General features: G+C 45.5%; 1 protein-coding gene and 1 pseudogene across 1 annotated transcript; one reads left to right on the top strand and one right to left on the bottom strand.

Moving 5' to 3' along the window:
• The first annotated feature begins 13,423 nt into the window (after positions 1-13,423).
• Positions 13,424-205,369, top strand: Plch1 (phospholipase C eta 1). The gene is made up of 24 exons (XM_058574872.1): positions 13,424-13,627; positions 46,879-46,996; positions 127,003-127,149; positions 130,062-130,327; positions 136,498-136,626; positions 137,920-138,090; positions 152,022-152,115; positions 153,685-153,888; positions 160,169-160,289; positions 163,411-163,582; positions 169,075-169,182; positions 180,626-180,787; positions 183,800-183,871; positions 187,356-187,435; positions 189,294-189,391; positions 192,006-192,185; positions 192,266-192,373; positions 192,914-193,038; positions 195,951-196,035; positions 197,665-197,811; positions 198,026-198,105; positions 199,013-199,072; positions 199,502-199,856; positions 202,280-205,369. The coding sequence occupies exons 2-24, from the start codon at positions 46,918-46,920 to the stop codon at positions 204,370-204,372; spliced, it is 5,136 nt and encodes a 1,711-aa protein (XP_058430855.1). The 5' UTR covers positions 13,424-13,627; positions 46,879-46,917; the 3' UTR covers positions 204,373-205,369.
• Positions 41,524-42,040, bottom strand: LOC124084459 (calmodulin-like; annotated as a pseudogene).
• Positions 205,370-240,694: the final 35,325 nt, after the last annotated feature.

Genomic DNA, 240,694 nt, shown 5'->3' with positions numbered 1-240,694 from the left:
CCTCTGTGATTTTCTGTCTGAGACAACAGGCCCATGGCCACTGTTTTTTCTCTTGGCCTTCTTTTTATAGATCTCAGTACCCACATCACTTTCTTCCTTTTGTTTTTTTCTTTTGTGAGATGGGGTCTTGCTATGTTGCCTGGGCTGGTATGGAACTCCAGGGCTGGAGTGACCCTCCTGCCTCAGCCTCCTGAGTAGCTGGTACCATAGGCACATGCCACTTGCCTTACTTAAATGTAGTTTTATCAAATTAATTTAGTGCTTTCTTATTTCTAAAGGATTGGATTTTTTTTTTGGACCTTCATGATCTATTTTATTTTTGATTTATGTTTCCTTTGGGAAGGGTATTTTCCAATTACCTACCTTCCCTTCACTTCCCTCCCTCCCTCCCTCCCTCCCTCCCTTCCTTCCTTCCTTCCTTCCTTCCTTCCTTCCTTCCTTCCTTCCTTCCTTCTCAGGGACTGACCTGGTGCTTAATCACTTCACATTCCCAACCCTTTTTCATATTTTATTTAGAGACAGAGTCTCACTAAGTTGCCCAGGGTCTCTCTAAGTTGGCTTTGAACTTGCGATCCTCCTGCCTCAGCCCTACACTCTGTGGATTGCAGGCGTGCACCACTGTGCCTGGCTTGATCATAGTTAAGAGAAGGGGAAACTTGGGAGAAGAGTGAGGACCGAGCTCACAGATCCTCAGCACTCCCTCTGTTGGGCTGCTCACAGCACATTCCAAGACGCCACAGTGGGGCCCGCTATTATGTGTCATTATAATGCAAATCAACTAAAAATCAATTTAAAAAACTGAAGTAAATAGAAACAAATTCCAGTAATACCCAGAGGGGGAAGCCGAGAAGCCAACTCTGCTTATTGAAGTTCCTGTTGGCTCCGTGCCTGAGGTAGGCATCCCCAGTTGGCTCCTCTTGGTTCTAGCTCCGGGGTCCTCCTGGGGCTTCCTGCCAGCAGCGGGAGAGTCTCACCTCTTTCTTTCTCTTCACAGCTGCTTAACTCCCACAGCAGTCTAGTCTGCAGCCCCTAAATGCTGGCTCCCTACATTCTGCAAGGGAGGGACCCTGGAGCGTGCTGTGGAAGGTGGTTGGATGGATCATTGCATCTATAAAAGGGGAAGGGTCACGGGACCAGTTCTACCTAAGTCTTGCTGGTTTCCACAGTATTAGTTGAACTAGAGGTGAAAGACCTAAGCAACCTCATTCTACTTGGGACCTCATTTTGCTCTGAAACTTAACCTCTGACCTACTACAGTACTAAAGTCAGGAAAATAACACAGAAAAGCTCTATGGAAACAGTTCTCGGAAAAGCCACAGATGGTGATTGCCTAAGATAGGCCAAGATATTGAAATATCTGAAATTCCAGATGGCCCCCACCTAGATGTGGCGACCAATATCTAAACTAGAAGCCCTGCAGCTTGGCACATACTCCCCTTGCGACATCTTCACGATTTAAACCAATCAATTTTAAGTACGTCAACCCCTTGAACTAACCAATAATCCTTTCCAGATTCTTTCCCACCACTTGATACAGTAATAATGTTTTAGAGTTATTATTTGATTTTCCTGCGGTGTGTGATGATTTGCTAAGAGATGCTATGATGTATGTGGGGGTCCCTGCCTTCTCCAAACAATGTATAAAACTGCTGCAAACCCTGGGCTCTGGGCCTCTCAGCGTCACCAGTTGCAGAGGACCGAGCTAGCTCGTGATAAACACCTCTTTGCTGCTTACATCAATCTTGGTCTCTGGTGGTCTTTTGAGGGTCCCGAACTCTAGCATAACAGAGGAAACTCATGTTGTTAAGCTAAGTGATAGAATGAGGGCTCCTCTCTTGCTTCTCTCTGTCTCTCCATATATATATAGTTAGTCGCAATACTTTTGATTTTATTTATTTGCTTCACTCTTTTTATCAGGCCTTTTTTTCCTGGTCTCAGGAAAACAAAGTGCTGGCAGGTTTGGTGGCTTAGCAAGTTTCAGAAAAGGGACAATCACTATTTGTTACGTTGGTGAGATATTAAGTCCTCTGAGTCTGTAAAAAGAGGAGTGTTTTGGTTTGGATGTGAGTTGTCCCCAGTGCTCCTGCTAATGCAGGAATGTTGGGAGGTGACATGGTTGGATTGTGAGAGCTGGAACATCACAGTTTGAACATCCATCACAGTTTGAACAGTCCGTGTGGGTGGTAACCGAAGACAGGTGAGGTGTGGCTGTTGAATGGGTCACTGGGGGCTCCCTGGAAAGGTCACCCTTCTCTGTGTCACTTTCCTTTGCCCTCACCCTCCTTAGCTTCCCTGAGGGGAGCAGCTTCCCTCTGCCACATCCTTCCGCCATGATGTTGTGCCTCACCTAGGGCCCAGAACAATGGAGTTGGCCATTTATGAACAGTCTGTGCAACTGTGATTCAATGGTAAACTTTTCTTAGTTAGGAAAGCTGACCAAAACAGCGAGCACAGCCCAATGTCCAGCCTTCCTCCTCCACCATTCGGATGGGGGAGGGCAGGGGTGGCCGCTGCTCCGCAGACTGTAACCTCCCCTCTTCTCACTCCCAGATCTCTTCTTACATCAGGTGCTTGTGAAACCTAAATCAGCTTGGATTTTTCCCACCACTGGGTGGGGGAGTGGGAAGTCTGCTGCCTGAAGTAGCTTTCTTACCCCTTAGCTGGAAGGAACATCTGGGCCTGGATCCCAGCATGCTGCATCCCTGTTACTCCCACTCTCTTTGGTGACTCCCTGAGTCTGGTACCCCACTGCTATACACCTGCAAAAACTGCTTTGGGAGAATTCACTGCATTTGAGGGGAGCAGATAATGTGCCAAGAGTTTTCTTCTAACATTTCCCAGCACCGTGTGATCCCACAGCAAATGGGACTGCACCTCTGCCTTATGAGTCCCTGGGGGCAACTAACACTTGTGCTGTCCCAGGGCCTGTTGACAAGTCCACTGGCTTATTATAAATAGAGTACAAGAAAAGGCAGCATTTCAGAAATTCAGAGCACCAGCAGAATCCTCATCATTTAACCTCCAATAAAGGGGTGGTGGGTGCACTGGGTGAGTTTCTCCTGCTGCTGGCTTGCTGGGGCAGGTAGATCCCAGCTCCCAGCCTTGGAGCTTCTCTCCTGCCGCCACCAAGGCAGCTGTTTCAGTGAGGGCAAATCACAGGGGGAAAGTGAGGCAAATTGGTGAAACTGCTGAAGAAAATGAAAGACTCAAGAACATAAATATAATCAAGAACAGAAATTTGAAAGTGGAATAATGAAAAAGACTTTTTTTTTTCTTTTTTGAACAATAGTGATTGAACCCAGCGCCTCACACATGCTAGGTAAGAAATCTAGCATTCAGCCACATCCCCAACCCTTTTTAAAATTTATATTTTGAGACAGGGCCTTGCCAAATTGCCCAGATGGTCCTTGAACTTGTGATCCTCCTTCCTCAACCTTTTGAGTAGCTGGGATTATAGGCACGCACCACCAAGCCTGGCTATAAAGAATCTAAAATTAATAGGTGTGGTGGTACACACCTGTAACCCCAGCTACTCTGGAGGTTGAGCAGGAGGATTGCAAGTTCCAGGTTAGCTGCAGCAACTTAGCCAGACCTATCTCTGAATAAAATAAAAAAGGACTGCGGATGAGGCTCAGTGGTAGTGCACTTGCCTAGCATGCACAAGGTGCTGGATTCAACCCCTCGCACTGCAATAATAAATAAATAAATAAATAAATAAATAAATTTTAAAAATCAGATTTACATTTGATTCTCCTCCATATCCATGGGTACTACATCTGTAGATTCAACTAACTGCAGATCAGAAATATTTGGAAGCCAGGCACAGTGGCACACATCTGTAATCCCACTACCTGGGGAGGCCAAGGCAGGAGGATCACAAGTTCAAAGCCAGCTTCAGCAAAAGCGAGGTGCTATGCAATTCACTGAGACCCTGTCTCTAAATATAATACAAAACAGGGCTGGAATTGTGGCTCAGTGGTCAATTCCCCCCTGAGTTCAATCCCTAGTACTGAAAAAAAAAAAAAAGGAAAAAAATTGATGTCTGTACTGAACATGTACAGATTTTTTCCTTGTCATTATTCTCTAAATAATACAGTATAACAACTCTTTACATAGTGTTATGTGTTAAGTATATAGAGTCTATGCACAGGTTACATGCAAATGCCATCTCATTTTATGTGACAGACTAGAGCTTTCACATATTTTGGTACCCTTGAGGGTCCTGGAACCAGTACCCTGAGCATATAGAGGGTTGACTTTCCTATTTCAATGACAACTTGAGCTTGTTCATCTAACTCCCATCCCTCCCATTAAAATGACATCAAAAGGCTGGGGTTGTGGCTCAGTGGTAGAGCACTTGCCTAGCACATGTGAGGCACTGGGTTTGACTCTCAGCTCCACATAAAATAAAAAAATAAATAAAGTAAATAAAGGTATTGTGTTCATCTATAACTAAAAATATATTTTTAAATGACATCAAAATACTAAATAAATATTAAAATAAATAGGAACAGTATCAGTGATGGAACATGGAAGGTGCCATTATTTAGCTAGCTAAAGTTTTGCCAATAGGATGAAGTAGAATTGTATGGAGATATTATGATTCTAGAGTTAAGGGTGTTGGGTTACCCAATAAAGTTCCAAAGTCCATCCTCTAGTTTGGGGTCCCTGAGTGATATAAATTCATTTTGGTCAGGTCTAGAGGTCATTCCTCATCATCTGGAAGCCTAAGCTAAATGCCAGTGTTGCCAGTATGTACTTGGGAAGGAAAATAGGCTGTCAGTAGGTCCTAGCAATGCATTACACTGCTGGGCAGGAATTATGTTTCTTGGTCAGTCAATTTGGGTGCCTATATTAGTCAGCTTGCCATTACTATAACAAAATGCCTGAGATAATGAATTTTTAAAAAGGAAAGATTTATTTTGGCCACAGTTTCAAAAGTGTCAGTCTATGGTCACTTGGCCTTATTACTTTTGGCCTTTAGCAGCACAATATATCATGGCATGAGCCCATGGCAGAGGAAGCTGTTTGCCTCATGAAGGCAGGGAAGCACAGAGACACAGGAAGAGGCTAGAGTCAAGGGCATGTCCCAGTAACCTAACTTCCTCCCACTCAGGAAGGGTTCCACAGCCTGGTGACCAACCCTTCAGCGCTTGGGCTTTTCCAAACCATGGCAGTGCTCCGTTCTGTTCTCTGCAAGATTGCCCTTTTGCTTCAAGGTCTCTGTGAACACAGGAATGGGGCAGATCCACCCTCTAAGCTCTGGACAACCATAGAAGGCCCTTCTGTTGATGTGATTGGGAAGTGTGAGGATGGTCAAGGGTTGGGCCTTTCTTCTTGCAGAGATTTAATCTCATCCAGCTTTGAGATCTGCCAAGTTAGTGGGCAGGATGTGTGCCTTTGGGCTACTGCTGTCCTCCTTTAGTTCTGTTCTGAGAACTATGACTTTCTTTTTTCATTTCTAAAGGACACATGGGAACATCATTTTCAACTGTAGGCTATAATCTATCAGGGAGAGGTGAAGTCAGTTTAATGGGTTCCACCAATAATTTAAACAGAAAAGAATGAAGGAACAGAACAGAATAAAATACATCTGAGTGCATTGCACATAGCCAAGGCACATATTATTTTGTTAAAATTGTTTTTCATTATAAGAATATTTGTGTGTACTGGCTTGCAATCAAAAAACAATTTTTTTTTTGAGATATTTCAAGATAGGGTCTTGCTATGTTGCCCAAGGCTGGCCTTGATTGCCCAGGCTCAAGTGCCTGGCCTGCCACGTTGGGAGCTGGGACGACAAGCACCCACCACTGTGCCTGACTCGAAAGTATCACATTATAGGCTACTGAAAGTTGCTTTACAAGATCTCATTTTATAGTACACGCTTCTGAAGAAGCCTTAAAATGGGTTTCTATCACTCCAGTGAGGTTGAATAATCAAGACAGAAATACAGTTTTTTTAAATTGAGATACTAACATCATTTCTGTTTTCTGCTTTGTTTTGGTTATCAAAACACAGCTTGTAAATATTTTAAAACTTTGTACCTGTTGAAGAACCCGAGTTGTTAGCGCCCTCTTCTGTTCTATAAGTACACTCACACCAGTTTTGGCACTTGGCACATACAGTCTCTCCTTTGAGTTACAGTGAATAACTGTAATTCAAACCATACTTATTAAATTTTGGAGCATTTTTGCTCCCTCCACAGCAGTTAGCCAAGTTTCTTGCTTATACTGTGAACCAAATAAATACTTGTTAAATCAATGAGTGAACTCTTTAGAGTGGTCTTCTCACTTTGGCCAGAACCTATCTTTCTCATCTAATTTCCCCCCATAAATTCTATAATGCTATACTATTAAGATTAGTTTTCCCTAAACGACCTGAAAGAACATTTTATAAACTTGTCAAGTTTAAAAATGACATTTACTTTGAATAAATCAAGCCCTCTAAATTCATATTTCATTATAATGTGCAAGCAAATAAAACAAAAACTAGCCTACACCTTTTTTAGATGCAATTTTTCCTTTTCCTATATGAAAAACTACCAATAGTTTTCTGGTTAAACCAACAGGTGTTATAAGGGAAACATACTTACTTAGAATTCCAAATAGTGGGGAAATAAAATAATTTCCTTTGTGCTGTAAATTGCATTTATTTTTAAATTTTCAAAGCTTTAGAATTTGCATTCCAACTGTTCCACTGGTTTCTTCTTTTCTCTCTACAGTACAATCTGCTCATCTTTCTAATTTTCTATTCAATATCTTGGAAAATGGGGGGCTAGGGATATAGCTCAGTTGGCAGAGTGCTTGCCCTGCATGCACAAGGCCCTGGGTTCAACCCCTAGCAACACACACACACACACACACACAAAGAATAATTATATCTAGAAAAATGGTAGCTTTATCAGATGACTGGTCCACAACTGAATAGATTATGACAGTATATGTATTTTTTAACTATAATCTGGATTCTGCAGAAGTGCTTGTGGTAGTACTGGAGGAGTGGCCTGGTCAGAGTATTCCCTGGAGGGAACTTGTGGTCTTCACCCTTCCATCTTATATCCTCGCTGTGTAAAGCAGATCAATTAAACACCTTGTCCTCTGTAGGGAGGGAGCTCTGAGCATGTGATGGCTGCAGATACTGACTTTGTGGGAGGTCTTTCTGGAAACAAAAAGTTCAGAGCTGAACAGAAAAGCTCTTAGGGAAGGAAAAGGGGCTCTGTTCTTCTGTGACACTATTGTTTCTTCTAAAATACTTCATTCCCTCTATGGGGGTGGGAGGCAATGTTGGAGAAAATTAGATGGGAAAAGTTCACTTTACTTAGCATATTTTCAGCCTTTTAAAAACTACTCACTATGTACTAGGAACTTCCTAAGAAGTGTAACTAGGGTTAAGAGATGAGGAGTTGAACTGATGAACTTAATTTAGGCACAGCTCCACTATTTTATCTTCATTCAGCATTCACAGGATGGAATATTTTGCCAAGATACAAAAATGGAAAGCACAAGCTCATAACCCACTTGAATCAAAGTGTGAAATATGATATATCAAGAACTATGTAATGTTTTGAACAACTAACAATAAAAAAAAAAAAAAAAATGGAAAGCACGGAGTTCAGAATGCTGCTATCTAACCCAGACTCATTTCTAAAGGTGACAAGTTAACCGGCATTTTCTCCTTGTTTGTAAGGTGAAATGTTGTTTAGCTTGTAACATTTTCTACATTTCCATATGAAAAGGGAAAATAATTATATAGGTTCTTTATAGAAAAAATATGAATAGCCCATTTCAAAATGGATCAATTAAAGATGTTGTAGCCTGCTGGTAAGGAAAGAAGAGAGCCCAGCCTTAAAAAAATCCTTTTCCTTTGTCTGCCAAGTGTGGTTCAGCATAAAGACTTTGTTAGTATTTAAAAGCTTTAACTGGGTTGCCAACAAAACAGTGAAAATAATTGACATTTTTGAAAGCTCCTTTTGTACCAGGTCTTTTCCGCCCAGGGCCTCAGGTACAGGGGCCTTATTTAAATAAGTTGCTTTGGAGACACGGTTTCTTCAATAACCAAGATCAAAGTACTGCAAAGAAGTGTTAATCTATAAATGTATGTATCTCAGCGAATTCCCCACATTCTTGGGTAAAGTTGTCAACGTACTAATGACAGTTGAGACTAGTGACACGAAGGCCTTCATTATCCTATTCTACTTCTCTGGATGTATGAAAACTCCTTTGATAAACAGTGGAAAACACAAAACAACTCTTCCAGAGAAGGCCTTTCCTGCTTGTGCTCCCAGGCCACCTCCAGCTCAGCAGGACAGGTGGCCACCTGTGGAGAGACATGCCTCTCCTGCTGGGGAGGGAGGGATAGGGGCCCTTACACTTAGCCACTGCCCACCCCATCCCCTCCCTGGTACTTGGTGGACTCAGGAAATGTCTCTCCTGACTTTATTTTAAAAAATCTCTGGTATTAATGAAATGTACAAAGGTGTTCTGTCTCAGGAAGGAGCCCGGGAGGTGCACTTCTGTTCTTTTCATTTGGAAGAGTCCCCTCCTATCCTTGCTGAGTACTGTGGCTTCCTTACTGGGAACCAAGGGGTTCTGGTGGGACTGCCACTCTAAGGACCCACTTCTGTGGCCACAGTGTATAACCCAGGTCTGGCCACACATGCACTCTCCTTAGGGTAATAATTGATCTTGATCAGAGCCAGGTCAATTAAAATCCTTTCCTACAATCTTATTTACTGATGGTAAAAGCAAAAAGATTCCCCCCCCTGCCCCCTCCACTTCTGGCCCCAGGGCTGGGGTGCAAGTTGACATGACTGGAGCCTGGAGCTGTCCCTGTTCGTGCTCCCCCAGCCCCTGTCTGCCTACAGAGGAGGAGGATCCTAATGTATTAGCAGAGATAGGATAAAAACACTGAGAAAAGCAGAGAGAAAGTAGAAGTGAAAATGAAAGTGAGATAGGCCTAGTGGCACACACTCAAAATCCCAGCAACTCAGCTGAGGCTGGAGGATCACAAGTTCAAGGCCAGCCTGGGCAACTTAGAGAGTCCCTGATTTGAAATAAGAAAAACAAAAAGAGCGGGGGTGTAGTTTATTAATAGAGCACTATGTGGTTTAGTCCCTAGCACTGGGGGAGGCAGGTGGAAGGGTGTGAGTGACAAAGAGTTTGTGCTTGCCCAAGCTTTGGTCAGGTTTCTGAACCTTCTCCCAGGTCCATCCCTGCACTTTCTTGCAAAACCCAAGTTTTAGCAAAGACCCTTGCTGATTCTGTTCCATAAGAGTTGCCACCTGATCATGCTCCATATCTGATCGTGACCCTCATCCTCCACTGGGATCCGCTGATGTCTGATTGCCCTGGCCTTTTCTCCAGCAAGAATCCAGTTAGGTTGGTTTAGCCAGACTCCCTCCTACTTTTGATGGTTCTTCGTGATTTTTTTATCCACTGACCCCCACCTGCTCCTGGGTTGTGAATTTCCCCTGGCTACTCTAGTGGAATTGAGCCCAGTCTTTTTTCCCTACAGTAAGACCCTGGTATTGTGGGCCTGGCACTTACTGCCATGGTCTTGAAAGCAGTCTTCCTTACCAAGCTCAATAGATATCAGTTACTCATTTGTTCCTTAACAGGAGGTGAATGAATAACAGCTCTGAATGCTCTTCACACCTTGGCTGAAGTCCTTAACCACCACCCTCAGCTTTTTTATTTTGATACCTGGGATTGAACCCAGGGCACTCTACCATTTAGCTACATTCTAAGTCCTTTTTATTTTTTATTTTTATTTTGAGACAAGAATCTCATTGAAGGTTGGGGATGTAGCTCAGTTGGTAGAGTGCTAGCCTTACACACACAAGGCCCTGGGTTCAATCCCCAGTACCACCAAAAAAAAAAAAAAAAAAAAAAAAGAGTCTCACTGAATTGCCCAGTCTGGCCTTGAACTTGAGATCCTCCTGCCTCAGTCTGCTGCTGAGTCACTATGATTATATACCTGGGCCACTAGGCCTGGCTTCCCTTCCCCTATCTTAAGGTAATAGTCAATCTGTTGATTCTTTAGTTCATTTTATTTGGGATTTTGTTATTTGCATTTGAAAGTGTTGACCGACTTGGGATTCTAAGAGAGGTCTGCTCTCTGCTGCAGAAGTGCTTTCTATATTGAAGCTAAGACTGACCATCTAAAAGGAGCCTGGTGTGGCAAGCACTCAAAGAGATACATGTTGGGAGAGGGGTGGCTTGTCCTTGGCAAGCTTTTTGGTCATGGTTTCCCCTACTTCCTGCTGCATTGGTTAAAATAGGGATGTTTTGTATCTTCTTTCCTTTATTGCTTGTGGATGTAACTCAAGATTATTGCTGGTGAAATCAGAGTATCTTAAACATGGTTATTTTTGCAACAAAAAGCGCAATTTTGCACAGATAGAACAATCTCCTCTCAACACCAAGACTCCTAAAGCGGTTTCCTTGGTCCCCTCCCCCAGGAGATGCAGCGCGGTAGGCTCACCAAAAGGCACATCCATCATCGTTCTGTGTATCAGGCACGTCCTACAGGATCTTCTGTGATCCTGATGTCCGTGTACATTCTGTATCAAGGCAAAGGTGATAGGTAGAAATCTGGCAGCTATTTAGAAGGGAGGCCAGGCAGCCATGTGTCAGTATAATTAATGAGAGTTATCTCTAGGAAAGTGGGGGTTGGGAAAGATGTCTTTCACCAGTCCCTGGTATTTAAGAAAAATTGGTGCCTTCTTAGCCCTTTTAGTGCTGGAGGGACATTAAATCTAGGGACTGCTCTAAAGGACTTTGTACAACTACTGTGCAGATGGAAGGCCCTGTGCATGCATGGGGGGAGGGGGCGCCGGGCGGGCGGCTTTAACCCCAGGCTTTTTGGTAGAGATCATTTTGGCAGAGCTGAGCGAGCTGTGGGTCCCTACCATATGAAGTGGTAAGTCCTTACTAAAAGGTTACAGCTTGCATGAATGAATACCCAGAGAAGGTACTCTGCACCATGTAGGACATTTGTTTGTTCAAAAGAAGTTTTCTCCCAGATCCTGTTCTCTCCAATTTCCTGTGGCCAGAGGAGGGGGGTATCATTTGTTTTGTTTTTCTGTGTACTCTGGTAACCAGGGAAGGTCTGTGTAACCTAGAGAGGCTGTTTACTATCCTCAGTCTAACCCCGTTATTATTTCCTCCTATTGCCACAAATGGGAAAAATAGTTCTGTCTTGTTTCCAAAAACTTAGCAACATGACAACATTTTCTTGTTTTTGATCAGTGATTTTTCTTTGATTAATGATTTTTTTAAAAAAGAAAACTTGGAGGGAAAACTATATCAAAAGATTACAAATGGCTGGAATTATACCTCAGTAGTATACTACTTGCCTAGAGTGTGCAAGGCTCGGGTTTCAATCCCAGCACTACACACACACACACACACACACACAGGACATTTTGGCACACTTATAATTCACACCAACTTCAGAAATTCTTTCTTTGGAAAAGGGTGGGGGTTGGAGGGGCCAGAGGATAGGGCTTTAGCTGTATCTATAATGGTTAAAAAAAAAGTGGGGGGAGCATGAGGATTATAAGGTGTCACTCTTGGTTTTGGTAGGGTTGAAATACTGCATAATTTAAAATGTAAAAGTTCACAACATTATGGAAACTATAACTATCCAAATGAAGAATACATAGCCACCAAGACTCTTACAATGAACTTTGTGTTTGACTTTATTTTAACATATGTGTGTTTTCAGTTCCACAAAGACAAACACAGGAGGCTGGGGTAGATAGCTGTGGTGGATGAGGGGTTATCTTGCTATCTGTCTTTTTTTTTTTTTTTTTGGCTTTCCTAATCACCATGGAGATTACCAGTAAAACAGGTCCTTAAAAAGCGGTTGTCTACACAACAAAAAGCAATTTGGAGGCAGAGAATCATTTACTTAATTTCTTTTTTTGGTGCTGGGGGTTGAGCCCCCGGCCTCAGAGCATACTAAGCAGTTATAGCCCCAGTCCTACTTAATTTTTTATAAATTGGGGGTTGTGCGTGGGCATGATAAAAAAGAAAAAAAGAAAGAAATTTAGGAGGTTTCTTTCTATGGATGGTATGTATATTTTTTTTCTCCCCTAAATTGATATTTTCCTCACTCAAGCAGGAAGAAATTCAAGTGGCTCCTGCCGGCGGCGGCATTTTTCTTTTTTCCTGAGAGTTCAGGATTGCTTTCAGGATAAAGTTTTTTCTGGCCCATGGTGCTTTGCTGTGACATTGTAATTGCCTCTGTTGAACTGAATAATACAAATGGGTTGTTTCTATGGCGTCCGCTAAGTGGGATGAAAAGGTGAAACCCTATCCACCCCTACCCCAACTGTCTGTCAAAGTGGACTGGCAGTCAAGCCCGGCCCTCCAATCTTAGGCACTAGTTTGTAACTTTCTGAGCAAATTCATGTGTGAAAAAAGAAAATGACTTTGGTTTGCGTTGTCACTAAGCCCAGAAAATCCCTGCCAACCCCTTGCTGCCAGCTTTCCTTGGACCTTCTTATTGGAGAATTTTAAATTGAAAGGTGAGCGAGAAGCAACGTCCTCAGTCCCTCCCAGCCAGGCTTTGAACTAACAATAGGGCAGGTTGAATGAAGGCTGATAAATGCAAATCCTGGAATCTCGAAGCCGGATCACAGCGCTGCTACCCAGGCCAGCGACTCAGCGTTCCAGCATTTGCCCCGGTTCGTTCAGCAGATTTCATCTTTTCGTGAACACCGAGCGCCTGCTCAGCAAGCTTCCCCGGCCCCCATCCCCCACCGGTGTGCTCTTGTGCCCCACGGCTGGCTGCTCGAGTGTGCCAGTTACTAAATCAATCTGATTATTTGGCCAAGGAGTGGCACGGAAGAAAAGACCAGGGGGTAAATAACAAAGTGTATACCACCTACATCCCTTTCCTCAATTTTAGCTACACTTTACTCAAAATAGATCTCCTTGATTTAACAGCATAAGCATTCTATTTTCTTAGAATGGTTAAAAAAAACGGGAGGGGCGGTGACCGGCGCGCGCGCGCGTGTGATTCGGACACTTTGCTGGGAGCTGCTTAAGTCCCGCTCCAGCTCCTCTCACCTCCAACTTTGTTTCCGCACTCCTATGCCCTCCCACCACCCAGGCTCTCCCGACTACAGCCCCATGTAGAGCATCAAGGGGGATTCCCTGGATTTGGGAATTGTTTAAATTTGCCAGGTGCGGGGAGAAGGTGCTTCAATCCCAGTGCTCCTTGCCCTTGTCTACTCGGAGCCCGCAGGGGGAGTAGGCGGAGGGGCCAGATCCAGCCCCCGCTGGTCCGCCCAGCCCTTGGGGCCAGCAAGGCGCGGGCGCTCCAGTCCACTCCCCCGAGCTCCAGTTCTGATTTCCTCGGGAGCTGCGGGGCGGGGAGGGAGGGGGCTCCAGTGCAGCGTGAGGATTTGAATGAGAAAGCAGGTTGTGGCCGCGGCGCTTGCTCTTCCCCCATCCTCCCGGGGTCCGGCCGGCCGACGCGGAGAAGCGCCCTTCTGGGGGTCTTTCCTGGCCTGCTGTAGGGTCTGGAGTTGGAGGCGGACGCGCCGGTAACTCATCGCCCCGGGACGTGCCTCGAACTCCGGGAGTCCTTCATCTGCAGAGTACGCACAGCTGAGGAGGTCCGTACTTTTTGGGAAGGTGTGTGTGTAGGGTGGGAGCAGAAGGAGCGGTACAGCGAAGGGGGCTAATGAGCCTCTGGCGCGCCGGGGAGCAGGTGGCGGAGCTGCTCTCTGCAGCCGCCGCGAGACGCGCTCTACCCGCTGCCCGAGTGCTGGGTAAGGGGAAAGAGACACCGCTGCCGGTGGAGTCCCGCCATCCAGAGAATGTGGGTGTGCGACTGCGTTAGGACGAAACTCTGGGTCCCCAGCGGTGGCAGGGAGGGTCGAGCGTCGCTGCGGGAGCCCTAGGAGCGCGGACGCGGCGGGGGGCAGATCGGGCTTCCAGCGAGGGAGCGCGGTGTCCGCCACATGCTTCGTGGCTTGGGCTCCTCGGAGCGTCTTCCCAGCTCGGAACCCCGCCGAGGACGCGATGCGCGGGCGCAGGCCCGGCTTGAGGGTTGCGGGCTCCTGGGGCACGCGGGGGCTGCGGTGCCCGGGTCAGCGGTGCTCTGGGCAGCCGGCGCGCTCTGCGCCTGCGCGGTTCCCATGGCAACGGCGCGGCTGGGACGCCGCCGCTAGTGGCCCGGCGCCTGCTCCTCGCAGGGACTTTTGTTTGCAGCTTGGCGTGTACTTAGATCTCCTTTACCTGAGGAGGTTAGCACTGAATCAACAGCAGCCGAATGAAACGCAGAACGGAAAGGAGCCCTTCCCCTCCCTTGTCATTTTGATCATAGACAGAAAATAATGGTGAAAATTGCTCACGGGCCAGTAGCTGAGCACCTCCCCCCTTTTCTCCCACAGTGGGGGAGACGAATAAAATGCTTGCTTCCTGGTGAAGGCTGTCTGAAAACTCAGCTGTCTGGCCTGGAGTGTCGGGACAGCTCGCGCCCGCTTTCCGCGGAGCTAAGCTCCTGCACCTGCAGCCCGGTGTTCTTGGTTTACCATGGAGCCTGGAGGGTGGCCCCACCAGGGTGCGCCAGAGCAGGCGCCGGTCAGTAGACGAGCCTTTCCCAGGAGAGGCATTGCTCTTCCACCTGCTCCTATGGTTTGGTCTTTCAGGGGTTAAAATTCACTTAGCCATCTCAAGAGGTCATTTTCATTTTCTCTCCTTCTCATTATTTTTTCTTCTTTCTGGCATTGGAGATTTAACTCAGGGGCGCTTCCCCTTGAACCACAGCTCCAGGTATTTTTTATTTTTATTTTTTAAATTTTGAGACAGGGTCTTATCAAGTTGCCCAGCCTGGCTTGGATCTTGTGATTCTCCTGCCTGGGCCTCCCGAATAGTTGGAGTTGCAGGCGCGGGCCAGCTCGTAGGGCTCATTTTCATTTTCTTTAAATTGGGTCTTGACAGCCCCATCCTGCCTTTTAAATCCCATTTGTTTACACACAGGCGAGCATTTGGCAAGAGTATCTGGTGGGTGCTGTAGCTGCTGCTGCTTGCTTATTTTTCTTAGACTGCATCAATATTTGGCAGAGTGATTGAGACCTAGTTGCAGTTAAATAAGCACTGGCTAGAACCAATGTAACTACTAATTGAAGTTTAAAATGGAGATTTTTTTTTTTTAAACAGGGATTGAACCCAGGGGTATTTAACCACTGAGCCACATCCCCAGCCTTTATTTTTTATTTTGAGACAGTGTCTCGCTAAATTGATGAGGCTGGCTTTGAACCTGAGATCCTCCTGCCTCAGCCTCCTTAGCCCCTGGGATCACAGGCATGGGCTACCACACCAAGCTAAAATGGAGATAGTTTTCCTGAAATGAAATGAGGAAAAAATACCTTGGATGAAGTAACGTGGGTGTCATTTATTCCATTCCACCGCCCCCCCCCCCCCCCCCCCCCCCATTGGACCCAGGACCCTTTACCACTGAGCTATACCTCAGCCGTTTTTGAGACACGGTCTGGCTAAGTTGCCCAGGCTGGCATCCAGTTTGTGATCCGCCTGCCTCATGATGTGGTACCCGATTTTTAAACAATTTGCTTTCCAGAATAGCAAGTGTTTATTAGTGGTATAAGTTTTAAGATAATATCCTTCTATCATCAGCAAATATAATCCGCATATTGCTTTTCACATGACAGCAAATAACATGCTGTTGAAGTTCTCTCCCATTGGTTTTGTTATTAATGCTAGACATGGTGCTCAAATATTTGAGCACAATATTTAAAAAAATATTTAAATATTTTTAAAAAAAGCTCAGTTGAGTTTTTCCTTTTTTTTTTTTCCTATTAAGAAATAAAACTTAGGGCTGGGGCTGTGGCTCAGCAGTAGTGCACTTGCCTGGCGTGTGTAAGGCACTGGGTTCGATTCTTAGCATCACGTATAAATAAATAAAATAAAGGTTTATCAACAACTAAAAAAATATTTTTTAAAAATGGAAAAACTTAATTTTCAGGTTCAGGTATTTGTGACCCTCTGGTGGCTTGTTGCTGTCTCTAGTGCCTTGATTCTCAGTGCCTTGTGTTTCTGCTTGTACCAGGAGGCAGTGGGATAAGAAGATTGGGAGTGCTTGGAGGCAGGCTGGGGGAGGCCCCAAGGAGACAAAAGGAGGGGAAGGCGGTGGGCGGAGCCAGGATTGGTCTCTGAATGAAATGTGTTAAAAGTCACAGCTCCTGTTTGATAACGTTTTCTCAGGTCGTCAGCTTCAATTTATTAAAAAAAAATCTTTTTCATAATGGATAGAATTATAAAAAATTTAACATGATAATTCGATCCTTGTTCGGTTGCCATATGTAAACTACCAGGACAATCGTTTCTTTTTCTTTTTCAGCGCTGGGGCCTCACATGTTAAGCAAGTGCTCCACCACTCAGCTACTCGCAGTCCTGTACAAATTCTTAATGCAGCGTTTTGTATTTAATTTATTAATTTAGTTAACAAATATTTATCCAGAACTTATATACAAAGCAAGATAAATAAATCCAGATCCCTCCTCTCAGAATTAAGAGCTGTGAGTTTTGAAATAATTCTAATGTAACTTCAGGTTTTCAGGGTGCGGACTGTACCTTTGATGCTCCTAAGAGAATAGCTGATTTGGGGCTGATCAGACTTCTACATTCAGAAACACATGTGAAAACTTTGCAAAAAAAAATAAGTTTTTGAGCAATTAAAGAAAACTTTGTATATGGCAGGAAACATTGGATGCACCTGTCTGCTTACATTTTTGTAGTACAGATTGCCCTAAAACTCACAGTGCCGGCAAGTGCAGTGCTTGGGAGACCCACAGAAGCCTTCTCAGGTTTCTTAGATGAAGATAAGGTGAGAGTCCAGCGGTCCTTTGCTCGGCTCCCTGTTTCCTGACATCATGAACCAGCCTCTTCTAGGAACAGTGTTGATCTGTACACCTGGATGATCATCACTGATATTTCCCTGAGAAAAGGAGGGGGCATGAAGTTATAGAAGGATAAAAGGGGCAGAGTAGAGCGTTAAACATTTTAAACCTAAGCTGGAATAATTTCTAGGCACTTTCAGTGAGTTTAGACTCTTGAAATCCAGTACGGCCGCGGCAAACCTGTGGCAAAATCTGACCTGGGTCTGGTCATTTCTAGGACACAGAAGGCTAATGGGAGCCTGGTCTTCTTCCCTCACCTGCTCATAGTCTAATACTCAATACTCATTAGCTCCGAGCGGCTTGGTGAGCAGTGTCCTGCTTGGCGCAGGCTCTTTGTCTAGAGCCGGCTGTGAATGGCGGAGCAGTGGTGCAGAACTCAGGCCTTTGGACAATGGCTCTCGCCTGGGAAGCATGTTCTCTCTTCCCACTGGCAGGAGCTTATTCCAGCCTGGCTTTGGTCACAAGGAAAATCGTTTAGACACAGTTGAGTGCACACTTGCTCGCATCTCTTTGACACCGTGACCATTTCTGTTGAAGGAGAAATCCAGCACTGCTGTGATAGGCTGCGGTAAATTAGAAGTGCGTTTTTAGAAACCCCTGAAGAAGTTTACACAGCTTTGTGTGATTATCCTCGAGCTTTCTGTCTTCTGTGCTTCAAAGTGGAAGAGGACAGGATGGATGCAGAAGGGAGAACCAAGAGAACTTTTATAGCAAAGTTAAAAGCATTCTTACCAGCTCTGCATAGGTACTTAGTGTGATGCACTTAGTACCCATGCTGTGTGCTCACTGAAGTACAGAGCAGGAAAAGATGACTCTACCACATGTATTATATAAGTCAGGAAATCAGGGCCCAAGGTTACTATTTTTTTTTTTTTAATTTATTTTTTGCTACGTGGGGGAGGGGGATAGAACCAGGGCCTTGCACATGCTAGCCAAGGACTCTGCCACTGAGCTACCTTCCCTGCCCTAAATGATTTTCTTAAAGCCACATAGCTAATAGATGGGATGAAAATGCAAAGTTACTGATTTCTAATCTTGCTGTTTTCAGAGAACTCAGGAAGAGCAGACATCAAATCTTTGCTCCAGACTTGGTATTTGTAATCCTAGGCAATTGCTCTAGTGGTAAAGCGTCAGCAATTTCATGTGATCTTCCTTAATACCGAGTGGAACTGGTCAACATGCACCTTCTGATAATATATTTGGTTGTAAACATGTATCATGAGAACTTGTGTGGTGCAAGAGTCCTTTTTCAGTGTATATATATATTTAAGTTGGTCTGAAGAATTTTGGCCCGATTAAGAGTTAATACAAGGCTGGGGTTATGGCTCAGTGGTAGAGTGCTTACCTAGCATGCAGGAGGCACTGGGGTTTGATTCCCCAGCAACACATAAAAAAACTAAATAAACAAAAATAAAGGTATTGTGTCCATCTAAAACTAAAAATATATATAAAAAAAGAGTTAATACAGGGGGATAGCTTTTCTGATAGTTCTTTTGTCCAGTAAATATATTAAAGTGTTCTGAAAGACAAGGATGAAATGAACACATGTTCCTAATATGTGCATGGCACTCACTTTGTACTCATAATGATCAGGAGGAGTTGCAATTATCCCGTTCTTGATGCGGACAAGAGAGGTTAGTTTCTTGCCCAAGGTCTGAGTGTGGAACTGATGTGGAATTTGAATCCAGGTCTGTCTCCTCCATGGTCTATTATATCAAGTCATCACTCACTAAGGCAGGACTAAATTACCACATATGTGTATGTATACATATGTATATGTATGTACATATAAAATACAGATGGTTGGTTTTATTTTCTAATTCCCACTTCATGTAAAGTACAGACAGGCCAAAGTGTTTCTGATCAGTTCTTTGGTGGTGGAGAAGCTCTATTCCCTGCGTTGGAGTTCAGGAGGTTATAAAGTCAGGCCTGATTCCAGGAGAACATTCAGGACTTTGTTTATAAACTGTGTTGGCTATTTGTTTAGAAGTGAGCCGTGTTTAGGTTCTGTTCCTTAGAGGTCTCTCCACATCAAAGTGGCCCACTTATCACTTCTGGATTGCTGTCAACTTGTGGTGGGTCTAAGAGGACCCTTCATGATTTTAATGTGTGTTTTCTGGCATCTCCAGATACTGGTTTTATCTTATATAAACTGTGCTTGCTTATGTCTCTTGATGTCATGCGGAGAGACTTACGGCTGCAATGATGTTTTCTTCTAATGCTTTTCAAACTGGGGACCAGAAGTACCTTGGGCAGTTGTTGAAAATGGCTAAGTTATGCCAGCAGTTTGGGTGCCCCTTAGACAGCTCTGCTGGGTTCCTGGGAGATGTGGTTGGATTGTCCTGAACTGGTTTATGTCTGCAGTAGTTTTGAGTTGGTTTACTTATGGAGGAACTGAGGCTCAGGAATGTTTATGCCCACACAGCCGACTGGTGGCCAGGGTGGCAGATGCCTGGTTCCTAGTAGCACAGCACTCCTGAAAACACACCTCCCTCTTGGCCTTTTCTCCTCCCTGCATCTCAGACTGCAGGGACAAAGATGAGGATTTCAAATTGGGTGTGGACTCCACCTTAGAATTCAGCCTCTGCTCCGGACACTGGCCAGGTCTGTGGGGGCTCTCCTGCAGGCAGCCTCTTTTCTCTGTGACTGGTTCTTCTGAGTTTAGCAAGGAACTTATGAATTTGCCCAGCCATCCTGGTGCCCATGCCCACCTGTTACGTTGTCCCCGGAGGCTGTCCAGTTTAGTGTGAGTTACTGATTAACCAGTGGAAGGCGCGAGTCTCTCTTTCATCTTCTTCACTTCCTTGTTGCTAGTCCACAAGAATCAAATACCCGAATGCAGCTCCCCACTTCCCTCCCTCTTCAATTTAGTAGAAGAGGCCTCTGGACCTTACACCGGATCTTGGAGAGCTGAGAAAACCAGTGCAGATTTATTCCTGGTGGGAACTTGGAAGATCCATACAGGGTTCAGGGCTCAGAATCCTGGACCAGAACCGAGTTGATTTGCTGGTAATTGCATTTGGTTTTCTAGATATGCTATTTTCTTTTTGCCAAACTGCTTTTCCTTAACTTTCAGTGATACAGGAGGTATTGGAAAGTGCTTGCCCAACATGGGTGATGCCCCGGGTTCCATCTCTGGCACTGCAAGAAAAAAAGTGATTTCTCTATAGAAAAGGGCAATGTGTTCATGTAAGGAGTTAGGATTATCCTTTGGCTTTCCCCCCAGCCCCCTCAATTTAAAGACTGATGGTTCCATACAAGTGACTTGTGTAAAAAGGTTAAAAAGCAAAAACAAAAAAGAAAAGAGAAAAAAGAAAAGAGGATTGAGAGCAAACCCTTTTCTGATACGCATATAGAATCTCTCCTTCCAGAGATATCTATGTGCAAAATTGTAGGTATTTGTCATGCACAATTCTGTTTATTGGGCAAATCATTAAAATCCAGACTTGGAAGAGGGTGAACACAAACTGTGTACCAACTTCTTTTTCAGTTGTCAAAAGAAAGAAATGTGAAATCTAGGAAACTAAGGATGTTGTTTGCTGGGGGACAGGACAGCTACTATTCACTGCATACCCTTTTTGTGACTTCTGAAACTTTCAACTTAATAAGCCAAATTAAAGTTAAAAACAGAAAAGGAAGTCTTGGGTTTCAGTAACAAGGGAATAAATCAGTAACTGCCTCCCCGCTCCCAAGAGTGAGACCTGAAGGACTGGAAGCAGTTCCCTTTCTTGTTCTTTGCGGAAGGCTCCGCCAATTCACCTGGGCTATTGCCCGGCTGGAGAGCGCTGAGTTCCTCCGCGTTTCCAGAACCCCTGGGGAGGGCTTTGCCGGTTTTCATATTCTTCTTCCGTCTCCTCGCGCATCGCTATTGGCTGCAGCCGGGACCCACGGACCAATGGGAGCCGGCCCCGCTCAGCCTGGGCGACTCTGCCAGCTGGTGCTGGCGGAGGGGCGGCAAGGGCCAGAAAGTGTCCTTTTTCTTTTCTTGCCCGCTGTCCTTTCCCCTACAGAGAAATCATTCCCGTGTGATTATTCCCGGGTTTTCCTGAGCAGCGCCCCAATGGGAATGTCAGAGAAATCTTTTCTTCCCCAAAGTTGGGAACAACGCCTCTTCCCTCGTGTTTAATGGGCTGTGAGTTGGAAGTATTTTTTTCTGTTTATTGGGCAAATCATTAAAATCCAGACTTGGAAGAGGGTGAACACAAACTGTGTACCAACTTCTTTTTCAGTTGTCAAAAGAGAGAAATGTGAAATCTATTATTTAGTGTCCAAGTTCCAGTCAAAGGCAGACACTCGTCAGGACCAGTTCCCAGCGTGTTCCCTGGAAATCTGTCACTTCGCATTTGGCCATTTGGCGAGTCGACCGGAAAGCATTTATTTATCACTGAATTCTTCTTATTGCTATGTTAATTTCTACGTTTGGGGAAGGAATAATTGAGTCGAGCACACACATTCTCAGGACTGTACATTTTAGGATTTTAGAGCATTTAGTGAAGTTTCCCCCATACCTCTTTCCTCCCCTGCCCCCCGGGTCTGTTTGTTCTTTCATAGACCAACAGCATTGTTAGTTTATTGTGTATTTTTCCCAGACATAAGAGGTTTATATATCTATATATATTCAAATACACATGTGTGCCTTCTGCCTTTTTCATCCTTTAAAACAATCAAATGTTAGCATAACTCACATGTTTTTTTCTTTTTTTGTGATGCTGGTGATCAAACCAGGGACTTGTGCATTGCTAGGCAAGTTTGGTATCACTGAGGTATATCCCTCGCCCAGCACAATCTTTGCTTTTTGCATTTTTCTTACAACAGTATATTTTTTCTTCCATATTGGCACACAGAACTTTCTTATTTATTTAAAAAGTTTTTTATTATATTTGTGGTACTGAGGCCTTGCACATGCTAGGCAAGCTCTCTACCACTAACTACTCCCCCAGCCGTTCTCTTTTTACTTTATTTTGAGTTGGGGTCTCAGTAAGTTGCTTAGGGCCCTGCTACGTTGCTGAGGTTGGTCTTGAACTTGGGATCCTCCTGCCTCAGCCTCCTGTGTCACTGGGATTACAGGCATGTGCTGCCATGTCTGGTTTATATGTAAATAGATCAAAATTGTAGGTATTTGTCATGTACAATAGGCTGTTCTAAGATGTGTGTATCCTGTGGCTAAGTTGAGCTGATCAGCGGCAGTATTACCTCACCTCTTCCATGGAGAGAGCACCTTCTGTCTTCTGAGTTGGTGCAGTGTACTGTTGATGACTGCCCTCTGGTCATGTGGTGCTGTAAGTTTCTAGAACATAGTCCTCCTAATTTAAATCTGTATCCTTCAGCTGTCACCTCCAGCCCCTGCCCCAGCCCCTGCTGACCACCCTTCTCCAGTCTGCGAGGTGGGTGAGATGTGAGGTCCTGTGGCCTTCACCTTTCTTTGCCAGGCATTTTCCTTAACGCAGTGCCCTCCCAGTGCATTTGTGCTGTTGGAAACCACAGGACTCCCTTCTCCTGTGGGGTGAACAGAATTCCATTTCTAGGTTTATCACATTTCTTTCAGTCTAGCTGAAGGTTTGTCTTTTTATCTCTTCTGAAAATCGACTCTTAATTCCATTGATCTCTTCTTTTTCTGGTCACTATTTCATTTATTTCTACCCTGAATTTTGTTATTTCTCTCTAACTCTGGGCTTATTTTGTCCTTGTTTTCTAATGTCTTGAGGTGTAACATTAGGTTGTATATTTGAAGTTGTCTTTATTGATGTGGACACTTATTGCCATAAATTACTCTTGCCTGCAATCCCAGCATCTCTAGAGGCTGAAACAGGAAGATTGGGAGTTCAAAGTTAGCCTCAGCAAAAAAGCGAGGCGCTAAGGGACTCAGTGAGACCCTGTCTCTAGATAGATTATAAAAGGGCTGGAGATGTGGCTCAGTGGTCTGGTTCCCCTGGGTTCAATTGCCCGTACTAAATAATAATAATAATAATAACAACAACAACAACACTCTTAGGGTAATTTACTGCATTTCTTGCATCCTGTAAGTTTTAGTATGTTGTATGTTCAATTTTTGTTTATCTCAAAATATTTTTAAATTTCCTGTTTACTATCTGACCCATTGGTTGTTCAGAAGCAGTGTATGTTAATTGTTTAATTTCTATGTATTTGTGAGTTTTCTGAAATTCTTCCATTATTCTTCCCCTTTCCTTTTCTCTCCCTGCTCCTCCTTCCCTCCTGTCTTCCCTTCTTTCTTCCCTCCTTCCTTTGTCTCTCTCTTTTTCTCTTTTTCTTTTTTGTTCTGGGAACTGAACCCAGAGCCATACATGCTAAGCAAATGGTGTACCACTAAGCTCTCCCCTCAGCCCCTTCCTGTTGTTGATTTCTAGTTTTATACACTGTGGTCAGAAAAGATACTTGATATGATTTCAGCCCTCTTAAATTTGTTTTGTGGCTTAACCCTTGGTCTGTCCTGGAGAAAGTTCACATGTCCTTGAGAAGGATGTGTGTCTGCTGCTGTGGGTAGTGTCCATCTTTAAAGTCCCTTTGATCTGAAGGGTTCTTCTGGTCTGCTGTTCCTTATCAGTTTTCTCTCTGGATGATCTGTTCATTGTTGAAGGTGGGCTTGAGTCTCTCCCTCCTTCAGATCTATTGTTAGTTGCTCTATCTATTATGTGCACCTATGTTGGTGGATGTATATTTACAATTATTGTGTTCTCTTGATGAATTGGATGCTTGGCCATTGTATACTGACTGTTAGAGTCTGTAAACAAGTCTGCATGGCGCCTGGCAAAATGCCAGAGGGAGTGGTTTGTGAAGTAACACCAGCGAGCCATTAAGTGTGGAGATTCCTTATTGGTTGACTGATGTATCTAGTTTATGCTAATTAGATAAGCTGTGCGGAATGTATAAATACTGCTCCTGTCCTGCAGTAAACGGCTTCCACTCCTGCTGTATCAACATACACAACTTGCTCGTCCCCCCCCCCCCCCCGTTATTCTGCTGCAGCCGGACTGCGGCAACTGACCTCCCTTGTCTCTTCTTACAGATTTGCCTTAAAGTCTATTTTATCTGATAGAAGCATAGCTACGGCCTTATTCTCTTGGTTTCTCTTTGCATGCCATGTCTTCCTGCACCCCTATTCCTTCACCATTTGTCTGTCTATTAGAGTGAAGTGTTTCTTTTTTCTTTTGGGTACTGGGGATTGAACTCAGGGACACTCACCACTGGACCAATCCCCAGCCCTAGTTTGTATTTTATTTAAAGACAGAGTCTCACTGAGTTGCTTAGCGCCTCGCTTTTTGCTGAAGCTGGCTTTGATCCTCCTAGCTCAGCCTCCCAAGCTGCTGAGATTACAGGTGTGCACCACCACACCTCGGAAGATTTTCATATAGGCAGCATCTAGTTGGGTCTGGTTTTAAAAGTTCCATTCAGCCTTTCTGTCTTTTGATTGGAGAATTCAATCCATTCACATTCAAGGTAATTACTCTTAGGTAAGGACTTACTACTTCATTTTCTTAATTGTTTTCTGATTGTTTTGTAGATCATTTGTTCTTCTTTTGGTGTATCTCTTGTGATTAGGTGATTTTCCTACTGGTATGTATTGATATATTTTTTTAAAATTTTTTGTGTATTTTCTACAGATGTTATGGTTTGGATGTGAGGTATCCCCCAAAAGCTCACTTGTGAGACAATGTGAGAGGTTTCGGAAGGGAAATGATTGGGCTGTAAAAGCCTTAATCCAATTAGTGTATCAATCACCTGATGGGATTAATTGAGTAGTAATTGAAGGCAGATAGGGTGTGGCTGGAGGAGGTGGGGCATTGGGAGTAGGACTCTGGGGTATATTTTTGTCTGTCAAGTGGAGTCTCTGCTTCCTGATAATCATGTGAGCTGCTTCCTTCTGTCATACTCCACCTGATGTCCTGCCTCACCTTAAACTCCTAGGCATGGATCCAACTGTCCCTGGACTGAGACCTCTGAAACTGTGAGCCCTTAAATAAACTTTTCCTCCTCTACAATTGTTCTGCTGGGTCTTTTTAGTCTCAGGAGTGAAAAAGCTGACTAAAACAATAGTTTTTTGCTTTTTTACCATGAGGCTTACATAAAGCACAGTTGTAGTTGCCACTCTGAGGTGATCATTTTGATCCCATTAAAAAAAAAAAACTCGACTTTTAAAAAAATATTTATTCTTAAGTCTTAGGTGGACACAATATCTTTATTTTACATTTATGTGGTGCTGAGGATGAGCACTCTACCACTGAACCACAATCCCAGCCCAAAAAACTCAACATTTTTACCTCCTCCAATCATAGTGTTTTTTCTTCCTCCCTCTTATTTCTCTCCCGCCCCCTTCTTCACTTCCTCCTGCTCCTCTTCTTCTTGATCTTCCTCCTCCTCTTCCTCACTGTGGATTGAACCCAGGGGTACTCTACTCCAGAGCTACTCCCAGTCTTTTTCACAGACTCCAGAGTCAGGAGCTACAGCATGCACCACCATGACCAGCTCATTTTGTTTTGAATGTCACAGTTTATATTTTTACATTGGATATTGTTTAAATTTTTTTTTTGTCTTTTTATCTTCCTACTGAAGATGTAAATGATTTGTACACCACCATTATAGCATTGAAATATTCTGCATTTAACTGGGTACTTAATTTTACTGCTGAGTTTCATACTTCCATATTTTTGTGTTACTTATTACTATCCTATTCTTTCACTTTGAAGAGTTGCCTTTAGCTTTTCTAGTAAGACAGCTCTAATGGTGATGAGCTGCCTTAGCTTTTGTTTATCTGGGAAAGCCTTTATCTCCTGAAGGACAGCTTTGTTGGGTAAAGTGTTCTTGGCAGTTTTTCTCCTGTTTGCACTTGAAAATATCATTCCACTCTCTCCTGACCTCTAAGGTTTCCACTGAGAAGTCTACTGTGAGAGGTATTGGACTCTTTGATTGTGATAAGCTGCTTTTCTCCTCCTGCTTGGTTCTGTCTTCGGTTTTGGTATTTGGTTGTACTATGTCTTGGTGTCATGTTTGAATTGAATCTGATTAGAGACCCTTGATCTTTCCATACCTGGATATTTATATCTTTCCCCAAATTTGAAAAGTTCTGTGCTATTATTTCTTTAAGTACATTTCATGGCTCTTTATCTTTCCCTTTTCCTTCTTTAACTTCTATAATTCAAATATTTGCTCTTTTGATGCTGCCCCATGAATCATAAACTTGCTTCATTTGTTTTCATTATTTTTTTCTTCTCTGATTCTATATTTCAAGTAACCTGTCTCTGAGTTCACAAGCTCACAGATTTAATTTTTCTTTTTCTTTTTTTGTGGTACTGGAGATTGGACCTAGGGGTGCTCTACCACTGAGCTATATCCCTAGGACAGTTAAAAAAAACAAAACAAAACAATTAAAAATAATATGGGCTATGGTCTCACCAAGTTGCCCAGGCTGGCCCTGAACTCAGCAATTCTTCTGCCTTAGCCTCCCTCTTACTGGGGTTACAGGTGTGTGCCACCATGCCCAGCTACAGATTCTTTCTTTCTCTGTTACCAGTTTTCCTATTGATGTTCTCTATTGCATTTTTTCATTTATTTAATTGTATTTTTAGTTTCCCAAATTTGTTTGATTAAAAAAAGTAATCTCAGTCACTGTTAAATTTCTCTTTTGGTTGTTACTGTTTTTTCTGATTTCATTGAACTTTCTTAAGAGTTCTTGGGCTGGGGATGTGGCTCAAGCGGTAGTGCGCTCATCTGGCATGCGTGCGGCCCGGGTTCGATCCTCAGCACCACATACAAACAAAGATGTTGTGTCCGCCAAATACTAAAAAATAAATATTAAAATTCTCTCTCTCTCTCTCTCTCTCTCTCTCTCTCTCTCCCTGTCTTAAAAAAAAAAAAAGAGTTCACTGTGTTTCCTTAAAACAATTATAATGTATTCTTTGCTGGGCAGTTCATCCATCTTCATTTCTTTATTGTTGATTACTGGTGCTTTATTTTGTTCTTTAGTGGTATCTTATTTCCCTGATATGGTCAGGCAATGGTGCCTGCCTATTTGAAGAAGTAGGAACTTACACCTGTTTTTGCAGTCTGGCTTTGTCTGAGAAACCCTTTCACCAACCAGCCATTCAGAGATTCTGCACAGGTTGCCTGGTGTGGTCTGTGGGAGGGCTTGTTGCTGGAGTCCTCATGCATGGTAGTATGATGCAGGCTGGTCAGCAGGCATCTGGATCCTTGGGGTTTGGCCTGGATCTTGGGTTCAGGAGGGTGGTCCTAGAGCCTGAGTTCATGGGGGTTTTATTGGCATTGGAACAGTCCCAAGCCTTGTAATACTGGGGCCAATCCAGAGCCTATAGCAGCTGGGGTCAGTCTAGTGGACCAGTGTGACAGACCTGTGTGGAGGCTGAGTCTACTTGGCAGGTCTGGAGCCTGGGGCTGGCACCAGGGTGGGTCTGGAGGGTCAATCCCGGGCACTGGGCTGGAGTCTGAGGTCTTGGGAGCCTTCTCAGCCCTGTTGAGTTGCTGGTATAGGCCCAGTGTTGGGTCTGATGCAAAATCCAGCACTCATTTCCCTCACCTTCCCCACAGGGAGGTTCTGTCTCCATGCTGTGCTGCTTGGGTCTGGGGAGTGATGATTGGGTGACCTAAAATTCTCTTCCTATCCTATTTAATGTGTCCTCTCCAGACTTTGTGGATGTGATGTGTCAGGATTCACAACATTTCTTTTGACTTTAAAGCAACTAAACTTCTTTATTGCCATTATTTTCTTATATCTGTGCTATTTTCAGGTGCTATAATCTCTCACCTGATTTCCTTAGAGCTTCCATGTATTACTAGTTGTTCAAATTGATGTATCTGTGGGTAGAAGAAGCTAGAAAGTCCTATTCCATTACAGGGTATTTATTTGTTATTTAATGGCTGCATATTTCCACTTCACGGATGTACTACAACTTTACCATATGAACTGATAATTAGGTTGTCTCTAATCTTTTGCAAACAGTGGTACAATGAATAATCCTATATGTACACAAGTTTGTGTATGTTCCATATATAGCCATAGGATATACTTTTAAAGGTAAGATTGCTGAGTCAAAGCTATATATATTTGTAATTTTTCTTTTGGTGGGTGGTACTGGGGATTGAACTCAGGGGCACTCGACCACTGAGCCACATCCCCAGCCTTATTTTGTATTTTATTTAGAGACAGGGTCTCACTGAGTTGCTGAGTGCCTCACTTTTGCTGAGGTTGGCTTTGAACTCAGTTCCTTCTGTCTCAGCCTCCAGAGCCACTGGGATTACAGGCGTGTGCCACCATGCCTGGCTTTGTAATTTTGATAAGTATTATTAAATTGATCTTCCTAAAATTTGTACAATTTTTACTCCTATCAGAAATGTATCACAATGTTGCCAGGCATGGTACAATAAAAAGAAATGTATCACAGTGTTAGTTTCTCTACACCAACCCCATACTGTGAAGCTTTATGGATTTTTTTTTGATATTTGCTAATCTGATACGTAAAAATTAGTATCTTCATAAAAATGACATTTGCTTTTGTCTTATTTACTCATGGGTGACTTTATAAATTTTATTTTATTTGCAGTGCTGGGGCTCAAACCCAGGCCTTGAGTGTGTTAAGCAAGAGCTCAGCCATTGGGCTCCACCCCCAGCCCACAAATTTCACTTTGGCTGGATCCTCAGAGGAGGCGGGGTCACCTTCTGCGCACACCCCTACCCCCCAGTATGGATTAAAAAATAAACTTTGAAGAAGAAGCAAATGAGTAGCGTTTTGAGGATTGCGTGGTGGAATCGGGTCAGCATATTTCCTTTTCTTTTTTTTTTTTCTTTGTGTGTGTGTGTGTGTGTGTGTGTGTGAGTGAGAGAGAGAGAGAGAATTTTTTAATATTTATTTTTTAGTTTTCGGTGGACACAGCATCTTTATTTGTATGTGGTGCTGAGGATTGAACCCAGGCCGCAAGCATGCCAGGCGAGTATGCTAACGCTTGAGCCACATCCCCAGTCCACATTTCCTTTTCTTAAGTAGTGTGCATTTAGTTGTTTTTCACAGCTTTCTTCCCAGTCCCAACCTGTCTCCTTTCTCCTTAGCTCTTTGGCACCTGAAGCATCTCCAGTTCTGGCAGAATGGCACCAACAGGCTGGTGGTCTTGCTGCCCGGTTTCTTACTCTATCCCTGGAATCAAAGCTAACTTGAATTTCTTATTGTCCCTGGTCATGGCTGCATAGAGTTCCGGTCTCTTAGCATTTCTGAGAAGAAGAAGAAAAACTTGTCATTCAGATTTTGTGGATGTGATGCTTTTAGCTTGGACACTTAGGAGACCCCTGCTTTTCCTTGAAGGGGGAGGATTATCATGGAATGACAAGGACAGTGAGCCAGGACCCATCCACTGGATGGTTGTGTTGCCCCTCCAAGGGAATAAACCATCCAAGGATGTGGCAGGTGGATTCATAGGGGCCAGTGACAAATCACCAGGAATTAGCTCCTGCACTTGGTGCTAGAGATTGAACCTAGGCCCTTGCTTACATTAAACATGTACTCTACCATGAGCTACACCTCCAGCCCTTAGTTGCTGTACCTTTAAATTAAGTATGTGTGTGTGGGTGTGTGCATAAAGTATATGTGTATACACATCTATATGTTTATACTCGTTTAAGATCCCCCAGTCCACTTTATACATCTCATTTGAGGAATCTGTGCTAGTGTTTGATTTTATTTCCCTATTTTTCTCCTATAATTCTATTTCATTTTTCATCAAATGGCAGCTTCAAATGTTCTTATTAGTTAGACTTAAAAAGAATCAAGAGCTTGTAAGCCTGTGGGGGATTAGCTCCTGGGTTGAGCTGTGGATCTGTTTAGCTAGGACTACCTCCGCTAGCTCCTGATTTTCTCCAGAGCTTTTTAAGAATTAACAATTCTACACATAAGAGACCAAGCTGAATTTCTACAGTTTAAACTATGTTTTTAGATTTAGATTTCTTTTTGGTGCTCTTTTGAACTTGAGAATTCTTATGACCAAATCAGGTTTGCTCTTCCATCTCTTTATCAGATTCTTTGAAGACTTCTATATTTCTTTCTCATAATTTTTGATTGCTTTTTGCAATGTTGGGAATTGAACCCAGGGCTTCATGGGCAAGCACACTACCATGGAATCCCATTCCCAGCCCATCTTTCTCATAATTCAGATATTCTTATATCTGCATATGGCATAAGCTGTCTATTGATCTGTCAGGGTTCACAACATCTCTGCTGACTATAGAGCAACTATTCTTTATTGCCATTATTTTAGGCCAAAATCTTTATAAAATTATTGTTCTTCTTATTACTATTATTCTTCTAAAGAGAGGTCTATCTCAGGATTTATATTCTGAATAATTTATGAGTGGGCATTCTTAGTGAAATGGCATCTTTGCCAATTTCCTCGTATGTTTTTATCAAATTACTTTGTATTTACGCAGCATGTGAATGATGTGCCTTAGTAATTGGTATGGTTGGAGTCTCTGCCAAGACTCATATTGAAATTTGATTGCCTTTGCAGAGTTGGGTGGTGGGGCTTTTAGAAGGCAATTAGGACATTAAAAGAGATTAAAGGGCTAGAGCTGGGGTTGGGTTGCTCAGCCTGGGTTGGGGAAGAGAAAAGAAAAATAAAAAATATCAATATCTTTCTTGTGGGCCTGAGCTCTTGCTGTAATGAGTTCAGACCAGTCATGGTAAGAGCAGATGATTTAGCAAGTGTACCCTTCCTGTCTTGTTCCTACCATGAGAGGAAACAGGTGAGGCCTTACCCATGCTATGTGACTTTCCACCTCCAGCTTTCAGAACTGTGACCCAAAATAAACCTCTCTTCTTTGCAAATTACCCAGGCTCAGGTATTCTGTTATAGCAACAGAAAATAGACTAAGATAGTAATTTTTATTCCATTCCTTCTTTTAGGCTTTTCTTTTCTTTCCTTCTTCCTTCCCTTTCCTCCTCTCCTCTCTTTCTTTCCTTTCTTGTACTGGAGATGGAACCTAGGGACTCACACATGCACCTCCAGTTCTTTCTTGTTAAAGTTTTATTTTGAGACAGTGTTTTGCTAATTTGCCCAGGCTGGCCTCTAACTCCCTATTCTCCTGCCTCAGTCTTCTGAGTAGCTGAGTAGGTGGGATCACAGGCATGTGCTCTCTGACTGCCTTGGCTCATTTTTTTTTTTTTTTTAACTCCTGCAATAGGCCTTGTTGATATTCTGCTCCTTGCTGGGCAAGTTTTATGTAAACGTTCTTCTATTTCTGTGCCCTGTCCTCAGAGCATCTCAGAGCAGGTGGGACCGTGTCCAGGCACCTCTCCATCTTTTTGGTGACTGTGGTGCCTGCAGCAGGGCTCAGTGCCTTGGGTGGGTCATTTGATTCATAAGCTGTCTGAGGGCAGTGACAACCGTTCACACCTAGGGCTCCAGAACTCTCTGTGCTGTGTGGTACAGGTGGAGGGACTTCTCCCACACACCCTGCTGTGTAGTTGGGAAGGAGGAAGGTGTTGGACAGGAGGTTGAATCACCAGTCAAGGCACATTTCTTGTTGGAGCTGAGCTCATTGCTGGGTGGAGGGTGGGGAGCAGGAATGATGAGAATCTAGCTCATCCTCTGTGATGAGCTCCCTTCACTTACTGGTGGGTGGAGAAAGGGGAGCCGGAGGCATTAAGGTTAAGGTGAACTGGCATCCAGGACATCCGTCCTCCCTTCTGAAACTGTATGTCAAGTACCCTTCTGTATGAAAAAATTCGGGGCAAAGCTCTTCTGAGGTTCGTTTCTAATATTTAAAAATGTTTGGAAATCATTGGTTTGGGGATGATAGTATTTCTGTGTTACACTTACACAGAAATAGATGAAATAAGAATTGTACAAAAAGTCCTTTATTTCTTTATTTTTGTGTGATTAAGAAGACTCTTAAGTTGATCTTCACTGAGAGTTAAAAATCTCCTCACCAAGGGGCCTTTCATTCCGGTGGGTGGTGTTTTATTCCCCAGTGTATTTCTTAATATCCAGGCTGTACCATGTGCCCACTTTTAAGATGAGGGGCACATAAACCTGAAAATGTGCCCTGACTGAGCACAAGGTGGTGGCAAGGACCATTGCCTGGGAGTCTGGGTCTCACTACTTCTGCCAGCCATGCCTATCAGGGCTCTCTTAGTGTCTTTCTCTCCCTCCTGTTATTCATTATTTGCTAGGAAGCAAATTTACACAAATCTTAAAGAGTGAAATATTTACAGTTATATTTTTTGGTTTCAAATCCTAGATCTGCCACTTGGTGGCCGAGGACCTTAGATAATTTTTAACCTCTCTGTGCTTTAATTTCTCAATCTGTAAAATGGGAGTAGTGATGAAGCCCAGTCCTTGGGATAGTTCTAAGGATCGGATAGTTCTAAGGATCAGGTAGATTCATAAGCTGTCTGAGGGCAGTGACTTCCTGGCCCAGGAATTCCAAAGTGGCAAGCAATGTGCAATGTGGGGATAGATTGCGTCTCAGTTTGGCCCAGGGCCAGACTGCATGGCTCTGTGGTTTTGAAGATGAACTTGAAATGATAAAAATATGATAGTCCAAAGGATTCAACAACAGATAAATCCAAGCTGAACAGGGAATTAGCTAATTGAATCTGACAAGAATTTTAATTAGTTTCAGAATAAAAAGAGGGAGAAAATGAGAAAAGGCAACATTTAAGAGGTAACAACTGAGAATTTTGAAGGACCAATAAGAACCATCATTTTGCATATTTATGAAGTCATAAGAATCCCAGTCAGGATGAAAAAAAGGTAGACAGATGTGATTAAATTGCAGAACACAAAAGATGAAGAGAGGATATTATGCAAAGTCAGAGAGAAGAGGAAGCTTATCTTCAAAGACACGAGGAACATTCTGACAGTTTAACAATAAAAGTCAGAAGACTTTCTTGCACCATAAGCAAGAAATTCGCTGTCAGCTTACGATCCTATTTCCATTAAAAATACCTTTAAAAAATAAGGAGGAGGGCGAGGTTGTGGCTGAGCAATAGAGCTCTCTCCTAGCATGTTCCAGGCCCTGGTTTCCATCCTCAGCACCACATAAAAATAAATAAATACATAAAATAAAGATATCGTGTCCAACTACAACTAAATATTGAAAAGAAAATAAGGGTGAAGTGAAGACCTTTCAGACATAACAAAAACCTGGTGTTTGTGCTGGAGACCTTACTAAAAGGATGCACTTCAAGCAGAAGGAGACGATTCCCAAATGGAAGGTCTCAGAAGCAATGGAGAGTGAAGGGGGTGGGTTGTAAGTGAAAGCACTTGTTAGCTGTATAAAATAGTAATGTTCACGCCTTTAGTGAGAAGAGTGGCAGCAGGAAGCTGAGGAGCAAGAGGAGTAAATGGGTTCTAGGGTTGGAGGATGGTGGGAGGTGGGGTTAGAGATACTGGTTGTTTTGACTTTGATAAGTGAAGTGTCCATGTTGGAATTTCTGAGACAAGCACCTAAAATTAGTGGATAGATCACTTTCTAGCTAAAGGGTTAAGAATAAAATGATGAACATTTGGTGAGATTGATTTTAAAAAAGATGTGGCACAAATAATTTTTAGGAATGGAAAAGCAGATGTAGATATTACAAAGATATCAACACTGAGAGTATTCTTGTTAAGATGGGGACCTTACTCTATGCAACATTGTATTTCATGGTTATAATACTGTATCTATTCCCACTCCCACCTCCCACAGAAGGAGAATTTTCTTTTCTTTGTTTTTTTTTTAATATTTTAATTTTATTTTTTTTAGTTTTAGGTGGATACAATATCTTTATTTTATTTTTTAATTTTTATGTGGTGCTGAGAATCGAACCTAGGGCCTCACACATGCCAGGTGAGCGTGCTACCACTTGAGCCACATCCCCAGCCCCTTTTCTTTGTTTTAATGTGTTTCCCATCTTTATTTACTCATCCTTTGCAAAAACATTTGTTGCTATATACACAGCAATCAGTGCTGCCCAACAGTGGTGTACTGATTTTTCTGTCATAAAAAGGGTTGTAGTGAACGTGTATTCATTTGGATGTGCCTCTTTATTTTTTTTGGATGTATTTCCAGAGGATGAATTACTGGACCAGAAGCTAGGGCTCCTCAAGCTCAGGGTACTTAGTGCAGTTTAAAGCAGTCCTTTCAAATGTAGCCTCCTGGCCTCTTGGAGGGCAGATCCAATCTCCTTGCTCAACTAGCTCAGAGCATTTTTGGCTCCTGATTGCTTTAAGGAAAAGAAAACACACAAGGAACAACTTGGGGTTTACTGGTGTCTCCTGAGAGCCTTAAGAAAGGAACAAAGTGCCTTTTATTTATTTGCCTTTGTGTACATAGCTGGGAGGGGTCCTGGCTGTGGAATTAGGCTGAGTGCAGAGCACTTAACCAATTTGGTGGTTATCAGGACACCTGGGGAGGAGGGGCGGGACTTACCCTGGGGGAGGCCTCTGGGGGGCTCAGTGGCCAGGAGGCCCTCGGAACTGCTTTAGAACCAGAGCAGGAGCCCTGCCCCTCCGACCAGCCCTGTCCTGGCCCCTCCAACCCAGACCTGCTCTGTGTAACTTTCTTAATGTGTTTGTTTTGGTGGAGAAATGAAGGAGAAGCAACTTTCTTTGAAATTTCATTTTCATTGAATTTAGTTTGAACCTTCACTTTTGGGGGATACCAAACAGAACACCCGTTGTGTCAGAGGCTGTGGGGTCAGGATGGAGTCTGAAGACCATTCCCAGCTCTTCCATTGCTAAGTGCTTATTGCTTTATGAACGTCGATGTCAGAGCCAGTTCAAGTTGCCTCTTCTCTGTGTAAGGCTTAAGGACAGGGACCCAGTGCTTCTCCCAAAGTTAAATGCATTGAGACTGAGAGTTGGTCTTGGTTTTTCATGGTTATTTAAATCTATGATTAAAGCTGGATGCCTGGGGATCTTAGGGAGTGACCTAATAGTACGGGATTGTTGAGGCTGGGGGGCTCTGGGAGCGCATTTCAGTCACCACCATGTTTCTTTGGTACATAGGTGAGGCGCAGGATTGGGCTCCGCTCTGGCCTTTGATGTCCAGCCAGGTGCTTTCCTGTCGCCCTGATTGCCTAGGACCGCTCCTTTTCTGACAGCAGAGCTAGCATCGGTAGGCCTTACGTTTTGTCCTGGCTGTAGCCTGGTTTCCTTTTGTTAGCAATCTGGAGAACATGTGAGCCTCTCAGACGGTTTCTTTCTTTCTTTCTTTTTTAAAACATTTTTTAGTTGTAAATGGTCACACTTTTTTTTTTTTTTGAACAGGTGATTGAACTTGGGGCACTCAGCCACTGAGCCACATCCCCAGCCTTATTTTGTATTTTATTTAGAGACAGGGTCTCACTGAGCTGCTCTGCTCCTCCCCTTTGCTGAGGCTGGCTTTGAACTTGCGATCCTTCTGTCTCAGCTTCCTGAGCCTCTGGGATTACAGGCTTGTGCCACTGGGTCTGGCTGGACACACTCTCTTTATTTATTTTTTATTTGTTGCTGAGGATCCAGCCCCGTGCCTCACACTCACAAGGCAAGTGCTCTACCACTGAACTGCAGCCCCAGCCCCCTCAAATGGTTTCTACAGTGATGTCTGGCTGATAAACTTGGCCTTGCTCTTTCTGAACTTGGTCTGAGTAGCCCCAATTCACTCAAAGTTCATTTCAAAGCTGCCTCTCCCTATCTGATACCAAAGAACAGACACTTCGCTGCAGTCCCTACTCCCAGGGCTCCTGGCTGAAGGGGCTAGGTATGTGTTTTGTCATTAATGCTTCATGGAGTTGTTTCCTTCTCTCCTTTTCTTGGTCCGTAGTGGAGTTGGGTTGAATAGCAGAGTTGGCGACTTGTCTGTCATAGTAATACAAGTCCAGGCCCTTTCCACAGAGAAGCAGAAGGTTAAGGAGGAAGTGGCACTGGACCTGGAGTCTAGTCCTGGACCAGGGACAGTGCATTTGGCGTCAGTAGATGTGGGTTTGCAATTTACTGGTTCCTGTTATTCTCTTTGAGCTCAGGCTCAATAATGTGTTACCCACAGGCCTATTGTATAAATTTATGTTAATTTATTTATATATTTTTATGGTACTGAGTATTGAACCTAGGGCCTTGTGCATGCCAGGCAAGTGCTCTACTACTGAGCAGCAATCCACCTGTTGAATAATTAAAAAAAAAAAAAAGATGCAAAAGGAAATAGTGACTAAGCCATCAGTGATACATAAGATAGATACATAAGAAGATACATAAGAAGAATGTAGAGGACTGAAAGTAGGGATGTCATGGCAGAGGGGATCCAGAGGAGAATGCCACCTGTGTGACAGGAGGAGGTGGAGACCTCAGGCAAGGTGTGGGAGAAAAATTCCTCTACTTTAAGAGTCTCCCATTTCCTTTTTCTTCAGCACACTATCAGAACTCAGTTTGTCTGGAGACGTCCATGCAACTGGCACAGGGCTGTAGCCTTTCACAGAGCTCCTTTTAAGCAGCACAGATTGCCCACGTTGAAGCACAGCAAGAGGAATTCCAAGGCTGTAGACCTGCTGCTGGGTTTTGCCGTCAGTGCCCTTTCAGGGGCGGGAATCCTTTTCCATAGAACAGAGATCTCCAATGCAGCACACTTCTAGGGGGTCTAGGAAATGCAGTCATATTTTTGAACTCAGAGATTCAGTTAAGAAGGTGCCCCAGGTCGTCAGCGAGTTAGAGTTGAAACCAGGACGGAAGTCCACTCCACACACTTCTCTTTACACTTTGCTCTACTGACATATTTCAAGGGTCAGGGTTCTTTGGTAGCAGATGCAGGAAAACTGAACTTCATGTGGCTTAAACAAAGCCAAACAAAGCACAGAAGGGAGCCTACTGGCTCAGGTGGCAGAAGAGCACAGCGACAGGTGTGCGTCAGGTGTTATTGGCTTCTCTCCATTCCTGGGTGGATCCCGTCTTATACAGCTAATTCGCTTGTGCTGACAAGACTGTGGCCAAGAGCTTTAGGCTTTGAGGTGTACTTCTCCAAAACTTCCAAGTCCAACAGAAAGAAAATTCTTTTCCCCAAAAGTTCACACGGAAATCTGCCTGGTTCAGTGGTGTGGAGTGGCTGGGAGGTTCTGCACTGGCTTGAGATGCAGTTCTCCAGTTTACCACCTGAGCCACCAGAGCCAGGGGATGGAGCTGGTGGGAGAGTCCACAGGTGTCCACCACTGCGGAACTTCAGTTAAATTAAGTAGATGTGGGTGTGAAAGATTTTTTTTTCTGTGTAGTGATTTAAAAGAACTTATTTATGATCATTATTGCTAAAAAGAGTGTTTTTAAAAAATTAAAAATAAATTATATATATATATATTTTATATCAGGGATTGAAACCCAAGGTCTTTTTTTTTTTTTTTTTTTTGGTGGTGCTGGGAATTGAACCCAGGGCCTTATGCATGTTAGACAAACACTCTACCAACTGAGCTATATCCTCAGACCTCAAGGTCTCTTAACCACAGAGTCACATCTTTGGCTCTTTTTTTTTTTTTAATTTTTAAATTTTGAGACAGGTCCTGCTAAATTGCTGAGGCTGGCCTGGAACTTGGGATCCTTCTACTTCAGCCTCCCTAATTGCTGGGATTAAAGGCACATGCCACTGGACCTGGTGCATATCCTCTTGGAGTGACATCCTGGAATTTCTAGTATTTCCCTTGTAGTTAGTATTCACAGGCCTCAGTTTCCTGTCTTGTAGTTTTACATTGGTAATTTTGATCATGTAATTACAAATAAAAATGACAAAAATAAAGAAAAATAGAAGGAAGCTACTGGTCATTTATGAGATGAGCCTTCTTAGATACTTTTTGGTCCATGTGGTGCACGAATCCTCTCTACATTCTTATATAGTTCTTTTTAGTTATTATCATGGCATTAGAATTTTTGGGATGTGGTATCTTTGAGTTGATTACATTTCTTTTTAAAATCACCTTTATATTCTGTTGGAAGTATGTTCATTGAATGGCTAGACTGTCAGAACACATCAGCAATTATTAAGCAAAAAGAGTCGACTCAAATAGGAGATCTCGACTGTGTTGGAAAAAAAGAAAAAGTAAAAGAACTTGGTAGGTCCGGGGTAGGTGTCCCCAGCACGGTGGCATGGGAGCCTCACTTCAGGTGTCCTAGCCACATGGGGGCTGAGGAACACTTGAACCCAGAGTTCTGGGCCAGCTTGGGCAACATCTCTTAAAAAAAAAAAAGTCCTGTTTTAACCTTGCTGTGGAGGCAGATTTTAATTTTAAAACTTGTTTTAATAACTACCAGCTGTTTCTGCACCCCACCTCCTTAGTCATTATAAGTTATTAATTTTCTAAATCATTGTAAGGATTAGGAATCTAAAAGTTCTATAAAGAACATAAATCTAAGGGCGGGTTGCAGGACCTGTTCGGGCTTCCGTGATGGCTGCTGCGTCGAGTTCCTCTCGCTTGCGGCGTTGTGTGGTATCGCCGGCTGGGAGGCACAGCGCCTCACTGATCTTCCTGCATGGCTCAGGTGATTCTGGACAAGGACTCAGGATGTGGATCAAGCAGGTTTTAAATCAAGATTTAGCATTCCAACATGTAAAAATTATTTATCCAACAGCTCCTTCCAGTTGATCTACCTCTCTTGAACCAAATAGCTTCTGGGATCAGAAGTCCTGTAGGAACCAAGGAGAATTTGGGCTGTGTAGGAGTCCAAATCAAGAGCTGGTGCAGATTTTTATCCTCTTATGCCACGTGAAAGCTTGAATGGAGAGCGGTGCAGAAGAAGCCGTGGGAGTTCAGCCTGCAAAAAGATGCCTTCCCCTCAAGTTTTTGTCAAAATTTTCAGTTTTCCTTGTAATTCCAGCAACTTGGGAGGTTAAGGCAGGAGGATTGTGAGTTCAAAACCAGCCTCACCAAAAGGCATTAAGCGACTCAGTGAGACCTTGTCTCTAAGTAAAATACAAAAAAGGCTCAGTGGTTGAGTGTCCCGAGTTCAGTCTCTCCCCCCCACCAAAATATATTAATTCTCAGACAGGAATGCAGCATTAATTAGAATTCCAAAAGGATTTTTGAAGAGAATTATTTGAAAATATTTTAGAGTTTGCTAAACAGTTTGATTAATTTCTTGGATAAACAAAGAATAATGAGTGCCTGACAATAGACAGGACAAATGATCAGGCCAGCAAAATGGTAGGAGGAGAGGGGCTCATCTCATGACCACTGTAGTGGGACCAGTATGATTCCTAACTGATTAATAGATTAGTGCAACAGAACACAGCCTTTATCGGAGTTCTTTATGAGTCACAGAACACACAAAAATTATTTGAGTAACCATTTTCTTGATTTTTCCCACAGGTAGTATAGAATTAGGACAATTATAGATATATTGGAGAGAAGTCATTGTATATATCATCTATGCCTTAGGCACTAGGACTTAATTTTGTCATAGGATCCATGTTGAAAGAGACTAGATAACCTAGAATAAGGCTTGGCAATGGTAGAATTTCACCTTGTGTGAGAAGGGTGAGTGGCTATCCAACTGGCTTTCTTCCTTCCTTCCTCAACCACAGGTGCCTATTCATCTAGGAGAAATTGAATATGAACCTTTAGGTCATTCCATGTAAAAAATAAAATTCTCAGAATTTAAGACTTAAAAAATACAAACAAAAATCTTAGAAGAATATCTGGAATTCGCTATGTAAAGATATGTGGGCTGGAAAAAACGTATCAGGAAAACCACACATTTAATTTTTAAAGAAGACATTATATCAAATGCCAAAAATCTCTTATCAGATAAATAGGATACCTTAAATGCATATCAATATTCCAAAAACAGTTTGGATTTAAAGGGAGAGCACTAAAGGAAAGGGATCAGGGGGAGGGAATAGAGGAGAGAAAGGGAAAAACCTGGGGCATGATATTAACCAAATTATATTGTTATATTGTACACATGTATAAATGTGTAACAACAAATCCCACTGTGATGTATATATCCAACTATAATGCATCAATAAAAATATGGGAAAAATAGATTTGAAAATTAATACTTAAAGTAGATGACAGATATTTATTAATAATAGGCAGAGTACTCTTCTGAATTAATAACAAAAGTATTAAAAGTCAAGTAGAAGAAATAGTAAATAATATGAGTCATGGTTTGCATTTTTTTGGAGTTTTGGAATAGGTAGAACTAATCAATATTGATGGAAACACTCAAGGGTAGCCTAGCAAGTATATGGGAATTGCCTGCAAAGGGGTATGGTGGTATTTTCTGAGATATGAGAATGTTCTGTATCATTGGAGAGATGATGGTTGCATTGTCAAACGTGTTTGGACTATATTATTAAAATGTGTATGTGTATATGTATATATGTATATTAACACATAAAATCAACATATTAAAGTTGATTTTAAAATTTAAAAAAAAAAAAAAAAAAAGAACATAAATCTATATGTTCTATTTATAAATGTTTATAGAGTCTTATGTGTAACATATATATTACGTAGGCCTCTTAGGATCTGGAGTATTTTGTAAGCTCCAAAAGAAAGTTAAAAAAAAAAAAAAAAAACCATTTAAAAGCATCTTTGCTTTTGCCTGAATACTGACAATCAACTTCATATTGGAAGTTGCATCTGAAGTCCCTGTCATCCTGTTTGTTTATGGAAACATTCAGAAGAGCCTTGCTTTGGGCTGGTGATGGTGGATTTCCCACCAGTTTATCTACTAGCTAGCAGCATAGGGACAGGCACATCCTTTCTGGGCCTCAGATTCCCTCTGGCTACACCTTGAGAGGTTTGGCTTAGTTGAGTTTTTTTGTAAATTGATATTTTTTTTTTTATTGGAAAACAAATATACAACTTGGAATGGATTTGAGGCAAATTATTCCATAAGCAGATTTTCTTTAAGTGGCTAGACAAAATTCAAAAAGCACGTAACACTAGAAGAAAATGTTTCCTGTACAAGACCAGCAGTACAAAAAAATAGTGTACAAGTACCTGGATAATCCACCCATTTTGCAATAGTGCAACTCTTAAGTGTATGTTGTTGACTGTCCCCAGTCCACGCAGAGTTACAACTCCACACTTCAACAACAACATGCTGACAATTTCTAAAGAAAACTACTTTAAAAAAAGGCATAACCCTTGGGGCTGGGGATGTGGCTCAAGTGGTAGCGTGCTCACCTGGCATTTGCCAGGCACTGGGTTCGATCCTCAGCACCACATAAAAATAAAATAAAGATGTTGTGTCCACTAAAAACTAAAAATAAATATTAAAAAATTCTCTCTCTTTTTCTCTCTCTTTCTTTAAAAAAAAAAAAAAAGGCATAACCCAGAGGGAAACCAGATGTTCCCTCATTTGACCAACTCCATCTAAAGTTTGGGTGTGCAGAAGGGCTTAGATATACCCAGAGTAAGCCACATGTAGCATGTTACTTGGTCAGTTTTCTAAAATAAGGTATCAAGACAATGATCGCAAGATAAGGGAAGAAAACTTGGAGGAATGAAGTCCTAATTACTATACAGGCATATTTTTTTGACAGTAGGGGGAAATCTTTTACAGATAAGTTACAAAGAAAATGCAAACAAATAATTTTGCACAAGAAAGTTAACGCCTTCTGTACAATGTCTTCACATTGCTGTGATCATCTGTACAAACTCTTCATAGTGTACTTGACCATCACCATCAACACCTGCTTCCCTGATCAGCTCATCATCTGTTAACTTCCCTCCATGGTTGGTCATCACAGGTGAAGCTCTGCTGACTGGTATAGCCATTGCCCTCCTTATCAAACACATGGAATTCTTCTCTAATTTCTTCTTCACTGTCTATGTCTTTCATTTTTCTTGCCATCCCATTGTCCAAAATTCAGAGAAGTCAGTTGTGCCATTACCATCAGCATGACTTCATTAATCATGTCCTGTGACTCTGCTCGTGTGGGATTCTGCCAAGAGACCTCATTACAGTTCCCAGTTCCTCTATTGTTATAGTTCCATCACCAGCCTTGTCAAATAGTGAGAAAGCTTCTTTGAGTTTTGCAATCTGCTCTTCCGTCAGTTGGTCAGCCACTTTGCAAGCGCTAACAGTTTCCAAGATGCGACCACACAACCACTCACTCCACTTGGTATCTGAGTTGAGGTTTGACATTCCTTTGGGCAGCTTCCCCTTAGTGAGTACTGGGCCCTGATTCTTGAAAATCTGGCTGAAGATCAGGTGGGTTTATTGTGTAGCTCTCTCTTCCCCTGGTGACCCTAGTCATAGCCTCCACCTTCATTATCTCTGAAGTTTGAAGTCATTGCCCTGGTTCAGGAGGCCAGAGCAAGTGCACCCTTCACTAGTCTCCACCTGGCAAATCCAGGAAGTGGGGCACCTGGTGATGTCTACTGAGGACCTGCAGTGTGTGCATGGCTGGCTGTAGTGCTTCAACCCTGGACAGCGAACACTGGCGCAGAGGAAGACCTACAGCTGGCTACAGTCAGGAGGCACACAGCCTGGAGGCCACAGGTTCTGCTACTCATAGTTTTATACTGTTATACAGCCACAGTTAAACACTGTGAGCCCTGTTCCTAAAATCTGCCCAGCAGAGTGTCTTTGAGAAGTGCAGGTGATGTTCAGTGGTGGTTCTCAGCTTTGGGCACTTTGGAATCACTAGTACAGCTTTTATTTTTTTATTTTTATTTTTTATTTTATTTTATTTTTTTGGGTGCTGGGGATTGAACTCAGGGGTACTCAACCACTGAGCCACATCCCCAGCCCCATTTTGTATTTTATTTAGAGACAGTGTCTCATGAGTTGCTTAGTGCCTTGCAATTGTTGAGGCTGGCTTTGAACTCACGATCCTCCTGCCTCAGCCTCCTGAGCCACTGGGATTACAGGTGTGTGCCACCGCGCCCATACCAGTGCAGCTTTTAAACCCACTGATGCCTGTGTCCCACTCCTGGAGATTTAAAAAAAGAGTTTTTTTCCTGGTGCTGGGGATGGAACCCAGGCCTCGTGCAGTGCTAGGCAGGCGCTCCTCCACTGAGGTACGCCCCCAGCCCAACCACCAGAGCTTCTGATGTGACTGGCCTTCCCAGGCGATTCTCATGTATGGTCGAGGCTGAGACTCACTGGTCATAGTTCCCGATACATAGTAGGTACTCAATAATTGGGAGACAGAATGTAGTTCAGTACATGAGGTAATTTTAGATAAGCTGGAGGGAGAGATTCCTGGGGGCATTTCATGAAGCAGTGTCATTTCATCGACCTCTTAAAAAGGCTGTGTTTGCCGGGCATGGTGGTGTGCACCTGTGATCCCAGCCTTGGGAGGCCACAGTGGGAGGTGGCATGAGCTCAGGAGTTGGAGACCAGCCTGGGCAACAAAGGGAGACCCTGCAGAAAAGGAAAGAGAAGAGGAGACCTCAAACAAAAAGGGCAGTGATTACAGGGTGAACGAAAAGACCTCAAGCTGGAGGGCCTGGGCCCTGGCCGTGAGCCAGTTCTCTGCTGTCTCAGTATTAGCCACCTTGGTGCTCGAAGGGTTGCTGGTGCCAACCCTGACTGGCTGTGTGCAGGGACGTTACCTCGTTCATTACTAACACGGTGGTGTAAGGTGCTCCAGCTCTTGGCGCCGTAAACAGCAGTGATTACCAACTTTCAGTGCTTCCATAGGGGCACAGAAGGGATGGCTTCTTTCTGTCCCGAACACCAGAGCCTTCATCTTGGGTCAAGATTGTCCACAAGGCCACCCATTCTGTGTCATCTTGACCCCTGGGCTGCTGCAGTAAAGGCCACTGACTGTGCTGCTCATGAACAGTAGACACTCCTTACAGTTCTAGAGGGCAGGGCCTCCTGTGGGCCACAGGTGCTGACTTCTCGCAGGTCCTCATGTGGTACGAGATGTCTGCCAGCTCTCTGGGGCTCCCTTTATCAAGACAACAGCCCCAATCATCCCAAACGTCCCTCCTTCTGGTACCGTCACATGAAGATTGGTTGATTGATTTTTTGCGGGGGGGGGGGGGTACTGGGGATTGAATTTAGCGGCACTCTACCACTGAACCACATCCCCAGCCCCATTTTGTATTCTATTTAGAGACAGGGTTTCACTGAGTTGCTTGATGCCTCGCTTTTGCTGAGGCTGGCTTTGAACTCATGGTCCTCCTGCCTCAGCCTCCTGAGCCGCTAGGATTACAGGCGTGTGACACTGTGCCTGACTCACATGAAGATTTCAGTGTGAGTTTTTTTGGGGATACACGTGAAGATCTGAGCGTGTCTCTCGGGTTGATGCTGGCTGTGGGAGAGCCCAGATGCGCCTGTGAGCTGGAACCTTAAGACTGGGCTTCCTTACCTCCTGTGGCTATGCGCCCAGGGCCCGCATTCTGGGAATCTGGCAGATGTGTGCCTTCTGCCTCCTCTTGGAGGGTTCACACATCACAGGGCTGCTCTTGGAGGGTTTGATTGTGAGTGAGTTACTGAGTCCAGTCCTTAGTCAAGGGATGTGTATTTAGGTTCTACCTTTTAAAGGTAGAACCTAAATTTTAAAATCTTGTGTATAAGGATTTGTAGGACGTATTTTAGAACTACCACATCGTGTAACAGCTTACTTCCTTCTGGCCCATCATGACTAGAACACAGGTTTGAAATGTGAAGACAGGATTTCAAGCCCCATTTCTGCCATTTTCTAGCTCATCTTAAGATGAATAAGGGTCACGTAGAGTTGTGTGTATGCATGGGTTTTGCTAGCTGTAAACAATTGTGTGCTGTGGTTTCATCTTATGATTCTCTTACAGTGTTCCTTGAATGACAATGAGCAGACACGGCAAAATAAAAATGACAAATCAAACCACCAGATCAAGTTAATACAGAAAAATGGCACGAACAACATTGGGTTCTCTTTAATTCCACATAAATCGAACAATTTCTAATGTAAATCGCAAATACACCTTTTGTAGTTTCCTATAAGAAGTGTATTTGTGATTTATATAAGCTGTGAGTGACTATTGTTATTACTGAAAATTATTGCCAATTCTTGAAAAAAGGTGTTCTTACTCAAAATATAGAAGACTTCAAAATTACAGATCTATTTATCCTATCTGTATCAATATATAGATAAATATGTGTATGAATGCATAGGAAAAGAACTATAATGATACACATCAAACAAAAGTAGTCATTCTAGGAGAGAGACATGGAACAGGGAAGAGGGGACTTCTGATTTTTTAAAACTGGTAAATTTTAGTATTGTGTGATTTTGGGGCAGGGGGGTGTACTGGGAATTGAATTTAGGGATGCTTAACTACTGAGCTACAACTCCAACTCTTTTTTAAATTTTTAAAATTTTGAGATAGGATATTCCTAAGTTGCCTATAGCCTTGCTAAGCTGCTGAGACTGGCCTTGAACTTGTGAACCTCCTGCCTCAGTCTCCCAAGTCTCTGGGATTGAAGGTGTCACCACCATGCCTGGCATTGATGTTGTTTTTATATTAATGATAATATACAACTTCTCCCTTCCTACCTCCCTTTCTTTCTTGTGCTGGGAATTGAACCACGGGCCTTGCACATTGCCTGTGCTCTACCATGGAGCTCCACCGCCCAGCCCTAACTGCATTATTTTTATAGCTAGAACTACTTTTTAAAGAAGAGGTCTTTGTAGCATGCGAATTGGCTAAGGAGAGAGCAGAAGTGGGGTTATTTCTGTCATCAGCCATTTACTTTTTTGTGTGGTTCTGGCGATTGAACCCAGGGGCACTCCACCACTGTGCTACATTCCCAGCCTGCTCTTATTTTGAGACCGGGTCTTGCTAAGTTGCTGAGGATCTCACTAAGTTGCTGAGGCTGGCCTTGAACTTGCCATCCTCCTGCCTCGGCCTCCTGAGTTGCCGAGATTATGGGCAAGTGCCAGGGCATCAGCTCTCCTACTGGTTTTGAGGGTTCCCTGCGGTGGTGAGTCTCCCTCAGCCTGAGGGAGTAGGATGAGTAGCCAGACTTAGCCAGGAGGGGAGACTGAGGAAAGGTGGGTCAGGCTAGCTGTCGCTGGATCCCTCAGGGGAAGGTTAGGAGGATCCTGGGAGCTAAGGAGCAGCTGTGAGCCTTCACTGGGCGTTAACAAATGAAGGGTGCTAAACTAAGTGGTGGCTTCGCCCTGGAGCGCTTCACAGAACTCCACCCTGCTCTCACCTGTGGTTTTCCCATCTCTCTAGTCCTGCATGGCCTTGCCTGGTTTCATCCTGTGAGCAGGAAGGAGGTTGGAATTCTGCAAAGTTCCTTCACCAAATCCTGTGAACAACCGGGGCCTTGTTCGGGGTTCTGCGGCCTCTTTCCGAGGAGTTTATTCACCCGCCGGACCCTGTGTTCAAGTTCTTGCTGTAGTGAGTCTGGTGTTTCTCTGTGTCTGTGGAGGTGGGCCTCTCAGGCAGAAGCAGCCTGCTGGGCCACTGTGCCTGAGGCCTGTGCTCAGCTGTGGTTACACCAGCTCATCCAGGTGCTGGCCATCTTGGGAAATGCTGCAATAAGCCCAGAAGAGGCCACGGGTTTTGTCAGGTGTCTGGCCTGTCCGTGGCCAGATGGCCGAGATGGTTCTAATGCTTCCATACAGTGATCACTGGAGGGGGCACAGGATTCAGGGGTGGGGCTGAGAACCTCCCCACCTCAACTGAAATTTCCTCCCAAATCACCCGCATTGGCCAATTTGGGTCCAGGCTGGATAGGGTGGGACTCGGATCCCGCAAAACTATCCTGGAACTTGCTCCTGAGGAGTTATCTTCCCGGGAGGCAGCAGTGGCTCTGAGCCCTGAAAGGTGCTGTTGGAAGAGTTGCCATTTCGCTTCCCGGTGACATGCTCGGCCCTGGGAAGACTGTGGGAAACGTCCTGGCCCAGGAACTGTGACTCCCAGCGTGAGGATCCAATCCTCACTTCTGGGCCTCCTGAGCAGGCCAGCATGTGCGCTCCCCGTGAGAGCGTGTGGCCGGGTCCCCTTCATCGTGTCCTGTTCTGTTTCCCTCGACAGGACAGCTGGTTTTGATGCTGTGCCAGCCGTCTCCTGACAATGAGCTACTGGAACTCGGAGCAGCGGAGCTGTGTGCGCTACCGCAGACACTTTCTGGTGGACAACAGCGTGTTTCATGGTGAGCTGTCCGCGGCGCTCATGTCTGCGGGTCTTCGCCTGGTTTCTGACAGCGCTTTTATTCCAGCATTCTAGATGCAAATATGGGACCATTGTTGGATTGAACCAGCGCCCGAGTTAACTTGTTTATGGTTAATTACCCAGAAAGTCCCGCGGTGCCCAGCATCCCTGCGTGTTGCTGTGGCCCGTCTCAGCCTCAGGGTTCCCACCCTGTCCCTGACGGCTGATTCTCCAGGCCCTCCCTGCCTACCACACTGCCAACTCTTTCTGATGTTTGGGGCCATTTTTGCTAGGCCCATGGTGTGGGTTCAGGTGACCGTTTGTGATCATCAGCCAGTGCTTATTATCAACATGGTGTGTGTCTTCCAAATTCACACGTTAAGCAGTGCTGGTGGCCACCTGTTTGAGACCAATTACAAAAAATCCACTTTTTTTATTGATGTGCTGTGGGCTTTATCTGTAGGCCCTTTATCTAATCCCAGTTGCTCGGGAGCCTGAGGCAGGAGGATCTCAAGTTCAAGGCCAGCCTGGGCAATTAAGAGAGACCTAGTCTCAAATTATATATATATATAAAAAAAAACACAAAAAGGTCTGGGGCTACATCTCAGTGATAGAGTGCCCCTGGATTACATCCCCAATAGCAGAGGGAGAGAAAGCCTTATCTATCTGTGTATTGGGCCACCTATTAAAGCCAGCTCACCTATTTGTGTGTCTGGCCACCTGTTAAAGCAGGGCAGAGCAGTTTACATTGTGCTCTGCTGTCCCCAGGGAGTGATCGGTATCAGTCATTTGCAGGGCACTTAGAGGACTCACCTTTCCCCTGCTGAGGTCTGTTTATGTGGTGGTGTACAGTCAGCATAAACTCTGTCAATCCCACTATCAGGATGCCCTCAGTGACATTTATTTAAGAGTCAGAGATTTATGTGGTGCCAGAGTTTTTGGAGCAATCACCGGAAGCCTGTGGCCTGCAGAGGGGGTGAGGGATTGCAGGGGTGCAGGGTGCTGTTTGACAATCCTGTGATCCAAGCCGCCTTCAACCCTCTAGGGTTGGTTTTCCCCCCTCAATTTGGTGACAGATTTAATGTGTAGTATTGCTTTAAATTGAGCTTAAGATAACAAAGGTGACTTATTCACGTATCTTTATTTGGTGCTTTAGCGTTTATGGTGCTTTTCAACATTCTTCTCATCACTTTGATACAGGACCTTCCAGGCTGAGGTGGCTTCAAGTCACAGGGAGAGGAAGGGGAGCAGAGGGGCAGTGGCTGTTCAGTTGGCATCAATAGTTAACCTCGAGGCTGAAACCAACACTGCTGCCTCTCTGTTTCCAGGCGGGTGCTCTTGGCATTGTCAAGGTAAAGCGCCCTTGGCATCGCTGCGATCTTGTGCCTGGCAGTGGGCTCTGCTTCAACTTGCTCTGTGGCTTCCTTTCTCCCACTCATGGCTATCCTGGGGTATTCCCTGTTCAAGTGGCTTTATTCATTTATTCATTCATTCATTTATTTTAAGAGGCAATTCTTGGTGTTGCCCAAACTGACTCTGAATCCCCAGGTTAGGAATCCTCCTGCCGCATCCTCCTGGGTAGCTGGGGGTACAGGCATGCTCCACCACACCACATTTAACTTCATTTGTATTTAAAAAAAAAAAGAATAAGTCTGACAATTGAAGAAATACAGAAGTTAGGAGAACTAGCTTTATTTGCATAATTTTAATTTTATTCTAGTTTCAAAAAGGTGCAGATTTCAATGTCTTAAAATCATTATTGTTTTTGTTATTTAAATTTCAATGGCTATAACTTGAGAACACTTTAATGTGTTCTGACAGTTACGTTCCAGTTAATGTCTTACCATATTGCAGATACTCTACATGAGAACCTTGGGCTTATTGATAATTAAACCTTCTAACCAACGTCTTTGCAAGTCACTCTTCATCCCATTTTATCATTTTGTGGATGGAGGAAATGAAGCTTGGGGAGAGCCTGAAGTGGTGATCTGAAATTCAAACTCTGGTTTGCCTAACTCCCCAAAGTTCGTTCATCCCCAATCCTTTTTATTTTGAGACAGGGTTTTGTTAAGTTGATGAGGCTGGTCTTGAGTCTGTGAGCCTCCTTTCTCAGCCTCCGATTTGCTGGGATTACAGGCCCATGCCACTGCGCCTATTCCCACTGTTATTTTCTTTCAGGCTGCCTTTTTACTTCAGTAAAGAAATTAATGCTGGACAGTGGCAGCCACTTGTAATTCCAGAGACTTTGGAGGCCAAGGCTGGAGGATTGCAGGTTTTAGGCCAGCCTGGGCAACTTGGTGAGGCCCTGCATCATGATAAAAAATATAAAGGGCTGGGGATGTAACTAAGTGGTAGAACATGTCTGGGTTTAATCGCCAGTACCAAAAAACAACCCCCACAAAAACAACAAAAAAGCTCAACAACAAAAACCAATCAAGACCAAAATTCACACCGAGAGGTTTACTCTATCTTGAGCTGTGTCTTCTGGGTCTGAATTATACAAGCAAATTATATAATCAGTTCTCTCCTCTGTGAAATAAGCATGTTGGTTGCAGTGAGTTTTGGGGGTCTTTCTAGTTGTAATTTCCAAGATTCCCTTGAAATGTTTCTGAGCACCTCTCACTAAACACCAGGGGGCAGCATAGTCCTTCCAATAAGAATTAGTAGTGTTTTACATTCTAGAATTACTTCTGAAAGGACTTAGAGATACCAGTAAATTTTCTCAAGATCAAAAGGATCAAAGCCAATTAGAATTATGATTCTATCCATTTATCACACAGTAGCTTTAAATTTTTCTGACAATGTCCAGTATCGCTCAGGACTTCTGTGCCCCAGCAGATGTGGTCATCAGAACAGATATTGCCTTCTGCTCTTCCCTACCTCTGCAGGCCTTTGTGCCTGTGAAGGTGGGAGCTTCCTGAGCGTGGGGACACTTGTCAGCAGTCTTGGTAACTTTATGTTAAGGGAGCTATAGTGATAATATCCTTGCTGAGTATTTTAGAACATTTCTGAGATAAGAGACATGTCACTTCTCTTGGAGGGGCTTCTGGAGCAGGAGGTGAACATCCTGACCCTAACCTGGCTTCTAGTTTATGTTGGGCCTCTCCTTATAGAACCTAAATAAAAGGAAACACTACCCCATCTATTATAAACAGAAAATATATATACCCTAGGGTCATGCCCCCAATGCCCACCACCTCCAGCCACACCCCACCTGCCTCCAGTTACCACTCAGTCAAGCCTTTTCCCCTATGAGATCAAGGGCTTTGGGCACGTGCAGACCTGGATACGCAGGCTGTGCTATCCAGGTTCCTTTTCTTACACTTAAGTTATTTCCCAGGAGAAAAGAGCAACATTGAAGTCAGCGCTTTGGGGTAAAATGATCAATAAGAGTAAGGATGAGAATGTCATGTTCTTATATGGTCTCCCAGTTCAGAAAGCATATTCCTACCCTCATTTTCAGAGTAAAGAAGTGGTATATTCTCATTGGAGAGAATTTAGAATTTCCCTCAAACCCCCTCAAGAGACAGTTACACCCACTGGGAATAGTTTGCATCTTTACTGGGTTTCTAAGGCAGGGCAGGACCTCTGGAAAGGCTGGGAGATGCCTGCTGGCCAGCGGAGATGAACTGGTTGAATTGACTTAGTGCTGAATTCAGTGAGAGAAGAACCTGTTAGGAATTAGGAATCTCCTCACTTCCCACTGTCTGCCTGAGGCCCAGATTTTTAGGGACCCTGTTGAATCTGAAGGGATTTGCACCTGTCAAAGAAACTAATTGCTGTTTTTTTTCTGTTTCTACTTCATTTTTATTTTGCTGATGTGTTTGTAATAGAGAAGAAACCTGGGCACAAAATAATTGGTGCAGTATAAACTTTGCCTTAGTGGTGTACACTGTTCATGAATTATTCTGGTTGAAAGTTGCTTATTCCCTCAGCTCTTCTCTTCATGGTAATGAATTGTAATATTTTCTTTTTCCCAAGCTGGGATGTGGTCTTGATTCTTATACTGATAATCTGTGTACTTGCAATTAATATGCACAAAATGTTGTGCATATCAGCTTTTGTAAACATTTGAGCACCGTAATAGCATGTCCTCGGAAGTGACTTAATGTTTGTTTTCATGCACCACTGGTTATAATTGTGATATTGGAAAATTTCTTCTAAGTTTATTATAGTACCATCCCAACTTGTTGTTGACATTTACCTCTTTTGCTTGTTATGCTGTTATGTGAATGCTTCTGAATGACTGCCACCAGTCTCTACTAGAAAACATCTTGGACTGGATCATGAGTGTCTCCTACTTCTTGGGGATGAAATCAAGAGTAATTCTGTGATGAAATATTTTCGCAGTTTATCTTTTCAAAAAGTTGCCTTGCATGTACTTTGCCTCACGACCAACTTCTAATGAAACCGAGTGATTTAATTAATTAAAGGGATACTTTTTATTGAGCCAAGAAGGATTGTGCCAGATTCCAAAGTTTCCCTTTAGCATCAGTGTTTGAAATCTCTGCAGTCACATCAGGATGGGAATGTGGGAATGTGGGAATGTGGGAATGTGAAGAGGGGGTAGGGTTTGTTTATTTGCATTGCAAACTTTGTAGTTAGTGTGGCACTGGCAAACAAACTCCATTTCTCTTTATAAAGATGTAGTGTGTGTGTGTGTGTGTGTGTGTGTTTAGGACTGGTCATAGTTTACCCTGCTGATGGATAGACTGGTAGCCAGGGCAGACACACAAGCTTTCAGGACAAACGTGAGTATATTCAAGGGAAGAGTGGAGAAGTCCCCTCAGTGGAAGAAGAGAGAAGTTAGACCAGATCCTGGACTGTAAACACAAAGGGAGCATGAAATTATGGACAAGTGAGTTTGAGTCCCAATTAATTTAGGCCAGTTCATTACCATTTATAACTCCAGCAACCTGCTGGCTTCAGGGCTTGGGCCATTACTAGGTTTTATGCTAGAGTAGTGTTTCTTGACCAGGTCAGAGCCTAGCTTGCCAACTAGTAACTTTATAAACATCCTCCTCTAGGTTTAGAAATCCCCATGCATATGGAATTCCTATTTATGCAAGATGGTTGGGATTTTGTGAGCATCCTTCAGGTCTCAGATGTTATCTGCAGACTCAGGTGTTATCTGCAGGGAGGAAATTACAAGGGAGAGTTCAGAGAAATGGTTAGAAAAGAAAGAAAATAGTCTTGTTATGGTTTGCATGTGAGATGTCTTCTAAAAGCTCACGTGTGAGACAATGCAAGAGGGTTCAGAGAAGAAAGGATTGGGTTGTGAGAATCTTAACACAATCAGTGAATTAATCCCTGATGGGCTTAATTGAGTGGTAACTGGAGACAGGTGGGGTTTGGCTGGAGGAGGTGGGCATTGGGGGCGTGGCTATGGGGTATATATTTTGTATCTGGCAAGTGGAGATCTTTCTCTCTCTGCTTTCTGATCACCATGTGAGCTGCTTCCCTGTGCCAGATCTGGAGCCCTGGGGAATGGAGGTGGCTGCTCGTGGACTGAGACCTCTGAAACCGTGAGCTCCTAAAGAAACTTCTCCTCCTCTACAGTTGTTCTTGTAGAGTCTTCTAGTCATAGCTGCAAAAAAGCTGATGAAAGCAAGTCCCAGGAAAGAAAAGGCACTTGAGTATGTTAAAGTTTCTGAGTTTTGATGGAACTGATTCTGGAGGTGGCCTTGCCCAGTAGGTTCCTTTCTCATCTCTGCCCTTGAGTGGCCCCAGGCCCAGCAATGGTCACCAAGGCAGAAAGCATGGAGGGCAGGTGTCCTTTCCCAGTTTCGGGAGGTGTGGCCTGACCCACCTGGCACCTTCGGGCTGCCCTCCTGCTGAGTGGCTGTTGGGTGTGTTCTTCTTCTTGCTAAGTGCTAAAATTTTAAGAAATGCTTTGTTCTCTACTTACTCTGCTCACTCTACATTTTTTTTTGTTTGTTTGTTTAGTTTTTTTTTTTTTTTAATGTGGTGCTGGGGATGGAACCCACTGCCTCATGCATGCATGCCAGGCAAGTGCTCTGCCACTGAACCACAAACCCAGCCCTCACCTATCTGGGGGTCGATGGCCAGCATCTCATTGGGGGTTTTTCTTTTTGCCCAGGAGAGTGTAAGCTACCCTAAAACTTAAAATCTCAAGTAATTAGTGAATAACAAAACAAATACTCAGAAATATATTTACGAAAGGCAGGGATAAGGTTTCAAGGGCGGAGTCTGGCTTTCTGTTGTCTTGCAATCAGCAGGTTGATTGACATCTTGGCAGGTCACACCCATCTCAGATGCTGTGTGGGCCACAGCAGAGCCAGATAGGGATTCATATTGTCCCTGGGCAATTCATATTAACCAGAGGAAGTGTCCACTTGTTACTCCCAGACACCAGATGTCTCTATCCACGAGGCTTCCATGCATAGTGACCCACATGCAACCCATAGATGGCTCCTGACACCCTACATTTTCACAGAGGATATTTGGAGAACTTGCTGGGAATTAAGTGTCCAGATTTATTGATACACACTGCTTCCCCTGTCGGAGGCAGGTCGCAGATGTTCACTCAGCCCGACAGGAGCGGTACCACAAAAACACAATGTGTCACAGCAACCGCATAGCACCAGAGCCAGAACCGAATACTCTTGTCCAGCTTGGGACAACATGAAATGACCTTTCACATGAGCTGGCTGAAGCTTCTGTCATCTTTTGGGACCACATGCTCTTCCTTGATATTTTGGATATTTTGGAGATATAGAACATTCTCAATGAAAACCTCAAGGGATGCTGTTTATATTTCAAAATTTAAAGCTTATTCCTTTGTCCCCTGTCATTCTCTGTGATTGACATTCCATTTATTGAGCATTTTAAACTTGGCATAGTATATATGTAAAATTCTTTCCTTTTCCTCCAGTGAAGGCTCCTCAAAGTACTCTGTCTCATGGCGTGGTCTTGGGGAGACTGACTTTCTGGCTACTTTTGGTTATTGAGGTCCCATCCGTTTTGAAAACCGTAATCTGAAACTCAGTACCCCCACCCAGGGCAGCAGCTGGCTGGTGGTGTTGGGGGAGGGGCTGCTACTCATTCCCCCAAGAGGAATTCAAGGCCCAGCTTCCTCAAGGGATGGAGAGGCAGGGGCACAGTTCTCCCACGTTACCTGGGCACCTGCTGGCATGTCATTGGTGGTGAAGTGGTCAGAACCTTCATCATTTGTGGATATAGTTGCATACTGAGGACTCTTGAGAAAGGACCTGCTGTGTCCCTTCAGCCTGGCCCCTTCTCTCTTCACAGGTCCATCTGTCTAGCGCATGGTGGAGGCACTGAGGCAGTTGTCCCACCCCTGCCTTCCTCTCAGCTCCTGTTTCTCCTGCAGAGCTCTGGACTGCCCAGGGCTGTAGGGATGGATACCCTTTCTTCTCCCTAGACCCCTGACTGTAGTCTCCTCTCTCACTGTCATTGGGGGTAGCCCCTAAGCCTCCATCTTATGAAGTCTCTGTAGTTCTTCCCCGCTTGTCTCTGGGGTGAGCTATATGTCTCCATTCTCCTCAGAGTGCCAGCCAGCACTTGGGTCCCCGGGTGCCGGGATGTTGCCCACACAGTGGCGTTCAGTCTGTGATTTTGAGTGGATGGAATCTCCCTTATCTCTCCAACAGGTGTCCTTGGACTCTCTAGAGCCAGCCCAGGCAGCCGTCAGCTAGCATTTTAGGTCAGGGTGGCTTCATGTCCCTAAGGATATTCTTCACTGGGTCTTCTTTTGCAAGGTGATGTAGCTGGATTGATCAGAACTGAGCAGTGATCTCATCCATGGAAATCCTATTTCGATGCCCTGACTTCTTTTCTAAATCAGGAATCTGATGCAGGGAGAGGACTTGGCCTGGGAACTGCATGTCTTCTGATCTCTCTGTCATGCTTTCCACATCAAGGTCCTTCATATTCTGTCATGAATAGGGGATGAAGTCTCGGCAGAGTGCTTGCCAAATGGCAAGTTGGCAGTCTGGTCGTGCGGGCCGCCCAGGAGGCAGGGAGCTCTAAGGTTGTTCTTCAGACGAGCCCACTGCCTCTGGAGAGGCCTGGCCGGGCTTGCCCACTACTCTCCAATTCTCTCTTCAGCCCTTGATGGTGGGAGGTCCGTCAAACAGAAAGGTCCTTGAGTGTTTGATTTCTCTTTGCTTGGGAATATCGATTATCTAATGACTCCATTAGAAAGAGGGAATAATGTGTTTAATAGAGTCAACATTTCCTTCAGATTTGCAGACTTCTCACGTTTTAAGTGGTTTCTTAATGAGAATGATTTCTCCTTAGACCTGTGTTGCAAATTTAAGCCTTTGTTCCTGAAGCTGCATTTCCATAATTTTAATTAACTCTTCTCCACGCTCTCATTTTCCCAATTGTCTTTCCTACCCTGTGCCTAAGAGATTGACAGGAGAACCAGTATCTTCCCACCAGAAGATTCAAGGGTTTTCCAGGGCAGTGTAATTATTTCATTAAGTTACACAAAAGCTCTGGAGTTTTTTCCTTGGACCAAGGTGGTAATTGTTGGTGACTGCATTTGTAATCATGAGCACCTCCTATCCCCCACCACCTAAACAAAGATGAGAAGCTGCAGTTCATCCCAACAGCTGTGTAATAAAAGTCATCCCAGTAGACCTGCAACATGTTTACTGTTAGGGCTCCTTCCTTCTAGCAAGTGAGTTTGGTGTATTACAAAATGTAAACAGTTGCTTTCAAAGGAACAGTCAGAGGCCCCTGGCCCAGCGGCTTTGCCTGCACTGGGAACAGCAGTGTGCTCTTGGCTTAGACCTGCCCTCCAGCTGCACATGCTGATCATGTCCAGCGCCCTCCTGCTGCCTGCTGTCCTCTGGGACCCTGGGCTCAGTACTGGTAGGGCAGAGCTCCTGCCTCCCTGGGTTCCTGCAGATCTCTCAGCCTTGCCCTGCCCTGCCCCTCCTCCTGGCTCTGGCTCCACTCACCTCTGCAGTCCCTCCTTGCAGTACCAGGGTCAAGGTCCTCTGCAGAGGAGCCTTTCCTGACTCCCAGACCAGGCCAGGCTCTGGGCTGCCTCCTCTCAACACCTGGGGCTGCTTGTTGCACATTGCTATCCCAACAGGACAAGTAGTTGTGTGACAGCTAGTTCCATTTCTGTCCCACAAGTTCCAGGAGAGCAGAGGGTGTTGTGATGGTCTCCAGGACACAGGACATAGGCATTGCTTATAGTAGGTGTTCAGCTGAACGGCTGGCTGAGAACCATCTAGCATTTCCATTTCTTGCCCTCTGTTGACTCTGGGTTTTAAGCTCCTGCTGTGGAGTCTTCTGTTCTCAGGCTGCACCCCCTCTTCCTTCTCTTGAAGAGCCCAGGAAAAAGACCCATCAGCCATTTCCTCCCAAGGTGGAGGAGGAAATAAGGGGCACCTCTGAGAACCCAAGTGTGCCTTAGAGAGACTTTCATAAATACAGAACACCTCAGGTAGAGTAAGGACAGACTGATTTCTATATAAGAATTTCTTCGGCTTTTAAAATTATTTAATGATAGATCCTAGACTTTTCCTGTTGCTTAGATGGTTATGTATTTTATTCAGCTCTGAAGCTGGAGGTTTCCCTCATCAAAATAGCACTGTTAGTAAAAGCTGCTTAATTGTGGTGTTTTGCATGCTATTAAAATTCTTTGCTGCCTGTTTCCGAACATTTCTAGCTGTAGAAGTGAGTGCTGTCTGACTGGTGATTCTTACTGCAGACAGCTAGACGAGACCTGCACCAGAGCACAGGCAGCAGCAGCTATCTCAGAGAGGAGCAAGAGAGGCTAGGGGGACACGATGAGAGTGATAAAGCCGCAGAGGGCTTCTTCAAAAGTTAAGGAGATGGCCAGGCATGGTATGCATATCTGTAATCCCAGTGACTCGGGAGGCTGAAGCTGAAGGATGGCAGGTTTGAGGCCAGCCTCAGCAATTTAGTGAGGTCCTAAGCAATTAGGAAGACCCTGTCTCAAAATAAAAACAAAAAGGACTGGGGAGGTAGCCCAGTGGCTAAGCACCCTTGGGTTCAATCTCTGGTACAAAAAAAAAGAGAGAGAGAGAGGCACTTTTATTTCAGCTTTGTAACCAAACCGTAGCCAGTGTGTAATCCTTTCACCTCAGGACCTCGAGTAACAGGAGAGTCCATCCTGACACCACCTTTCAGGTTGCAAAATGGCTGAGAAATTGGCCCCTACCCCGGCAGGGTAAGAGTAGAATCTGTGAAAACTTTTTTTTTTTTTTTTTGTACTGGGGATTGAACTCAGGGACACTCAACCACTGAGCCACACCCCCAGATCTATTTTGTATTTAGAGACAGGGTCTCACTGAGTTGCTTCGTGCCTCACTATTGCTGAGGCTGGCTTTGAACTTGCAGCCCTCCTGTTTCTACCTCCCCAGCTGCTGGGATTACAGGCATGCACCACCGCACCCAGCTCAGCATCTGTGAAAACTTTTCTTCCAATTTTGTTTTGCCTGTATTCGTCTCTTGGTATGTGACTGGTGATTTTTCTTAACTAGATGGAGAGGATAATGGCATATGCCCAATTAAAAGGAAGAAGAGCGAGCACATTTATTATTTAGCATCCTACTTGACTCCCGGCCAACTCAAAATGGAACATCAGTGTGTATCTGAGAATGACTGTTCTTTGAAACAGTGCCAGGGGCAGGATTTCATGGTCTGTGTTTTCAAGCTAAGCAGAAATTTGTCTCCAGATGTGGAGCTTGGCGATTAATTAATGCCTTAGGCCAGTGGACCCCAGCCAGGGCTGCCCGTTGAAATCAGCTAGTGGGGGAAAGTTACCTGCATCCCAGCCCAGAGGGTCTGCTCTTGTTGGTCTGGGCATAGTTGGGGATGGGGAAGTTTTTAGAAGTCCCCAGGTGATTCCAGTGGGCAGCCAGTTCAGTGCTTGCTGGCTAAAATCCCCAGATGTGAGGTGACCAGCACAGCTCAATCATCTCAACAGAGCTTTGAATTTATACACTGGACAGTGGTCATTTTCCATGACGATGGCTTGTTTTATACTGACTCTTGAAGGATGTGTGAAGGGGGTGGAGATCTGCTACGTGACTCTCAGTCTTTGAGCATCAAATGACCTCATGGCATTATCCATGGCCTCCAGGTGATGAACTGAAACACTTTGGGAAGTTTCTTACCACCTACGACAAAACACCTGTTTGTAGTATTTTGATCAAACTGCAGTGGTGACTACACAGTTCACAATGGGCTCATTTAAAGAACTGAGGCAGAAACGAAGATAAATTGTAGGAATTGGGAGAACAGTGCCACCATTTAGAAGTTATCAGACATAATCTTGAGGGTATTTATAAACTGTCTGCCACGCGACCAGCGCGCAAACTTCATAAAAGAAGGTTTGATGCATAAAAAATTGCTAGTGAGTTTTAAATTAAAGAGACAGACTCTCATTTACCTTTATTCCCAGCTCTAAGACGGCTTCTCCTAGCTCCTGCCTCTAGCCACCTAATGTGGTGGCGAGGTTTACAGAAGAGGCTAGCGAGAGAGAGAGAGAGAGCGCACGCCAGGGAGTGAGCTTTTATTGGGGAACAAAAAATTCAAGGGAAAATCCCATCCAATGAAGGTTAAGGGGGGCAGCATCCCAAGGTCAGGGACAATGATTGGGTCTTCGGGTCAGTGGCCAGGCATGCCTCTACATGACAAGCCCTCATACCTGGGACAGGGTGGGGAAGGCTCTGACACCGCTGTGTCTAAGCGCTGCCTCTCACCCAGCCAGGGAGGTAACTCAAATCACGTGCGAGGATGGCCTCCCACAAAACTGTATTTATCCACTTTGAAAAAGTGAGCAGTATCAGAGCCTTGGAGAGCCTCGCACATTTTCTGTTAGCCTGTGCAGACATTTGGTCTGTCCCCAGGCAGCTGATCCTCAGGTCCCTGTTATTCCTGTCCTCGGAGCCTCAGAGCTGTGAAGGAGAGATCAACCCTTCTCAGATCACTCTCCTTTGCATGGTCTCTTCTTCTTGGCATATAGGATCTTTTGTGACACCCAGAGAGGAACGGGGCCTATGCTAAGACAATATGTTCAGATCTTGTTGGGAGGAGTCAGACATTTTTGAATGTTCTTAGGCATCTTTGGGAAATGTTAGAGTTGATGCTGAATCAAGTTTGTCATTGTGACTAGCTGCTTTGGCAGCATTATCCCTTTTGAATCTCCAACAAGACCATCTTATTATTTTTGGGTACCAGGGATTGAACTCAGGGGCACTCTACCACTGAGCCACATCCCCAGCCCTATTTTGTATTTTATTTAGAGACAGGGTCTCACTGAGTTGCTTAGTGCCTTGCTTTTGCTGAGGCTGGCTTTGAACTCGCAATCCTCCTGCCTCAGTCTCCTGAGCTGCTGGGATTACAGGCATGTGCCACCATACCTGGCCAACAAGACTATTTTAGAGAGCAAACTGTTTACAAGTTTCATATCAATTGCATTGTTAAATTGTGGTGTTCAACCCCAGGTTTTCTAGACTCCAAAATCCAGCGTTTTCCCACCATTGTGACATGGTGATATATCACATAAATTTCCTTTAAAGCTACTAAGGGAACAAGAACTAAAGAACTGAGACAGAAATGAAGATGAAATGTAGGAATTGGGAGAACAGTGCCACCATTTGGAGGTTATCAGACATAACCTTGAGGGTATTTATAAACTGTATTTATCCACTTTGAAAAAGTGTTGTGTTTTAGGAGAGCTTCAGGACTCTATGGATGCTGCCAGAGTTCTGCAGAGAGGACATCAAGGGTGGGCTGGGAGCTGGCTCTATAGAGGTCCTGGGGCTTGGTAGAAATGCAGACTCTTAGCTCCACCAGGGACCTCTTCAGTTGGAATCTGCATTTTTTTTTTTTTTTTGGTACCAGGAATTGAATTCAGGGGCACACAATCACTGAGTCACAACCTCAGCCCTATTTTCTATTTTGTATTTTATTTAGAGACAGGGTCTTACTGAGTTAATTAGCACCTTGCTTTTGCTGAGGCTGGCTTTGAACTTGTGATTCTCCAGAGCTGCTGGGATTATAGGTGTGCATCATCATGCATTTTAATAAGACCAGGGTGGTTAAGTATGAGTGAGATCATTTGGGCATGGGTGTGAGTCTTTCTAAGTGAGGATTAGTTAGTCCCTATTCTTCTGGAAACAGGAGAAAAGGATGGGATCAGAGGGCAGAGTTTGAGAGATTCAGTCAATGGTTGGCTGACTCCATAGCTCTGGACCCGAGGTGGGACAGGACATCATGGTGGAAGGGTGTGGCAGAGGAAAGCAGCTCAGGACAAGGCAACCAGGAAGCAGAGGGAACTCTGCTCACCAAGCTTCCTGGGACCTACCTCCTCCAGCCACATCCTACCTGCCTGCAGTTAGCACCTCGTTAATCAGTGGGTATCAGTGGGTTAATACTCCGTGTTTGAAACACAGGAAGATGCAGTAAGGGAAAGCAGCAGCATTCTGGCTGCAGTGACATGGGGCATATCAGAACCACCAATGCCATGAGAAGCCATCCTATGAAGGGATATGAGCAGAGCCCGCGGCTGGGCTTGAGGGCATTTGTGACACCTCTGGAAACATGTGCATGTACATTTGTGTACCCTCTTCCTATGAACAAAGCCCTCAGCTTCCATTATGTTTCAAATAGTGTTATTCCTTGCCCCTTTCTAACCCTCTCATGGAACCCTTCTCCTTTTGTAGATGAGAAGGTAAGGGACAGCTGGCAGAGTTAATTCCAAAAGCCATCATGCAAGCCAACTGGCCTTCCTGATCTGAGCTAAGCACTCTGAAATGCTAAGAGGATTTTCTATGGGATAACTCCTGCAAATCTCTATGCGTCTGATTATCAGAAACGGTGAGCTCTTTCTAGTGCTGGAATATTACATGACAGTGTCTCGGGTCTTGCGCTTTGGCCAGGTGAGTGAGAAGTATCCTTTATGGAGCTGCCATAGGCCTGACCGTCCTTGGGGACAGGTGGGACCTGTCACCAAGAGCAGCAGGTCCCTGAGGCTGGACTCTCCTTGTGTGGCAGCATCTCCACACAAAGACTTCTTTTTAGCATCTTCGTAGTTAATAAATGATTATTAACTCTGAGAGAGCCAGGTGCTGCCCTTTACAGAGTACTGTAATCCACGTGGCATTTAGATCTAGCCACCAGTTCACTCTCTGGAAATTTATCATCTGGTGAAGCATGGAGTCCATGAACCCGGAGGACATTCACAACATTTTTTTCACTTCTCAAGTTGCTGCTCTGTACCACTGCAGAATCATGGCCTCTGAGGACACTCTTCCAAACAGTCCTCTCCTATGGTCCTCCCAGAACCTAAGTGTCCAGATCCTCCTGGGCTGTCAGGCAGGGCTGGAAGATGGTTGCTCTTCAGGGACAGATACCTTCCCTCCACTTCTCCACTTGTCCCTGTGTTTGAGGCTGTGTTTCCAGGTGCATGTTAATATCTAACAACTGTAGGCACATTCTTTCTGATACTAGTAATATATGATTTTTTTTTCAGCTAGAGAACAAATTTGGCAGAAGTCATAGTACTAAGTTATTTCTAAATTAAATTAATTTATATAAGGTGGTAAAATGTTATTAGTTTCCTATTTTATTACCTTTATTATTCATGAAGAAGCAATTCTTTCCTCTTTTCTCCAAGGTCTTTAACAAAATCAGCCGTTGTAACCATTTTGTGCTAATTGATGATGAATGAGGACTAATGAAGCAGAAAATTAAAATGCTTTTGATGTTTTAATTTTAATCACTAGTCTACACTTCACAGTTATTTCTCTCATTGATAAATATATGGCTTTAGAAAGGATTTCAAGCTTTCAAAAATGTCTTTGCTATCTACTGAGCCTCATTAGATTCTTGAAATCCATGCTACTGGAATGATTTTATCAATGAAGAAGAAATTTGAAGCTAAAATCAATATGGTTATTGGCAGAAGAAGGTTTATTGTATGTTTCCAGGTATCTCTCTGCCCTATGTGTGCAGGTATATATTTTTTTAAAGATAAGAAACTTAGGATATCTCAAATATACTCTCACCTTTAAGACAGTATGCACTTGCTGTATTTTAGAGAGTGCTTATACTATAACCAAACTTATTTTTCTAGTAAAAAGGCCTATGGCTTTTCTATAGAATTTTCTGGACTGGTAAAGACCTCAAGAAAATATTCTGAGCTCCCTTCAAGCATGAAAGCTCTAGAGAACGGGAGACATGACTTAGTATTTGGTGACTGGATTAGTGGCCACCTTTTTATTTGACACTTTTTATCAGCGAAGGCCCTGAGGCCTGGGAAGGCTAGCAGGAGGGTCTAAGGTGGGTCTGCCCCTGGTGACTGGTATGGGCTGAAAACCCAGTCCCTGGGCAGAGCAGGTGCTGGTCCCTACCATGCTGCACCATGTGCCTGTGTTCATGAAGTCACAAGATTTCTTCGCTTTCTTCCAAACAGAGAGGCCTGTTGATTCCCAGACTGCTGGTCTAACTGTCAGTCATTCGCCCTGAGTCCTCATTCCCCAGGAGTGTGAGCAGGGGTGTTGTGCCATTTTCTCTTGCATTGACTATTTACTGACCTAGGTTCCTGCTGGGAGGCAGCAGTTAGCGCAGCTCAAGTGGCCCTGAGTATGGAGAGCTCACAATCCTGGCTGTCTGGCTCTCTCTGCCTTCCTTCCTCCCCTCCAGCTCACGCAGGACCTTTGCTTAAGGATAATTTTGCTCTATTTGCTTTACTTATTTTATTTTTTGTGGTGCTGGGGATTGAGCCCAGGGCCTCATGCATTCGAGGCAAGCACTCTACCCTCTGAGCTACATCCCCAGACCCCATTTTCTTTATGTATGTACTCACACTCTTCTACACTCACATGTGCCCACACACACATACGCACACATTATGCTTTCTGAATAATTTCAGAATAATCTACATACGTCATGGCCATTTGCCCTAAATACTTCACTGTGCATTTCTTAATGCAGGCATATTTTCTTATATAATTTTGCTGTAATCATCAACTTACGTCAGTTTAACATCATTAAAGCCCCTTAGTTATTATTTTTTTCTTAAATCCTTTATTTTTGGAAGGTTATCAGTTGGTCCTTGTTTCTATAGGGAAAAGGAAGGAAAGAAGAAGGAAAGTAACAGACATGGGTCACTGTGAAGGCTTCTAAACCCCCCATTCCTCAGGGTAGAGAGGGCATAGGTGGCTGGCTGGTCTGATGCTCCTCTGCTGTCACCCTCTTTGTGTTTAGCAGGATTGGGATGGGATGGGAAGGGCTGTGTTTTCATTTTTACCCAACCAAATTACAGAGCTGGTCCTGCCTAGGATTCTTGCATACTGGGCCAGGAACTTTGGCATCTGTCGTTGCAGGTGTTGCTGTAGAGGAGGAAAATGAGGCTCGGAGAGATTTAGAGTCACTCGGCTTGTGTTGGGGAGAACCCAGGGTTTAACTCCATTCCTCCTCATCTCACCTCTGCTGGTGCCTCCTCACCTCCAGCAGCTCCATGTGCTTCACCTCCTGCCCACCAGGTCCAGTTATTTCTGGACTGGGAACTGATGTGCCATTTATTTCTCTCCCAAGGAAATCTGCCTTCTCCGGGCACCGCAGGCTCTCTCTGTCATAAAGGCCTGGCTGAAACATTAACTAGCAGTCCATTTGGAAGACCTTCGTAAGTTGATCCGTCTTGAGAGACTGTCTATCAGCAGCTTTCACAGGTCTGTGTTCCCCTGGTTTATAGAGAAAGGCTGCCTGTGGACTCATTCCCTCATTTCCCCTTCCACATATCATAATCCCAGCAACTGTTTTTCTTCAGACACCCAGGTTTTGGAGTCCCCCTGTAATCCTTGGGTCCTGGGGTCCTGGTTGGTGCCCCAGGTCTTCCTGAGTACCGGGAGCTACCTGGGGTCTGAACTCTGAGTTAGTGGGGGTGAGTGCACCTCCTGCAGCTCTCTGTTCTTCTGACCCATTCTAGGCTCCAGCACATGCCAGGAAGCAGGAAGTCACCATCTCCTGTCAGATGTTGGCTCTGGCCTCCTTGTAGCTGGCCCCAGGCTGCAGAACAGCTAAAGCTGGCAGGGACTCAGGAGGGAGGGGGACATTGGGGAGGAGTCGGCTGGAGCCAGCCCCTTCATTTCATCAGGCAGGGTCAGTGGAGTCCATGTTTCCTTTCTGCAGAGCCATCGAGGTCAGGAGTCCAGCCTCTGGTGATGAACTGTGAGCTGTGACACACTGAAAGTCACCCCCAGAGGGTCACTGTGGCCTCTTGGCTTCTTCTAGAGAGGCTGACACAATCCTCCCTGTTTCTTTGGACATCCTTCCCCTCAAGGTTGTGTTTTGTTATTGAAATATCCTCCCCAGGCATTGTATGATTGGATTTCAAGGACCGTGTGTCTCTCTTCCCATCCTCCAGGGTCATGGTCATCCAGCTCCCTCAGAGGCCTGGGACTGCCCTCGGGAGGCCTGTGCTCAGTGGTGTGGCGGCGGAAGCTGGGGTTGGGGTGGCCTGGTCCTGAGACACCTGGGCGTTGGCAGCTGGGAGGGACTGTCCAGAGATGGCTGTGTCTTTGGCCTGAGCTCTCTGGGTACTGAGCATGTGCTCAGGGGACCTGTGCCATCCTGGACTCCTCCTACTCAGAAGAGCTTTGCAGAGGGGAAGGTGTTTAATAATCCAGCATCTTCTGCCCACCCGTGTGGTTAGCTTTGTGTATGTTCCTCGGGGGCCAGTCTTGTGGGCAGTGTTCCAGATAGGCAGGTTTGCCTTGCAGTGGCCATGCGGCCTCCAATTTATATTGTGGTCCCTCTTTGGCAGACTGTAAGCTGCGATGAGCTGGGCAGATCATGTCATTTACTCTTTGTTAGACTCCTGGCAAAGTGTCCTGTCCCAAGCCATCAGATCTGCCGTGGGTGGGTGCTGTATAGGCCCTGTTCACCCTCAGCTGGTGTCCTAGGGGCAGGAGGCCCAGGCTTGCCTGGACTTCTACCCTCCGTGTCCAGACACCCCCTCTCCCGGGAAGAGCAAGAAGGGCTTCCCCATCCAAGGGAAAACCACATCCCAGCGCGTGGGGAAAATTTGAATATGTGAGTACTTAAGTTCTGAGAATCTAATTAAAACTTCAGCCCTCAGGGCAGATATTTGTTTTAATATACGTCACTGTCAAAAACCATTAGGGAGTCCCCTGTGTCTACCTTTCTCTGGTTAATTCCTCCCTGTTAATGTTATAATTAACACTGATGAGAACGGATGGAGGATATCCAGATAGTGGAGGCTGAGTTACAACGTCGGGTGCTTTTTTATCATGTATGGATGGGAACTCACAGGCGCCACATCATGTCATTTTCGCACTCCCGACTCTCCACCCAAGGCCGTTCAGGTTCTCTCTGTGGCCATCAGCTGCAACCTCCTGGTTTCTTACAGGGCCTGTGAGTCAAATCTTGCCCGTGAGGTCTCCCTGGTTTTTACAGTTTGCTCGAGCTGAGATCAAACACAGAGCCTACCAAGGATCTTACTTTCAATTATATTGACAGCTTCATCATTGGCGGTGATGTGCCTGTAAATTTTTATGCTAACCTGTAAAATTTAAAGTGACATGATCAATAAGCAGTCAGGTCTTTTAAAAAAATAATGAAAAAAATTTTACCTTAAAGCCAAGAGTCTTGAAGGGGGAGATCAATAAATCATCCATGAGACATCATTACAGAGGGGCAGTGAGGCTTACGAGGGCCTCGTCTCTGTCCTGCATAACACAGCAAAATAAATATGGGTAACACTGTGTTTTGAGAGTCAGATACTTAAACAGGTGTAGCAATTACTGTGCACTGGTGCATGTAGGGGAAGTCCAAACTGGTTTGTTTCACAAAGGTGCGTGGCCCACAGGACGTGTCCTGTGTTGTTGGGATGGGTGGTCCCCTCTCTTCGGTGATGAGCGGGCACATGATGAGCCTGGGGTCTGGACAACCCCCCTTGGCACTTGTTCATTAGGTGACCCTGGAACACCCCCCGCCTCCCCCGTGGGCCTGCAGCTGCCCCCAGATAGAACTTCGTGGTCCGCTGGGTTTGCAGCTCCAGTGTTTGGTCACACTTTGTCGTCTGGCTTCTGGTTGTTGCTGGCACTAGTACATTAGCACGTTTGCCTGGGTTGGGGAAAGAATGCTGTGGTGAAGTTAGAATCCCAGTTTCAGGTCATCCTCCTCCAGTACCTGGTTTTCACTGTGGGGCAAGCCCCGAAGGAGACCCCAGGCTCAGCTTCCTCCTCCGGGAGAGTAGGGTGGCTGAAGGATGTGCTCCTGTAAGGGCTCTGAGGAGCCCCAGAGGGAACCCTGCTGGACAGGTGGCCCATGTGCCACCTGCCCCCTCTGTGAGGCACCTGAACCTCTTTAAGGTGCACTCTCAGTAGCATTCCATCTTGCTACCTCGGGGCTTAGTACCAAACTTCTACAATTCCCTGGTATGGTCCTGTCGGGGATTCTGAGCTTCTCGTGAGAGCGATTTCCTTCACAGGCCAGAGGCCTGTAGTGTGCCGGTGGTGTTTGGATTGAATGATTTGGGAGCCTGCTCTCCTTCATCCAGTTAACTTCACATTTACAGTGATTGTGGTGTTAATCTACTGAGTTAAGTCCGTTGCAAACATAAACAGAGCAGATTTCTGTTTATCCTGTGGATTATCAGTAGATAGGCTAATGTTTCTGACTCTTCCATTAGTTCCTTTTCTATCTCTGATTTGCACAGGTCAGGTAATGGGAGGGGACTGCCCCTGCTGCATAGCCAGGTATTGCTGAGGAAGGCTAGTTAGTACAGATGGTCAGGGGAGTTACAGAAGGACCCACGCTCGGTGTCCCCAGAAGAATCTGGAACACTAGTCTGGGAATAAGCAGCGGGTCACAGACAGGACACTGCTTCAGGGCTTGGTACCCTCAGTTTTACAGGTGGAAGTGTGCTCGCTTATCCTGGGAACTGTTCTCTGGAGCATCCACTCTGAGTTTCCCTGCATCCAACTCTTTGGATTTGTGTGCGCGTTGGAGGATTCTCATTGAGGTTTCCTATGTTCGTGTAGCTACATTAGCTACATTAGTTACATGATTTATGTTGAGAATTTGGGGTTTCCTATGTAGTTGAGTACACAGTGAACTTCTGAAAAGGAATTAAGCTCTGGTAGCTCTGTTTTTTTTGAAGGGGGCTTCTATGAGATTTCAGATGTTAAAAGAGATTGAAGTTTGTAAGTGCAATGCTCAATATCTTCATTTTACTTGTGCTAGCCAGCTTTCCAGCACTGTGACAAAATGTCCAAGGCAAGCAACTTATAAGGAGGAAAAGTTTATTTTGGTTCACAGTGTTGGAGGTTTCAGCCCTTAGTTTGCCTGTTGCCTTTGGGCCTCTGGCGGGGGGGGGGGTGCAGAACATCATGGTGGATGTGTGTGGCACAGGAAGCTGCTCAGCTCATGAGGTTCAGGAGGCAAAGAGAGAGGGGCTGGGGTCCTAATCTCTCTCTTGAGGATATGACCCCCAGTGCTTAGATTCCTCCCTCTATGCCCCATTTCCTGAAAGTTCCATGTCTCCTAATAGAGTGCTACATGCTGGTGTACACGCCTTCAATGCCGGGCCTTGAGGGACATTTCAGATCCAAGATATAGCAATACCTTATCTAGTGAAGATGCTGGGACCAGACTCTGGGGAATCCAAGCCCAGCTCTGGTACTTCCTTCCTGAGCCACCTCAGGGAAGTCACTTAACCTCTCTCTGCCTCAGTTTCAACATCTGAAACTATAGAGGGATTGTACCTAATTCACTAATAAGGGCACCACAGGCATTGACTAAGGCACAGGCAGCGTTGGGAACAGTGTCTGGGATGTAGTGGTCCACAAGTGTCCGTGATCCTCAGAGTTCTCCTCTGTGGCAACACCGGTGGGAGGGCTGTCACCTCCTAGCTGAGTATGACTAAACTGGCTGTACTTTTAGAATATGATGTTACTTTTTCCGCTGAGTAAAAAGAAGTAAGTGCTTGTTCTAAAAATGAAAATACAGTCAAATATCAAGAACAAAATGACCATCGACTACCTTTCCCATGTATTTTCCTAAGTCATTCTGTGTGTCTGTCCACAGGTTTCCATGACTGAAGTCATGCTGCATGTTTAGTCTGTGGCTTCCTTCTTTCACTAGTGTGTCCCATGTCCTCCAGGTAACCTCAGTGTCACAGACACTGCTCCCAAGGGTGTGTGCGTCTTGTTTGGTCATTCCCTACCGATAGGCATTTGGATTATTGGCATCTGGATTTGTTATTATTGTGACAAATACCAAGGAAGCATCTGTGTACATAGAATTGTGTATTTTTGATGGTTTCTTTAGGATAGTGTTTTAGTGATGATCATTCACTAAAACTAATCATTTTTCTAAGTCTTGCAGCATCTTGCCTGATGACTTTTCATGTGACAATTCTTGTTCCAAGTCTGTACTCCACCCTTGTGTGAACGTTCCTGTGCTGTCCATGGCTACCTGGGCACCTCATTTTGAGTGCGGTGCTGTGGTACAGGCTCAGGAGAGGACAGTGGCCGGCAAGGTCCAGGCAGAGTTGCTGCCTGCTTTTGCTTTACTTTGTGTCTTAGGGTAAAAACAATGACTGTGTTTAAAAATTGACTGGAGACTTGGGGTCGTGGCTTTATGGACTGTTTTCCTTATGAGGATCCTTGCTAGAGACGCTCACAGCTTCTGGCTGTGTGCAGGTATATTCTGTGACAGAGAGTCGGAGGAATTCTGAAATTAGGGCTGCAGCCTGGCCGATGATCCTGTCACCCAAAGACAGAGCTGGCGGGAAGAGCCTAGACCCAGCTTGGTTTGAATCCCGGTTCCATCAGAACTGCGTGGTCTTGAACATCTTGTCCAACTTGAACCTGTTTCCTTACCTTTAAAATATGAATGCTAATGTACAGTCTTACAGAATTTTTATGAAGATCAGAGAAGACTGTTTTCACAGAGGTGTTTGATACGTGGTGGCTTTTCTGATCATCTTGGGGTAACATAGCTGCCACGTTCATAAGTGGGTTTTCTAATTGCACTGGGGAGTCCCAAGGGCTGAGGCACTCCATGTTTTCACTGTGTTGGTCTCTGTTCGGGTTTAAACCTGGCAAGGGTGGGTCTGGAAGAAGGAAGCCTAGAACCTTTCACTCTAGACTTGACTAAATGAAGTTATGTCAGACCAATAGTTGGGGCGGCTGTCACTTGTTCCCTTGCTTCTATATTCTGAATATTTAGTGGTCCGGGCACAGGGGCAAAGCCCATGGCCTCTACCTGCTCATTTATCCTGTGAGTCGGGCACTACAATCCCAGGCTTTGATGTTTAGAGGGGTCATCAGATCCAATAAATACAAATATGAGACATATCACATGGGAGATACTTATGCAAAAGTTATTTGTTGTTTATGTGAAAGTCAGATTTAACCGTGTTACCTTATCCAGCACCCCTGCCCATCTTGTCCTCAAGATGATGCAGTGAGGTTACAAAAGTCTAGGTCTTCTTCCTGGCGCTGGTTGCCCTCAAGCCCCTGATGTCTCTTGCTCCTCTGTATGTTTGCTTGAGCACCTGGAGTAGAACTCGGGGGAGGGAGGCCAGGGAAATGCTGTCAGGTGGAGTCAAGTTCTTCACTCCTTGTGAACATGGAGGCTGAACCCAGACACTCTTCCCTGTGGCCTGACTGGGGAAGGCCATTCCATAGTAAACCTAAGGGGGGCTAATGAGGGTCTGTAGGGTCCCTGCTGCCCGCCAGGTGCGGCGCTGGAGCTAATCCGGAAAAAGCCAACATTTTCAAACATGGGTTCCAGCTGAGAAGCCTCAGTTCTCAGGCTGTTTGGGTTAGAAGATCATCACTGTAGAACCATCGGATATTTAACAAGGAGTAGCTATTTCTAGCTCTCAAAAATTCGTGAGTGGCCCTTGGTGGTCAATGCATACTCATGGCCATGCCATTGTTTTAAAAGCTTGCCTTCTGCTGGGCGTGGTGGCACACACCTGTAATCCCAGCTGCTCAGAAGGCCGATACAGGAGGATTGTGAGTTCAAAGCCAGCCTCAGCAACTCGGTGAGACCTGTGTCTAAATAAAATACAAAATAGGGCTGGGGATGTGGCTCAGTGGTCGAGTGCCCCTGAGTTCAATCCCCAGTACCCTCCCACCCCCCAAAAGAACTTGCTCTCCTGCCCCCTGAACCCTTCTGCCCTGGAAGGCTCCCCTGGCTGTGTGGGTTGGCCCTCAGTGTCAGCAGCTGTGAGCTGTGGAGCTGCCGCATATCAGATGCAGGCCCACCTTTCCAGGCACACTTCATGTGAGTGGGGAGAGAGGGCTGAAGACCCTGTGAGAAGAAAACTACTTCCTGTGGCCAAGGGATGACCCTTCCCCACCCTCCTTGCAGTGGTATAACAAGATTGGAATAGGGGGTCTTGAGAAGGAAAGCCTTCCAATCCTCCCTTGGGAGCACTGTGGTCTCCATCTCTTACTCAGAGGGAGTGGGCTGTCAGCTAAAGATGCCGTTTGCTTTTCTGGACATCTTTGATTATGGGCAGCCAAAGGAAATAGAAATTTATTACCCACTATTAATTTTATGTTAGGGAAACACTGTGGTCTTTTTGTATAAAATTACCTGGGAGTATTAAACATTTCAGTTAAATTTTGGGTGCTATTTGGTTCAGACTATTGGTTAGCAGAGATTAAACAATGAAGTCCACTGATTTTCTGGATGGGTATTAAGAATGTCAAGACTGATAACAAGCTGGGGACATGGCACGTGCTTGTGATCTCAGCTGCTTGGGAAGTTGAAGAAGGAGGACCACAAGTTCGAGGCTGGCTTGGGCAACTTAGTGAGATTCTATCTCAAAAAGGGCTGGGGATATAGCTCACTAGTAGGGAATTTGCCTAGCACAGCATGTGTGAGGACTTGAGTTTGACCTCCAATACTGCCAAGCCAAGAAACCAAACCAAACCAAAGGCTAATTATAATATTAGAGATGATAGTGATATATAATGTAATTCTAAGAGCTTCATGTGTACTAAACTCTTGCAATAACACTTGAAGTGGGAATTATTATTTGTCCCTGTGCAAATAAGGAAACCAAGGAGCAGAGAGTTTAAGGGACTTGCCCTGTCACTTGCCCAGTCACTCAGCTAGTTGGTTGTGGAGAGTGTATTTGAACTCGAGCAGATGGACTTCTCGACTCTTAACCGCATCTTTTTTTAAAAATTGTGTGTGTGTGTGTGATGTATGCATATCGTATTCAATTTTGTAAGAATGGTGTTATAATTATGTGCAGCCAGATACCTTGGAAATTCAAATTTCTCAGGAACCTTTAAGGGTAAATAGTGGGGCTTGGAGACTGGTGGAGGCACTATGCAATTGGGGAACAGGTGAGTGGGAATTGGGGTTGAACTTGGCTCCTGGGAGTAGAGGGGTATGGTTAGCAATCTGGGCTGAGGGTCTGCAGGAATGGGTAAAGACTGGCCCTGGCCTGTGCAGAGTGGAGGTGCTGGGAGTCCCAGGGGCCACAGGTGGGTGAGGTCAGTTGATGGTGGGGAGAAGACAATGGTACTAGGGGTCCCCGAGGGAGTTAATGATCAGGATGGAGAGACCTAGTTACAGTGTTTAAACTCAAGATGCCAGTAAATAGCTTTGATATGTGCCTACCTGTCTATCTACCTACCTCTTCAAAGAAGTTGTTTGAACTTGCAAAAAAAGCTTTTATATACTTTAGGGAAAACAGAGTGGTAATGTATTAGGGCATTTACTGACAGCGGGCTTTTCCAGCCCCAGTCATGTTATTCACCTTCCCATGGAGGTGTGATGTCTTTGACCCGGGAAGCCTTTGCTGCAGAAAGGTTTTGAAACTATAACCTCATTCCTCCTAAGTTGGAAATATTCCTGCCTTTTCTGTGGTCCCTGCTGTGTTTGCGTGTGGAATGGGGAAGCAAAGCCAGAGCTCGGGCTCACCCTGAGCGGCACGGAGGCAGCCTGCAGGCGGACGCGGCTGGTTCTGCACGGGCTGTGTGTGCAGGTGATGGACGGGCGCTCTGCCGAGAGCGTGCGTGCCTGTGCGCCTCCGTGTGCCGCCGAGGGTCTCGGGTGTGGGCATCTTCCTCTGCTGCATTCAGCCTGCGTCACTCCTACGGTAATCCGTGTCTCGGTCACCTCGGAGGTGGGGGTTCTTTGATGGTTTAAGACGGACACTTCCCGGACATTAAATGTGCATGGTGCCCGAGGGCTTCGCGCTGCACTGAGCCTGCACATCTCATTCCCAGAGTAGCCACCGCGCCTGCGTTCCCACGGTAGCAGCAGCGGCAGCCTGAGCAGATGCTGCCAGTGTGCTCATCTGGCTGTGCTTTTCACTTTGGGACAAAGTTCTATAGTCACATCTCATGGATTTCCTCCCTCCACGCTGGAAAGCCCGGACTGTGAAGATCTCATCATGCCGTAAAGGGCAGCAGGAGCCAAGTTCTTGGGGCTGCTAAGGATCTCTTTGCCTTTTCCCCTCTTTTTGGAGATGTGTATCAGAAAAGGGCTCTGCCTGTAAAGAGAGATTTTACCGCTCTGGCTAATGATGTGTAGCAGTATTGAATTTAATGGCAGACCTTGAAGTGTATAAAAACTTAAGTCCAGAAAAAGGTAAGACCCATGCTACCGATTTCAAGGTAAGTGATAGTTCTGGTAAAAGATGGCGAACACTTCTTATTTCATGTTTAATTAAATATTATTTGAATTCTTGACAATGTATTTGAGATATCACATTTTCATCTGAAATGAAAAGGTAACAAGATGGTTTTGATGAGGCAGAAGTGTTTTATCCTTTGTGAATGTGTGTTTTCATCATGGTAGAATTTGCATGCTGACGGATTGAAATTATTATAGTAAAGTGGTCAGTGAGAAGATCATTTGTATTCTTGGGTTGTAAGTCAAGGACACAGACGTCCCTCAAAATTTCATTTGTCTGACACCCATAAGCTCTGGGTTGTAATTTAAACACTGTCAAGTCTTATTCAATTTGAATAATGATAGATAAAGTTGGATTTTGACTTTTCTACAGTAAATCTGGAGAGAATGATTCCTGATTTGTATCAATTAAAGATGGTCACAGACAGTGAAATAATTAGCTTTATGAGATGGAATGGCACAGGCATTCAGCACAGATAAAATGGAGGCAGCAGCCGTGTGTCATGTCCCAGGGTCTGTTGGCTCCAGGAGCTTGAGAGGAAACATCCGAAAGTAGGAGCTCAGAAATTTTAAATATGTGGAGATTGTTCTTGCATCATAGGAAATGTTCCTGCCTGGTCAGACAGAATAAATGACATGTCAAAAAATGTCTGCTAAACTTATCTTCAAATTGAGATTCGTCTGTCATTTCTGCTTACTGTATGTGTCGGCTCACATGTAACTTTATCACATCCCTGTTCCAGCTGAGAGCTGTCTGGAGGCTGCTGCTGGTTCGTGGTACTCTTGTCAGTGTGTCGTTCTCGGGGCAAACACGGATGCTTGCTTTTGATTCAAAAAATATAGATTGCACCATGGTTGAGATTTCCTGAGTAAATCTGAGTTCTTTAAGCCTGGAGGGAGCTTTCCCACAGGTGTAGGGTAGATTCTGGTTTACTCGGTGGGCAGTTGGTCAGGATTCCTGTCGAGGGTTTTGTTTTTAAATGTGTGCAGGAACTCTTGTTTACAGAATGTGGGGCTAACTGAATGGCATAGCCTGCTGTGGGGTGGTCCTGATTTAGCCTTCATGCAAGTAATGCCGACAGGGACTTTTTAATCACTGTCCCCACCTCATGTGATCTTTACCACTAAAGTTAAAGCTCTAATTATTTTCTTTTTTTTAAATTATTTTATTTATTTTCATGTGGTGCTGAGGATAGAACTCAGTGCCTCACACGTGCTAGGCGAGCCATCTACCACTGAGCCACAACCCCAGCCCAAAGCTCTAATTCTTAAACGTTATGGAAATTGGCTTCTTCTTAATTTCTCATCCATTAATGTTATGGAATTTATTTTCTGTCATAAGCTTTCAAAGTCAACTAATATAAGGTGTCTTATTTCAAGGTAGATGTTTCCACATCCAGGTGGTCTTACTAGAGGTTCCCCCGCCCCCAATTGAGCATACATTTCATATTTTTACAGAATAGATGTTCTTTGAATAGTTTTAATAATTTATTTTGCTGAGTGAAAAACTCCCTTTTCTGACCATCTTCATTTTAAAATGATCTCAGTCTTGTAGCAAGACTGTTTTTCAAGAAACATTTTTTATGAGTCCCAGATCAGTTTTAAGAGGACTATTTAAATGATGCAGAATGTGTATAATGAATAGATTCTGACTCTTCATGAAGTCTCAGTTGCATTATTAAACAGTAGCATAAATGGAAATGGCTTCAGTTGACTGAATTAAAAGTTGAGAAATGTTCATTCAGAGGCAGGAAGACCAAAGAGAAGAAGCCTAAGTTTTGATGACGTAAGCCTCTAGTGTGAACTATGTATTTGCTTCTACATTTTGTCTCATGTATATCTTAGGAAGTAACTATTGTTGTTATTATTTGCCTTAGAATTTAGTGTCCTGTGCTCAATCTTTGAGCTAGGATTGGAGAATCATCTCAATGATTCTTAGAACAATACTGAGAGAGTCTAAGGACTTGAATTGTAACATAAAATCTACAGTCAGAGGAAGCTCGAGTCAGGTAGGATGAGTGCTTTTATATCCTTTTTATGTCCAAGAACTTTAACTTCTGTTTAGAACAAGAGACAGTACTTCCTTGCTTGTCTTTCAGGGCTGTGGAAAGAACTCTTGGTATACCCTGAAAGCATTTGGATGATGAAAAAGGTTTATAGACATGTAAGATGATATAGTCACAGAAATTAGAATAATGTACATTTCATTTACTTTCATTGAAAGGAAAGTGTATTTGTCCTGGGGTGCCAATAAAAAGCACTTTGACCTAGCACTTGAGTACCATCTGCCGCTCTTTCTCCCCATGGCTTAGCGTAGCCCACATGCCTGCATGCTGTGTCTGAACGCCTTGTGGAAGGGCAATGTCAATGTAGGAGCAAGCCCCAGAGCTCAGCAGGAGGAAAATAGCAGTCTATTTCCTTTATGAGGAGAGGCAGCGGGCATGGAGAGGCTGCACAGCTTCGGGAAGACAGTAGACCCACGGGAGAATCGAGCCCTCCGGTCCCCAGGTCCTGGTGGCTAGACTCTCTCTCTTCAGTTGCATTGATCTTTGCTCTTTAGGAGAACATCTGATACAGTGATTTCACTGATGTATCATTTAAATTCTTAGCTCTTGTGGTATTCTTAACCAATAGTTAATTGGTGCAGTCAACAGAGATGTAGTGTTTCTTTATGTATAAGGTACTAGTTGGGGATATGAAGACGAATGGAAGTGTTTGCTTCCCTGTTAATAAGCCTGTGTGTGCCCAGACTCCTGGTCTGGGCACACACAGGCTTATCTTAGGCTCATGTGTAACAGAGGCTCATCTGAGGGCCTCAAGTGTGGAGGAGTTGGCATGGGATTTTTGGAGGTGATGTTTGTATTGAACCTTGAAGGACAGGAGGATTAGATCAGGTGGATAAGCCAGGATTGGAGTTGAAGAAGTAGGCTAAGGCCAGGTGTTATAATATAAGACTTGGTAATCCAGAAGAAGGGATTTGGACATTATTAAAAATGTGGTGGTGGGGTATGTGGGGGGGGGGGGCAAAAGATTTTGAGCTGGGGAGAGATTAATCAGATTCAGTTTTAGGGAGATCTCCCTGATAGCAGTTTAGAGCTGGATGGTGGGAGGATGGGGCTGGAGCAAGGGAGACCAGAAGGTGGCCCCAGCAGCAGGTGAGGCACGGGTGATGTCCACCCTGGCCTGTTAGCCCTGTGGCCTTTCATGAGCACACTCTGGGCTCTTAAGTCCACACTGGCATCCTTTGACATGATCAGAGCAGCCCCAGCATTGCAGTGCCTCTTGGTCTGCCTTGTGTCTGGATAAGTTTGCATTGTGAATATTTTGAATTATGATTTTTTAAATTAGGAAAACAGTCATGAATTCGAAATACAACAGTATAGAACAACTTGCAGCAAAAACTATGGCTCTTCCTGTTAGCCTTCTTCACCTCTGTCCTAAATAGGTTACTTTCAGCTCGCTCACCCTCCCTTCTGTAGGGTCCATGTGGCTTTCCTGTGTCTCATTGGCTGCTGGTTGCTGACCTGCCAATTCTTGATATCACCTTAGATTTTCTCCTATGGCCACTGAGGGATTGATTTGCCCACGGGACTCCCACTCTGATGGGTGCCTTTGTCACTAACGGTTCATGTGTTTTCTGGTGCTGGGCACTGAGCACCTGACCACTGAGCCCCCACCAGGTCCTCACTTGCATGTTTGTCCCTTGCTGTGCCTGCTGGAACTCCTCACTAGAAATCAGCTCTCCCTTTACCAGTCCTTTTTCTCTTTACCCCAAACTTCTCTCAGTATAATAATTTCCCCATTTTTTTCTGTATTCATAATTATTTCCATGTTTTGTCATAGGTTGTTTTAATTAATTAATTAATTAATTGATTGATTGATTGTTTTTGGTACCCAGGATCGAACGTTGGGGGTGGGAGGCTTAACCACTGAGCCATATCCCCAGCCCTATTATGTGTTTTATTTAGAGACAGGGTCTCACTGAGTTGCTTAGCGCCTCGCTGTTGCTGAGGCTGGCTTTGAACTTGTGATTTTCCTGCCTTTGCCTCCTGAGCTTATTTACAGGCATGTACCACCATGCCTGGCTGATTTTAAAAGTTTAGTTTATTAAGAGACCAAGTTTACATTGCTGTGAGTACATAACTTCACATTCTTGTGAATATATAAATGTTCACCCGAGCAAAGTGACCTGCCAAGTTATTTTAACGCAGGACTCTGCCTCAGATGAAAGGAAAGATGTTAGAGGTTTCTTTAGCAGACGATGGAGTTGAATTCACAGCTGGCAGTCTTTGTCATGCCTCTGTGAGGCGGGTACAGGCATTCATCTCCAATTGATTGCAAGGTGCTCTGCTGTCCCTCTGAGGATGTCTCAGTCAACTTCTCCCTCTGCGTTTGAGGGTCTGGCGTTCCCTTGTTGAGTTCTTCCTGAGCTGAACGGAGACCAAAGGCAGCTGCTTGGTGGACTTCATAGGGTAAGAGCGGTGAGTGGGCCTCTCTCTGCAGGGTTTCAATGTCCCTCTGAGGAGCTGGGCTGGCACCAGGGAGCAAGGGAGGAGATGGTGCACTCTAGAGAAGACGGGGGATATAGAGTAGTGTTTTGGGGAAAAGCCCAGAGGTGCTGGGAAGAGTAGGTCCAGCAGTCAGAGATAAAGGATCCTGTGATCTACTTGAGAAATTGGTTCAGGCGTATGAAGGCCGTGAACCCTGGTCCTTGAGGCTTTGACAGATGATCCGTTACTTCTCCAATGACATGTCAGCAAAACAGAAGCTACCCTGAGTGAGCTAGAGTTACCCCAGCTGTCTGAGGAGAAGAGAGTGATTGCCCCCGACGCTCTATTATAGAGACGAGTCCCGGGGATGTGTGGGGTGGAGGCTTTTGTCTGTTGGGAGACCTGTTGCTTCTAGCTTTTCCTTTTCTATGGACTGTCCATTTCCCCAGGGAGGGTGTTCAAAGACAAAACTCAGGATCTGCAAGCAGGGCCCAGGCACCTCCTCTCTGTCCCTGCCCAAATGTAGATATGAAGTTGGCAGAGAAAAGAAGGGACAAAGAGCTGTGCTCCTGTCACAGTTTCCATCTGCACATTCTCCCTCGTGTCTAAGTTCTTCCATTATTATTATTATTATTATTATTTTTAAATCAAGCAACAGTGATTTGTTTTAAATCCTAAATTAAATCCCTCTTGTGTCCCTGACTCCTCAGGCAATGCCAAGTCGATATTTTGGCCTGTGGACTTTCATCCTGCCAGGGCTGTGTGTGCACACGTGTGTGTGTGTGTTGCACACAATCGGTGGACAGAGGAGTCATGCCATTATTTCGGGTCTCCTAGCGAATTGGGTTTTTACATATAAATGAAGAAAAGTGGAATAGTGAGTTGCGTGGGCCGCTGTGTACCCCACCTCCCTGTTTCTGCTCTTGAATGCAAGATGGACCCCAGCAGCTGCCTCCCATGCAGAGAGCACCCCCTGAACTTGAGATTTTGAGGTTCATTTCAATGACTTTATACCTTCCTTATTTTCTCATTTTAATATTTTTATTTACTCATTTCTTTCCTCAGGTTCTCATTGGTGGTTTGAAAAAATAAAGAGGCCAGAAAATCAACTAAGAAAATGAGAGAAGGCAAACACGGGGAGCATATAAGTAGGAGGAAACACATTTCAGTGGGTGCTGGAAAGTTTTTTATTTATCACTTAATTTTCAAACTCGATGAAGACTCTCCTGGTCAGTCCTTGGGTCCCGTCTTGGTGTGTACGTGTGCCCAGCTTGCTTTAGTCTCTCACCTTTGAACCTCAGGTTTAGGCCTTGCCCTGGTGGGTGGAGAGTGGGAGCACAGGGGACGCAGGTGGCCGTGTTCGGGGGGCTGGGCCTTTCTGCTCTTCTTCTATTTCTTTCCTCTTGCTCTGGGCATCACTCTCCTATTGGTTGGGTTGCTCCTCCAGGAACTCTTCCTTTTTTGGATTTCTTTCCCCAGTTCCCCTCAATCTGTGTAATTTTTAAGCAAGAGTTATGTATCTGTTTCCCTTTCACCTGTGTCTTTGTTTTGTCAAGTGAGAGAAGAGGGACACCGGACAGAGCCAGGGAGAGTGCTGGGAGTTTAACTCTGGACTTCCCCAGTGCTTTGGTGCAGTGCAGTGGGTGAGACTTTAGGATCTGGAATAAAATAACAGCAAAGATGAGCCAAAGTTCTGAGAGCAGCTGAGCTTTTATCCAGTTGTGTGGTCAGTGTCTCTGATGTGCAGTTTCCTTATGTAAAAAATACAGGTTTTGTGTGTTTGGAAGACCTGTGAGCACAGATGAGATGGTGTGTGTAGCAGGCCTTGCCCAGTGGCCCCGGGGCCTTTGTGATAGCTGCTGATTGTGGTGTGTCTTCCACATACTCCCTGCCTGTGTCTCATGTTTTTTCTCTCAGGGTGGACAACCAGCATCAATTTTCTACTTGTTCTTTTCTTTTCAGCCTTGTGTACTTATTCATTTGCCTAGATACTATGTAACCAAAACCCCAAAGAAGTCAAGCATGTGATAAAGGTATGGAAAAAAACTCCAAGGAAGCAATGACTTCAGGCCTTGGCTGAATTCATTAGCACCCAGGTTATTATTTAGAATATATAAATGCAGAAACAGATTATCCACTGTATTCTGATAATCCCAGCTCACCCATAATACCCATGCTCCTTGAGGAGAATTAATATCCAGTCATTTGTGCTGACTTCTTTGTTATGCTAAGTCTTTCCAATTTAAAAGTGGCTCTGTGTCTAGCTACTCAGCATGGCTGTATAAGCAAACTGGAACCTTGCCGAAGATGACAAATGTCTTCAGATTCTTCCCTAGAACAGAGAGGATGTTTTTGGAAAATACAAGGAAAGAAGAGTAAGAAATGGTTTATCTGTGCTTCCAAAAATTGAATGATCGGGACACAAGTTATTTTGCCTTCTGAGTTGGCGAAGAATTAGGGAAAAATAAGACGCTACTGCGTGTCAGAAAAGTTGTGGGAAAGTGGGTGCTTTTCTACACTGCTGCTGCTGGTGGGCATCTGAATGAATATAGCATCATCTTTCTGGAGAGCAGCATCTTTCTGGCTCAGCACTTCAACTTCCAGAAATTAGTCCCACAAAAGTACTTGTGCATTTGTACAAAAATGTATAACAAAGTTTATTGGATTTTTTTTTTCTTTTTGCAATAGCAAGAAAAGGGGAATACCTAAATATGCCTTAGTGGGCAGCTGACTTTAGAAAAATGTATGCACCTCTATACCACGCTGTGCAGCTCACATGAAGTTCTGTGTGGATTGACATGAGAAGATGCCTATGGTTCCTTTTAGTGGAAAATATATTTCCATTTTCCATAGTTCTTAAGAGAAATCTAAAATGGGCTTCAAAGTTTATGCTTCAAATATTAGTACTGGTTACTTTTAACTATGGGATTATTTTTGACTTATTTTCTTCATACCTGTTTGTATAATTGGCATGCCTTACATTTATAATTAGAAAAAAATCAAAGCTATTTGCAAATCAGAACATAAAAAGAAATATCTTTGTGTGGCTCACAGCTCGGCTCTGACCTGAGACCCCAGAGGTGGCCCAGCCTCCTTTCTCCTAGGTCGGGCGTGTGTGTGGCAGACTGCTCTCACCTCTCTGGAGTCCTCTTTCCTACCCTCTTCCCTGCTGTCTGTGTGCCTCTCTCCGCTGCCTGCCACTTCACTAGCTTGGCTAAGAACAGTTTCTTCTTTCTTAAAGACCTCCTTTCTTTGCCAGGTACATCTTCTGGGGATGAAGTGGAAAAGAAAGTAGAGAATCTCGTGCAGCGGATTTGGGGGAGGAAATCTGAATGAGCAAGGTCCAGGAGCCTCTCCCTGATCGCAGAGGAACCTGGGAAGTGTGGTCCCACTGGGAACCCTGGAGGGAGAAGAAGTGGGTATTCATGGTCGTCTCTACTCTCAAGGGGGTACTCGTTCCATGCCTAGACTTGGGGATGGTGACTCAGGGAAGCCACTTATTTAAGGCGCAGTTTTCCCATTTGAAATCAAGATGATAAGACCTCCCTACTATCAGGGCTGGTGTGAAGATGGAATTTTCTACTTGTTCTTTTCTTTTCAGCTTTGTATACTTATTCATTTGCCTAGATACTATGTAACCAAAACCCATAGCTCCACAAGTTGTGAAGTGTCACCCAAGTGCTTTGACGGGCTTCACATCTCAGTGTTTTACACTTGATTTTTACCCGTACCTGTCATGTGGCTAGACCAGGCTTTGGTGAATGATGTCCTGTGGGCCCGATCTGGCAGCTGACCATGTGATAAACAAGTTTTGTTGGAATACAGCCAAGGTTAGTAGTGGCATATTTTTGGAGGCTGCCTTTGCTCTATGTACAAAGTCAAGTGATTATCGCAGAGACATTGTGGCACGACTGAAAACCTTTGCTACCCAGCTCAACTGAAAACCTTCAATACCCAGCTCAACTGAAGACCTTCACTACCCAGCTCTTTTTGGAAAACATTTGCTATCCTTTGCACTGGAGTGAGTGTCTGAGGTTCTGTTCACTTGGCATTTAGCATGGGGTCTGAGACCTAGCAGGAGTTCAGGGAATCTTTAGCCAGGACTGAAATCTCCTTTTAGAGCCCTGGGTTCAGATATTATACTGCTGAAGGTTACTTCAATAGGAACGATGCCTCTCACCAGGGTGGATTGTACCATAGGTTCCTTCCCACTCTGATTTGCCAAATAGCCAAGATAATCAGGTCCCCGGCTGCGTCCCCTCTGGGGTGCTGCCTTTGCCAGATTCTTTTCTGAATGCATGCTCACGCCTCTTCTGATCTTCATAATTGGAACAGTCACTAGACTATGTGGTGCCTTGCTGTTAAGCCCATTGTGGCTGGTAAATATGTAGTGAGTGATCATTTCAGGGATGAAAAGGCAGAGTGAAGGACAGCTGGCCCAAGAGAGCTTTGGGAGTTCAAGCGCACTGGGTGGATAATGTTTGTGTCCTTGATAATGTTGAAGACACAACAGCCTGAACTTACAGTGGTACTTTAAGTATCCCTTTTCCTCCAATGATTGGCTGATATAAATTCTTGGTTTGCCAATCAGCACAAGTCCCGCATTCTGTGTGCAGAGATGGCACGCTACGTGGTGGAGAAGAGGCTCACTGAGCTGCATGCACCGACTGCTGGGAGCTGTTTGGCATCTTGCACAGTGAGGGTTAAATAGGTCATGTGTCTGCTTGAGGCACATGCGATTTAGTGGGAGAAGACAAAAGGAGTGGGAAGGTCCCTCCTTACCTTTAGAGAGAGGAGGGTTTTGCTGGAAGATAGAATTTCTATAGATATTGATATGTGGAGCAGCTGTCTGCTCAACAGGAATAATCTGGAGCTTGAATACATGGGCCAGTGTATGGAAGGTTGGGGAGGAGCAGAAGAGGAGAGAGGAGAGGGGAGTGCTTGGGTTCCAGCTGCAGTGGACCTGGGATTTGGGTCAAGATTTACTTCTTTGTGTACTTTCTTACTTACCCAAATCTGACCAAAGGCGCAGTCTTTGCTGGTTAATTGCAGTTACAGGAGAGGTGTTTTCACTGCTGTGTTTACTTCATACATGGTGGTAGCTTACTTTCTCTTTTGTCTTTTTGTTTTGAGCAGTCGGGTTTTCAAAGGATGCAGGAAACACCAGCCATATACCCAGAAAACCTAACTAGAATTTAACCACTGAGAACACCAGAATGAGTCACTCCTAAGAAATTGGCCATCCATAGAGCAGTCCCCAAAAGAAAGGAAAAAAAACCAAAAAAATTTGTATAAGAGGGATCATTCCACTTGATACCCTTAGATCTACAACAGTGTTCTACCTGGGGTTGGTGCTCAATGATGGCTTACTTTTAAAACTTGGGGAATTTTGGAATTGGAAACAAAGATTTAATACCTTTTCTAGTTAAATGCAATTAAAGGAAGTCCAACATCAGTTTAGAACAATTCAGAGTTCTCTTTGGGGCTAAAGGTGTTCAGTTGCAATTCATTCTCCATGATCTTTGGTCTCTTATTTTAGTCTCAGGATTAAGATTAATCTCTCTCTCTCTCTGACTTGAGCCCAGTTAATTGAACTTGAAGGCCTTTGTTTCCTTAGCTGAAAATTAAGGAGGTTGTACTATGTGCACCTGCAGAAAGCTCGGGTAGGGACCCCTGTTTTGTGGTCTTTGCAGAGCTCACCCTCTGCCCTCCATTGTGGGTGAGGCTGGCACTCTTCACGTGCCAGCTCTCCATCTGGCATCGCGTTAAAGCTGCAGGCAGGCGGACAGGGATTTGGGCTCCATGACTATGGAGCAAAGCACATGAGACTTTTGTGATTCGGTAAATTTCATATGAAATTCAGTGATCTGCAGAGACCCCCCTAGGGGAGTCAGTCTTCCTAAGGCTGATAGGAAAAGAATGTCAAGTTCTTTTCCAACAAGCAATTTTTTTTTTTTAAAGGATGCTTGTTGATTTTCTTTTGATAATGTAAAATCCAAATTCACCAAAGACAGGGCAGAATTGCAGAGGGCGATATGGAAGTGGGTAAGGGATTATTTTCAGCTCTTGGTGGTTGAAATAATCTAGCTCACTCACAGGCGCAGTTGGAGCTAGGCAACTTCAGGGTTAGAGTATTAGGATAAGTGTCTCCTTCTCAGGGCAGAATAGTGCTGTTTTCTTTGTATGTTCCCTCACTCTGTAGTGTAGTGCTGTGCGCAGGGCTTCCAAGGTCTACTCACTCCAAAAAGTCCTGACTGCAGGACTCCCTGTTGCTGGCCGGAAGCAGCCTGGGTTGGTCTGCTGTCGCTGTCTCAATGTCAGATGCCTTCAGTTTCTGCAGCATTCTGAATTCCAGAATCCTCTCTGAGAGTCAACTTGGAGGGACACTTGGTTAGTAAAAGGGCTGCTGACTTTCGAAAAGAATGCAGTTCCCCCCCAAGATGGAGCGTGAGGGTGGCCACGAGCCTGCTGGATTAGGGAAAGTTTGACTCTCAGATTGTTGGGCACTGATGGCCACCACCCAGAGTAGGCAGTCGCCCTCGTGATCCGGGAGTGGGTGCCTTGTCAAAAGATCTGTCCCTTCCAGAGAGTGCCTGGCACTCGCGTTCACAAGTCTAGGCAGCAAGCTCACGTCAGACACGTTTTCCACCTTGAGCAGGAGAAGTCACAGGTGGGCACTCGACATCACAGTGTCATATGAAGCGGAAGTTCCATTTTGCTAATGACTGGCTGGCGTTGGTAGAGGATCAGGAGTGAGTGGACATATCAGCTCTTGTGTATGGCCAGGTGCTGGGAGGGAACGTTCCAAAGCTTTGAGATGGGGAAAGCTCCTGGGCTGGGACACTGTCCCCATCCATCCTGACCTCCTGGTATTCACTGTGCCCAGTGCCCAGCATGCCTGCTACTTCTGGAGGGTCTGAAAGAGCTGTGAGGCTTGGTTCCCAGTGACTGATGGGTGGGCCACTTCACATGTCTCCCCATGGTGGCCGTGTGGTGGCCAGGGACACTGTTTGGGCTTCATCCTGGGATGTGTGCTGCCTCTCCATCTTGAGCTCATGTCAGTAGTTAAGTTGATTGTATTTATAGTCTGCTGGGTCATTATGTTTTCTAAGTAAAATTAACTTCTTAATTACTTCTGAAGGAGAAGCTGTAAGATTAAAGTGTGATTGTTTTTGGCAGGTAGCCAGGGAGAAAGAGCGCAATTAACTGTGGAACTACTTCTTTCTAAATATGAAAGTTGTCCTTAGAAATAGGATTATTTGACCATTGGGTCAAGACAGCTGGAAATAGTAGCATCAAAAGCAAAACTTCTTTAAAAGTGATTTTGAATTATTTTAAGGAATATCCTTTATTATGTGATTCACTTTGTGCTTTCCTGGCAAAGTTTAAGGAGTAAATGGGGGATAATTGGGAACATCTTAGCACTTTCTTGATTAGTATGTTTCAGATTTTATAATTCAATAAGTATTTTAGAAACAATTTGTCATGATTATTATTGTGAAGTTAAGCTCTGAGCTTTAGCTGTTGTCTCCACTCATCTTTTGGGATGGTTCCTCTCTGACCCTGGGAGTTTTCTCATGTATCAAGACTTAGCTGCAGTGCTTAGCACTGACCAGAGGAGGGGGAGCCCCCTCAGTCTCTCCAGAGCCAGATGGGTGGCCTCTCTCCAATGGCCTGTCCCATAGACTTGGGTCATCTTGGTCTCCCAGCCTTGTCTTTCCAGCTCAGAAAGGCCACTGTCTTCTTTCTGGACCCTCTTCTGCTTTGCACTCTGGACACTCTCTCTGGACAGCAGCTGTGGCCACCACAGTTGCTTCATTAGATTCCCATCTGTAGGCTCACAGTTCTCGGGGGCCCCATAGCCAAAGTCTTGGGATTGTGTCATGTATTTGGGTCATTTTTTTTTTTTTTGTCTTGGGTAGGTTGCTTTATTTTTGTTGAACGAAGTCCCTTTTCCAAGCTGCTATTGCGTGTTTATTTTTCTTTGTATGTAAGGACCAACTTCTTTAGCTGCAGAAACATCTTTTCAAAGGCTTTTTTTTTTTTTCTTTTTCTGTGTGAGGTTTTTCTCTCTCTCCTATAATATCTTCTTACTGGTTACTGTATAATTATAGGAAGGCTATTTATTTTTGCATGTGAATTTTATAACTTTCTACCTATCTTCATAAATTCTTTTTATTTTAGTGTTTACAGGAATGCAGTTACATGATCTATACAGTTGTAATTTTATTTCCTTTCCATTTCTCATGCATTTTTTTTTCTTATCTGACTACATTGACTAATACCGCCTCTAATAAAATGTTAGATAGAGATAGTGGCATTCTGTCCTTAGTCCCAGCCATAGTTGAATGCCTGCAGTGTCTTCCTATTAAGATGCTGGCTGTATGTCTGAGGGACCCACAGCCATACAGACACACATACCACTACCACACCCGCCCCATCAGTTTCTCTTTTTTTGCACTTCTGGGATCAAACCAAAGGCCTTGTGCATGCTAGGCAAGCACTCTAACACTGAGCTACAACCCAAGGCCAATTTCTACTTTATTGAATTTTTTTTAAATCATAAATGATATTCTCTTGAAGGTTCTGAAGACCTTTTTAATATCTGGTGATAATCATGATTTTTCTCCTTAAGTTTAGTAAAATGGGGAACTACATTAATGTATTCTCCAAAGAAGAAACATCTTCGTGTTTCTAAAATGATTCACTTGTTAATGTAGTACTATTTTATATGTGATTGCTGTATGTGAGAGGGTGTGTGTGTGTATGTAACATCAATATTTAAACGTGAGGTTTGTATTTTTTCTGTGCAATCTTTTGTGTAATCAAGTTTAGATATTATATCTGCTTCATGAAAAGAATGTACTTTTTCTACATAAGTAGTATAGGATGAACTTTTCTTTGAATTTCTTTTATAGACTTTTATAGAATTTTTTTCTTAAAATGATGTTGATCTAGAGTGTCTTGGTGGGGGTAGTGAGGTATAATTTTCTGTTTTTTCTATAAAAATTGAACTATTGAAGATCATCTATATTGGAGTCAGATAGGAAAAAATAGTTGTTTTTTTTTTTTTTAAAGAAAATCATCCCTTTTGTCTAGATTTACATTTTTTTTGAGTTGTTGAAATATTGTCTGTGGTATTTAAACATATCTTCTGTTTGATGGTATTCTTTTTTATAGTTCATCAATTTGTTTTTTCATTTTTTCCAGCAGGTTCACTAATATATTTTGTCTATTTTGCTAATTATTTTACCCCAGATAATCTACATTTTAAAATTTAGTAATTTTATTCCTTTTTTAAATTTTGATTCTTTTCAGAAAGTTTTCTTGGTTTATTAGTTTTTTTGGATGGGACCCTTTCTTTCAGGCAGAGATTTTAAAAGTATTTTCTTTTGGCCCATTTATTTATTCATTCATACGAGGGATTGAACCTAAGGTTGCTTGACCACTGAGCCACATCCCCACTCCTTTTTTATTTTTTATTTTTTTTGTTTTGAGAGAGGTTCTTGCTGAGTTTCTTAGGGTCTAAGTTGCTTTGAACTTGTGATTCTCCTGCCTCGGTCTCCTGAGCTGTTGGGATTACAGGTGTATACCACCATACTCAGCTCTCTTTATTTTTGTGGTGCTGGGGATGAGACCCAGGGCCTCGTGCATGCTGGTCAAGTGAGCTATCACTGAGCTGCACATACCCCAGCCCTTTGGGAGAGATCATTTTTCATCACCTCCAATGCAGTTGATCCTGGGGCTGGCTAGGCTGGGTTTTGCGTTCATTACTTACATGTCAACTGAAATCTGTGGTACTTTCTGTCTTCTAGTTTGGCTCTGGGTGTGGGTTGGATAGTTTTATTTACTATCCTTTAGTGGAGGCACGTGGAGATTTGCATTCAGACTTTCCGATTATCTGAAGATTCTCAAAGTGCGAGAATGATCCAATAAGACAAAGAAGTGCAACAGAAACTAAAGGTGAATATTTTAGCTAGAAGGATCCAAGAAGATATTTTTAAGAGGAGACCTTTGAGTAGAGGCCTGAATGAGGTGAGGGTGTCACGTACTGTCTGCAGGAAGCGTGTTCAGGAAGAGGAGACAGCAGGCACAAAGGTAAGGTAACGGGTCAAGAGTAACATGTGCAGGGTGGCGAGGAGGCCAGGCAGGGCAAGCAGCCACAGAAGATGAGCCAGAGAAGCAGCCAGTGGTCCCACCATGGGCTCTAGGTTTCGTACTGAGGGTAAGTAGAAGCCATTGTAGGACTTTAGTAGGGCAGTGATGGGGTTTTACTTCGAGAGACTCGCAGACTGCTCCACGGAGGACAGGCTTATAATGAGTTGGAAGGACGCAGGGAGATCCATCACGGTATTATTGCATGAAATGATGGTGACAGGGACTGTGGCGACAGCTGGGAGGTGATGGGAATGTGATCTGACTTAGAATGTTTTGAAGGTTGACCTGAGTGGCTCTTGTGGTTGGTTGGATGTGGAGTGTGAAAGAGAACCATTTAGAAGGAACCTGGTGGTGGTGATGTCGTTTCTGAGACGGAGAGGCCAGGGGAGGAGCAGTGTGTGTGTCAGGGACAGAAACCATCCTTAGGAAATGTTAAGATCGACAGACGTATGAGATACGGAGGTGCTGAGTTTTCAATCCTAGGACTTAGGGGAGAGGGTGTGGCTTGGTAAGTAGGTATGTTAGAATCATCTGCATAGGGTCACTAAGGAGGAAGGAGGAGGAAGGTCACAGAACTGTCCTGGGATCCTCTGGTTCAGAGTTTTGGGAAATGAGCATCACCCAGCCAAGTGAGCCGAGGAGGGCTGCCCACCAGGGGATGTGACAGCCCAGCAGCCAGGGGTGCTGTGCCAAGGAGAAGGGTGGGGCCGGATGCCCCCTCATGTTGAGGGCCGGACTCCACAGCTGCTTGATGGGCAGGGTTTCAGGGGAGACGTGGAGTCAAAGCCCGGTTTGAATGGACTGAGAAGAGAGTAGAAGAGAAGTGGAGAGAGATGACAGGTTTGGAGGAATATTTTCTGAAAAATACTCACATAGAGATGTGGGTGGCCCCCAGACAGGGAAGTGGGTAGAGGGGTGGAAGACTTTGAAGAGCTGGGGTCCTACTGTTTTGCCATGTTGGAGTGACATGTTCATTCAGCTGGTATCGCACATGGCAGCCCTGCCCTCCAGGGCTCAAGAGATCCTCCTGCCTCAGCCTCCTGAGGAACAGGGACAACAGGTGTGTGCCACCTCTCTCTAGGGGTGGGATTTTCAAAGGGACTTTTGATAGTGTGCTTGAAGGCTGTCATGAATGATCCAGTAGAGAGAAAACAAATTGATGTAGGAGATCAAGGAAGCTGAGAATGTGGGCATAGATGAGGACAGTCAGTGGGTGAGGAATGTCCCTGTCCTGGTGTCATTGGAAGCAAAATGACCCTCTGAGAGTGAGAAGGGATTTGAAGAGGAGGTTTGGGTCCAGGTCATTGTGGATGTTGTGGGAGGAACTGCCAAGGACATCACAGGCCACTTGAGGACACAGCTGTAAGGTGAACCTTCTCCTGCGTTAAGTACATGCAAAGATGTAGCCCTGGGGCTCACCCTGATGAGGAGGGTGGGGGAGGGCTGAGAGCACCTCAGGGCTTTGGAACCAACCCTGGGGACCCACGAGGAGGCAGATGGAAAGTTTTTAAAAATGCCAGTGAGGCTGAGGCAAGAGGGTTGCAAGTTCTAGACCAGCCTCAGCAACTCAGCAAGGCCCTAAGCATCTCAGCAAGACCCTGTCGCAAAAAGGGCAGAGGGCTGGGGGTGTGGTTCAGTGGTACAGTGTCCCCCCACCCTCAAATGCCAGTGATTTGGATCTCTCAGTGGGGTCAAATAATTGGGATACCAGAGGAAGGGAGAAAAACCAACTCTCAGCCACGGATAGGTAGATTCCAGCGGAAATCTTAAAGTGGAAATTTAGAGAATTATACAGTTGGTGGCAATTATATAATTGCACTGGGGCCGTTGAAGGGGGAGGCCAAGGTGGGTGGAGGTCAAGGTTATTGCAGGTGATGTTGTCCAGGAACAGAACTGTGAGAGCACGGTGCACCACCCACTTTTGAGTCATCGTCACACAGCTGAAGGAGTCAGGTGTATTGTGGCAATTCTGGGCTAATGAGCAGAGTGCTCAAGAGATGCTCAGAGGGGGCAGGCACCATAATGGGGGCTCATGCTGGGTGTGGGCACTGGGGGAGAGCGGTGGTCTTCGAGTGGCACTGAGGAGGCCAGGGGTAGGATATCAAGCATTTAGAGCACTTCCTGTGTGTAAGAAGTGTTCTGTGAGTGACAGATGGTAGCCACTAAACCCCAGTGAATTAATGATCCTGAAATGTGCTGTGTTCAAACTGGCACATAAAATGCGAATATGTTCAACAGGGCCCCAGACACGCAGCAGAACAGAGCGCTCTCCTGTGCTGACCTGGAGCGGGATTCTGGGCTCTGGGGATCAGGACCTTAGTGATCTGGTGTCTGGCTGTTGCTGCCTTCTTGGTGCCTTACGTGCCTTAGGTGATCGGCAGAGCTGTTGGAGGGACCTGGCAGCACGGCTGATCAAAGGTAACTGCCCCCCCCAACTCCTGGAAGGTCTGGAAATGGAGAGGTAGGGCGGGTGTGAGGTCATATCAGTGCCACAGCCCATTCTGTGCTGCCCTCCTGCACCTTGGGAGCGACTTGGTCATTATGTTCACCAAGAAAGTCAGATTAACAAGCTCATCTTGCGTGGTTGGCCGTGTGGGTCTATGGCTAGGAGGTGGAACTTGCATATTTTTAGAGTCCCCTAGAGGGAGGAGAGCCCAGGGAGTTAGGACTTGAAAAATGGAAGCCAGTGGGTGTTCTGGTTTTCTTTTAGTTTATCCCAGATAATTTATCACCCCTGGGGACGACTTCAGAGACAATAATGGGAATGTCTAATCTGCTTCTGAATAACATTTGAAGAGGAACACAGGGGTCCTCATGTTAATGTCCACAAGAGACCGTGTGGCGACTTCATATTGAAGCAGAAGGAGATCAAAGCGCTGTGAGAATGGAGCGGTTCCCCAGCCCCCAGAGCCCCTGTTCATAACAGTACCTGTTCCAGGTTTCATAATAAAATATTCTTACTGGCTTTAAAAAATTACAGTATTAATCTATGCACATCATTGGAAAGTGTAATAGTATAGAAGTATGTGAAATAAACTTCCATGTCAGTCTGTGTTACTTGAGGCCCCGCAGGATGTAGGGCTACTGGAGACTGGCTGGAGCGGCCACCCAGGGCTTCCTGCCTCCCCTTCCTCAAGCAGCCTCAAGTGGTCTCTAAGTCAGTGTTGAGCAGAGGGTCGAAGCCTGCTGGCTGGACACAGTCCCAGGTGTCAGCCCGTCGTCTCTCAGGTCCGTCCTGCTCTCGTCTCCCCTGGTGTGCCCAGGGTCTCCCTGTCCTCTCAGCACACTCTTGACCTCCTGGCCTGTCCCCAGGCTGACCTTCAGAAAGGCCAGGCTCATCAGGCTCCTCAGGTCAGCGGCCTGCCTGGGCGGTTCAGTGGGATGAGACCCAGTATCCTTTGCATGGCCTCAGGGGCCCCGTGTGCTGGCTGGGCATGGCCACAGTGCTCTTGCCATGGTGCATCCTTAATGGTGGGCTGTTCCTGCCCTGCGTCCCCCCCTGGTTTCTGGCTAGCTGCACAACTCAGACTTAAGGCCACCTCCAGAGAGAAGCCTCCCTGGAGAACTAAGGCTGTGTCAGGTCCCACTGCACCTGTTTGTGGCACTCATGACAAATGTCCTGAAATGCTTTGTGCCCCATTTGTCATTTCCCATAGCGCACCCCTGAATGGAGATGGGCATCTGTCTCTCATGCTTGCTGTCGTATCCTTAGCACCTGGAGATGCGTCTCACATGTGGTAGGTGCTTGTTGTTGAACTGCTGAAAGACAGGACCTAGGAGTGTGTGAACATCTGTGGCCCTTGGAGGTCTCAATGTGGCCCCTTGTCCCTGCTGGAAGCTGGATGTTCGCAAGGGGAGTGAGGCCTTCCACTGGGGAGGCCCTGAGACTAGAGGCTGGTAAAATTCCGAGCCTGTAAATGGTCCCACCTGTCACAACACTGCCAGCCCCCCTGCCCGCCCTGCCTGGATACTGGGGATGGAATCGGGGCCCTGCACTTACGGGCAGCTACTCTTCCACTGAGCCACAACCCCAGCCCTGCTGCCAGCGTATTTGGTGACAGTTCTGCTTGATTTTGTGTCTTTGTCTTCAACCTCACTTGAGGACTGTGAGGTTGAGGCTGGTCACCAAGGTGCCCCTGAAGCACTGCCCCAGTACTTCCTGCAGCTGGGAAGCTTAAATCCCCGAGCTGTGGCCTTAGGGTCAGAGTCTGGCTGTTCCTAGGGTTTGGGCCTTTTAAGACGACTGCACCCTGATGAAATGATGTATTTTCTCCCACTTAATCCAGGAGTTGCATTTCCCAGTCTTCTGGGCTTCCAATTTGTATACATGGGCAAATTCCTTTTTTATTGCCTTTGGGTAAGTGTGGCAGATTAAAGGCACACGTGTGCTCCTTCCCAGGACTCTGTGAAAACTCCCCTCTGCACAGAGAAGGGGAAGGGAGCAGGGGCCCCTGCATAAGACCCAGCTTGCTCTCAGCCCAGAATCCTCGGTGCCAGGGTGGATGTGCTGGGTGCCCAATGCTGCTTGCCCAGTGTGTGAAATGCCTGTTGCTCGTGCTCCTCATCCTTCCCGCTTATCTCATAGGTTTTAAAGAAATTTAAATTTGACTTATTTTAAAAAGACTTTTGAGAGAGTCTTGGGAGCTGAAGAGGAAGGTGGCAGGATGGAGTTGTTTGCAGCCACCAGTTAAAACCCTCTCCCTGCCAGGCCACCTGGACGTCACCTCACACCACAGGCCTCTGCCCTGTTGTTTCCCTACAGCTCTGTGGATGTCTTTTCTTCCTTTTGGGTCTCCGCAATTGGCTACTTTGTTAATAATCTGCAAAGAATATGCAATTTTCTGTTACTTGTGTCTTTGGATCTATCTACAATGTCCTGAATTTGGAAGAAAGAGGTTTGGGAAATGTGCCCTGGCTGGATGGTCCTGTCCCTGGGAATGTTCTGAGGGGGGTGACGTTGCATTTGGCAGTCGAGGGTCTTCTGTCCTGTGACAGCCGAAGTTCTGCAGGAGCCCTTTAAGTTGTGTGCAGCTCCGATGTGTAGTTTTCTGGTGGGAGAGCGTGTCCATGTTGCCTGGTGACCTTGTGTCTGGAATGCATGAACTTCCTCTAGCTGGGCTTTTGCATCCTCAGCCTGTTGAACAAGTGAAGTAAATGCACAGGCCCCGTGTGGTGTGGGGTTCGCACACAGTTGGCCCCTTCCCTGGGAGGAGGGTGGACGGCTGTGTCAGCCTTTGTTCTGGTGGTGTGGCCTATGTTAGAATCCAGTCACTGAGGCTCGCCCGCCCCCCAGGGCCGGGGAAGTGGACGTCCTCTGTCAGTGAAGGGAGCACCCTAGAACTGTGGACATACCACTGGTGTGGATGGTTTCATCCCCACATCCATCGCTTCCCTGAGCTACTTACCAGAAGCCCAGCAAAACACAGTGCCCCAGGCACACGGTGTCCCTGGGTCACCTCCTAGAGCTGTCAGGGTGCAGAGGGTGTGAGCAGGACAGTGGGTCGGGCACGAGCACGTGAAACTGGGCTGTGGACGGGACTGTGTGGGAAGGGGCTGCCGAGCCGGGGTCAGCCCTCCATGGGGTCCTGGTTTCCCAGGGAGCTAGCTTGCCCTCTCTGGTTTTGGAGGAGTGTCAGGAGGGTCTGTTTCTTGGACGCAGGGGCAGAGGGGTCTGATGGGAGCTGAAGGTGCTGTTTCACAGAGTTTTTAAAGACAGAAGCCTTCAAAAGGTTTGAGCGTGAGAACGAGGGGTGGCATTGCTGCCAGGAAGGGCTTTTGTACCTCTTGGTGTGGGCGTCCCCGTGGGACTACTGGGGTGTCCCCGCGGGGCTGCTGGGGTGTCCTCAGGACGCGGACTCACTGACCAGGGAGGAGCAACTCCAGAACCCAACGAGAGTTGCAAGGCCTGTGCTGGCCTAGTATTGGGAGCCACTCTTGTCACTCTGGGTCTGGTGGACCATCTGATGGGGGAGGCTGTTCAGAGATGGTATTTGGAGTGCAGGCTGGCGTGACCTGGGAAGTGGGTGGGGTCTCTGGGGCCTGACTACTATGGGGGTTGCGGTGCGATTAAGTTCAGGCATATTCAACATGAATCCAATAATGATGCCTTAAACAAGGTACAGATTCACTTCCTAATGTAAAAATCCTCCGGGAGGCGCTGAGGATGGGTGTGGAAACTCTGGACCCTTTCAGTTCTTAGGATTTTTCTGTCTTCTGACTTTGGTGATCGTTAAACAGTATGGTGTGAGGAAAGGGACTAGCTTTCATCTTCAAGGAAGACTTCTGATTCCAATATGGTTGCTGCAGTTCCAGCCATCAAATCTGCATTTAGATAATAGGAAGGGTCAAGCACATAGTGCCTTTTGAAATAACTTACAAATAAACTCACTTGTGTACTTGTGTTTACTTCACATTGGCTAGAATTGGGTCACATAACTATGTGCAAAGGGATGCTGGGAAATGTTTTAAAGCCAGACATATGGTCTCTGAGTGCTTGTAAGGAATAGGGTGGAATAGAACTTGGGTAAGCAAGGAACAGTGGCTGTCACAGGAAAACAGCATCTTGTGTTCTTTTACTTCTTGTGAGGAGTGTGGATTACTAAACCCATCTTTGTTTTCAGTAGCACCCAGAGCTGGAAAATGTGAGTTTCTGATCACTTGTCTCTTATTTTTAAGAAAACATACAATAAAATAACAATGAAATGAATATTTCTTTCTACAAGATGACTTCTAGGATCCCATTGTTTGGGAACTGTTTTACCAGCAGAATTTATTTTCCTCTAATGCCCATAGAGATTGAAATGCTGTGGATGAAGTTCCCATTTACAGCCAAGTGCCTGGCGCTGTCTGGAAGTTTGGCGAGTGCGTATGTGTGGATCCATTTGGTGTTTGCTGTCTGGTTAGCTAATTACCATGACAGTTTTGCTTTCTAAGGCCTTATCTCCTTGAAGCAGAGAATAAGAATCTTTGGTCTTCTACATTTATTTCTAATTCCTTACTTAGCTAAAAAACCCAGACACAAATTGATGCCTAGGAGACAAGAGTGAAAAGGCAGAATTCTCCAAAATTAGCATGGAAGACAGAATTTATTTAGAGGAACCTGTTAGCTTAATCCCTGGGATAAAAAGAGCTTTAGATCAGTGATCCTCAAACCATATTCTCATAAAATGGGACTCGGTGAACTAAGGTCAGGTCAGGTAGTTACAGCTTGGCTAACCCCCTCTGTGCCCATGTAGAAAAATGGCTGCCGGTGGACGTACATGCTCATGCATTTTCTTAAATTTCTGGTAAAGGAAGCTAACAATGTTAATAGGGGAAAAACCCGACAGCTGATCCTGGCTGGATGATCAGGTTGTTGGTATATTGGCCTGTTGTCTGCTGTGAGATTGCCCTCGGTGTACTTAAGGGTGCCGTGTACATGAGGTCTAGGTTGTGTGTCACACAGAACGGAGTGGCCTGTCCTCCTCCTGACTCTCATGCACTGGTAGTTCATCCTGGCTTGGGGGTGGGGGTTCCTGAGACCCTTCATTGGGAAAGCCGGCATCTCCAGATCTCAGGACTCTATTGCAGGTCATTTGGCACAGGAGGCTTGAGGATGTGTGTTGGTCCATTTGTCTCTTTAAAGCTGGCTCTCTGCAGAGAACAGTGTGTCAGGGTCCTCCACAGTACAGAACCGGTGGAGATGTCCAGCCAGTTCTTCATAGCGAAACTTTCTGTGTGAAAGGAGATTGATTACAAGGAGCAGGCTCACATGGAGGCCAAGGAGACCCAGAATCTGTCCTTACAACCCGGGACCGGAAGGCCAGGGCTGTAGGCTCCAGTCCCAGGCTGAGGTCCAGGGAAGAGAAGAGGGGCCAGGTGGTTTAGCCTTCTGCGCCCTTCCTGCTCTGTTTGGGCCCTCAGAGGATGGGGTGATGGCATCCACATCAGGGAGGGACACCTGCTTCCCTAGTCGGCACCTTGCTGAGCTCCACAGGCAGGGTGTGGCCAGATGCTGTGTCATCCCCCACTTCGCCCATGGACACCTACCACTAACCACCCGGGTGCAGGCCCTCAGTCCTCTCCGCACAGGCCGTGGAGGGGCAGCATGGCAGAGTCCACAGCAGACCTGGTGCTTTCTTATGTTTGGCCTCTCACTGAACCCAAGAGCGCTGTGATTTTAACCTGGGGTGGCACTTGGCTTTGGGAAGCGAGCCTGTGTGCTGGGATCGTCCCCAACTCTGGTTGTGCACTGCTCGGGAACTGGCCTGGCTCACCTGGGGACTGGGGCCTTCTGCTGTGAGGAGGGGTGGTGAGGAGCAGATCTCTTGGGGCTTGCTGCCCAGTGGCTTTGTGCAGGCTAGGCCCTGTGGGCAGGTGCTGTGGGTGCACCTCTAGAGCCAGCCACTTCAGTCCTCTGCTCATTACCATGGTGACAACTTCGCTGCTGTAACTGGGAAAAGCTACTCTGGACCCATTTCTTGGTTATGCCAACCTTCAGCAGCTGGTGAGTCTGAATTTGTAAATTCGTATTTTTATTTAGATTTCATACAGATTAAACAATATTAATTTCTGGCCTTGTGTTTAATAACTTCTCTGCCAGAAAAGCAGTTAGGATCTTTTTTTTTTTTTTTTTTAGTATGGATTTTCAATTGGCAGGACCCAAGTGCCTTCACTTGAGTTTTGCTGGGTAGCTTAACCATCATGAGGGGCTAGTTGTGTTTGTCATAAATACAGACAGTGTAACAATTGTAACTATTTAAGTCTAAGGAAAAAAAATCAACATAAGCAGGTTATAAGAAATACTTGAATTGTGAAAATTTTTAATGAACAGAGGTTGAAGGTCCGTTTCAAACACATGTTCCAGCCACAGCCTTCAACACTGCCTCGCGTTCTACTCCTCAGTTCACCCAATATTCAGATATATTTAGAAGTGTAGAGATCCCACATCATAAAGGATTTAGAAAGATTTTGTGAAATTAGCAAAGCACCTGCCACCAAGTGTTACCTTGTGGCTCGTTGGTGGAAATGTGCTCTGAGAGGCTGTAAGGGCGCAGTGCTGGGCCCCGGCCATGGAGCCATGGAGGCAGGGCCGTCTCCCCGGGTGATGCTGGTACTGCTGGTGATGGCACCTCCCTGGTGCCTTCATCTGAGTCCTAGTGATTTAATCATACAGTCATGGAGACTTGGGACTAACAATGTAATAACTCATGCCAGGCGACAAAGAGTGAATTCTCATGTAACGTTAGAGAGGTTACGTAAAGCATGCCCTTCTTAAGAGCAGTGGCCATCTGGCAAAATCCGCCGGTTGGCGGGTTGTGCATTAGCAGCAGACACTTCCCCAGGACCCCAGGCTGCTCAGTTACCACAGAAGCTCCTGATTCCATCTCGCCCCCTCTGCTGCAGACCCTTTCTGGCTCAGAGGAAGTCCAGACTGTTGTTATGATTTCCCCTCTCCCCCTCTCCCCCTCTCTCTTCCTCCCTGTCTCCCCCCCCTCCCCCCTCCCTCCCTCTCTCCCTCTCTCCCTCTCTCTCCCTCCCTCTCCCTCTCTCTCCCTCCCTCTCCCTCTCTCTCCCTCCCTCTCCCTCTCTCTCCCTCTCTCCCTCTCTCCCCCTCTCCCCCTCTCCCCCTCTCTCCCTCTCTCTTCCTCCCCGTCTCCCCCCCCCGTCTCCCCCTCTCTCTCCCTCCCTGTCTCCCCCTCTCTCTCCCTCTCTCCCATTTCAAAATTTATTCCATCCTGCTATTTTATTACTCAGACATCCTGGATACTGAGTCATCTTGAGGGACTCCAAAGTGACCAGACTTTACAGCACAAACTGTCCTCTCTGCCCGACCACAATGTTCATGGCTCTCCCTGTCATTTTCCCTGTGGTATTTCTCTGCTTGGCATGCTTGAAAGTGGCCACCCTACAGCTCCCTGGTGTGGACGGCTTTCCTGTAGGTGGCCAGCAGAGAGACTGGTTTCTTGGGCTGCACTGCAGGTTCTGAAAGAGCAAAGTTGGTGGGCCAGAGTACAATGGCTGCCCAGGAGCCCCTCAAGCCTTGCAGAGGCCACATGGATGGGAGGGGCTGTGAAGGCAGCTGCCATTTTGCAGGGTAGGAGCATCTAAAGTGTCCCAGGTAAAAGCACAGTGCCTTTGTCCACTTTCTATTGCTATAACAATACCTGAGGCTGGGTATAAAGAAAAGAGGTTTGTTTATTAGCTCATTATTTTGGAGGCCAAAAGTATAAGATTGGGTGGCCCCATCCATTTGGCCTCTGGTGAGGCCTCGTGGTAGGTTGGCTTCATAATGGCCAACAGTGTGGAAGAGATGTCATCTGAGGCAGGAAGCTGGGGAGAGGACAGGGCCCGTCTTTCTCTCTTATGAACAACTCACTGTATGGGAACTAACCAGAGTCTTGCAAATCCCTTTTGTGGACAGTGCCCCCAAAGGCACAGTCACCTGTCACATAAAGATTCCACCATCTCTCTGCCTTCTCCGTGCTGGGCTGGACAGTCTCCTTGTACCTCTCGCCCTGTCCTTGTCACCCCTGCGTCCCCTGCCCAAGCACTGGGATCTCAGGTGTCTTCCAGTAGACTAGGGCCCTGTCTTCCGTACTGAGGACTGGGAGTCCTGTCCACATGGTTTACTTGTGGGACGCTAAATGCACAAGAGCTTACCTTCCCACCAGGTGGGCTATCCTGTGCATTTCATTCATTCATCCATCTGTTGAATATTCATCGATCATTTAGACCTTAAAATAATATAAAATTGAGATGAATGGGATGTAAGTATATGTAGCTTCAACTCTAATTTACTTTTGGGGACTTAGTATTTACATATTTAAGATGCACTTACCTGCTTGCCCAGGATCATGACCCTCTCTCTATTCCTGAGTCTTTTCGCTCAGATCTGCTCCAGTATCGAGGCGGATCACACCCTTTCATCCCTTGCCTGTGCAGATGCTTCTGGTTTATTTAGAAGCTCTGCTCATTCTAGTTAGTAGTTACTAACTAGGAAAATAGACATGTCAGAGAAACAGCACTCCCCCAACAGCATCGTTGCGTGACACGGGGACTTGGCACTAATTAAATAACAGGACGCGGGTTTCTCGAAGCCTGGAATCTTGGAGACTCCAAGGTCATGGTCACGGCAGCTTGCCCAAATAATTTGTAGAGTTGGAGGTTGCTCAGAGTTCAAGACTTCACAAATAAACATTCAGATGCAAAAGAAAAATTAGAAACCCTGTCACCCAAGTGCAACATGAAGCCACAGCTGGCTGCTTCAGGAAGAAGCACGGGCGCCATTAGCAAAGTCAGCTCTTCTGCATGTCCAGTGTGTACAGAGCAGCGTCTGAGTTTGGCGCCTTTTCTGTTAGGTCATATTTAGCTGGTGGGGGTACGGTACTGGGAGGGGATGTGTGCATGGTTGAAAGTATGTAGCATTGCGTTTTTTAAGTTCAGTCATGGGGTTAAATCACTAGAGCCTTTCTTGGGTTTGATGTGATGGAAGGTGGGAGACCTGGAGAGAGCTTTGGGGTGCCTGCTTGTTGAATATTTAAAACCACATTCCCATTGGGCGCGGTGGCACATGCCTGTAATCCCAGCAGCTCTGGAGGCTGAGGCAGGAGGATCACAAGTTCAAAGCCAGAGGCGCTAAGCAACTCAGTGAGACCCGACTATAAATAAAATACAAAATAGGGCTGGGGATGTGGCTCAGTGGTTGAGTGCCCCTGAGTTCAATCCCTGGTACCCGCCTCCCCCAAAACAAAACAACACATTCTTTTGCAGTGAAAGAGGGAGGGAGCATACCTGAATTTGTGTTTTAAAAATTGAATAATTGGAGAAAGAAAAAAGCCCTTGGAAGCAGCGCAATGATAACAGAGTGAAGTAAACAAGGAGAAGAAAGCACTCCCGCCGTGCACCCCAGGTGGGGTGCAGGACCCCCGTACCCTCTTACGCACCCTCTTCAGTGTCAGGCTTCAGCTAGAGTCTGTTAGAATTCTCAGCTGCAGAGACCCTGTGTCCCCTGTCTGCCCTGCAGGATGCTCTTGGGGGTATTGGAGCCTTTCAAGAGAAGAGGGCATGCTAGCCATTCCAAAAACACCCCCTTCAAGAGTCCAGTTTGAATAGATCTTGAGATAGAGGGTTGTCCCCCCAGTGGGTGATTTAAAAGGTGACCTTTCCACTGATAAACACATTGAAGTAAGTTGGAGGTTCTTTTCCTTTAGTTTTGAAAATATGCTAATAAAGTACGCTCACTGTGGCCAAGATCCAGTAATCTTCAGTATTAACCATGGGTCTGTCCTATCCCACCCTATGGAGAAGCATATGAATGAATCTGATTTGCTATCTGAAAAAGATGCACTGAGACGCGAGACTGCTCACCAAACATACCTCCCACCGCCCTTGAGCGGAAGTGCTTGTTGTAGGGGATATTTTCCTGTTGGAAGGAAAGAATGGGAACATTGAAGCCACTCCTTGTTGTGACATTTTGCTCCTACTAAGGATTTTCTCTTGCATCTTGCATTAGGACCAACTAAATAATCACATTTTGTGGGGGCTGAAAAAGTCAAATCATACCTAGAGATTTCCAGGTAAAGAACTCCCAGATTGTCTCGTGGCTTGTTACACTCCTGTTTTCCTGAACAGCGGACATCGGCCTCATCTTCCCTTTCTCTCAGAGGGTCACAGCTTTATCCTGTTCCTGGGAAGTTGGGGTGGGGGCAATCTTGAGCAGGTTGATTATTCCAGGTTATTGCTGAATGGCTGATGTAGGTAGGGATGGGGGACGAGGGAAATTGGGGCATTGATGAGAATGTTTTCCTTCCTCTTGAAAAAGATACATCATAGTGATCTTGGACCTGGAGCTTAGTGCTGCTGAGCGGCCTGGTGGTGTCAGCTGGGGACACCAGGAGCAGAAAGGACAGGACTTGCATTTTTACTAGACATTGAACTGCTAAATAAACTCCCATCTTCTGCCTTCCTGCGTTCTCATCTTAGGAGCTAAACAACTCTATTGTTTAAGGGATTTGAACTTTGTCTTTCCCTCACTTGTGGCCAAATCCTCAGTGTAGTGGGTATTTTAATGTAATTCCAGTTTTTAAGGAAACTCGGTAATTGGCTGGAGGGTTAAGGATCCATGCCCTGTGCGTAGTTCTTCCCTAACCCTTGGCTTCTCATCAGGTCGCTCTTGGACTACAGTTGAAAAGCCTGCAAGGCACATCCCTAGGATTCGTGCTGCAGCCTAGGGAAAGCACAAGGTCACTGCGGTCCTAAAGGCTGCTTTCGCTTTGAGACATGGGGCATTTCTAACCTCGGGGTGTGGGAGATAAATCAAGCTGGAGTTGTTTTTTCCCTGGTACTGAGGACTGAACCAGGGCCTCCCACATGCTCTGCCCTGAGCTGCACCCTCAGCTTGAACCTCCTGAGTGTGGACGGCGAGGGCACTATGTGCCCCTCTCCAATAGTCTGCAGATTGGGTTGTGGGAGCCAAGGGAAGCCCTGACTGAGGCGCCGCATCCTGCTCTTCCTCCTGGGCATGCTGTTCGGGCCTCCAGGGTTTGCTGAAGGGCTCTGATGGAGGAAGCCAGCAGCAGTAGGGTTTGAAGTGCGGCACCTGTACAAGGAGAGCTGTCCCTGGGCACTGGGCGGGGGCTGGAGGGTGTGGCAGGTGGTGGAAGGGAGGGGTGCTCGTGCGGCCCAGTGAGTGCAGCTGCAATGTCGCCGGGAGGATCTAGTTTTTAAAAAATTATTATTAATTAAATGGCATTTCAGGAGTCTGCCATTATGTCCTCATCTCCCTGCTTGCCATTCTCTCCTTCCTTCTTCCCTTCCTCTCCTCCTCGCCGCCTCTTACTTCCTTCCCTCCCCCTCCCCTGCCTTCCTGCCTGTTAGCTGGTGACCCTCTTGTATCAGGACTCACCATTGTCACCCTTCTGAAGGTGTAGCCAGTGGCTGTGAGTGCAGCCGCCACCACAGCCCTTGCCCACAGGGAGCCCCACAATTCCCTGCTCCTCCCTCCCAGCCCAGCCACTCACCTGCTTGTGCCTTGGTGGTTTGCCAGCCGGACATTTCATGTACCTGGGGTCACCCGCAACGTGGCCTTCCATCCATGAGCTGTCCCTCAGTGTGTTTTCCAGGCTGTCCCTGTTCACCTGTTGACACGTGTGAACAGAACATTCCTTTTGTGGTTGGGTGTTTCCCATTTTGTGGCCATCCCGTATTCTAAAGTGCCCCCATCTCATGGCTGCCCGAGTGCTTTGCCCCTTCCAGAGACTTCTCTGTCTTTCCTGAGCTGGACGCTTTCCTTCCTTAGCGGCCATCACAAGCCCACCAAGCAGGTATTATCCTCATGCTGGTTACTGAAGGGAAGGAGGTCCAGGGAGGTCCAGTAGCTTGCCTGAGACCCGAGTGCCCAAGCCCACGCCCTACACAGAGCTGCCTTTTCCACGGACTATTTCGACTGCACAGGAAGCACAGAGAGCAATGGAGGAGCACCGGGCTTCCCGTCCCCACTGCCATTTAGGAGGGTGTCACAGAGGCAGGACTCACGGGGCTCCTGCCAGTCCTTTCTTTCTGGCACGAGGTTTGCTTGTGGTGGGGAGCCAGGCCTGTCTCTGCCTGCTGCTGGCCTCGCTTACTGGCACCAGTGTCCTCCTACCTGCTTTGAGCCCGCAGCCATGTTGCCACCGTGCAGCCTCCACGTGAGCCACCTCTGGCCCCCATTCAGCCCTGTCTCCCCCTTGAGCTCAGCACCCAGCCCCACTCCCTGTTATGGTCCTGGGGACCTGAGGCCCTGGCTCAGCCTGTGAGCCTTGTACCCAGGCAGGAAGTGGTGTTGCCTTGGCCTTGGGATCGGGGCAGAGTCTTCCCAGCCATGCCTTGGCTAGTTCCTGTTCCTCCTTCCATGGTCATAGGTATGTGTGTGTGGCTGGGGGTTGGCGACTGAGCACGTGGTGCCTCTACTCAGGGCCAGGTGTACCCCACACACTGCAGGTGCGGAGGGATCTGGCTGGCTCTTGGATTTACTGTTCAGTTCCCTTTCTATCATAAGCATTCTGTTCTGAGTTGTTTTGATTTCAAGAAATTAGTATAACTAGTTTTGTAAGGATCTATGAAATTATTTTCACAGCAACTTGAACATAGAAAAGCAAACTTGACATAGAAAAGCAAATTTTCCTGCCACCCACGGATGTAAGCAGTAGGGAGTCTGCATCAGGCTTAGCTGTCAATACTATGAGGACAACTTGAAGGAATTTAGAGATGACACAGATTTTAGTCTATAAGCCTCTAAGTGTGTGTTTACCTCAAGTTATAACAAAAAGATGGAGTCATGGCTATAATTTATCCTTTGATTTATTCATCAACTTCTTATTAAATGTTTATTTCCTGCTAGATATTGGCAGGTATGGGAGATATAGCAGTAGTAATGGCAGATAAAGATTCTTACCCTCATGGAATGTGCATTCCAGTGGAGAGACGGGCATAATAAAAACAAGTTTATGCATGTGCTATGTGGGTATGTGTGTATGTATTCATGAAGATAATGGATGATAGCATTTTATATGTATGAAAGGTGTATATCTGCATATATGTAAAGTGCTAGGTAATGAGTGCTGAGAGGAAAAATGAAGCAGTGAGCTGGGTGCACTGTAATCCCAGCGGTTCGGGAGGCTGAGGCAGGAAGATCTCAAGTTCAAAGCCAGCCTCAGCAAAAGCAAGGTGCTAAGCAACTCAGTGAGACCCTGTCTCTAAATAAAGTACAAAAGAGGCCTGGGGAGGTGGCTCAGTGGTCGAGTGCCCCTGAGTTCAATCCCAGTTCCCCCACCCCCCAAAAAAGTAGTGAAGAAAATACTAAAGGAAATTTGAGAAGATAGCACTTTCCTGTTAAACTCCCTCTAATAGGAAGACATTGCAGTGTCTAAGTAAGTACTCGGAGCCAAGTAGGATTCAGACACTTCAGATGCGTGGCTCCCTCGCTTCTCCTTTGGTGTGAGCAGCTCAATCTAGAGCAAAAGAGGAGAAGTTAACAAGTTGTTACACTCGGGGAAGGGATGGCGTGTTTCACGGGGACCATCAACCTCATGGGCAGTATAAAAGTGAAAGTGTTTTTCTTTTCTAGGAAAGAATGTATGTTTGTCTCAGGTGGAATAAAGGCATGGAGGTCAATGTGGGCATCTGGCAATTTGATAATGAGATTTTTATTAATATCAAAAATTCAAACGGGGATTACTTCCTTAATGTGATTGCCTCTGCCATGTAGACCTGTGCACCCCATCCTCTGTAGTTTACTAGTAGGTGATTTCCACAAATCTGAATATAACTTGAACAAAACCTCCCCTGGTTGTAGGTGTAGTGCTGTGGGAGAGCTCATGCTTAGCATGCTCAAGGTCCTGGATCCCCAGCACCAAAAAACTAAACCACAACAAAACCCCCCAAAGACAATACCAACGGAAAAAAGAAAAGGTTCCCATCTAATGACAAACATCAGAACATCAGGAAGTCCCCCCTCCCAATATCTTTGAGTCCTTAAAAATCTTTTGTGATCAATCATGTTAAAGTGCCTACATGCACATGGCTTTATAGGGACACAGTTGAATTGACTCAGGCCCAGTAATCCCAGAATATAGAACAAAAGGCAGAAAATTATATTTTAAAAACTGCATTTTGGACTGGGGAATATTTAATCCCCAAAGATAAGCTGCTTTACAGCCGATTTCCTCATGGATATGATGACAGTTTTAGAGGGTAACAGATACTTGATTCGGTTTCCATGAGTAATTCTAAATTCAGGATTAAAGCAGAGCCATTGACATACAGAGCACAGGACACTTTGCTGAGATGGGATCTAGGGAGCAGTGTGTGCTCAAGTGAGCTAGAAAAGGGTCCCGTGTGCCTGGGATCAGTTGGCTGGGTTTATGGGTTTTCCTCTTGTAGCTTTGGGTGGCTGCAGCCATTGGGAACAGCTCTTTTCAGACACAACAATTACCCATTGCTGGCATGGCCCTATCAAGCCACATCTGCCTCTGACAGAGCCGATGGCCACTGTGACAGCACTGGAAGCTGCTTTGGGTGATCAGCTGGCCAGACTAGCTTAGCTCAGAGCCTTGGCTCCCCACCTTCCAAGACCTGAAGGAATGATGCTGGTCCGAGTGTGATTTCCATTAAACCATCCTTGTTGAGCACATTGACTGCTCACCTCAGGTCCCTTGTTGACCCAGGGATGGGCTCCTCAGTGGCCAGCAGTGGTAATGGTTTCCTCAGTGCCTGCAGCAGCGCTATGCATCAGAAGTTTCCCCGGCATTAGCATAACACCAACCTTGCACAGAGCAGATGTTCCCTGAGACTTCAAGAAGATGTAGACCTACTTATTGCTCTTTCAACTTTCAGATCTGGGCTGTGGAATATTGTGGCTTGTATCAGAAATGCACCCCAAAGGCTCCTATGTTGAAGGCTTGGTCCCCAGTGTGCTGCTGCTAGGAGGTGGTGGAAACTGTCGGGGGCCTAGTTGGAGGAGGGAGGGCTCTGGGAGATATTTTGTCCCTCTGCCCTTCTTCTCTGCTGCCTGGCCACCATGAGGTGAGCAGCTCTGCTCTTCCCTGCACTCCCTTCATGACGTTCTGTCTCACCACGGGCCCCAAATGACCATGGACTGAAACCTCTGAAACCATAAGCCCAAAATAAACCTTTCCTCCTTTAAGTCCTTTTTCTCCAGTATTTAGTCACAGGGACAGAAAGCCAACTGACACATGGAGATAAACCCTAATGTTTCAATTTCCCTGCTTTGGTTGGAGGAAAAGAACTCTGATTACAGTATTTATCAGCAACTGGAAAGCTGAATCAGTTGCAGAAATTCAAAATAGCTGCAGACTGGGGCATAGTTGTCCTGTGACTAGACCTCGGGGTAAGCAGCCTTATGGGACAGCGGTTCTCTGTGTTCATTCCTGCACTTAATGCTGTGGCCTGGGGCAGGGAGAGCTGGAGTCTAGGCCAGGCCCATGCATCTCCTGGGTATTGAGTTCTTGTGTTGAAACATAGCACACCTTGAACTCGATAGTGATCCTGGCATTATAAGGATGGGGTCTGATACCATCTCTAGTGTGCAAGAGTCTTTTAGGGCTTATAATTTGTTTGTTGAGTATCACCTCTGAATTGACTTACTGTGCTCTTGTGAATTCATCCAAATTCACAGATTTGTTTTCTATATTATGCATTGCTATGACTCTAAGTAAGGTGAAGCTGATGTAAATGTAGATTTTAAAAATAAGTTTGAATCAGAATTACAGGACCAGATAAATAAATGTTAGAAATAGGGCTTAAAATTTTCCTTTTAAAATTTAAAATTACAAGTGGTTTTTGTGGGGAGCCATAAAAGAATATTTTAAATTCTAAAAATTTGCTTAATCATATTAAAGCATCCAAATTTTGGCTTTAAATTTTCAAGTTTCCTTTTCAGTTCTTCTTATTCCATATAGACAAACACATATTAGGTTTTTGTTTTAGTCAACTTTTGCATTACTTCCACCAAAACACTTGACAAAAACAACTTGAATGGGGAAAAGTTTACTTGGGGCTCACGTTTTCGGAGTTCTCAGTGGCCCACTCCATTGCTCTGGGCCTGATGTGAGGCAGTACATCATGGGGAAGGGGCCAGTGGAGTATGAAAGCAGCTCAGCTCATGGTGGGGTCAGGAAGCAGAAAGAGAGGGGAGGAGGAAGGGGCTTCAGGAAGAACAGCCATTCCAGGGCACATCTCCAGTGACCCACTCTCTCCAGCCACCTTGCACCTGCTTACAGTGACAGCCCAGTGAGTTCATTCAAACTAGCATGGGCTGACTAGGTTACAGTTCATAAGGTAGTCATATCTCTGAAGAGTCCTACACCAACAGGAATGTTTAGGGGACACCTCACATCCAGACCATAACAATCTGTCCCTGCCCCTCCAAAACTCATTTCTATCTCACAATGCAAAATGCTTTTAGTCCATCTCTAAGAGTCCCCTAGTCCTCACAGTTTTGGCATTACCCCAAAGTCTAAACTGAGACTGAACGCAAACTTTTTGCTGGGAGTCCCTGTAAAAATCAAAAAGCAAGTTACAGAATCCAATATACAATGGCAAAGAGTAAATATTCCCATTCCAAAAGGGAGGAATAAGGGTACAGAAAGAAGGATGTGACCCTAATAAGACCAAAACTCAGTTGAGCGGACACATCCTTTAGCTCCATGTGCAGCATCTAAGATACTCATTGTGAAGTGTGCTCTCAAAGGGCTGGAGCAGCGCTGCCTCTTTGACCTTGTGGTTGTGCTGCTCATAGACCAGGCTTTCATGGCAGCCAGCAGCTTTTTTTGCACTCAGTCCCCATTACTGGCACCTCTTGGTTCCTGGGGCCTTCATTCCAACTTCATCTTCAGGGATTCATGCACCATCCTCTTAGAGTCTGCTACACTTTGCGTGGCCTCCCTGACCTTCCTTTGAAATCTTGAATGGGAGTCTCCAGGACAGCTTAGCTCCAGCATCCTGCATTCCTGCAGAATTGGCATCATATAGATGACACAAGGGTCTGCAGCCTTCTTGGGCAGTGTCTGGACCCACTGGGATCAAGTCTGTCATGGGCTCGGAGTTGCTGTGCAGCTCAGCATGGTAAAACAACTTCCTAGGCCCTCGTGTGAGCAGAGTGCCCCCATGATCTGTTCTCAAAAGAATTTTATCATCTTCTATAGCCTGGAGCCTGCAGTGAGTGTGATCTTGCAAATTCCTGAGGTCCTCTGTTTTTCCTATTATCTCAGTGCAAAGTACTTGGTGTCTCTTTAGGGACTCCATCTCTTCCACAAGCACACCTTCCTTGGCTCTAGCTTTATATGCACTTTTCTGGCCAAACTGCAGATTTTTAATATCTTTAGCTTTGTTTTCTGCTCCAGTTTCTCACAGTAAACCTGACTAAAACCTGCATGCAACATCCACACCACTGACCAGATGCTGTGTTGCCTCGGCATTTCCTCAGCCAGTTTAATTAGTCCATCACTTTTAAATTCTATCTTGTACAAAGTCTCAGGACAGGGGCAACATGTAGCTATGTTCTTTGCCATAATATGAGTGTTCTCTAGTCCAATTCCCAACAGAGTACTCAATTCCCTGAAGTCTCATGAGCATGGTTCACATTCTTATTGGCATTGGGGTCTTCAAAGCTCCCACCAGAATCATCCATAAATCTCTGCTTGTAAAATTGTAAAGCTTTTCCAGCCCGCATCTCTATAAACTTTGCAAAATTCCTCTTGCAAATCAGCCCCAAAGGCTTCTGAACCATATGATCATAATATTCACAGCAATGACCCCTTTTTAGGTACCAATTTCTGTTTCAGCTTTTTCATCACTTCGGCCAAAACAATTGACAAGAACAACCTGGAGGAGGGAAAGTTCTTTGGGGTGCATGGTTTCAGAGGTCTCAGCTGCCTATGGTTACCACCCAGTCAGAGCGTTCAAAGTAGCATGGACCGATCAGGTTACAGCTCTCATAATCATGTTACCTCTGAATATTCCTGCACCAATAGGAGCTTTGGTGGGATACCTCCTACCCAAACCATAACAGTGGTTTATAAAGTAAAACAGTTTATTTTTAAATTTAAGACATCTTAACTTGTTTTTTTGGAGAAAGTAAATGGCGAAGTGTGAAGTGAATAAGGATTTTGATTCACCTGTAATTTGGAATCCAGAAACAATAGTTGCTGGATTTGGGGGTCAAGCCTTCTGACCTTCGTTCTTTTTTGGATGCAGTGATGGGGCCTCACCTTGGTGTGGCTCACTACAGAGAAAGGAAGTGTAGCTGGGTGATGTGGGGCAGAGGGGTGGGTGGGGGGAGTTGCCAGAAAGATGGAGGCTCTTAATGCGCCTCCTCCTGGTGGATGAGGGACCCTCACCGACAGCCACACCTGCTTCAGGGGACTCACCTGGGCCGAGACTTGGATTCGGGAAGACAGTTTGGATGAAAGTTTCCCAACCAATTGGCTGACCCCTCTGCATTCTGACTGGCTAATAAAACACTCTTTATTGTATTCTTTCCTGTTAGCCGAAGTGATGCCTTGGTTACCTTTGAAGCTAGTAGTTCCCATTTTTCACCATTTTTATTGATCCTTTGTCAAATATTAGGTTGAAAGGCTGAAATACACTGTTCCTGAGATAGATCAGTCCCCATCCCAACTTTCAATCATAAAATACTCTTTAAATTCTCTTCACGGGCCAATGACAGACAGGAGTTGGGGAGCTCCTTCAGAACTGTTCACTGGGTGCCATTAGCCCCAGGAGCAGAAATGTCAGCATCACTACCATGGCCAGGCACTGTTCCAGGCAAGGGAAGTGTGGGGAGAAGAGATTTCGGTCCTATGGAGCAGCTGTAATGGCGGGCCACCAGCAGGGCTTTCAAAATCGCATGGACAGGTCCCGTCCTTTAAATCCCTTATTAAACCTGAATATCAAGAGGAGTAAGACCTTCTCTTCTTCTGCAGAGGAAGGAACTGCCAGTGCAGAGAGTCTCTGGGGACCCTGTGGAGCTTTGTTCTGAGAGAGACCTAGGGAGGTTGGAGGAGACCTGCAGACCTCTGTGGGGAGTCCGGTTAATTCCATTTCCTGTGGGGGCTGCTGGAGATGTGGAAAGTCCAGTTGACCTTTGAAAATACCCCCTTGGAGGCTGGGGTTGTGGCTTAGTGGTAGAGCACTTGCTTAGCATGTGTGAGGCACAGGGCTCAATTCTCAGTGCCACAAATAAATAAGTAAAATAAAGGTCCATTGACAACTAAAAAAAATTATTTAAAAAAAAGAAAGAAAATACCCCCTTGGCTCTGGCATGGAGAGAGGGGGTGCCATGTTGGTGGGGAGAAGTGGTGGGAGTGGCTTGTGACTCAGATGAAGAGTCGAGACAATGAAGGATGGAGAAAGGGGCTCCAGCTTTAGGACTAGGGCCTGTGGGAGCCACATTGAGATGCCCAGGCGGGAGGGAGCTGCTTTAAGCTTGCCATCAGGTTTAACATCTTAGACAACACCCCACCCCCCACCCCCAGCTGTTATGGTGATTCAAAGGCAGAGTGGGGTGCTTGAGAGTTACATATGGAGTCACCTGCCTGCAGATTGGAATCCATGGTGGGATGAGGCCACCTTGCTCAGGGTGGGTAGGAACTCAGTCTCCTCAGTATTCAGGAGCAGTTTTATTGTCCTGCCATAGAATTTCTCAGTGCTACAGAATGTGCCAGTGCTCCAGCTCCTGTACTTTCTGGGCTCTGATGGCATGTAATGCGTGTGGAGGAGCGGGCCAGGGCACTTTTTATATGTCATCTCACTCAATCTTCATAATTCCTTCTTTTAACACATGGAAGAACTGGCTCAGTGAACTTGGCAGACCAAATGGCTATATCACTGACCTGTGCTCCCAGGACCTAAATCCAGGTCTTTGGATTCTTCTTTTCACTATGTCACATTTGCAAACTGCAGAGTTTCAAAGGAGTGGAAATATTTTCTTGTGGTCGCTCTTGCAAATTATGTGCATTTTTAAAGTGAACATAACTAGAACTGTCAAAGCAACATTCACTCATAAAAAGAAAATTCCTCAGTCACATATAAGTTTTAAGGTGGGAGTTAAAGTACCCTCATTTTTTTACTTTTTCAGTACCAGTCCTAGTCCATAAGTGCCAGAAAATTTCCAAGCCTGTTTTCAGAGAGACAATATTGCTTTCCTGCCAGGTGTGGTGGACATACCTATAATCCTGGCTACTCAGGAGGCTGAGGCAGAGGATCACAGGTTTGAGGCCAGCCTGGGAAATTTAGTGGTACCCTGTCTCAAAATTAAACAAAGTTAAGAGCTGGTAGATGCTTATCTACCATGTGTGAGGCCTTGGGTTCAATACTCAGTGCTGCAAAAAGAAGAAGAAAACATGTCTTCCTCACTCATTGCTTGATTCATGGCTGAGACCCATATGATAGCAGACAGTTCAACAAGACAGATACATAGCAACTAATTTGTCAGTTTTCTGTGACAAGGGAGACTTCAGAAGTGAAAGCCCAAAGAGGAGCCTGTCTCTGCTCATGGACCGTCGTGCTGATGCACGCTTGGGCAGAGGATGTGGTCTGAGGGTGATTGACTGGGAAGAGGACTGTTAGATGCTTCTTGGTGTCTCTGTGTCTTTGAGGATAGGATGATTCTTTCCTCTGGGGACAGAGAAGGTACCTCTGGAATAAAGTCTTTCGGAGGAAGCTCAGATAACTCGTGCAGACCTGCTTGGAGGAGAAGGCAGGAGAGCTCAGAAAGCCCCCTTGCTTCTGCTGGTCCCTCACATGCCTAAGCACTGTGTTCTGGGGCACGGAGTCCTGAACCCCAACGTTGGACAGCATGTGTTTATTTCTGCACAACGAACAACTCCAGGAGAATCATGTTGTGTTTTCTAACTTTCGTTTTTCACTTAAAAACAGATCTTTTGGGGGGACAAATTTAGATTTATGGTATTTCTTTTTTTTTTTTTTAAGTTGTAGATGGACACAATACCTTTATTTTATTTAATTTTATGTGGTGCTGAGGATTGAACCCAGTGCCTCACACATGCTAGGGAAGTGCTCTGAGCCTCAGCCCTCTGGTATTCCTTTTGACAACATCATAATACTTTATTCTATGACTAAGTCATAATTCATTTAATTGAGACTCATGGACATTTAGACTATTTACAGTTTCTTTTTAAACATTTGTAACAAGGTGGCAATCAACAACTATTTTTCTGTTTATCTACATTTATATGTATAATTTTGCTTCATTGTGTCAGTATCTCTACAGGATAAATCCCCATATTGTGATTGCAAAGCCAAAAATGCATGTTTGAATTAAATTTAGATACATGTTACCAGATGGATTCAAATAATGCCTCCCAGCTCAGTTTTACGAGCTTCCCAACTTCATCCGCCATGACTTTTTAAAAAAGTTGTGCTGGGGCCCAACCCCTGGATCTTGCACAGGCCACCAAGGCTCCACCTCCAAGCCATATCCCAGCCCCACATGGCTTTTCATTTTATTGAAATTTTTTCATAGTAGACAGAATATTATTTTTCTCTGATTCATGTCTTTGACCATAAGTAAAGTTAAGTATTTTCTTCTGTATTTTTCTTGGTCGTGGCTGTGATGGTCTCCATGTCCTTTTGCCTGTGTTTGACTGGGTTGTTTGTATTCTTATTGGCTTGCAGGACCCTTTACATCATATATATTCATCTTTTATTAGGTATGTTGCAAATACTTGTCGCTTGTCCTGAATTTTGTTTATGGGCTGCTGAGCTGCTTTCCCGTAACCTCACCATCCTCTGCCACTGGCACCCTGTCCTCGCCTGCCTTAGGGGAAAGTAGGAATCCTTCTCTGGGAGGTTTAGAACAGACTTGGCCACATGGCCTTGCTTGTGTGTTTGCAAGTGTGTCCATTCCAGTGGCTGAAATGTGTGCCCAGTGTCCCACTGGCTGGCCCTGTCATGTGAGTCTCTCTCCCAGTGTATGACATTGTGAGTTTTAAGGTGGCTGCCCCTGTGCACCCCCAACTCCACTGTCTTTCCTGTCCCTCCGTCATTGTGTCAAACATTCCCTTTCTCTGGATGCATCCCTGACTTCCTCCTGGCCTCCTTGACATTTCCCCTTTCTGCTCTCCTTGAGAGATTCCACCAATGATGGGGGGCCTCGGACACTTCTAGCCCTGCGAGGTGCTCAGCCATGCAGCTCAGGAAGCATGTGGGTGTCCATGGACACACGCGTACCTTGGCGTGTGTAATCATTTTTGAGTTCAGAGAGACTCCAGAAATCTTGGTTGCTGGCCCTGTGTTTCCTCTGTGATTGGCTAAATGGAGAACTTGGGGCACATCTGCCCTGATTACATGTGCATGCTTTGCATTTAAGAAGTCTTCAGTGTGTTTTGCCCTTTCTCCTATTTTTAGATTCTCTATTTTTCTAAAAGATTGTAGGACCTGCAGTTACTTATTTGGGATACAGCCCACTCTGAATGCCACACAGGCTGTGATGCGTACGCAGGCATTCAGTAGTGTTTGTGGGTTCTGTGGTGTTTTAAAGGAGGCCTATGACACTAGGACAAAGGTTTGGATGAGGATGAGTGATGTTTGAAACAGTAAGCCTGGTGGGGGCACTTTGCACACCCACAGAGCAGGCAGGGGCCTGGTTTTGTGTTTTGGGGGGTTTGTCTTAACATGGCTACCTGCCACAGGAGCCCATGCCAGTAGCTGAGTCCCAGCCAGCAGGGCTGGAAGGTGTCTGGCCTCAGTGCAGTGGGCTGACTCTGCTGCCTTCAGCCCCCAGGGGACATTGGACCGAGAGCAACAAGGACAGTCTGGATTGTTTTCTAGGGAAAATGTGACATCTTCTATTTTTTGTTATTTGACTCGTGGGTGCAGAGCTCTAGCGGCACACAGAATTAGGACATCTGTGCACACAATTAGGTCAGCTTGCACAAGAACCAGTGAAGCTTCCCCATATTTTGTCGTCACTGTTTTCGGCAGAAAGGGATCAGCTCTAGAAACCAGCAGTCAGTGAGGGAAACAAGGGCTGGAGTTACTAACTGGGCACCCCTAGGGACAGGTGATTTTGTGGGAGTGTAGAATAAGCATTCCCTTTGGGAACAGAAGGGTAGATGGAAAGGTTCAGGGGCTTTAAGAAGTGAATTAGTGACGACCTCGCCCAACGCTTGGTCTGTGTTTTGGATGCAGAGAGCTGCCCTCGGGAGTGGATGAAGTTGGATACAGGGGGATTGGTCTTCAGGGCTCACAGTGAGCCAGCACCCTGCTCTAGTCAGCAGCTCCGTGCAAGATAGAGCAGATCTGCGGGGTGGCGTGGAGCAACCCCCGAGGAGACCTGGGGAGAACCGTGGGTAGTGATCACAGACACGTCTCCTAACCCTTGCTCTAACTGAGGGTTTTCACAGCTTGTCAGTAACAGGAAGGATTCTATGCTAGTGACCAAATGTGCACCTGAGCTGTAGGCCCTTACTTCTTTCATTTAAGTGGCCCCAGTTAAGGCCCAGTGCCATGCCTGAGGAACTGTGATTGGCATCTACTGGCCACAGGACAGTTGGGGAGGATGAGCAGTGTTGGTGCCCACAGCTATGGTTTCCAGACCTACATGGGCACCAGAAACACCTGGGGGATATTATGAAGTGCAGATTCTCAGGCAATGGCTGTCTCTGGAGATGTGGCCTAGGCGTGTCTTAAATGGAGCCAGGATTGGGACCTTGCTGCTGCTTTAAGAGAAGCTGGGTTTGCATGGGGACCTGAGCTGTCTCCTCAGAGCCGTGTGCATCTCCAGCTGCAGCAGTTCATCCTGATCCAACCGCCACCCAACCGATGGACTAGTGTTGAAGTAGGCATGTTGTATGGCGAACTCCTTATTTTTATTTTTTAACAAGTCCAGTAGAAATACTTTTATGGCTTTGATAAAACAGTTCTTGTAGAACTAAGAGAAAATATTTTTACTGGCTTTAGGGAAGGTCAAACTTGCTGAGGGGCCTGAGTAAATGGTCCCTTCCAGGGTCACCCACGAGACAGCTGAGAATTTTGGGACATGAGGTGGCTTTCCAGTTACTGGGGTGTTGTAGGTTTAATACCTCACATTGCTTATTTAGTATCAGGTTTTAAGTTTTTAAATGTGCTGAACAGAGTTCTCACAATTCACTTAAACCCATCAGCCACCCAGCAGCCACACTCTGCTGTAGAGACCTAGACACTGAAGAGCCACCAAGCCTTGTCACCATGCTCCCTGAGGCCAGGCTCAGGTTTCGTCTCCTTGGCTGCATCCTTCTCCCCTTCCCTTTAGTTCTTATTCCCTTCTTCATTTGTCTACTCTGCATCCCATTTTCTACTTTATTGTTAAATTTCACAGTTTTTCCTTTTTTTAGATCAATGTTTCTTAACTTTAATTTTTAGTGTAAAGCTACAGTAATCAAAACTGTGTGGTACTGCATAGAAACAGTGAGATCAAAGGAAAAGAGAGATCAGAAACATGTTCAAATTATAGACACGTGGGCTCAGGGACAACTTATGTTTTACAAAGATAAAAAAGCCATTCAATGGAGAGCACACATCTTTTAACATGGTTAATGGAACAAGTGGACATTCATAGATTAAAACGATCTTTGTTTCCTGTTGTTCTATAGCATGGCAGGTCTACAACAGTTAGTGATACATAACACATTTTACACATGCGCAAGATTATTCTTCTATACTCCATAAATATGTACAAAGCTGGTGTCAAGAATAAGAAATTTAAAATTATTTAACAAATAACCAATGAACTTTTATCCCCATAGAAAAATTCACTCAAATAGACCATAGACGAAAATGTAAAACTTAATCTATAGAACTTCAAGGAAAAAAACCTTGGAGATTATCTTTTTAAAAAAATATATATATTTAGTTGCAAATGGACACAATATCTTTGTTTTATTTTTATGTGGTGCTGAGGCTAGAACCCAGTGCCTCACATGCACCAGGCAAGCACTCTGCAATTGAGCCCCAGCCCCATCCCCTGTGAGAATATCCTTTTTAAAAAATTTATTTTTTCTAATTTGTTATACATGACAGCAGAATGCATTTAAGTTCATAGTACACAAATAGAGCACATTTTTCATGTCTCTGGTTGTACACAAAGTAGAGTTAAACCATTTGTGTCTTCATACATGTACTTGGGGTAATGATGTCCATCTCATTCCACCCTCTTCCCCCCCCAATGCCCCCTCCCTTCCCCTCCCTCCCCTTTACCCTATCCAAAGTTCCTCCATTTCTCCCATGCTCCCCCCCACCTCCATTATGGATCAGTATCCATTTATCAGAACATTTGGCCTTTGGATTTTTGGGTTTGGCTAACTTAGCATAAGATTCTCCAACTCCATCCATTTACCTTGCAAATATCATGATTTTGTTCTCTTTTAATGCTGAATAGTATTCCATTGTGTATATATTCCACAGTTTCTTTATCCATTCATCTATTGAAGGGCACCTAGGTTGGTTCCACTATTGGGTATTGTGTTGCTATAAACATTGACATGGCTGCATTACTGTGGAATGCTGTTTTTAAGTCTTTTGGGTATAAATCAAGGAGAAGGATAGCTGAGTCAAATGGTGGTTCCATTCCAAGTTTTCTAAGGAATCTCCTACTGCTTTCCAGATTGGTTGCATCAATTTGCAGCCCCACCAGCAGTGTATGAATGTACCTCACCCCCACCCATCCTCTCCAACATTTATTACTGTTTGTATTCTTAATAGCTGCCATTCTGGTGGGAGTGAGATGAAATCTTAGAGTAGTTATGACTTGCATTTCTCTAATTGCTAGAGACGTTGAACATTTTTCATATATTTGTTGATTAATTGTATATCTTCTTCTGAGAAGTGTACAGTTTCTTAGACCATTTATTGATGGTTTTTTTTTGGGGGGGGGGTTAAGTTTTTTGAGTTCTTTATAATGCATTTGATTTATGGGTGTTGATTTTATATCCTGCTACTTTACTGAATTCATTTATTAGTTCTAGAAATTTTCTGGTGGAAATTTTTCAGATCCTCTAAATATAGAATCATGTCATTGGCAAATAGTGATAGTTTGAATTCTTTTCCTATTTGTATCCCTTTAATTTCTTTTGTCTGTCTAATTGTTCTGGCTAGAGTTTCAAGGACTGTGTTAAGCAGAAGTGGTGAAAGAGGGCATCCCTGTCTTGTTCCAGTTTTTTAGAAGGAATGCCTTCAATTTTTCTCCATTTAGAATGATGTTGGCCTGGGGCTTAGCATAGGTAGCTTTTACAATGTTGAGATATGTTCCTATTATCCTTAGTTTTTCTAGTGTTTTGAACATGAAGGGGTGCTGTATTTTGTTGAATGCTTTTTCTGCAGCTATCGAGATAATCATGTGATTCTTATCTTTAAGTCTATTGATGTGATGAATTACATTTATTGATTTTTGTATGTTAAACCAACCTTGCATTCTTGGTATGAACCCCACTTGATCATAGGGCATTACCTTTTAAATATGTTTTTGTATTCAATTTGCCAGAATTTTATTGAAAATTTTTGCATCTAGTTCATTAGAGAGATTGGTCTGAAGTTTTCTTTTTTTGATATGTCTTCGTCTGGTTTTGGAATCAGGGTGATATTGGCCTCATAGAATGAGTTTGAAAGTGTTCCTTCTTTTTCTATTTCATGGAATAATTCGAGGACTCTTGGTATTAGTTCTTCTTTTTGAAGGTCTTGTAGAACTCGGCTGTGAATCTGTGTGGTCCTGGGCTTTTCTTAGTTTTTAGGCTTTTGATGATATCTTTTATTCCATTTCTTGAAATTGATCTGTTTAACTTGTGTATATCGTCGTGATTCAGTTTGGGTAAGTCAGATGTCTCTAGAAATTTGTTGATGTTTTCAAGATTTTCTATTTTATTGGAGTACAAATTTTCAAAATAGTTTCTAATTATCTTCTGTACTTCTGTAGTGTGTCACAATATTTCCTTTTTTCATCATGGATTTTATTAATTTGAGTTTTCTCTCTCCTTCTCTTCATTAGTATGGCTAAGAGTATACAATTTTATTTATTTTTTCAAAGAACAAACTTTTTGTTTGTCATTTTCTTCACTTGTTTCTTTTGTTTCAATTTTATTGATTTCAGCTCTGATTTTATTTTTTTGTTATTTTTTTAAAAATATTTATTTTTTAGTTATAGTTGGACACAATACCTTTATTTCACTTACTTATTTTACTTTTACGTGGTGCTGAGGATCGAACCCAGGGCCTTGTGTATGTGAGGCAAGTGCTCTACCGCTGAGCCACAACCCCAGCCCCTCAGCTCTGATTTTAATTATTTACTGTCTTCTACTACTTTTGGTATTGATTTGTTCTTTTTCTAGGGATTTGAGATGTCATGTTAGGTCATTTATTTGTTGACTTTTTCTTCTTTTAAGGCATAAACTCCATGTGATGAACTTTCTTCTTAGTACTGCCTTCATAGTGTTCCAGAGATTTCAAGGTGTTTTATCAGTGTTCTCATGTACCTCTAAGTATTTCTTTTCTTTTTTTATTAATTTTTAAATTTGTTTTAATTAGTTATACATGACAGTAGAATGCATTTATGCACTTTGATATATCATACTTATATGGGATATAATTTCTTATTTTTCTGAGTATGTACGTTATAGAATCATATTGGTCATGCAGTAATAATGTCTGTTTCATTCAACTATTTTTCCTGTCCCCACAGCCCTTCCTCATCCCTGCTTCATTTCCTTCTGCCTAATCTAAGGTAACACTATTCTTCTCTAGTGCCCCCCCGCCTTATTGTGAATTAGCACCCGCATATTGGAGAAAACATTCAGCCTTTGTTTTTTGGGGATTGGCTTATTTTGCTTAGCATGATATTCTTCTACTCCATCCATTTACTGGCAAATGCCATAATTTCTCTTTTTTTTAAAAAGCTGAGTAATATTCCATTGAGTATATATATCATATTTTCTTTATCCATTCACCTATTGAAGGACACGTAGGTTAGTTCCATAGTTTAACTATTTTGAATTGAGCTGCTAAGAATTTTTTAACCTCCCCTCTGATGTCTTTCACAATCCATTCTTCATTCAGTACCATATTGTTTAGTTTCCAGGTGTTGGAGTAGATTCTATTTTTTATTTTATCATTGATTTCTAATTTCATTCCATTATGATTTGATTCATATACTTTTTTCCAATGAATTTTTTATAAACATGTATGAATTGTACATGTTGTTGGCATACAGTGTGACACTTCAGCACACGAATGTAGTGAACTTTCACATACTCCCTTCTATCTTGACATCCATCTCCATGATGTGGTATCACTGTGCTCCCTAAGTTCCTAAAAGCTAGACCTGGTATATTACCTACTCCTAGTATTTGGTAGAAAGGCCTTAGAAACAAGTAAGTCTGATTTCTTATATTTTTAGAGATCAGAAATTTGGAGGGAAGACAGTTTTAAAGACTCTCCAGTGATCAGCCAGTTAGTGGCTCAATCAGGATTGGAGGGGGATGTCACACGTAGTGACACATTGGGGGCACTTCTCTGGGACCCAGGGACCTGGTTTGAAGTCGTGGCTCTGTGTTTCCTTGGCTTTGTGACCTTAGACAAGAGTCTGTTACATTCACTCCTCACTGAGGGGCAATTAGTTGTCACTACTAACTTCACAGAGATGTTATCAGGAAGAAGTAAGATGATCCACGTTGATGGTGTGAATTCTGGATGCACTGCAGGACCCTGGGAGGCTTATCCCACAGACAGCAGACGCTCAGGCCCACCACTGATTTGATTGGCTTGTGCTAGGCTTTGTGAGAGTTTCCAGCTGATCTTCACCGGCAGCCAGGGCGAAAACCGTCCAGAGCATTGCTAGATGCAGGTTCCCTGTACCTAGAGGCCAGTATTTACTGTGTTTGGAGAATTTTATTCCCAAATATCCAGTAAAATGTTATATCGCCAAATAAATGATGGAGCAGGGTCTGCGGTCTTTTAGAAAAGATACTGTTCATTACAAATCTTGTTATAGGTTGGCAGTGACACTCACTTCTAATCTTGTTGAAGTAGAGCACTCTTCATATATTAGATGGAACTATATTTAGTATTTAAAATTAATTTATATCCATTGTCCCCATAGCATAACATTAAATAAAACATAGAAAATTATATTGTTATGGATTCTTTTTAGTATTTCATTTGTTTCCCAGGGCTAACAATTATGAAACAGAATCAATTGCTATATACAAAATCGATCTTATTTAAAAGGAAAAAAATATAATCATGGAATGCTTCAAAACATAAAGTTTGTGACATTTTAAAAATTGTTTATTCATTTTACCCTTTCTTTGACCTAAATTCCCTTGGGTGCATTCATCAACTTTGCAAATGTACCTACTGTGTGCATATAAATAAGATTTGCAGATAAATTCTACAATGTTACTGCTAACCAATTAGTTTCTTTTTTGTTTTTTGGGTACAGGGGATTGAATTCAGGGGCCCTTAACCACTGAGCCCCATCTCCAGCCCTTATATTTCATTTAGTGACAGGGTCTTGCTAAGTTGTTTAGGACCTCGCTAATTTGCTGAGGCTGGCTTTGAACTTGCAATCCTCCTGCCTCAGCCTCCTGAGCTGCTGGGATTACAGGTCAGTGCCACTGCACCCAGCTACCAATTTGTTTCTAAAAGCTTTTACAACACTCTTACCTTCTCTACAAGAGAAACTGGGCAATGAGGAAGAAAACCAGGCAGCTACAGTGCTTCCTCTTCCCCAGGAGCCCTTGCTGCATTGGGGAGCTCCTCTTGCATGTTGGTGAGCGTCATTTGCAAGTGGACAGTTGGCTGCCAGGCTGCTGCCAGGTCAGGCCTCAGGTGAACCATGGGGAGCAGTTACACTGTATATGAAGATCTCCTAGAAAATTCATGCAGGTAGTGGGACATCCACATATCCATCAGCTTTAAAAAGTGGCTTTCAGGAACAGGAACTTGGTGTTTGAAAGATGGCTTAGTGAAAGTTGGACCAGCTGGTTCCTAAGGTCACAGAACTGCTAGGAAGACGCCTTGAGGCTGGGAAAGAGGGTGTTCCTGCCCTTCTAAAATGCACACAGCAGCAGGAAGAGCTCCTTCTGCCCTCTCCCTGTCATCCTGTTTCAGTGCCTCTGTGTTAGTCAGCTTTCCGCCAATGTGACCAAAAGATCTGACAAGAACAATCGCAGAGGAGGAAAAGTTTATTTCGGCTCATGGTTTCAGGTCTCCGTCCACAGATGGCCGACTCCACCACTTGGGCCTGAGGTGAGGCAGAGCATCATGGGGGAAGGATGTGGAGGGGGAACAGCAACTCAGGACTTGGCCACCAGGAAGCAGAGAGAGGGCTCTACCCAACAGGGTCGCACCGACCCCCTTCCTCCAGCCACACCCTGCATGCCTATGGCCACCACCTGCCCATCCATTCCAGGGGGTTAATGCACTGATTAGGTTAAGGCTGTCATGACCCAGTCATTTTACCTCTGAACTCTCTTGTCCTGTCTCACACGTGAGCTTCTGAGGGACGCCTTGTATCTAGGTCACAATAGCCTGTGAGCTGGGCTGCAGCTCCTCCAGGTACCCAGGCAGGCTTTGGCCTGTGTTGAGCATTAAACACACCCTCGCTGCTCATCTGTTGGTTTGGGAAAGTTCCCTTTCCCTTTCAAGACACATCTGGAACTCTTTCCACATAGAAATGAAATTGTTCACAGAAGCTGATCCCTTTAAGTCACTCAGATTTACTCTAATCCATGGAGGCTGGCAGGAAATCAATTCACATTTTCCCTGTGTCTTTTTGCTGAGAAGAATCTCTTGCAAAGGAATATTTGCTTGCTAAGGCGCAGTTTGGTGATCAGTGTCCCAGAACAGGCACGGGGCGTGGCCATGACCCTGCATGTGAAAATCTGTCTCAAGGTGACCTTTGCAGCAGGGTTGATTTTGCTTCTTGTCCCTTCCAGAGGATGGAGGTAGGAAGTATATGAAGTACACAAACACACTCACATACATGTAAACACGCCTATACACGTGTGTGTAGAGTGCTTTCTGTGTTTGTATATATGTCTTTCTTGCTGTTTTCACCTCCCTTCATGGTATTATTAATTTAATTTTAGTATGTAGGACACTAAGAGGGATTTCCTTCTTCCCTTACCTTTCTAGTATGTTCTCTCCTTCTTTACAGGCAACCAGAGTCGTCATTTTCTGGTTTATCCTTCTCATGTTTCTTTTTGTAATGATAAGTAGTTGTTTGCATATTTTTAAAAGTTCCTGGGCCACCTGTAATCCCAGTGTCTGGGGAGGCTTAGACAGGAGGATTGCTGGTTTGAGGCCAGCTTCCGCAACTTAGTGAGACCATGTTTGAGAATAAAAAATGCAAAGGTCTAGGAATGTAGCTTAGTGATAGACACTTGTCTAACATATGAGGTCCCCAGAACCAAAAAAAAGAAAGAAAGAAAGAAAGAAAGAAAATCCCAGTGTTTCGTCACACCAAGGTCGCATACTTTTTATCTGCTCTTTCACGTGTTGGCCTACTGGCATCTCCTGGAGACTCCACGCCCGACCTCAGAGGCTCCCTCCTCACGGGGCTGCTCAGCACTCTGTTGTATGCATGTTTGCCGTCACCAGCTCAGGACCATTTTTGCCCTAAATGCCAGTGGAAGGGTTCAACAGGATGTGGGGGACAAGGAGGAAGGAAAAGGAATGGCACTAACATTAACGTACCTCAAAATGTTGTGCCAAGCCAGGATACGGCCCAAGAGATTGTGCGATTTCCTTTCCGTGAGGTGCCCAGGAAGGGCATCTGTCAGGACAGAGGTCCATGCTGTCCAGGGCTGTGGGTGGAAATAGGGGCAACTGCCAGATGGCATGAGGCTCCTCTGTGGGGTGATGGAAATGTTCTAGAACCAGACTGTCACACCCTCTGTATATGCCAAAGTCACTGAATTAATTGTACCTTAAAGCAGGTGACATATCACATCTAAAATATACTTCAGTAAATTGTGTTTGTGTGTATATGTGTGTGTGTATACATGTTTGTATATATAATCTTCTGCTTGAGGGATTTAATAAACTGATGACCCTAAGGAAATTCTACTTATTTTAAATTGATTGTTCCAGAAGGGATTGATTTAATCCTCTAACAGAGTTGGAGTCTCAGGGCCTTGTAGACCACATTGTTATGCCTTTCGTTTTACAGCTGAGACTCTGGTAAGAATTTTAAAACTCTAATTGTGTAATAAAGTTAGGAATGTGGTCCTCGGTTCATCTGCTCTGCTCTTTAACTATTTATGCTGCTCCGGTAGGCAGCCATTAAGATAATTATTAGGATTGTGTGAAAACATGGAAAGCTGTTTATAATACAGATGGAAAAGGCAGGGTGCCAAGTGGCTTAAATATCACGATTCCAGCGGATTAGCGTACACGTGGAGGTCTGGAGCTCACGGGCAAAAACAGTCTGTTCGTGCTGGGATGGTGGCTGTTTTGCTCCTAATAGTCCTGGACGTGCTCCACTTTATCCAAACAAACTTGTTTTCTCAAAATATTAAAGCCACTATGTGGAAGGACAGCCATCATATACTGTGCACTTATCAGTACCTGCTGTAACGTGCAACCTGCATCTGGCAGAGAACCTAGCACTAGAGGCTGTTTGATGAGGCCAGGCCACACTCAGCCCCTGGACCCCTGCCCTGGGGTACCTGGAGCGAAACCTTCCTTGTCGTTTACTATCTGCTTGAGGACTGCTATAAAGGGTGGTCACTGCTGTTATCCTGGAGATGGAACTTGAGTAAAGTGGCTTAGGCTGATATAAGTGATTTAAAGGGGACTGGAAGAATAGTTTGACTGCATTGTTGCTGATTTTTACCTGCTAGAATGAGTTACAAAGGACGATCGAGAGTGCTCCTTCTTTGGCTAGCTTTGCCATTGTAAGGGATTTTATACAAGGTTTGGGGAAGAGAGAAATGGCTTAGATGATTCTAAAAAGTTCATTGGATTCAGTTTTTCAATTTGACTCTAACCAGAAGACTTATCTGCGATGGGAGGAGCAATTAGGGAGACAGTGTAAAGCAGTCACATAAGCAATTTAAGTGACACATGGCTTCAGACTCTGCACCACAGTCCTACCTGCCAGCCCTCAGCAGTGGGTGATGCTTGAATGCCACCGGGCATTCAAGGCTGAGTCAGTGGGATAAAGGTGGAGTTAATGAGTATTTAATATTGAACGCACTCTTCCTGAGGAATGGAGTTCCACTTTCTAAGATGCTGGGTTCGTCTGGGTGCTGCCTGTCAACAGGAAGGGGCATTTATTAGCTCAAGTAACTGCTTCTCCTCTTGCCTCACTGTGCTTTTTCTTGTTGAAATGCTGAGGTGTGGTGGCCATAGCAGTTCTCTTTCAGGGAAAAGCAAAGGAGCCAGGAAAGGGAGAGGAAAACGGTGGCAGTGTGTTAGCCAGCTTTCTCTGCTGTAACTTGTACCTGAGACAAGTCAACTTAAAAAGAGGAAAGCTTTATTTGGCTCCCAGTTTTGGAGATTTCAGTCCATGGTCAGTTGGCCCATTGCTTTTGGAACCGTGGTGAGCCAGCACATCATGGTGGAGCAAAGCTTCCTGCATGACAAGCTAGGGACTGAAGAAAAGAGGAAGAGACCGGAGTCCATGGTTTCTTCCAAGCTCATGCCTGCAATGAGCTCTTAAAGGGCCCACCACCTCCCAATCATAGCACCCTAGGCTGGAAGCCAAGCTTTCACTGAGTCTTTGGAGAACATTTATCCAAACTGTAGGGAAGTGTGAACTCAGTAGAGGACCCTGTGCCAGATACACAGGCAGTCTTTGCTGTGAGATCTTGATGGTGTAGTAATTCAGTTTTCCATGCTGGTTTGAGCAATTTATTTTCCTTCCCAAAGAGACTTTTTCCTAAACGATGTCTTGATTCAGCCAGTCCTTTGCTCAGAAACGTCTTCCTTGCCAGCGGATCAAGCCTCGTTGTACCACATCCCCAACCCACAGCTTCACAGTGCTCAGCCCCTGGGGTCCTGCGTCCTGTCAGTCTTGTAGTCTCTCTTCCCCAGGTGGAGGCTGGCCTGCTCCCTTACCTCTGGTGCTCTTCCTGTCCACAATTTTCGTTGTTCTCATGGTTGCACTTCTCCCTGTCCCAGCCTCCCGGGGCTTTGTTCTGGGGCTTTGCCTCATATTTCTGTCTTTACTTCTGACTTGGTGTTTATTTTTGAAGATTTCAATAATAAAATACCCTGTAGCAGTCGTGTCTTGGCTCAGATGCTGTATAAAAATACCACAGGCCGAGCGGCTTAAACAGTGGCCATTCATTTCTCCTGGTGCTGGAGGCTGGAAAGTCCAAGGCCAACGCTGATACCTCTGAAGTTCTGGGTAAGGTTCTTCTCCTGCTTGCCAATAGCTGCTTTCCTGCTACCAGGTCCTCCTGTGGCAGAGAGAAGGTGGGGAGAGGGAGGGACAGAGAGGGAGAGAGTGTGCTTCCTGCAAGGACACTAGTCCCATTGCTGAGGCCCCACCCTCTCGACTTCCTCAAACCCAATTCCTACCAAAGGCCCCATCTCCAGACACCGGCATGTGGAAGGTCAGGGCTTCAATCATGATCAGCTACGTTTGTAGAGTTGACTGGCCAGACCATGCTTCCGGTCATGAATTAGCTAATTCAGTTCTCACCATGACCAGGGGGCACATGACATCAAGATCCCTCTTTCAGATCAGGAAATGGAGGCACAGAGAGGTTAAGTAACTTGCTCATGGAGGACAGCTCCTAAGTGGAACAGCTAGAGTTCTCTCCCAGCTGTAGTTCTAAATGCCATTAGTACCTATCTTTTTAGATGCTCATTCTCTCAAACTAAGTTCTGGGTCATCTGCCCAGAAGGCTCCTTGCCCTTTGCTCACTGCAGGGAGTTGCCCTGGGAACTGTCTGTTTAGGGCTAACGACTGCTGTCGGGTGTTGGCAGGTCCAGGGCTTTTCTGGGCCTTGGCCTTGGCTTGACTGGGTGGCTTTGTCCTGATGCCACTTCTTACTCTAATTGCCTGTGGGAGATGTCCAGCTCAGGATTCCACCCTGGAGTGCTTGTTGCCTGAACCAACTGGGTGCAGGGGGCGAAGCTCACAGACTCAAGGGAAACCAATCTCAAGTTGCTTTCTGCATTCAAATGAGCACTTTAAGTCCTTCTGATACTGGTAACTAGAATCAGGGCTGAATCCCATTCCCCCGGGTGAAGATTGAACACCCAAGAAACGCTGAGGTAAGAGCAAAGAGTTTCATTTAAAGGATAGAACAGAGAGACAGAGACAGACTCCTCTGCAGAGGAGGGGGTCCAAATCTGGTGCCTAAGGGGGTGGGAGTGTCCTGCCCCTTTTATAGATTTTAGGTTTCCTTTCTTATGCCTTCTCCTCCTCTTATCTTGCCTACCTGACTAGTGACCAAAAGGTTGGCCTAAAGGTTGAGTGATTCAAGGGCAGGAAGAAGCTGCCCCAGGGTACAGGCAGGAAGGGAGGGGCCCAGGGGGCATTCATTAACAACACCTTGCAGGGAGGAACAATTCCCAGGAGTCAGGTAACCTTGGTAACAGGTTGGAGAAGGGGGAAGTGTCCTAAAGGTATAAGCATTTCCTTTTAAACCAGGCCCCAAGTTCTGGACTGACTTAGTCATTCCTTACCTACCCTGACTATTGTTTGCACCCTCCCTTCCTCCCTCCTTGTTTCCCTCCCTCCCTCCCTTCTTGTCTCCCTCCCTCCCTCAATCACTCCTTCCCTTCCTCCCTCCCTCCCTCCTCCTTTTCTCTCCCTCCTGCAGTTTTCTTAAGCAATATTTTTGTGACTTGAGTGTTTGATGGGATGAGTGAAGGTGACCTGTGCATCATGCTCCTGCACTGCTAAATCCTGGCACTCTGCTTGCTGTTGCCTCCCCGATTTCAAGGGAGGACAAGGCTCTTCCTGGGGTGGACATCTAGGGACGTGCTGATGTTACCTGGGATGGGTTCCCCCTGCATCGAGGTTTAGCTTGGATCAGGTCATCATTCCTAGTAAAGGCAACATACTGAGTCAGGAAAGCTGGAGTCCAGTGCTGCCCAAGTTTGTTTATTGTGCTTCTTTCATGTGGCTTCCAACAGCATCCATTGGGGGAGGTGGATGCTCAGCACTTCATATTTGGAGTGCTCTATTTCTACCTGATCTGATGAAAAAGGAGTGTTTTGGAAGACCACTGCAAAACTTGCAGAGTCAGGGGGAAGTGTAATCGTTTGTGCTTCTTGGGAGAGGACCGGTGACAACTGTGGTATTTTGAGGTGGCCCCTCAGGAGCCTCTCCGAATGCACTCTTGTAGAAATGACTGATTCTGGTTTTTGTTCAGTGATCTGCTCAGGATGTCTGCCCTTGGGAGGGAGTCAGAGTTGCTGTGAGCTGAAGCTGAGTGATTGACAGTCCACCAAAACTATGTGGAATGGGTGAGGAGCGGTGGCACAGGAAAAGGGGGCCAATGTTGCCAAACAAGGGGCGTGGGCAAGGACAGCAGATACCTCTACCCTGCAAGGTTCTTCCCAAAGCAGGCTGGGTTTAAATGACAGCTTTGCCTCTGACAGCAAGTGATTTGGATGCTGCCTGAGTTCCAGTGCCAAGTTATTCCTCTAGAAGGAAAAATCGTAGCAGTTTAAATGCATCAACAAATGTTTTCATTCATTTGTTGTTTGTGAAAACTTGATGCCTCGTGATTACATTGAAACACTTATTTAACTGTTTTCAAATATGCACAAAAACATAATAACATGAATCCTGTGTCACCACTGTCCAATTTTAACAATGTCATTGGCCACATTATTACAAGGTGCTTTTACAACTGGATGTATAAAAATCACAGATTTAACATGTCTGCAAACCTGCTTTAGAATATCTAAGGGGTCATCAGTCTTATACCACAAAACAGACTGCAATACAAATAATGCCTTACTTACCTGGAAATAGAATTTTATTTTTGTCTACAAGGCTTGTTAGTGGCTATAACTAACAAGGAACTTGCCAGTTTCTTAGCAAGTCTCTTTTCAGATGACCTCTGCCCAATCTGTCTCCTGGGCCTCAAAGTCTTTGGGGGTGAAGCAGAGGTATCTCTGACTGTAGGGTCTGGACACCAGTGTGCTGGGCATTGTGTGAGAGCTCACCCTGCTCTGATTTCTTTTGCAGTTGAAAGATGCATGAGTGTCATGCAGTCCGGGACTCAGATGATCAAGCTGAAGCGTGGGACCAAAGGGCTCGTCCGGCTCTTTTACCTGGATGAGCACCGGACCCGCCTCCGGTGGCGACCCTCTAGGAAGAGCGAGAGGGCAAAAAGTAAAGGCAGCCTTTGATTTCTTTGTTTGGATGGACACGGTAACCATGGGCATGTGGGCTGAGCCCTGTGGGAGCTTTGCATTGGTGGAACTTCCAATGTTTTGCAAGTTTTTGGATCCCTTGGGTATGGATATTGAGTCCATAAAGGATGACTCTCTTTGGGGAATTTGAATCCATAAAAGTTCATCCATGAATATTGTAAATGCTAACATTTCCCCTGTGTTGAGGTATGGTGTGTGTGTGTGTGTGTTTTAAGTACACTGTAAGATTTTTATAGCTGCAGACCTTTCTTTTCCTTTAAAAGGTAAGGGATGTCATAATTCCAATGAGCTTTAAAGTATATTGCTGTATTCTGACCACAGTAAACTGATTAATGAATTAACAGCACTGTTTTTGTTGTTGTTTGTTTTTTGGTACTGGGGATTGAACTCCAGGGCACTCAACCACTGAGCCACATTCCCAGACCTTTTTTATGTTTTATTTAGAGACAGGGTCTCCCTGAGTTGCTTAGGGCCTTGCTAAGTTGCCGAGGCTGGCTTTGAACTAAAATCCTCCTGCCTCAGCCTCCTGAGCTGCTGGGATTACAGGCATGCACCACCATGCCCGACTAACAGCATTGTTTTATGGTATCAAGTAAAATTGTTTGGATCTGACTCCTAGTTAAAGCTTCTCTCTCCCACACTGTGTGAGTTAGTGTTTCTCCAGAGAAACAGAATGAATAGGATGGGTGGGTGGGTGAAAGGAAGGATGAATGGATGGACAAGTAGGTGGATGGTTATTAGGGGATTTGGCTTACCTTCTTATGGACGCTGAGAAATGAAACAATATGCTATCTACAGGCTAGAGAACCAGAAACCAGTGGCATGGCTCAGTCTGTCCCATGCCATGAGCCTGGACCCTGAGATCTTGGGGCTGCTGATACTAGGCCCAGCATCTGAAGGCCTGAGGCCCTGAAGCTCTGATGTCTGAACAGGAGAGAATGGGTGTCCTGGCTCCAGAAGAGAGAGAGAATGTGCATTTATTATGCCTTTCTATTCCCTCTGGGCCCTCAGTGATTGGGTGTTGCCCTCTTGTGTTTGGAGAGGCTGATTCAAATACCACTTCCTTCCATGAAACCTCTTACAGACACACCAGAGATAATGCTCTACTGGCTTCCTGGAGACCCTCATGGCCAGGCAGATTGGCATCTAAGTGAACTACCGTACACACCCCTGTCTTAGCAACAAGTCCTGTTGAGTCCTGTGACATGGCTGTCATTGGCCCTCCTTCCTGTTGTTTCCATGGCAACTCCTGGGTCCAGAGCCTGTTTGCCTTTCGAGTTACCAGTTGCCCTGTCTCCTAACCAGTCTCCACCATGCTGGCTTCTTCTGTGTTTGTCAGTAATAAGATCTCGTCTAATTCATGCTCCCATGATAAACAGGTTTATCATCCCACCTACCATGAAGCCCAGAGATGGACAGGACTGGGCGAGGGGCACTGGTCTCTCTCTCTGTCTCTGCAGCACACTTGGCTCTGCCCTTGTTTGTGGCACTGCCATCAAGGCAGCAGTGTGCCTCAGCTGTGCCAGGCCTTATGACCTGATGTGACAGTGAAGAGGCCTCTTCTGGCCTCTTGAGGGTGAGAAAACCCTTTCCAGACCCTTCCCTCAAGACAGACTGTGCATGTCTGCTCAGGAAGAACTGGCTGGCATGCCCTCACCTAACCCCCCCACTCCCCCCCCGGAAGTAGAAATGGGGCCCCAGTGGCTTTCACCTGCCCGGACTTCCCTGGGGCTGAGCCAAAGCTCCTTTCCCTGTGAGTTGCTTGGGGTTGAGTGGATACCAGAGTAAAATGGGATCCTGTTGTTCATAGAGTGAGGGGTTGATGGTGCACACGGGCAGGTGATGGGATGTGCCACGCTTCTGGTTTCTGCTTAAAAATAAAGAAGCAAGCCAAAATAAATAAACAACAAAGAATTCTGGAGTTATCCCGGCCACTGCTTCTCTGATCCAAGCTTCAGTGCTTCAGGGCTGCTGTATTCCTAAAAGGCAGGATCTCCAAGACCTAGCCTTTGACTTCTAACTTTATCTCCACTTATCCTCCCTTCTGAGCTCTCCAGTTCTGCATGCACGGCCTGCCCAGCATCCCTGGGGTGGGCCTGTGTTCTGTGTTCTCCTACTCCTTCCTCTGGGGTGCCACTTCTCCAACCCGGCTCCACCCCCACCACCCTGGGTTCTCTCTACCAATACCAAGCACTCTTAGCTTGCTACTTAGTTGCCAGTAAGTTTCTTTGCTTTTTATTTTCTATCTTCTCCTACACTTTTCAAAACAGCAGCCAGTTCTGGGTCTTCCTCTGCTTTCTGTCCATAACTAGGTAAATGGTAGCCTTGACATATTTAACAGTCTCCTTTTCCACCAGCTTTCTTGCTCTGTGGGCAGATGGATCTTTCTACTCTAATTTAAAACTCATCCTGAGTCACTGCCCAGGGAGGACATTGTCAAGAATACTCAGGAGCTGGGTGCAGTAGTGCACACCTATAATCCCAGTGACTCAGGAGGCTGAGGCAGAAGGATCATGAGTTCAAAGCCATCTTCAGCAACTTAGTGAGGCCCTAAGCAGCTCAGGGAGACCCTGTCTCTAAATAAAATACAAAATAGCCCTGGGGATGTGGCTCAGTGGGTAAGCCCTCCTGGGTTCAATCCCTGGTACCAAAAAACAAAAAAATCTCAGAAAAGTGTTACTTGAAGAAGTTTCCTTACAGAAGACAGCAGAGCCAGCGTTCAGCGTCTGAACTAAAAATCACAAATTGCAGGCAGTGAAGTTTTTTGTGCTTATTTTTTTAATCTCTAAAATGATTTTGCTGTTTTATTTCTCAATTGTTTCAGTAACTGACTTCATCTGCTATGTGATGATGTGTCTTGTTTTCTTCCAGTCCTTATCGATTCCATTTACAAAGTCACCGAGGGCCGCCAGTCTGAAATATTCCACCGTCAAGCAGAGGGGGGCTTCGATCCCAGCTGCTGCTTCACCATCTACCATGGCAACCACATGGAGTCCCTGGACCTTGTCACCTCCAACCCCGAGGAGGCCCGCACCTGGATCACGGGCCTCAAGTACCTGATGGCTGGCATCAGTGACGAGGATTCCCTCGCCAAGAGGCAGAGGACCCACAACCAATATCCTTCTAGAACTGCGCCTGTTGTTGTGATCAAGTAGATGAATGGGTCTCATGGTGACAGCTTCATGGTGTATATCCCTGCTTTGAACCTATCCACCCCCTCCTCCCTCCCAGGGCTTCATTTCTGAGTTTTGTGCATGTGTATCTGGGTTGTCTGGTTGACTTGGCTGTGTTCCTTCCAGGCTGTGAGGCTCGAAGCCTTTCTCCTTTCTTTCCCCCAGCACCCTTCTCTCCCCTCCTCATCCTCCGCCAAGAAAATGCACATGTAAAGACACAGAGACTCAGCTCTAGACTCTGGCAGAATTCTTTGGAAGAGACTGAAGTTGGCTTTACAGTCTGAGAATGAAATATTATTTCCTGTAATGAAATATTATTGCCTGTTTTGGGTGTTGGTTACATGTAACTTGTAGTGTTGATGTAGATTAGAGAAAATCTTGTTTGGTCATCTAAGTTAGTTTAACAGATACGTTTGAGTTCCAATGTATAGCTTCTTTGACTTTTTTCTCTTTTTAACTTTCAGTTTGGAAACTGAACTGATTGATTCTCAGGAGAAAGTTACTTATCCTTCCTCTCTCCTTCCCCTCTTTCCCTCCTCAGTGCTGGGGATTGAGTCCAGGGCCTCACACACAAGCAGGCAAATGCTCTATCACTGAGCTACACCACAGCCTGGAAGTTATTTTCTACTTTCCAACACTTATCCTTTCAACATTGCTTGAGAAACAAGAACACATTTAATTCTCCATGAACCTGGTCTTCTGAAGGCAACTCCCCTCCTGGCTGGGGGCTGGGCATGTGGCCTCACGTTCCTGTCTGTAAAGGGACGGGTGGGTCAGTCGACCTCTTTGGCTCCCTTCTCTGCCCTTTTGCCTTAGAAGATGTGGCCACCCCCGAGGTCACAGGCATCTGGCTTCATTTTCCCAGGCGTGGTGAGAGCTTTGTGCTGCTCAGGCCTGGCTCAGGGTGTAGCTCAGCAGACCCATGGAGGGACCCCGGCTGTTAAGGCCTGAGTGGCTGAGCACTGAGCCATCGGTGTTCACGGTGTGCAGTAGATGCAGGTGGGATCACAGTGCATGAAGTGCGAAGGTAGGACTCACTTTCTGGGCTTCCACCTGGCCGTTCAAGCCTTTACCCTTTAACATTTGGTACAAAAACAAATGAGTGAAAACAGAATCTGCAGGGCTGCCAGTGGGTGCAGGCAGCACAGGCTTCGAGGACGGGGCAGGACGTGATCAAGGGCACATGTTTTCTCCCAAGTGAGGGGTCTGCGGTGGTGCCCTCCCAGGTCCTGTGCCCTCAGCATGTGGGCTTGGGCCTGCAGCTGGCCAGCTCTGGTTGAAGGAGCTGCTGCTGCTTCAGCAGCAAGCACAGCCCTGCCCAGGAAGCAAAGGTGCTTCTCACACCTCTTTTTTTTTTTTTAATTTTTTATTCTAATTTGTTACATAGACAGTAGAATGCATTGCAATTCACATTACACACAGCACGATTTTTCTTATCTCTGGTTGTACACAAAGTATATTCACACCATTTGTGTCTTCATACATGTACTTGGGGAAATGATGTCCATTTCATTCCACCATCTTTCCTACCCACTGCCTCCTCTCTTCCCCTCCCACCCCTCTGCCCTATTTAGAGTTCCTCTATTCCTCCCATGCTCCCCCTCCCTACCCCACTATGAATCAGCCTCCTTATATCAAAGAAAGCATTTGGTTTCGGGGGTTGGCTAACTTCCCTTAGCATTGTGTTCTCCAGCTCCATCCATCTGTCAATATTTGTCATGAGACATCAAATCTGAGAAACTGAAAACTCAAATCATTTAAAACCATGATAAATTCTACCACATGTTGGCCTGTTCCCATGAAATAGAACTTGTTCCAAAGCAAAACAAATGAACAGCCATTGCTTTGCTGTCTGAAGCCCTGCTAGACTTCATGGGATACAGGGAATCTGCTGCTGTGCCGAGTCTGCTGTGATCTGTTCTTTGGGTTGAAATTCCTGAAGGACACCCAGCCTCAGCAGACGCCACCTTGCTGACCAGGAGTCCTGAGGACGGCCGAGTTGAGGCGGGATCCACCCGTCCCCCTCAGTTCCCAGCCACATGAAGCCATAGGACTCTTGATTGCTTGAGCACAGCTGGGTTCTTCTGCAAGGAATAGGGAAGCCACAGTTTAAGGCCATCAAGGGCACATCTGTAGAGCCTTTGGTCACTTAGAGAAGTCTAGGTCCTGACCATTGCCAGCTGCAGGATGGGCCTCTTCTCACTATGCTGGTTGGTGATTCTTAGGCCTGAAAACTGTCCAACAGCAAGCATAGCCAGACATCACAAGGAACAATGTCATGAAAGACTTAGAGGCAGTTAATGTGTCTGTGGAGGGTGGAAAAGAGGAAAGAAAATTAATGGGTAGAAACTATTATCCAATAATGAAACAAGGAAAGTTATCTTGAGACAGGGAGCTGTTCTTGTTCAGATTTGTCCAAGTTTGATAAGATTTTAGTATCTTTTTTTTTTAAATTTTAGTTGTAGATGGGCACAATACCTTTATTTAATTTATTTATTTTTATGTGGTGCTGATGATCAAACCCAGTGCCTCACATGTGCCAGGCACAAGCCCAGCCCCAGATTTTGATATCTTAATGATGGAATGATGTCCTCCATTAGACAGTGTAACTACACTAGTTGAGGATGAGAGAGATTCGGGATGTTTATGGTCAAACTTCCTGCAGGACTAGAACATTCACCAGTGAATGAATAACGTGAGTGACGGGTGCAGATGGCTGATGGGGAAGCCCTGTGCATCTACAGCAGGAAGCAGTGGTTTCTGCAGTGGCCACACTGTGTGGAGCCTGCGTGGTGCTCAGGTCTGTCAGAAGTGATGCAGCATCAGGGTTGGGGCTTGCCCCCAGGGCTGTGCTGTTTTGGGGATTGGCTAACTTCCCTTAGCATTGTGTTCTCCAACTCCATCCATCTGTGGGTCCAACCCTGCTCTGCCATGTGCTGTGTAGTCTGGGTGACTTGCCCCTGTGACGACGTGCAGGGTGATAGTCACAGAGCTGACCCTGCACAGGTATGTGGAGATGGAACCAATGTCCTCAGAATCATGTCCTCAGAACACTGCCTGGCACACAGTAGGCACTTTATAGATGAAGTCATTATGCTGGCTGGAGAGGTCAGGAGCAGCAGTTTTTGGTTTCCTACTCAGAAGTAGGAAGTCCTAGCTGTCAGCCTCCCCACTGACGGAGGTGACTGTGGTGTGGCGCCTAGCCTTGGCGCTTCCCGAGGGAGGCCCTTCTCCTTCATGTTTCCCCACTGTGTCCCCTGATACCAGGATGGAGGTCCTGAGCCTAGGAGGCTTCAGGCATCCTGAAGACTAATGGAGCCTTATTCCTTTCTCTCAAACTGCAGGGCAATTTTGGCCCATTATCTTTGTGTGTGTGTGTGTGTGTGTGTGTTGGGGAGGGGACACTGGGGACAGAACCCTGGGCTTCAACATGCCAGGCCTGGGGCAATGCCACACACTGTACCAGAGCCACATCCTCGGCACTTATTTTTTGTTTGTTTGTTTGTTTCAAAACAGAGTGTCACTAGGTTGCCGAGGCTGGCTTTGAACTTGCTATCCTCCTACCTAGATCTGCAGGCGTGAGCCACCACGCCTGGTCTATCACCTATTTTAGGAAGCTTCTAAGTTAAGAATGGGTCTTAAATGGTTGAACAGTAGCAAAAAAAGAAGAGCATTTTGTGAAATGTAAAATGGTTTAAAATTCAGACTTCAGTGTCTATAAATAGTTTTATTGGAACCCAGCTGTGCAAATTCACATATGTTCTGTTTATAGGGCTGTTTTCACGGGACAGTGGCTGAGCACAGCATTTGTAACCAGGATCAAATGGTCTATAAAGACTTATGGTTGGGCCCTGGAGAGGAGCAGCCACCCACCTGGCCTAATGGGGCCCTTGGCTCTGCACAGTCTCCTCTGGCTTCTTTCTGGGAAACACAATCCATTCCATCCAGCTCTACCCCCGGGTTTCTCTGCAGAATGACTGTTCCTCCTCTTGCAGTGGTTGAGTGCTTGGCTGAATTGTTGCTCCAGGGTTTTCTGGGCACTCGGGGTTTCCTTTTTACAGCAACTAGGAAATACAGAGCACCACACCTGCAGTTGTATTCAGTGTGACTATTGCTGGAAAAAGTGGCTTTTCCTTCCATAGAATCATAGAATTGAAGGGATCTCGAGGTTATCCAGCTGTGCTGCTGACATTGCGGATGGAGGAACAGAGGCTCCACGGGTGCTGAGTGCTGTTCCAGGCAGGTCAGCTTGGGAACAGCACAAGGGCACATTTCTTGGTCTGAGTCCTCTCTTTCTGCTGTATCAGGCCCAGGTCTCCTCAGCCAGTGGCCAAGGCCAGACGTGGCAGGTGCTGAGTCCTTGCAGAGCCTGTGCTCAGGGTGTGGCCATCTCTGCCTTCTTCTGGAGAAGTCTTAGAGAAATTTTGATAAAGAATTTGAGAATTAAAGGATGAAAATACTGGGTCATGGGACCCAGTAAGTGACTTCTTTGTGCTCTGGCTGAATGTTGTGGGGCCAGAGCCATGTCATGTCTACCATGAAGAGAAGTGGAGCTCGCAGAGTGGGCCCTGTGCACAGAGAAACGAGTTCGGCACTTGCTAGCCATTGGCCCTGACCACTCTCCCTTTAGGTTCTTGGCTACTCCCCTCTTGACTCAGATGATGACCCCCTGAACCAGGCAAGGACAAACCAAATCTGAAAAGACTGGGCTCCTGCATCTACTTAAAAATGGTGTAAAGGGAGCACAGCCTGAAACATTTCCCCTAAGCTCTAGAAGGAAGGTGATGGGGCTTCTGTTCTCTCTTTTTGTGGCTCAGTTTCCAAAGCCCTGATTTGAATCATTTAAGAAATGTAGGTGTGCTGCCTTACGAGTTGAGCCAAGTTAATGCTGTGAGTCAAAATGGAAATCTGTCCGTCAGCGTCACCGCTTGATGTCGGATTGTCCAGCCTCCTGCTGTTCCTTGCTGCCTGCGCTAAGGTCCTCTGGTTCCTCTCCACTGCCTTCATTCTTTTCTCTTCATCGCCTTTCCCACTCTGAAGCTTGGCTTGGTATTCTCAGCACACATACCACCCTGCTGCCTGTAACAGGCTCTCCGACAACTGTGAGGCATCTGTGTTTAAACCCCCTGCTAGAAGTTAACTGGAAGTGGTCATTTTACCATTTGTTTTGCTTTCCCACTATGGAAAGCCATACAAGGCTCATCCCAGGGAGGCTCTGATCAAATCTCAGCTCATATGATAGAATCCTGTCTGTCTAAACTCATCTGCGTTTCCTCCTCCACCGGGTCTCACGCCTGAGCGTGGAGGACAGACTCTGTGCCAGGGCTGGTGTAGGACTGGGACTGAGAAGAGAGCTGAAATCTGGTACCAGGAGTGTTGTGAAGATAGTGAGGGTGGATGAGGGGCACAGGAGAAGGCCAGGCCCGTGTTTGCTATGTGGGGGTTCATGGTGGAGGGGTCCCTGCCCAGCATATGGAGCCCTCACACTGGCTGTCCCCATTGTGGCCATCTCTGTGCCTCTTGTGTGGAGAACTCCATCCAGCTCCAGCCTGTGTGCTAATAAGGACACAAGGTCTGTGCCCTAAGCCAGGTGGCATCACTAAGGAAAACTGGCCATGCAATGAGAGAGAGATGATGATTAAAGCTGTGGAAATATTTTGAGTTTATGGCATTTACTTAAGGAAATGTGAATGGAATGCTAGAGCAGAATTAGAACAAGAATGTAGTTTTTTCTCTTACAATTGATGAAATATTGTGTTTTTGCAAGAAAAGTTTTAATATTTAATTTGGATGAGATTAGATGACAGAAGGTCTTGGAATCATCCAGTTTGACTCTCCCACTACAGTGGGGGTTGGTCCTCTGTTGGTGCTGGGAGTATCTCGGTTTGCAGGGTCCATCAGGGATCTCTCCTCCAGGTCTTCTCCACGTTACTGATGACTGTCCTCTTGAGTATCTGTGACAGCAGGTCATTTGCATTTTTTGTTTTCTTTATGGTATTGGGGGTTGAATCAGAGATCTCCACCATGGAGCCACATTCCCAGCCCTTTCATTGAGACCTGGTCATGCTAAGCCGCTGACAGAGCAGTTTCTATTTTGAGGCAAACCCAAGTGTTTTCTTTGACCTTCCTGCAAGTGGGTGAAGCAGACCTTCGAGGAGGCTGATAAGAATGGTGATGGCCTGTTGAACATCGAGGAGATACACCAGCTGATGCACAAGCTGAACGTCAACCTGCCCCGAAGGAAGGTCCGGCAGATGTTTCAGGTACGCCATGGCCACTCGCTGGGCTTACCCATGTACCCATGTACTAGGGTACATCAAAGGGCCATTTGGTTGGAAGCAAACACAGGTTGGTCTGTGTTATCTTGTTCTTTTTTGCTTCATCAAAGAGAAAGAGCGTTGTGCACTTAACACACACTCAGTTTGATTCTGCAGGTGCTTTTTCATCGCTGCTGTTTTTAGGGAGTAATTAGAAGTGCTCTTCCTGACTCTAATGAAGTACCCTCCATCAAATCCCTTGGGAGGACAGGGCTGCTTCCTCAGACTCCCTCTCAGGGATGCTTTGAGGATGAGGATGACAGCAAAGACCAAGTACTGAGAGCACTTGTCTGAGCCCTCCAGAGCTCTCTGTCTGTTCCCATGAAGTCTGGCAGTGCTGAGCTCCTACCCTCTAGTGTGCATCCATGTTAAGAGACATGTGGCCCTGTTGATGAGCCACCAAGGAAGTCCTTGAAGCATCCTGCTGCGGTGTGGTCCTCAGTCTAAGGGCAGAAGCCAGCTCTGTTAATTTTAAGTCAGGAAAAGACAGTGCTACACTATGAGAAATGAACTAGAATATTAATTTCCAAAGGTCCTCATTGCAGATAAGTCATATGCAATATTCAAGTTTTGCAATGACTGTCCATTTCAAGTGAGCATGTAGGTAATATATTGTCCAAAAAGAAGGGAAATGCGGTGTCTCCTCTCTCTCTCCTTCCTTTTAATTTGTGGCACTGTAGATTAAACCCAGGGCTAAGGTTTTAATATATAGTACGTTTATTCACTTCTGTATGTTTCATGTCCTATTTGTAAAAATATTCTATTGCTTCTGTGGGGGATTTTGTCTTGCTTTGTTTATAGCTTTCTTTGTTGATTTATAAGTTTTCTGTGGTTAGAAATGAGTTTGTAGCCATGTGTGGTGGCACACGCCCGTAACTCTAGCAGCTCAGGAGGCTGAAGCAGGAGGATCACAAGTTCAAAGCTAGCTTCAGCAAGTTAGCGAGGCCCTAAGCAACTCAGCAAGACCCTGTCTCTAAATAAAATTTTAAAAAGGGCTGGGGATGTGGCTCAATGGTTGAGTACCCCTGGGTTCAGCTTATACAAGGTTGATTCTTTATAACTGGTGAAGCTCTCTTGGTGGCCTGCTGGGAGTCGGGCTTGAGGGAGCTCCAAGGGTGCTTGGAGAGAACATGCAACCCCATGGCGTGAGTGTGGGTCCTGGAGCAACGGTGCTGTCTTCCTGCGCTGGAGTTGCACTCTGAAGTTCTCACTTGGCCCCTTGTTCTGCACCTTTTCCAGGAAGCCGACACGGATGAGAACCAGGGAACGCTGACATTCGAGGAGTTCTGTGTTTTTTACCGAATGATGTCACTGAGACGAGACCTTTATTTGTTGCTCCTGAGCCACAGTGATAAGAAAGACCACCTGACCGTGGAGGAACTGGCCCAGTTTTTGAAGGTGGAGCAAAAGGTATCCTTCAGCTGCTGATCAAATGTCCATTTAAAGATGATTGTGAGACGCGTGGCTCTCACCTGGAGCTGGGTTTCGGTGTGTTTTAAGTCTAGCATAGAGGGGGTAAATGTCACAAGCCCACAGAAATCGCATGGAAGAATCATTTCACACATTCTAGTAGGCTTTAAGAGAGGAAGTGATAAATTGAACACTGGGTTAGACGATTTTTAACTTAAGCATACTGAGTAAGTGTATGCGTATTTTTCTACAAAGAAATGAATGTTAATTAAACATTCCATTGTTTTAGATTTAATGGAAATGTGTACTTTATATTACTACTATGAAAAATCCATAGCATGATTTATATTTTATATATTTATGTTAGTATACATTTGTATTAGTAACATAAATTTATATTTATACTAATATAACTAAGCCTGAATATGAATTATTAGCTGTTGAACTGGATGCAGTTATTAGCTAGCATTAAAATAGGTCATTGATAATTTAAACATTTGATCATGTTTAAAGGATAGTAAATTGGGGCCTGGTTGGCAAAGGGAATTCCTAAACATATTTAATTTGGAATGTTTTAATTCCATGCTATATAGGCTGAATTACGGTCCACACAGCTAGTCTTTTCACAGTGCTGTTTTTAATATATCCTCAAACTCCATTTGCTTCTTATTAAGCATAGGAATCAATGAATATTTTGTTAAAGGGTTTTGACATTTTATATTATTAGCCTTTCGGGGGGAAGGTTTTGGGTTTACTGCAGTTGATGAGATTTACTTTTAATTTTCTTTAGATTTATGGGCTTGTAGTCTTAGTATAAGAGCTTCTTATCTCCTTTATTGGTTTGCAGTCACAGGCATGTGACTCTGTTGGAAATGGTAAGGTTGTTGAGTAATCTGGATCACACTGGGTAACTGGTGGAAGGGACTCTTCTAAGCACCTGCACAAATAAGCCCTCAGCCTGTGCCGGGACTCCCCTTTCTTTAAGGGACAACTTGATGGAGATCCAGTTCTCATACTATAGCGTTCCCCTATGAAATGCATGGTTCAATGGTTGTTCCTATGTTCACAGAATTCAATGTTTTCAGTGTTGCAGGAGAAATCCCAGCAGCAGCCCCTCCTTGTTCCTCTCTCCTCCCAGACCTTGGCAACCCCTAGTATTTCCTATCTCACTGAGGTGCCCATTCTGGGCAGCTTGTGAGCAGGGTTTCACAGAACACATGGCCTTTGGGCTGGCTTCCCTCGTTCAACATAATGTTTTCAAGGTTCCTCTTGAAAATGCAAATCCACACCAAAACTTGTGCACCTGTTCATAGTGGCATTATTCATAACAGCCCAGAAACAGAGCCCACATGTCAACTGATAGGGGGTAAGCAAGGGTGTAGCCTCCACGTGGTGGTCAGCCATCAGAAGAAGGGATGGGGCACCGTCATCTATGGGCGCGTGGGTCTTTGTGTGCACAGGCTTTCAGTTCTCTTGGTTGTAGGCCCAGTGCAGGCCCTGGGGGACTTGGTTCCAGTACTTCTGGGTGTACAACCAGAGCACGGTTGTACCATGGCGCCTCAGTGACTAGAACCTTGGCTCAGTCTTCTCAGACTGGAGGTCACTTGTCACTGACTCCAAGAAGCACAGCCAACCAAGGGTGCACCTGGTCCTTTCCATGAGTTCCTTGCTTTGAGGGCCAAAGATGGTTGGTTTGTTATTAGGGAAGTCAAACTCGAGTGGGTGTTTGCTTGGTAACCTGCAGGTTAATCCTCACCCTATCTGAGCACTTATGTGTATCCGAGGCATTGTGCTCAGTTGTGGGAGTGGGCCCATCGTACCCTCAGAGCTCAAAAGAAAGAGACCACATTTTTTGATATTTTACAATTTTGAGAGTCTATAATAAAAGGAAAGAAAATGCTAAGAAGAAAAACCACATATTTCTTAAGATTTGCTGGGTTTTCCCTTTTTGAGTCAAAATAAAACCTATAATTTAATTGATAATAATTATAAAATTTTAATAATAATTATGCAATGTTGTGGTTTTGGACATTTTTGCTTTTAAAAAGTACCTTTGTTGAGATACTGAAAATATTAATTAGTAACACATTGCTAATATGCATGAAGTTATGCTCATTTAATTTTGGTATTAATTTGAATTAAATTGAGGTTTTGAAGTGATTTCCATCCCAGGGTCCTTTAGCTCTTAACATTCTTTAATTTTCTCCTTCTTAACCCAGAAGATTATCAGTCATACTTGCCAGAGGCAAACCTATCAAAATTCATATCCTGACCTGCAGGTTCAGCTTCTAGATCCCTAAGTGGCTAAAAGGTCTCACCGATTCAGACTCTGCTCTGGCTGAGGTGGATAAGCACCTTTGTGGTAGGTCAGCGCAGAATTTTGAATTATTTCTATGTGTAGATTAATCTGGTGATCAAATTCTCCAACTTTTTGCTTTAGCAAGAATGAAAAAAAGCAGAAAAAAAAAAACCCCCACATATGGCCCTCTGTATTGTTAACCAGCGAGATGCAGGGTCAGGTCTTCTCATGGTGTTGGGATGTATCTCCATCAATGCTTCATGAACACAAAATATTTGTTTCATTTTATAATGAAGAAAGCAGTGAGTGAATCATAAGCTAATAAGCAAATCATTTTTGGTGCTAATGTGGCTGCAGAATGGCAACTTGGAGTTGGCTTGATTGGCCTTTCTTTGGATGGCAGGGCTGAGTATTTTTCTCTGTGTATATTTTTAAAACATATTTTTTTTGGACTTTATTTGAAAGACCATTTATAATACAGAAAATGTGTGTGCATTCTGTCCTGTTTTTGTGGTGTGTGCGTGCGTGCGTGCGTGCGTGTGTGTGTGTGTGTGTTAGAGTGAGAGAGCCGGTGGGGTTACTGACAAGGAACCAGCAGGGACAGACCGATGCTGACCACTTTGTCACAGGGTTCTGCTCTGTAAGTGCTTTCAAGAACCAGCCACTAGCAAAGCAGCGTTAGCTCTGATTGGAGAGATGGCTGTACCCAAGTAGAAAGTAGTTTTAAAGCTGTTCTTGACATCCTCAGTCCCCAAAGGTAAATGCATTAAACATGTTTTCTGAGACTGTGTTTCTTTTTTTCTCTTTATCAGTGGTGCTAATCACCTCTGTTCAAGCAGGTTAACATTTGCTTTGGTGTGAATGGGTTTTTTTTATTATTATTACTGGACTATGTGGTAGAATTGGACACACAGCTGTGCCTACTCTGTGACTTGCTGGTGGAACCTCTCTCTTGATTGGTGTCATGAAATGCCCTGTTAATGATACTGCCTTTGCTCAATGGGTGTGAGAATTAAAGAGATGTAGATGGAAAGCCTTGGTGTGTTGCCTGCTGGATCCACTGCTCAACAAATGGATGTGTTGACTTAATAGCACAGATCTGGCCACTTCCAAGGAGCCACTTGGGGTTTCGAGGGGCAGGTAGCCCTTCACACATCTGCTATAAGTCACACAGGGGAGGAAAATTGTCTTATCTCACCCCTCACGTGGTGGGTTCATGGGCTAAGTCTGTACAACAAAAGACAGGTCAACAGAGAAAAGTGTACACATTAATTTAATAAGTTTACATGGCACGGGGAGCTTCATAAGGAAACGAAGACCCGAGGAGACAGGGGACCTGTGTGCTTTTATGGTAGGTGTGAGGAAGCATGGGCAGTGTTGGAGAAGCTGACCACAGGACAGAGGGTCTGATCTTCTGGGTGGTGCTGGCAGGTTCCCCTTGGTGTCTCTGTGTCTTGGCTCTAGGTAGAGGAAGGGCCTTTCTCCAGCAAGGGTCTCCGGATGAGCTCCAGGGGAGTCAAAGGCCAATTTCACAATATAGCATAATTATTAGGGGAGGGAGCTGGGGAGGCCAAAGAGACTCTCTTGCTGTGCTGTTTCTCGAATGCTGAGAGGTTGTATATTGGCAGCATTTCTTGGACCCAATCTCTTCTACACATGACTGGGATATTTTTCTTCTAAATTACTTCTCCTTTGCCCACTCCCCCACATCTGTTGTATGGCATAGTGAAAAATCTATTTGGTCTTTGTCTCTCATTCTTGGCACAGAGCCAAGGGCTGCTGGGGCCCTTGGGATTTCCTGTATGGTGGGAGAATCTTCTGTTGCTTATGAGCCCCTCTGGACCAGACCCAAGTCCGTGCTGATGAGGTAGCTGTTGTGGACTCCCAGATAGCTTCATGATGGGGCAGGGGCAGAGGAACCACCCCAGGACCTGAAAGGTAGGGAGGAGGCTGGCTATATTAACTAATGGCCGATGATCTATCATTGCATAATGAACCCGCCCCCCCCCCCCTGCCCCATTGGGCTTGGGGAGTTTCTGCCTTGGTGAGCACAGCAAGGTCCCGGGAGGCAGGTTGTCAGAGAGGCGTGGATGCTGTGCCCTGTGCCCCCACTGCCAGGTGCATGCCCCTCTTTGGCTGTTCCTGAGTTATGTTCTTCATGATGGATTGACAACAGCATGCAGAGCACCTCCCACCCCCACCCCCACTTCCCAGCTCTGCAGGTCCCTCTAGTGAACCCCTGCACCTGATGGGGACATGAGGGACTAAAGAAAACCATCTCCTTTCTAAATCTGGACAGTGTTCTCGGGCCTCTTCTGCCAGGCTGCTCCTGGGCCTTGTCCTCAAGGCTCACAGCAGGCATCCTGTGAGTCAGTTCAGCCGGGACTCCCACCAGGGATGGCCCATCACACTCCCATCGCCACCATCAGGTGATGCCAATCACCTCCGACCTTCAGGAGAACTCCTGTTGGGTCTGTTGAGCCAGAACCTCCTTTGCTCCTAATGATTTTTGTACCCACTGGCCTCTGCCCGGCTCCTCCTCTGCACTCCACCTGTCCCTGCTGTAGTCATGCCTGAGCCCGGCTCCACAGCGAGGGGCCTTCCCCATCCCAGCAGTTCCTGATTAAAATTGGTTTTACCTTTTGAACTACCATCTGCCTCTGGTTTTGCATTGACAGAACCTCCAAATTGACAGTCAGTCAGGTGGAAACATGGACAGCCAGAGTGCCCCTTTTTATCTTCATCTGCAGTGGGGGTTCCTCAAGGCCCAAGAGCTGTCTCTGCACTGACCGACTGCACACTGACTCTGGGTGGGTGGTGGCATCTGCACACACTTCTGGGCGGGTGGTGTCAGCCCCCACTGAATTGCTGGATATCCAGTTAGTCCTGGATTGAGGATTGAGTCTTATCAGTATTTTACTTTATTACTAAAATCACATATTTTAGGAATAATAGGTTTGATTTTTATGAATTTTGTTATTGCTTTCTTAAGGATTGAACCAGATAGTGTTAATAATATGTTTTATCAAAATCAATTATTTTAATTATGGTTTGATGATTCAGCCAAGGTAGAGATTCTCCATTAGCAAAGTGAGCTGTAAGAGAGGTAGAAATGGGAATGAAGTAATTGATAAAATTAAGAAAATACTTTTTCCCGGAGACTCTGCCTTGGTTTCCTCTCTTCTGCTCTGTAGGAAGGACCTGCACCTAGCACTGTAGACTGTAGTACCTGGGGGATGTCGGGATCATCATTGATCCTGAGCCTTATTTCTTACCTGTACAAAGGGGAGCTGATTTCTGCTTCTCTTGCCTCACAACATCAAGCTGCAGGTGGCGGCGGCAGTGAATGTGAAAATCTTGTGGTGGAGACGTTCCCAGTGCAGCATTGTGAGGAATTAAAATGTGTTCAGCCACTGGCCTCAACCTGTTCTGGCTGCTGGGTGACCCCAGGTCATTCGAACATCAGCCGTGGGTGTCACTTGCTAAGGGCACATGTTTGTCCTTCTTTTTGATTATTTTGACATTCTGTGAGTAAATTTTGGTAGGGGAAAACAGAGCTAGTGTTCTGTGGCATCTGCCCCCTGGCAGATAATTACTTTTACTTTAATTTTCTAAATTAGCTTGAAGCTACTTGCACGTGGGCACAGTCTAATGTGCAGCAAGAGAGTCATTAGCCAAGAGTTTGATGGGTTTTGTGTTTTAAAACTGTATTTTCACAATGGGACAAATTTGAGGCAATCAGATGGTCGTATGGCAGGAATTAATTGTCTTCTGACAGCGTAAGATCCCAGCAGACCCCAGAGTGTTCAGCTCCTCCAGCTTTACTGAGCTGCCAGATGAAGTACCACTGCTGGCCGCATGGGCTGCTGAGCCAAGTGAGGTCAACATTGGCCCCGGGGTAGATTCTTACTCTACCAGAGCGCTCTGAAAATGGAATCCATGCCTGTGACAGGTGCAGTTGATATTTAATTAGGACTTTCACCCTTAAAATGTGGCTGTGCCAAGGGGAATCCTCCCTGTCTCTCAATCTGGGAAGCAGGATCAGTCAGGCAAGCTCCCTACGAGGACTCTTTCTCTTCTCCTGCTTCTTGGGGACTGAGGAGGAAGGACGAGGTGGCAGGAAGGCCGAGGTACCATCTAGAGTATTCCCAAGAGTGCAGCCTCCGTCCCTGGGAACCAGAGGTGGCCTCTACACTGGCAGCTGTCATCTGAAATACACACGTGGATGGTCAGTGCCAGACTTTCTGGAGGTGCCGGTTCCCAGGCCAGGAGGCCTCTGTGCTGGGATGTGCCTGATGTAGATCTATACATGACTCTTTTGTAAAAAGTTGCCCCTTTGTGTTCTTCTAAAATGTTTCCTCAATCCATCTGATTCAGTTATTCTTGTCTTTGTGTCCTCTCTTTCCTTACCCTTCTCTATGGGTTGTGGTCATTCCAACCTCTCTCTTAAGAAATAATTACAAACTCTTCTTTGCTTATAACTACCCCACTTTGGTGCTGGTCTCTCTCTCTCTCTTTCTTTGCTTTTCCTCATGATGGAAGCATTTTTTAAAATGTCCTTTTCTGAATTTCTGCATCTCTTTTCTTATTTGAAATTAAAGCAGTTGAGAGACCTTTCAGAGTAATTACATCTGGCGATTGTTTTGTTGCCTTGGCTATAGTTCCAAAATGACATTGTCTATGAAACAGTCATAGACTCAAATGTGGAGAATTTGTGGTTTAATTGTAGGATGGACTGGAGGTTGCTGGCTTGGGGAGGTACACTGTGTAGTTGTAGTTGTAGTTGTAGATGGTAGTTGTCTGTTTCCGTTGCAGATGGCATGATCATTCATGTATCAATGTTCAATATTCCCTTGTGAAATTATCCAAAAATGTACCCCATGCAAAACCCTAGGGACGAAGAGAACGGGAGAGGAACAGCAAGATCCTAAAGCCTGTCTGAGCTAAGGGAGGCCCCAGGTCCCTGAACTCAAGCCCGTAGCGTGAGAAGCCATGAAGCAACTCTTTGTCCAGAGGAACCTCCAGGAAAGCTCAAAAGTCAGAGTTGCATGACCTTCCAGGAAACAGGAGAGGAAGCAGCTGGGTGAAAATGGGCTGGAGATGTGGTCAGGGTACCAGGTCCTCTCCCCTGCCCTTGCCCAGGGTAACTCTGCCCCTGTGGCATAAGATGAAAGCAGGAGTGGAGAAGGGTGGACTAGGAGGAGCTGGGCTCAGGAGGCTGTGCATGGCTGGTCGTGGGCACCGAGAACACGGGGACTGTGAGGATGGCACAGCAGCTCCCACATTCCCGTGTGTGTCCCTGGTGATGTGACTCTGCCTGTCCTCCATCCACAAGTGCCTTCCCTTGGCTCTGGGATGGCTCAGTGATTTTCTTTGACTAATAAGTTGTGATTATGCTGTAGGAGTTCTGGAGCTTGGGCCTCAAGGATTCCTCTCTCCCATATGGGAGCTGGGGGGCTATCCAGGCTGGTTTCTCCGAGAACAAGAGGCCACACAGAAAAAGAGGCCCAGACCACAGCCACAGACCTGCAGGTGGGCCATCCTGCACCACCCTGCTCATGGGACCAGGGCCTGCAGTTACACGGATAACCCTAGGTGGGGGCAGCAGACCACGCAGCCCAGTCCGCCTGCCAGCCTGGGTAGTGGGATCCAGGAAGCAGTGGACCTTGTAAGGCCCAGTTTTGGGTGAGTTTCACAGGACCAGGGAATGAATGCCAAGGAGAATGAGCAAGGGCACTGGAGCGTGGGAGTGGGGCTCTCTCCCAGGACTTGGCCCCAGAGGAACCTCTAGGCCTCCCTCACAGGGAGGAACTTGGAAACATTTTCTTTGGGAAATCCTAGGAGCTGTGTTGGATTGGTTAGTGGCCCTTAAATATCTGTCCAAGGATTCTTGAGAATGTGACTAGGAAATAGAGTCTTTGTAGATGTAATTAAGTTAATGATAACGATGAGCATCCTTATAAGGGTTAGAAGAGGAGAGACACACACAGAGGAGGAGGCGAAGACGGGAGCAGAGACTAGTATGAAGCCTAAGTCCTGGAGAGCTATGGGGGGCCGGCCACCATCAGAGGCTGGGAGAGAGGCAGGGCCCAGGCTGTTCTGGGAAGGCCCCAGGGGAAGTAATGCTGCCATCTTGACTTTGACTCCTTAGAACTAGGAGAGAATATGTTTCTGTCTTTGTAAGTCACCAAGTTTGTGGTAATTTGTTACCGCACCCTGGGAAACTAGCACATTAAGCTGAGCAGGGCAACTTCCTAAAGTTACTTACTATATATCAGAAATCTCCCAATAAGTTAGGCCAGCCAGAGAATTCTACAGTGAGCCCACTGCTCCGTAAAGATGCTCACAAATACACATCTTCTGATAAATTATTGACTTGATTTTCAATGTTTTAAAATAGACAACTTTAAAGATTGGTTTTAAAAAGCCAAGACCTACCACATATTTGAGGAAATCCTGTACTATTAAAAGCAGACTAGGGCTGGGGACATAGCTTAGTTGGTAGAGGGCTTGCCTAGCATGTATAAGTCCCTGGGTTCAATCCGTAGCACACGCCCCCCCATCCCCACCAAAAAAAAGGCAGACTAAGGCAAGCAAGTAGAAACAAGAAACTTGGTAGAAATAGAGGCATGCAGAGAGGTGGACACTTTAAAAAAACTGTCATTAATATCATCAGTGATAAGAAATTATAGCCATAGGCAAAAGAAGGATACTACAGAAATAAGAAGATTCAGAGGAAAAAAAATATGCCCTTGGAAATCAAAAGAGTAAGAGCAGAGAGAGAAACTTAATAAAGGGTATGTACTCACATGATTATCTCAACAGACACACAAAAAAAATCACTTGACAAATTTCATACCTTTAATGATTAAAGAAAAACTCACTCAACAAATTAGAAATAGAAGGGAAAGTTCTCCATCTGATAAAGAACTTGTTTTAGAAAAACCCACAGCTAAATGGTGAAAGACTTAATGCCTTCATCCCATATCAGGAACAAAACAAGAATGTCTGTTCCTGTCACGTTCATTCAATACTGCTGGAGATTCTAGTCAATTAGGAAAGAAAAATAATAATAAAAGGCATTCAGATCAGAAAAGAAGAAGTGAAACCATCTCCATTGCAGATGACATGGAAAGTTCTAAGGAATATACAGAAAGTATGAGAGCTAAGAAGCAAGTTCAGCAGGATTACAAAATACAAAATCAATATACAAAAATGAAATGTGCTTCTAGAACATAGCAATGAACAATCTGAAAAAGAAATGAAGTAAACAGTTCTATTTGTAATCCATCAAACATAATAAAATACTTAAGAATAAAAAAAAAAAAAGATAAAGTTGAGAAAGTAGAACAAACAACAAAGAAATGTGAAATGGAAAAAGATTAGAGAAAATAGAAGCAAGGAAATTATCAAATGATACAAAAAAGTATTAGCAGGAAAGATAAGAATCTCTAGATAAGTGGCGCCAAACAGAGTCCCCTCAAAGCCAATGGGAAAAGATCCCCTGAGGCAAACCAGAGTGAAGTCTCACAATGTCAGCAGTAAAGTGGGATTCTAAACACTTTCAGAAAGAGCAAATAAACAAAACTCACCAAACATATAATCAACAACAGGTCCTGTGGAAAGGATTGGGGTCACAGTGGCCCTAGAACTACCCAGCACCGGGAAAGCCCTAAACAGAAGCAATGGTTCCAACCTAGAATTTTATGCTTCACTAAACCATCAAAAAAAGGTGTGTGTGGAATTGAAGCCACAGAGTAAGTATGCACCAAGCACCTGGAACACATCAAGCGTACATTAATTTCCTTCCTGAATGCGTTCATACAGGGGTGCAGAATAGAGTCAGCACAGAGCTAGGTAGAGCTCAGAAATGCAACCAGCCCGAAGAAGGGGACCTTTACCAAAGGAAAAAGGAATTCATGGATCATTGGCTGCCTTTGGTTATGGGGGGGAAAGTACTGAAAGACCATCAGAATAATCTGGAGGAATTTGTGATAGATACATTAAAAACTGACCAAATGCGACTGTAGCTCAGTAGTACAGTGGTTACACAGCATGTGCAAAGTCCTGGGTTCAATCCCTGGCTCCTCAAATGAATGAATAAGTAACCAAACAAATAGGAATTGTAAGAGTTAAATAATAATAAAAAAAATTCTATAAGAAACAGCTATAGCACACAAAGACTCAGCACTGTCAAATTTGTGTAGTTGGAATAATCCAGACCCCAGATTATTTTATTTAGCAAACGTTATGCTATATGTACTGGGAAGATGGACAGAGGGAGAAAGTTTTCTGACCCCAAGGATGATCTTATTTATGTCAGCCCAAGATGTTACATAATATATAACACAACAAGATGCCAATAGATAAGTTTTGAAGTATATAAAACAGAAAATAGCATAAACGCAATAGTTTGTAATGTGAAGAACTGAAAGAGAGGTTGGTTTGTTGCCTGTGGGCAGTGATTCTGGCGGGTAGGAGGGGATTCTGCTTGTAGTCATAAGCATCTTAGTTTTGACCTATTTAATCATGGATAAGCTTCCTTGATAAAAATAAAATTAGAAGCTTAGCAATATTAAAATTCTTTTGCAAATTATGTTTTGATTTTGTGTTTAGAGGAACCATAGCCTTGAGAAATATAATTATTTACTCCTCTACAAACAATTCTATTTGTTTTAAAATTTGCACTCACTGGGAAAGTTTTGCAAGAAAACTGACAGGAAATCTGGGGATAAAAATGAGCGTCAGGGCTTGGGCTGTGGCTCAGCAGTAGAGTGCTCGCCTAGGATATGCGAGGTGCTGGGTTCTATCCTCAGCACCACATACAAATAAATAAATAAAGGTACTGTGTCCAACTACAACTAAAAAAAATTAAAAATATACATTTAAAAAAAATTAGCATCAGAAGGCTGGGATTATAGCTCAGGTGGTAGAGTGCTTGCTTCACATGCACAAGGCCCTGGGTTCAATCCCCAGCGTGCGCGTGCATGCGCGCGCACACACACACAAATTAGCATCACAGTGTGGATATTTGATCAATCTACGACTGGTTGCTATACTTTGCGTGTGTGTACCAACCATTAACAAGAGGACCAGTGGCTGTTGTTTCTTGTGGACAACATTGAACAACAGTGAATAAGGAAAGGAGAACAGAGATCAGTCTTGAGTAATGAAAAACATCAAAGTGTAATAACTGATGAAAAAGTTGCAAGAATTTCAAAAGTTCCAGGCATTTCAGCATTGTTGAAAAAAACAGTCATCTTTGCAATCAAGCATTTCATGTTTTTAATAAAAATAGAAGGAAAAAACAGAATAGGTTTAATAAAAAAGCAAAGTCTTTGGGCTTGAAGTTGAGAAGGTCCAGGCTTGACTGTTGGGGCTGCCTCTCCCAGTTCTGTGTCTTGGTGGCAACATTCAGCCTGCTCAGCACCGGCTTTCTGTCTGTGGATGGGGATAAATATTATGTTGGTGTGTGTGAAAGCTCTTCAGGGCCTCAACAGCACTATGGAAATGTAAGAAGCCTCTAAATCAAACATTACCTTAGGCTTGTCTTTTAGCTCCAGTTGCTGAAGACAGCAGGTGGCTTGGATATTAAATAGCATACAAAACTTCCAAATGAAGTCCATAGGAAATAGGGTACAGTGAGGGGGCTTTATGTCCTGTCGCCCTGCCAGCCTATTCAAACAGGAGGCAAATCAAGGTGAAGAATGCAGGCGGCCATTGACCTCTGTTGACTTGTCAGTGCAGTGTAAACCTGCCACGCAGCCCCAGGAAGGCCACAGCATTCAAGTGTGTTATTGCGGGAGTTTGCTGCTAAGATGCTATTTAAAGGAGTCCCGGATGGAGGGGATGGAGGGGTTGGGAGCTGAGTGGGGCTCACACGTCACCTCTCACTGTTAGGGGTTTTACTATGTTTCCCTAAGTGTCAATCCTTACTGCTTGAGATTGGCGAGAAATTCATCAGTATTGTCTTTAGTATGTCTTGTGCAGTGTCCAGACATTTCTGAGCACTCACAGAATGCTTGCTAATATTTTCATGGAATTGATGAATTTTTCAAATAGGTTGTTTTTTGTCACCATGCTCTGCTTTGTGTCTTCAACTAGTAGCACATTCTCCGCTCATTGGCCATTTCTGCATCCCATCTTGAGGGCTTATGGTTGGCGGTTTTGGATCTCCTGGCTCCTCGTGGTCCCCGTCTCCTGTAATCCTGAATACATGGCTTCACAGAACGTGAATAGCCTTCCCACGGCACTGAGCGATCAATTTGGTTGTTTCTCTCTCTTGTTAATTTTAATTTTTTTATATGTGGTTCTTTCTCTTTTGTGAGACATTGTTGATCTTTTAGACCACACCTGCTAAGTCTATGGTGGCAGGTCACCTGCAATTTCGACTATTTGTGGAATTTTTCAGGTGCCCCACCTGGCAGAGTGGTGAAGATAAACTTTACTCGAAGGACACATCTGCCATCGTCCCATTCAAATGGGGACAAGATGCTGTGTTCCTTTTCACACTGGGAGACTCTAGCCACATGGCAGCTTCTTTCTCCTCTGAACAGTTTCAGTGCTATTAGACTATTTAGGAAAACTAAGATTTCACTAAAACATAATAAGTATTGACTTAGTGACAATGAGAAATATAATTGAAATAATATGAAATACTGGCTCACAAGATCCACTCCTCTCATTCTCCATTAGTATTTTGAAATGTCAGTGTTAAGGGAAGATTGTAAGGCAGGATGGGTCTTAAATCAAAATACCACTCTTGTCTTTTATATTTTTCAGTGCTAGGCATCAAACCCAGAGCCTTGAGCTTGGGAGGCAAGTGCTCTAGCACCGAGCTGCACCCCAGACCCAAATGTCATGTTCTGTGTGTTTTGGTTTAGAGAAATTATTCCTGAAGAGTTTTACTTTTTCTAATGCTCAATGTGTGATGTTTATGCTGCGACCTTGAGAGCGATTCAATGATAACAGCACATGCTGCCCCCCTGGTAGGACAACAGGTTCGACTCTTGTCGATTCCCTTAGTCCTCAGGGCTGCCCCGTGGCCAGCCCTGGCCAGGGTGAGTGACTGGCATGAAGTCTCTGTGGTTAACATACCCCTATCCCAGCCCAGGCACTGGCCCCCGTCTTACACTGGTGCCCCTCTAGTTCTCATTTTCTCTTGCTGACCTTTGTGCTCCTGAATGACCAAAGTACCTACACACACACAGGTGTGACCGTAGAGTCCCATTCTGCTGTGGAGAGGGCAGTTTTCTTCCTCCGTGTTTATGATGAGCAGGTTTCAGGGCTGGTGTGAGGAGTGTGAGTGTTGCAATGGCTGCCGCATAGTGAGCAGTATTTTGGCAGCGGAGTTGCATTGGTTATTGATTTTAGTCTATGCTTCATGGAGAACCTTGGTCTCATAGTTGAAGGGCTGTGGTTGCCTATTAAATCTGAAAGATGGGTACGAAGGTTGAGATCATGATCATTCTCCAAAAACAACGTCAACCACCAACAGACCCCCCAGGGTGCTCAGTTAAGCTCTCTGCACTGTAGCCAGAGAGCTGCAGGAATCAGACCTCATTGTATAGTAGCGTGGAGGGATGGGCCTCAGGAAATCGCAGGAACCTTGCTAACCTTCTGTTTTGCTTAGATGAACAATGTGACAACAGACTACTGTCTTGACATCATAAAGAAGTTCGAAGTTTCAGAAGAAAATAAGGCGAAAAATGTTCTTGGCATAGAAGGTAAAGCAACCAATAGTCTCAATTTCTCCTTTCTTGATTCAATCTGCTGAGTTAAATTCCAGAACAATTTTCAGGAAAAAGAAATTGGGAGATGTTAATGAAATTACAGATGATTCAAATAAACCCCACAAAGCACCCATTTTCTTACAGAGCAGCTGCCCTGTTGTTGGTCTCTCTCTTTCAAATGCCTATGAGCATTTGCCACTTCAGGCAGCCTACTGATGCCACCCTGTATGATGCGTGCCAAGAGATATTTGGGTGTTTCTCAAATGGCTGAATTTGGGAAATGGTCTCATTCCCAGTGATTACATGAAGGGAAATTTGGCCCTAAAAAACCTAATCTACAGTACTAGTGACTTGAAAGTAAACATGTTCCTTTACAAAATGTTAGTAACTGACTTGTTTTTCCTGATTTGTGGCAGTATGGAAGCTGTTGGAACCGAAAGTCTTGCTAATACACCTCATTGTATAGTAGAGGAAGTGAGGCCCCCTCAAATAATTTGCTGCAGTTATGCACTCAGAATCGGCTCCCAGAATTGTACACATGGTGTAAATAAGCTAACCATATCCGAAAGTCATGTGCATTTAAAATATATGGGGACATGAGTTCTGGTGGGAACCCAAAGGAGGCCTGCTAGAGCAGAGCAAATAATCCCAGAGACTACCAGGGACCCCACGAGCATCCGGAGCCATGGCTGGGCTTTCCATATCTTATTGCCAACCTCCTGGTTTCCCTTGCACCTGGGGTCGGTGTGGACAAAAGGGTTTTAATTTTTTTTTTTTTTTTTTAACTTTCATTTACTTCTTTCTTAAAGAGGTGGGGCCTTGCTAAGTTTTCCAGATTGGCCTCCACCTGTGATCCTCCTGCCTCAGCTTCCTGGATGGCTGGAAAGTTGTTCTTAACTCCTAGCCCTCTCTGACTGCTTACCTTCCAGTCAGGAGGGAGAGAGGTGGACCAGCAGTGGGGAGACATAGCGTTAGTCTTAAGTCTCAGAGAAGACTTACAGATCTGATTTCACCAAATGATTATCAAAGACTCGAATGAATTTACCCTAATAATCATTCCTCTGGGCTACTTGTGCCTTGTTCGTGTATTTGCAGGCCTCTCACACTTGAGAGGTTGTAGGAAAGTGATGGGAATGTCTGCGGAATCCTTGAGCACTGTCTCAGAGTTATAAAATGTGCTAGCCATCAACAGCCTTTTCTCAGAGCAGTTTAGCACCCAAATCGTCCCTCTTTGAGTCCAGACTATGTTTAGCTTTTGACAGGCCACTTGATGGCTTTTCAGATCAACTTCTCCCCTGTCTATTGCAGGCCAGTCAAGGGCCCCTGGGTCTCTGACACTGAGGAGAGCTGCTGGGTTCTCCCCGCCCATGACAGCTCTCTAGGCTGCTCCCCATGGTCCCATTTCCATTTTCCGGCACTCTTTGACCTCAGGCAAATCGCTCAGCGGCCCAGTCTTCCCGCAGAGGCTACTCTCATTGCTGAGAGCGTCCTCCACCCGTCTGGGTCTGCGGAGTGGTCAGTAGATCTGCTCTGATTCCAGCGCCTGACTCTCTCTCTTCGAAGGCTTCACGAACTTCATGCGCAGTCCTGCCTGTGATGTGTTCAACCCCTTGCACCACGAGGTGTACCAGGACATGGACCAGCCGCTCTGCAACTACTACATCGCCTCCTCCCACAACACCTACCTGACCGGCGACCAGCTCCTGTCCCAGTCCAAGGTGGACATGTATGTGCGGGTGCTGCAGGAGGGCTGCCGCTGTGTGGAGGGTAGGTGCTGCTAGCTGGGCCCCGCAGGGTCAGGGACACATCCTCTGAATCAGGCTGCCACAGACCTAAAACACCCTCATGCCCATTAGAGCTGTTGGTCTGTTCACTGGGAAGCTTTCCTGGTGAAATAGAGCAGGGCGAGGGATGGGTGGCACTGAGGGGGTCATGGTCAGGGCTGAGTGGACTGCCACAGGAGCTTTTAAGTCACAAGGGACACTGATGGTGGGTTGGAGGTAAAATCCAGATGTACAAAAAGCGTGCTATGGGAAAGGTGCTTGAAAGACCTGGGGAGGCAGCATTGGGTAAAGTGATCGTTGGCAGAGGAGAGTTTTGGGAGCTTAGGTCAGTTGTTCGCAGGTAATAGCAGGGGCTGGGGATGCCTATGCTTCTGTGGTTTACACGGAGCGTCTGTGGACAGAGGCGGCTGTGCACCAAGGTAAGCTGGTGGCTAACTGCAACCTGACCATGGAGGGAGAATCCCGAAGGGTCTGGAGGCAAAGGGTGTTCTTGATGGAGAGGAGAAGCCCTGGAGCCCAGGGGCATCGCTTTGTGGTGGAGGTGACATGGGAGCTGGCAGCAGGATAACTGGTTGTCCTCTAGTTGGGGGCCAGAGGGGGAAGTGAAGAAAACATGGAGCCTTCCCGCTGGCTAACTGGCTGGGCAACTGTCTTTGTCACACAGTTGCTAGCTTGAGGGATTTTTTGCTATGAAGGTGATAGTAATGTTATCAGGGTGAATCAACATATTTAAAAGTTGGGCGGGCTTTACACACTATGCACACACAGAACCACTAGGTCCTCTACAAAATGAGTGCTCTGAAGCTTTAGTTTTTATGACCATGTTGTTGCAGGAAATACCAACTGACGATAGTGACTGACAGTTGAGCAGCCGGAGTGGCTGAATAATGAAGATGCTGATAAAATATTAATACGAGGAGAAACCTTTCAGCAGCAAAAGGTCTTGAGGTGACCTTTGCTCTCAGCCAGTTGTTTGCCTTAGCTGGCCCAGCACTTGGTGGGGTTTGCATGTTTGACAGGCATGGAGGTGTCCAGCACATGGCCCTTGCTGGATTCACATGGACGGATGCCCATCACTTAAAATTGTGCCATTTTCTTGGAGCCAAGAACGGAAACCATTCAGTGACTCCATGAGTGACGGTCGACTCAGGATGACTGGCAGCTTTGCTGGGCCTGCATCCTCTGCCCTGTTTTCTCTGCTCTTTGAGTTCTTCAGATGCTTGCCTTATTTTTTCTTCTCTTACCTGTCGCAACCTGAGTCCTGCTTAAATCTAACCACGTTGCTATGATGGGCTCCTTACTCTAAATCAAAATTTCTGATCCTTCAGCTCTGGTCGGGGGTATTGAGAAATGAGACTTCTCTGATTATTAAATTTACGGTAAGTTCCACATGAGTCCTCATGCTAGCGTTCTCAGTTGTCTTACCGTGCTAAAATAGGGGTGTGGAGATTGTGTGCGGAGGATGCTGGACATGGGCCTGCTCTTAGGCTTTCTTTCTTCCTGAGATGAAGAAAGAGACTGAGAACACATTGCTTAGGGCCTCCCTAAGTTGCTAAGGCTGGCTTTGAACTTGCCATCCTCCTGCTTCAGCCTCCTGAGCCCCTGGGATTACAAGCATGCTCCACCATCCCCACCCAGCTGTGGGGCAATTTTAAAAGATGTGATCGCCCGAGTGCTCTGTCTCTCTCACCAATCTGCACCACACATCCCTCCCAGAACTTGGCACAGAGCAGTTCTTCCTATTAGAATGATCTGTAGCAGGACAGTGAAAGTTGAACTACTATCCTGGAAAGTTTTTGTTGGGAAGAAGAGTTGCATTTTTCTGGGAGACTTTGTGCCTGCTCTATTTCCTGTTGGACACTGCGGTTGTCACCTTAGATTTGAACGTATTGTGGGAGGGAAAGGGGAGCTGCTCTGATTTGTCCCTTTTGGGTTGGGTCCTGGCTAAGTGCTTCGCACACATTCTCATTTACTTCTTGCAACACCCACCATTTCTTCAGGATGTTAACCTGGGGTGAATCACTTAGATTCCTGCAGCCTGGGAGCTGGGATTTGAACCCAGGTTACTCATACTCCTCAGCTCTGCTGTTCTCCAGGGGCCTGTGCACCTCACGGAGGAGCTAGCCCTGGGTGACCTGGCTAAGGGCTGAGCGAGGGCCCTCAGGTCCTGGAAGACAGCTAGAGAAAGCATGGAGCGCGGCACAGGAGGGGGAACAGACTGTCCTGACTGCGCCTCGCCCCTGAGGTTTGGACTTCCCCACAGACTAAAAACTTGGCCACACGATCTCTGTGGTCTCTGTACGATCTCTATGAGCCCCACGTTCTGAAAATCTCAGTTCACAGTTAGAGCTTGGGTGGGGACATCCGTGTATTTTACAGCCAGGAGCACTTTGTTTGCCTCAGATCTGAAGTTGTTTGTATTCTTAAATAGCTACAACTGGGATTTAAAGAGACCTGGTTTATAGAAGGTGGCAGGTCATAGACTGAAAATTTCAGGTCCCACAGGTTGTTTTTTGAGGTAGCTTTTGCTGAGTATAATAGAGAAAATAGAGAGTAATGATGCATGGTACTGTGACCTGAAGGGTCGCTCTTCTTTCAAACTTTGGTTTCGCTAACGTTGTGTTTCCCAGGACGTCAGTGGCAACAAGGTTCTCGGGGGGCTTGGGGAGACCAGTAAGTCTTGGTGGTGAGGTGGATTTGTCAGCAGACCCAGCAGGTGCCGTTCCTGGCCTGGCCTCCCTTCCCTTGCTTCGTAGCCTGAGCTGCTTAATGAACATGGGTGCTCTGTCCAAGGATTTCGCTCTCATCCTGGGGCCAGTGTTGCGTTCTGTTGTAATCGGTTTATGACTCTTCCTGTTATCTCGGGGAGCCCTACCAGGGTGGAACGTCTCTAAGTTCCATTATGAAAAGCTGTGGGGTTGGCAGCTTGGCTTCAGAAATGACCAGCTCTCTGTCAGGGTGTCTCTGGGGCCACTAGTGGTAGCCATGTGTGTCTGGGGGAGTTAGGTGGAGGGTGTTCCCATGCAGCATTAACCCTTGCAGGACACCCTGTGGCCAGGGGACCTGACGGTGAATCCCGTGTGTTCAGACTCAGTGCTATTCCAGAGTGGCATCATCATCGTTTGACAGACAGTTGATGGAGTCAGACATTCAGTGGAAGAGCTGCCGCTATCGATGGGGGATACTCTGCCCGTGTGACGGAGCTAGCAAGCGCTCCCTCTTTCCCGATGGCTGTGGTTTTAGGAGCTCTCTTGCATGAAGTGAAAAACAGGTCGGGCATGGCTTCGATTTGCCCCTTCACATGGAGTTTGGAATGACACGAGGTTATTTATGAGGAACCCTGTTATATGTATTCATCCCCAAGATGGGACTGTCAATCATGTAGAAAGTTGTTGAAATTATTCACCATCTTTCATCACCTAGTGATGGGATAGGTTCTGGGAAATGTGTTCATCAAACCATATAAAACACATCCCTGGTGGTGCTGATCCACATCCAGAGTGGCCTCTTGTTGCAATCAAGAGGTGCAGTAGACATTGGATGTCTGAGGCTGTGCCAGTGTAACACAGTGTGCTGTTTCATGGAGAACTTAAAAATTTTTTTTAAATAATCTTACTGGACCACCATTGCATAGCTGGTCTGTCATTGATCAAAACACCATTATGAGTCATGTGACTATATTCTTTAAACTTCTGTTCTTTCCATGCCTATATCTAGAGATAAACTGGAGAATCTCCAGCACATAAGAAAACAAATCAACCTCTGTCTTTGATACATTCACAGGCCCCAAGGGCACTGTGACACTATGGGACAGGACAGTGGTCTTCCCCACAGCTTCTTTATCCTTAAATTCTGCTTCCAGGATTCCTGTGACAGTGACCTTGGAAGTTCCTTCTTTTATCCCCTCCACACCCCCCGCCCCCGGGGAAGACATTTGAGCAGCCAGTGCTCAGTGGATTTACACCGGTGACTTTAAGGTTGCCCAGAGAAGCAAAACCAACGTGAGGTTTAGAGAAAGAGGTTGGAATTGGGATTGGTCAACCGGTTTGAAGAGGTTGGCTCACATGACTGTGGGCATTGGCAGCCTGTGTAGCCCACTGACAGGATGGAGACTAGCAGGGCTGACCTGGTAGTTGTGGCTGTGAATTCCAAAGTGTAGCAGGCTGGGGACACAGGTAGGGTTTCTGTGCCACAGCCTCGAGAAGAATTTCTCCATCTGTGGGAAGTGCCGTAGTAAGGCCTCAGCTGACTGGGTGAGGCCCACCCACCGCACAGAGAGTCATCTGCTTCCCCCAGAGCCTGCCGATTCAGATGTCAGTCACACCCAAGTGTGTCTTCATACCCAGTCTCGACTGCTCTTTGACCCAACAGTGACCATCCTTGACTAGTGCAGCTGACACCTAGGATAAGTTGTCACTGTCACCTTATGGTCATGTGAGCCTTTTGACTGCTGCAAAGGAAATGGAGCTGTCACCTGTCTCCTGGGGAAATAGGTTCAGATGTGGGATAGGTTCTGCTGAATCACAGGGCAGGTGTGGGGGTCCTTTGTGGTCCTGATAGAAGATAGAATTGAAGTGCCATTCCAGTAGCCAAACCCAGCTTACAGACTGTGTGTGTTTAGTCCATATTATGCTTTTAAAAGTGAGTTAATTGCCAATGTCTAAATATTGTGAAATTTTATAGTAGTGAAACCTAGACTTTTTACTTTTCTCAGATCTGCCATTGAGAACTCTTTCTCCTATCTAGTGCTGAGAGCACAATTACCTTGTGTCCTTGTGTAGCCCTGGTTCCTGTCGGGCTGCTATTCAAGTGCTATTGACTGCTGGGCTTTGGTTGGTGTCTGTGTCTGTGACCTGCTGCCATAAGGGAGGGTCGGGAGGCTTGGTGGGGTGGCCCAACTCAGCCTTGAATGGGCTTGGCTAAGCCGAGTGAAAGGGCTTCAGCTGACCACAGAGGCATGCAGGAGGGACTCTGGGGAGAGTCCACTGACTGGAAGGGCATGGCTGTGCGGGAACAGGAGGGATCAAGTGACTTGTGAGACGTGAAAGTGGCATGAGTTCCTTCAGAGCTCCTTTCTGCTCCACCAGCTGAGGTTGCTTCTGGTGTCCGTGGAGCCCAAGCAGGTGCGAGTCTGCCAAGCAGTGATATAGGACCCAGGTTCCCAGCGGGTGCCATGCCAATTCAGCACATGACTCGAAAGCCACAGCAGGGGAAAGGGGACAGTGACTCCCGAAGGAGGTTCTTTTGGCCAGACCTGGAAGTGGCACTGTCCTTTCTGCCCGTGTCTCCCGGGCCACACCCAAGTGCAAGGGCAGGTGGGAGACTGCGCACAGTGCTGTGCTGTGCTGGGCAACTGAGGACACAGGCTGGCCAGTGCCCAGGAGCCTCTAGTATGCAATGTAACGACATGGAGCCAGCAGCCAGAGCTGCCGCAGGACATTTGTCAGCACCTCCCAGATGCTGTGCAGTGGGCCACGGAGGCTTTTGAGCACATAAGCGACGGGGCGAAAGCAGAGTTTTAGGAAATCAACCTGGGGCCCAAGGTAAAGCACAGGAAGCCCCCTGGTCAGGGAGGCAGTTCCTCCTGGGAACCAGCGTTATCCTCCATGCACAGCCGGCAGTGACATCCAGGATGTAAGTTACCCTGTGCCCGCGGCGTCATGGCCACCTTATGGGGACTTTGTCATCACCAGGAAGTGCAGTTGTTGTTTCTGTTTCACAAGATTCAAATTCTTGGATCGTTTGCAGGTAGTCACATGGTTTTTGAAGAACCTGAGGATTTGAACTCAGGGAGTCAGTGCTACTTTTTATTACTGTACAGTTAATAAAACAAGAATAAGTCAAATGGAAACAGTGAGTTTGAGTGAGCAATCATGAAAAGCCTTGTTAGCAATTTGAGAGTCACTGTGACTTACCTCAAACCTGGGGAAGAAACTCAGACATTTCTGCTAACAATGATCACTTCTTGGGGCACACTTGGCAAGATTTGCATTACCTGCTCACAAAATTTTTGGTCAATGCTAGACTGAAAAGGAGTGTGTCTTTGTAAACTATAAGCACTAACTAACAACCAAACCATGTATTATCTTTGATTCTTTGTCCTGTTAAACACTCCAGAATACCCATCTCTCTGTCTGAAATCTTAGTCGTGATTGCAATGGGCGTACTTTCAAATGACAAACTGAAAACATGCCTGGTATTTCCAGAAATGTCTGTAGGTACCAGAGACGCTGTGTGTTGATGCGAGGTTCTGTTTTTGGCAGTGGACTGCTGGGACGGCCCCGATGGAGAGCCAGTGGTACACCACGGCTACACTCTGACTTCAAAAATTCTCTTCCGAGACGTTGTGGAGACCATCAACAAGCATGCCTTCGTGAAGAACGAGTAAGTACCGCAGGCCTGGGACCCAGGCTCCCCTGCTGCCACACTGCCTGGGCTGAGCCACAGAGCCAGCCAGCGCCCTTCCCTGGGCTCCACGTCTTGTCTTGTCGCCTCCACCTGGTCCTCTCCTCCCCCAACAGGCGTCACTAAGAGATGACAGGGTTCAGCCTCTGGCTTTCCTGTGCTCTGTTTACTCCTTGCCTGTTCCCTGTGACTTCCTTGAAGATGTCCTTGCAAAGACTGGCCATGTAAATCTGTGAACCCAGGGTGTGAGGTGTCCGTGAAGGCTGGGAACTAGTTACTGTGCGGGATCCATGTTTTTGGTGTGACAGCATACTACCTGCTATCCAGGTCTGCGGAACTGCCGGTGACCTGGACGTCCTGAGGGGCTGACAGTCTTGTGCTGCTGACTGACGTTTGACAGTGGTGTTTCCTCCCGGTGTGAGCTTTGCCCACACCATCGCCTCCAATCCAGGGACAGTGCGGCCTCCTATTTTGGCTTCTGGTCCTCTACTCCCTTTCCTCACTCCCGAAACAGTCATTCTTTCCTTGGGTGTTGCCCTTGGCTTTATTTTCAGATATTTACTTAATTGCATGCCCAGGCTTCTTTCTTAAGTCCAAGATTTATGTGAAAAATGCATAGGAAATGTTTGTCGGAGTTACCTGTGCAGAAGCCACGTGCTGAGCAGAAGGTGAGACTCGGCCACCTCAGGCTCATGGCCCTCACTGGACTCAGCAGCTCCTTTTGCCCTTGCTCCATTTCCTTTACTCTTGGGCAGCTCTGCCTGCCAGCAGCTGGGCCAGGACCCCCTAGTCCTTTTGTTGGCAGCCAGCTCCTCTCTGTTCTGCTCCCAAATTATCCGTGCCCCGTCTTGCCACCCTACCTGCTAGCTTGTCCTCTGCACCATGCCTTAGTCTTCCTTTGGAAGTAACGCACACTGTGATCCTCACCTAAATGTCCTTCAGAAGCTCCCTCGCTGTGTAGGCACCCCTGCCTGCCCTCTGTGCCTTCAGGGACCAGCCCTCAGCTCCCCCACAGGCCTGGCACCCGGGCAGCTCCCACCCTGGCAAGTGCGGGTTTCTCTGCCTGGACCCCCTTCCCCACTGTCCACCTGCTGGATTCTTCCTTGTCCTGCGGGGTCACTTATGCACTGTCCCTCTGGCAAACTGCTGACCCACCAGATGATTGAATCTTCTTTCCCCCTGTATTTAGCACCCTGAGCCTATTTCTGCTGCTAACAGCCTGTTACAGTGGTTGGTGACTTGCCATGAGACTGAACTCGGAGAAATAGGTGCTGTGTCTCAGCCACCTCTTATTCACTCTCTGTTGCCTAGCTGGTGCCTGCAATGTACCAGACAGACCAGAAAGGGTTTTTGAATTAAAGGAGCAAATTAAAATTACAGTTGCGTAGAATTAATTTAGAAGTTAGTAGCCTTTAAAATTTTTAATATTTGGTCTTATTAATTAACCATGAGGTTAAAATGCTATTCTAATAAGAGATCCTTGCTGTATAATTCATGGTTTCTTCTACATGCAAGAATCTTGAGCTGTAAACTCCAACCGGTCTTCTCCACAACCCTGACTTCTGCCAATCCTAGTGGAGTAGCCATGCTTTCCCAGCACGCTTCCTGAGCACCTTGGAGGACTCCCCAGCCTTGTGACTGCTCACTGCAACTTGGGAACCCTTGTAGGAAATGTGTTTTAAATTAAAAAAAAAAAATTAATACTCTTATTTAATACATTTTAAAAATTGGGCCTTCTCCTTTTCTTTCTCACACTGTGGCCGCATCTCTTCACCAGGGTTTCTGCTGAATGATTTTTTGTTGTAGAGCATTGTCTTGTGTATTGTAGGATGGCTTCTACTAATGAAATGCCAGTGGCACCCTCTGAATTGTGATCACAAAAATGTCCTAAGACATTGACAAATGTCCCTTATGGGAGGGGACACAAAATCATCTCTTCTCCTGTTGAAAAGCACAGACTTACTCTAGCAGGAGCCGATATAGGCTTTTAATAAACAGATTGATACTTTAAAATGTTATTGTTAAATTCTCTGCTGTGAATGCAAGAGATCTCAGGATTGATAGTTTGTTCTTTTCTCCTCCAAAACATTTCTGGCATACTCTAGGAAAAAAAATATTGCCTATTATTTCTAAAAATAGGGGATGCAAAACAAGAAAAAGAATCAATAAATCTGAAAGCAAAGCAATTTTTTTTTGTGTATTGTGCTAAAGATTGACCCCAGGGTCACTTCTGCACTGAGCTGTACCCCAGCCCATTTTATTTTTTATTTTAAGACAGGGTCTCACTAAAGTGTGCAGGCTCGACACCTCAGGCTCCGGAGTTGCAGGGATTACAGGTGTGTGCCACCGCACCCAGCTTCAGAGGAATTTCTCATTCTGAAGAAAAGAAAAATGTTGAGAGAGGAGTGCAGTTCAGCAGTGAGCCCTGGCTCCTTCTGCCATGGCCACCAGCCCCCAGGCTGTACGGTTCTCACCGTACACATCTGTAGAGAAACCCGTATGTTGGTGGAGAATGATGCTTGCCCGTTTGTCTTAGTAAAAGAGCAACATATAATTCTATTAAAAAGGATTTTGAGATGCCTGACATAAGAGGCTATAAAATACAAGGGTTTATTACCTTATTTTATCCTCAGTAGTAATTTTCAAGCTGAGAACTGATTATGTTTTTTTTTTTTTTTAAGAGGAAATGACTGCATTTCCTGATATGTAATGATGGCTTAGCTGATGTCTAGACTTTTGAAGAAATAATACAAAATTCTATTCTGTGAGTTTCCTTTCCTCAGGCTTCTCATTTCTTTAAAACCTTTTTTTTTTTTTCTTTTAAAAGATACATAGCAAACCCACCATTATTTTCCCCTGGTGCAGAATATTAGATCAAGTCATCCCACGTGGGTTGGTCTTTTGTTCAGCCATTATCCCCTGAAAAGTGCATTTGCTCAGGAGAATTTGTTCAATGCATGTCTAACTCCCCTTTTAGAAGCATTTTAATTGTCACCACTGTGGCAGGCCATGTCGCCAGGATTGTAAGAGCACAATGAATACAGAACCATTTTCACCAATCCCTGCCTTGCCTGTCTCTGATCCTGTTGCCGTTTCCCAGGTTCCCCGTTATATTGTCTATTGAGAACCACTGCAGTATCCAGCAGCAGAGGAAGATCGCTCAGTACCTGAAGGGAATCTTCCAGGACAGGCTGGACCTGTCGTCCGTGGACACCGGAGAGGGCAAGCAGCTCCCCAGCCCTCAGAGTCTGAAGGGGAAGATCCTAGTGAAGGTTAGTACTTCAGGGTTTGCAGGCGGACCCCTGATGTGACCCATGGAGCTGGTTCCCACATCAACTAAACCCCGGTTTAAAACGGGGATAATAAGTGCAGCAGCACACGAAGGAAGGATGGCCCTGCTCGAACGTGCACTTGATTTCAGTTTATAGCCATGCTCTCGAGGAAGGGCTGGCTGACCACCTGTGCTGGGCTGGTTTTTACTCAATAAAAACCTCTCCTTGAGCCAGGTGTGCACCATTTTAGTCTGGAAGTATTCACACAGGGGAGGAACGTGTTTAGGAGTGAGGGAAAGGACAGGAGAGGACAAGACTCCTCAAAGCCACGTCTGAAAGCATCTCGTTCAGATGCTTTTCTCCCATTTCAAGCTCTAGGAGCTGTCTGTCAAAGGAAAAAACCCATCTTCATGGTTGATCAGTTTTGGTTATGTAAGTGAGACACGCCGGCTTCTGCAGGAGCAGGCCCAGACATCCTGCCCCACGGGATGGGCCTGTGCGGAGGCATGGTGGGTGGATGAGTGACACTCACCAACAGATCACCTGCGATGGGCGCCGTCTGTCCATGCAAAGGATACCATGGGACAGTGGCTCGCGTTTCCAGGGCCTCATTCTGTGATTTCACCCCATTCCTGTGAATTTCATATTTTTTCTAAAACCACTTTGGACCGTTGTGTTGTTTTGAGATAAAATTGAAGTAGAGAGAACTAGGTTGTTAATATTCAAATGGGGTCCTGTACTTGAAAGCAGTGTGCACCAAACACTGAATGTCATCCCGGAGTAGGGAAGTCAAGAAGCTATGCCTTTCCAGGCAAATCTTTAACTGGGCTGTAAGGGAAAGATGTAAAGTGTGCCTCTTTAGAAAGCTTGTTTTTTATCCATGAAAGGAAAATTAAAGGTTAAGAACCAATTAAAGAGGTGTTATCAGTCATTTGTATGTGCAGATGCATTTTGAATGAAAGCTCTAAGTGGCCCAGGAGGGAAGTCTGTTCAGGCCAGTGTGCCCAAGTCTTGTTACTGCCAACTCCTGCATTAAAAACCCATTTCTGAAACAAAACAAAACAAAACAAAAAAACATTTCTGAGCCAGGCGAGGTGGCGCACACCTGTACCTGTAATTCCAGTGACTCTGAAGGCTGAGGCAGGAGGATCGTGAGTTCAAGGCCAGCCTCAGCAAAAGCAAGGTGCTAAGCAACTCAATGAGACCCTGTCTCTAAATAAAATACAAAATATGGCTGGGGATGTGGCTCAGTGGTCGAGTCCCCCTGAGTTCAATCCCTGGTAACCCCCTCCCCCCAAAAAAAAATAACAAAAACAAAAAAACTCATGCACAAAAAAGATCATTTCTGGGTTAGAAAATAAAATGTCACCTTCGTAGTACTGTGTTTCTGGGTTTCCTCAATATTCTTCAGCCAGCAGTCAGGAGATGATGTAGAGGGAGCCCATTTGATTGTTGTCTTTCCTCTGATGGTGGGATTTAGGTGGGTAATTGATGTGAACTAATTGGGTCTCTTCTGCACGAGTTGAGTGTGGGTCATTTGGCACAGATGCCCCAGGGCATATGGGCACCAGGAGAACCAGAGGCAGGCCTGTGGCACTTGCTGGCAGGGTAGTCACAGTGTGTCGACAAGTTGTGACTGTTACACACTTTCCAACCATGCGTATACGTGCAATTACATATAACGCACAAATACATACACACAGACACACACACATCCTGAAAAGGTAACAAGAGTTGCTTTTGAACAAAAATCATAACAAACTTGCAACTTTTCGTGGATTTTATTGCTGAAAGTAACCACTGCTCTGCAGTCCCAGTTTCCCACTTTCAGGGGTGTGACTCACGTCACTAGGTAACTGGAAGCCAAGAGGTGGCCTTTGCTCCTGTCTCTGGCAGTCTTTCCTTAATGCATGAAGTAATCTGACTCCAGAATATTATCAGAAAGGGATGCAGGAGACACCTGGGTCACTCTCATTTACTTTTCCTCTGGTCTACGATCAGATTCACGAAGTTACACAAGATTCTACCGAAGGTTATTCTTGAGTTACTTTTAGGAGTAGCACTGTTGGTAAGAGAATTAAAAACAATGTCCTTTTGCTTTTTTTCCTGTCTGCTTGATAAGTAATCATTCTCGTGTATGTGTGTGTGTGTGTGTGTGTGTGTGTGTGTATGAGAGAGAGAGAGAGAGAGAGAGAAAGATTGATTTCAAAAGTGGAAATTGCTGTCCCCACATTTCTAAAGTCTTGTGTAGAGGTCCCTCTTGGTATCTGCCATGGTACCCTAGATAAAGTTGACTCTGAGTGAAGGTTGGTGGGGAGTAAATGAAAGGTGTTGGTTCTTGTCTGTCCTTTCCTGGGGACAGCTGACCATCACTTAATTTATGAACCTTATTTCTGGTGCTGCCTTATGATTATAGCTACTTTTCCAGAATGTTCCCTAGAATAAAAGGAAAAGAGACTCGTATTGTAGAAGCCTTCTGCATCAATAAGACCTGAAGTAATATACAGAAATAAATGTTTTAGCTGGGTCCAGGGCACACACCTGTAATCCCAGCTGAGGCAAGAGGATTGTGGGTTCAAAGCCAGACTCAGCAATTTAGTGAGGCCCTAAGCAACTTACCAAGACTCTGTCTCAAAATAAAACAGAAAAAGGTCTGGGGATGTGGCTCAGTGGTTAAGCACCCCTGGGTTTAACCCCTGGCCCCAAAAAAGAGAAATAAATGCCTTAATTTTAGGCTGTCTTGTAATTGAAATTTTAGGCTGTCTTGTAATTGATATTACACAAACTATTCCCCATCTTTTTAATATTCTAAATGCCCCTTTGTAAATTGGAGAAAATAAATTTAAGTCTCCAAATCTCAATAGTCTTGATTGTGAGCATTTATTTTAGTTTAATTACGTAAGTTATCTAATCAGCTTAGAAACCGTGGCAGTGCTAAGGACCCAAGGTCTAGAGCTCTGGTATGGAGGAGGGTGTGGGAAAGAGGGTGGAGACTTCTCTGAGAACTGGCTGGGCAGCAGGCCCCCAGGAGGAGGGGAGGGTAGATGCAGAGGGCAGAGGCTGGGTTGAGGTCAGCCTGGGTTGAGGTCAGCCTCAGCCTGGATGGGGTCTGGGAGGAGAGAGTGCCTGGCTGCCAGGCAAGGCCCGACCCTCCGTGTTTAGGGAGCCCTTCCCTGGGTGTGAAGGAGTCTCCTTGGAGGGGCCAGCCGTGGTGACCTCTGTTTTGCAGCTTTTCTTAGCCTGGAATGTGGGCGCCCTATCCAGATGTTCTAGCCAGAGAACCTGCTGCCTTCGAAGTGGAGCTGTTAAGGCTCAGGCCAACTGCTCTCAGAGGAGTCAGGGAGGAGGCCGTGGGGTGGGCAGGGCTGGCCAGCCTCTCTGGCATCTTCCTGTTGTCTGTCGTGTGGATGGTGGGATGGAAGGCCACCGCTCCCGGGACTGTGTTAGGAATGTACCTTCACTGGGTTCGTTCTACACAGATTTGGTGCAGGACTGTAGGCATCTGCCGTGGCAGAGCAGATGACCTCAAATACTGCAGCTCCTCAGGGGCCTGGCTGTGACTAGCTGGGCCCTCTGCTCTGGGCCTCTCCTGAGGATGTCCCTAGGGCATCCGCTGAGGCCACAGGTGTCTCAAGGGTAGGTTGGGGGGGGGGGCTCTTCTTCAAAGATGACTGAGTGGCTGTCATTGGTGAGAGGCCTTTGTCCTGCCATGTGTTTATCTCCATAGCACAGTGAGGGTGGGGGAGAGAGGGAAGGGGACAGAGAGACTGAGAAAGGAGCGGCACAGCAGGCCAGGGGAAGGCAGAGTCGGGCAGCAAGCTAATCCCACAGTGACCATGTGTCCCCTCCTCTGTGTTGTGGGTCACTAGGTCTAGCCTAACCCAGGTGAGGAGGGGCCTGGACCCCAGGAAGCAGGGACACTGGGGGCCTTGGCCCCTTGGGCTTGAGCTTCTTCCCACTCCTGGGAGCCCGCTTCTGTTGTTTTTAAAATTTACTCTTACTTTTTCTGAATATAAATTAGGAAGTGTGGAAAAGGAGAAAGTAACTGTGATCATTCATAATACTCTTACCCAGAGATAATTATTTCTAACAATGGATTATATTTCCCTCTAACTCTTTACACCTCACTGAGTCCATACTGTGTATATGTATTGGCTCCCTTCATCAGCAGATTCAGCCAACCCTAGATCAAAATTACTTCGAAAAAGTTCTCTGTCCTGGACGTGCACAGACATCCCCTGTCATTTTTTTAAGAGTGATTTTCCATGTCATTTACACTGTAATAGGTATTGTAAACAACCTAGAGATGATTTTGTGCTAGGTGATATGCAAATAGTACCTTGTTTTATATAAAGGGCTTGAGCATCTTCAGATTTTGGTGCCCAAGTGCAATTCTGGAGCCGTTTCTCGTGGGTCCTCAAGGATGGATGCCATTTTACAACTTGAGTGTCTCACCGTCCTGTGTGGATTTTCCTTTGTCCAGAGCCCCTGGTGTCTGGAGTGCTCTCCGAGTGAGTCAGGGATGGCCTGGTCCTGAGAACTGTGCTCAGGCTGCTCAGCAGACTCGCTGTGTTCTGGGAAAGAGAGGCTTGCTAACTGTGTGTGACTGCCGAGGGCACCTGCTACCTGCCCAGGAGAACAAGCTGCTCTGGGGGCTCAGCCTTGTCCCTTTGGGCATATCAATAAAACATCTCCCTGGGTGATGGTGAGCAGTGGATGTCATTGCTCCTAGTCCTGAATTCCAAGGTCACGATGCTGGAGATCAAGCCAGCCATTGTGCACAGTGGCTTTTTGCCATCAGTCACCTGCCCTTTATGAGAAGCTGTTCTGAGTCTTTTAATTTTTTTTTTTAGTAGAATATCCCTAATTAATTTCATTTCATTGAAAGTGTATGATTGCATTTTCTTAGAAGTCCTGCCCTGCCTTATTTTGCCTCCAATTCAAACTGTCTTCCTTCTGATGAGTCTGAAGTGATGAGCCTGAGACACTTCATTTTGCACTTCTGAAAATTGTGGTAAAAAACCCGTAACATAAAATCTGCCTATGATCTCACTCATTTTCAAGTGAACAGTTCTGCCACGTTAAAAGCACATCATTGTGTAAGTCCGTCTCCAGAACTCTTTCCAACTTGCAAATCTGAACCTCTCTGCCCTTTGGCAACAAGAAGTCGGCCTTGCTCCTGCTGCCCTGGCCACCACTGTTCACTTTTGTATCTATGAATTTGACTGTTCTTGGTGCCTCCTATAAGTGGAATCATATAGAATGTGTCTTTTTGTGTCTGGCATATTTAATTTAGCACCCTGCCTTCAAGGTTCAACCAATTTGTAATATGTATCAGAATCGCAATCTTTTTAAAGGCTGAATAATATTCCACTGTGTGTGTAAACCACATTTTATCTGTTCATCTGCCAGTGGATAATTGCGTTGCTTCTGCCTTTTGCCTGTGGCAAATTTGTTTTCATTTCTAAATGGGATATTTTGATCTGTTTCAGGGCAAGAAGCTGCCTTATCACCTTGGGGATGATGCAGAGGAAGGGGAAGTTTCTGACGAGGACAGTGCGGATGAGATTGAAGACGAGTGCAAGTTTAAGCTCCAATGCGTGAGTGATGGCTGGGCCGTATCACCCTCGGTACACTGTGGTAGAGTGGTTCTGAGTCGGTCTTCACAAATGTGGTCTCACAGTGTGGGAAGGCTGAAACTCCTCCATGTCCGACACGTACCCATGTGGCCTGTTAGTGAGTGAGCAAGGGTCCTTAGGCCTCAGGACTGGAGGGCATGTAAGGCAGTCACCTGACCCTCTCCAGAGGCAAAGGCCGTCCTATTGCAACACGGTTAAAAGTCAAATTCAGGTTGTAATGTCGGTGTCTTTGGTGAAATAGGTGAGTTGTGACTCTCCTCTAGCCCCACTGCACTGTTGGTCAGGGCCAGCCTCAACCCCAGCTGCCCTGGCCTGCTTCTCTAGGGGGCCCTCTCCTCCTGAAGAGAAAGGACTGTCGTTCAGAGGATTTCCCACCCCTTCCAGGCCTGGACTCCTGGCCGAATGTGTGACTTGCCATATCCTAAACAATTTGGCCCAGAATAGCTAGTCACCTGCCTGGGGCTTCAGACCCCCTTCTGAGATCAAGAAGCTGCTTTTGCAGGAAAGCCCCACTCACCCACATGGTCCAGGGAGATGGAAGGCTCAGAGATGCGCCCTGCTCTGCCTTCTGTAGCTCACTTGGTTGCCAGGATGGGCTGAGAGTGGCACAGGCTGGTGCAGGACCTAGCGTTTCACTTCTATAGGAAAGTGGCGTGCCTTTAGACCTCAGGGCTATTGTGTCGTCCCCTAGAAAAACAGATAATTGTCTGTGCTTTCTCCTGATGCGTTCTATTTTTAGCAGTAGCCTGTTTTCTTCTTGACCACGCCTCAACTGAAGGGTCAAGGGGGACCTCGCATTATTTTAAAGGGACAAGAGTTCAGTAGCAGCTGAGATCTCAGTAGACACTGCCTTCCTGGTTTTTATGCACTTTCAGGGGTGAATTGGGGAAGATCGATTTGAAATTTAAAAAAAAGGAGAACTGTTATTTGCATTCATCTTTTTCCCTTTAATAGTTTATGTTTAGCTCAGTTTTATACCCCTCATTAACAGGGTGATGGTCACAGAAAATATGAACAGATTTCCATACCTGAAATGCAGTTAATATTTTAGATAGCTTTTTATTTGATCTTCTACATATTCACAATTTTTATAATTAATTACTTGTGATGATGGATAATTTAGCCCCCTTTTTTTAAAAAACTTTATTTCAGAAACTGGATCTTTCTCTGATTCTTAGTGTTTTATTTGTATGATGTTTCCCAGTCCCCTGGGTTGCCAGCCTCAGCCACTCTTTCATTCAAAAGCAGGAAATAGAGGCTCAACCATGTCGCATGTTTAGGAAATGCTGTTGGTAGTGAAAGTGAGTGGAGGAAATTTAACTACTGTCACAACATTGTCATTATTGGTTGTTTTCGCTGCTAAATCTGCCCTGCTATACCATTTTTCTTTTAGGAACACACACCTTATCTGGGTTCCCCTCATGTTTGGTCCTTTAGCTGATTTCCAGTAGATAGTTTAGCACATGATTCCATAAAGGTAAGTGTGATCTTTCATTTGGCCTAAGTGAAAGTGGACACAGCCCCTTAAATGGAAAGGTTTACAGTTGTCTTTTTTTCGTATTTTCCTTTGGGAAGGAAAATTTGTAAAGAAATCAACATTTTTAGTGGAAATATATAAAGCTTTGTATCTTTACTCACCTTTTCCATCTCTGTTTCTGAGGCTCTTTGGAGAAAGGCAACTCTGTGTTCAGAAAGCCAAAACATTTTCTTATAATCAGGCCGTCTGTAGTCCTATTGTTAGTAGAGAGTTCAACTGTCTTCTGGGGCAGTGAATTGAAATATGCCCCATCATATTTCTGTACAAAAATGTGCATTGTTTACGTGAACCAAAAATTACTTTGTAGAAAGGTTTGAACCTCAGTTTTTAGTTAAGAATGTGATTAGATTTCTAAGTGAGATCTGAATTGTTGCAATAAATAAAGATTTGAGGTCAGCAGTTGTGCCTGGAACACAGTTCTCATGAGGTTATATAAGACTCTTTGTGCATTCAGTGTATTTTTCCTGAGCATCTCCTGTTGGAAGTACACTTACCACCTTTGCAGGTGTTGGGGGACAGACCCATCAACAGAACAGACAAAGTCCTTGCTTTGTGTGGGTCACACATTCATGGAGGAAGGACCGATTAGACAGGGGCATGTGGAATAGTGTTAGGTGCCCAGGGGAGGTGTGCACTGGCGTGCCTGCATGAGAGCTCATAGGCCTCTGTGTGAGCACGTAAAGGATGTGTGGACATGGGAGATGGGCGTCCAGGGAAGGCCTCACTGAGAAGAGACATTGGACCACAGACTAGAAAGGAGTGAAGAGTTGGCCAGGCCAGTACCTGAGGAGGACCTTAACAGGCGAGGTCGGAAGCAGGACTGTATCTTAACCAGAATGAGGCTTTTGTTTATGCAACAAGTGCTTTCTGTTGTTGGATTAGTTGAGTCCTTGAAGCTTCTTCCTCGTGTTATTTTGTAGTTTCAGCCATAGAGAAAATCTGGCTTATGATCTGTAAGCCACAAGCTAAAGGCATTGTGTCCAGGGACCCAGGGATCATGCAGCTCAAAGACACTGGGTGCAGTTTCCTTTTACCTACAGTACAGTAGTCCCACAGATTTGATTCAGGGTGGCCAGCTCTCCACCATCCATCCTTATGGGACTCCAGTGTCGCTGTGCCTCACGGACTTCCCACCCATCACTGGCTCTTTTCCTCTTCTGCTGAGTTTTTCAGTATTTTTTCCCTGCACTCTCTGAGCCTGCGTTCAGCTGACCTCTTGGGCACAAGCATCCACTCCAAATGCCAAGACTTCCATCTTCTTTCCTAAGTCGTCCTCTCAAGGCTTTGAGCTACTTCCAGAGAAATCGTGGATCTTGTTGGTCTCAAACTTAACCAGCACTCACAGAAGAGGTGAGTTACCTCAAGTTTGTGAGGTCTTGCTACTGAAAATGTCTACTCTGAAAACACCAAAAGCCAAACAGCTCAACTAATAAATGGGTGAATGAATTAAACAGACCCTTCTCAAAAGAGGAAATACAAATGGCTAACAAATACATGAAAAATGTTCAACATCCTTACCAATCAGGGAAATGCAAATCAAAGCTACACTGAGATTTCATCTCACTCCAGTCAGGATGGCAGCCATCAAGAATACAAACAATAACAAGTGCTGGAGAGGATGTGGAGAAATAGGAACGCTTTTACACTGTTGGTGGGACTGTAAATTAGTACAAATGCTATGGAAATCAGTATGGAGAGTCCCAAAAGACCAGGCATGAATCACCGTATGACCCAGCTATCCCACTCCTCAGTATTTATCCTAAAGAATTAAAGTCATCACACTACATGATTTTAGCAGCGCAATTCACAATAGCCAAACTATGGAACCAGCCTAGGTGCCCACTGATGGATGCGTGGATAAAGAAAACGTGGTATGTATGCACAATGGAGTTTTACTCGGCTATACAGAAGAATGAAATTATGTCCTTTGTAGGAAAATGTATGGAACTGGGAGACCATTATGTTAAGTGAAATAAGCCAAACTCAGGATCAAGATTCAACATGTTTTCTCTCACATGTGGAAGCTAGAGAGGAAAAGAAAGGTGGGGGGATATCATGAAAATCAAAGGGAGATCAGTAGAGTAAGGGACTAAGGGGTGAGATGTGGGGAGGGAGGAGGACATGCTGGGGAGTGAGTGACATTGGCCAAATTTTATTCTGTTCTGTATTATGTGCACTTACAAAAATATAACAACAATATGTAAACAAAATTCTATCAATATGTATGACTATAATACATCAATAAGAAAGGTGGAAAAAAATATATATATATAAACATTATTTGGATGTTCAGAAGAAAAAAGAAAGAAGTCCCCCAGCCTGGGACTTCTGCCCACTCCCTGGGGGCTCCCTGTGCACTGAGCTGAAGCAGCCCAGTGAAGACCAGCACCCGCTGACCTGGGCCCTCCCTTCCCTGCTTCTTCTGGGTCAGGAGTAGGTGCACCTTCTGCTCTTCAAGCGATGCTTTAGTTCCGTGCTGGAGAGAGAACAAGATTGTGTTTCCTGTTCAGTTGCTTGATTCGTGGCAGAGAGATTCCTAGTTCACTTTCACCTCTCAGAAAAGAAAATTGGGAACCCTGATTACCTCTCTGATGGAAACTGCCCTTGACTGTATTAAATGGCCGCTCCCTCCGCCCCTGGTGGCCACGCCCTACCTCCCTCACTGGCCAGGGGGACAAGAGTGAGATACACAGCTCTCAACTGTGGTCACTGGGTCTCAAGGTCAAGTGTCTGTCTCCTCTTTCTTTCCGCAGTGCTATTGGGTTCTGGGATGGAATGACAATGCAGTAATGAAGCCCAGCCGTGTGGTTGGTTGTTCTCCATGACTGTAGTTTTTTTTTTTTTTGGGGGGGGGGGCTGTAAATCACAGGGAAGAAAAAAGATGGACAGGCAGAGATCTTTCTTTCAGCAACTCCCTGTGTGTGGAAGGTGTGGAGGGGGAGCAGTACGCGTTCCCACCTCCTGCCCTAGTCGGTCTGGCTCTGCCGACAGAAGGAGGGTCTCTGCCATGTCGCAGCACATCTCCTTATCATGTCCGACTTTGCAAGGCCCCAGCGAGGGAAGGAAACCCTCTGTGCCACCGGGCTCGCCAGATGCTCACATGCTTTCTCCTTTGTCCCCACATCACCCACGCTCCCCACCAGGCTCTGGTCAGTTGAGAAAATGCAATGGGGGTTGGAGACCTGGGCTCTGTTGGCCTGCAGTTTCCTGCAGAGGGTTTGCAGAGGTGTGCTGAGGATTCATGATGGGAATCAAGGTTGCTTAAAACACGCGCCTGTGCAGGATCAGCTTGACCCAGGAATTCACCTTGTTCTCTAACCCTCTTTATATCCCTGCAGCATTGAATAGTGAAGCACACACGAGTCCGACAGAAGTGTCAGGTTCCAGGCTCTGCTCAGCCACGGGGCAGGTTTAGATGAGTGTGGCTGAGTCTTTCTGCCTCTCTGTCCTCTTGAGTCTTGGCTGCCCCGGTGTGTACTGTAAAGGGCACCTGGTTGTTCAAATGCAGTACTATTTGTGACAGTGCCTAGTGAGACAGCAGGTACACAGTTTCAGTTGCTTTTTTAAAATACGCATGCCTCTTTTATTGATCTTCACAGATTTTTTTTTTAGCCAGATGAAACTTGTGGCGACTTCGCCGAGAACATCTCTGAACCCCATTTTCCTTACATCATGTGTTTACTTCATGTCTCTGGGTGGCATTTTGGTAATTCCCACATTTCAGACTTTCTCATTGTTATTATATCTGATATGGTGATCTGTGACCACTGGTCTTTGATGTGGCTATTGTAACTGTTTTGGGCACTTTGAACTGCTCCCATATAAGACAGCGAACTTGACTGATGGATGTGTATGTTTCCCCTGCTTCTCCCCAGTTCACTGCCCCTCCTTGAGCCTCCCCAGTCCCTGAGACACAGTATTGAAATTAGACCAATTAATAGCCCCACAGGGGCTCCCACGTGTTCAAGGGAAGGGAAGAGTTACATGTCACCCACTTTAAATCAGAAGCTAGAAATGACAAAGCTCAGGGAGCAGATATGGAAAACCAGGACAGCCAAGAGCTTGGCCTCTTGTGCCAAAGTCAGCAAGGAAAAGTTCTTGAAGGAAATGAAAAGTGCCACTCAGATAGACGTGTAGATAAGAACAAGCAGCAACCTTATTGCTGACATGGAGAATGATTCAGTGTCCTGGACAGAAAAACCAAGCCAACCACGACGTCCCCTAAGCCAGAGCCTCAGTCAGAGCAAGGCCCCATTTCTCTTCAGCCCTGTGAAGGCTGAGAGGAAGGAAGCTGCAGAGAATCTGAGGCGAGCAGAGGCAGCTGGTGAGGCTGGAGGACGGAAGCTGTTTCTGCAGCATAAAAGGCAGGTGAAGCAGCAGTGCTGATATGAAAGCCGCACAGCCTCCAGAAGAGCCAGCGACCAGGGCCCGGGATGGTGGCTATGCCAAGCAGTGGGTCTCCATTGTGGAAGAAGATGCCACCAGGGATTCCTTAGCTAGAGAGAAATCAGTGCCTGGCTACAAGTTTCAGAGGGCAGTCTGGCTCACCCGTTAGGGCTGATGCAGCTGGTGACTTGGCCTTAAAGCCAGTGCTCATTTGTATTTCTAAGAATCCAGGGGCCAAGAATTGTACTGAATTGACTCTGCTGTGCTCTGTACGTGGAGCGTCCAAGCCTGGTTGACACTGCAGCCCATCTGATTGCAGCATGGTTTAAATGTGTCCCCTCAATGGCGATGCACCTGTCACCCGAGAGCTCTGAAGGGGAGGTACATGGATGAATGTTGTCTTCATGCCTGATAGCACAGATCAGTTCTGCAGCACGTGGGTCAGGAGTAATTTCGACTTTCAATTCTTATTCTTTAAGAAGTACATTTTACAAGTGTTTCACTGCCATGCGTCGTCGTGTTTCTGATGGATCTAGGCCAAGTAAGTTAACCTTTGGGAAAGGACTCACTGTTTATGATGCCATTAAGAACATTTGTGCACCAAAATAGACTTGTAGACCAATGGTACAGAATAGCAGACACAGAGACTCACCCACATAATTACAGTTACCTTATATTAGACAAAGGCACCAAAAACATATTGGAGAAAGGATAGCCTCTTCAACAAATGGTGCAGGGGAAAACTGGAAATCCATATGCAACAAAATGAAATTAAACCCCTATCTCTCACCATGCACAAAACTCAATTCAAAGTGGATCAAGGACCTAGGAATTAAACCAGAGACACTGTGTGTATTAGAAGAAAAGGTAGGCCCAAATCTTCATCATGTCGGATTAGGCCCCAACTTCCTTAATAAGACTCCTATAGTACAAGAATTAAGAATCAATAAATGGGATGGATTCAAACTAAAAAGCTTCTTCTCAGCAAAAGATACAATCAGTGAGGTGAATAGAGAGCCTACTAATTGGGAACAAATTCTTTTTTTAATATTTATTTTTTAGTTATAGTTGGACACAATACCTTTATTTGATTTATTTTTTTCTATGCCGTGCTGAGGATCGAACCCAGGGTCTCACACATGCTAGGCAAGTGCTCTACCACTGAGCCATAACACCAGCCCCTGGGAACAGATTCTTACCACACACACGTTAGGTAGAGCATAATCTCTAGAATATATAAATAACTCAAAAATCTTAACACCAAAAAGCAAATAATCTAATCAATAAATGGGTCAAGGAACTGAATAGATACTTCTCAGGAGAAGATATATAATCAATCAACAAATATATGAAAAAATGTTCAACATCTCTAGCAATTAGAGTAATTTTGATTTGCATTTCTCTAAGATTTCATCTTACTCAGTCAGAATGGCAGCTATTAAGAATACGAACAATAATTAGTGTTGGTGAGGATGTGGGGAAAAAGACACACTCATACATTGCTGGCGGGGCTGCATATTGGTACAGCCAATCTGGAAAGCAGTATGGAATGGAACTTGGAATGGAACCACCATTGATCCAGCTATCCCACTCCTTGGTCTATACACAAAGGACTTAAAAACAGCATTCTACGGGGACACAGCCACATCAATGTTTATAGCAGCACAATTCACAATAGCTAAACTGTGGAGCCAACCTAGATGCCCTTCAGTAGATGAATGGATAAAGAAAATGTGGTATTTATACATAATGGAATATTATTCAGCAATGAAAGAGAATAAAATCATGGCATTTGCAGGTAAATGGATGGGACTGGAGAATATAATGCTAAGTGAAATAAGTCAATCTGAAAACAACAAATGACAAATGATTTCTCTGATTTAAGGAGGCTGATTCGTAATATGCTGCAAGGTATATATTTATAATATGATGGGAGGATTAAATGAACTCTAGATAGGGCAAAGGGGAAAAGGGGAGGGAAAAAGAGAGCCTACTAATTGGGAACAAATTCTTACTACACACACACATCAGATAGAGCACTAATCTCTAGAATATATAAAGAACTCAAAAATCTTAACACCAAAAAATCCCAAATAACTCAATCAATAAATGGGCCAAGGAACTGAGCAGACACTTCTCAGAAGAAGAAATGCAATCAATCGACAAATATATGAAAAAATGTTCAATATCTCTAGAAATTAGAGAAAAAGGAGAGGAAGGGAGGGAAAGATGGTAGAATGTGATGGTCATCATTACCCTAAGTACACGAAGGATGTGACTCTACTTTGTGTACAACCAGAGATATGAAAAATCATACTCTATATGTGTATAATGAATTGTAATGCATTCTGTTATCATATAACAAGTTAGAATTTTTTAAAAATTTTAAAAAAACATTTGTGACTGGTGGGAGGAGGTCACAGTATCAGCATTAAAATAGGTTTTCAAGTTCATTCCAAGTACATTCCTCATGATGGCTTTAGGAGGTTCAACACTTCAGTGGGGGAAATAACTGCAGAGATGATGGAAATAACAAGAGAAGCCGAACTGGACGAGGAGCCTGAGGAGGGAACGGAACTGCTGCAGACTCATGATGAAATGTGAATGGAAGAGAAGTTCCTTCTTGTGGTGAGCAAGGCAGGTGGTTCCTGGAGGCAGAATCCCCTCCTGGAGAAGATGCTGAAGATGCAGGATGATGGCCAAGAACTGGAACAGGTGTAAACATACAGCAGCTGCAGGGTTTGAGAGGATCCACTCCCATTGTGAAAAAAGTTCCTTTGTGGGTAAAATACTACCTAAGAGCATCACATGCTACGCTGGAGTCTTTCATGAAAGGAAGAGTCAATCAGTGAGGCAGACCTGGCTGCTGTCTTGTTTTAAAAGATGGCCACCCCACTACCACCACCACCCCTGGCCTTCAGCAACGCTCCCCCTCCACACACACACCATTAGTTGGCAGCCAGTATGTCAAGGCTGAACCCTCCACCAGCAAAGAGATCCTGACTCACTGAGGACCCAGACACTCATTAGCATTTTTTAACGGTAGAATATTTTAGATTGAGGCATGCACATTGTTGTTGAAGACCGTGCTATTCATAGACTAGTCTGGTATAAACATAACTTGTATATACTGGGAACCTGAAATATTTTGTGTGAGTTGCTTTATTGAAACACTGGCTCTGTAGGTTCACGTGGAGCTGAGCCTGCTGGCTCTCTATGGCTCTTTGTTTCAGATTCTCTCTTGGTCGTTCTTATGGATACCATTTGATTTTTCCATGCTTTTGCTCATGTTGAAACACTGTCAAATCCTTTGTCATGATCAACTCCCATTCACTGTAGCAGGTTGATTGGTGACCACCAAAAGATAGGTATGTATGTGAATGAGACCTTGTTCGAAAAAAGGGCTTCTTCAGATGTAATTAAGTTAAGGACCTTGAGATGCCATAATGCTGGATTAACCCAGGGGGCCTAAATCCAGTGGCCATTGTTCTCCTAAGAAGAGGAAAGGACACAGCCAGAGGGTGCACACTGGAGCTGGCCATGAGGAGGCGGAGGTAGAGGCTGGGGCTATCTGCCAGGCCAAGGAAGCTTGGAGCTGCGGAAGCTGGACGGATGGGGAAGGAAGCTCCCCTGCCCCACCCACAGCTTCAGTCAGACTTGGGCCTCCCAACTTGAGAAAGCACATCTCTGTTGGGTTAAGCTGGAGTAATTAGTTACAGCAGCCTTGGGAAATGAATCCTCTCCTCTTTGAGGCTTGGCTCAGGTGACTTCTGCTCTTGAAGTCTGTCCCGAGTCCACAGGGTAGGTGAGAGATGCCCTTCCTCTGTACGTCCAGAGTACCCTTGCACCCGTCACTGTGCCCCTGGGACCTGTGTGAGATCTATTGGTGTGTGGTGGCTGATTCTCCATGCCAGGGGATGCCTGGCAGAGGTGGTTCTCCCCTGGCACACAGCAGTTCATATTTGTTTTACACAAAGTGGGCATTGTTCCCCAGCTCTCTCTCACCAGTATCACCCCAGCCTCAGTGCTCAGGGCCCGCTGAGGACCAGGGTGCCTGCCCCATCTGCAGATGTGTTTCCTCTTGAGTACATGCTGCCCCATCCATATGATATCCAAAGTCCCTCCAGGGTATTGGCCCACCTGTGGCTCTCAGGGGCTCCACACCTCTTGCTCTCAGGCCCTTCCACTGCCTCAGGACTTTGCGCTCATCATGCTCCTCCAGGGAAGCTCAAGTGCTGCTTGTGTTTATGCAGTGGCTTTGCTCACGTAAATCCCCTCCCCCACTGCGGAATTCCCACTTTTCTTGGAGGCCTACCTGGCCCCTTAGCCAGGAATGCCATGTTCCCCCACCAACACTCCATGATTCTGCGCCTAGTAGTCTGCTGTTGTAGGCATCTGTGCAGACCAGGTGAGATGTCTGGGGAGATGGCTTCCTTAGCACAATGGGGTCTTCACTTCTGATGTCAGGAGTTGGCTATTTCCCTCTCTGTGTCTCCCTCAGGCCCTGGGGGTGTCCAGTGGGGTGCAGGGCCTTGTTAATTGGGTGTGCTGAGATATTAATTCAATCACCTAACCCAATGTAGGGTCCCTCCACACAGCATTTGTATGACTTTGCTTTTTACAGGATTTTGTATTTCCATGAATGCATCATTGGAAAGCTACCCATTCTACTGGGTTCAAATATAATGGTCTCTTGGGAAAAATTTCCAGTGGGTAAAACAGTTTAAAGTTTTGGTGACAAATGTGGGAATTGTTCTTGGGGGAGGAGGACCCCTTTCCTCGCCTCTGGGTGGGTTGGTCATAGTCTTGGGTTGTCCTCATCTGGACATGGGCATAGATTTGTTATGCAAAACCCTTGAAGTTACTGTGATCCTATAATGTGATCCTAAATTATGTCAGATCATAGCACAAGTTTGCATTGGGTTCTCTATAGCTACTGGGAGCGGGAGAGGAAACAAACTTTATCCTAGAATAACCCTCAACTCTGGAAATGTCCTTAGCATTCCTTTCCCCTTAGGGAAAGAAGAAATTGTTTTAAATACCTCGTTTTTGCTCAAATATACCAATGTAGGGTAAGAAAAATTAGTCTCCAAAATTTCCCTGGCCTTCCCTCTATTGAAAGCATGAAAGCCCAGCAGGAAGGGCTCAGAGTCCTGAGCCTCAGTTGAATCCTGCCTCAGTTACTCGCTTTGTAACTTTGAGTAACTGATTAATTTCTCTAAGCATCAGATTGTGCATCACTGAAATGGAAACATAATAAAACTTCATGAGGTTCTTGAGGATTGAATGCAGTTACCTGGGGAGGAAGTTTTAATAAGCAGGGGTTGTGACTGCTGGAGGATTTGTTGGGAGAGGATCCAGACGGTACCAGGGAGCTTCTTCCAGGAAGCTGAGAGAATGAAATTACAAAAACAAACCGAGGGCGTGTTCTGTTTGGTTTTGTGCCTCAGGGAATCATTTGTGTTGCCTCCTTCTTTGCAGAACAACGGGACCACCGAGCACCAGGTAGAATCTTTCATAAGGAAAAAACTGGAGTCACTGTTGAAAGAATCCCAGATCCGAGACAAAGAAGATCCTGACAGCTTCACTGTGAGGGCGCTGCTGAAGGCCACCCACGAGGGCTTGAATGCACACCTGAAGCAGGTACGGCTTCCTCCTGCCCTTGTTCTTCTGCGGGAGACACAGCTCGTGATTTGTGAAAATGCTTCTCCAACTTCTCCCATTTCTATCCTCCTTTCTCTTGAGCAGTGAAAATTCCCTACTCCAAAATGACCTGAGAAACAGGGAAAAGTGGATAGGTGGGGGGTGAGAGAGGTCCTGCACAGCTTCCTGGGACCTTGAGGACAAGCCCAGAGTCCCTGAGCTCCGGTGAGGGAGCAGGGCAGTGCCTGTGCTTCATGCTCCTCCCCACACAGTCTCACCCACCCTGTTCAGCTCGCCTCTGAAACGTGCCCTTTTCCTGTCCACTTCTCTTCCCTGAGGTTATATCCTAGTCTAGACCAAGTTCAGCTCCCACCTGAACCTCTTGCCCTGCTGATCTCACCTCTGCTCTGAAATCGGAAAGATGTTTTAAAAATGCAAATCTGATTATGTCACTTCAGTGGCTTGGGACAAATTGCAAATGCTTTAACCAGACTTTGGGGGTCCCACATAACGGTGTCCTTGCTCTGCCCAGTCTCAGATCTCCTTGTGTCCCCGTCCCATCATCTCCCTCACTGCCACTCTGGCCACACCTTCTCTATGTGCTGTGGTCGTCCTCACGTTCCAGTCCCTCTGAGTGAACGTCCAACCCCAGCCTCAGTGTGATTAGCGAGTCCTGTCTGGATCCTTGGACTTGACTGCCTGTCCCCTTTACTTTGTTCCTAGTCATTGGATGTCTTTTCTTTCCTGAGGGTTTTGTCTGCACATTTGCGGTTATTTGTTCAACGCCTGTCTTCCTGTCTAGACTGTAGATTCTGTGAAGAGAGGAACCACGTCAGTCCTGATAACTGTTATTTTCCTGGCTTATCTAGTATCTGGGACCTAGAGAGAGCTTTGTAAACAGTTGTTGAATGGTTGAGTCCTGGATGAGATATTTATTATGCTTCCTAATAAAAAAAATACCACAAAAGTGGGCAAGGAAGAGGGACAGTGGGATTCTAAATGTCATTGCAGGCTATTGGGGGCATTTAAGTGGCCCAGAAGGCTTCCCTGTGGCTGGCTGCAGTGCTGACAGCCCTCCCTGCTTCTGCTGCCTGTCCTCCAGAGAGCAGGGCTCCAGGCAGGAGGAAGACCCCGCGGGGCCACCAGCTTGGCCTTCAGGACCACTTGGCATTGCTGGTGGCCCTCCAAACCTTACAGAAGCCTAGCCCTTCAGCCAAGGTGTTCCTCAGGCCTCTTTCACTTCCATAGAAAACCTGCTTGAAAATGCCTTAGAAGACGGAGGGAGATGTTGGGTTGGGGACCTAGCAAGTCTGTTGGCAGAGTGGCCCCAGGGGGCTCAATCCAGAGGCTCAGCAGTGTCATCAGGGACCTTTCTTTGTGTTCTGCCTGCTCCATTACTGTCACCCCAAGTCTGGCTCCCTTTCCCTGGTGGTTGCTGGGTGACTGCCAGCAGCCCTGGGTCCGTGTGCAGGGAGGGTGAGGCCCTGTACCTGCCTCAACCAATAGACCAGCATTCGTGCTGAGCCAGTCCCTGAGGCCTGGGTAAGTGTCCTTCCTGAAGCATGGCTAGGGTGCAGGATACCCTTACCCTGGAACTTGCGGCAGCTTCGGCTCCTCCCCTGCTTCCTGTTAGAGGGCAGGTGGGTCTGGGCAAGCCATCTAAAGGTCAGCTGCGGTGTTGCTGTTCTTAGAGTTCATCATGTAATTTTGGGCTTTCTTAAAATTTCAATAGATAGCGAAACTGCTCAGCCATGTCCCCTCCAGCTATCTATATTCAGCCACCCAGAGCCTGTAAAGTGACATTGGCTGGCCCACTTGATTTCTGCTTCTTAGTGCACTCACGCTGCCCATCTGGGCCCGTTATTTCCCCATGTTCTTTGAGGGAAGCCTTTGCCCTAACTTGATCATGTCCACTGGAAAGGGACATGAAGAAGTAAATGAAGCCCATCTTTCTTTTTCAATTAATCGAAGAGATCCTAAGGAAAACTTCGCATCAGGTAAAATGGAAAGGGAACCTCACGTTTCAGAGATGCACAGAACCCATCCCCTGGTGTTTTATGGTTCACTTTCTTTTAAATCTGGGCTCCAGAAGACAAGTTGCCCTAGCGTACAATGCCTGGAACCCCGTGACTGTGCGGAGCTGAGGTCTTTAGCACTGCTTGGGTACTTCCCAGTGCTGTTCTGGTTGTGTGGCATGTAATGACAGGGTGCTGTGGAGATCTCCGTCTGTGCCAGATGCACACGTGCTTAAATGCACGGCCGTGGGTGCTCCGAGGGCCACAGTGAGCCAGCAGCCGCTGCTGTCTGGACCATCACTAGGCCATGCAGGGTTCTGCTTGTGCTTTTTCCTGAGACCCTGAAGGAAAATAAGAATGAGGTTTTCCTTCAGGCTGAAGAACTTCTTGCATCTGGTCCTTTCTTCCTCTGAACTGCGCCTGCTCAGGGTCCAGTGGTTAACCTGCTGCTCTCTCCCGGGATCACTGCCAAGGGAATCATTTCCATGAACAGAGAAGCTTTGCCGTGGTTTACTTAGGATTGCTGTTGTTTGTTTGTTTGCCTATCACCTCATAGATATGCTTGCATTTCACTTATTGTTAGTGTTTAAAATCCCACCTAGCTGTGTTCAGTGTGACCGTTTTCTTTGTTCAACAGATTTGTTCTTGGCTCTTAAAGACTCTTGGTCATTTTCCAAAGTTAAACCTCTTGACTAGAGATGCTTTGTCCCCACTCAGGCATCCAGGAGGCATTCACACTTGCACTGTGGACAGTCTGGTGGACAGGACTATGAGGGCCAGCACAGGGTCCCTGCTGAGAGCCTGGGAGCTGTGGGCCCCAGCTGCATCCACGACAGCATCCCTTTTCTGCAGCAGAGCCAGACCCATGGGGACAGTGGAGGGGCGGAGCAGGAGGAAATGAGCAGGGCCTGTGGGAGAAGGGTCTTTCTGCCCTCCTGCTGGAACTCAGGACGAAACAAGAAGAGGCGGTAATTGTGTCATGCCTTTATTTACTCAGAATCCAGATGTGAAGGAGAGTGGAAAGAAATCGCATGGGCGCTCCCTCATAACCAACTTCGGAAAGCACAAGGTATGGAATAAGAGTGAGAATTCAGTGAACGTGAAGTTTCTGAAGGGTGGCAGGAGACCATTGTGGTGGCCTTGGTATTATAGGTGCAGCTCTCTTAAATAGGACCCAGAAAAGGGAAAGATCAAAATTCAAACTACCTTAAAACTGAAGAACATCTGTTATCAGGTTGCATCCTAGAGAAGAATGTTTTGAATGCACGTATCCAAGAAAGGAGTCTATCCTGAATATATAAACAGTCTCTACAAATCACTAAAAGGGACAGGCAAACTCATTTTGAAAAAATGGGTCAAAGGCCTCAACAGACGCTTCACACAAGCAGCTGTCCAGATGGCCAAGGGGAAGAGGTGCTCCCTTCTCAACCGTCTGGGAAATGCAAGTTTCAACCATGGTGCGATTCCACTCATGCCCGCAGGGCAAGGTGACACAAAGATGACAGCACCAAGTGCTAGTGAGGAGGCCAGGAAACCAGGCTCTCTGCTTTGCCAGTGGGCGTGCGGGCTTATGAGACTCTCATGTTGCATAGCGTGTGCTGACGCTGCACCGCCATGTGGCAGTCCCACTGTCAGGCTCAGGTCTAGATACAGAACCCGTATTTATGGGGGCTTTATTTGTGATAAATAGTCCTGAGAGGAAGCAGGCCAACGTCCATCCACAGCAGAGTGGATGAGGGAGGGGCAACTTCACCTTAGGGAGTACTTGACAGCCATGAAAAGGACACTGTCTGCAACAGTTGATGATCTTCATAAGCACGAGGCCCAAGAGCACCACAGCTCAATTCCATGTGCAGGAGTTCAGAGCCAGGCAGGCCCCTGTGGGGTAGGATGAGGAGAGCCAGGGCCTCCTTGCTTCAGCCGAATCTGACGGTGAATCGGAGGGTTGGGCTGCCTCTGGGGCAGGCGATGGTCCATGTCCCTGCAGGAGTGGCTTCCCTTTGTGCACTTATGACTGGTGTGTTCCTAAATGCATGTTACACATCATGGAAAAGGCAAAAAAAATGTGCAAGAAATCAGTTATGGGATTGTGAACTGCAAGTTACATCCGGGGTTCCTGTGAGCCCATTTCTACTCCTGTAAGAAATGTCGTACTGGGATTTCCTGCCCGTCAATGGGGTGATTTGTTAATGGGCTGGACAAATCAGTCAGGACAACCCCAAATTGAAAGCAGCCAAAATATTCATTCATAAAGACTGTGTAAGCCACGATTCATTTGCATAATGGGCAATTATACAACCATTGAAAGATGATTTCTCTGAAGACCTCAACATGGAAACATTAAATAAAAAAGTAATATGAAAAATGGGTTTTTGGAAAAACCATTTTAGAAAAATAGGTTTGGGGAATAGCCAGTTTTGATGCATCAAAACTGAAAGTATGAAAAATATATCATCAGATCTCCAGATGTTATGTGTCATTGGTGATTCATTTCTCATTTCTGCTTTTTATTTTTTATAACAAAAACTACAGATTTATTATTGTAATACCTCAGATTACTAACTACAGATTGAATATCTCTATCTGAAATCCTTGCAACCAGAAACATTTTGGATTAAGGATTTGGGAGAGAGGATTTTGGGATACTTGCATATACATAATGAGGTATCTTGGGAATGGAACCCAAGTCTAAACAAGAAATCCATTCCTGTCTCACATACACTGTATACTCAAGGTCTTAAGGTGATTTTACTCAATATTTTCAGTGCCCCTGTGTTCTGGCTGTGCCCCATCTTGTGGGGTCAGGTGTGGAATCTTCCACCTGTAGTGCCATGTCAGCATTCAGAACATTTCAGATTTTAGAGCATTTTTGATTTTTGGATTAGGGGAGCTTAACCTTTATGTGTAGAATTAGAGAATATTTCATTTCACTTTGTGTGTGTGTGTGTGTGTGTGTGTGTGTGTGTGTTACTAGGAATTGAATCCAGGGCCTGGCACATACTAAGCAAGAGATCTTTCACTAAGGTGCATCCCCGACCTATTTTTTAAAAATTTTTTAGACAGGGTCTTGCTAAGTTGCCCCAGCTGACCTTGTACTTGAAGTGCTCCTGAGACTTTTTCACTTCTGAAAACAACATATCATTAAGATTAAGATGATCTCCCAACATGGGTATGTAAGGGAGCACTTGAGCTATTGTAGTGTGAGGGTTTAGCACACCTGTCATGAGCGTGAAGGATCTGTGTGGACCCAGGACTGTGTGGATCTGTGTGAAGGGTACCATTTCCTCTTGCGTTGAAAACTTGTCTGTGTGGCTTACAGGACAGCCTCTGTGTCCTCTCACTCAGTTATCACAACAGTAATCCCATAAAACAGAAGTTGCCACGCCTGCCTTAGAGACACTGGAGGCAGCCAGGGAGGGCAGCTATCCAGAGCATGGCTGAGGGCCGAGCTGGACGCGAGAGTGGATGCTGCACATGGATACCCCACGTCCAGATGTGCTCAGGCATAAATAACTGCAAGAACGTTCCAACCAAGCCAGCCTGTCCCTGTCAGTGTGGCCGTGGCTGAGTCCCCCATGTAGCCTCTTTTATTTGGTATGAGAAAATCTGGAAGCTGACATGGTCGTGGCATGTGGGAATAGACTCCCTTCCAGGTGTCCAGAGCACTCTGAAGTTCTTACCTTTGTCTCTGGAAGCTTTTTTGGTTTTGATGGCAAAGTTTTCACAACTACTGGGTCCCTCTCCATCACTTGTACTGTGTGCTGCCTAAGGATTAGAGCTGTCCCTGAAGTGGCGGGGATGAAACCACATGGTACCCAAAAGGCTTTGTGTTTGAGCTCTGATCCGCCTAGAAGACCTTATGTCACATCTGGAGCTGTTCAGCCTGCATCCTGGGCCAGCGGTATTCACTGTGCTACTGGAAATAAAATGGGTCATGATCTCCAAAGAATAGTGTGACTTGGATGGTTGCTGGAGTGCACTGATCAAAGCCAGGGATGGTGACTATTCTTTTCTTTTTTCTTTCCTTTTTTTTTTCTTTTAACGCCCAAACTGCCTTTTATCATTAATCAATAGTGAGCTTCCTACATGAAACGACATTTCCCCCTTATAATTGTTTAACTATATATCGCAACTTTGACCCTCACCCTTGTAGAGAACTTCAAAATACATGACTGATTGATAAGGTTTTCCTAAGTCTTCAGTTTTATATGGCTTAGAAATTAGTTTTCTGAACACAAAATCCTCAGTCCTGCATCATTTTATATATATATATATATATATATATATATGGTTTATTATTTCATAGTGCTTATTAATTCACAGTGAAGCGAGCTGCAATATTTGGTCAGTTTTTTTTCCCTCCAAGTTAGTGTTGTAGGTGTGTGTTCGGTGCTGGGGACTGAACCCCAGGCCTTGCACATGCTAGGAAGCACTCTACCACCGAGCTAAACCCCAGCCCCTGTGTGTGTGTGTGTCTCCAGTCATTTTCCCTTATGCTGTAGATGCACCTCATTTGGTAAGTTTATTAAGTTTATTGTGATTATTTTTGACAGAAAACCTCAAAGTCACGGTCTAAATCCTACAGCACTGATGACGAGGAGGATGCTCAGCAGAATCCTGGCCAGCTATACAGGTAGGAGGCCCTCTATGCTGCTAGCTTGGTTGTGCAGTTGTGTGTGTCTGGAGGAGTGGATCCCAGGGCACGGTGCTCAGGTGAAAGGTGGAGGTCAACTGGATTCAAGGTAGCAGCACGTGCAGGGAACCTGTCACCTGACCTGGCTTTTAATGAGGTGGTGATAAGTGCTAGCTGTGGCCACTGTAGGGGAAAGGCATCTTCAGAGAAGGGGGAATGGACATGAGTGGACAGGGGCTGCCACTGGAGACAAGGGGCATGACGGGTGCTGGGCTCACATTCAGAGGCAGGGACCTGAGCTCGCCAGATGTCACGTTTCTATTCCTCCAAACTCTCACATGGGCAAGTAGAGGTCCTTGTTTATGTCTCTCTCTTAGGGACATTAGAATGATTAAGTGCATAGTGTAGTCAGCCTTGGCCCCACAAAATAAGTGCTCAAAAATATTAGCTATCAGTTTTTAAAAATTATTATTGCCAATAATCTTTATGATGAGTGAAATGACCATATTTATAGAACCCAAATTGTGACATGATCTGATATGGGATTTCTTGGTGTTTCATTTATACAATAAGTTTCACGAAGGAATGCAAATTGTGTCATAGCCTGATAGAATGAATACATACATGAATGTCTGTATCTTTATTTTGAAAGTTGAAATTAGAAGCACAGGGACCCATAGATATGAAACTTTAGTGCTGAATTAGACTATATATTTGAGCTCCATCAGAATATCTATACATAAAATAGTAACTAATGAGTAAGGCCAGAGAAAGCGTGTGTGATCCTACGAGTGTGTTCCCTGGGGGAACAGAAATCAGATACTAGTAAAGGATAAAGGCAAATAGCATTACCTTCCAGAAGACCTCTGCTATAAATGTTCTTGAACAGAGGAGTGAGGAAAGCTTACCTCTGAAACACAGCCAGGGGAGGGACAGTGTTGAGCCACACCAGTCGTGATGTTGACCTGAGACATCATGGTGGACATCACCTGGAGTCATGCCACATGCTGCTCTTGAGTCAGTTGTGGAGTTGCCCATTATAGCTGCCAGAGCCCGAGCATCTCTGGTGGTGTCCCTTTGGGACTCCATTAACCTGGTCTACTCCCGGAATAAAGACTAAAAAGAGCCTCCCTTGATGCAGAATGCATACATGAGGTGTCTGGGAGGTGTCTTGTAAGTTCTAATCATGACCTCACATAGTTTTAAGAAAGTTAAAGAATATGATGAAACCAGACACAGTGGTGCACACCTGCAATCCCAGCAGCCTGGGAAGCTGAGGCAGGATAATCTCAAGTTCAAAGCCAACCTCAGCAACTTAGAGAGGTCTAACTTAGCAAGACCTTGTCTCAAAATAAAAAATTAAAAACCGGTTGGGGATGTGGCTCCGTGGCTGAATGTCCCTGGGTTCAATCTTGGGTACCCAAAAAGAAAAAAGAAAAAAATATATGAAAAAAAAGTATAAAGAAAAAAAAAGACTTGTAATTACATGTTTATAAGGCCATCACCATGAAAATGGCTGCGCCTTCCCTTTTAGGCATATCATCTTTGGCCCACAGTGCAGGGTTTCTGTTGCCTTCCCTGCAGTTGCCCCCAGGTGTGTGGGGTGGAGGGTCCAAGCTCTTCACAATAGAACCCACCAGTGTAAGGGAAGCCGGTGTGAATGGCAGAGCCGCGGGTAACACCTCGTAGGACATGTGGTGGAAGGGGCACCCAGCTGGGATACGCTGGGTTCTCCTCCCGGCTCCACCAGGACCAGGCAAGGTCCTTATTTGTTCTCTTAAGTAGAGAAAGTGGGGGAGCCCATAGTTGAGCCTTTGCAGCTCTAACATGTCCCGGATCGCGGGTGTGTGCTCCACAGGCTGGGCCGCAGGAGGAAGACCATGAAGCTGTGCCGGGAGCTCTCCGACCTGGTGGTCTACACAAACTCCGTGGCTGCCCAGGACATAGTGGACGACGGTAAGGATGGAGAGTTTTCATTCCATTCCGTGGAAACACTCTTGACCTTTCTTTGTCAATTCTGAATTAATTCTTTGCTAATCCTATCACCGCTGCACATTCCTGGGACTGTGTAGAATCTGATCTGAGTGTCAGGAAAATGATTGCTGATATAGGTCTGAGCTCCCGTGGAGGGCTGTCTTGATAATGGTGGTGCCTGATTGACACGCAGGCAGGCAGAGAAGGTTCCCACAGGGCCAAGGAGGATTTCAGTATTATGAAAAGATCAGTGTGTGAGGGCAGGGCCTTTCCCTGACGGTGGAGAGACCCAGCCTGGAAGAACAGGTCATAGATGGCTGTTCTGAGTGTGAGTGACCAGAAGAAGTAACAAATTAATTGGCTAAACTAGCACTTTGGAAGGCCCTGCATTTTTTCACTGAAAGTTTTGACTTTGATCAAAGTAGTTTAATCCATAGACTGAAGTTTTCACACAAAGCAGAAACTTCAGTAGGACCGACTCTTTTTTTTTTTCAATTTCGCAGTTGCCATATTGAGCTGAGAAATTCTAGTCACAGCCTTCTCTCACCCTTGATTTGCCTTCTGCTTGCTTCTTTCCTTTGTCTTCTATTCCATGGAGTTATGGAATGCATATTGAAATAACCTATGGCCACTTGGTGCTTCAAACTAATTTTGATTTTAGTGAAAATGGAATGTAGATCAGAGTCTCCAGTTTCTCAGCAGCTCAGTGGTGAGGCTTGGGTCCCCGAAATCTTCAGGATTCATCATCTATGACTTCTTCTGTGCTGTGTGCTCCATGAGTCTGTCTTTTTCTATTTGAAGAATAGAAATTGTCTTTCTTCCTCTTGGAGTTGATTCCTTCTTCAGATGGTGACAGCTATTCAAGATTTAATTGATTTCACATGTGAGATTATGAGAAACCTTAAGATTCTCAGCAAGTGAATACACATTTTTAAAATTGCCCACAGCTCAAAAATAAACTCAGTTGAATGAAGTTAAAGGTACATTTGGCTTAGAGAATGAATCTTTCAGGTAATTGCCTTTGGGAAACATAAACCTATTGGCTGAATGGAAAATAATCTTTGGTACTGTTTAGCTCTTAAACTTCAGCTGTTTTTGTCTTTGTTTTTTTTTTTTTTTTAAGCCACAAAATGAGCAATAGATAATGTGTACCTTATCCTTGTGCAAAATGACACAATTCTGTTAGTAACCCTGGGGACAGCAGGTACCTGAGGGGCCGTGTGTGCCAACAAACATGTCCAGTCTAGCTGTGGTTCAGGCCCACTTGGCTCGGCAATGCCAGAGTTCATCTCCTGGTTTCAAGGACCTTCTATCTCCGTCCAGTTGTGGGCACGTGTGGGTCTCCCTCTGGCCTGCTCTTTTCCAGCAGGCCCAGAAGACATAGGAGTGGTCAGTTTAGGGATGGGGTTTGGAGATTTGTGAAGGAGCGGTGATAGGGCACGGTAAACACGGTTCAGAATGTGGGCTTGAGAAGAAAGGGTGGGGTATATGTGGAGGTTTACATCATCATGACCCCCAAACTTGAAGTGCCCTCAACCCCAACCTTCCATGATAGTCAACACAGAGACCTTGGAAAAGGTGGCACCTGGTTTCACCTGTCTTGTTTTCATTTTATAAGCCTGGCTAAGTGGATGATCATCCTTGTTTCTGAAACTGTGTTTCTTTTCAGTGCCCTTTGATCGCCCTTTCTCCATTATTATTTCTTGCTTCCAAATTCTATTCAAATCAGCTTTAAACCTCAACTTTGATTTTTTCCTTGATGGTCTTTTTCCTTTACTTTCTCAGACCCTGGATGTTATCAGTTAGGGCATGTTTCACACGTGCCTTTTAAATGAATGTCCACGGTTATCAGGGATAAGTTAGGAACGTAGTTTTATTTCTCCATTGTGGTCTTTATCTGTTTGAGTCATGCATCTAGAAATAGTTTTTCTTTCTTACCTCTCATGCTAACCAGGTAGCCATGTGTTACTGGAAGATGGACCCAGATATGGACAGGTGCCTTACCAAGTGCACAGTTCTGATTTGGCCTTAGATTGGCAAAAGAGTCAGAGGAATGGAATTTTATGGGTCTTTCTTAGCCAGGAATCCTTTCTACCCTGGTGTTAAATGAATCGACTTTGGTCTAAAATTGCCTTCATGGATGATTTAATTTTGTCCTATGGTTTCTCCATGTGTAGTGAGTGAACTGCATCCTCACGTGATATGCAAACAGACTGTAACCTACCATTGTGACAGTAGCCAAGTCTTGGCCAGTCATAGTGGTGACCGCTCACATGACAGACGAGAGCTGTACTACCTGGGCTGCCTGCCTCAGTTGCCTTTCTGTGTGTCACATTCTTTACTCTGACTCTAACCAGACCTGCCCATGAGGTGGGTGGGGTGGCTGAGCCTGGTCTGATTTTGGGGGGTGCCACCATGTGTGAATTGTTCCTTGCAGCTAGACTCTGTTGAATTTAGTAAGACTAAGGTTCTTCACGGAGCAGAGGGAGTCTGCCTTTTCACTGCTTTCTGTGAACACTGAAATTGTAGTCTTTTGTAAGGGATGCTTATTTTCTGCAGTTCTCACTTTTCTATTTTCTTTATTGAAAACCACCAGGAACCACGGGAAATGTGTTATCCTTCAGTGAAACGAGAGCGCATCAGGTGGTTCAGCAGAAATCCGAGCAGTTCATGGTCTACAACCAAAAGCAGCTCACGAGGATCTACCCCTCGGCCTACCGCATCGACTCCAGTAACTTCAACCCTCTGCCCTACTGGAATGCGGGCTGCCAGCTAGGTGCGTGCCTCTAGAGCTGCGCTCTGTGCTCTGACTGCCGCCCGCCTTACCTAACTCTCTCAAACTTTGAACTTGCACAGTGGCACTCAACTACCAGTCCGAAGGGCGAATGATGCAGTTGAACCGCGCCAAGTTCAAGACCAATGGCAACTGCGGCTACGTCCTCAAGCCCCAGCAAATGTGCAAAGGTGGGCGTGAACTTCAGCTGTGTCTCTCAGTGCAGGTGAACTCTGTCAAAGGATGCCCTCGTGAGACCCCAGTGTTGTGCAACACAGCTTCAAAAATTATTTTTACTTCTAATTGGCATGTAGTAATTGTACATGTTGATGGGGTGCAGCATTATGTAATGATTCGATGAGGGTACTTGGCATATCTGCCTCCTCAGACTTATTTCTTTGTATTGAGAACATTCAAAATCGTCTCCTAGCTATTTTGAAATATGTTGCCAACATGGTTGTCCTGCTGTGCTGTATAGAACATGAGAGGGCTCCTCTTCCTGCGCATCCTGGTGGCACTGCAGTCATGGCTTCCTATTGGGCCATCAGAGCCTCTGGGGCATGGGTATTGATGAGACCCAGCTGGCACAGCCTCTGGCACAAGCTGAGCCCCAGATATGTGATGACTCCATTGTCCCAGGACACACTCATGACTTGCGCATATTCTTTGTTTTGCGAGCTTGACTCTGTGTATTTCCTCCCACTGACTGGCCTCCGCTTCTCTTGGCCTAGGTACTTTCAACCCTTTCTCTGGAGATCCACTTCCTGCCAACCCCAAAAAGCAGCTCATCCTGAAAGTGATCAGTGGACAGCAGCTGCCCAAGCCTCCAGACTCTATGTTCGGAGACCGCGGTGAGGTGAGCCCGGGGGCCCTGAGTGTCCGAGGGCTCGTGGTGAGATTGTTCCATCCTGTTGGTGTTTCCTCTGAAACGTAGTTGGGCGTGTGTGCACAGCTGTGTTCATAGGTGGGCGCCGGCCTCAGCTCCTCTGGTGTGGACACACTGGCACGTCACACAGTGCCTGCTGGACCGTGCCTATGTTGGGGGCTTGAGTCCCTGATAGCCAGCTCTCCCGGGGTTCAAGACTGACCCTGGCAATGATGACAGGTGCAGAGGACGGTTTCATTCCTGACAGAGCCACCATCCAAGAACCAGTCCATCCTCTCACACTTCTCACCTCCTGCCATCCACGTGCTCCTTGTCTCCTGCGGCACCTCTGTGGTCCAGTGGAAATGCTGCCCTCTGTGACCACAGCCTCCTTCCCCAGGGTCACTGGCTCACAGCTGATCCTGGCCTTCTTGGCCCATCTTCTCCCCACCTGTTGGCCCTTCCTGTGCTAGAGTCCTTCCTCCCAGGGCTGGTCCATCACTCCAGCTGTGCTCCGTACACAGGGGTGTGCATGTGTCCCTGTCGCATGATGGCTGTAATTCTTCAGGGTAGATGCCATGAAGTGCTAGAGCTGGGTCATATGATGGGTCCATGCCTTGTCTTTTGAGGAACCTCCGTGCTGATTTCCAGAGTGGTTGTGCTAATTTGCAATCCCACCAGCTGTGTTACAGTGCTCCTTTTCCTCCACATCTTCTCCAGCATATTGTTTGTATTCTTGAGGGCTGCCATTCTAACTGGAGTCAGATGAAATCTCAGTGTGGTTTTGATTCACATTTCCCCGATTGCTGCAGATGTTGAACAGTTTTTCATGTTTGTTGGCCATGTCTTTTCTTCTTTTGAGAAGTGTCTCTTTAGTTCATTTGCCCATGTATAGATTGGAATTTCGGGTCTTGGCGGTTAAGTTCTCTGAGTTCTTTGGTGTCTTCTAGATATTAATCCCCTATCTGAGGATCTCCCATTCTCTAGACTCTGTTCATGCTTTTGTCTCCTGCTGTGCAGAAGCGTTTTGATTTGATGCCATTCTGTTATTGCCTGAGCCTTAGGAGGCTGTGATTGGTTGGCCCCTCTGCTTTGAGCCTCTGTTGAGGCTGCATGTCCTGGTGGGAGGACTGGCATAAGGACACTGCTCACCTTATCAGGAGGAAACCAAAATGAAGAGGAGGAGCAAGGACATCCCCCTGCCAGGGAACACTTCAGTGACCTAAGGACCTGCCCCAAAGTCCTCTTCAAGGGTCCCACCACCTCCCTACAGCGTCTCCCTGGGGACCAAGCTCTAAACACTGGGGCCTTTGTGGGACAGTTATCCCACTTGTAGCACACATCTCTGCAGCCACCGGCTCTGGGGACTTCTGCCTCTGGAGTCTCCCCAGCCTTGCTCCCTTTTTCTGGGTCCAGTGTTGTGGGGGTCTCACCTGATTACAGGGGATGAGGTAGACGTGGCTCTCAGGCTCACAGACGCGGAAGCTGAAGCTCACAGTCACAGGACACACCCAAGCCAGCACCAGATCCCCCATCTTAGGCAGTAGGTGGCTCTCCAGCCCTGCGGTGCTGGATTCTTAGGCCAGAGATGTTTTCGTTAGGTCCTCCAGAATCCCAGCAGCCAGGTTACCACAAAGCTCGGTTCAAGGGAAAACATGGTGGCATAAAAAACAAGTCATAGACGAAGAGTGAACTATGATCCTGTGTTTAGTAAATGAAAAGGACTGTGCCTAGCCTAGTCCCCTTGTTTCCTGTCATGGCTCAGCCCTTGGTCCCCGCAACGGCTACCCTTGGATTCCCACAACAGCACTCTCCGAGCTCCTAAATGCTCCTGTGCGTCCAGGGCACTCCCTGTTAGGCCTTCCCAGGGCAGCTCCCCCTGGTCTTGGGTCTTTGTTTCCTCCCTGCTCATCGCCCAGGACCTGCCCCACAGAGGAGCACTCACAGAGGACCAGCAAGCAGCCTCCTACCTGGACGGAGGGTGTGCAGCAGATGAGATGTGCATATGTGTTTAAACTTTAACCTTTTTAATCTTAATACTTTTAAGTTTACATTAAAATATATATATATATATATATATATATATATATATATATATATATATATATATATGCCTTAAAGAAGTTAAATTGATTGTGTATATATAAAAATGGACAGCTTAATGGGTTTCTAAGCCACCCAGGTCAAGAGTACATCCGGGGCCTAGGAAGCCCCCACCCACCTCCCACCTTGGCATCTCCCCCAACCCCATAGTGAACGCCAGCCCCATGGCAACAGAGTGGGTTTTCCTACTGACAACTTGATGTAAACGGATTCTCATTTACGTCTGACTTCCCACCATTATGTCCACAAGGCAGTATTTTGTTCTGTTTTTAAATTTTTGTATAACATTATTGAATGGCTATTCCACAGTGAGTCATCTCCCATGGTACATCCAGGTGGCTTCCAATGCTCCACTGTTAGGGATACAGCCACCAAGAGCATCTGTCCTTGGGCAAACCTCTTTTCTCTTGGGTATGGATCCTGGGCTGAAATTGTAGGTTCATGGGTAGAGTGTATGCAACGTTGGCAAATATCACCTAACAATGATTTAGCATCCTTTCTGTTATTCCTGCCTCCTGTATCTGCTTCTGCTACACCTAGCAACTGCCTAGTAAAATTAGTTACTGTTGAGATGCGGACATTATAGCCAATATTCCCAAAATAACGAGCCCTCGGGTCGACGTGTATTTATTTTTTAAGTTGTAGATGGGCACAATATCTTTATTTATTACTTATTTATTTTGATGTGGTGCTGAGGCCCAAATCCAGGGCCTCACCCCCATGAGGCAAACACGCCACCACTAGCTACAGCCCCAGCCTGACATGTATTGTTTTTAACGATACTTTCTTTGCACTCATAGATCATCGACCCGTTTGTTGAGGTTGAGATTATCGGACTGCCAGTAGACTGCTGTAAAGATCAGACTCGAGTGGTGGACGACAATGGTAAGGGGAAGACCTGGGCTGGCTCATGGCAAGAATGTTCTAGAACTAGAATCTTCCTGGAAAGAGAAAATTCTTCCTGTTTAGTAGAGCAGCACATTCCTAGGACCTGCAATTGCCATTGTTTAGTTTGTGGGGATGTGAAGCTAAAGATAAGCTCAGCGTGTGCTGGGGAGCTTACTTCCCCAATGTGTGCTGTGGCCGTTGGGCCACGTTTTTCTCATAAAGAGTTTTTCTCTTTGTAGTCTAAAATTTTATGTGTTTGTTCATCCATTGGGTAAACATTTTACATACCTATTTTTTCTCAATCTTTAGTTGTTAATATGCTAAAATAATTTTTAAACCACGTTCATCAAAACATTTGAGGAATTTGTGGTTCATCAGGAGACCTTGATGGGTGGCAGTTAAGAGCAGGTCACACTTCTTATTTATCAAGTAAGATGCTTAAGAAAGCCATCTTCCTATACTGTATTTTCCTACCAGTGCTCAATAAATTATTCTTTCTTTTCTTAGTCACAGATGTAATTGAGAGGTCATTACAAAGTCAACAAAAAGAGAATCTCCTCTATTGTTCAGGAGGAACCTCTCAGTGATTTTTAGCCTATAATTATTTCATTAGCTTGAGGATTTTTTATAGGGCAAAGTGGTTGATACCTCCTGAATACGTACATTTAACAAGACATATTTCCACTTTTTAGGAAGGAAAACCAGAAACTATTTAATAGAGTACTTAAATTTCTATTGGTTTTTATAATTATCTGAGAAGATTTCACCAACAAATAAATGTGTTTTTGCCTTTTAGTATTTGTCATAGTCTGTTTTCTATTGCTATAACAAAATGCCTGAGCCTCATTACCTGAAGAGGTTTGTTTAGCTCACAAATTTGGAGACTGAAAGTCCAAATAGCAAAAGAGTTCCTTTGGCTGAGTCATATGGCAGGAACACATCGGAGAAGTAGGAGATGATAGGGGAGCACAGGAAGTAGGAGAGCAGGGCAGGGCCAGGCTTGTTTTTTCATACCAGCCTTCTGGGTTGCTGACCGAGGTCCCATAGGAACAACATCAGATTTTCCCCAGGGCAATACCCCCAGTGATCTGATGACCTTTCTCCAAGCCCCACTTCTTAGATATCACCATTCTGGGGACCACAGATCCTACCCAGCCACTCTTTGAGGGTTGCTGTAGGAATGAAGGGGGACAGTATATGTGTAACAATGTTAACTGCAAAGCAACTCATGCGAAGGTCTTTGGTGGTTACTATGTGGGAGAGAAGCCTCATCTCTTGGGAGGAAACATTCTTTTTTGTTTTTGCTAAAATATTCTCAGATCACTGTTACAATTTCGGAACTTACTGAAGCATTCTGAATATTAAAGTGCTTCCCCTACAGTTGGGCATCAGAGATTAATGGAATTGATATGATCATTTACAGGCAATTTTCTTACCCATTATTTTCTGGCAGTGGGGTCAACTCCGAGGCTTGGCTTCGGTAGGACATCCTGGAATGGCTTGGTCATCTTCACGGCTCTAATAACCATTGCAAGCAATTTTCAGTGTCTGCTCTGCAGACATGCTGCCGCTCGTTTCCAGGAAAGCCCTCAGCTGTTCTGATTTCTCTCTTCCTGTTTCTCTGAGGATTTAACCCTGTGTGGGAAGAAACCCTGACATTTACAGTGCACATGCCGGAAATAGCTTTGGTGCGGTTCCTGGTATGGGATCACGATCCCATTGGGCGAGACTTTGTGGGACAAAGGACTGTGACCTTCAGCAGCTTAGTGCCCGGTAGGTATGAGTGGCCTTTTCTCTCTGTACTGACCATTCCTTTTTCTCTGGAAGATTTAACATGGGACCTGGTTTACAGGACCTATGGTGTATGTGTCATGAAATAACTGTGACTGTTACTGTGCTTCACAAAATGTAAATAACTGCAGTCAAGTTCCAGGAAAGCCAAATGCAAGTTCCACTAAGAGGTGACAACTCTCTTTGCTTTTCTTAGGCTATCGGCATGTCTATTTGGAAGGACTCACAGAAGCATCCATATTTGTCCACATAACAATCAATGAAATCTATGGAAAGGTGAGAAAGACCCTGGGTCTTAAAGCCACAGTAACGTGGTCCTAAACAAAGTCACCGACTGGCAGATTGCACCAGAGGAACATGCACATTTGACAAGCTGCTCTTTAATGGAAAACGGTGGGGAAGCCCAGCAAACCCAGCCTGCTGTCCCAGCCCTATCCCCACCCGCCCTTGCTATCTCCACTGTTCAGGGGCAGGTGTTCATTCCTTACACCTGAGGGCCCTGTTGAATTCTCAGGTAATCAGTCAAATGGTAAATTTTATTGAATTTCATTTTAATCCTTAGAAAGCCCCAGGCAGCTGCAGGGGGCAATGTTTAGTCTCTTGATGCCTCACCTGCGCACACTGGGCTGGGACCTTGGCCAGTCCTAGGCAGGATGCGTTCACTTGATGCTGGTGTTAACTGAAAACCTAAAAATTGTAAATGGATTTGAAACCATTCATAGTACTTAAAAGAACCCAGGAGTATATTTTAGTTTTCTCCGGCTGCTGCTGTCCTCATTTGCAGAGGGAAATTGAGGCCTGCAGATTGACAGGCAGTTCCCTGGGTCGTGCCCAGTGATGGAGGCCTGGTGTGGTGGATTTTCAAACCCAGACGGGACTTGGAGGGATTGAAAGCACCGGCTAGAGCCGTGGTGTGTCCAGTGCTCCTCTTTACAGAAAGCGTGGCCTGCTACTGCTCAGAGGCCCCCATGGCTTCTGTTACCCTGTAAGACTGTCCACACTGCTGCGTGTCATGACTACGCAGCAGTGTGGCTAGTCTTACTATCACTGTGACAAAACCCAAGGGAGGAAATGCTGGGAGAAGGGTTGAAGGAAGCCTGCGCGTTATCTCCCTTATCTCCTGGTTTTGTCTTCTGGAGTGAGCGCAGACCATGTTCTGTTGTGTCTCTGTTCTTCCCTGCAGTGGAGCCCTCTGATCCTCAACCCCAGTTACACTATATTGCACTTTCTAGGAGCCACCAAGGTAGTTGCTCCGCATGGTCTTTGTTCTTGCGGGCCTGTTTCTCTCTGGGTGGTCACATGGCATGCTTCCTCACGTCACTCCATCTTCCCGCTTCCCACTTTGAAACACGCATCTGTTGCTTCAGGGCAGCTGACGTCTGTGGCAGGCTGTTCACTGTGGGAACCTTCCCACCCGCATCTCTGGGCAGGAGGCTCCTGGGACAGGTTGGTGGTGAGGCTGGAGGCTGCCTCCCCCACAGATGTGAGGCTGGCGGGATGTGCATGCCCGTGTGCATACCTGCTGTGAGCGGCTGTCTTCTTGGTTTGAGTTTCCTTCAGTGGCTGTAAAACCTCGTTTTGTGTTCATTTTTCATGGAGCTGTCATTTCAAAAGCGAGTGGTTGGTGTGATCACATGTGCTGACTTTCTGGTGGGTCCTTTTGTGTCTTCAGAATAGGCAGCTGCAGGGCCTGAAGGGGCTGTTCAATAAGAATCCCAGGCACACCTCTTCAGAGAGCAGCTCCCATTACGTTCGGAAACGATCGATTGGAGACAGAATCCTGCGTCGCACGGCTAGCGCCCCAGCCAAAGGCAGGAAGAAGAGCAAGATGGGCTTCCAGGAAGTGGTGGAGATCAAGGACTCGGTGTCGGAGGCCACAAGAGAGCAGGACGGCATCCTGAGGAGGACCACACGGAGCTTGCAAGCCCGCCCTGTCTCTATGCCCGTGGACAAAAGTCTCCTGGGGGCTTTGTCGTTGTCTGCATCCGAAACGACCAAAGACCCTGATGGGAAAGACAACTCTCTGGGTAAGAGACTTTGGTTTCTCTCCCTGCATTTCAGCCTCTATTCCATCATGACAGGGTTGACATTCTGTAGACAAAGTGCAATATACTGAAAAGTAGATGATTTGGTATGTTTCACACTTTGGGGAGGACAGTGGTAAAAGTGCTATGACCCCCTCACCTCAAGCCCTACAATAGCATTGCCATTTGATATTGACAATGAAGGCCAGGGGGGCCATCACGTGTTGGCCTGGAGGTTGCGGGTCTGTGATAGAGGGAGGCAACACCTCCAGGTGGTACCATAGTTACTGGTGGTTCTGAGGTTGAATAGAACTATATTGACTTCTGAGGTTGAATATGGTTGTATTACTTTCCCCACCACATACACATTTCTGTGATTGAAAGTGTTTATGGGGAAAGAAAACAAGATGGTAAAAGCAAGCTAACTCCTCACTTAAAATCTTTGCTTCCTCCAGAGATGTTTGAAGCAATGTTTTCTTGGATCTTACCTCCCTGGTCTTGGGTATTGACCAAGATGGAGGCCTGACTATGGCTCCGGCCTGGTCATAGGCTCCACAAGCATAAGGGTCAGGCACTACCATATTTTCCTTAATTTGAATGTATTACAGATTCATCTCCAGAACTCGATAAAGAGTGTTCACTGTATTTCAAGGTGACAAAGGGCTCTTGACTTGTGTCTGTGACTCTCTGTCCCATTCTACGTAACTTAAGGGCCAAAATTACATCCATCTGATGTCTCTGGAACAAATATATTTTAGTTAAATCAGAATTGTCTCACACAAGCAGACAGTGATACTTGATTACTTTAGCAAACTTTGCTCTTATCAAATTAGTTTTAATGGTCTGTTTTCTCATTTTACTTATGTCAGTTTTTATTGTAAGATATTCAAGGGAGAAAAACCAATTCTTGAACCATTTATTTGAAGGAGAAAAAGGGAGTTTAAATGTTTGAAGTTTTGCTAGAGCAGAGGCAGAGAAGAGATGAAATATGTCCTGTAAACTTTATTTCAAAGCCCTATCTTTAGGAAGATAAAATTGTGCTCAATAGAAATGGGTAATATTTTACCTTGTTTATACTACAATTGAGATGTTAATACCATTTAGGTGAGTTAGAAAGCAACATTTCAAAATAGTTATATAACTGAGTCTTATCTATTGAGCTTATGACAATCTGGAGCAATTCCTAGTCATTCAGTGATTCAGGTTGTATTGTAGCAAAAAAGTGAATACAGAATGCCAGACATTATTGTATCCCTCTGCAAAAGCTACAGTGACCATCTCTGAACAGTGACATCCTGGGATATTTAATTGTTTATAATTTGGGGGGGTTTAGAAATTTTTATGATAAAGAATTTCTCAGGAAAATATTCAGTAAGAAGTTAAATTCTCTCTTGTATATGGTGACTCTAAAAGTCTTAGAAGGCATTAAGAAAGTGTGATCAAGCTGGGTGTAGTGGTGCATACCTGTCATCCCCATGGCTCTGGAGGCTAAGGCAGGAGGATCGTGAGTTCAAAGCCAGCCTCAACAACTTAGTGAGGCCCTAGCAGCATAGTGAGCCCCTGACTCAAAATAAAAAAGGGCCAGGAATGTGGCTCAGTGGTTAAGTACCCCTGGGTTCAATCCCTGGTGCCCTCCTCTCCACAAAAATAGAAAGTCTGATGAAGTATAATCACTCACTTAATGTTGTCTTGGCCATAAGGAGGTCCCAGGTTACTGTGAACTGTGGTTTTTACCATTTTCCTTTCTGTGCCTGACATCTTCCTACCATTCTTAAAGGAGAACACCATATAATATCTGCTTACTAGAAATAAAAATATGACCAACAAAATATCAGATATTAGTAACGACATAGAATTGATGAACACTTCCTTATCTTTATGACAGATCCTCATAGCTTCCTGCATTTACTGTACCTTCCACTTGTCTTAGAAATTAATGGGCTAAATTACATCTTTTGCCAAGGTGGTTTTTAAATGTTGCTGTTTGTGACTCTGTGCTGATACAGGTGTGACTTTGAAAGCTTATAGCTTCTTGCTTACAGGTACTGCAATGCTTTCTTTAACAGAGCTGTCTTGTTCTGTTTTTATTGCCATGCTTCTGTGTAGTACAAATCTGAATAGGAAGCACCAGAAGGTAATCCTCACCGTGAGAGTACGGTAACTCATTGACGTGTCTTGGACAATGCATATTACATCCCTGGCTGATGTAATAGACATTCAAAAGGAAGCGGCAGCGAGTTCCTATCAGTATATTTTCCATGTATCCATCACACAGACACTGTTGCAAGCCTATGCAATCCATACTGATATTGTCACAGTGTAACAGATTTACATTCTTCATTTGTCTGTCTCAAGACAAACGTGAGTGTTTGCAAGTTGTACATAAAGTGATACGTGTCTCCTAAAATGTTTTTTGTTTCATTCAGCAGAGGATAAGGACCACAGAAGAAAGGGGAAGGCAAGTATAAAAGACCCACATTTTCCAAATTTCAACAAAAAGTTGTCCTCCTCCTCCAGTGCTCTCCTTCACAAAGACACCAGCCAAGGGGCCGCCACTGTTTCTGCTGCCCATGTGTCTGTCACAGGAGAGCAGCTAGGCGCGCAGGATCCCACATGTGGGAGAAGCAAATCAAGTCTGACAAGAGATGGACAGGAGAGCCACTGTCCCAGCAAGTCCCTCTCCCCAAGGCAGCGTTTGGCTCCAGATCCTGCCATTCACTCATCACAAGACGAGCGTGGCAATGTGTGTGGCGTGAAAACCAGGGGAAGAGTGGACACGGTGGGCCTCGGGGAGAGGAGAAGCACGCTGCGGGGGAGCACCCTGTCGCAAAGCACCCTGGAGATCAAGAGCCTGGAGGGCGGCCGGGGTGGGGGCAGGGCCGCAACCTCCTTTTCTCTGTCGGATGTCTCCGCGCTCTGTTCTGATGTTCCCGAGTTACACTCAACTGCCATTCTGCAGGAGAGTGACATTTCCCATCTTATTGATAATGTCACTTTAACAAACGACAATGAGCCAGGCAGTTCCATCTCAGCCCTGATTGGCCAGTTTGATGAGTCCAGTAATCAGACTATCTTCACAGCAGCGTCCCATCTTCCCAACACCAGCCTGACGTCAGGCCAAACTCCCCAGGGCCTCAAAACACCCTTCCAACCTGGGTTTTGCAGGGGAAAGCCCACGTCGTCCTTCCTGTGCTCATCTCCTGAGCTGATCGCCTTCCCGGGGCCTGAGATCACCAGACTGGCGACAATTGCTTGTGAGGCAGCAGGTGCTCCAGTCTCTAAAGCTAAACCAGAGGATGACCTTGCTGGTACAACCAGGACAAGGGCCATGGAGGGCAAGCTGCTTGGGTCCCCTGACGCTCCTCATGGCTGGTTACCAAGAAGTCCCACTGGCAGAGAAGACTGGGGACCACTGAAGAGCTTCAGCCCTGTCCTTTCCCCTGATCTGACGTTGGGAGATGTAATAGGCGACCCCACTCTCTGTGTGAATTCTGGAGAGAGCAGCCTTGTGGAAATTGATGGGGAGCCCGAAGTCCTGTCTCCAACAACCTATGAAAGTAGGAGAGAGGAAACAGGTCAATTGGCTTCCCCGTTAGAACTGAAGTACAGTCAGGGTGTGGTGGAGCACTGTCAGAGAGGTCTGAGAAATGGCTACTGCAAAGAGACTGTCCACCCTTCTGTCCCTGAAATAGTCAACCATATTCAAGAGGTCAAAAATCGAAGTCTTTCTTGTCTAACCTACCAGGGTGCTGGCTTTATTCATAACTGTTTCTCAAATTCAGATGCAAAAATGAACCCTGTCTGGGTGTCCCAGCCACCCAGTGTTCAAGATGTGCATGCCCCTGTGTCCCAGCAGTCAGCACGTCCACCTATGCCTGCTTCAAAGTTGCCAAGTCCTTGCAAATCCAAAAGTCTGGGGGATTTAACATCAGAGGACATTGCCTGCAATTTCGAGAGCAAGTATCAGTGCATTAGCAAGAGTTTCATTACAACTGGCATTAGAGATAAGAATAGCATAACCGTGAAGGCAGAGTCCTTGGGGCCTTCCGATGCACTCACGGAGCAGCTCCGGAAGCTGGTGTCCTTTGAGCAAGAAGACGGCTGCCAGGTGCTGTATTCTAAGCAGGACTCCAGTGCGTTTCCCAGAGCCTTGGTCAGAAAACTGTCATCCAGAAGTCAGAGCCGAGTGCGCAACATTGCCAGCCGTGCCAAGGAGAAGCAGGAAGCCAGCAGGCAGAGGGTGGTGAGCCCCAGTGGCCACCCAGGGGGCGGAGTGCTGCTCCGGAGCAAGCCTGCAGCCCCCGCCCCGGCCGGGAACCGCCACTCCACAGGCTCCTACATCGCAGGATACCTGCGCAGTGCCCATGGGGGCGACCTGGAGGGCCGTGGCATCCCTGAGGGGGCCTGCTCGGCTCTGCGCCACGGCTACGTGGACCAGTTTTGTTCAGATAGTTCTGTTTTGCAGACTGAGCCAAGCAATGACGATAAACCAGAGATTTATTTTCTTTTGAGACTGTGAATTCCACAAAGCTGCATTTCCAATGTTTACAGGTGTCCTGCAGAACGTTAGCGTGTTCACCTCTGTGATCCCTGGCTTTGAAATGACTTTCCAGTGTATTTTTAAACTTGTACCTTGGTCTCCACTTGACTTCCTATGTCCCCCTGTGTGTGGGTTTGTACGTAGACTCCCTGACGTTCCGGGGTACCTAGGCGCTGCCCACCCTCAGGTGTTGTGAACTGTGCCCTGTGAGATGCGTGCATGCCCTAGATGTGAACCCCCAGCAGCCTGGCTACAGTGTGCTTGTGACTCCCCAAATGCCCTTCCTGTGTCCTCAGATTGTGTCAGATGTCTGTTTTACTCTCTTAACTGTTGAGTTGGTTGAGACTGTGAACTACAAAGGGATGATTCTTTGTTCAAAGCCATTATCATTTTTCTTTCTACATTGAGAAACCCAGATACATTTTTATAATTCAGTTAAAAGAAGTTTAAAAGAGTTCCCTTTGTCTTTTAAGACTTCCTCACCCCAACCAGAAGAAGAATTCAAAGAGGGCATGGCTGCTCCCAAGCCCCTCCCCCTTAGAATATGCTGGAAGACAGCAAAACTTCTGTATATAGGGACAAAATGGTTTGTTTTACAAAAATTTTGTTACATATTTTTGCTAACAGCTTTGTATGTAACAAGAACCCCGTTGCCAAGCTCTTTGTCATACTTATGAATTTTCTGATAAGTTATAGATTGCAAATAATGGCTTCCAGAATGAGGGACTTCCATCAGATTGAATACAATAGTAGCACAAATCGAACACTTCCTCAAAGCTTTCAAGAAAAAAATTCTCATAATAAAATCCAAGTGAATAGATTATTAGGAAAAAAAAAAAATCCTTTTCCCTTCAGTAAACCAAGTAACTCTATTTTAGTACTGACTTACATTATTTTCACTGTGAATCCATTTTTTAAAATTGCATGTTCAAATGTCCTTCTTTGTTTTTTTGTAACATTACTGCAATGATGTTCTTCCTGGAATTCATGAAAATATGATTAAAAGTTAGCAGATTTTTAAATACTTGGTGTTTGTTGTTGTTTTGTTTTTACAGTTGAAGTTGACGTGATAGTGTTGAGAGGGGACCCAGAGCACCAAAGGGGACATACTCTCCTTCCTGTGTCTTTGTAGCAGCAAAGAGAACTTTCACTACAGAGCACAGTGTTAAGCAGTAGTTTAAGTGTTTCCATTATGTTTTGAAGAACGTATTTGTAGGTCAAGAGTCCTTTTGCATTTGGTATTGCCATTGCAAGGTAGTGGTGGCCATGATGGTGGGTGGGTGGGGGGGCACATGGGGAAGGGGGGAGAGATGCTGTCCTTGGCACATCTAGTATCTGGCACGTTGTGATGGGGGAGTCAGTTGAGGGAGAGCACAGACCCCCACTGGTTTTCCTCGAGTTGGTCATTTATTTGAACAGGCACTGGGGAGCTGCTTGGGACAAGAATGTCTTGGAGAGGAAGAGAGACTCACTGCTATGCCCTTAGTGAGCCCTCGAGTTTTGTCTGGGCGGGGGGGGGGGCGGGTTCTGAGCCCCTAAACTTCAATCTTTAGGTCTTGTTCCTAAAGTATCTTTATTTTAGAAGAGATTGACATAAAGTTGTTGAAATTCATTTGCAAAGGAACAGAATTTAACTGCTTTTTCTGATTCAATGGAGACTCTGTTTTTAAAAAGTAAAATAAAACAGAAAGAAAAGAAATCTAGTTTACGTTGGGATGCCAACCCAACCTCAAAGTGATCATCACATATGTGGTTGGGGCCACATGGCAGGGGTGTCAGACCAATTCTGCGTCCATGTCTGCCTGTCACCCACACATGTGGCTTTCTTCTCCTGATCACACGTAGGAAGGGAAGTGATTCCATGCTAATCCTCTGGGGATGAGCTAGAGGAGCAAGGAAGCTGAAATTTTAATAAAAGCATTGGATGTTCGGATTAGACTCATTAGGATTTTCACTTGTTTGAAGAATGGATATGGGACTCGCCCAGTCCCTAGGACACCACAAAAGTGAGATCTCAATCAAGGTATTAACAGGCCTTCTACTGGTTGTACTTTGAGAGCTCTGAGCCCAGGGAGCCACTGTTCTCAGTGGGGTCTGATTCAGGTGAACCCGTGGAGTTCCAGAGCTTCCTCCTGTGCCTCCTCTCGGGGCTGGAAGAGCTGCCTGCAGCAGAAGCAATGTCCATGGAGGACAGAAGCAAAGTTTTCCAGTGTAAATATGACCATCTTTTCCCACTGAAGATGGCTGCATGGGCCCCTGACCCTTATGGAGTCACGTCCCTAAACTTGCACATGGGGTCTTGGTTTGGTGCCCTTACCTGGCTTCTGCAGCCTGGTGGCTTCTGCAGCCTGATTGCTCCTGCCTTGGTCTGCATGTTTCTTCTTTACCCTCTGCGTTCTTCAAGGGTCACCCCAGAGGATCCCGTTCCATAGGGAGCCCTCCCTGGTCATCACCTCCTCTTCCCCAGTGGCACCCAACATTCAGAATTGCTCAGTCCTCTTTGGGGTCCTCCAGTGCAGCTGGAAAGCCTCAGATTCCACTCCATTATCAGTCCGCTTGCGTGTCTGCCTCCTGACTAGACTTCGTCCCTCCCAGGCCAGTGCCCGTGCATGTGCCCTTTTCCTGGCTAAAGACATAGCTGGTATCTATGTGCATTTGGTGAATGTCTAAAAAAATTGATGAATAAAGAAATTTAGGGAAAATGAAAGAAAAAAATAGCACGTTGATATCTTGATTAGTTACATTCCTGGAAGGAGAAGAAGCACAAGATCTTGCCCCCAGTAGTTTTGTGGGTAACGACTGAATTTATATCTTCATATTTCCCTCTGGTCTCCAAGTCTGTTTCCACCTCCCTTTTAATTTAGTGTCTACTTAGTAATTTATGAGTAACAGAAACTGATATTTGTACAACATTCTGCAGTATAAAGAGGCTATTAAATACAGTGCATCTCATTCAGTCTTTACAATATTGAAAGATTATGTTACCCTTGTTTTATAGATTCTGAAAATGAGTCTCCATAAGTTTGTGATTTGCCCAGGATCATATGGGCAGGTAGGAAAGAACTGAGCAAGGCTATTCCAGCTCCTATATGAGTCCTCTTTTCCCTGCATAACATTGCTTTTTCTGAAGACTTCTAATAAGCATTTAGGTAGCATCTGCTCTGGGCCAGGTACTCAGCTGGGTGTTAGGATTATGACAAGAAGGACTCGTCTTTGTGAAGCCACTGGCTGGTGGAGGTACTGAGAAATAAGATACTGGTGTTGGTACAAACATCCAAACAGAAACATAGCACATATGGTCGCTGAAAATATGGGGAGGAGAGAGACATGTTGCTATGTATATGACACCCATGCACCACTCATTTTTTGAACTAAAATAGCTAAGATCTTAATCCAGGGTCATTGAGAAAGTGCCTACAACAAAATCTAACATGTTGACAGGTCCTTGGGGGTGAGGAGGCATGTCCAAGGAAAGAGGACCATCAAGGGGATGGGTGACTGAGGTGACCACCGCTTTACAGCAAAGCCAGGCAGCTGTTGGGGCGTGCAGTAACCTCCAGAGAAGCCGTGTGAGATGGTCCTGGTGTCCTCTCCTCCTCCTTCCCCTGGTGGCATGGTCCATCCTATGACGCCAGCTCCTGTCTCCCCAGGCTATGTGTGGCCTTCCATCAGCTACTGGGAGAGGAGCCCCTGGCCAGATCACCATCTCGCCAGCTCAGGGGAGGCTGTATCTGGGGACCCTCCATGTGCAGCAGCAGCAGCAGCATCTGGGACCCAGTGGCTGTAGGAACAGCAGAGTGGCTGCAAGCCTGGCAGAGGACCCTGAGTTTCGGGCCCAGTAGGGGCAAGAGGACCTGGATGCAACTGTATCTCTCGGGTCAGTCTGATTTGGTCCTTTGGTGTCCCAGATCTTTCATGAGAACAAGATACTTTCACTACTTCCTCAAGAGGGACGGCACTGGGCCAGTCCTTCCAGGTAGGGGTCAGGCTCAGCCTTTCAGAAAGCCGTGCCAACCAGCTCAAGCCCCCAGTGCTGCGGCTGGTCTTTGTCCCAGTTGATACCCACCATCCCCTCCTCTTCACCCAGCAGCTCTCCCACACCCTTGGCCAACACATTTGTGGCTCTACATGGTTTTCCCAGTGGCTTGACTCAGTCCCTCATCTGTGACGGAGTGAAACCAGCTGTAGTTTGGATTTTTTTTTTTTTTTTAGAGCATTATAGGTTGGTTCATTTAGGCAAATCATACATGCATGGAACCCGGTTTCAGTCCCCATCCCCTCTTTTTACCTTCTCTCTGCCCTCCCCCTGTTCTTTGTTAACATAGTTTGCATCTTGAATGTCCCCCAGAGGTCTCTGTATTGAAGGCTTGGTCCCTGCCTATCACGCTATGGGGAGCTGGTGGAACTCTGAGGAGGTGGGCCTTGGTGGAAGGCAGTGAGGTCATCTGGGTTCCCTTGAAGGGGACTGTGGGCCCAGTCCCTTCCTCTGTCTTTTTACTTCCCAGCGGCCATGAGGTGCCATGAGGCCTCTTCCACCCTCATTCCCACTATCATATGCTGTGCAACCACAGGACCAAAATGACTGGGCCCAGTGGCCATGGAAACCTCTGAAACTGTGAGCCAAAATAAACCTTTCCTCCTTGTAAGTTGATTTATCTCAGGTACTTTGTCATAGCAATGGGAGGCTGACACAGACCCTTGGTTGTTTTTCCTTGCAGATGACAGTTGCTGTGAGTGCCCATTTAGGACCCCCATAAGGAACAGATCACCAAGCAGTACTTCCGCAAGTCCTATATGCCATGCAAACTTATTTTTGCTCCTAGCAACAACTCAGCTACAGCTCCTCATGACAATCAGTCTCAAATAAACCCCCAGTACAGAAATTCTGCTCTTGGCTGGGCACTGTGGTGCACGCCTATAATCTCAGTAGCTCAAGAGGCTGAGGCAGGAGGATCAAAGCCAGCCTTACAACTTAGTGAGACCCTCAGCAGCTTAGCAAGACCTTGTCTCCACATAAAAAATAAAAAGGGTTGGGGATGTGGCTCACTGGTTAAACACCCCTGGGTCCAACCCCTGGTTTAAAAAAAAAAAGTTCTGTTCTTGCTTGGAGGCATTCCAGCAACACAGTTGCAATCTTCTGTTCAGGGGAACACTTGGTGTGTTTTCTAGGAACCAGGATCTATAGGCAGCCACACAGGACTGGAGGGAGGGTGTGCTAGCACCTGTCGTGGTGGGTTCTGGAGGGGCTTGTCCTAGCTCCGCCCTTGGGCCCTGGAGCCCTGTCCTTTCCGTCTGCTGTGGGATCTGAGCTTGACGCTGTGTCCTGAGCCCATTGTGTGAGCAGTGGGTTGACCAAGGAGAGAGGCCGGTCGACATCCAGAGGATTCATTAAGAGCCCCCTTGCCGTCTTGCGCATTTAATGAATTTCTGGAGAAGCCCAGTATGTCTCACCAGATGTCTTCATTGGATTCAAGAGCGTCCCTTCTCCATCAGCTGTTTGTGGGGACTTTCTGTGGCTCCACAGCTGTGAACTGAGGCAGTGGCACCAGTCAGTGCTTCACATCTCAGGGGCCATATGAAGGTCCAAGCCAATAAACCTTTTTTTTTTTTTGTATATTCAGAACGTTGTGAATCTTTTTCTAAGTGTATTACTTCCTTCATATAATAGTGACCCCGTCACCATAGCACCATTCTGTCCATCTGAATGAAGCACCGTGGAATGTGAAGATGACGGGGATCAACAACGACAAATACACTATTGTATTCAGGAGTGTTAACACAGACACAGGGTGAGGGCTGGCCTTGCAGACATGAAGGTGACCTGCTTTTGACTCTCTTTACTGAGGAGAATCAGGAATAAAATATTCAGCAATGTGATGGTCCTGAATTAAGTGCCAGAGGTGGGGTTGATTTGCTCCAATAAAATTCATATCTGGCAGAGAAGCCACAGCTGGGGCCCCCTGGTTAGGTTCATAGTGGTCCACTGGTGCCCATCACGATCCATATTTTTTTTTTCTTTTCTGCAGAGGCCAGATGGATGCAATGACTTAGGGGACTGTAGGAATCAAATCTCTGGACCCCTTAAGTGTCTCTTGGTACTGAGACCAAGGAAAACCGAAGGCATTCCTGGGAAATGAGATTGCTCTGATCTACTGACTTGGCCTGGAGGGAGGGGCACCACATTAAAAGGCTAACACAGGTCCTTCCTATCATTACGATCCTTCATTCAGAGGTTGGGAAACCAAGAGCCACCCTCTGAGTAGGCCTTCCCCATCGTGCATTTGGAGACTAGAGAATCAGCCACAGGTGGGCCTGAGATCAGGTGGAGCATCTGAGCAGACTTGAGCCCAAGCCTCGTGTGCAACCTAAATCCAGGAGTCTTCACTTCTGACTGGAAGACCCACACTATAGCACCAGCTGTGACCTGGTTGCAACCATCCTCAAGGAGTCCAGGCGCTGCCTTTGCTCCAGTGAATGCTGATAGGCCACGTGAGCCAGGATTAGAGATAGATGTGGCATGCTGTGGTGGCGTCACTAGGAGCCAACTTCCGCTCCCAGCCATGAGCTCTGGGTCTGTGGTCCGAGACCCAGGGAGGAGTTGGAAATGGCAGCCTTCCAGGGGGCACCTAGTCCCCTCTGTTTGTTATCTCTGGTTGTACAAACCAAGCCAAACCGTGGTTCTCCACCTCTAGAGTGCACCCAATCCCCAAAGGGCTGGCAAACACACTGCATCACCAGGTCTGGGGTGGGGCTCTAGGGTGCTCGTTTCTACCAAGTTCCCGGATGACACCAGTGCTGTCGTGGGTGGGACGTACTTTCAGGACCGCTGCTGCAGCAGGCTGTTTGTCCTTGTCACCTCTGCGAAACCACCGTCCTTTCACTATAGTAATGGGCACCTTGGGACAAAGCACCTTGACTGCCCTGTTGGCCACACAGCTCATTATGGTCACTGCAGCCATCTGGCCTCAGCCTGGCCAATCCCCGTGTCCCCAGGGGTGTCAGGGAGCCCAATGCGTCAGTGAATTTCTAGAGAAGGGAATGTCCCTGGTCCCCTGGAGAACAAACACAGGTCGCAAGGCCCTATGTGTTCATTACCTTCCCATGAGCTTCCTGACTCCTTTCTCCTACCGAGGGCCTCTGGCATTTCCACCTCAATTTAATGAACTGTTGTAAGTCCAAGCCTCAACAGTTCATCTCAGCAAACTATTAGGACAGGTGTCCTGGCTAGATGCACAGTTCCAACTTATCCATTTTTGTAAATTCTCTTATTTGGCTTTAATTACACTCCCCTGGCCGCGTGTCCTCAGGATTTATCCCACAGATGTTTCTCTGGTTCCTGTTTGAGGTACTCATAGTCCATCCCACCACCTGCCATAGAGTCATCCCTGGCTTTCACAGATTGTCTGAACATAGCAATTAGCTACCCCAAAGCTATCGAGGACTTCAAGGCCATCATAAATAGCCAGCCACTGCAAAAGTCCTTTCATCATCATTACCTACTGCTGATCCATGGGGGTGGCAACTGGACATCCCCAGGCCTACCCTAGAGCCCCACTTCCTCCGAGCTGGCCACTGGTGAGACTTAGTTGTTCTCATGCACAGGGTGCCAGCAGGTGTCACTGCCCATGCTGGTACCGACAGTCTCTGCCTGGGGTTCCTGGAGAAGGCCATCTGGGGAGATGCGTCCATGCAGCAGAGGAGGCAAGGCAGGAGGGAGAGAAAATAGGAGGTGGAGAGTGGCCAAGCTGCCTGGGGCTTCAGAACAAACACAGCTGGTTGCCCAGTCTGGAGGACATTTTAGAGAGGCCAAGGAAGGGGAGGGGAAAGCGAGCAATTCACAGGCTGAGTCCGCTGTCTCTGGCTCTTGTCATTATATCAGCCTCTGTAGCACATTCACATTCCGCTCTTGGGACTTGAACTTTGCAGTGCCACTGTCCAAGCTCAGGTGCCAGGTGCCATCTGGCCAGTGTGAGATTGGCCAGCTCTCCTGCCCGTGGGGCTGTGCAGAGCCTTCCTCAGCCAGCGGCAGTGGTCACTGCAGCAACTGTGGGCTCAGAGCTGAGCGCTCTCAGGCCGACCTGGGCTGGGTGCAGCTCATCTAGTGTGGCAGTCGGATCATCTAACACCCCCCCGAAGTCCGCGACAAAGCAGTTTCAACACTAAGATTTAGGAATTAAAAGAGATTTAGCAAAATCGCTTAACTTGATGAAGTTGCTCTTTCATGAAGTGTGTGCGTAGCAGGTCATGTGAAGATGACGTGCTTAGAGCAGCGGTGAACGCAGGCCTGGGGCGAACGGGGAGCCCAGAGGGCACTGGCTTCATGTGCGGACTGGTCAGAGAAGGTCTCCTAGAGGCAGGACCAGACACAAGGGTGTGCCCAGGGCCCTCTCAGAGGGGCCGGTGCAGGGTCTTAGTGCTTTCTGGCCTCCCTTGGACATATTTTGGTTTATCTTTGAATTTGTGTTCTATAAGTGAAATCCAGTGTGACAGTGGAGCCGGTGCCTGCACCTGGAGCCCCTGCTCACCTGTGTACAGTCCCACCATGGGCTGCCCAATCCCTCTAATTCTCAGTGGCCCATCTTGCCATCGTTCCCAGCTCCTGGCAGTGGGGTTGAGGTGAGGCTGTGTCCGACAATGTCCTGGGGCGGGCCGAGCTGCAGCTGCCCCCACCTTGGGCTTCTTACCCAAACCCAAATCAGGGACCAAGGACTTGTTTCCCCTGGCACAGGCAAAATCTTCTGGCCCGCCGGCTGGGCAGTTCCATGATTTTGCTGTAGGCCTCCTGAGTTATGTGGCCAGCTCTGCCTGGAGGCAGCAGTGCCTGGCAGCTCTCGGAGGATTAGTAGAGATCTTCCAGATGAAAGAGGGGGGAAGTGGCTGAGAGTGGGAAGAGGACTTGAAACATAGAATTTCACCATCCATATAAAAATGGGCTTTAAAAAAACCAAAATTTATTTTTTTAGTTATAGGTGGACACCTATAAATAAATGTCTTCATTTTACTTTATGTGGTGCTGGGGATCGAATCTGGTGCCTCATGCATGCCAGGTGAGCACTCTACCTCTGAGCCACAACCCCAGCCCTGGGGCTTTTTTATTTTTATCTTCCGGCGTGAACATCTTGGTAGATGGTCGTTCCATTTTCTGAAATGGGAAGGACAGGAATGGGTAGGTCAGTACAGAATCTTGAGTCCCCTCTTGGCCACGAGGGAACATAATTTGAGATTCCCATGAGATGTCCCCTTAGAGATGTCCACTTGACAGCCTGGCGGGGCAGGCAGAGGCAAGGCTGGATGTGGGTCTGGGCATCCCACCCGGGGGGCTAATGCAGTGGGATCAGGTGCAGTTGCCCAGATGGATGGTGCAGATGGAATAGAGAAGGGGGCTGGGACCCCTTGTTTTAGACGACAAGCAGAAGAGAGCCCAGTAAGGCAGAAATGTGGGAGCATCACCCAAAAAAACACGCACGCATCTTAAGAAGGAAGTCTCCAAGGATTTTAAAAGTTTCAAGTTGATATCAGAAGTTTGAGGTATTTTGCACAACAACGTGCATCTTCAGCTTTTCTTGGACAATTGGTCTGACCTCACTGGTGCAGCATCTGTAGGTCAAAGGCAGCTGTGGGCACAGAGCCAGCTTCTCAGCCCATCCTCTCTGCAGCTCACCATCCCGCACCCCTCCTGCAGGCTCTCTGTTAGGGCTTGTGCATCCTGGTTTCATGCTTACATCATTGAATGTCCTGCAAACTGTGCCTGAGTCTCTGTCAGAGCCAGGAAAACAAAAGATAGCCCATGCTCTGAAAAGCAAAATTGGAGAAAGCCTACTCCTTTGTGGAAGTGAAGAATATTCTACGTGCTCAATGAGGAAACAAAGCCTATTCTAAACACAGCTCTGCCTGTTCCACTTAGTCTTAATTCACTGCCCCTGGCTATTGTAGCTTTCCAGTGGATCCTGCTCCACATTCACCTGCAGTGCTGTGCCCAGATCAAACCCTTCTCAAATGTTTCCACCACGCTGTTTCTCCTGTTCTGTTAACCCCAGGGAGCCCTGCATGTTGGAACTCAAGTTTTCTGAACACAGAATATATGAACTGAGGATTTTAAAAAATATCTAAACCCACACTTAGGAGCACTTGAATCTCTGTCCTTCACTAACCCTTCTCCCAGCTGCCAATTTGGTGGCAATGCTAGTTCAAGTCAAATCCTGCCTGCAGGACCATTTTCTAATCATCCCACGTGCTGCAGTCCATCCTGGGAACAGGCCTGCATGACGGGAGCTCACTCTGGTTTCTCAACCGTCCCTCTGGTGACTGCACCCAGCATCAGTGCCAGGGTGAGGTGTGGGCTCTGTGCCCCACATCTCCTTACCCCCACCCCCAGCACCTCACCACACTCACTCCATCATCTCCTGGTGGACAGCATCCACTGCTGGGGACTAGTTACGTATTAAGACATTATAGTCTTATAAATTAGAAGCTTCACCTCCCAGGGGAAGCAGAGCCAGTTGGTTTGTTTAATCATCTGTTCTTTCTCTTTTTTGTAGGTATTGGGGATTAAACCCACAGTCTGGCCCATGGTAGGCAAGTTGTCTGTCACTGAGTTACATCCCCAGCCTAACACGCAAAGTTCTTAATAGTGGTTTTTATACAGTAAATACTGAAGTTTTTACTGCTATATTCTGTTATTATTATGGTCATTTTATGCCATGCTATTATGTCTTCTTTCTATTAATTATTGTCTGACTATTGGGCTCATCAATTTCTCTTTAAGAGATGGAGCCAGCTGGGCTCGGTGGTACACACCTGTAATCCCAGAGGCTTGGGAGGCTGAGGCAGGAGGATCACGGAATCAAAGCCCGCCTCAGCAATTTAGAAAGGTACTGTGCAACTCAGTGAGAACCTGTCTCTGAATAAAATATTTTTAAAAATGGGGCTGGGGATGTGGCTCAGTGGTTAAGTGCCCCAGGGTTCAATCCCTGGTACCAGAAAAACAAAAACAAAAAAGATATGGAGACTTGCTATGTTGCCCAGGCTGGCCCCAAACTCCAGGTGCAATTGATTCTGCAGCCTCAACCCCATAGCTGGGACCACATGTGCGTATCAGTTTCTTTCTCTTTGGAATACAATTTCAATTTTTTTCCACAAGTTTTCTGAGTTGTGCACAATTTCCTTTATTTCTCTGTTAGGGCTTGTCCACCCTCGTTTCGTGCTTACATCACTGAATGTCCTGCAGACTGTGTGTGAGTCTCTATCAGAGTCAGGAAAACAAAAGATAGCCCATGCACTGAAAAGCAAAATTGGAGAAAGCCTACTCCTTTGTGGAAGTGAAGAATATTTATATATTATATAAATAATATATAAATATATATAATATGTATCATATATATATAATGTACCATTTCCTACTCGTAGGGATACAGAAAAATTTCTGTTTATAAGTTATGGGCAGATACATACTTATTAGAAGAAACAGAATATCCATATTCATCTACATAGAAATATATATTTATTTATGTGTTTATTATTGGAAATTGACAGAGAAAAGAAATAACTCATACATCAAAATCCTTCTCTTATTTCCAATTTACAATTTTCTTAATACTTCAAACCTCTTCTTTATCAGTTCTTCACTCTGAATTTGTTTGACCTTTATGCATTCAATAAGTGATCATTTTACATTGTTCTTTGTGCTGCCTTGTGATTTTTTCACATCTAATTTCTCATTTCCATTTTGTTATTTACAGTGATATCACAGCTTGAGAACAAAGTATGATTTTAGAAGGCCTACTCAGTGTTTTGAATATTTTTTACCTTCATTTCCTCCACGTGTCCTCTACCTCCAGTTGGTATTTCAGTACACATTTGTGTAATTTATTTATTTTTTTAAAAGTTTTTTTTAAAATTTTTTATTGTTGGCTGTTCAAAACATTACATAGTTCTTGATATATCATATTTCACACTTTGATTCAAGTGGGTTATGAGCTCCCATTTTTACCCCATATACAGATTGCAGAATTACATCAGTTACACATCCATTGATTTACATATTGCCATACTAGTGTCTGTTCTGTTCTGCTGCCTTTCCTATCCTCTACTATCCCCCCTCCCCTCCCCTCCCCTCTTCTCTTCTCTCTCTGCCCCCTCTACTGGCATTCATTTGTCCCCCTTGTATTATTTTTCCCTTTCCCCTCACTTCCTCTTGTATGTACTTTTGTATAACTCTGAGGGTCTCCTTCCATTTCCATGCAATTTCCCTTCTCTCTCCCTTTCCCTCCCACCTCTCATCCCTGTTTAATGTTAATCTTCTTCTCATGCTCTTCGACCCTACTCTGTTCTTAGTTACTCTCTTTATATCAAAGAAGACATTTGGCATTTGCTTTTTAGGGATTGGCTAGCTTCACTTAGCATAATCTGCTCTAATGCCATCCATTTCCCTGCAAATTCTATGATTTTGTCATTTTTTAATGCAGAGTAATACTCCATTGTGTATAAATGCCACATTTTTTTTATCCATTCATCTATTGAAGGGCATCTAGGTTGGTTCCACAGTCTTGCTATTGTGAATTGTGCTGCTATGAACATCGATGTAGCAGTGTCCCTGTAGCATGCTCTTTTTAGGTCTTTAGGGAATAGACCGAGAAGGGGAATAGCTGGGTCAAATGGTGGCTCCATTCCCAGCTTTCCAAGAAATCTCCATACTGCTTTCCAAATTGGCTGCACCAATCTGCAGTCCCACCAGCAATGTACAAGTGTACCCTTTTCCCCACATCCTCGCCAGCACTTGTTGTTGTTTGACTTCCTAATGGCTGCCAATCTTACTGGAGTGAGATGGTATCTTAGGGTGGTTTTGATTTGCATTTCTCTGACAGCTAGAGATGGTGAGCATTTTTTCATGTACTTGTTGATTGATTGTATGTCCTCCTCTGTGAAGTGTCTGTTCAGGTCCTTGGCCCATTTGTTGATTGGGTTGTTTGTTCTCTTATTGTCTAATTTTTTGAGTTCTTTGTATACTCTGGATATTAGGGCTCTGTCTGAAGTGTGAGGAGTAAAGATTTGTTCCCAGGATGTAGGCTCCCTATTTACCTCTCTTATTGTTTCTTTTTAAAAGTTTTTTGAGACACAGTCTTGCTGTGTTTCTTATGCTGCCCAGGCTGACCTTGAACCTGTGACTCCCCTGCCTCAGCCTCAGCTGGCACTATAGGTGCATACGACCACACCCAGCCTATGTGACTTTCTTAATTTTAAATTTTGAACTTTTCTTCCTGAAACAGTTTAAGACAAAACAATGGCACAAATAGTACAAAGAATTCCCTCCCACATCCCCTTCCCCAGCCTCCCCAAGTGCCGATGTCCTATGCAGCCGCAGCACAAGGATCAGAAACAGGATCAACATGGACACCACTGTCAGCTAGTTCACAGGGCTCATTCAGATTTTACCCATTTCCCAGCAGCGCCCCCTTTTGGATCAAATTCCCATCCAGGACTCCACCTTGCACTTGACATGCTTCTTGGTCTTCCCCATCTCTGAATGGTCCTTAGGCTCTGTCGCTCGTGGTCTTGACAGTTCTGAAGAGTGCTGTTTAGCTCTTGTCTCCTCATATTGTACACCGTTGGCCAACGTCCCACATACCTGAAGGCAGTGCACTTCCACGGGGCCAGGAGGGCTCTTCCAGGGGCAAAGAGAGCTTACCAGGATTTAAAGGCTCAGTGTCCCCAGCTTCATCAGGGCCTTCCCACCTGTCCCCATTCCAGCTGATGGGATCCCCTCATTCCCCACTCAATGCCCTCACTCTACTGGTGGATGCCCTGTGGGAATTCAACTTGTATGGAGTTTAGCTCATCACAGGATGAAGGATTCTGCATTTAATTTGGGGGAATCCTTGTCCTGTGGCTCTAGAAAATAAGGGTCTCCTGCAGGACACACATTGAATCTCAAGGTTATTTGTGTATCCCTTGAAGTTAGAGGTTGAATCCCTGAACTCATCCGTTTCTTTTACTATTTTGCCAGTGACATTAGGAGCAATCAGTCAACTTCATTATGTTCTTTATGTTTCCAAAAATGTTGAAAAGAATCATACATGTAGTCACCCAGCTCCTTGTCTCTTGGCTGCTTGAGTAGGATTGTCCAGTGGAGAGATTTGGGGTATCTCTATGACCACATTATGTTATGGACTGTCCGTGCTCTCTTTACTGCTGGAAATAGCATTGCTAGTTTCTTGAAACGTAACCAGATTAGGAACCAATTTCAGAAAGCCCAGAGCCAATTTTTCTTGGTAGAGTAATTATTAGCCTTGCTTCTTCAGAGAAACAGAACCAATATGAGATGATTGGTAGATAATAGGTAGATAGATAGAGTCATTACAATTGGCTTGTGCAACTCATGATGCAGAGAGATGCAGACTGCAAAGCTGATGGTATCATCCCAGTTGGAGTCCGAAGACCCAGTAGGCAGGATAACTGCTGGTGGAGATGCCAGTGTGACTCTGCAGTCCTGAGAACCAGGACAGTTCGTGGTGTAAGTTCTGGTCTTAAGTCTGAGCCCAAAGGCAGGAGAAGGCCACTGTTAGTTTGAAGACACACACACACACACACACACACACAGTTCTTTCTTAGCCTTTCTTCTGGTTAGTCCCACCCCGACTAGGAAGGACCACATCGAGTTCACCAATTCAGAGGCCAACCTTATCCAGAAATATGCACATGAACACCCCATAAGTGATGTTTAACGAAGCCTTTGGGCACCCCATTTTCCAGTCATGTCATGTCCTCTTGGCACCTCAGGTCAGGAGGCTCACGAGGCCATTTTGTCTCAGTACTGGTGGAACTAACTTTGATGACAAGCTGGGTCCTCCATGTTTCTTGACTATGACATGGATATGTTCTCCTTGTATTTGGTATCTTGTGATAAGATAGTTGAGACTATGTAAATAGCCCATTTCCCATTATTCCATTTCATTTTTTGTCATTTGACCTATTCTTTTAAGAATATTTTTTAATTTTTTCTAATTAGTTATACATGACAGTAGAATGAACTTTGACCCATCCTATGTAGGGAGTATAACTTCTCATTCTTCTGGTTGTACATGATGTAGAATCACACCTGTAATGTAATCATATATATACTTGGGGTAATAATGTCAGATTCATTCTACTATCCTCCTTCCCCCATACCCTTCCCCTCCTTTCACTTCCCTCTGCCTAATCCAAAGTACCTCTATTCTTCCTTAGCCCCACCCCCCTATTGTGAATTAGCATCTAGCATATCAGAGAACACATTCGGCCTTCTCTGATAGGCTGATGCTAATTTCCCTTCTACCTACTAATTTTAGTGTCCACTAATGATTCTTGACTGGGATTATTATCACTCTAATGTTTACCAAATAAGGATTTTATGGGTTCATAATTCTATATTTTTTGTTTAGAATGCTACTAAATTTATTTATTTATGTCATCATGGATTCATGAATAGATGCTTTATTTTCTGGGCTGTAATCCATTATTCTATTTATTTTGTTGTTTGGAGTATCCCAGATTTGGGTATTAGGAATCTGTTTTAAAAGTATACTTAAACAGCTTTGCCTTAGGAATTCCTATGTTCAGGAATGTAGGATTAGTGTAATAAACAGGGTTTCTCTATGGTTAAAGCATTATAGATTTCTTTGCTTTAGAAGTCTCTTTTTTTTTCTGCAAATGTTTAATTGAAGACACTCCGTTGGATACTGGGAACTTAGTGGCCACCTCGGATCAAAGCAAGATGAGGCAAGAAGGGCAGTCACAGTGACCCTCCCTCCCACAGTGACCCTCCCCCACCAGGGTGCTTTGCTCTTCCTCCTCCATGACTGCTCATGAGCTTTGTGCCAGAATGTCACCCAGACATCTTTGCCAGAGACACAATTTCAAGTAAAATGTGAAGAAACATGAAAATGTTGGCACCTTAAAGTGATCTCTGTGGATTTCATTTTATGCATAATAAATGCATAGCATTTAGTGCTTTTTTATCTTTTAGAATTCATTCATTTTCATCACAAAAGACTTTATAGCTAAAAGAGGTCTAACATACCATCTATATTCATTGTTTTTTTTTTTTTTCTTTTTTACTTCGAGTCACAGAAAGCAATTCTAGCTATCTTATTCCAAAATGAATTTGTTGAAAGGATATGGGGTAACCCACGGAATGGGGGAGTGGGCTAAAGAATCTGGCTCAGGAAAGACAGTGAAGGAGGGGGCTGCGGAAGTCCACACAGAGGGCACTGATGGGCTGATCCTTTGAGAAAACCTCTGAGGAAGTTTTTGTGTAGTTCTCTTCAAGATCCAGAAGCCAAGACTGATTGACAGTCCCCAAAGGATCGGGTCCACTTGGGGATGATGTTTTCTTGCTTTGAGTTCCCCAGAGCAGACTCTGGAGCAAGGATTCAAGAGCGTGTGGTTCATCTGGAAGGGGGTCCCAGGAACGGCAAGTGGGGGAATGGGGAAAAGACAGGCAGGGAGATGATCCAGCAGAGGGTGGGTTTCCGAAGCCAGCCCTCACTCCAGGCAGCTGTGCTCCCCAGGAAACAGGCTGAGCATGCAGCAGATGCCTCTAGGAGGCAAAGAAGCTGGACTGTTTCTTCATGGAATTTGTCAAGGGCTCATGGGGCTTAACTCCTGGGCACTCTGGGCTCCTACTGTGCTATCACATCCAGTCAAAATTTCTCAAGCAGAGAATCCTGGGGGTTTGCAGTGAGCAGCCCTCCCTGATGAGAAGCAAGTACTGAGAAGACACACACAGCCTGACAGGTCTGCTCCAGGGGTTTTCTTCAGCAAAATTGGGATGTTGTAGGAAGAAGGAGCCTGGAGGCTGGGCAGGCAAAAACGGGGGGTAGTCACTACACCCTGAATGTGGCCTTCTCTTTTACAGAAGCAGTTGTTTGCCTGTCAATTGGCCCTGCAGGCTGCAGCAAGTAGATGCGTTCAGCTACCAGGAGGAGAATATCAAGCTAAAGGGGGCTTAAGGGACACAGGTAGAGTCGGCCAGGATGGCTCCATCATGCAGGGGTAACAACCCGCCATGGCTCTACCCAGCAGAAGTGTCTTTCTCATTCATTGAGCCTGTGGAGGGTTCAGGCAGCTCTCCTCAGCTGCTGGTTGTAGGCACTGCCTCATCATCCCAGGATGCTTGGATCTTAGGGGAGATCCCTTAATACACAGCCTTCCTTGATGACCGTGCAGGGGAAGAACAGTCAGGAGTCACATCCCAAATACAACACGACACTTCTGGTTATGTCGCATCCGTCAAAGGAAGTCAGGTGCTATACTTCTGTGGTAAGAAGTGCTGTCTGTGTTTCCACAAGTGGAGGTGAGGACATTGTTGACCAGAGGTAAGAACCAGCCCCAGGTCTGCGGGTAGTTAGTTCCAAGGTTGTTACAGTGGGTCAGCAAATGCCCAAAGACTCAGGTGCTTTCTGTTGTTGGGGCTCACAAAACAATGCCCAAAGTTCCTTCTCGGGCTCCTCATCCTCCTCCTAAGCAAGTGCTAGAAACTCCCAGAATTCCTCTTTTCCAAGGCAGGCTGTGGAAGCCAGAACCCCTGTGGAAGCCAGAACCCCTGTGGAAGCCAGAACCAGCCATAAAGGGCAGTGCTCTGACTCTACCCTTCCTGCCTGCCTTTCTGTCTAGGAGCTAGCCACAGACAAATTCTCTGCTTGCCCTCATTACTGAGGAGTCCTGCCCCAGGCCTTGCTGGGTTTCTTACTCGGTCTGTTACCACCAGCTTGGCCCCTTCTGTCCCATTCCCCAGGGCTGCCCACTCCATGGAATCTAAGCAGAAAACAGTCAGTTTTGCCTCTGGGCAGTGACACACATGTCCCTCTAATCCCAGCTGCTTGGAAGGCTGAGGCAGGAGAATCACAAGTTCAAGGCCAGCCTGGGCAAGTTAGTGAGACCCTGGCTCAAAATAAAATTTTGAAAAAGAGACAAACTTCTGTTTGCAGCCCTGTTGTCTGCTTCCCTTGCACCTGCTGGACGCTCCTAAAACCCTCAGGATGTTCGTGAGAAGTGTGGCGGCATTAGCTGGTGGCACCAGCTCTGTAGAGAGACTTGGTACAGAAAGGCCAGGGTTCCCATGCGCACAGAAGGTGGAGCTAGGGCAGGACAGAGCCATCATGCTGGGCAGACTAAGTCAGTTAAAAAAAAAAAAGGCTACAACTCCAAAGAAGATTGGGCAGGGGATGAGGAGAGAGGGGGCAGAGAAACCCGCTCCAAGCCTCGTCTATTTCATTATGAAGACAGCAAATCTTTTTTTTTTATTGGTTGTTCAAAACATTATAAAGCTCTTGACATATCATATTTCATACATTAGATTCAAGTTGGTTATGAACTCCCAATTTTACCCCAAATACAGATTGCAGAATCACATCGGTTACACATCCACATTTTTACATAATGCCCTATTAGTAACTGTTGTATTCTGCTACCTTTCCTATCCTCTACCATCCCCCCTCCCTCCCCTCCCATCTTCTCTCTCTACCCCATCTACTGCAATTCATTTCTCTCCTTGTTTTTTTTTTCCCATTCCCCTCATAACCTCTTATATGTAATTTTGTATAACAATGAGGGTCTCCTTCCATTTCCATGCAATTTCCCTTTTCTCTCCCTTTCCCTCCCACCTCATGTCTCTGTTTAATGTTAATCTTATCCTCCTGCTCTTCCTCCCTGCTCTGTTCTTAATTGCTCTCATTATATCAAAGAAGACATTTGGCATTTGTTTTTTAGGGATTGGCTAGCTTCACTTAGCATAATCTGCTCTAGTGCCATCCATTTCCCTGCAAACTCCATGATTTTGTCATTTTTTAGTGCTGCGTAATACTCCATGGTGTATAAATGCCACATTTTTTTTTTATCCATTCATCTATTGAAGGGCATCTGGGTTGGTTCCACAGTTTAGCAATTGTGAATTGTGGTGCTATGAACATCGATGTGGCAGTATCTCTGTAGTACTCTCTTTTAAGGTCTTCAGGGAATAGTCCGAGAAGGGCAATAGCTGGGTCAAATGGTGGTTCCATTCCCAGCTTTCCCAGGAATCTCCATACTGCTTTCCAAATTGGCCGCACCAATTTGCAGTCCCACCAGCAATATACAAGAGTACCCTTTTCCCCACATCCTCGCCAGCACTTGTTGTTGTTTGACTTCCTAATGGCTGCCAATCTTACTGGAGTGAGATGGTATCTTAGGGTGGTTTTGATTTGCATTTCTCTGACTGCTAGAGATGGTGAGCATTTTTTCATGTACTTGTTGATTGATTATATGTCCTCCTCTGAGAAGTGTCTGTTCAGGTCCTTGGCCCATTTGTTGATGTTCAAATGGAAAAGCACGTGGGTTTGGTTCTGTGGTGGAGCTGTGGGGCAGAGCATGGTCAACCCCAGAACCACCAAATTAAAATAAAGACATGTTCCCCTGTGGCTTTGATTCTTTGCTTTGAAGGTCCCTGTGTCACATAAAACTCTTATCAAATGAATGTTGAGCTTTCTCTTGTCCACTTGTCTTGTTACAGGAGCATCAGCCATGACCCTGGTGACAGGAGGAAGGGATGGGGAGCTTTTTCCACCCTACACTCTCCTTCCTGTAGTCATCCCCAATTTTCCAGGACACCCTCCTGTTACAAAATGTCCTCAGCATCCAATGTCATTTCCCTTCACACCAACATCCAATAGCAGGAAGAGAAGGTTGGGGTCGCTTTGCTATTTTTATTTATTAAAAATCAGGTGAGGTGAATCTTCTCTCTCTTTTATCATGGAGGAAAGTCTTCCCTAGACGGCTCATGATAGCCTTCCCCATACAGGACTGGGAGACAGAGCCACCCCAGCCACAAGGAAGCATGTGCTGTTCTCATCCTTGTGACAGGCAGGCTCTGTCAGCTTAGAGCAAGAGACAGGAACGGCAGCCCCCTGTCCATGTCCAAGTGGACAACTGTCAGTTCACCACACGTGGAAACAGCGCTCACTGGCTCTGTGACATGGGACCCAGGCCCACAGTCCCCACAGCTTGGTTGTGCTCAGTCACAGCAGCTAATTCCTGAGAACATCCGAGCACTGACGAGGTCCCATCTCAAGTGACCGCAGGGCCTCTCCTTGGTGGATCAGCTGAGAAATCATGGCGCTTTAGATTCAGAACAATTTAACAGGAGTTTCTGCCAACAGAGTTTTTCTGAATGCATATTCAATAGCATAGGCCACTTTTGAGAGGCCACAGGGCTTGATGGTGAAAGTTTTCCCTTTTATAAAAAGGCAAACTAAAACTTGGCTTCTTCTCCAAAGAATCGCGTTCTCAGACTCTAGGCCAATAAATGAATACCGTAGTTTAGGATCATACACATTTTCTGAGACTTTAATAACAGTTAAAACATAGAAGAGATCATAGCAGGGACTCCTATTTCAAATGGCAATTGTCTAATAACTCCCATTTAACCGGCTTATAAAAATCATCAAAGGAAAATACACTTGTAACACAATCAATAGCTAAAACTTAACATGATTATGATAAACTGGAAATAAATCCACTAAATCTAAAGCAAATGGAGCTGACTGAGGAAAGCGTCTGTCTTTTATTCTGGAAACAAAGCCTGCATGGAAACAGTGGGAATATACTTTATATCTCCACCTGCTTCTGGAGCCGGAGTCCACTCCCACCAAACAATGGATAACTCGCTTCTCCAATGTGGCTGGAAGAATCCTTCTCTTATTCCTGTTTCTCCCAGATCATTGCAGACACCTTAATTTCCACACCCCTTCCCACCTGCTCCTGGCTGAGAAATAGCACAGGCAGTGTGTAGACTGGCTCTGGAACTCAGCTGGCCACCAGGACTCCCAGGCCAGGCGCTGTGAGAGGGTCAGGCAGGAGGAACCCTGGGCACTGCATGGATCGTGAAATTCCCCGCCTTCTGAAGCAGTGTGAGGAAGCCTGCTCTGTCTTCTTCTATTAATAGTATGTGCTCCACCCCTTGGTGCCTGCCGGGACCAGAAGAAGGTGATGGGGCTCCTCCCACCCACCACTCTTCTCCTCCTGGTCTCTGGGGGTGAACAGGAGCTTTAGGTGGAAGGGAGATGAAAACGATCTTTCTTTCAGGAGTGCCGGACTTCACACTTACTGTCAGGTTGTAAGAAACCATTGATGGGAGCACTGACAGAAAATAAGTTCATATGCATTTTTAAACTTTTAGAAACTGGTTTTATAAAAACACCCAAAACTTATAAATAAATAAAATGAAGCAAAGAAAACAAAAAATAATTATAAAACAACAAAAACACTAAGGAAAGGCTCGATCTCAGAGAAGCAGGTCAATACCCTGTGAGTGACTCCCAGACTGGACTGAAGACATGGGGTAATGTGCGCAAGAGCCCAGAAACAACAGAACTCAGGAAGATGGCGAAACCAAGGACAGCAAATGTGTCCCAGCAAATGATGGCTCCTCTCGTCATTGCTTCAGCCGATTGTAGGGGTCCAGCACAAAGCTCCTAGGACTCTCCAAAGTCAAAGATGCCAGACCCACAGGTGCATTTAACCTGGAGGATGGGAACAAACACATCCTATTGACACTAGTCTCCATGAAAATGTACCATTTCTCTCAGTCGTTGTTGGCAGCAAGCCACAGAAACAAGAGGACACGAGACCCTTGGGAATTCAGAGGTGCAGCCCCAGCCCTTTCCCAAGGTGCGTATCTTCAGGAGCAGAGCGGACAGAAAGAGCAGGCAGGATAACTTTCTCCACAGTGATCCCTCCAGTAGGAAGTCCTAGGGAAAAGCCATTGATTCCAAAGAGCCACCCCCAACAGTGAGGCTAGTTCAGTCAGTGCCACGTAAGAAAGCTAGAATATTTAAGGGCGTAGAAGACTGGATCAGAAAGCCAGTGAAGGGAAGATGCAGTTTTGTGGAATCCCCAAGCTCCTTTTTCATGTAAATCCAACATATAATGTAATCCCAGTCAGATAATGATGGAGTCAAAGGAAAAACAAAACAGAAACAACAGAAATTGTAGAATGGTCTGAAGGAAGGATCTCTGGGGAGGAATTTTGTTTTGTTTCTTAAAGAGGAGCCATGGGGAGGGTCAAGTCCATGTTACAAGCATGACTCATTTAATAAATCACTGACCAGTGGCCAACTCACTATATGGGAGTGTCGGGGAGAGCAGGTAGCTCGTTTGCATTTTAATTCTAAATAAATTTCAGATGGATTAAAGGTAAAACATAAAAAATAAAACCATAAGATGGCAGAAAAAAACGTAGGTGAATATCTATATAGATTCAAGGCAGAAAAGTCTCAGCTCAGTCAAATATCAAAGGTAGAAACAATAAGGTAAAAGAAATAGATTTGAAGTTGTATGGGTCGGCTCTCCATCCTTGTGATGAAATACCAGAGATAAGTAAGCGACTTATCAGAAGGGAAGGTTTGGTTGGGTCCCCAGTTTGGGAGGTTTCAGTGGACAGCTGGTTGGTGCCTTGCTGTGGGGCCTGAGGCAAGGCACAACGTTGTGGTAGAGCAGAGCTACTCACCTCATGTCAGCAGGGGGCGGAGAGAGGAAGGTGTGGGGTCCCCACCTCCCTTTAGAGGCTTGGCACCCATCACCTCAATTCCTCCCCTAAGCCCTACATATTTTTTCTTTCTTTTCTTTTTTTGATTGTTTTTTTGTCGTGTTGAGGATCAAACCCAGGCCTTCCTCCTATTAACTCATACCCTTACTCCTAGGCCCTACCTCTTTAAGGTTATCATACCTCCAAATAGTGCCACCAGCTGGCAAACAAGTCTTGAGCTATGAACCACTGAGGGACCTTCCAGGTCCAAACCATAGGAGACGTAATGAAAAATTTTATCTTCAAGATATTAACAATACTTAAAATATACAGACATTAATCCACTAAGAGAAAAAAAATCAGTGCTATATATGAAATACAATATATATGTTATCCTTAATGTGTAAAGAGTTCTTATAAGTCAATCAGAAGAAGGTAAATACACCAAATAAGAATACATGCCAAGGAAATAGTCATTAAATTTATAGCACATTTTCCCACTTATAATCAAAGAAATTAAAAATAAAACAATAAAATACCCTTTTTCAGTTATCATGTTGATAAAGAACATCTTTGTTTTTAAGACTAGAGTGATTAGGAAGGAAAAAGATTTTCATTGATGCTGGTAGATATCTAAATTAACCTTTGTGTAGATCAATTTTTCAAAAATTCTGTAATCACTAAGAAAAAAATATTCACATTCCTATCTAAGTAAAGAATGTTTATAACATGATTTATGTTTGTGAAATAACTTTATGTGAAAATCATAATTTAGCAAAGTATTTTGTAATTAATACAAATTACTCTTAAATGAGAAAACAATAAGTAGTAGATCTTTCACTAATTATAAACTGCTGGATTTAATGTTGACTTCTCCCCATAAAAATTTTAAATGTCACTGAAATTCCATTGGTATTACTGACTGAAATTCTGTGTCTGTTTCCATTGTTTTCAGACCTTCCCTGTGAGATCTGATGAAGAGTATGATCTGCGGCAATCTTATGAATACTCTTTATTCTGATACCAAGTGGGATGTACCAGTGGGGCAGAAGAAGAATAGGCAGGAAGGATGTGTTCCATGCTGTGTGTTGCATAGGACGTGTTCCATGCTGTGTGTTGCATTTTAGTAGTTTAAGGGTTGGTTGCTGTTTGGAATGGGGTTTCAGTGTTATGTGTGTGATGGTGTAAATTATATTCAATTATGGAAGGGCAATCAGACCTTTTTTTTTTTTTTGCAAGAATGTGAGTCCCCATATTGTCTGTTTCATTTCCTTTCTCTGAGGTGGTTTTCCTTCTCACTCATGTCTTCAACAAGAACGAAGCTCTAGACAAGTTAAATAAACTTGGGGATTCACAATGCTCTGCTCATCATCTTGCCTTAGAAGGTCAGGGAATGAGAGCAAGAACCAAGAGTGGCTCGCATCATTTAAAGACATTAGAACGAACTTGAAAGGAGCTCAACTGCTTACTACAAACATGCTGTCCCCAGCACAGATGATTTTTAAAACTTGCTGGCTACTAAATTAATGCATAGATTGTGTGCCCATGAGAAATACGTCCTCATTTCCCTGACTTAGAAGGAGCAAGTCAATGAGAAGTCAGCTCCTGTGTTTCATGCAGCAGTCCCAGGGGCCATGGACCACAGGGAAACAATCCCCAATTTCAAATAAGCATCCGAGGAAGAGCACCAGAAGAGGACAGAACCTGGTCATGGAACCCAGGGTGATCTGCTTATTTAGGAGATGTTAGGAATCCAATTTCACTTCCCAGTTTCCTCTGAAACAGGGAGTGAAGGGGGAACCCAGAACCCATGGAGCCCTGATCCAAGAGGAGGTGTCTCTGTGCTGCCAGCATTCCATTTGAAATTTAGTCATCCAGGTGACTAAATTGCTTACATAACTGCTAAACGCTGTGCATCATCTGTAACTTTCCAGAGGAAGAAGTGGATGCCAGACCATGGATATGCTAATGACCATGTCCACAGGAAAGTAGGAGGTATGGACTGGGGATGGGGAGCCGGAGTAGAGGTGGAGGGGTAGAAATAAGGGTGCTCTTTAGGACCCAGGTGAGCTGGATTGTCCAAGTCTCAGCATATCATACGTCACAAGCACCAAGGGGTCAATCCCAATGTGATATTGGACATTCCAAGATGCCTCCTTGTTGAGTGCATGGGGTATCCTGCACCCCACCCATCTCACCACCTAGAATTGACCTGATTCCAAAGGCTCAGGCTACCTGAGGCTCAGGTGGCCTTGCCCCTCCTAAATCACTGGGTCACTAAATGCTCAGGCTGTCCCCCCAAAGGTTAAGAAAAACTCTCCTGCTGCTTCCTAGCATCAATTCTTATCACTGGTCTTTTATTTCAGAGTAATCTCCAGAATTCTTTTTAGGTTTCTATGGAAAACTGAAAGAATAGACTTTTATGAAAAGATAATATCCTCCTAGGACAGGGGATGTGGGGATGGGAAGCGGGGTGGGATTTAGGTTTTCTCAAGCCTTGAAAGGTGAAAGCCAAAGGTGGTTCTAGGATCTTCTGAGACTCAGCTTGAGGAGCTGAGTAAAACCAATTTCAGATCTGAGTAAAACCAATTCTCCTTCTAAAAGCCTTGTGGCTTGTCTGGCTTGATTTTTCTGATGGTGCCATTTGTTTAAAGGACAATGAAAGAAGGAGTAGTTTTTGAAGAATACAATTCTATAGCAGGTGAAAAATTTCAACTTCTATTAAATATGACTTTAAAAGTCAGTAAGGCAGCATAGCCCTCTCATCCCTAAGCTCCAGTGGGTACATGCATGAACGGTCATTTCCTGGTCTTGGTTGAATCCAAAAGCAACTGGTAACTGTCGAGGCAATGAAAAACAGAAAATCATTGGCAGGAGTGGAGCTCATTTTCTGTGCAGCTTTGCTCCTACTGGCAACTCAACCCGTTCATCACATGTTGTTAATTCATTAGAGTTAATAAATTTCAAAAAAATATTTCCATAAGTATGCATAATATTATCAGTGTAATAATTGAAAAACCACTGAAATCATTTAAAAAATTAATCCATTTGAACATCGAGCTTTAGGATGCCGGAGTCCACATCTAATCTAGAATTGGGAATAGAAGCACATTTGTAGTCTACGTAATTATAGACATCAGGGAATCAGTAGGGCGTGTTTGAAGGTGGGAGCACATTTTGTTGCGTGTTTGTTGTTGATTGACTCTCAGTATTCAGAATTTTTTTTTAATTATCACTAGAGTCTTAGTGATGTAGCAGAAAGATCTTCAGGATTCTTGAACAGAATGCAAATTAGCAGTGCTATGGGTGGAACTGTGTGGTCCCTAAGAGGGAGTCCTAACCCTAATACTATAGAATGTGACCTTATTTGTTCAAAGGACAATGGAAGAAGGAGTCGTTTTTGAAGAGTTTTTGAAGAGAAGTAGTTTTTGAAGAGAAGGAGTAGTTTATAGAAGTAATCAAGTTAAAATGAAGTCATTAGAGTGCACCCAACCTGCATATGATGGTGTCTTTACAGAGGAGGGACTTGGACCCAGAGACAGGCATTCATAAAGGGGGGATGTGTGAGGAGCCATAGGGGAAGGTACCATCTACAAGCCAAGGAGAGTGGCTGGAACAGCTCCTTCCCTTGTGGCCGCCAGAAGGAGCCAGGCCTGCTGGCAGCTTGGTTCAGGTTTCTGACCTTCAGAACTGTGAGTCAAAATATTTCTGCAGTTGAAGCCACCAGGTTTGTGGTACCTTGTTACAGCAGCTGTACAAACCAATACACGTGGTTAGCATATGTCTTAAAATGGTGAACAAGATCCTGCGAGTAGAAGGGTGTGCTTTTCCTCCTTCCCCTCCCCCTTCCTAGCTCTGTACATGTAATGAACACCGGGATGATGGAGGAAGGCAGGCTTTTAAAGGAAGTATCATAATATCAACAAACCAGTGAAGGTAGATCAATACACCATGCTGCAGGTGCTGAATGCCTTAGGCTGTTGGAAAAGGAGTCACAATGTTGTTTCCTGCTGGAGAAAATCAGAGCCTGGTTTGAGAAGGCCAGGAGGGAGTCAGCCATCGAGGGAGGCGGCCTGGCCTGGCCGTGGACAGAGGCCCAGAGGCTGCGGAGAGATCTGGCTGGCGAGGCTCCTCACTGCTACCTCTGGGCTGAGGGTGGGCAGACCCTCCAGGGAAGCCTCAGAGCTGTGGGCAGTGGAGGAAGGGGAAAGCCAGCATCTGGAGGGTTCAGCTCCAGAAGTGGGCTGTGTGAAGAGTGCCCCCTAGTGCTGGGGTGGTGCGTGATGACTCGAGTCACGAGGGGTGGAGAGAGCCTGGGTTCTCAGGGCAATTCCGCTTCTCATGATGGACAGTGAGGTGACAGATGAGGCTAGTGGGTCTGCTGCACTCGAGGAGGAGGAGGATATTTTCCCAAAGGTAGCTCATCTGGAAATCAAGCCCCCAGAACTCATCCACGCTGACTGAGGGGTAGATATCTAAATCTTGGTAAGACACTGGAGGCAGTAGAGGCTTAAACAATTTTTTACCCCTCCCTATACCAATGCAGTTCAGGAAAAAGAAAATCTTGGCAATTTAAGGATTTCTCTCTTGGGTCCATTCTGATCCAGGAAGAAATTTTGAGAGCTATTTACCACCAAGGGAGTTCAATCATTTGGGATGAAAATGCATTGTCACCTACAGAGGCGTCAGCAAGCTAGACGTTTAATAGACATAACTAAACGTGACTTGAACTTAACATGCAGATGGAACACGCCAGCTTGGATTCCTTCAAGTTAATAAAGTTTATTTGAAGATCAGGCCAACCCAGGTCTCGGCACACCCTCCTGCTCTTCATCTGGGAGCTGATAGGGAGGATCTTCCATGTCTCAGGATGAAGACCTTATGTTCCACGGGGAGGTTAGCAGGCTGGATTTCAAAGCCAAGTGCCCGCCATGATTCTGGCTAGGCACAGGGAGAGATGCACATTGGGAAAGTGAGTCTGCTGGCCCCAGAGTGAGAGTTGGAGGTTCCATGATTTCTCCTGAGATGTATGGGGGTGTCCACCATTCCTAGGTAAGAACAACGAGAACCCCTTACAAAGAGCTTAATCTGGGGCCAGTAGTATTCACATGCTATTGCAAATGGTATACTGGAAGGGGGGGCATGGTGTGTGTGCATGACAGTGGGTTGGTGGCAGAGCAGTCCTCAGAGCAGTCCTCAGGTCACACCCACTCTTGGTCCTGGACACCTGTGACAACAAGTCTAAGGACTGACAGTGCAGACAAAGGGTCTGTGGAGACGCCCCAGTGGGCTGAGGGGGAATCTCGCCTCTATGAGAATGTTCCATGGTCGGGGCAGAGCAAGATGCATCTCTCCACCCTTTCTTCTTGGTGAAAACTGCCTAAAACCACACTTGAGAGGCCCACAGGATTTCTGGGCAGTGTGAGTGCTCACTACAGAAAACAATGTGTCTTACCTGAGGTCGCCTATGAAAACCTCTTTCCTTCCTCCCTCCTGGCCTCTGCCAGTAGACTATTCTGCCCCAGAGCTGCTGAGATGGTGTTTGATGGTGTGCAGGGATGGTTCCATGCACAAAACAAAAACATTTATTCTAAAAGTGCGAAATTAAAGAGCAGTTGCTTTGGGCACCAAGGATCCTTGGGGAAGATGAGGTGGAATCAGAGGTCCACGGAAGAGGAGGCGTCTCTGCCATCTCTGAGGTGGTGGCTCTGTGGTTGTGTTAGGAACCAAGGCCCTCCCCAGGAGAAGGCAGGTCTGAGGACAGGGACTGTTTTGTATGTGCTTCTGGACTCAGTGTGTCTCGTGGGATGATAGCAAGACAGTTTGGATCTGGACTGGACTGCTCATCTTTTCCACCAGAAGCCAACATTAGAATTTCAGGAATGTGTGTGTGTGTGTGTGTGTGTGTGTATTTTCCGACACACATGGTTACAGCTTCAGAGACCTGGTGTAATTTAAGAACCATTACTTGCGTTTGGGGGGTCTTTTGCCTGCTGTGGATGGGGAGTGGGGGAAGGAAAGGACGCAGGCCCCAGCAGGTCTTTACATACTCACACGTCCCAGGAGGCAAATCTTCATGAATAACTTGAAGCTCGGTAAGGTAAATGGTCTGAGCAAGGTCAAGAGTGATTTGACCTTGGTGAAGAGCTTAGATTCAACTGTGGTTCTGTCCACTCCCAAGTCCTATCCAGGCCCTGTTCGTTTTATTGCATTGTTTCCAAGGATGTCTATGATGTCTACAGAGAGAGGGTGTAGACTCCCTTTGAGCAGAATGACCTCACTTATGGGCTGGGGATTGGGTCCTTTCTCCCTCTGTCTTTTGCCTGGGCCATTTTAGGAGAAGGTGGTTATGATTGGATCTTATTTCTAAGCTCTAAAGCTCAAAGGAGGCTTAAGCTGGAATCATCTTGTGGAATTATTTTTTAAAACTGCCTTTATGAAGAGAGGCACTTTCAAAGCGCATTGTTCCTCTGAATGTATCCACATACGGAACACTGAGTGAATTCAGTGGGAAACTAAAAGGATTTGGGGGATTTCATCAAAAATGGTAATTTATATGCACACTCTCTTGCCAAGTGAGATTTGTCAATTATAATATTTTATTCAATTCCTTTCTTCTCAGGAAGAAAAATATTCATGCAGAATATTCCGAAAACAACTAATTTTATTGCCTGGAAGAGGGAAGGAGGAGCCGTGAAGGTGGGGAAGGGAAGATGATGGAAATAACCTTCAGTGAAAATCATAATCCAAATGGCTACACAAATTGAAGTTGCTATTTTACCATTTGGTTTGTTTCAATGACTGCCCTTTTCAGAATTTCCCTTAGTCAACAGTGGTCAACAAAACCTTTGAAAATGTTGGTTGCTAAGAAGCCTTTCCATCACAGGGAAAGAAAAAAAAAAATCTCAGTCTAGCCATTCTTGCCTCTGTCCAGGAAGAAGATCAGCATTTCTTCTGCTTGTCCATTTTGTGCTAAAAGTCTGGTGCTATAAACATACCTTGAGATGAATCTCAGTATTTTTTCTTGCTTCCTAGTGTCTACTATATCCAGACCTTGTCATTCTTTTGGATTTCTAAGGGACTCTGAGTCTCTCATGTCCTGGGAAGTTGTGCTGAGTACCAGCACTGTGATGGGTGCTCAAGAGAAACCTTCTCATTTCTCAGTTAATGTTTAATGTTTAATGTGCTATGTTTATTGGCAGAAAGCAGAGCATGGAGGAGACAATAGCAGGGAGCTAGGAATTCTAAAACAAATTCGTATTTTAATGTACAATTGGAGGAGATAATGAATATTAATATTCAAGGGCTCTGTAGCTCACTAACAAGAAACTAGGAAGGGAAAAATTATTTTTGGTTCCTGATGAGTCAATGAGGAGAGCTTGTACTAAATTTTCCCATGTTTTTCTCTATGGAGGCATTTATGTCCACTTCCTGAGCCTCTGCCAACTCAACCTCCAGTCTGCAGGATGAATTCAGCTTTTTCTAGGCTCTGCCTCGTTTTCCTGAGGTAGGGCCATGTTTGAGGATGGCAGCAGAGCAGTGGCTGGGCCCGTGTTTGAGGGGCCAGGGGAGCAGGCATTGCCTGTTGGGGAAGGGTGTCCTCAGGGCCGCTAAGCTGTGGGTTCAGTGATGCGTGCTTTCTTCTCCAGAGTTCCCAAGCCCTTTTGTACTTGAAGTCATTTTAACTTGCATAATTTTTCCTCACTGCCCCAATGCTGTTGCAGAGTATTTTCCTTAAGGGGGAGAAATTACTTAAATAAATGTGAACACTGCTGTGGCTGCCACCTCGTATGTACTTGCCCAGAGTGAACCTAGCTCTCCTTGGAATATCAATAACCCAGAAATGCAGTGTTTATATTCTCACGCATCGCAGTTTTATAAATTTTTCATATGTTGCAAAAGCACCTTTTCCATAGAAGTTTTAAAAGACACTTGGGGGGTTACAATGTTACCTTTTTAAGTATAGGAAATTTTGTTTCTTGATTTCTGGCTTTCTATGGTAAACATTGAGTACTGTTCTGAGTTAAAGATGGTTGTTATTTCTTATACATTTTATTATTCCTTTTCTTAGGAATAATGGACCCTTCAAGCTTTCTCAGAAAGAAATGTAAGTGTGACTTTGATTTTTATTGCAACTATTTCGATGACAACTCTCGAGTATTCTAGAACATGTTTTAGTTCTATTTATGGTTACAACAGAAGGTCCTGAAGATGGTGGTAAGTGTGTGGCGTCTCCGTCCAGGTCCTCTATTGTCACAGCAGAAGGTCCTGAAGCTGGTGGTGTTTGATGTCTCTGTCCAGGTCCTCTATTGTCACATCAGAAGGTCCTGATGCTGATGGTGAATATGGAGTCCTGGTGTTGAGAAGACTCAGGAAGAGATCAATCAGAAGGGGAAATCATGGCATCAAAATAAAAAAATAGAGAAAAATGTTAATGAGTACCAATACGAGTAATAACCCATGTAATAAAAAGTAAGGAATTAAAACTAAGTATATTTCTTGGGGCTGGGGATGTGGCTCAAGCGGTAGCACACTCGTCTGGCATGCGTGTGGCCCGGGTTCGATCCTCAGCACCACATGCAAAGATGTTGTGTCTGCCGAAAAACTAAAAAAAAAAAAAAAAAAAAATATATATATATATATATATATATATATATATAAATTCTCTCTTTCTCTCTATCTATCTATCTTTCTTTAAAAAAACTAAGTATATTTCTTTAGTATTTATTTTCTTGAATAGTTTCAAAATTGAAATGCTTAGAAATAATATTTGAAGATCTAATGATTAAGAGTTTTCAAAAATCTTTGAAGTTCAACAATTTATAGATTCATGGAGTTCCATTAGTTCCATGAAATAAAATTTTCAAACTTTATTCAGTAACATAGTACTATAGTTGAAAACCAAAACAAAGAGAATACCTTAAAAACAGAGAACCAAAGACCCATTCCTTTCAAAGGATCAACAGAAAGACTGACAGTAGACTGCTCAAAAGAAATAATAAAAGCTGAGAATAATTGAAGAATGTTTTTAAGATACTCCACAAAATATTTTTGCCAGCCTAGAATTCTGTATATCACCAGAGAGAAGGAAGGTGAAATACACTTTTTTAGGCAAACAATAATCAGGAGAATTCATTGCCAGCAAACCTTGGATTTATCCAGGAATAAAGGAGAAACAGAAAAATAATCCCTGTAAGATTCTAAATTGCCTGTGTAAGAAGGTTGCAAAGTACAATGTATTGGGGAGAGCTTTGGGGGAATTCACTTTAGTTTGGAGTGGGTAGATTTCTTATTCTCCTTCCCACTGTTATGATCATAGTTATTGTAAAAATCAAAATTCAGACTCTGGTCATACCTTACCAACATGGTCAGTGTCCTGAGTTGTGGAGAGTGGGTGTCAAGGGGTTCAAAGTAGATATTTGAGTTTTTTTTCCTACTGACCATCTATCATATTCAGCAAATTGAGGCATACCTGCCCACATCTGACCACTTGGTTTCATAAAGGAGTCTCATTCTGGAAAACTGGGACAAGATAGGAGGCGAAAGGATGGAAAAATGCTGGACAGTTGGATGTAAGGGTAAATAATAGGACTCCTCCCTGTGGTGCACTAGGGTTTTAGCTTCACCAAGACATTTTATCATCATTTCAGACATGGCTACTTGTTTGAAATGATAAAATGGTATGGGTCATTTCACCCTGGAGGTTTAAGATGAATCACTTCTGTTTTGCAAAGCACATACTTTTAAAATTTTCTTTTGAGTAAAAAAAAAAAAAACTTGCTAAAAGCAAGGAATGATCATTAGAGTATTTTATTTTTCTTTGATAATGCCTATTATTCATTAGTGTTCTTTCCATGAATTTATTCTTATGGTTTCATTTTGAATGGGTTGAGATGATTTTTCTCTAATAACTAAAATTGAAACGAAGGGGGAAAGAAAACCTTACTGTAGATTTCTGGGGAAGAAATTCACCCTTTCTCCTCTCCAGCTGTGTTTCCACATCTCAGAATGGAAGTTTCTGGGGAGGGACTGTGGTGAGTTCATACCGGATGAGCTGATGCTGGTGGTGAATATGGAGTCCTGGTGTTGAGCAGACTCAGGAAGAGATCAGTCAGAAGGGGAAACCATGACATCAAAATAAAGGGAGAGCAATGGAGGAATTCAATTTAGTTTGGAGTAGGTAAATTTCTCATTCTCCTTCCCACTGTTATGCTTCTAGTTATTGTAAAAACAAAATTCAGGCTCTGGTCATTCCTTACCAACGTAGTCAGAGTTGAGATCTCCTTTTTGGGGGACAGTGATGTACAACTTCTGCTCATCTCCTGAAGGCCACAGTGTGCCTTGACAGACACTAGGAAAACAAAAGGAATTTTTAGTTGAGGGAGAATAAAAAACAAACGTTTAGTGCATGAGTGTCCTATTCCAGCAGCACCTGACCTTAGCTGCGATGGTCTTGGCTGACTGGTGTTTCTCTCTTGGCTGCTCTGCTGTCAGTGTGCATCCCAGGCTGAACGCTCCTTGCCCAGTTTCAGGGAATGGTTAACTGAGCGAGCAGCACTGGGATACAGTGTGGGACGTATGTGACATGGGGTAGTGTGCCGAACACAGGGCTAGGTGTCCTAAGATCTGAGATTGAGTTTTGGCCAAGGTCCTCACCTAGTGGATGAGAATTCTGAGTCTCTTCTTCTGCATCTGCAAAATGGGACTACCAAATACACTCTGCTTGTTTTCACAGGGCATGCTTGTGAAAGTCAAGTGTAAATGTACATGTGAAATAGCTTTGGCAAGTTCAGAGTTCAGAAATACAATAGAGAGGTATTCCCGTGGACTGAAATGCCCGTGCCAACCCACAGGAAAGCTCAGTTTGTAGGACAGGTCCTCAGCCTTACAGGGGATGAAGAGGACTCCAAGTTCATGGCCAAGCACTGCAGTGGTTTACTTGCAGACAGTGCTCTTGAGAAAGTAAGGTGAATGAAATGTTGCCGCAGTCCGGCTGCAGTAAAATAGCCGGGGGGGTGACGAGCAACTTGTGTAGATTGATACAGCAGGAGTGGGAGCCGTTTATTGTAGGACAGGAGGGGTATATATACATTCCACACAGCTTATCTTAATTAACATAAACTAGATACAGCAGTCAACCAATAAGGAATCTCCACACTTAATGGCTCGCTGGCGTTACTTCACAAACCACTCCCTCTGGCAAAATGCCAGGCGCTATCTTGACTTGTTTACAGACCCTAACAAAATGTAATGCATCTTGGTCTAGCCCCCAGGAGACAAAGGTGGACCCCAGGAGAGGGTCTGGATGTCATCTGACAGGGGAGACATCTGAGCTCTGGGTAGGGTTTGCTGAGGTTTGGATGTGTTTGAGTGTGTCTTACAAAGGCCTCTGTGCAGCAAGCTTGGTCTCCAGTGTGATGCTGCTGAGGGGATGGGACCTTAAAGAGGAGGGGCTGGTGAAGGGTGACGAGATCGTGGGGTGCTGTGCTTGGAAGGGATTTCTGCTGGTCTGGAGGATTGAGTTAGCTTTCATGAGAGTGGGTTGTTATAAAGCGAGGCCACCCCACTAAGACACTGTGGTTCCATGGTGTTTGGACTCTCCAGCCACAAGAATCCTAAGTCAAATAATTTTTTTTACTTTATAAAGTGCCCAGCATCTGGTATTTTTTTTCTTTTTTCTTTTTTTTTTTTTAAGCAAGAGAAAGAAGACAAATCGCTGACTCCAATGGAGGAAACCTGTCTCCTGTCCTTTTGGGCTCTAGTTACCAGGTAGAAAGACAGATACAGAAAAGTCTTGCGGTAAATGAAGGGATGATGAAAAGCAGTTGTGCCCAGGACAGAGACAGAGAAGGTGTCACCAGGCTTCTGGAAGCTGGTCTTGAAGAGCCGGTGTGGACTCTCCAAGATGGCTGGGAGAAAACCAAAATAACCCTTTGGTTATACAATAATAACGGGGAAAAACCATCAAGTGGACTCTCAGGATGTATTCCATATGAACATCAGATATTTACCAAGGAAATTGTCCTGAACACAATAGCATACTTCACATTTGCTACATAACCCTTGTTTTCCTAAAAAGGGAAAAATTCTTGAGCTGAGTTGCTAATTCACATAGAAAAACTATGAAATGACTTTCTGATACATACTGAAAGTCTTAGGCCTTCTTTTTTTATGCTGGTGGTTATGATGGATAGTTTTGTGTCAACTCAACGAGGGTATAACATCCAGTTATTTAACCAAACACTAATATCGGAGTTGCCATGCAGGTATTTTGTAGATGACTTTTAAGTAAAGTTTACCCTTGATGGTGTGGGTGAGCCTAAGCCCATCAACCGGAAGGCCTTAAGAGCCAAACCTGAAGTTCTCTGTTCCAGGGATTTATCTCTTCTGTGTGGAGAGCTTGAGGTCTTCTGCTCAGAGTGCCAAGTGCCAGGATGGCGGGTCTCTGGGAGAGCCTTGACTTGGATAGAAATAGGCTTGGGTATGATGGTTGGGTGGCATGCAATGAGGAATTGAGGCCCAGACACACAAAGCGGAAGTGCATGCCTTGGGGGCACCAATGGGAGGGCCAGTGGGAAGCCTTGGGCTGCTGGGTGCTCCACAAAGAGGGAGAGCAAGAGTAAGAGTGAGAAGACCTGTTACCCTTAGGCCTCCCCGTGGAGTGTGTGGCCTGACTGGTCTAAAGAAAGCATGCATGAAAGCAGAGACTTATCCAGATGATTCTAGTGTTGCCCAGCAAGTCTCACTGTGGTCAGCAGCTGTGGGATGGACTAGGTTTTGGTTCAGTGGAATGAGGAAATAATGCAACTCACACAACCGCACAGGAGGAGGACGCTTTCTTGTGGCCAAAGTGATGAGTTATTAACTCGGTTCCAAAAGACTTCATGTCAGACCTAAAAATGAATGTCAAGCCAGCAAGTATATTAAATCTGTGACACTCATAGGAGAAGCAATTCTACCTCAGGACTGCAACGTTAACTGCAGCCTGTATTCCTGAACTGCCCTGCAAGGAGGCTGATGGCCTGGAGGCTAGACAGAAGTTGATGTCGCAGCTCTAGTCCAGACCGTTGACTGACCAATCTCCTCTTTCTTTGGGGGCCTTGGTCTTTTTTCTAAGGCTGTCAACTGATGGGATAAAGTCTACCCACATTATATAGGGTAATCTGGTTATTGAAGTCTACTTTTGAATATCTAAAAAAATACTTTCACAGCAACATCTAGATGTGTTTGACAAAATATTTGGGTACTGTGGCCCAGCCGAAGTGACATACCGTTAATATCAAAACAATACATAGGGAATTTTTGTCTGTTACACTACCTTCTGTCTAGATGGTTTTGTGGACCGATTAACTTTACTTTCAAGTTGTAAATTACATGTTACATGAGCCAGAAGCCACTTTACAGTGATAGTCTTAAGTAGCGATATACCTCTTCCCCTGATATACTTCTCAATCTTTGTGGTATGCCATGTTAATACACAGACTACGTAGTATGTGTCCTCTACACGCATCTACTACAAGACACGCTGACTCATCTACAAGAGCATCTTTTCACCAACAACAGATTCCTAATGATATTTATAACTGGAGAAATATTTGCCTAAAAACAAGAGGTAACTCCTCTAGTATATCAAACATTTGTAGAACCAGCCATAAAGAATGAAATCACATTTGCCAGAAAATGGATGGAACGGGAGATTGAGCAAAAGAAGCCAGACATAGAAGAGTAAGTATGTTTTCTCTCATGTATGACAACTTAAAAAAAAAA

This window comes from Marmota monax, unplaced genomic scaffold (assembly GCF_021218885.2).
Source record: "Marmota monax isolate L192 unplaced genomic scaffold, Marmota_monax_Labrador192_F-V1.1 WCK01_AAM20220418_F8-fsc00022, whole genome shotgun sequence".
In the NCBI taxonomy this organism is placed as follows: domain Eukaryota; kingdom Metazoa; phylum Chordata; class Mammalia; order Rodentia; family Sciuridae; genus Marmota; species Marmota monax.
The sequence above is the reverse complement of the archived record's forward strand: the minus strand, read 5'-3'. Positions and strand labels throughout refer to the sequence as shown.

Coding starts and splice junctions, on each gene's coding strand:
- Plch1 (XM_058574872.1), top strand. CDS start 46,918: ATGAGCTACTGGAACTCGGAGCAGCGGAGCTGTGTGCGCTACCGCAGA. Junction 169,183..180,625: donor GCAAGTTTAAGCTCCAATGC/GTGAGTGATGGC, acceptor CCTTCTTTGCAG/AACAACGGGACCACCGAGCA. Junction 199,073..199,501: donor ACTTTCTAGGAGCCACCAAG/GTAGTTGCTCCG, acceptor TTGTGTCTTCAG/AATAGGCAGCTGCAGGGCCT.